Source organism: Lissotriton helveticus, chromosome 5_1 (genome assembly GCF_964261635.1).
Source record: "Lissotriton helveticus chromosome 5_1, aLisHel1.1, whole genome shotgun sequence".
NCBI lineage: Eukaryota > Metazoa > Chordata > Amphibia > Caudata > Salamandridae > Lissotriton > Lissotriton helveticus.
The window spans coordinates 1,031,740,136-1,032,028,493 of NC_136065.1; the positions used below are offsets into that span (position 1 = coordinate 1,031,740,136).

The window sequence follows — 288,358 nt, forward strand, 5'->3', positions numbered from 1 at the left end:
TGAAATAGGAACCTTGATTCACCAACTACACCTGGGGGAGTAGCAATGGGGTGTCTCTCGCTCAGCGCCAGTCCGGAGCCAACTATCACCGGCTCAAACATACAAACCATGATGTAACGACAATCTTCTTTAGAACACTACATTACCTTCTTCCTTAACAAAACAAAATAAGTGATCCTTGTTCGTGATGACCATAGCCAGTGGAGGTTTCACCATTGGGAGAGCCATCTTTACTGCCAACATACTGGAGAACGCGGAGGAGAACACTCAAGAGCCCACCATTTTCCATGCTCCCCTCTTGAGCAGAGGGCCCCATGGAGGACTATTGTCACTCAGATCATGTAAGATTTCTAACCACCCACCATGCTTCAAATATGTGTTAAGTATATGCAACCTTTCCACTTTAATCAGATTTGTGCAGTATGTTGATACCCAGGTAGAGGTGAGTGACCATTAAAATAACACTTTCAAGAGGGTGATGAGCACAGCACCAGTTATGCTTACGATGTATTGATGTCTAATCTAGATGCGCTTTTTTAGAAAACTGATACAGGTTTAATACTGGTGTCAAATGGTGAATGTTTTGTAATAGTATCGCCAGAAGTGTACTGATATAAAGCAAACTTGAAAATCAATATTAACACATTTAAACAAAAAAAAAGGGTAATGAGCACAGCACCTCTCCCTCTCAATCCACCTGTCAAAGCCTTTCTCTTTCCATCCCAGTGCATATTGTTGATCATAGAAATGGATGCACCTATTTCCCACCATCGATTGTCATTGGGTGGCACAGTGCCTTGTAAGTGATGGGATTATGGTTTTACTACAATAAATGTTTTTACAGTAATTGCATAACAGTGGGCAATTGTTAAGATGTTTACATATCATAGCACAACATTCAGCTACTTTTCTATATTTATACCCTTGTGTTTATGGTCTGGGTAAGGAAGAATATTTCTAAAAGATTACAGTGCATTTAACCCACGAAAAGCTTGGATGGCGTTTGCAGGTCCTGGCCCTATACATACACAGTTAGTGGCGGAACAGAGGAGTTCCCTGCTGCTCACACCCGAAGAAAATGTTCCTTTCCTCCCCTTTCTAGGATTACTCAAAGGTAGCCGCTCTGTGGGCAGGCGCTCCCAATAAAAGGCACGGCCAGCCTCTCTGCAGGCGCTCCTGGCAGTCACCGGCAGCTCTGCACCGAGGTAGGACTGGAGTGCGGCAGCAGCGTTAAGCCTGCAGGAGCATCGGCCGCGAGCCAGCCGGCGAGGGGAGCGCGTGCCAGGGAGAAAGGAGTGAGTGTGGAAGGAATCTTGCACTGAGCGCCGCCTGGCCCTGAGCAGCTCACTCGCCCAAATCGCTTTCTGGTGAGCTATCATTTTACATAAAACATTCTCCAAACGCGGCATGCTACTTCTTGCTTAATACCAAGTATTCTGTTTTGACTCAAAGGACCAAGGGAACCCGTTTCCTTGACAACGTTGTTCTATGTAACTTATGTAGAAAAAATACCGGTATTGCAAACCTTAGCTGAAAGTGGAATGAATGGAGTGGAGCTTTCTGTTCACTTTCTCAAGCTTTTTAGCTTGTAAACTTGGAACTTTGCATGCTACTTTTGAGCTAAACCTTCACAATAAACAAATGGCAGTTTCAGGTCGAAATGGAAATATGTTGCCAGGCACTGTTATTCCAGACTGAAAGTAAGTCATGTTTGACAGTCTTCAACAGTTCTGCCTGTGTGTTGTGTGATTATAATACACAAATACCCTGTATATGCTTCCAGGAATTTTTCCAGTGCATAATTACCGAGACCATAATTCGCACCTTGAAGCACAAGATCGCCTTCACAGCACACTTCTGGGAGCAGGGTGCACTAGAAAGGGTCATGTTGTAATCGTAGAAAACAAAATCTAGATAAAAAACTGAAATACACGGACCGGCGTCTCCAGCGTGAACTTTTTACTGTGTCGCTGAGGACCAGCAGTGAAGTGAGCTGACTAGCATTTTCTAGAGACATAATTTGTATTGCGCTGTGAAGGATAATTGAGAGTTACTGCTAATTACCTATAAGATAATTGACTCTTCTGACGCTCTGCCAACCGTTCTAAACCCAAGTAATTATGTGTAACCTGGCTCTGACCTTGGCAAACATAATTTTCACAAGTCTGTACATTTGCTGCTATTTTTTTGGCTACCATTTTTTAAATGTGTATATATGTTTTACATACATATATATGTATTCCTGCTAAGGACAGGATAAGGGTCAAGATGCATGTGACACATTCCAGCACAATACGGATGCACTATGGGTTGCTATGAACAAAGCGAAGATTGTGGGCACTTTTCCTAAAAACGCCTGATTAAGAGAGTGAGCTGGATACCTGTGGATGGAAATTGCTTGTTTCACCAATATTCACATACCTAAATCCAGCCAATCAGAGTCAGCCCAGATTGGGTAATAACATATGCGCCTGGTTCTACTGGGTAAAAATCTGCATTTGCATCTAAAATTGACCACCAACTTATAGCAGGTGGTAAATTGGAGCAAAGAATCTCCACAATAGGGGACTTGCGGTCAGGGTTCAAGTACGTTTTCCAGGGCAGGGTTGGCTTGAGAGATGACCCATAAAGTCTCTCCAATGCCATGGGAGGGGCCCTGGAAGGGGGTGGGGAGGGCATGCTGTGCTTGTACCCACAGCCCTACCTGATTAGTACACAATTTTGCTACCAACTTTTCTGCCCTGTAAATCAGGTTGGGTGTTCTACACCACAAAGATCCAGCTGCGGTAACACTGGGCCATATGTGTTCTTTCAGAGTCGCATACCACCAGGAGATACCGCTCTGCCTGACTCAGGAACGTTGATGCTAAAGTACTTGCATAGACAGGTAGCACACTATTTCAGGGTAATGAAGAGTATGTGCATGTCATGTGGACAATGTGAGAAGTGTTTCAATGTCGTGCATAAGGACTACATTTTTTTGTCACTGCACCTTGACTTGTAGCGAAGCAATAGAAGTGAGAGCGATGACACCTTCTCTGATTGATGCTATGGTATGAAGAGAGAATGTGTGTGAATACATTGTGACCTATGTGGGAAGTGTTTGGGTGTTTTATAGCAGAGGCTGGTCATATGTTGCTGCTATGATTTTTAGAAGCTGCACATTTGTATGAATTGCAGAAAAGAATTGTCAGAGATTTCTTGGCATGGGTTGTACCTGCCATTCATAGGGTGATTAATTTCAGTTTCAGAAGGCTGAGACACAGAGTTTTATGTAGTCCAACTATTCTAGTGGTGGCTAGTGGTACTGTCTACTCATTATGGGATCATCTTGGGAGAATCCAAACCTTCCCTAAATTCCTGAATAGCACTTGGTCTTGGGTGTTCCTTGTTCCTGTTGGCAGATCATTCTTTTATTTTGTGACCAGCACAGAGAATGATGTTAAACCCATGCTCTTCTTTTTATAAAGAGGGAAACCCAGCTTTGATTTCAATCTAGAGCAGAGCGTTCACTTCTGTTCATATATTTGCTGCTTGTTTCAATAAAGCAGGGTCCTGCCATAGAGCAACCTCTGGATGATGAAGAGAGTCTTGAGGATCAGTCATCTGAACAGGGCAAGGGAGATGTTGCTTCACAGATGGACATGTATAAGTTTGATTGCTGCCACTTGTCTCATTCTCTCCAGTGGCTGGAGAAGAAAATGAGTGGTACACATATAAGGTAAAATTATAGTGTAAATATAAAACAGAGGTTAACCTTGAGCTCTTGTGGAAAACTTAAATATGGCAAGATTTGTTGCAGAGCGCTCATGGTGCAGCAATGACTTGGTCCACTGGATGCACCAGCCAAAGGCCGGAGTCCTTGATCACTGTCAGAGTTCTCATTTATGTTGATTTTGCTGGTGGTGAGCTCCTGGGGCAAGGTGATCATGGGATAGCCTGAGTTCATCAGTGTAGTTGTAGCATTTTAGATTGAAAAGTTTGATGTGATCTGATAGTTGACTAAATTCTGCATTGAAAAAGAGTGATGAGATGAGAGGCCCCTATGTCTTCCATATCTCACAGATTTCCATTGGTCTGGGGCTGAACACTGTCCCCCTTTGAGAATTGGGGGGGGCCTGGAAGTTTGGGGGTCCCCCTGCTCCGCAGGAGCTGCAGGGGCCTGCCTTACACCCCTGGTCGATCCATATGCTATGCCAACATAGATTCTGAGAGGTGGAGATGTGAATGGGGCACAGAGGATGATACATGATCTATTAGAAAGGTAGGAGGACATCCACCCAGGAATACTTTCCTTGATGGCAAGTTGATCTAGTCTTACTAGAAGGGAATTCCAGTGGACTTCATTTAAAGCCATAGACTGTTCCAGAAATAGAAGAGCAGCAACTCCAATCCTGTTCATAATGACCTCCAGGTCAACCCAGATAAAAATCAGAGCAGTTTCGGTGATTCTTCAAGTGAACACCTAGTCTATTGGTTTGAAAGGAGGTGTTTGTTTCCAGGAAGTCACAGAAGTTGGAAATGAAATTCACCCTCTCAACAAATTTTCCTGAGAATGGGTCATTAGAGATTGGTTTATAGTTGGCATTATCAGCTGGATATAGATAATTACTCTTGATCGGACACTATATGTAGGATAATTCCAAGGTATGACACAACATTGCCTGATGACATGGGCTTGTTGATGATGGTCATAGGTAGAGTTGTAGTAACCATGGAGATAATTGCGTTCTTGAAGGTTTGTTGCAGACCGAGGTCTAAAGGGGAGTCTGGAGGTCCATTAATGGTGCTCACATCGGATGATTTTCATACCAAGAGTTGCTTGTAGGAGGCCACCAGTGTCGGGGGTCAGTGTATTCTTCTTAATTTTAGTCTTGATGGGATGGATGCTAGGTATCTGGTTCCAAGTGTAGTGGCTCAGTGGCTTTGATTTGTGTTGAGGACTTAGTTGAGGATTCTAAGAAATCATTGGGAGGCCTTTGGGATTAGAGATCTAGTTGGAATAATGTAGTGCTTTTTCCTTTCTGGTTCTAGATTCATTGGTTCAGTGAGACGTTCGAGATGAGGTTTTCATGCTGATTGTTGCATGTGTTCATTGACCTTGAAGTGTAGTGATTTCTGTTTTTATCTTCTATATCTCAAAGGTCTTATATGGACAAACTGATATATGGGCAACTGGTATGGGCAAACTGATGTCCTGAAAGAGAACAACCCTTAAGAGAGCACTGTTTAATGCTGATGCACTTCTGTTGTTTGGTTGGGGGGTGAAATCTTTGAGATATGTAGGTCGAGTAAAGAGAGGCTTAGTCTGATCCACTCGCTGTATGTAACTGAGGTCAATGTTTTAGTGCTTGGTCTTGTTGGGAAGTTGGTGGTGAAGAGACAAGGTATGATGATAGCTGACACAGATGATAGGTAGATTTTCTGTGATGGATCCTCGTGAGGCGAAGATTGAATTTACAGTGGGGCCGGTTGTTTGTGTGGGTCCAGTGAAGAGTTGAGTGAAATTAAGAGTCTTACCTTGCTGGCAAAGTCTAAAATGGCTGGGATTACTTAGGTTCCTGTCTGCAAGGGAACTAGTATAACAGCCAGGGCTGAATTGTTCATATACGAGCAAGTTCAAGACTGATTTGGATATGGCTATCTTCTGACTAGAGTCACACAGAAGGTGAATAAGGATGGACTTGAATGTGGCAGATTGTCATTGGCAGCGGATAATTATAGCATGCCTTCCATCACTTTGTTGTTTGTTGCATTCTTCCAGGTACAGTCACATCTTCCCCTAACTGGTAGAATATTTCTCTTGACCTGTTTTATAGGCAAGGGAAAACAATCCAGTAAGAGGAAGAAGTATGCATATGTCAGTTCATACCACTTTTAACAGTCATGTCATTGTACATTCCATGCGCATGCCATTTGACTAAGGTGTCTGGTTCTACAATATTTTAATATTGTGGCAAACACTACATCATTATGCTACGAAGAAGCATGATGGGCCAGTGTTAGAGAGCAATCAAATTTGATTGGACCTATCTTTTTAACATCAATGCATAGGATCTCCTTCTACCTTTTCATTCTCCTTCTTCGCGCCAGGATACTATTTTTTTAGTAACAGAGCGCGTTATAAAAGCTTAAATATATAAATATATATATATTGGAAATACAAAAACAGTTATATTCTCCTTACCATCACCAGGCATACCATTATGTCTATTTTGCCTTAGGACTAAACAACTGGTGTGCCCAGTCCTATGTATCCCCACGATGAGCCATTTGAACTCAGTATATGTGAGTATATGTGAACATAGGGTTACCATGTCCATCTGCCATCTATCATAAAGGATCAATAAGTCATATTCCAGTGCAGCTAGGACACACATGATTGTGGAGGATGCAGGTGTGTCTGCTGATAATGAAATAGGACATATTGCAATGGGTACTCACAATGTGCTTGCTATATCCCCATGTGAAAGAAGCAAGAGGTTGGAACAGTGCATCAGATGAGTGACTTGGGACGGGGGTAGACATGGTGCTGGCAGCTTACTGAACACAGTAGTTTGTACATCACATTCGAGTAACCAAAAGAATATTTGCATACTGGCAACAAGAAGAAAGATAAGCCGCCAGGAAGGGCTAGTCCAAAGGGTTGACAGCAAAGTGGAAAATGGTAGTGATAGTGGCAGGCTGACAAGACCTGCATAGTAGTGTACAGGACTACCTTCAATTAGGGCACAGGTGGGTGGTACATTAATAATGATAGTAAAATTAATAACAACAACATCAAGCACTTCATATGTGTTTCAATTACTTAATTCCATAGTACTTAAATGACCAACCGGGTATGGTTGGTTTGTTGAGTTAGCCATATTAGGATTCAAAATTGGGATCTGGCGAGCACAGTGTTTGAGACTTTATCTGAGATAGCCCTTTTGGTTTAGTGCCAACAGGCCAAACTAACTTAGCACAGTTGTTTTCTATGAGTCGACAGGGGATAGCATCTGATGATAATGTTCAGCAGTGAATGGCTATATAAAATTTCTAGGGAACATAGGAGGCAATGCAAGACAGTGCACAGTTCTTGAGTGTGATATAGAAAGTTCAAACAAAAGCCCTCTAGTGGTGAGTGTGGCGAGGGACGCACTGAATAATCACCTTGCAGATGCTACACTGCATGCTTATCACATGTGGTAGTAGCTTCAGATTGAAAGTAATGTTTCCTGGACAGTGAGTGGGAAGGACAGCACACTTCCACACCTGATAAATCCACTGGTACCCTTATCACAATGGCGACCACCATCCTGCGCGGACAGCCTTTGTCGGTAACTGGCCCTTCTACTCTCGCTAACGATGGTCCTCCAGAGTGTCAGCACCACCCATCTCATCCCTTTACAGCCTGCTGCAAACACTGTAGTGTCTGGAAGCACTCTGCAGGCGCACCCACTTTATTTGAGCATCCATTCTATGCCGATGGATGTAGTAGTGAACTAGAAGGCTCAAGTTACATGTTAAAACGCACACTAATCTCTGCGAGGGGTCACTGGCTAGACCCTGTAGGACTGTTTGGAGTAAGAATCTAGAGCTCTCTGAGCATTCCACCCACTCCCAATATTCTCTGAGCAGCCAGGCATGCACATATTATCCTTGTTGTCTAAGTCACACCGACACTAGTGCCAAGCTAGTGCATGCTTGCTCAGGTCACCCATCTCCGCAGGCCAGCCAACAATTATGTTCAAATCTAAGAATACGGTTACTAAGGGGGGGGGGGAGCAGATGCTTTTCACAAAAACACCCAAGTATGTTGGGGTGAATGCTTTCAGGAACAAGTAGGTTTGGAACCATTATTTAAAATCATTGAAATTACTGTCAAGTCCAAGTAGTAGATGGAAGGAGTTTCAGAGTGAGAGAGGCTGACAGTGAAGAACTGACCCCGAACACTGGTATTATGTGGACTGTTTTGCAAACACTTCCAGGGATGCTACAATACGCTGATTTTTCTGAAAGATCTTAGTTATGTGAAGTTGTGGTCTCCATCCATGTGGATACATTGTATTCACCATGGTATTTGTAGCTAGTAAATGGCGCCCAGCGTGGGACTGATGTTCTCAGATCAAGGCATTTTTAATACAGGCAGAGCTGCTTGAGGTCTAACCCTTTGCAGTTTCACAAAGTATCTGGACCACACAAGCCAGGAAGGAAGGCAACTCCCTCTGTTTAATGGTCCCAAAAGAAAGATGCTACTTCTGGGTAGCAATACGTTTGAGTTGATCCCATTCATGAGAACCATGACCATGTGGACACGCCCCAATCCCGATGCCGGAAATATATAAATCCAGAATAAACGTTAATCTTTCTTTTATGTCATTTTCAGCAGCTAGTGATGAGCACTGCCTGTCTCTTCTTTGTCACTGGAGGTTACTACATTGCTGTTTCATTAAATTCATTACAATTCTTCATAAACTTTTTCCATTGTCTGTCTTTTTTGTTTTCACCTTGAGCATGTCTTAATACACAGGATGTTTTAACTTACCAATCATTACTTTTTGGGTCTCAACTACAGACAGCGTTATCTAGGTGTTCACATGTATTGTGGTGCACCAGCTGCATAATGGCATTAGTATGGGCCAATCCAAAAAAGCTCAGCCATTAGCGACACAGTCTATTGGCTATGACAATGCTTGTTTTTCTTCTGACTTACTGCGTTTACACACCCTAACAGGCCCCTTCTTCTCCCTTAAGCTGATTTGTTTGTGGCATGGTCTCCCTATGTTCCTTCTCTCTGAATCTCGTCCCACCCTAGCAGCCACCCATTGACACCATCTGCAGCTTTCTAATTACTCCCCTCTCACTTACTTACCTTGCTCAGTTTGAGTTACTTCTGATCATTACCATTCCTAATGTGAGAGTGACATCATGAATGGCTAAGATATTACTTATCACTATTCAAGGACTGTCCCAGAACCTCAGTAGTGATCTGGCCATTGCTTGAAATAAAATATAGAGAACAACTGTAAGAAAACAGGCTGTCTGCAGATTTACTCCCTCACTTTTGCTCAATTGTGAATACCAGTTGCTGGTGTATAGGCTCTGAAATGCCCTAATCCTTGATTAACAGGACTCCATGCATATGTTCTGACCCTTAAGCTGATCCCCAACTGGCATAACCCGAATTACTTGTAGGGCACTTGTATATGACACCAGGTGTACTTAGGACCTGCAGGTTGAAGTGTCTCTTAAATGCAGCACATATGACACCCCTATGACAGGCCTAACAAGCCCTAAGGCAGGGTGTTCTATGTTTAAAGGTGGCACCTGTACTTTTATGTATTCCAACAACAGAATTATCCTTTTTACTGGGGAAAGGCTTGTAGCGCCATTGGCAGGTACAGAGTTACAGGCAGCCACCCCAGCCCCACTAACGTCTGAATGAGACTACTAAGGTTGGTACTGTTTGGTATCAAAAGAATCAGTGTATTAAATCCAACTTAATGGTTAAATGGAGTTTAATATCACTGGTGGGAAACGTGCACTTTAGAAGTTGCTACTTTAGTTTTCCACAGTTTTCCGTGCCCGTTTACTGATGTACATGGGCCTTGTCCTGCAGATAACTTTATGGCCTCCTGTGGAGATGTGCTAATGTCTCCCAGGAAAGAACACAATAGAGGCCTGCATGGGAGAGAGGTGTTAATGCCCTTCTGCAGAAAGCCACAACGGTGTTAGCCCTAAAGGCAAGCTTAAAAGGAGAACTTTCGGGAGAGGGGCTGCTCTATGGTTGATATACACATGCAGGCACTGGGGACAGGAGAGGCAAGTCGTCAAACTGTTTTTCCCAGGGGCATGCAGCCCAGTGGTAGCCACACCTCTGGGGGTGGGCGAGTGAGCTCTGAATGTCGAGAGAGGGGTCTACCATGTGGGAAATTGGCACAACGGTGACTCCTGGGATAGCCAGATGCCGCATGTACCGAGAAGAGGTCACAGGGAGGGAGGGAACCTGGTAGTCCATTGGCTAGCAACTGCATCTTACCCTGAGGGCATTTTCTAAGTTATATAGGGCACCACTGGTACCCAGAACTCAGATCTCAACCGACTTGGACTTAGGACCAGACCATAGGACGACTGCCCTGCTGCACCATGGAACCAGCGAAGAGAGGCTGCACCAGTGAGGACTGCACCTGCTGCACCCGGTGGCTAGTGAAGAGAGGGACTGTGCCTGCCATGTCCTGCTCAAGCTGTCGGTGACTGGCCTCCTGTTTGCATCATAGGGACTCAACAGCTGAAGAAGCCATCTGGAGCAAGATGATAGCCTAAAGTCTTCAAGCCACTACCACAGCCGCCATGCAGCACCAAGGCCCAATACACAGAGTTGCACCCAGGTTTGCTGAACCTTGGAGCACTGTCAAAGAGTTTCTTGGACCCTCAGAAGGTGAGTTATTGACCCATGAAGGATTGACCTGTGACAGCAGCAATGGGCGACTGGTATTCCAGTGGTAAATAGACTTCGGTCAAACTGAAGCGGTCCTCGTGTAATGTCCCCCTGCAACTAGGATTCCCACACCATCTTCGTGGACCAAGGAATCTCTGCCAGAAGACCTCGATCGATCACATCCACAGCATCCTTAGAGCATCTTCAGCATACATCCTCCCTTTCATCAGGACCTGTCCATAGGAATCCATTGCCTTGAACTGCTGAGGACTGCTTCCCTTGTGAAGTTAATTGTTCTTTAGTGACATTGCTCTGATTTATTATTGCTTGTAAAATCTATATCACCGGAACCCTCTGGTGGATCTTTTTCATTCTAATGTCTTAGGGGCATATTATCAAGACAGGCGATAAAAATTTTAGCGGCAGAAAACTGCTGCTAAAATGGCGATAATGAGCTTGATAATATGCTCTTTGGAATTCCAATTGAAGCCCATGTTAAATGTGAGGGACAACTAACATGGGCTTCAATTGGAATTCCATAGAGCATATTATCAAGCCCATTATCGCCGTTTTAGCAGCAGTTTTCTGCCACTAAAACGGCGATAATTGTCTTGATAATATGCCCCTAAATTCTTTTGAAAATACAGTCTATTTTCGAAAATTGGTGTCGGATTTCTTGAGTGCTGTGTTGCTTTCTACTTCAAATATTTTGGTGTTGTTTAAATGCTTTACACCTGTACTTCTGTGTAAGCCTCGCTAATCAGTACCACAGCTACCCAGGAATGAGCTGAGCATTTTACAACGAAACCTATTAGACCTAAGGGGGTTGGTAAGTGTATTAGATGGTGAGGTTGCACAACCAAAATATACAATACACCCTTTTTTACTCACAACTATGGAGCTAGTTACACCCCTTGTTTTCACAGGCTGAATGTTATGTTGCTCGCCTGCTAAATTTAGTGTGTGAATGCAGTTTCCGTAGGATGTAGAGTGAGCTTACTCCCATGTGTGTTAGTAAAGGCATTGAATCACACATGTTGCACAGAATCTACCGCTGGTAAGTGAGTGAGCCCCTTGTATTAGGCTTTAAATTCCTTCAGGCCCAAAAGTCACTGTAATGTGGTGCAGTGCATGGAGCTAAAACATCCTATTATTGTCTATGATGCCAGATTCTGCTATTGTACTATGCTTATGTAACTGATATTATATAGGATTATCTGTGGAAATAGTATAAGTGAAACCATATGGTTTTCTTCATCTTACAGTGAAAGTGGGAGATGGCCTTATGAACTCTATTTCAGTAAATAACTATTTGATATTTTTTAGGTGTCCCTCTGAAGAGAAGTTCCACGCTTTCAGCCAAAGGAACTACCATGGCGTTGAAACCAGCTGGCCATATCTGTGCTCTTCTTCTGGTCTTTATCTGGTGGCCACAGCCAGGTTGGCAGCAGCCTCTCTCTGGAACACCCAAAATCCAGTTACGACTGGCAGGGTCCGGAAGGAAGCCAAACGAAGGCCGCCTGGAGGTGCTCTACAACGGGGAGTGGGGGACTGTCTGTGACGACGACTTCAACATCGAAGTGGCAAGTGTTGTTTGCAAAGAGCTGGGCTTCGAGGCAGCTGTAACATGGGCTCACAGTGCCAAGTATGGGCAAGGAAATGGTAAGAGAAGCTGACTACTTCTTCAACTCAAGACAAGTTTTAATAACGTCACAAATGATAACATTGTCCTACCTCCATAGACATTCTCCCGCTGTTTTTTATCAATGAGGGAGTTCACAAGAAAATGTATGCATGTTGCCTGTGACTTAACCAAGTCCTTAATCTGTAAAAAAAAAAAAAAAAAAAGATCTATATCTTTACAACGCAGGCATCACACCGCACTACATTTACAACGCAGTCATTACATCACAACATCCTTTACAACGCATGTCACTACAACGCAGCCACTACATTGCATGTCACTACAACGTATGTCACTACAACGCAAGCATTACATCGTATGTCATTACAGCGCATACCCTTATAACGCATAGTAGCCCTACACTATCCAACACTTACCCTACTGTTGCACCCCCTGGAGTTAGAATAGTAATTTTTACCCCTACACTATCCAACACTTACCTTAAATGCAATGTAATAGTATGCGTTGTAATGGTATGCGTTGTAAATGTAGTTTTACAAAATTCGTTGTAATGGCATGCGTTGTAAATGTATGCATTGTAACGGATGTTGCGGTGCAAAAACTGTGTTGTAAAGGCATGCGTAGTAAATGTCTTTCTCTCTCTGGCTTTGGTTCAAAACCTGATGATGAAAAATAAGTCTGAGTCTCTAGAAATTATTGCCGGTGCCCATCATCTGTCACCAGCGGCACGAATTAAGCCTTGACCACTGACAGGATAGCTCTGTACATGTACATTCCTGCAATGGATCGGGGGCCCCATTACAACTAATATTACGATGTTAGCCACAGTCAACCGCTACAAATACCAGGACCATTTCACCAATATGAACTCTGTGCAGCTCCACTTGGTAAGTGTGCTGAGAACAGTGGTGCCTAGTGTTGTTGATTGCCTCTTGAGATTTAATATTCTACCAGTGGAATGCTTGCTGCAAAATAGAATAATTGTATTTTTTTATTAGTGCCATTCAATGGAGAGGTCTGGGGAGACGCAAACACATATCAACACTGTTATTCCTCTTTTGTGAATAGTGCAGAAACACCACAATAGTGTGATGCACCACAGAAATCAGTGCTTCCATATCAATTTATGCATATCATGCTGACATTTCAAGTAACATTATGCAGACATATTCAGCCAGGCTTCACTTGGCAAAATGTGTCCTAACCATGACAGCCTGTTACTAACACAAATCTTGGAATCCTGATTTGGGCGTACACTGCTGTTTCCAACCAAACTGACATTTTGAGAACCTTGGTGAGGAAGTGTAGATCCTATAACATCGAGTCACAAGCCCAGATATTCTAGGTTTCCTAAGACTGTAGCAGCCAAGCTGTCATTTCTGACATTGGAGTTGCCTACAGTGCAATTGTGCTATTTACGCTCCTCTCCTTGCGTATTTGCATTATCATCCAGAAAAACACAATCCGCTGCACCACATCCACAGACATGTAATCTTCCAACATGGAACATCTGTATTTCAAGCTACAAGTCATACTCAACTTCACCCTAAGTGGCACTCTTATTTACAGACTACCAGGACACACACCAATTTCACTAACACCATGTTTTTTTGTTTAAGAAATCTTTATTCAGTTTTAACAGTACAAAAAACAAAGCGATACTGTAATAATAATGCATAAAATAAGGTAAAACAAGAGGCATATAATGATTAAAATAAAGTAACAGAATAATCTAGAAGATGGAGGATAAAGGAAAGGAACAAATGTAAGAGAGAAAAGAAAGAAAAGAGAGGAGAAAGGGGAAAGGGGGGAGGAGGGAGAGGAGGAAGGAGAAATGGAGAAGCCAAAAGAGAGAGGAATATATGCTGAGAAAGAAAAAACAAATTATATAGTTAAAGGGGAAGGTGAAGAAGAGAGGAAATTAACAAAGGGGAGCCAGAGGAGATCAGACTTAATTTTTAACAGTATAGAGGAAGAGGAAGCAACAGCAATCCTATGTTCATCACATATGAAATTCCACCAAGTATTAACAGAGAGTTTGGAATTATCTTTCCAGCAAGATAGAATCACTTTGAATGCAATAGCAAGAAAAAGATCAAGCAATTTAGCCATAGAAGAGGGAACAGTAATCTCATCTGACAAGGAACCTAAAAATACATTTACAAATGACAATGGTGCAGAACATTGAACATTTTCATGCATATATTCCAAATAGATTTCCAAAAGGATAAAACTGAAGTGCACTCATACAACTGATGCTTAAGAGTACCTGTTTCAGAAGAACAAGACCAGCATGAAGAAGACGAAGAGGGCGAAAACTTGGAAATACTAACGGGTGTGAGGACAGCCCTATGATAAATGAAAAAAAGGGATTGCGTAATACGTGCAGCAAGAGAAACTTTGAATAATTTGGACCATAAACGGTCCCAAACAGCAACTGGTAACACAACATTTAGATCAATTTCCCAAGCAACTTCAATAGATGATTTGGGCCGGACAGTATCATTGGCCAATAATATTTTGTAAACAAGGGCAGCTTTGGGTATATGTAGAGAAAACAAAGAATAAAGAGGAGATAAGGAAGAAAAATAAGGTAGAGCATCAGGTGATGAAAGAAACAATAAATGAGAGTGTAAGGCCTGAGTTATGTTTGTATACTCTTGTAGACACGATGCGGGCAATTGGTATACATTTGTAATTCATGGAAAGGGAGGATAGAGTCATTTTCAAAGAATTGATATACAAATGAGATCCCCTTTTCCTTCCAGTACTTGTAATAAAAAGACTTGCCCTTGTATTTTAGAAACTTGTTATACCATACAATGGATGCTAAAAAACACTGAAGGGGAGATAAACCTTTGGAAAATGTATCATGTAATAATGATTGTGAGTATTTAATAACTGGGTGTTTGGACAAAAATGTACAGTTGGACATATAGACAATATGTTGAAACGAGAAATCATGCATCAATGAGCGTTCCATAACAACCCACCTAGGAATTGGGGAAACCGATAAGTCATAAGCTAAGGAGAAGGATTGTTTAATCACAAAAGCAGAGTGATACATTTTAAAGTTGGGAAAACGTACACCTCCTTCGTTTTTGGGGCGTGTGAGTTTTGCCAAGGCAATGCGAGGGTGTTTGTCGTTCCACAAAAATTTAGAACACAGGGAGTTCAAGCGAGCAAAATAGTAGTTAGGGATTTTTATAGTCAGCATAGAGACAGTATAGAGAATATGGGGTGTAATCATCATTTTAATAGTATCCAGTCTCCCCCACCATGACAGAGCCTAGTGGTATTGGAACCTAACATTAGGCATTTACTAGACGTGTCTTTCAGCACCATGACTGTACCTAAAGACTGGAAAAAAGCAGTTGTCCTGCCACTTAGGAAGAAACCAACTATTAGCTTTGAAAAATTAGAGAACTTACGGCCTATCTCCCTTTTACCCTATCTGGCCAAAGTGGCTGAAAAAACGGTCAATTTGCAATTAATGGATTTCGTGGATAAGGCTGCCTTATTACACGATACCCAATTTGGCTTCCGTCCTCGCCATTCAATGGAATCTGCGCTCCTGATGGCGGTGGAGACCCTACGTCAGGGGGTGGACGAGGGTCATACTATGGCCCTCGTCCTACTGGACCTGAGTGCAGCATTCGACACTGTAGCTCACACCACCTTGCTACAGTGTCTGAATAGTGGAGGAATATCTGGAGCTGCACTCCAATGGATCCAATCCTTCCTGACGGGAAGAAGTTTGCAGGTCCGCCAGGGTGACCACTATTCCAGAGACATAGGATTGGGCAAGGGCGTTCCCCAGGGATCGTCCCTGAGTCCCACCCTTTTCAATCTCTATGTCTCCCCAGTGGCTCCGATTGCTGTGGGCCACGGGCTGCAAATTGTGTCCTACGCCAACGACACGCAGCTGGTAATCTCCCTTTCGCGTGCACCCGGCCTTGCTATGGACAGTTTCAGGGATTGCATGCAAGATCTTGCAACCTGGATGTCCAATAATTGCCTTAAATTAAATGGCAACAAGACCGAGGTGCTCGTGGTGGGAGGGAACCCATCTGTCTGGTCGTCGGCGTGGTGGCCCCCATGTCTAGGTGAGGCCCCAATACCCCGGCAGGAAGTTAGAAATCTTGGGGTTTGGTTCGATGCTAACCTGTCTTTTGGACCCCAGATAGACAGAGTGGCGGGCGTCTGTTTCAGCGTTTTAAAAAGTCTACGGAAGGTTCTAGTCCTCCTTCCTACGTCCGCCCGTAGAACGCTGGTGCATGCCCTAGTTACATCCCGTCTAGATTATGGTAACCTGTTGTATCTAGGAGCAACCTGTAAGGCAATAAATCGCCTTCAGGTGCTACAAAATGCGGCAGCCCGTCTTATACTAAAACTCCCTAAAAGGTCGGACTCTAAAGCTGCCCTTCAGACCCTTCACTGGCTGCCAGTAAGGAGCAGAGTTGAATTTAAATCTCTCTGCACTTGTTATCGTATCCTTGCTGGCAAGGCGCCAGTACCACTCCAGAGCCTAGTCACCAGGTACGCACCATCACGCGCTCTGCGCTCCTCACATGGAGGCCTATTAAAGGTCCCTAGGGTAAAAAGGGCCCGCATGGGAGGAAGATCCTTTTGCTACCTGGTGGCGAAGAGTTGGAATGCCCTACCTCTCAATCTTCGCCTGGATCCCTCCGAATCTAGTTTTCGGAGGAAACTAAAAACATTCCTATTTTCAAGATAGCCGAGCCCACTCCTCTTTTTCTGCTTCTGAGTCTCTCAGTCTCAGCGCGGGGACACGCTTTCAGCGTCACCATGCGCTTTACAAACTTCCCTTAATAATAATAATAAAATAAGGGAGACCAGCGTTGGAGGAGGGATTGGAGTTTTTTGATAAGTGAGTCAAATGTAAACTTAAGTGTATCCACTAGGGAAGGGGAGAACCAAATACCAAGGTATTTTATTTTGGAAGGGCACCAGGCAAAATCCGTTGAAGCAAACATGTATTGGTAACAAACATCATTTAAAGGTAAAACTTCAGTTTTAGATAAATTAAGTTTATACCCAGATATTGAGGAATATAGGTGAACCTCATCCATGAAATGAGGGAGTGAAGTAACCGGGTTAGCCATGTAAACAAGTATGTCATCTGCATAAGCAGAGATTTTTGTTTCAACAGATGCCAGTTTAAAACCAGCAATATTGGAGTTGTGACAGATGCTCTCCAAAAAAGGCTCAAGACATAAAATAAATAACAAAGGAGAAAGAGGGCAACCTTGCCTCGTGCCCCTAGAGAGGGAAAAAAATCTAGAAAAGTGGCTGTTGACAAAAATACTAGCACGGGGAGAGGAATAAAGGAGCTTGACTAAGGAAATAAAAGAGGGGCCAAAACCAAACCATTTCAAAGTACGAAACATGAATTGCCAATTGATGCGATCAAATGCCTTCTCGGCATCCAATGACAGGGCTGCTAGGGGAGATTTAAAGGATTTGCTATGAGAGATTATATTAGAAAACACACAAGCGTTGTCAGAGGCTAACCTACCTTTTACAATTCTAGGGACTTGCTAACCATAATGTAATCTATTCGTGAACGGGTATGATGCACATTGGAGAAAAAGGTATATTCCAGGGAGTCAGGATTACAAGTTTTCCATACATCATAGAGAGGTCGCGTGGTAATGGCAGATTGGAAACATCTATGAGACTTATCAGGTTGAAATTTATATGAGGAAAGTCTGTCAGAGAATGGGTCTAACCATTGATTAAAATCACCAGCGATAACGATGTTTGGGCAGTCAATATTAGATATAAGGATTTTAATATCATTCCAGAATTTAGGATCTGGCTGAACCAGCTCATAAATGTTTAGCAAGACCAAAGTCTGATTATAAATCACATTACCCAGCGCCCATGATTATCATTCTGAGATGATAAAATTTGGACCGACAAACCCTTGTGGAACAAAATCGCAACACCCACTTTTTTGTTGACTGCAGGAGAGAACACAACTTGACCCACCCAATGCCTTTTCAATTTAGAGGATTCAATATCAGTACAATGAGTCTCTTGTAAAAAAACAATTTGAGAATTAAGTTTGGATAAATGTGACAGTACCTTTTGACGCTTGACATGGTGTCCAAGACCACGAACATTCCACGTTACAAAATTACACATGATGGGAGGTAAGGATGGGACAAGCAACTAGGAGAAGACACGTGGCAGGAGAATCTCTATAAAAAAGGACACTCAACAAAGATTAAAAAAAAAAAGGAAAGACAATGGAACAGAACGATCAGTACATATAAGGAGAGATAGATGGAAGCATCCAAACACACAGTATACAAGAGTATGAACCAGAGAAACCAAGAGACAGGAAGGAGAAATAGTCCAGTGAGGAAAAAGGGAGGAAGTGCACAAGTCAATGAGGAAAAAGAAAAGGGAGGAAAAGAAGTAAGAGAAAAGAGAGAAAGGAGGAGAACAACAAAAGAGGAATAAGAAGACAGATCAAGGCACAGAAGCCAGGTCTGAGAGGAAAACAAAAACCACAGCAACATCGGGGGTGGAAGACGCCAAATAGGGCACGGATCCCGACAAGCCACAGAAGAGCAAGAACAGGCATGGATAGGGAAAATCCAAGAAACCTCGAGAGAGAAGGACAAAACAGAAAAAAAAGAATCAGAACAAATTCAGAACATTCATGAAAAACAGAGCAAATCCAAGCACTTAGAAAATACTTCAGTCATTAGTGTCCATAACAGGTGCAGAAATAGACTGAAGATAAGCATGGAGCTTCTGAGGGTCATCAAAGGAACGGGTATGACCATTGTGTGTGATCTTGCACAGACACAGGTGTAGAATACCATATTTAATATTGAGCTGTCTCATTTGCGGGCGAAGGTTCAAGGTACTCCTTTCATCGGGCATTAGTAGCGTTAGAAAGATCCTGTGAAATAAAAATGAGACGACGTTTGAGCCTGGCAGATTTAAGTACAGTCATCAATTCAGTGAACTCCAGGAATAAAATGATGATGCCACGAGGCTTAGCTGAATTGGAGTTAGGACGACCCAAGCGATGAGCGCGCTGGATATTGAGAGGAGTCGACAGAGGTTGGAGGTCTAAAAGTTCATGTAGGAGTTTTCGAACAAAGGACACCATATCCGACCCCTCAACATTCTCCGGAACTCCATAAACGTGTAAGTTATTCCGTCTGTTAACATTTTCAAGGTCCTCGGTGTGGAGCTTGAGCAATTGAATCTCTTTTTCCAGTTGGGGGATTCTAGTGGAAACATCCTGAATGTCACTGACGCGTTGTTCCAGGTGGAGAACTTTACCCTCCATAGTGACCCACCTCTCCTCAATCTGCTTGAGCTTCTCATTAGTGGTAGTCATAAATGGTTGTAAACCACGAACCTCTTCAAGGATGGAGTCCAAAACAGGATTAGGGGAGGTATGAATCGGGGAGGGAGGGTTGTTTTTAAGTCTTTTAGGCTTGGTGCCTGTGAGGGATGACTTAGTAGAACTTGCGTCATGAGACATGGTGGCACGTGGAGAGCTCATCTAAAAGTAGAAAAGGACTATGACCACTAAAAAAGAGCAGCGTGATTGACTCAGAGAGTGCAGAGAGAATATCGTAGAAGCAGAGAATATAAGGAGGACACTGTAAAGGTACACTATCAGGGTATCACCAGCAGCTCACACCCTGACAAGAGACCAAAAACTGCAGTAAGAATGGTCAAACCGTCTCCCAAGCGACAAAAAGCTCTAAATCAACATAAATGTCAGGCGGAGAGGTAATGTAATGCCAAAACTGTAGGGCGTTAACATCCAGGTGAGGAAACGCAGGCCTGGGATCATGTTGCGCAGGAATAAATACAAAAATATGCCAGCATCCTAAAATGGCCGCCGTGGGCTCAGAAATAAAAACGCTGAGTTAGCAGGTATGCAGATAACAGGCGGAGCATGTTGTACAGAGTCACGTTTTGCAAATAGATTAAAAAAAAGAGAAAGGGTACATTACAGGAGCGTTGGAGGACAGTCTCGTCGGCAACCACAGAAGCCTGGAAAGCTGGTGCGAGGACACGAGCTTGGCGGCTCAAAATGGCGGCCGCTCGCGTCGCAGGTGAAGGAGCAGCGCCGACGACTGTTTTCTCAGAAAGCCGGTACTAAAGTCATGAAAACGGCAAGCAGGTGACGGAGTCCATGTTCCGCCGTAAATGACCCGAAGTTCCTGCAAAAATTAGCGCATTTAGAGGTGTTTTTCCAGCGGTGCCGCCTGTAGCTCTGCGGAGCTCATGGGAAGTCCGTCGCGTCCCGTCGGCGCATAAGCCACGCCCCTTTCACTAACACCATAACGGACTTTGTTGCACCACTCACATTCAATGCCAGCAATCCCATCCCACTTGGAGACCTGAACCTGACCCTGGAAGACCACATTGGCCCCAATTCAAGAGGAATCATTCAAAAGCTTGGAAGCTGGAGCCTCACTCAACAAGTAAAGGGCCATACCTGCGTCGCCGGACACCTTCTGAACCCTATTTTCACCAACTTCGGTAACATTCCAGTACATGAGCCCACACCAGTCTCCTAGACAGAGCACGCCCTCATCAAGTTCACTATCTCCATCCAACACATATGCACCACTGCCAGACCAGCCTGCCGAACTGGACGAGTGGGACGGGTATGCTCAGACGTGAGTCCCGTGCTCTCCACGCCACTGGAGTCAGGCTATCCTGGCTGATGACGGCTGATAGCCAGAAACCGGTCCTAGGATGCTTGATTCCGGTCCAGGGAAGACTTGGCTTGGCAGTTCGGGCTGGACTGTTCCCATGAGTCACAGGGTTAAGGCTGATTTGCATATGGCCATGTCTGAACTGGGGTGGCTTGATGAGCAAAACAACGATGGATTTAGGCCCAGATCTCTGTACTGGGGTGAATGTATGACATTGTTCTGCATTCTGTCCATCAACTGTTATTTTTGCATTTGCCGAACTGGAACAGCATCACTGACAAGGACTGGAACACCACACTCAAGATCTACCAACCCAAACAGAGCAACAGCCTTCCCAAAGTCATTAAGGGTTTCAACAACTGGATCACCTCCTGCACTGATTCCCTAGCCCCCCTCATACACAGCAATACAGCAAGCTCCAGACCCCAGGCCAGTTAGTACACCGGGGAACTCAGACTGATGAAACGCCACTGCAAACAACTGGAGCACATATGGATAATGAGCCAGGACAATGTAGACAGGACCACTTTCAAACCTGCCAAAAGGTTCTTCCAGCAAATGCTCTGGACCACCAAACATGCACCTCTGGCAGATCGTATTGATGCCTGCACCAACAGAAGAAAACAAATCTTCGCCATTGTGAAATATTTCAGATCACTAGCGGCCTCCTCTGAAACTCGATCATACTCGCAGGACTTCTGCAACAATATCTCACAATTCTTCAGGAACAAAATCACAGCCATTTACAGCAACTGCAGCCCAAAAGACCTTGCGAAACAACTCCTAATAATACCCAAAGAACCAATGCTAACCACGTGACCTGTCATTACCTCAGAAGACGCCACCATCTAACCCCTGCCCCCACCATGCCTACTCCAGAGGAGTGCAACCCATCAGCGCCATGCTCACACCTATTCTGAATGCCTCCACCTCTTCTGCAACCTTCCAAGATGCTTTGATCACACAACTGTCCTCCCATTGTTGAAGAAACTCTGCTTCTATTCTTGGCCAAGGTCTTGGAGAAAATCATTAACAGACACCTCACCAAATACCTCTATGGCCACAAACTCCTCAACACCACAGAATGGAAACTGCCCTCATTGCCACCACAGGTGACATCCATATGACTCTGGACAGAGGAGACACAGCAGCCCCTGTCCTCCTCGATGAATCCACAGCATTTGACATAGTCTCCCACCCCAACCTCATTCAACATCCACACAACATTCAAGGATACACTAAAGATGCTAAGGAAGAATTCCAAATGGCTCTCAATCAGCATCAGGAAAACCATCCCACATGCCCTGATCACAAGCAAGCTGGACTACGGGAACACTCTCTATGCCGGGATCAACAAAAAACTCACCAGAAGACTGCAGACCATTCAGAACTCAGCATCCAAAATCACTCGCAACCTTCCTCACCCCACTCATATCACACTACACTTGAAGAAGCTATACTGGCAAAAGCAAACATAATTCTGACTCCTTACTCCCACTTTCAAGGCACTATATACAAATGGTTCAGCATACCTCAACAACTGCATCTGCTTTCATAAACATCCCAGACACCTTTGCTCATCTAGACTCCTATCTGTAAAAATCTCACGCATATGGAAAACCAGAGACAGTAGTTGAGATTTCTCTTACATTGCTCATAAAGTGTGAAACGACCTGCTCCTACACATAACAGCAGCAGTGGCTGCTATGGGCGGGAGTCTAGGGGGGAAAAAAAAAAAATTACCTTACCGGTGGCCCCATCTCCTCTGTCCTTCTTGCCATGACACAGGCAGGAAACAGGAAACACACAGACTCCCAGACTCCCTTAGCCAATCACAATGCTGCTGAGCAGCGTTATGATTGGTCTGAGCATTGTGGTTCAGCACTCAGACATTGAATGGGGCCTGTGCATGTTCTCCACCCAGGCTGTGCATTACAGCCAGTGGAGAACATGCAAAGTGCGCATGACTATTTGGCCGTCCCAAGAAGGCTGGCCAAACCGGCATGTGCACTTGGAGAGTGCTACCACTCCTCCCTCTGCATTGCTCTGGCCAGACCAGCCCCACCCGCACCTACAGAGCCGCTAGGGAAAAATAAAATGATAATAACATTCTTGAGTGGAGACGCTCCTCCTCTTTAGCAAAGGAGCCGCTGCTGCAAAAGAACCTCCTTCTCACTTCTTGAACTCCGCAAGAAGCAAGAAGAGAGTAGTCTCACTAGGCCCTAGATGTGACTAGACTCATACCTGCTCAGCGCCAGGATACCACCCCAGGTGATAGTGCGCTCTAGAAATCTGCCTAACATAACATCATGTGTTCGAATGACTAATCACCCTCTTTGCATACATTCAAGGCCTAACCTTCACTGTCTCTCTGCCCCTAGGTTCTAGCTCCCTTTTGTGCCGAGACACAATATATGTCTTGGCTCATCTCAGTATTTTGTGTTGTTTTTATCTTTTGGAAGTTTGTGTTTCTTTCTTTTTGTTCTTGATTTATCTTCGTTTGAATAAATCAGTGTTCAATGTGTCCCTTTGCTCTCCTTGTTTGTGCCAAAATACCCTCTGTATAACCGGTCTCGTAAAATCACGATCCCAAAATATACTGCATAAAAAATGATGTTTCCTATAAACTTTCCCACCAACCACGGGTTGGTCTGTGGTTCTTGAGAATAATCATACATCTAGCAACTGCATCGCGGCCCTAAAACCACATCTTCTAAACCACGTCTAAACATATAGCATTATATGTCCAAGTACACAACATATTTGTCTCTCTGAAGCACGTCTCACAAGTTCAAATTAACTTCATATCCTAAGAATGCGATGTAAAGGACACCTGGGATTTAGGTATAGCGGAGCTATTGGGAGGTCTGATTAAGACGAGGTGTTTTGGTCAATGTTCATTGTGGCTGCAGCGAAGTGATGAGTGTCTAATGCACCGCTACATGCCTAATGCAGGTCTAACAAATCGATGGTTTGGTGACTTGTCTGGGGTGCCCATGCTTATAAGTTACTACATAAATCAACTGATGTTGATGCTTATAGAAGTTGGCGAAAGGCGTAATTAGGAGGTATATACGTGTGTGAAGTCATAAGAAGGTATATCAAGTGGTAGGAATCATGAAGAAAAAGATGGAAAAGGAGTAGCAGAGATTGCAGACCTGGCGACATTAAACATTTTCTTTGACATGTGCCATTCACTTCCTAGCCCTAAACATTCTCGAGATTGGCATTTGTCATGCACAGAACATATGAATGGCCGGATGACGTACCATGATCTTTGTTACAAGATATTCCCTTTGCTTTTGTTTTTGGCTTCGCCCCCATCATGTCAATTATCACAAGGCACCTTCATCAATAGCGAGCTGTTAGAAGCACAGCAAGGGCCTGAACATGGTCTCCCATGGCAGGAGCCTAGTGAAGATAGGGAATCAATCAGTTACCACTATGTCCATCTTCCTTGCATAGTCGTTAGTCAGTAAGGATGCCACGCGCTTTAAGTTTCTCTCCTTGACCTCCCAGAAGAAAGTAAAGGGACTGCAATATGCACTTCCATTTACCATGTATTATCAAAGGAAGAGGCACAGTCTTTACACATTCAAAGAACTCAGAACACTTTATATAGAACTTCAGGGGCATCTTTGTAGAATCCCATATGTCCGTCCTACAAATCTCTTTTAATAGGGCTCCCAGTGACTCCACTCAGTATGTGGTCACTGCTTGTGTGAACATACCCTACATACCTTATGAAACTTTCCCCCCTGACAACTCATAGGATTAGCAGAAGGACACAACCATGGGATCAGAATTTGCGTAGATGATACAGCTCCCCTTACCACTCATCTTCGAATGAGGGAAGGTCTCTTGAAGGTCACAGAGAGTACTATACCAGTCTACACTTCTGAAAGCGTCTGAAAAGGTGTGATGCTGACTCCTAAAGATATACACTTTGCCTACTTTGCCTGTAGGTAGAAACTGAAACCCCTTAAATACGGTCTTTAGAAAACCAAGCACTGAAAAGGGTCACACACGCAGAAATGTAATCCCATCATTGGACAGTACTTGGCGAAATGTGCAAACTGTTGTACAGTATCTCGATTCTTGGGGGAAGGTATGTTACGTTCCAGCTGCAGCTGCGCAGTCTTACACTGTTCTTTTCCAGTCCAACAGGTGAAGGTTATGGATGACTAACAATGGAAGGTCTGGTGACTGAAAAAAGATACATAAATACAGGGACCTTGAAATGGCCGGTATCAGGTTACTAGGATTTAAGACGCTAGTTCTTCCTGAATCTTCCTCAGAAGTCATGTGCTAAGGACAACAAGAGACCCTTTGACCAGGGAAAATATAGTTTGGCCACCGTAAGGGCCCTGACCTTTGGCTTTTGATGCAGAATGCCAGAAAAATGGCATGCTTGATATAAGCTACCTGATATGCAGACGGTATTCAGACTTCCCTTAAAATCATGAGGATACTGTGCACATCTGTAACCTGCATGAAAACCGCAATTAGTTTGCTCTAGCTCAACCACTGGCCTGCTTCCTTCAAAGTCCAATAAGCCTGGACTGACACTTTCATCAGTGTTGCACTCCAGCGCCAATAGTGTGTAGGTGCTGCCAACACATATGGTTAAATAGAATGCATAAGAAACTCTAGCACACAGTAGGAAGTCATCACAACGTAGGGGCATATTATCTAGCGTTGGCGATAATTATCGCCTAGCGCGCTTTTCTTTATCGCCGCCTATCGCTGGAATATCTCGCCAAGGTAGTGCTGTATTACCAACGCTCAACGCTATGGCGATAAATATTCCAGCGATAGCTGGCAAATGGCCAAACCACCTAAAAAACACCGATGTCCCTCCCAAAACGGCAATGATCTTGATGATAAGGCCCTGTGGTTTCAACCCCATAATCCACCTCCCATGTTAGGTATGCCTAACACAGGAATTTAGCAGACGTTAAATTCCTGCGTTAGGCCATAGGTAGCAGAATTATTATCATAGCTACCCCTCCCTGCTAATATCGCTAAGCTGCCTTCGCAATATTTTCCCATGTTGTTTCTGTCAGCCAAGCCTAATTTGCATCTCATTATCGATGCGTAGCTAGTAGTGACAGAAACGGGAGATAATTCAAGGATAAACGCGCTAGCGTGTCCTTGTTTATAAATCAATAGAATTATTGCACTTTTTGGACGAAAACGGCCGCTAACTGCGATAATTCTCTTGATAATATGTCCCATAGTTGGAGTGGGACCTGATAAGACGTCAGCCAGTGTTTCTCACTGTGCTAGCAGAACACTCCAGTTTTTCAGAAGCTAGCTCACCAAGGTTTTGAGGGCGAACTCAGGCCCATGAAACTGCCTCTGTGCCAGCAGCCATAAACCCATGCACCCACGGCCATTCTTTACCGAAGACATCCAGCTTGCTTAGTAGAGTTGTACGATGATGAAGGTGCATTTTGTCCCCTAGTGGAAATATAGGGCCATATTATCAAGAACAGCGTTAAAATTATCGCCGCTTTAGCGGCAGGAAACTGCTGCTAAAGCGGCGATAATGGGCTTGATAATATGCCCTTGTGAATTCCCATAGAAGCCCATGTTCTGGTGTGAACATGGGCTTCTATAGGAATTTACAAGGGCATATTATCAAGCCCATTATCGCCGCTTTAGCGGCAGTTTCCTGTCACTAAAGCGGCGATAATTTTAACGTCGTTCTTGATAATATGCCCCATAGCTCTCCAATTAGTCTTGTACATGGCATCAATAATTCAAGTTTTTGGGATTGTTGAAGATGAGAGTTCTCCATATTATCATAAAATCAAAATGTAAATGCATTTTTAGGCTTGAAAGAGCATTTGATTTAACCTTGAACAATGGAGGGTCACTGGCAAACCAGTTGTTCATGGAATATCTGCATCCCCTTCTCATACAACAAAACCTCCATCACTGCCTAATCTGCCATGAAGAGCTTTGTATCCATTGAAAGTCCCAAGTGCAGTGCTGTAAACTAATAATGATGCCGCCCCATTAGATGGAGACAAAAACATAGCATACGTTAGCTCCTGTAGGCTAATAAATGGGTGGGCATGGCACAATGAAAAAGAAAAGCCAGGCTAAGAAGAGGTAATCATTCAGGAGAGGATTCAGTGGAAAAGATCTCCGTATTATCTATGGAACATAAGCACGCCTGACTTAAAGTCAAGGCTGAAATGCATAGAGTAAGGACAGTGTTAAGAAAGCAGAACAAGGCTGGCAATGTGTCATTACTGGATTTACTTTGCATTTTGAATACAAAGATAATAGTGATTGTTTTATTGTTGTCTATAGGTCCCATCTGGCTGGATAATGTCCGCTGCACAGGCACTGAGACTACCCTGGCTCAATGTAACTCCAATGGCTGGGGTGTGAGTGACTGCAAGCACTCAGAAGATACAGGCGTGCTCTGCTCCGAGAAGAGGTTACCGAAGTTTGAACAGGAGAGGCAGTCTTTGACCCTCAATATGAAAGTAAGATATTGTGCCCTCAGTATCTAGCATTGCTTTAAAATCAGAGAAAACAATGTATATGTAGATGTAGATGAAAAGAATGTATATAAAGTGCATTGTTTTATATTGTTCTGGCAAAGCGAGTCAAACAACTAAAGTCCACTTCAGCACACTTTGCAGAGTAAGAGTAAAAGAGAAGTTTACAACTCAGGCATACGTCCAGATGAAGACACAGGACTCAATCTTGTTGAAGTGTTGTGATACTGTATACTCAGGCCCTCATTTAAGCAGGCCTAATTACACACACCACCCATCATTCTCCTGCATCATTAGCTGGCTCTAGCGGCTCTTATTGAGAGGAGTTGTTAAGTCAAAGAGGGAGAATGGTGGGCTGTAATAAGCCCTGTGTAGTTCCAATAGGGCCTTCTCATGGAACATCGCATACTTTTCTTAGGCCCTGAGGAAGTCAATGGGGCTAGCACTTGGTCCCATGTCACCACACCACCAGACTTCACCCCACAAGGTCATGTAAAGAATTGGGCAGAAAATACTGCAACCCGAGGCTTACATGGCCGATATTTCGCTGTGTTATATGTGGGGATAACACCCCACCACCCTCCTAAAATTGATGGCTGGGAGGTAGGACCTTGGTGGTGGGAGGCTAAAGCAAATGGTAAACATTCATACAAACTATTGTTAATGTGAACTCAAGCAGGTCTGAATGGGCAGTAAGTTGTAGTTGCCAGCCTTTTGTGATTGAAAAATTAAGGTGTCAGAGAGAACTCCCCATTGCAACGATTGCACGTGCTTTTCCTATTCAAACCTTGGTAGTAACGTAAGAGACTTGATTGTCCTATAGACAGACAGCACCAATCCCTGGACGTTATAATTTTGAACTCTTCTATTTACAATAGCTCTGTAATGCTCAATCATGATTGTTAGAAATGGGGGTCTCTAGTTGGCAATGGTTTGCACCGTTGTCAAAGTAGGGACCCTTCTGCCTAGTCAGTGTAAGGGGGATGCACTTCTTAAAATGACCCCTGCTCGCACTCTTGGTAGTTTGGCATGAGCAGACAGGTTTATCTCAGAGGCAGTGTGTAAAGCATTTGTGCACACATGCACTAATACAGTGAAAACACTACAAATGGACACCACACCAGCTTAGAAAAATAAGTAATTTTTATCTAACCAAACAAGACCAAAATGACAAAAATCCACAATACAGTAATCAAAAGATGGCTTTCAAAAGGTAAAAATAGTTCTGTTCATAGAAAATGGTGGATGCGACACTTTCAACACCAAATACCTCGGATGCATCTAAAACACAACCAAAAAGGATCGAAGGGAAGGTGATGCATAGGGCGCACTTACACACAGGGAAGGTGATGTGTCGGTTCCTTGCTCCGGGGGAGGTGATGTGTCGATTCCCTACTGATACGCAGGGGAGGTGATGTGTCGGTCATACCTCGGTTTCCTAATACATTGATAGGTGATGCGTCGGTTTCTTACTGCGTCCCCCAGCGAAGCGACAGACGTGGCACCTCAATGCGATGTGTGACGATCTGGGACGAGGGGATACGTGAAGATCCGGGATGCACTTTGACAATTCCAGCTGCATTCCCTCGATGCGTTGGTTCTTATACAACAAGCCCTCTATCAGAGTCGGTGTGGTGATCTCGGCCGTCAAAGATCGGTGTACAGGACATGTCACATGGCGGACACTTCAGCCGCGTGCTGACGCTGTGCCAATTCTTCGGTTGCAGAGATGCGTCGTAAATTTTCTCGCACCACTGCGGTGCGTCGATTTTCACAGTTCCTTAGTCTTTTGCAGTTCCTATCTCCAGAAACAACCTCCAGAGGCCCAGAACACTGGCAGGCACCTCTTGGCAGGTCAAAACTCCCAAAAAAGAGGTTCAGGGGGGACTGGGGTGAAATCTTTGTGTCCCTGAGACTTCAGAACAGGAGGCAAGTTCTACTTCAAGCCCTTGGAGATCTTCCGAAAGCAGGAGACACTGCACAAAGCAACGTTCTTGCCCTTTCCTTGGCAGAAACATCCACTGCAGGCCAACTCCAGACAGCACACAGGAAAGGGGCAGTACTTCACCTCAGTTTCTCCCACTCTTCTCCTTGGCAATGGTTCTTCTTGAATCCCAGAAGTAATCTAAAAGTCTGGGGTCTGGGCCCCACTTTTTATAGCACAAATTCCTTTGCTCCCTGGTGGCAGAGAAGCCTTTTGCCCAGCCAAAACCAGTTCCCGTCCTCACTGATGCAGCTTCCTGGCAGGAGGTGGAGGCAGCATTGTCCAAGGCAGACCAGGCCCATTCAGGTGTGAACGAAATCTCCTCCACCTACTCTGAATGCTGCCCAGGTCTATTCAGCTCAGCCCTGACTCAGCCTGTAAAAACAAGACACACCTCACCTCTCCAAATGACTGTCTGAACAGAATGTACCTCCCCAGCCCCTGTCACTCCAAAGCCAGACAGTCAATACACAAACCATCAGAGGCACACAGGATGGATGAGCAAGCAAATGCCTACTTTCCAAAAGTGGTATTTTCAAACACAGAATGTAAAAGTCATTCTTGCTAAAATATGCATCTTTATATTCTGAGTTCAGGAATACTACATTTTACCTTCCCATCTTGTCCCAATGGAAAGTTATATTTATAAGATGTTATAAAAAAACTCCCATTTTATCCCATGGGACTGTAGTTCACTATCAGGATATGTTACACACATCACAACATGTCCTACCTTTCAGAGACACTGGACCTTGCTCACAGGGGTACTTTGGACTTACCTTAGGGTTGACTCATGTGTCAGAAAAGGGAAGGTTAGGGCCTGGCAAGTGGGTGCACTTGCCAGGTCGACATGGCAGTTTTAAATTGTACACAGACACCGGAGTGGCAAGTCGGAGACCCTTTTGAAAAGGCTGCTTTTGTGGGTGGCACAATCAGTGCTGAGGGCCCACTAGCAGCATTTGACTTAAAGGCTCTGGCCACACACAGTGCACTGTACTATGGACTTAGTGGTAAGTCAAATAAGCCAATCATGGAAACACTATTTACAGAGGGAGCACTTGCACTTTGACACTAATCAGCAGTTACAAAGTGCCCAAAGCATGTAGAGAGTCAAAAGCGAAATTCAGCACACAGATAAAAATACAGGTGGCAAAGGCAAAAATACTGGGGAATCCCACACCAATGATGCCAGGTCCAACACTTATGGACCTACCTGACTTCAGATTGAACAACACCAGTTGCATGCCCTTCCCTTGATCCATCAAGGGGCTCCCACCAGTAGAAAGTTTGAAGTAATACATTCTCGGGAGAAGTATCTTGGTTTCAGCGATAGAACATTCAGCAGTCATGTTGAGGAAATGCATTTGGATGGGGCAGTACAACCAGTCCCATACAGTACATTAGGACTTATCAATTACTCATTCCCAAAAGAGCAATTTTCGGTAATTAAAGACTGTTTTGGAGCAAACAATCATGGTTTATGGACATTAAATAATAACACAACATGATCATATCCTAACCATTACTTATTTTAAAGTGCAGTCCTCAGTGCTATAGTGGTATTTCAGTTCTTTTTCTGAAGGGTACTATGTAGCACATATGCTGATGATAGTATTTGGTAATGTCATTCAGCAAAACCAAAAGTAGCCTGGTGGCTATTCTCCAGTTCTCCTAAATGCACGTCAACAAGTTGCCTCGCTACTATATATTTGCGAGGAGGAACTCTTCCTGGAAGGCGCCCAGTTGCTTCCTCAAATAATAACATGTGGTACTTCTGCAGCATCACACACAGACTGACGTAAAGATCACCAAGGATATTTCCTAATGACCTAGGCGGCCACTTTGCCAATAGTCTAAAACATATAGAGGCTGGTGCTTCAACCCTCAGTTTAAATTTAGCCACAGATTGAGGCACAGCTTCATTATACTAGTGGAAGCAACACCAAACGCTGTTTGAATCCTTAATGGCAACAAAGTAACATCTCATTGATTTTGATCCTATTTCACAACAAGAAGTGGCATCACACAACCTTTCAACCTGATGGAAAGAAAGAGGATAAAATACAACAACAAATATAAATGTAATATATATTTTAAAAATCTCACAAGTCATTTGAAGTTACTAAGCGCACGGGAAAGGATTTCTTTGTATTGTTAGCCACATTTGCAATTCATGTGAATTTCCCGAATGCAAATTTGGTAGAAGCCAAGCTGAATATTATAAAATACAAGACACTTCCATGGAACAGTGAAGCTTTAATACGTATATTTTTTTTATAGCTAATAAAGACCGGAGTTGCCTTCTGTTCTTCACTACTGTTCTTCACTAATGGGCTTCACAAGAGATTTACTTCTTGTATCTGTCCTTGCTACATGTCCCTAAAATCAGAAAGGCCCGAACCAGTGGGTGTTCTTTCTGGTGATTGGCGCCAAAATAACGTATTAGTCTGCCCCAGAACTGAGAGTGATTGAGAGCCGCTTAGCTTATAGAAATTTAAATTGTTGGTAGCCTAGTGGGCTATTATTTCTCTTTCAAACAGTTTGGTGTACGTGGGCTTTATTGATCATGAATGAATGGATAAATTATTGTATGACATGAGTAGACTTTGAAATGGCCTGACAAAATATTGTGCGTTATGTTGTTGTAAGAATTTATAGAGCGTGCTTATACCCAAAGGTCTCGTGCTTAAACTTGCTCACTAATGGAAAAAGTCACACACTACCATTAAGTGGAAAAAAGTACATTTTTTAGTCTTTTTCTAAACAATTTTTGAAAGGATCTAAAAGAAAGTGGTAGCTGATTGCTTCCCTTAGCAGGAAACACAGAAGAGGATCTTCCACGTAGTCTAGCTCTTTTAAAATGAGCAATTTGTAAGGTACTTATGTTAGAAGAGTGCAGTCTTTATCGAGTAGTGTGAAATGTATCGAGCTTTTTCAAAAAGAGAGGTGCTGTTCCATGTACACACTTCTGAATACTTTGAAGAAGGGAAACCTCGAATTTGTTTGGAAATTCTTAACGCCATATGGGAAGAGGAGCTGCATCCAGTAACATAATCCTACGTGGACCTGTGTGGCAGAGGTCTTACCGGGCACTTCTGAGAAGGTTGCCACCAGAGGAAAAATAGAGTGGAACAAACGCCATGAAGATTTATGCAAGCAGTTTTGCGGAGTCTGTTTAACCCACTATGTGGCAGTGTAGTGGTGAGTCTATTGCAACGACCTCCTTGTACGTCAGTGGTAACATCGCGAATTCCGTAGCGTGGCGTCCTGAGGTATGCTGGTTGCCGAGCCATGAAGTCGTTTGTGTGAACCCACGCATGTGAAGAACTAGAAGGAACAGATTTGGCTGTCAGCAGTGTGTGGAGAGCGTTTCACCGCAGCATATGTGAGGCAATGAAAAGTGAGTGGAACGACGTCCACAGGGATTGCTGATTGTGAGCGCTCCCATCAGTCCGGCTTTGTGAGGCAGCTTTGTGGGCTTGCGCGAACAGGCACCGCCAGGAACGGTTCACTACCATGAGCAAACAGCACATCCTCCTTCACCAGTTGGGTGTACAGGGGCGCACAATTTAGGAGACGTTGCCCGTACCAGAAAATCCCAATGGAGAGGCAGTGGAAGGTATGGACGATTTAGCTGCCTCCATGATAAAGTTGGAAACACACTTTGGGGACAAAAAAATGTAGTGTTGGAGAGGCACAAGTTTTTCAGCAGGTCCCAGGGTAAACAAGAGTCAGTTACCAACTATATTGCAGCATTGAGGGGTCTCACCCAATTGTGTGAATTTGGCAATTTGACAGACTCTTTGATTAGAGACCAATATGGCCAGTGCACTAACAACTTACGTATCCAAGAAAAATTGTTAGCAAAGAATCCCAGCCTTCGAGAAGCAGTGAGGATTGCTAAATCAGTGGAACACACACTGCAAAATCTATAAAAGAGATGAAGACCACAGCAGAAGTGGTAGCAAATATCCAAGAGGAAGTGGAGATATGTGAAGTAAGTTAGGTGCAAAACAAGAATAATGTGCACAAGCCTCGTGGGAATGAAAGAAATTACAAGTGTTATAGGTATGGTAGCAGCAACCATCTTGCTAACAACTTCCATTGTCCAGCACGGAGCGTTACTTGCAAGAAATGCAATAGGAGGGGACATTTTGCCAGGGTGTGTAGAGAAGGTGACAACGCAGTGCCTTTACGACGCAACTTTTACAACGCAAACCATTACAACGCATTGCGCTGGGGGGCGCTCTAGGATAGAGAATAAGTTTAATTTACTGTCCAACACCTTCCCTGGTGTCCACGGGGACTGGAGTTGGAATAGTAAATTAAACTATTCACTATCCAGCACCCAAAAGCACTATGCGTTGTAAAGGTATGCGATGTAAAAACCGCGTTGTAAAGGCATGCGATGTAAAAGTATGCGTTGTAACGTCATACATCCATGAAAGAGATGCAAATCGAATCCAAGGGAAGAAACACTGTCGGCAAAGTTTCATCATAGCGACAGGATCGAATTTATTAGGGTGGCAGTACCAAAAAGAGTTGGGTATTATCCTCAACCTGAACATGGAAGAACAAGTACTGCTGACTGACCAGATTTTGCTTAGTGCCGACATCTGTGAAGAGTTCACCGAACTGTTTGAAGAAAGGTTGGGACTCCTCCATGATTACCAACACAGAATTAAACTTAAGGTTAACTCAAAACCAGCTGTACACACGTTGCGTCCAGTACCACACCAAATGAGGGAGCCCTTAAAAAGGGAGTTGAATAGATTGTGCACAATGGGGATCATACAACCTGTAGACATGTCCAAATGGTTGGCACCCATTGTAATTGCGGCCAGGGCTAGTGGGGAGGGCATCCACTTATGCGTGGACTTACGAAGCCTAAATGAAAACATCTGGGTTGAAAGGTACCCACTCCCGACATCAATGAGATGCTCAGCACCATGGGTCAGGCAAAGTTATTTAATGTCATTGATCTGGTAGACCTGCACCCTGACTCAAGGCCCTTCACTGCGTTTATAACCACCCAAGGAGCTTACATGTTCAAGAGGATGCCTTTTGGGCTGGCATCTGCCACAGCAGTATTCCAGAAGATCATGCTCCAGATCTTAAAAGATGTAGACCATACTATGTGCTTCCAGGATGATATCCTGGTGTATGGTCGCTCAGTGGAAGACCATGACCGCACCCTCAGACTTGTGTTCAAGAAGTTGATGGATGCGGGGTTGACGGTGCAGAAGTCCAAGTGTCAAATTGGAGTGTCTTCATTCGACTACCTTGTTCATTCCATTTCCGAGCATGGAATCCGACCAAAAAACAATCTTCTGAAAGCTGTCAAAGACGAACCTTACCCCCAGAATAAGGATGAACTCAAGTCCTTCCTCGGTCTTATGGAGTACATGGCAAAGTACGTCAAAGATATTGCTTATATGTGTGAACCTTTACGTGAGCTGCTGAAAGAAACAAAGATTTTGAAATGACCAGAACAGGAGCACTGTAGATGCATTTTAGGAAGAGATATTGCATTCACCTGCATTAGGCATTTTTGGCCCAACCAAAAAGACAATCCTTACCACCGATGTGTCAAAAAAGGGTTTGGGGGCCACCCTGTCACAAAGAGATGGTAAAGGAGAAAAAAGTATTGCTTTTGCTTCCCGGTGCCTTTCTAAGGCAGAAAGTAATTACTCTGTTATTGAAAGGGAGGCACTGGCATGTTTCTGGGCAGTAAAGCATTTCACATTTTTCCTGTGGGGTTTCAATTTTACCGTTCGTACAGACCATAAGCCTCTTACTTTCATCTTTACGGTGAAAGGGATGGAAAATTGCACTCCCCGAATTGGAAAATGGATCTTGGGACTGGAGAACTTCAACTTTAGAGTTGAGTATGTCCCCGGTGAAGACAAAAAATTTGCTGACTACTTGTCAAGAGCTCCTGTGCAAAATGTACAACCCGAAGAAATGTTAGACAGTCCCGTCTTGGTGGTGGATGAGCCAGCACTCACGGAGGAGGAATGGGAAAAAGGAATGGAAGAAGATAAAGACTTACACAAACTCAAAGTGTTAATGAAGGAAGGATGGCCCAACAAGTGCAGCGAACTAGAGGACAATCTCAAGGACTTCTGGGAAGTCCGGTATGAATGAAGCACTATGGGCCACAGAGTATTCCGTCAGAATAGGATTGTACCACCTGTAAACCTCAGGAATAGAATAGTGGAACTAGCACACAAGGGGCATTTAGGACGCAGCCTTACTAAACAAAAGGTGAGGGAGAAATTCTGGTTCCCTAGAATGGACGCTATGGTTGAGCAATTGGTGAAGGATTGTGTTAGCTGTTCCAGGACCGACAAAACCAGATCCGTAAGGAAAGCACCTTTGTGCCCAAATGAAGTACCCCTTAAGCCATGGAGCAAGCTGGCCATCGACATCATCCGACCCATGGACAATTTGGGTATTCAGAAGAGGTTCATGTTAGTCTTAGTCAACTACACTTCCCACTGGATCTCACATAAATTTGTTCATCGCACCAACACCTGTGCCGTTCTTGAGTTTCTCAAAGATGTTTTTGCAAAGGAGGGTATACCATCCTCCCTTGTCACTGACAATGGGGTACAGTTTACGTTGCAGCATATGGTTGACTTTTTAGCCAAACTTAACATAAAAAATGAGAAGACTGCACTGTCCTACCCTAAGGCCAATGGCCTGGGTGAGAGGGCCAAAAGACTTATTAAAGAACACGCTAGCCTCTACCAAGGGTTGGGAAGCAGAGTCATCTTTGTGTGATTGCTTGTGGGCATACCACACCTCTCCTAATCTTATAATCGGAATTTTCCCCTTTGTATCCCTCAGGAGGAGGGAACCCTGTACTAAACTTAACCTCAGTTGGTTGGTGGGTGGCAGGGTAGCAAATCCCAATTCTGTAGACGCTAGCGAAAAGGTCAAACTGCACCAGGCAAAATACAAGGGTTGGTATGACAAAAAGAACAGAGTGAAAGCCCTAGAGTGGAGGGTAGGCTATGTGATGCAGGTGTAGAAGAGTATAAAGGGGCCACAAAGCCCAAGATAGTTCTACCCTCCCTATCGTCTAGCCAAAGTGTTTAAAAATGTGGTTCTTCTGGAAAATGGACAATATTGGAGTTGTGACAAGATTGTAAAATCTAATGTGTTTTCTGTTGGTAAATAAGGGAGATGTGTTACAATCTCTCACCTTTTTTCCCATGGTATGTTCCACCTCCCCCTCCCTTTCCCCTTACCTTGGAATGCTCCGCTGAAGCTTGGGTTGGAATGTTGACAGATTTCAGTTGTTGAGGAAAGTTGAATTGCCATTAAAGCATACTCTGAACTTACTCGGATCATGCGCCTTGAACTTAACAGTAACCCTTTTGCTAAATAGAAGCCAGTGGATTTTAGCAAGCAGAGGAGAGGCATTAGAAAATTATGCAGGCTGCAACATAGTCTGTGCGTCTTGATTTGTAACTTTTTATTAGGCTTTGCATTTGCTGGTTTGATCTACACAATTATAAATTATTCCAACAACCCATTTGTGAGCTGAGGTAGCTGAAATCATTGTCCTGGCTCCCTCTGACATCAATTGAAAAAACGATTTCAGAGATTTAAGGCTATGTAAGAAAGAGAATATCACGGAGGAAAACTGAGTATCCAGTCAGAGAGACAAAACAAGTCTGGAACCGAGACTCTTAACTACAGATTGAGGTTTTGGGAGTGAACCTAGGCAAAAAGGCCTTGGGACATGAGGCAAGATCTACAGATCTCTGCCCACCATGACAGTCAAAGTTTTTTTCAAATTTAGCTTTAACCAATTTATTGTTTGGTATCATTGAATACACACTGTTGATACAAGATTTCTTAAATCAGAGGCTTCTTTTATTCTTGTGCATAGTTATTTTCTGAACTGGCAAACAGGTGTTTCATCCAGTCACTTCACCAGGACTTTATCAAGGCCAGATAATGCATATAAAAGGTGTCCCATTTGTTACATTTATATATTTAGCAGATGCTGCACCTTCACCAAAACAGGCTTTGAAGGAGACCACCACCCCCTGAACAACAAATAAGAACTCCTATAAGAGCATATAAAATGGCATAGCCACAGGATAGGAACAACAACCATCCCAATCATTTTAAGCTACTTACATGAAAATCTGATTTAATTTCTGATTGGAAATTTAAAAAAACATTATAAATTGCAGAAAACAATATGAGATTATTGCATAATATGTGTATTGGTCCACATTAAAAACCCCTGTGAGGCAAGACATAAGAGGTGAATGACCCAAGTGTGCTAACATTAGCAAATAAAATCAAAAATCCCTCCTTGGGAATTCTATCAATTCACAATCAAATGTAGCATTATCTACTCAAAAATTGAGGTACTCCTGAATCTGTCAATAAAAGTATAAGTGATAAAATGATTTTGGCAAATAATCAAATTATTTTATAGTAATGAAAAAGTTTACCTCATTAACTACCCCATGTAGCCAATCACCGCCAAGTTTGAGACATCATATGAAACAGTTCACCTCCAGTCAATATTAACTAAGGCTGGGCGGAGTTGGCAGAGTGGCACTACGCGGAGGTCAATGGAGTTGGGGACAAACTCCGTGGAACACCGCTTCGCACCGCCACCTGCCTCCACCCCCATATTAAAAATTAAATAAAAATACAATAAGTAATAAAGTAAAAACAGACTTACCTTCACTGCGGCGTCCCCGGGCTGATGTCCTCCTCTTCCTTGCATCTCAGAGTGATCTGCACATGCGCGCACTCCCACGTTTGCGCATTTCTTGCAAGGAATGCGCATGCACGGGCTCACGCGCATGTGCAGTTCACCCTAAGACGCAAGGAAGAGGAGGAAGGCAGCCCGGGTACGCCGCAGTGAAGGTAAGTCTTTTTACTTTACTCTTTATTGTACTTTAATTAATTTTTAATATGGGGGTGGAGGCGGGCGGCGGGCCAATTCCTCTGTGCCACGGAGTGTGCAGAGTTTTGCCTACTCCGCGTTCTCCGTAGGCAAAACTCCGCACACTCCGCGGGCGGAGCGGAGTTCTCCGCCCACGGTTAACATTAACCTCCAAACCGTCCCTTAATGAGACACAGAAAGAGAACTCGATACCAAACAAATTCAAACAAATTTCCTTTCAATTATTCCATGGATTATATAGCAAGCTTGAGTGAACACATTTCAACATCTTTAAATGTGAAATATAATGATCCCACAAAGGGACAGACTCACCCTTTTCTCAAAGTTGATTTTCGAAATCAAAACTGCAGTACCGAATGGACATGCTTGCATGTGACTTTCTATTCAGGAGTGCCAACTGTAAAGGGAACCCTTTAAATAGACATTTCATTGAGAAATATTTATTGCGTACTGCGCTGCCACTCCGTACGGGATGCATAGGATGAAAAGCAAAGTTACGATCAAGCAACTTACTTTTAAGTGCAGTATTGAAGTAGCATTTTCGCGTATATCCATGCAGTTGTGTAGTCCCCACGTACTGCACCTGAGCCATATTTAAAGAGCAGCATTACCCAAATTGAACCTTGGGGAATGCCTGGAGGTAAATCAGTAAGGTCAGGGACAAATGAATGGATTATAGCTGCTTGAGTATGATTTAAGCCAATGAAGAGCAGTATGGCAAATGCCTTGTTAGGACACTCTAGCTAAGAAGATTGCTTAATCGACTGTATCCAAGGCTGCCATCAAGTATAGTAATATCAGGGCACAGGTGGAGTGGGCGTCAGCAGGCTTCAGAAGATCATCTTGAACAGCTATTAGTGTGTGTTTCTGTTGGGACGGAAATTTACTTGGGGATCCTCCAAGATTGCTGAGGATTAAAAAAAACCTGTACATTTAAGGAGCAACAACGGTTTCCATAATTTTAGCCACCACCGGCAGAAAAGTGATCTGGTGATAATTTGGGGATCCATGTTGAACTTTTTTAACAATGATCTAACAATGCCTTGTTTAAGTGGACAATGGACTACTACAGATTCAGAAGACAATGAGATTATGTTGTACAACAGCTTCTTGATGTAAGGATAATATTTATGCCACAGATGCACTGGGATCAATATAATGAATAAATTAAAATCATCTGGTTAAGGAATGCAGAACTGTTCTGGGCAAGATTTATCAGTTCTGGTATGAATAGGTGGCTGGACAGGTAGTTCACGCTCTGAGAAACTTCTAGAGGTGTTGTGTTGAGAAATAGCAGTTTGAATGTTAGTAAGTTTGGTGTAAAAATTGATATTGTTTCATCACATACGATTGTAGAACAATTTCAGGGGGCCAAAGAGGATAAAGAAGATAGTTTTTTTACCAACTCTGAAGAGTTCTCATTATATACTGATGAATTTAATATTATTTAGGATGTATTATTGTTTTCTTGCGGCATGGATGGCATTTTTGAATGTGAACAACTTGGCCTTGTAGATTGATTTATATTGGAGATCATAAAGGAGCCTTGATTTTTGTTCTTCTTGGCTGGCAGAGAGTTTGACAGATGTTAATGCTTCATAGAACCAAGGTGCTTCCTTGCAATTTTTCCCACTTTCCATGAAGTTTACAGGGGCAGTTTCACTTGAAATGGTACAGTCCAGTTAGCAGAATGTGACTATTGTATTTACATATTCATTGGGAGATCAACAAAAGAATCAATTAGAATGTTTTTGATTTATTTTGTTCTATGGTATATTCACTTTCTGTAGATTATACCTTACATTTGACATTAGGTAGGTTGTTAAGAACTAGACATATTAGTATTAGAAAATCATCCAGAAAGAGTGAATAAGCCTACTCAGTTGTGAGATCAAAAATGTTAATTTAAATCACCCAGCACAAGTCAGTCTGTGTGCGTGCTGGATACATCCAAATAGTACGTTTTTATATTTGCAGCACATGAAAAGTTAGAAAATCTCGACTGCAATCCTTCTCCAAGACTTAAGATGGCCATCTCTTGGGTAAGCATCGGAATAAATGAAATGCTGGGTAGAGATGGAAGAAAGACTACATGGACACTGAAATGACTACTAGGTACCTACTCAGTCAACAAATGCCTTCAAACATCCAAACAAACCCCCCCAGTAGACTACAAAAAATCTAACATAGGTCAAAACAATACAAATAAAGTAAAAAAATATCCGAATCTCACTGCAAAAACGAACTTTATTAAAAATGGTCAAAAATTAAGAAGGCTAAAATTGGTAATCTGAAGCAGCAAATGGCTTGGGTGGCAGTATCGATACAAAAGGGGATGATGGACGGAGCGTTTGTATGAATCAAACACTCACCCCCAGTCAACTGATCTGGGTTTAATCCATCACCATTCTTTAGTTCACTCAGCCACCCCAGTTCGGACATGGCTATATGCAAATCAGTCTGACCCTGTGCCTTATGGGAACAGTCCAGCCCGAACTGCCAAGCCATGTCTTCCTTGGACCGGAAAGAAGCATCCTGGGACCGGTTTCGGATTCATAATCCTCATCAGCCAGGCTATCTGCAGTATGCCATGTGTCAAGACTCATGAGCTGCTCGCTGTCAGTTTTTTTATTGGCAGCTCATGTGAAATCAGAAAAACAAGACCTCAACCATTTGAGCAATGCCACCGGCATCATAAGTGGACAGCACCATAGACATAGTGAAAAGGACTGCTGGAGCAACTGAAAAGTGGGCATTCTGTAAAATCTCCAAAGGAATGGTCAGAACACACTGCTAGAATAATCAAAAAAACTGTAGCAAAAGTGAGCAGCAAGACATATTTTGGCTTTCCCTTTATTACGGAGTTGATCTTATCCGTGCTGTTTTTCTCTCAACCCATCTCTTATTCATTGTACCTTGTGCCATGCAGCCTGCAGTGCTGATACCCACCACTGACTCCAGTACTGCAGATTGCTACTATTCATGTAATTCAGGTGTGACAAGAGACGTGTAGCATCATGCTATTATGTTCCTTTTTAAGGCTATGATTACGAGTTTGGCGAACAGGGTTACTCTGTCTCAAACGTGTCAGATATTCTGTCCACCAAACTACATTTCTATTATATCCTATGGAACTTGTAATACGACATACGGGAAATCCATCATGTTTGTGACGGAGTACCCTGTCTGTCAAACTCGTAATCAAGCCCTGTATGTCCCCTGGTTAGAATGACATTTTATGGGAAGCCTCACAAAACGTATGACAGCCAATGTAGTTTTAATCACACAAGACATTTGAATCCTAGAAACCTCTACAATGTTTCTGAATATATATGTTTCTTCATTTATTTATTTTTTATGTTACGAAGTCTCAAAATTCATTGACCTTGATATGCTCTGCTCAGACAGATTAAGCCACACCAGAGAGGCCATTAGAAGGCAATCAACACTATGGATGTGCATATATTATTATTAAAGAACCAAATATTTCCTTGTCTAGGTTGTAATGCAAAAGCAATGTCGCACATATAGATCTGTTTAACTTTGGTACTGTGCGCTACGATGAACGTGATGCCACTACTGCTTCCAATTATGTGGTGGACGTTTTTTCATTACATCCTCACAGAATTGCCGACTGAACTATTCGCAATTTTGAAATCAGGAGCTCGACTGATCACCATTTTTGTCTGCCCGCAGACCTAAATGAAGTCGCCCCTCTGGCGTCCCTACTTTTTTGCCCAAAATATTTCCCTCCCTGATGCTTCACGAGAGGTCTGATCACTGTTATGAGATAAAATAACATTACCTGAATGTCTTGCAGTCACAGAGGCTGACACCCCTATGTTTGTTCAGAACCTGTAGCTCTACTGCTGTTTGACATGCCTTGATTTGGGCTCTCCTGTGTGGAAGGCAATGCCTTCTAGGTCTCCAGCTTCGAAATGCTCCTTCTGTTGAACTAGGGTGTCTTCCCCATCTAAGACATTTCAAACAGGCCCTTTAAACCAATTTTTAGATCTAGCAACAGCCAAGACTTTTGATTTTACTAAAATGTTTATAATATAATACATATCAGCCACCTCTCTTCATCCATTGGTCTGGTGTTGTGTCATTCACAATTTGCTTGCACCCACTGCAATATACATCATGGGGCAGTTGGTCAGCCTACTTCAACCACTGGTTAACTTCACTTTGAGTGACTGCATTTTGCTCTCTCACAAGGAACATATCCACAAACAAGCTAGTTTCTTTCAGTGCCAGTGTTTTTGTTTTCACTTCATATTTACTTTAGTGTTGTCTTTGTTTTCAGGGCCTGGTGTGATAGCAGGATGCTTCTGGTGCACATTCTATCTTTATCACATTCCATCTCCGGCCAATTTTGTTATAAATTCCCTTTGAACTACTTTGCTTTCCTGACTGCTGCTATTTCACAGCATACCAGATTGTGTCCATGTGAAACTGTTCTGTATTAACTCCTTCGGCGCTCATGACGAGCTCAGCTCGTCATGAGGCACAGTGGAGCTCTGCTCATGACGAGCTGAGCTTGTTATAATGGCCATGGAATGCCCACGCGGGGATAATTCCCCTCCTGTGCGGGGCGTTCCATTAACTGGGCGGAGTCGAGCACAGCTCCACTGTGCCTCATGACGAGCTGAGCTCGTCATGAGCACCGCGCGCGACCCCCCTCCCCCCGCGCGTTGGGGGAATTAGCCCTGCGGCAAAGGGGTTAAGTTATCCTCTTTTTACTTTTTCATTCTCACCTTTTTTCCTTCCTTCTTTTTTCTTGCTTCTATTCTTGCCTTCTTTCTTTCTTTTTTCTTTTTCTCTTTACTTTTTTCTCTCTTTCTTTCTTTGATTCCTGCCTTCTTTTTCTTTTTCGTTCATTTTTTCTTTTTTCCTTTTTCCCTTCGCTTTTTCACTATATTATTCTTTGGATCTCTTTCTTTCCTTCTTTCTTTTTCTTCCTATCCTTTCTTTCTTTTTCTTCCTATCCTTTCTTTCTTTGTCTTGCCTTCTGCATTCATGCCTTATTTCATTCTTCCTACCATTTTTTGTTTCCTTCTTTCTTACTCTGGCCTTCTTTCTCTTTCCTGATCCTTCTTTCTTTCCTTCTCTTTCTTTCTCATTCTTTCCTTCTCTTTTTCTTTCATTCCTACCTTCTTTCTTCTCTCTTTCTTGCTTTTTCTTTCTTTCTGGCATTCTTTAATTCTTGCCATTTTTTCTTGCTTTCTTTCTCTTTCTTTTTCATTTTAATTCCTTCTCTTTATTTCCTTCTATCTTACTTTTTTCCCTCCACTTTCTTTACTTCTCTCTATCCTTCTCTTTCTTATTGTCTTCTCTTTTGTTGCTTGTTTCCTCCTTTCCTTCTTTTCCTTTCTTGCCTTCTTTCTCTCTTTCTTTCTTTCTTGTCTGCCGTTTTTTTTCTTTGTTTCTTTATTAATGGCAAAAAGCTTACAGCCACTGCCAGACTGATTGACTTTTTTTTAGGTCTGTGTTAACCAAGAACTTTTAATTTGATAGATTTATGTGTATAACATTGATACTCATAGAGGTTTCATCCATACTTTATCCATAGTTTGTCATTGGTGTCATTCACATTTTTTTCCAGTCACTCCAGCATGCATTAAGGGGCAATGTATCAGCCCAGTCCAGCCATTGGCTGACTTCACTATGGGTCACTGCCTGCTCTCTTTTTTAAAAGGAACATCTCCACACACAAAGCAGTTCCCTTCGGGGCCAGTGATTACTATGGTAATGTGTGTTTTTTAGGACAAACCCCTTTTTTTCTGTAAAACCATGGCAAAACTAAACAAGCATTGCCAGTACGCTGGCAGCCAACCCCAGACCTAATGGCTTTCCAGTGCTTGTTTTGTTACTGACAGTTTTTCTGTGACATTCTCTCTTGCTGCTATTGTTCGTAGCGCCAAGAGGCTTCTCGGTAAAAGGACACACAATAAGTAAATACATAATGTAATTAATATACCTTATTATGTGATATAATGACCCAAGAACGTAGTCACTCATAGAGCAACCTCTCACTTTCACTTGCTCTTCACCCATTCACTGACTCCTTCCGAAGAGCAGATGCAAACATTCAGTACCTCTAACAGGACGAGTCTGAGCAGCGAGAACGGCAAGGGGAAGGCAGCAGAAAGCGGCCCCATCAGTGAAAATACACCTTTCAGAAATCCCATTAACGCTGTCGAGCACTTCGCCTATCTGTGTATTTTTCTTTTGGTAAAAATAATTATTGGAATATAGTGAAGTGGTGAAGAGTCTGGAGCAGAGGATAAATAACTGTCATCTGCGAATACAGTCAACAAACTCACTGCTCCCTTCACTTTTGACCCTCCCCCCATTCTCCCTCGTCTGCCCTTCTCCCGGTGGTTTATAATTGTACCTTTCTGCATCTTCTCTCGCTCACGCAACGGCGGAAAACATCTATTTATGGGAAGACCGAGGAAAAAACAGACCAGAAAAGTCTTGAAGAAAACATCTCCAGAAATACATGGAAGGCGGGAAGGGAAGGTGTGTACTCTCTCGTGAAGAGTGGAGACCTCTAGCATGAGCAGTTTTACGTTTCTGCTGTCGAGAAGTGCTGATGGCTTTTGGGGGTTAAACGCATTAAACCGTCTCCAGCAAGAACCAATAAGCATTGGCAAAGTTAATATGTGGGGATTGCATGTGCTAACGCTCTGTGTTAGAGCAAGGCGCTCAACAGGAAGCCAGCAGGAGAGTACAGAGATGGGCTGTAGAGGTAAAGAAGTCGACTTGTAGTTTAATGCAAACTCTAGAGTGGAAGCGGAAGGGTACACCAAACAGCTAATAGCATCAGGTGAGATGTGAATATTCCACTCGGCTGAGCCAACACATGATTAACAAAGTCTTGCTCCAATGGCTGCTAGAGACTGTCAATGAAACCCAGTAATTGATATGATGGACCCTATTAGTCACGGCATCCTTAGGGTGGCCTTTCTTCAGAACTTTTTCCTTTTACTTCCTGTTTTTGCTGATTCTTTTTATTGGTCTTAGGACTGTGAGCACTTAACCAGTGATAAAGTGCACGTGCTTCTCCCCTAAACATGGTGACATTGGTGTATAGCTGATTGGCACATTTGATTTACTGGTAAGTTCCCTGATAAAGTGGTATACCATATACCCAGGGCCTGTATTTAAAATGCTAATAGTGGGCCTGCAGCACTGATTGTGCCATCCACATAAGTATCCTTTCAAACCTGTTTCTCGGGCCTGCTATTGCAGGGCCTGTGTGTGCAGTATTGCCCTAACGACTCGGCATCTAAAACTACTTGCCAAGCCATAAACTCCCCTGTTTATTACATATAAGTCTCCCCTAAGGTAGGCCATAAGTGACCCGAAGGGCAGGGTGCTGTGTTAAGTAAAAGATAGGACATATGCTCTTTTTAACTGAACCGGACGTCACGCTGGCATATCTGGGAGTCATTGTACTCCATACATTCTATACATCACTGTTTCTTTATTAGAAGGCACGACATGGAGAACATGCGGGAAACACCATTTGCAAGCCAAGCCCTGAAGAAGTCCCAGGGGGACGAAATGCATCAGCTATCAATTGCATGAGGTGTTTTTTAAGAACAACCCATGAATAAAGAATAAAGAAAAAAAATTCAAAGAAAGAACGACTCGTACAATAGTTTCTTGGGAAGACATTACTTCGTTTTTCCTGTCTGTGAACTATGGATTATAATTTAGGTCACATGAACAATTAACTCGGCCGTTGAGTGCTGAGCCACTCTGTCTGTTTTGTTTTGGGGATTTCTTTTCCCATTATGGAATCGTAGGGGGGGTCACGTCTCTGGTTCATTCCAACACATTTTAGACAATCTTTACTCCTATCACTCTGTGTTGACAAGTGCAGGACTTGTGTGCCTTGACCCTTCTCTGTGCCATTGATATGCTTGTTTTGTTACTGACAGTAACATGTCCTGGTAGTGACAAACACCCACATTTGTTTTTCACTACTGTGAGGATTGCTTCTCTCATAGGTTAACATTGGGGGTTCCTTAAAATAATATAAAGCTGTAATTCCTGATTGCAGAGGAGTAGCTGCTTTATGTTTTATATCCTTGGATGGGTAAAGCCAAATCCTCTTTACTGGTAAAGTGGGATTTGGAATTACTGGGTGTGGAGTTTCACTTTTAGAAAGCGGGCCTTTCTCTTCTCTTAGCTCTTTGTGTGACTTCCAGCCTGTCTCCAGTGTACGTCTGGGTTTGGGTGACAGCTACACTTTGTGCATTCCCTCTAGACAGCCACAAACACAGGACAGTCAGCTGCATTCATTTGCACACTGATTGCTCTTCCTGGGCAGAGGGAAGGGTAGGGACTGACACATACACTTCAATAGGCAATGTCCTGCCCTCACACAAAGCACTGATCAACCCCCCAGGGTTAGCCTTGCAGACAGGACTGGGCTGAAAGGGGACCTGTGCACTTCAAAGATTTTGCTTTGAAGTCACCTACACTTCAAAGGCACCTTCGGGTATAAGTACTGGGTCTCTCACTCCTTCTAATCAGGCACTGCATAATAATAATATAATAACAAGCATTTATAAAGCACGACAGCTTCCTCAAACAGAGGTGTCCCGGCGCTAAGAAGGCAAGCAGGAGTGAGGGAATTACTGGGTTTTAGCTTTTATTAAAAAGCCAAGTCTTCATAGTCTTTCTGAACTCACGTTCAGACTGGATAAGGGGCATGCTGGAAGGCAGGGAATGCCACAATTTGGCAGTTACCACCGTGAAGGATCAACCCCCGATGGGTGACTTCTCATAGCGAGGTTCAACTAGCAGATGTTGAGAATTAGACCTTAATGACCATTTTTGTTGGTAGCGGCCTAGTTGATGCTTCAGGTAACTAGGACAATTGCCTCGTAATGCCCAGAAGGCCATGGTCAGGGCCTTGAACTTTATCCTTTCCGCAACCGGAAGCCAGTGCAGCTGTCTTATATGCAGAAAGATGTGGTGTCGATATGGTACTCGTCTAATTAATCTCACAGCTGCATTTTGGACCATCTGCAATCTCCTAATCAGATAGGCAGTTAGTCCTAGGTAAAGACTATTTGCGTAGTCCAGCCAAGATGTTACTGTGGCGTGAACAATGTCTCTACAACAGTCCTCTGGCAGTAGATGCCGAAATTTCCTCAGGCTTCTCAACTTACCAAAGCAAGAGGCTGCTATATGACGTACTTGGGCTGTAAATGAAAGAACCGTTTCCAATTTTACCCCCAAGTTTTTTTGCCGTCGTTGTTGGGATAGGTGGCAGGCCCATTTCGGCTGGCCACGAAAGTCCCAATGATGGAGGGGCTCCTTTACCAAAGAACAAGACCTCTGTCTTCTCCACGTTGAGCTTTAGCTTATTGGTATTCATCCAACCGGAGATATCCTTCAAGCATCCCATGAATCTAATAAAAGCATCCGCCGAATGATCCTTAAATGAAAACCCCAACTAGGTGTCATCCGCGTATGATATTGCCTTTCATCCCAGTTGGCTATGAGGGAGAACAGTGGCGCTAGATAGGAATTGAAGAGCAGCGGACTCAGAGCCGAACCCTGCGGTACCCCACACCATAGTGGCTGAGGTTCTGACTGAAAAAGTTGAAGAATGACCCTTTGCGTGCTGTCTTTAAGGTAAGACCGTAGCCAAGACAGGGCCATCCCTCCCAGTCCCATCGATTTGAGTATGTCTATTTAGATTAGGTGATCCACGGTGTTGAATGCTGCGGACAGGTCCAAAAGTACCAACATTGCTGATGCACCCGTGTCCACCGTCATTCTTACAGACTCCGCTACCTCCAACAACCTCCGTCTCAGTGATAAAACCGGACCAAAAGCCGGATTGCATGTCATGCATTATGTCGTGCTCCTTGATGAAATTAGCCAGTTGGCGCTGTACCATTTTTTCCAACATCTTTGCTGGTGCTGGCAATAATGATATTGGGTGGTAGTTGTTAAGCTCTCCTGGATCTACATTAGGTTTTTTCATCAGGTGCAATAGCAGTACATGCTTCCATACATCAGGGAAGATGCCCCTGGAGAGTGAGGTGTTTCATATATGATTCAGAACAGGATTAATTATGTGAGCCACTTTTGGTGGACATGGATCCTCTGGTGACCCTGACTTACATTTCTGATCTCCGCCAGGGATTCCTTTAGGGAGATAGGGAGGAATTCCAGAAAAGTATCCCCTGTGTTTCAGACTTCCAATGCAACCGTTTCCACTGTCTCCCTCTCTGTCGTGAAGGTATCATAAACCTTCAGGATTTTATTTTCAAAGTAGTCTGATAGCTTTGTATACAATGACGGCGATGGCTGAATCTTGCACTCAAGCACCACAGGCTTGGTGAAAGAGCTGACTAGCCTAAAAATGTCCTTGCCCGAGTTATCGGCGTTATTAATGCGCTTCACGAGGTAGTCCCTTCTGGTCACCCTGATCGGTTTGTGAAGCTCTTTTAAAGCTTTCTTAAAAGCCATTTTAACCAATGGGTTATATTCCTTCCTCCAGAGGCACTCCAGTTTTTTTACATCTGCTTTTTTCCACTCTGAGCCCCTCAGAGAACCATGGGGCAGATGGGGATTTTCTCGAGATTCTAACTAGTTTGGCCGGCGATACGGTGTCCAGAGCGGCAGAGATCCACCTGTTCAGTGCGGGTGTGTCTACATTATTGTCATTAGTTAACTGTAATTGACTCTTCAACAGTGCTGGACCAAGGGTCTCTGCTGTTAGCTTCTTCCAATTCCTTTTTGGTATATTGCGGGTTTCTCTGCCAGAATGACGTTTTTCTAGACTGAACGACAAAGGGAGCAGGTAGTGGTCGATCCAGACCAATTTATGCAGAGTCTCGGCAACCAAGGACGGGATGTTCGAGAACAATACATTTAAGGTATTGCCTGCGCAGTGAGTGGGGTGATTTACATGTTGTGTGAGATTTGCACAATTAAGGGACATGGTTAACAACAAAGCGTGAGTGCATCCAGGATTATTTATATGCAGGTTGAAATTCCCTAAAACAGTATAGTTGGCATATTGCCATGACTTCTGAGCGATGAGGATGCAAAGGTCTAGGGTTAGACTAGGTGAACAGTCTGGTGGTATATATACCAAAAGTCCCTCAAAGGATGCAGTGGGTCTTGTCTTTATATAGAATTTCAGCCCCTCTATCAAGCCCATATTTCTCAGCTCTGTGGTGGAGATCTACCATGAATCCCTCACATTGATGGCTACCCCACCCCCTCTTTGCTCCCCTTCCCTGTTAGCAAAACAGATTATAAAACCCAAGGGAATGGCCAGAGTCAAAACCGGTATAGTTTCCTCCTTCAACCATGTTTTGGTCAGAAACATCACATCCCATTTATTGTCAGACAGCGATAACCAAAAATCATCTGTATGTTTGGGCAATAATCTGCAATTAATCAGACAGGCTCTTATCCTGTCTTCTGACTACTTCTGCCCCGAGGCCAAAGGGCTCATGCCCCTATTTCCCAGGGACATCCCCATATTTCCTCAAACAAAATTGCATCTTTTGCAGTAGTAAGGAAGAACTATGCTCGCCATGTCAATATCATGGCCATCAGGACATGAGTTCCTACTTAAATCCAAGAGGGAGTCCCGAGTCCAGAAATTGCTCTTACCGCACATAAAAGGGGCAGCGTGGCTGGTGCTGGCCGTGTTCCTTTACAACACATCCTATGGTAAGTAATGGAGATTTGTTTAGTATTATGGTGGGTATGGGTTTTGGGGTACATGGGAATAGTAATTGTTACCCCTACACTATACAACACTTTCCCTACTGTTGCACTCATCAACATGTGTGCACGGACGCGTAGCAGACACGCGCAGCAAGAGTGCCAAAGGCAAGCCCGTCAGCGCCTGTCTGCTTCCGGAACACGGGCACTACATTGCCAGTAGGTCTGACGTTGCCTTTTGTCTTTGTCAATGCCTGTTTTGTAACGGTTTTTGCAAAACTTGATTGTAGGGGAAGCTGCTGGGCCCTTGTCAAACTAAAACATATATATTGTGGAAAAGCAAATATATAATTCATTGGTCTCAAAAAGTAAAAATTGTCATGATCGGTGTACCGAAGTGAATTACTTGTTCCTTGTGAATGGGCAGAATGCTGTCACTCACAGCGAAGTTAGCCAGTCGCTGAAGTGGGTTGACCCATTACCACATGCTGTAAATTGTAGTGAATGACAATATCAGACCAAAGGAGGAAGACAGCTTGCTGAAAGCCGCTATAAGAATACGTATTACACATATAATTTTAATAAAAGCAAAAGGACTTGAGTAACGTCAGGTCTGTGCAAGTGATTGGCCATCAGTGCTACTACCATTGCACAAAATGCCAAACGTCTGTAAATAATGTGTACGTATGTCATGTGCAACACTTTCAATCACTTGTTAAGTTTTAAGCAAGAACAGTTTTTGTATTCTGAGAATGCTGTTTCACTTTTCCCTTTTTGAAGAGGCTACATGACAGGGTTGAGTAGTTTATTCTTGGCAATCTGGCACTTGCATTTTTGATTTTTACATTTTATTTGCAGTATTTGTAGAGCACAAACACTCCTCATCCCCAAAGGGATCTCATGGCCCGAAAACGGCCACATGTCTATCGATTAAAGTACCGGAGGGAAGGGGCAATTGATCAAGTCAGTTACTCTGGGAAGAACCATGTTTTTAGCTTTGTCCTGAATCTGACGTAGTCGCTAGTGAGATGGAGCCCCCTGGGGAAGAAGATTCCACTGGGCCACTGCAAGATGGGTAAAGGCGTTGCCTTTGGCTCTGGCTTTTTTGACACACTTAGTTTTGGATCAGGCTAGATTTAATTGTCTCAGGTTTCTAGTAGGTTTGTAAAACTCCACCTTGGATCGAAGGATCACGGGTCAGAGTCGTGAAGAGCCTTGAGTATATGGCAGAGAAGGTTACATTTTGCTCTTTTTCAGCTTGGCCAGCGATTGAAGGATTTTTAGACTGGCAGAGACTGAGCTGTATCTATTTTTATTGCAAATGAGTTTAACGGCCGCGTTTTGTATCACCTGCATGCGCAAAAAATGATAGTCCGTCATGCCTAGATATAAAGCATTTCTGTAGTCCAAACCACTGGTGATTAGGGCTTGGACTACAGTTCTGTGCAAATCGACTGGAATTCAACAGAAAACCTTCCCGAAGCGTTTGAGCAAGCCAAAGCATTTATCACAGGTGGCATTGACTTGTTCCTGCATGGATAAAGACTCATCAATGAAGGATCCTAGGTTTGTTGCTGCTTTTTTTGTGCTCTGGTACAGGGCCCAGGGATACTGTCCACCATGATGAATCTCAAATCTGATGGGCACCTCCTAATAGTGGAATGTCAGTTTTTTCAGCGTTTAGTTTTATGCAATGAGCCATCATCCAGCTGGCTACCTCAGAGAGGCAGCTAGAAAGGTTTTTTCTGGTCTCTTCGTGCTTCTCCCCTATCGAGATGACCAGTTGGGTATCGTTGGTATTTACCATTCGAAGTACTACGTGTTCCAGAATGCAAAAAATTAAAAGACCAAAAAGATCTAGTCAGGCCTGACCTGGGACAGATTCCACTGATCAATGTAAACAGCAAGGTAAATTAATTGCACTGCAAACGAATGAATGTAATGGAAACCATTCAAGCAGAGGGTTGACTGTATGTTTCCCAAATCAACCTTCTTTAATCTCCAGCTCATTCTTCCGCACTTGCCTTCTCATGTTTCTCCATTCATCGTCCCATTCTTCCTTACTCTCCCCTCACTCTCCAACCAAAAGTCGCTACTCATTAATTTCAGCTCGCTACTTGCTGGTATCCTCCAGGTCTCTATCCTAATAATCTTGTTCCACCCATCTGACTCTTTCACCAAGTCCTCCTCTCGCTACCTAAGTAGTGAGGCCTGCTCCAACCAGCGGTAGCTTGCAAATGTCAATGTGCAGTGGTTGTCTACTTATGAGCCCACAGACAGAATGCTTTTGCACAGTTATTGGTTCTTGCCACTGAAAGATGACTCAACTTCTGGTTGTGATCTTAAAGGCAGTCTAAATATATTCTCAATATGTTATTATTTTATTCAGGGAATAAAAATCGAGGAGATTCGGATCAAGCCAATTCTGGCACGAGCTAAGGCGAGTACACCTGTGACTGAAGGGATTGTGGAAGTGAAACACGCTGGACGATGGAGACAGGTCTGCAGTACGGACTGGACCATGAGAAACAGCAAAGTGGTGTGTGGCATGATGGGATTCCCAGGAGAGATGCCGCCTAACGCCAAATTCTACAGGTACTAGGACTGTGCTTGACCACCATGACCAGAAAGGGGCCTAAGTAAACTTGGGGGGTTGGCTTTTAAAAACATATTTTCAAATATTGGTGTCAGATTGTATTACATTTTGAAAGATTACATTTTGAAGCACAATGATGGAGAGCAATGCTTGTAAAAAGTTGTGAGGTTGATGAATATGATAAAGGTGATCAAAATATTAAAAACAGAAAGAAGTTCTTTATAATCTAAAAAGCTGCTATACAAAAACATTTTTGGTATTTTTTTAAGAAACTTCAAAAGTGAAGAAACTTTTTGAAGTCAGGTTACACAGACGTCCACAGTAGTGCAGCAAATGTTTACACACGTTTTTATGCTGCCACAGGAATTTGGTATTACAGAAAGAGCAGCAAACTCTCTCTCCGTCCCCTTCTTTTACACCAATTGAGGATGTTTTACTACTAGCATTCTTACGACTGGGTGCATACTACTACAGATAGGGATGGCCTGATCAGTATTTGGGAACCTAGAGTTTAAAAGACAGACTACGTATGATTTTGGGGGCTATCTTAAAACAAGTGTGAAATGCAGTGTGTGTTTTTTTTGTCGGTGGAGAATGTGACAAAACAGAAGGTGTCTTACTTTAGCTCACTAGTCAAACTAGAGACGGCAAACGTATTTTCCCGGAATGCCACAATGCATGGTTTAGAAAGTGGTGCACAAAACGTAAAGTTGAATCACCTGGCAGCCCGTGGAGCATTGCATGATGGACCAACACACGCGTTGACTTTGCATGCCTTAACAACGCGGTCATAACCACGACTGCGTCTTTACCACCCATGCCTTTACAACGAATTTCATTGTAAAGGCATGATTGGTAAAGGTAAGTAAGTGGTAAAGGCTTCATCCCAGCCCCCCATCCTGTTGTAGGGATTCTTCACATACATAGAACTATGCGCAGGAATATGAGGCCTCTGTGTATAGGGGCTAAGCCTTCCCACTACCTTAGTGCCGAAGAACCCAGAACTGACTAGCTATAGTGTGTCATTCGCTCTCCTACACACTCATGAAGAAGCAAATGATCAGATACTTCAGAACACAACACTCCCGGATCTCTCAGGAATCGTGGTAACAACGACACACCTTTTCGCACACTCTCTGGTACATGTCCACAATAAGAACTGACCAAAACACGAGTATAGTGTAAAATGTTTATTTTAACTATCGTGCTGTAACATGCAGTATACGAGCCACTACCAGCAGCAAAATGCACAAAACCTAACACAGTTAGCATTACAGCAAGGCCATATATCATAAAGGGAGATGTCATCATATAAAGACAGTGGATAAAGACTATAAAGCCTAAGCCTCTTGGTAAGAAGAAGCTTTATTATATAATAGAAGATCTATGGGCTTTGTCAGCAGACCCATAAATTAGTGCCTAGATGGTATGTCTTCATCATAGGAACCGCAAGGCTCTTCTCCCTGGAAAACTCTCTCTCCAAGTGTGTGTTACCTAAACATGCATCCCCATAATATCAAAGCACTAGTTTCCAGCAGCAGCTGTAATAGCATGTTTTGTCTAGGTGCTAGGGACTGACCAGAACAGAAAAACAAGGGGCATTGTTTATCGACCTTGCTCACAGTGTTCAGACTAAACTCCAGGAACAGGCAGAGAATGAACCAAGCAGACGGTTCTCATGTGAAAGGCATAAACAAAGTCTTGCAGAAATAAAGCCATGTAGTAACATGCGCAAACGCAGCATCATGGTTGCTGGGCTCATATTAATTTAGCGATGTCGACAATGTCCCTATCGGCAACGTGTCAACCCTGAGCTCTAAAACCTGGCCTTAGCTCTAAAAATGACCCCGATCCCAGCCCTTAATACCCCTCAACCCTCCACCCTGAGCCCAAACACCAACCCCAGCCCTAAAAACTACCCCCTGCCATGAAAAGGACCCCACCCTGAGCCCTAAAACCCCACCTCCAGTCCTAATAACTACCTCAACCCCAGCCCTAGAACCTACCCAACCCTCCCGCCCTGAGCCCTAAAACCCAGTCCTGAAATATACCTCAACCCCCCCCACCCTCAGCCCTAAAACCCGGCCCACAACTCTGAAAAATACCCCCACAACAGCCCAACCTAAAAATCTTAAACTACTCACCAAGGCACCGTTTCATCCATTGTCATCCGCAGGAAGTCTCCAACACCTCCCGCCCACTCGTTCCAATGTTGGACCACTGACTGCCTTTACCACACATATGCCTTTACTGTCTTTACAACGGAAATCATTGAGAAAGCAGAGAAATATATATATAGTTTTAAAATGGCTGCCACATTGCATCTAAACATGCAATGGGGCGATCATCTTGAATAATGTTCCAAGACAGCTGAATATTATTTTCTATACCTCTAAATTGACCACTATATAGTGTCTACACACAAAGTGCCGGCCCTCTTGGCAGTTTATAAATTTCGATTAAAAAATGGTCAAGTATTCCCAGTGCTGGCCAATTTTACAAGCGTATTGCTACCTACAGTAGTGGCAGAGAGTGGTCCGAGATGGTACAGCTCCGTGGGTGAAGTGAGAGAGCGGCACAGAGCTGTTAGTAGTGCTTGTGGTCCTGGGGTGAAGTATAAAGAATTCTGGAGTATTCGCCAAAAGGACAATAAAGGAACAAAACATGAACTCCCATGGAGTACTAAGTCTCAAATGTTTTTAAAAAAAAATAGAAGTTGAATTTTCCGTGTGTCAGCAATGGAAAGATACACAGAACCAACCAAAATGAAAAGGAAACATATATTCTAAATGGGAAGGATAAACATAAGGAGAGGGAAGGAAGCCATCAACTCCGGAGCGGGAATTTAAATAAACAAGAAAGCCATTCAGTCATGAGCCGGGGGCGGGGGCATAACCAAGACCATTCTAAGAATAGGCAAGTATGGGTTACACTGCTGTTTGTGACAGTGGTTTGTAGCAAGAATGCAGTGAGAATATTTATGTATTTAAAAACAACTTACTGATCGAGCCTGAAAACATGGGTGTGAGTTAAAAGGTTGAACTATACATGGGCGGCAGAGAACTATCTGCAACCCTTGGGAAGAGGATACCAAATATAAGGAGCAAGGCAGACAGGAGTAATAGAAATTCAAGAAAGGAAAAGATTTCCAAAGGATGAAAACCAGGAATCTGATCGTATTTGCCTCCAAACCGTTAGAAACGCTACCAAACACTATACCAGCTCTGGGGACAGAGCAGGCAGGACACGTCAGGTGTGTGGATAGACAATCACAGGGACCACAGTAGAGGATGGACAGAAATGTAAGAAAAACACAGAGGAACTCTTGGACTTATGATTGACTGGTGGATGCCTGCACGGTGAAAACCATACAGGGACATTTGATTCCCGTTATGGAGTGATTTTAATACACAATAGCTTTCACATATTTTGTTTATATTTTGTGTTTTAGCTAGCGTTTTTGGGCAAGTCTGATGCATTTTGGAGGGTCTTGATTCTGTTGGAGCTCTCTGTGCTCCTCACTCTTGATAACAAGTGAGTGAATTAGTAAGTGAGTATTCAAATAGAACGTTTATCAGCAATGCCTTCTCAATCATTCAATCTTCTCAGTGGGATCTCATGGCTTAAGTTATTATAAACCACTGGGAGGTTGAGTATTAGGGCAGTCTGGTTGGCATTGGCAAGTGTAATGCAGAGATGTTTCTTTGTGCTGTTTCTGTTCCCTCTGACAGGCCTAAACCACAAATGAAGATAACGCTTTAGGTGTTTTTTCTCTAATAATCCTGTTTATTGGCTTACCTCCAAGTTTACCATATATTTGCAAAGGTTAAGAATCGGCCATTAGCCAGTTAAGCTCTCTCAGTATAGCAGGGGAAAATAGCAGGGGAAAATAATTTTTTTCGACTCTGGAAGCTGATCACTGGGTGAGATTTTGGAATCTTCATCAGTAGAGTGTAAATTGTGGATACAAATAGTGGGTCAAAATCCAAAGTTGGCTACAGAGCCCTAAGAAATTCCTGGTGCACTATTACCTTTACCAAACTACTGACACACCATATAGTTGAGAATAAAAGGCAGTCCAGGAAGGACTGGGGTTAATTAGTAGTTTTGGCTAGCTGGTCACCAGCCAACCAAAATGTTTTTTTTTGTAATTCAAGTTTTATTGGTTAAAAAAAGAGTCAAAGACTGGAAATGAATTACATTATCCAGGTAAGGGTAATAACCATCCCTTGCAATATATAAACATCCTCACTATTGAAGACACCAAGGGGCCTCATTTATGAGGTTTTGCCGTAGGGAGGCGCAGCAGGCCTTCCTGCTGCGCTTCCCAACGGCAAAAGAAAAGGGCAGGAATGTGCCGTATCTATAAGATACAGCGCATTCCTGTCCTATTTCCCTGCCGTAGGGAAGCGCAGCAGGCCATCCTGCTGCGCTTCCCTACGGCAAAAGAAAAGGGCAGGAATGCGCCGTATCTATAAGATACGGCGCATTCCTGTCCTATTTCCCTGCCGTAGGGAAGCGCAGAAGGCCTTCCTGCTGCGCTTCCCTACGGCAAAACCTCATAAACCTCATCTTATAGATACGGCGCATTCCTGTCCTATTTCCCTGCGCCAGCGCACAATGGGCTGCCTGCGCCAACGCAGGGACTTTTGCACAATGGTGCAAGGGTGCCTGCGTTGCAGGGATGGTTATTTTTGTACAGGAAGGGAAACCTTTCTGTACAAAAATAATCACAAGAGGCTTTTCCTCTTTCTATATGTGCTGCAGAATGCCGCACACATAGAAAAACGAAAAACGAGGAGAAATAAAGATATTTCTCCCCGTTGCGCCTCCCTTACGCCTCCCCTGGGGAGGGGTAGGTGTTTGCGACTGCCTCAGATTTACGATTTCTCATAAATCTGGGGCAGTGTCAAAAGGCCAAGGATGTTGCTGGGAACTCCCCCAGCAACACCCATTGCGCGTCCCTTTAACGCAGAACACTGCGTTAAAGGAACTGGCATTTATCAGGCAGCATTAAACCAAAAAAAGTGGCTTAGTGCTGCCTGATAAATATCACGCAGGCTTCTGCGCCACGGAACGTTACAAAAAGTGACGTTCCGAGGGCGCAAGGGGCCTCATAAATGACGCCCCAAGTAGGAGTCTACATTATCTGCTCCAGATTTGTTCCAAAAATCATTCCAGCATAGGTAACCTTCATTAGAAAGTATTAGGAGTGCTACTCTATGTTGACTTCTGTTTTCAACTCCCTCTCCTCTCAGACAATCAGATGCCAATGACACCTTTCCGGGGACTCCCATAGATTGGAATGATCTTCAAAAAAAGGCCAGCTTTGATCAGTTCAAATGCAATTAAACAAAATTGCTGCAAAAACCTGCATTGAGAGGCAAATAGTCTAGTGTGTCAGCTTAGGATGGTGCATCTGCCCCTCTGGATGGGCTTAACATTTACCTTGTTATGTGAGAATGGTCAGTAAAGCATTTTTTTTTTCATTATTTATAAAGTTTTATATAGCGCGGACTTGATCCCGAAGGATATCAGAGCGCTTTACAATTCGAGGGAAATGTAGGTAACAGATCAGTACAAGAATCAAATAGGGTATATGTCATTCGAACTACCCTGGCACGATTCCAGAGATTTCACAAATCACACACTGAAATGTAGCCAAATGTACATTCTATAAACAATCCAGACCTTTTCACTGAATCGGAGTATAGACATCCATAAATCAATCAGAGTACTTGTAAAGCGCGCTACTCACCCGTGAGAGTCTCAAGGTGCTGGGGGAGGGGGAGCTCCTACTGCTCGAAGAGCCAGGTCTTGAGGAGCCTTCTGAAGGCGAGCAGGTCTTAGGTCTGCCGTATGTGGGTAGGGAGGGTATTCCAGGTCTTGGCGGCGAGGTGGGAGAAGGATCTGCCGCCGGAGGTCGTTCGTTGGATGCGGGGGACAGCAGCGAGGGCAAGGCTGGCAGAGCGGAGCAATCGGGTGGGGGAGTAGAAGTTGAGTCTGCTGTTCAGGTAGGCTGGTCCGGTGTTGTAGAGTGCCTTGTGTGCGTAGGTGAGGAGCTTGAAGGTGATCCTCTTGTCGACGGGGAGCCAGTGTAGGTCTCTTAAGTGGGGGGTTGTGGTAAATAAATAATTAATTACCGGTACTATTTTTGAATACATTGAATAAAACAGATAGCTCAATAAAAAAGAGACAGGATTCGAGGTATCTGAGTCTAACAGGCTTTAATCAGGCATAAGGGAAGGGACAGGAACGGGATAGCCTGCACGGAAATAGAATGGATGGCAGCTGCAACATCTAAGTAACAGTACAAGGTATATATACATTACAATTACATTCAATACAGTAGGCGTAGCAGTAGGCGTGTACAAGGCGTATACATGGACATGTGATGTAGACGTCACAGAAGTGTCATAAGATAGGCGGAAACATGGAGGGGGCTACCTGAGCAGCTGGGACCTTTAACCTAGTGGTGCGTGCAAACGGGCTATGACGTGTGACTAGGGAGAACTGGGGGCTATGACTTCTGCACTAGAAGAGGAGACTAAAGTCTACGGTGTCAGGACGACATGTACCTATGGCATATCTGGTATCTTGTGTTTGGAGTACATGTTGATAGAAACTAAAAGCTATCAGGGCAGAGGCTACTTGACTCTAAGGCTGGTGCATGCATATATTCTTCGTGTAATGCGTGTGCTATGAATCTTCTATGAATATTAATACAGTAATTCTCTTGCATGGAGACATAAAGACTAGACTATAGCTGAAGCTGTTTATACGGTTCAGTAGCTAAGGAATGCAAAGACGAGGAGCTGAACTGATAACTAGAAGCATAACATAGTCTTGGCAGACAGGCAGGCAGAGCTGGGCACCGCGCTGCGCGGAAGTAAGTGAAGGGTCAGGAATGCAGGTGGGGGCTGTATCGCTCCTCGGAGAGGGTTCAGGAGACTGGAGCTTGAATCTGGCGTCCGGGCCCTTTTGAGGCCTAGAAACGGGGACAATGCGGTGAATTAACGAGCACACTGTAAAACGTGGCAACATAGGCCTAATACTCGTTGCTTTCACGAGAACTGGAAACTGGCATACTAGAGTTGGACACAACTATAATTGCGTCTTTAATCGATCATAGGGGGATATATGCATATTAATCATGTACATATAACATAGGATGGGGAACACGTAGGCACATATAACATGGCAAAATTTACTTTTCCACAGGGTGATGTGGCTGCGGCGGGGGACGTTGACGATCAGTCGGGCGGAGGCGTTTTGGATGCGTTGTAGTCGTTGTATGTGTTTGGCTGGGATTCCTGCGTAGAGTGCGTTGCCGTTGTCCAGTCTGCTACTGATGAGGGCCTGTGTCACCGTTCTTCTTGTTTCGGTCGGGATCCACTTGTAGATCCTGCGGAGCATGTGGAGGGTGTTGTAGCAGGAGGAGGAGACAGCGTTGACCTGTTTAGACATGGAAAGGGAGGAGTCGAGGATGAATCCTAGGTTGCGTGCATGGTGGGTGGGTGTCGGTGCACTTCCCAGAGTGGTCGGCCACCAGGAGTCGTCCTAGGGTGAGGGGGTGGGGTCAACGATGAGTACCTCCGTCTTGTCTGAGTTTAGCTTCAGTCGGCTGTTCTTCATCCAGTCGGCCACGGCCTTCATTCCCTCATGGAGGTTGGTTTTGGCGGTGTGCGGGTCCTTGGCGAGAGAGAGAATGAGCTGGGTGTCGTCGGTGTAGTAGATGATGTTGAGGTCGTGTTGGCAGGCCACTTGTGCGAGGGGGGTCATGTAGATGTTAAACAGCATCGGGCTGAGGGATGAGCCCTGGGGGACGCCGCACATGATGTCGGTGGCCTCGGATCGGAAGGGCAGGAGGTGGACGCTCTGGGTTCTGCCGGAGAGGAAGGACGTGGTCCAGTCTAGGGCCTTCTCTTGGAATTCCAGCTTCTAGGAGGCGTGTCTTTAGAGTGTGATGGCAGACCGTATTGAAGGCAGCTGACAGGTCCAGGAGGATGAGGGCTGATGTTTCGCCGTTGTCTAGTTGGCGCCTGATGTCGTCTGTGGCGGCGATGAGGGCTGTCTCGGTGCTGTGGTTTCGTCTGAGCCCGGACTGGGCGGGTCCAAGATGTTGTTGTCATCAAGGTGGCGGGTCAGTTGCATGTTGACGATTTTCTCGATGACCTTCGCCGGGAACGGGAGCAGGGAGATGGGCCTGAAGTTCTTGAGGTCCTTGGGGTCCGCCTTGGGTTTCTTGAGGAGGGCGTTGATTTCGGCGTGTTTTCAGCTTTCCGGGAATGTCGCTGTTTCGAAGGAGATGTTGATGACCTTCCGTAGTTGGGGTGCGATGGCCGCGTCTGCTTTGTTAAATACCTGGTGTGGGCACGGGTCTGACGGAGATCCTGAGTGGATGGAGTCATGACCTTGCGGTGTCTCGTCGTCGTTGACGTTGGACCAGGAGGTCAGGCGGTTGGCGCAGGTGGTGTTCACAGGGGGGGTGGGGTCTGGCGTAGTCGTTGCAGTCATGGTGTTAAAGCTGTCATGGATGTCAGCGATCTTGCGGTGGAAGAAGAAGGCTAGTGAGTTGCACAGTTCTTGTGGGGGCGGTATGTCGTTGGCGTTTGTGCTGGGGTTGGAGAGTTCCTTTACGATGCTGAAGAGCTCTTTGCTATCGTGTGCATTGTTATCCAGGCGGTCTTTGAAGGAGGATCTCTTGGCTAATCTGATGAGGTGGTGATGTCTGCGAGTGGCGTCCTTGTGGGCTGCGTGGTTGTCCGGAGTGCGTTCGTGGAGCCATATCTTCTCCAGTTTCCGGCAGGCGCGTTTGAAGGTCTGCAGCTCATCGGTGAACCAGGGGGCTCTCTTGCTGGCGTGGATGTTGGAGGGTTTCTTGAGTGGGGCGAGGGTGTTGGTGCAGTCGTCGATCCAATGCCTGAGGTTGTGGGCTGCGGCGTCTGGGTTGGTGGGATCGGTGGGTGGGTTTTGGGCGAGGGTGGTGATCAGCTGGTCTTCAGTGACTTTGCTCCAGCAGCGGCGAGGCAGCTGTTGGGTGCGGTGGTGCGTGGTTGGTTTGTTGAAGTTGAAATGGATGCAGCGGTGGTCGGTCCAGTGGAGTTCGGTGGTGTGGATGAAGGCGACGTGGGTGCCTGTGGAGAAGATGGGGTCAAGTGTGTGGCCAGCGGCGTGGGTGGGTGCGGTGACGAGTTGTCTGAGGCCGAGGTTGGCGAGGTTGTCGATCAGGGTGGCGGAGTTCGCGTCGTTGTTGTTCTCGAGGTGGAAATTCAGGGCCCCGAGGATGATGTAGTCCGTGGAGGTGAGTGCATGGGTGCTGGCGAGGTCGGCGATGGAGTCGCTGAATTGTGCTCGGGGTCCGGGTTGTCTGTTGATGAGTGTTCCTCTGAGGGTGGTGGTGGGGTCAGTGTGGATCCGGAAGTGCAGGTGTTCGGCGGAGTTGAGGGTGTCGTCTGCGTGGGTGGCGACCTTGAGGGTGTACTTGTGGATGATGGCTATTCCTCCTCCGAATCCATTGGCGCGATCCCTTCAGGTGATCTTGTAGCCGTCCGGGATGGCTATGGCGATGTCGGGCGCCGAAGAGTCGTTCCACCACGTCTCGGTCAGGAAGGCCACGTCAGGGGCGGAGGTGTCAAGCAGATCCCAGAGCTCGACGGCGTGTTTGCATGCGGAGCGGGTGTTGAGGAGTATGCAGCGGAGGTGGTTGGGTCTGGTCCTTGGAGGTTTGGTGGTTTGGTCGCAGGTGAAGATGCAGGTGCGGCAGGAGAAAGGTCAGTGAGTCCGCTTCTGGGCGGCTTGGAACCAGGTGTGGTTTCGGTCGGTGTTGAGTGCGAGGAGGGTGCTGGCCTCGTTGTGAAGTCTGGTGTTGTCGCGTTCGCGGGGTCCAAGGGTTCTGGCGCTGGGCGTGGGCCAGGCGCGGGTGGACGCAGATGGGCTTGCCTTTGGCGCGCCCGCTGCGCGCGCCCGCTTTACGGCCGCTTCGCGGCCTCCATATGAGGGGATGTGGGAGGGAGGAGCAGCTGGGAGGCAGGAGCGGGGTGGCAAATGGGAAAGCAGGGGCGGGGCCACAGGGAGGCAGCGGCGGGGAAATCGGCAGCGGCGGGGGTCACAGCAGGCAAGGGACAGGAACATAGAAGGGGGCAAAAGGTGAAACAGCGGGCACAGAAGCAGATGGAGGGGGCAGGCTGCGCTAAATACCAACAAGGCAGCGAAGAGCAGCAGTTCCGGCCGATCAATCAAAGGGCGGCAGTGGCAGCGGGGCACCGGTCATACAGGGGGTGCGTGGCGGGGAGGGGAGCGACCTGCCTGGTGACATAAGAAAAGAGTCTTTGGAGAAAGTTGTTCTAGGTCTGGTGTTGCTGGTTGTATGGAGGAATAAACGTCGTATATCTTGGGGAAAAGTGTTCTCGGGAACTAACATGATAGCTCACTACATGGCACAGCGATGCTGTATTAGATGTAAGTGGTGTAGGAGAGTAGGATCTGCGTACTATGGTTACCCCCACTTTTAGCTGTGTTTCACTGGTACAAATAGGTCCAAGTAATGGTCTGCTCAAGCTTGGAAGCGCTTACTAACTTTCTGGTTCCCCGACCATCTATGTTTTTAATGAGATCCATATCTGGTTTTGAGTCTGATATACTAAACCACAAGTTTGAAGTCTTCTGTTATTAGCAGGACATTTTTGCCTATGCTCTGAGGGAGTCCAGCACTGGGGTGGTTGTTGACAAACTGGCATAAAGAGGATGAGATGTGCCTAATGGTTGTTGGTTTGGTGATGATCTTGCCCTGAGTTGGACCCTGGTGGAAAGATACATCTTTGTGTGGAAGGTCTTGACTACAGGCCTGGCCTCAAGTAGGCTGCATGGGGTAACATCGTTTTTAGATGGGGTGAAATTTTATGTATGCATATATGTGTGTATATGTTGGACTTTGCCCTTTTTGCAGGGTCATCCCTGAACTTTTTGCCTTCCTCCTATATTTCTTCTGACCTGTTGTTGGCTACTTTATGACTCTGGGCATATGCTTTCCCTATTGTAAATTGATGTATTAATTGGTGGTTCCATGATTGGATGTTTGGTTTACTGTCAGACCCTAGTTCAATGCACTGAGTGTGCCAAGGGTGTGTAAATCCAAATGCTGCTAGAGGGCTTGCAGCACTGGTTGCGCCACCCCCAGAAGCGGCCTTGTAAAATGTGTCTAAGGTCTGCCATTGCAGAGCCTGCGTGCAGTCTTGTACTATCATTTTGACTGGGCAAGTGCACCCACTTGCCAGTCCCTAAACCTTCCCTTTTCTTCATATTAGTCACCCCTATGGTAGGCCCAAGGGCAGGGTGCATTGTAAGTATAAGGTAGGGCAAACCCTGATGTATGTGGCATGTCCTAATAGTGAATTACAGCCATTTTCGTTTTTCACTATTGCAAGGCTACCTGTTCTCCATAGGCCAGAATGGGCTGTTAGAATTATTACACTTTATAATCCTAGCAGACTCAGAGAATATGGTAGAGATTCAAGTTTAGTATGCCTGGACTCAGAATAATAAAATACATCTTTTAGTAAAGTTTATTTTTGATATTCTGTGTTTGCAAATACCACTTTTAGAAAGTAGGTATTTGCTTGCCTAACCATTTGAGCCTGCCTCTGCGAGGTTGTGTATTCCTTGTCTGGGTTTGTGTGTGACTGGGCTGGGGAATTCCAGGAGACAGGCTGGGGCAGCCGAATGTCTGACATAATATCGACAGACAGAATATCGACATACAAAAATATCGACACAAAAATATCGAAATCAAAAATATCGGAGTCATATCTTCATAAAGGTAAGTACAAAAATATCGCAAAATTAATATCGTAGTACAAAAATATTGAAATTAAAAATATCGTTTTTTTAAATGTATAAATAATGATGTAGTAATAATTTTAAAATACATATAATTTTACAAATATTAAATAAAAACATTAAAACATAATTAAAAAATTAAAACTAATACATATACATTTAAAATAAATTAAAAACGTAATAATTTAATGTAATTTTATTTTTTTTAATTTCATTTAATTGATTTAATTTAAATATAAATTTATTTTATTTTTACCCTGTACGCCTGTACCCCAAAAACCCAAAACTGACCCTGAACCCTAAAAATACCCCTTTACCCAAAAACCCAAAACTGACCCTGAACCCTAAAAATACCCTTTTACCCAAAAACCCAAAACTGACCCTGAACCCTAAAAATACCCCTTTACCCAAAAACCCAAAACTTACCCTGAACCCTAAAAATACCCTTTTACCCAAAAACCCAAAACTGACCCTGAACCCTAAAAATACCCCTTTACCCAAAAACCCAAAACTGACCCTGAACCCTAAAATATACCCCTTTACCCAAAAACTGAAAACTGACCCTGAACCCAAAAAATACCCCTTTACCCAAAAACTAAAAACTGACCCTGAACCCAAAAATACCCCTTTACCCAAAAACTGAAAACTGACCCTGAACCCTAAAAATACCCCTTTACCCAAAAACTGAAAACTGACCCTGAACCCTAAAAATACCCCTTTACCCAAAAACTGAAAACTGACCCTGAACCCAAAAAATACCCCTTTACCCAAAAACTGAAAACTGACCCTGAACCCTAAAAATACCCCTTTACCCAAAAACTGAAAACTGACCCTGAACCCCAAAAATACCCCTTTACCCAAGAACTGAAAACTGACCCTGAACCCTAAAAATACTCCTTTACCCAAAAACTGAAAACTGACCCTGAACCCTAACAATACCCCTTTACCCAAAAACTGAAAACTGACCCTGAACACTAAAAATACCATTTTACCCAAGAACTGAAAACTGACCCTGAACCCTAAAAATACTCCTTTACCCAAAAACTGAAAACTGACCCTGAACCCTAAAAATACCCCTTTACCCAAAAACTGAAAACTGACCCTGAACACTAAAAATACCCTTTTACCCAAAAACTGAAAACTGACCCTGAACCCTAAAAATACCCCTTTAAAAAACTAAAACATATAAAATTTAAAATATTACTATATACTTACCTATACTTACGTTGTAATGGTATGCGTTGTAAAGGTACCTGCGTTGTAAAAACATGCGTTGTAAACACATGCGTTGTAATGGTTTTTGCATTGTAAAAATTTCGTTGTAATGGTAGTGCGTTGTAAAAGTTGCGTTGTAAAGGTTGTTTCCCCGGTGGATAGCGTAGGGGTAAAAATTACTATTCACACTCCAGAGGGTGCAACAGTAGGGAAAGCGTTGGATAGCATGGGGGTAAAAATTAATTCCCACACTACTCCCACTTTAACACACAACACACTACACATATAAAAAAGACAATTAATATAAATTTCAATTAATCAATTAATAACAATTAATATTACTAAATTGATGTAATTATAAATGAACTAAATAACACATATTAATTACTAATTAATTAATAATAAATACCAAAGAAAATTACAATCTCTTTAATTAATTACATTTAATTATATCACACCCTATCCCCCTATAAACACACAACCCACTACACAGAAATAAATCATATCATTTATTCACTTAATAATTAATAATTACCAATTAATTATTATTTAACAATAACAAAAAATTAAATATATTAGCACATTAACTCTAAATAATTTAATTACATAATTAATATTATTTAATTACCAATTAATTATTAATTAACAATAACAACACATTAAATATATTAGCACATTAACTCTAAATAATTTAATTACATAATTAATATTATTTAATTATCAATTAATCATTAATTAACAATAACAATAGAGTAAATATATTAGCACATTAGCTGTAAATAATTTAATTTACTAATTAATATTATTGTTTCCCAATTAATTAATTAACAATAACAAAAAATTATATATATAAAAAAATTACTCTAATTAATGTAATTAACTAATTAATATTAATTCATTACCAATTAATTATTAATTAAAAATATGTACAAAATTATATTAATTAATTAACTAATTAATATTAATTAATTACCAATTAAGTATTAATTAAAAATATTTACAAACATATATTAATTAATTAATTATTATTAAATTACTTCCCACCCTATTCCCCTATAAACCCACAACCCGCTCTGATACTAAAACGCAAAATGTAAACAAATTTACAAATTTTCAAACATACATTACAAAACATGTTTAACAAACATATAAACAACACATTAAAATACATAACACTAAACAAAATTTCGATATTAGTAAAATTCGATATTAGTAACATACATACCTTAAAAAAACGATATTCTGTCTGTCGATATTTTGGACATCGATATTCTATACTATCGAAATTAAAACATCGATATTATTGTATATCGATATTTTAATTTCGATATTTTGTCTCACTACCGGGGCAGCCCGGTGGTGAATAGGGAGATCTGTATCTAGATGGGAGGGAGGAGTTGCACCTGGGACCTAAATAGGGCTGGGCCTTCCCTCTTCAATGCTGGATCCACCCCCTGTGGTGGGTCTCATGTCTCTGCCCTGCACACTGAAAGAAGAGAAGGAAGACTGTCAACAAAGTGCTCCTGGACTGTACTTGCCTTCCACAATGCTGGCTCTACCTCATGTGGGGCGTCTGATGTGCCTGCCCTGCGTGGTGAAAGGATAGGAGACGTCTGGTAAACAGAGTACTTCAGAACTGGCTTGAACTGGGCACAGGCCCCTCTCCCCTCAGAGAACAAAGGATTTAGGGGTATAAGTATTGGCACCCTGATCCCATGAAATGTAGATCACTTCTGGACTTACAAGACAAAACCTCTGCTGAGGAGAAGGAACCTGAAGAAACTGATGAGAGACTATTCCCAAGCGGAAGTGCTGCTTTGGGGATTGGCCTGCAGTGGTTGCCTGACTGCCAAAGAGAAAGAACTTTGGACTTTTCTTTCAACTTGTGCAAAGATCTCCAAGGGCTTGGAAGAGACCTTGCCCCCTGACCGAAGTCCAAGGACAGTGGACTTCAACAGCCTTTGTGAATAGCTGCTGGAAACAAGTGGCTACAGAGGCAGGGAGCTGTGACCGACTCTCACGACTGGCCCGGGGTCCTGTTGACACCGCACCAAGCAACGTCAGCCTCGAACAACGCAAGCTCTGCGCTCACCGACTCCATCCTGACGCCGTCAACGAGCCGTAGCCTGTACCACGACTGGAAGGACACTGCGACGTGCAACGCCACGCTACACCGAATCGAACTGGTCTGGCCGACGCGGTCACTGCTGCTGACTTCGATTCCTGTGATCGCACCGGAGTTGGGCCCCGCCTAGCACGCTTCGCGACGTACCACCCGACTCGCCCCGCTATCTGGACTGACCGACACCAGCTCCCGAACTCCGGCTCTGTCGCCGCACCGTAAAGCTGGAAGCACTGCAACGAGCAACGTCCGCCTCGAACAACGCAAGCTCTGAGCTCACCGACTCCGTCTCGACAAGGCTACCGACTTGCACAGAACCTTGAATAAGCCTTTTTAACCTGAACTCTTGAAACTTAATAGTACTGTGGATTCTTTTTGTCGTTTATTGGTCTTGTGATAACTCTATATAAAGTATACTTATTTTTTATATAAAACATGCGTGGTGTCCATTTGTAGTGTTGTCACTGGGTTACTGTATGTGGTCACAACTGCTTAACTTACATCGCCTCTGAAAAAGGCCTTGACTGCTCGCGCCACGCCGCATAGAGGGTGAGCCGGGGTTATTTTGAGAGAGTAATTCCCTTGCCCTGACTAGAGGAGAGGGTCCCTACTTGTCACAAGTACCTGCATGTGCCAACCAGAGACCCCCAATTCGAACATTGGAAGCAACGGAAGGATTTCTGGACTTGCATTTGTGACTCATATACAGTGATTGGTGAATACTACTTAGTGAGTGCAGACCATAACGCAACCACGTACGTCTGATACTTTTTTTTGCCGGGGATCTCTATTTGTTTTTGCCAAGTAATGCCTGATTCAACCATCATTGAAAAGGCAGCATCCATTGCATCTGTTGACTGTGATTGGGAGGAAGAGAAACTTGAACGCTTAAGCAACAACCAGCTCAGGAGCTTCTGCAAAAAGTTTAACATTTCCATGAACGGACTATCCAAGAAGGAGCAGTACCAAAAGGCGCTGAGGGCCTGGGTCGAGGCAAGGAATGCCCCTGGAAATTTGATGGAATATGAGGATGCAGAGCAGCAGCTTGATGGACCACTGGGTCTTGGAAAGGGGGGTGCACCCTCTCCAGTGGGTAGCAGTGTTTCTGCCCGAGGTCTGACCCCAGAAGAGGTGGCAGACAGGAAAGAAAACAGGATTCATGAAATGGAGCTGGCCAAGCTCGAGTTGAGTGAACAACTGGAGCTAGAAACTAGGAAATTAGCCCTGGAAGAAAAGAAAATGCAGTTTGAGCATGACTTGATAATGAGGAAGCTTGATTTGGAGCTCGAGAAGTTGAGGCCATGAGTGTCTCAGCCCAGCAACAAGAAATTTGGGTAGCTAAGGAAGTGAACTTTGCTGAGTTGGAGGTGGAATCCAGCTCAGATGGTGGCAGCAATATTCAGTTATCTAGTGCTGAGGGAGTAGTACACACATCCAGAGATGTGGCACCTGACTTGGAGGGGGTTAACATACACCAGGAGGTTCAAGGATATGAGGTAGCTCATGTAGTGTGCAGTGTCCCTGGGGAGAATAGGGTATCTGGCGTAGGGGTTCATGGTCCTAGCAGTGGAAGGGACACTCTACTGACTCTAGATGAGAGGTGCAGGGAGAGAGGATCCCCCAGCGTTGAAGTCCTGGTATGTGAGTGTGAAGACCACCCAGAAGAGTATGGGTTGTGTGACAGAGACAGTCAGATACTGTCTTGCCAGTCTCAGGAGAGTGGTGTGGAGTACGTGTGCGAGGCACTGGATGGTGAGGTGAAGGATAGTTTGGTTAACCCCTGTGGGGGGCTATGTGACCCAATTGTGGGAGAACATATTGTAAGTCCCTGTTTTCCAGAGCTATACCAACACCTGTTGGAGAGTGAGTTCTCTGACCCCAGGGAACTCACACTGGAGGCAGACATTTTGGTGGATTCCAGAGGGTCTGGAGAGGCATGGGGGAGTGACCCTGTGGGGAGTGGCTCAGGTATCTTCCAACCCAGAGTGGTGGAAGTGGTTCCGTGTAGCCCAGCTAGGTCCCAGTGCAGTGGGAGGGGTGTAGGGGCTCACGTCCTGTCTCAGTGGAGAAGGAGTGAGTGTGGGGCTGCGTGTCCCCAGGTGCCCGAAACCCAGCCTCACAGCCTCGATGGTTCTTTAAGAGAACACCAGGTGGGGAACCTAGGCTGTCCTGATGGGCCACCTGTTGAGGGGATCCCCTAGTGTCTGGTGAGCTGGGAGTGCCTGTAAGCAGGCCTCCATTAGTTCTCGTGTCTGGCAGTGCCGCTCCTAAGTGGAGGGTAAAGAAGTCCGGACTGAGGGGTGAGAGGCGGAAAGAGTCCCCAATGGAAGGATCAGTGGGTCAGGGGCCAGCTGGAAGGGCTGTGTCACCAGTGAATGACCATAGTGACACCACTTCTGTCCTGGGGGATCTTCGCGCACTGTCAGATGGACAGGGGTTGGGAGATCTGCGTCAGGCAGACTGTCACATGACACATGAGTTATGTGTCCCCCTCTGGGAGGGTATATGCACTCTCCAGGAAGTCCTGGTTTTCCAGGCAAGTGTTCAACCGCAGGGTTTGGTCCCTGGGTTGGGAAGCCAGGTTCAGGTGTTGTCTGACCTGGAGGAAGGGGTGACTGTAATCAGTGTCCTGACTAATGTAGCTTCTAGGAGTACCACTCCAGATGGAATGGTACAGCACTCTGGAAGGGGGTGCAGAGGGAGGGAGTCCTCGCATCTGACCTCGGCTCAACCTGCGGGTTTAGACCCTAGGTGGGAGGGCCAGGTTCAGGGTGTCCCTCCTGACCTGGTTGCCCAGTTGCAGGATAGAACCCCTGAACTGGTGGGTAAATTGTGCAGGGCACCTGCCACAGGTGCCCTGACAATTCTGAAAGGGGGTACCGCTCCAGGTGGGAGGGTACAAAGCCCCAAGGAGGAGGACCAGGTGTGGGAGAGCCCACCCCAGTCTCTGGTCCGGCCACTGGGTACAGGCCTGGGGCTGGTGGGTCAGTGCCAGGATGTCATACCTGACCTGACAGGAGGGAGAGCGGACAAGGGGTGCCAAGCACCTGGGGCTACTGCCCCCTGCTCTCGGATGCCACAGAGGTTTGAGAGCCCTGAGAGGCATAAGGACTGGGTCTCATCCCTGACTACTGTCAGTGGCTACCTGTTCTCCATAGGCCAGAATGGGCTGTTATAATTATTACACTTTCTATTCCTAGCAGACTCAGAGAACATGGTAGAGATTCGAGTTTAGTATGCCTGGACTCAGAATAATAAAATAAATCTTTTAGTAAAGTTTATTTTGATATTCTGTGTTTGCAAATACCACTTTTAGAAAGTAGGTATTTGCTTGCCTAACCTTTTGAGTCTGCCTCTGCGAGGTTGTGTATTCCTTGTCTGGGTTTCTGTGTGACAGGGCTGGGAAACTCCAGGAGACAGGCTGGGGCAGCCCGTGGTGAATAGGGAGATCTGCATCTAGATGGGAGGGAGGAGTTGCACCTGGGACCTGATAGGGCTGGGCCTTTCCTCTACAATGCTGGATCCACCTCCTGTGGTGTGTCTGATGTCTCTGCCCGCACACTGAAAGAAGAGAAGGAAGACTGTCAACAAAGTGATCCTAGACTGTACTTGCCTTCCACAATGCTAGCGCCACCTCCTGTGGGGCATCTGATGTGCCTGCACTGCGTGGTGAAAGGAAAGGAGAAGTCTATTAAACAGAGTACTTCAGATCTGGCTTGAACTGGGCACAGGCCGCTCTCGCCTCAGAGAACAAAGGATTTAGGGGTATAAGTATTGGGACCTTGATCCCGTGAAATCAGATCACTTCTGGACTTACAAGACGACTCGCACCGCTATCCGGACAGACCGACGCCAGCTCCCGAACTCCGGCTCTGTCGCCGAACTGTAAAGCTGGTAGCACCGCAACAACCAACGTCCGCCTCGAACAATGCAAGCTCTGAGCTCACCGACTCCGTCTCAACACCGTCAACGAGCCGTAGCCTGCACCGCGACTGGAAGGACACCGTGACCTTTCTTTTTCTACACCGCTCTGGAGGCCTGTAGGTGAGATAGAAGGTGGCAGTCAGAGTTACAGAGAGTGGGAAATGACTTATTGAGTGTTACTTGGTTACCTAGAGCTCAGAACCAGGAGGATTTATAGATGACAGTGAAGCCTTCTCCCTTCTTACATCTGCGATCCACATAATGGATGCTATGGTCTGTGAGAAGAAGGATGTCTAGGATGTGCCTAGCTGTTGGCACAAGCCAGATTTCTGTGAAGAATAGGGTTTGTGATAGTTGATGAGATCAGTGATATCTGGCAGGTGGAGTATTGCAGAGTAAGCGTTAAGGAGCATCAGCTGAAATATTTGTTTTGTAGTTTGAGGATGTTTGGTAGTTAATGGGATATGCACTTGTTTAGGTCCGTGTGTTGTGCTACATCCATAGCTGCATGTGTTTGTGGGGTATGGCAGTATGGGGAGATGCATCTGGGTTTACCTTACCTTGTAATTTTCACTGGATCAGGGGTTTGGGCCCAAGCTCCATCTGTCTCTAACTGGCTGCCCTAGTCTGTGTCTGCTTTTTGCAGGATATGCCCAATGGGATGCAGTGTAGAGTTGATTCAAGTAGGGAGAATATGGATGTGCAGATTGATTATGGGAAATGCTATGGTGTCATTTCTTGGGCAGGTTGAGATGAGAACTGAGGTCCTCTTGCTTGGCATCTTCTTTTAAAGACAGTTTTGACAGAAAACCAGTGATGTCACCTCTTGCTCAAATGGATGATGGGCAATCCAATGATGTCACTTTCTGTGCAGATGGATGATAGGAAATGCAGAGGTCACTTCCTGGGTAAACAACCATTACTTAGCAACTTTTACTTGCTATTCTTTTACTTAGCAGCTTTTACTTCGCATAGTCCATTACTACGCATGCTTTTACTTAGCATGCCTTTACTTCGCATATGCCGTTACTTCGCAGGAGAAGAGTGGATCCATGGTTGAAGGTGAAGAGAGGGACCACGAGGAAAGAGAGGTAAGTGGGGCAGTGTAGTTAGGGTAGTGTTGTAGTGTATGTGTAGTGTAGGGTGTAGTGTTTTAGGGTTTAGGGTAGTGTTGTAGTGTATGTGTAGTGAAGGGTAGTGTTTTAGGGTAGTGTTGTAGTGTATGTGTAGTGTAGGGGGTACTGTTTTAGCGTTTAGGGTAGTGTTGTAGTATATGTGTAGTGCAGGGTAGTGCTTTAGGGTTTAGGGTAGTGTTGTAGTGTATGTGTAGTGTAGGGGGTAGTGTTTTAGGGTTTAGGGTAGTGTTGTAGTGTATGTGTAGTGTAGGGGGTAGTGTTTTAGGGTTTAGGGTAGAGTTGTAGTGTCCGTGTAGTGTAGGGGGTAGTGTTTTAGGGTTTAGGGTAGTGTCGTAGTGTATGTGTAGTGTAGGGGAAGTGTTTTAGGGTTTAGGGTAGTGTTGTAGTGCACGTGTAGTGTAGGGTAGTATTTTAGGGTTTAGGGTGGTGTTGTAGTGTATGTGTAGTGTAGGGGTAGTGTTTTAGGGTTTAGGGTATTGTTGTGGTGCACGTGTAGTGTAGGGTAGTGGTTTAGGGTAGTGTTGTAGTGAATGTGTAGTGTAGGGTAGTGTTTTAGGGTAGTGTTGTAGTGTATGTGTAATGTAGGGGGTAGTGTTTTAGGGTCTAGCGTAGTCTTGTAGTGTATGTGTAGTGTAGGGGGAAGTGTTTTAGGGTTTAGAGTAGTGTTGTAGTGTACGTGTAGTGTAGGGTAGTGTTTTAGGGTTTAGGGTAGTGTTGTAGTGTATGTGTAGTGTAGGATGTAGTGTTTTAGGGTTTAGGGTTGTGTTGTAGTGTACGTGTAGGGTAGTGGTTTAGGGTTTAGTGTAGTGTTGTAGTGTATGTGTAGTGTAGGGGGTAGTGTTTTAGGGTTTAGGGTTGTGTTGTAGTGTATGTGTAGTGTAGGGGGAAGTGTTTTAGGGTTTAGGGTAGTGTTGTAGTGTACATGTAGTGTAGGGTAGTGTTTTAGGGTTTAGGATAGTGTTGTAGTGTATGTGTAGTGTAGGGTAGTGGTTTAGGGTAGTGTTATAGTGCATGTATAGTGTTTTAGGGTTTAGGGTAGTGTTGTAGTGTATGTGTAGTGCAGGGTAGTGTTTTAGGGTTTAGGGTAGTGTTGTAGTATAGGGGGTAGTGTTTTAGGGTTTAGGGTAGTGTTGTAGTGTATGTGTAGTGTAGGATAGTGTTTTAAGGTTTAGGGTAGTGTGGTAGTGTATGTGTAGTGTAGGGGGTAGTGTTTTAGGGTTTAGGGTAGTGTAGGGAGCGTGGAGGGTGATGTTGACGTGTAGGGTAAAAAAAGAAAAAAGAATCTGTATGTGTAGTAAAAACCTGCGAAGTAATGTACTGCTAAGTAATGCCACTTTAATGGTTTTCTATGATTTTGGGAAGTAATGGCATGCGTTTTAAAATACTGCTAATTAAAGACATTTGCTAAGTAAAAACTGCGTAGAAAAGGCATGCTAAGTAATGGCATGCTAAGTAACATCATGCATTCACTTCCTGTGCAGCTGGATGACGGGAATTAAGCCCTTGTGCTTGGTTTCTTCTTTTAAAGACAGTTTTGGCAGGAAATGTGATACCACTTCCTGTTCAGATGGATAATGGGCAATCTAATGATGTCACTTCCTGTGCAAATGGATGATGGAAATGGAGTCATCACTTTCTGTGCAGCTGGATGATGGGAAATTAAGTCCTCTTGCTTGGCTTGTTTTTTTAATGATTTTGATTGCAAAGCAGTGATGTCCCTTCCAGTGCAGATGAATGATTGTAATACTATATTGTCACTTTCAGTGCAGATGGATGATGGGGAATAAAGCCCCCGTACTTGGCTTCTTCTTTTACTGATGGTTTTGGTGAGAAACCAGTGATGTCACTTTCCTGTGCAGATGGATGATGGGAAATGCAGTGGACTTTGTGCACTTTGAATGCAGATGAATGATTGGGAATTATGTCCTCTTGTTTGCCTTTTTCTTTCAATTCAGGCCTTGAAAAATCATAAAAATGTGACGAGACCTGCAGGTCTAGTAACTTGTATAATCTACTCAAACTGCAATGCTTGACCCATAAGTTGGTCTCAAATTATGTGAACCTGGGAAAGTATTTTATTTCACCGGCCTGCCTTTTTATTCATAATCATATATGAAAGCATCCTCAAATACCTATGTTTAGCATGTGTATGGTACAACAACCTGGTTATCAGACTATACTTTTGCTCCATGTATATTATGAATCTGGCCCACACATAGGGTACACATGACACCTGACTTGCCTCTTAGTTCACTAACAGCATTGTCATCAGGGCAGGGGCAGGAATGCTTCTCAGTTCATGTTTAAAAACTTTAACTTTAAATAAATATATTACTAAAGTGTGAAGTGTTAGCGCACTGTCAGCCAGCACATTAGTCCATTGAAATTGTCACAGAATTTTCCACCGCCAGGCAGTTATACCGATAAAACTACATGGCGTAAAAATGATAACGTTTGAATATCAGGTTTCTGCAAATATTTATCATTTGCACATCACCAAGTAAAGTGTTCTGATTTATTTTCGATCCTATTAAAATCTTTATTTCCATCACACTTCTGATTTATTTAAAAAATTGGCTTTTCTAATTGCGGATATATTTTGGAATATTTGTACTGTTCATTTACAAGCTATTTAAATGTTGTGTTTTAGAAAAAAGTAGACATCGTACAGCCTTTCCTTTACCATCACCATTGTCAGACAGTTCACTTCACAACATTCTCTAACTTTGTAGTCAGAGGAACACAAATGTTCAAGATAAAATAAGCAGCAATTTGTAAGAATATGTAAGCTTATATTTGACCTCTGTCTTTGAACGCACAGCAAATAACACAAGATAACAGGCATTTGCAATGCAATAGGTCTCGCAATTGATAACATTAGAGCTGTTGGCATTGAAAGCATTATGGGGCATATTATCAAGAAACGGCGTTAACATTATCGCAGCTTTAGTGGCAGAAAACTGCCGCTAAAGCGGCGATAATGGGCTTGATAATATGCCCTTGTGAATTCCCATAGGTGCCCATGTTCTGAAACCACAATGATTTCCCAAGAAGAAAACTTACAACCAGACCTTTTCAGGAATGGCTCCCAGGATCTGGAATGCTTTGCCCACAGAAACAAGACAGAACTCTTCTACTGCTTCCTTCAAATAAGAAGTGAAATTGATTCTCATGGCTAAATTAACCTGAACTACTTACTTATCATTATAATATAATTACTAATTTATATTAGTTATCAACATGTATTTGAATCACCTATACCAGTGGTTCCCAAACTTTTTTGACCCGTGGCTCCCTTGACCTAATTTGCAGTTTGCCGTGGCTCCCCACAATTTTTTTACCGGTGGCAAAAACATTTTTATGGGGTGTAAAAGCACATGCTTCCCCGTTCCTGGCCTCTAGCAGGCGAGATCAGAGTTTTGTCTAATAGAAGTTTTGACCTAAGGAAGTTTTTATTCTTGTAAGGTAGTGCAGGGGGTCGATATGCCTGCTGCACAGAACATGTACCGTGCAGATCACAAAGTGAATGTAACATAAACAGGTCCGTGGGTTACTGCGTTTGTCAGAGACTTCCTTCCGTTAGTTGCAGTTTACAGTAGGCTAATATCTGTCATCAAATAACTGCTGGCAGACTTCAAGGTATAGATTAGAACATGTCGGTTTTTCCTCCAGACTTTCATTATTCTAATGTTGTGAAAAGGCTTCACTTGTGCACAAATCTGTTCTTGTCATTAAAGAGAGCCCCAATCCATTGTGGTACATTTTAAATTCAGCGTTTGTGCTTCTCCAGACCAAGTACTCTTCAACTATACTGCCTACCATTATGTATGACATGTGAATTCACCCCTTGTTATCGTTTGCCTTATGTAACATGTCCTATACGCTGATTTGACCACCTATGATTGATAGTCTCTGTGTAATGTGTGCGTTATGTACAGTGCTCTAACACCCTTCACTCACTATGTTTGCTGCAATGTTAAAAAGCATTTCTTTTGTTTCAAGCACTGGAAACAATCTTATGTTGATTATAAAAGTGTATTTGTTCAGCATATACAACAACAGCAAAGCTTGTTTGCTCAACATTGATTGAAAAAAAGCGCTACCTGGCCCTGCTGGCCCTGCCTGCCAGCCTCATCTGTGCCTTGGCTCTCTGGCCCAGCCTCGCCCTTTTGAGCCCAGCTGTCGCTGCACTAAATCTGAGACCCACATCTGCACCTCTATTTTAGCCTTCTTTTTCATTCCTGTCTCTTGCTATTTGCCTTTTTTACCTCTTTTCAGTTTTGCCTCTCTGTGCTTTTGGCTTTTCACCTTTTCCTCTCGCCACTTTCACCTTTTTGCCCCTTTTATCCCCTTTAAGGCCGTGGTTCCCAAACTGTGATTAGCATTTCACCAGCATTATTTTTACTGTAACAACGGAGCACGTTAGAAATTAGACATAAAATATAAGCCAAACCAAGGCCTTCTCCTCTCTGAGAGAAGGCCTTGGCTTGGCTTATATTTTATGTGTGATTTCTAACGTGCTCCCTTTTTACAGTAAAAATAATGCTGGTGATACCGGTGTAAAACGAAGGTTGGGCAGAATGTCGATCTTCTGGCCAACCTTTGTTTTACACGCGTTTCACCAGCCTTACGTTTACTGTAGAAACGGAGCACTTTCGAAATCACACATTAAATATAAGCCAAGCCAAGGCCTTCTCTCTGGCTTCTTGGCGGCTGCTTCACTTTTCCCCACTGTGGTCGCGGCACCCCTGGCTCCTCATTACGGCGCACCGGGGTGCCGCGGCGCACAGTTTGGGAACCACGGACCTATACTTATCTATGCTTGTATTTGTTTCTTACATCTACCCTGTAAAGTGCTCTGATATCCACCAGGGTCTTGTTCGTGCTATATAAAACCTTCAAAATAAAATAAATAAAATATTATCAAGCCCATTATCACCGCTTTAGCGGCAGTTTTCTGCCACTAAAGCGGCGATAATGTTAACGCCGTGCTTGATAATATGCCCCTATGTTTTTTACTTTTTTTTTTTTTATTTGCAGTGGAGTTATTATATTTGCATAGCACTATTGACAATAATATAAAAAAGCAAAAGTAAAAAACATTGTCATTTTCAATGCCAACAGCTCTAACTTTAACAAATGTGAGACCTATTGCTTTGGAATTGCAATCGGTCTCGGGTTTGTTGGAGTTGGAGTTATTGGCACTATAAATGACAATGTTTTTTACCTAACCATGTTGCAGGTTGCAGTACCATATGTGGCCAAAAGAGGTCCCATGCGACCTCTTTTGGCCTCATATAGTACTGCTCCTTGCAAAGTTGGAGTTATTGCATTATAAATGCCAATATTTTTTTACCTAGACATGTTGCAGGGAGCAGTACCACATGTGGCCAAAAAAGGTCCCATAGGACCTCATTTGGCAACATATGGTACACCAGCCTGCAGAAGATATGGTAAATCCACCCTACTCATAATGCATTGCATGCAAGACAGTACCACAGGTACATTCAAATTGCTCTGTCAATATATAAAATTAGTAGCTTTGAAATGTGACAAAATAATTATTATAATAATTGTTGTACTCTGTGTGGAGCTGATAAAAGCAAATTTATAGAAGGCCTCATATAAATGTGAGATGTGCAAGTGAGTAAAGTAGCCACTGCCAGCCTTGCTTAGGACCAAGCGTGTGTCCTGCCATTAAGCCCTTTAAGAAAATAGTGCTCTGAGGCTGTAATTAAAACCTAGGGAGTAACAACACATGTAACAGGTAGTGCTCTCATGGGAAGTTACAAGAAGAGACAAGGCGTTACTAAGGAGGAACACTAAGCCTATTGACCAATGAAAAGTCACCATTTGCAAAGTACAGGTACAGAAGCCAATGGGCGAAAAGAAGGTGGAACTTTACGCCCATATCCTGAATACAGCATGTCTCGAAGAAACAGCGCAAGCACTGCCTAGGTAGACCTAAAAACACGATTTAAATTCAGCTTTGTTGCTCATTCACTTTCTGAATGACGAAACAGCTGTTCTTTGCCAGGTCACACTCTCTCCAGAATGGGCTAGAAGGCCTGAAAAATAGCTTGTTCTGATCAAATCTGACTCGCCATAGCGAGTGGGCGAGTAGATTTTTTTAGGTCTGTTATTAGACATATACATTTAATTCTATTGAAGGGATATTTACTTGATAGCTAGTAACGCTTTAATGCAAAAGATATGATATCCACATCCTCCCTATTACCTATAATGCAGACGACATGAACATTTCCTCTTCCGTTTTCCTAGAGAAAATCATTCTGGTACTTGTTAAGTAAAACTAGTCAGCACCATGAGGTGCAGGTTGTTTTCATTTTGATCGATGCTGCAGAGGCATCACTGATCAAGATTAGAGATGCAGCCTTGAAAAGAGGGCAGTGTGCTCCTTCTTGGGCTGCCTCTCTCTAGTTGATCCTTGTTTAGTGATCACTCCAGAACCACGTCCCCAAAGCAGGGATTGACCCACTAGACATCAGATAATTAGGATTTTGTCTGGAAGTGACCCCAATGGGGATCGGCCACTGCTCGCCTCTGTGAACAACCGAATTTCTCTCCTCTACAAGGAGGGGTGATGATGCAGGGTGTTTATATATTATCTGCCCTTGGGTGAAAGAAGACTGCTAGACATCAGGGAAACAGGCAACAAAAGATGGGGAGAGCCTACCTAGGCATTGGGCTGGGTACCCATGCCAGAATGGGCACAACAGTCTTTCTAAACAAAGTCAATCCACCCACAAAACCTACTAGACAACAGGGAAAAATGTGCCCACACCTCAAAATGGGCCCAATAGACATTCTGGCTCCTAGGGAAAGATCGAGGGTTTACACCATATCAGTCAAAAAAAAACATAGGCCTGAGGGAAAGTCAGCCATTAAAAAAGAAGAGCAAGGCTGGTCTATCAAGGCATCGGGCCATCCCCCCAGCCCCAGAATGGGTCCCACAGAATTCCTTCACTCCTGAGGAGCAGATTGGGTGTTTTACCCGCCAAGCTGCCATCCAGGGAAGAGGGACACAACGCCCACTAGACACTTGGGCAGGTTGGTCAAAAAAATAAAAGAAGGGGTGATGGCATATCAGGCAATGTTCCTACCCCAGGGGGGAAGACACACTATTAGACATAATGGAAAAATGGTAAAAATTAAAAAACAAAGGGATGGGTGTCCCGCCTTGGCATCGCGCTGTGCACCCTGCCCTAAATGAGCTCAACAGTCTCTCTGCTCCCGGGGGTAGACAATGTGGTGTTTTTCATCCCTTAATCTGCCCCTCAAAAGACAGAGAGCCCATGGATGCCAGTATCTTTTTTTTGTTTAAATAATGAAGTGGCTACCAGCCCGTCCTAACAACAAGCCGCAACCCCAAGCCCAAAAATTATCTCTGCCCTCCTGTGTCTTCTAGCATCCCCAATGTAAGGGAACGAAAATGTGAACTATTTTATGAGTAGTTTTGACAAATAGGCTGGCAGAGAGGGGGTATATCCCAACTTCCTCTCACAAGCTACTGTGAATAGCCACACAATATGGGCTCTGGGTCAGCAGAAAACCAAGGAGCTCTACAAACCCTGGCCATTTCTAAAACCTAAAGACCCTGGAAAATCCAGAGTGGAATGGCTTGTGTGGATACCCCTATATTTTCATAATACCCTGAAAACTAAAAGCTTTGACTAAACTCAAACATATTTCCTTAATCACTGGCAGGGAAACCTCCTGAATCTGTGACGCTCCTCAAAATTCCTACCACACATCATCCACACTCTTCGCTAGAGAAAAACAGTACCCCACTTGTATGACTGGGCCTTGTGCCTCCAACTGGAACCAATGAAAACTGTGACCATATAAAATCAATGTGGTCTTGGCATGTTTCTTAGCTTGATCTAGGAAAATCACAAACCTTGGGTGATTTTAGAATCTCAGACATGTGTGAAAAATGGATAGTAATTTTGGAAGGATATCTTTTGTGAACAAAAAGTTATGCAGGCTTAAGCTGCATCACTCCAGACATCTGAAGCAAGGCTCAGGCGTGGGGGTGGAAAATCCCCTGCAGCTAAGGGGTTAACTTTCTGTTGTTGAAATGGATCATCCCAGTACCACTGGAGTAAACGTTTTATTCTATATTTTACATGCTGCACCACTCAAGTTTGTATCCTTGTGCTTTTATGTTGAAGCTGTTTTGAATATTTCTAATAATTCCTTGGTGATATGGATATATATTAGGTTTGTTATAGTTGTACTTGTGTTTATGCTTTTGGATAAATCCGCTATATGAGCCTCTCCGTATTCTCAATGTGACATTCTTAAAAAGGTTTCCATCCATATATTGATGACATGCGGTCTTGACTTGTTATTTTAAAGTAATCCAGGCTTGTCCTGTACATTTGGTCCTCGGACATGAATGCAAATTGTTTGGTATTGACATGCAAATATGGGTGAATTGGAACAGTAATGTCCACTGCATGCTTCAGCTTCACAAGCATGTTCCCTAGTCCTGAGTGCCCAACTGCATGCATAGCTGGTATCCTGAATTGTATTTTGGCTATGTCATCACACTAATCTAAGCTTGTACGCAGAGGTCTAGGCCTGTAACTGACCATGTGAGGCTCTGGACAAGACCTGTCACCGGAGTGTTGAACCAAGCATTCACTGGCGTAACAAAAATTGAGGGGGCCTCCCTGCAAGGTAGGTAGAGGGGCCCCCTCCGGGCTCAATTAGGAGCTCTCCGGACAGAGTGCAGTGCCGAGGGGGCCCCCTGGAGCTTCAGGCCCCCCCGCACCGCGTGGGCTGCGGGGGCCTATGTTACGCCCCTGCAAGCATTCCCCATTATGGGCAAAGTTCTACTGCCCCTCACCTGGGTGTAGGGCATAAAGCTGTTGTAGCAGCAAATCTGTTTTGGAAGGATCAATAGTCTGACCAGACCTTTCTATCTGTGCCTCTGGGAGTGAGGCCTATTATAATAATAAAGTGTCTTATAGAGCGCGCGGCTACCCCCGACGGGAGTGTCCCGGCGCTGTGCGGAGAGGAGGATATGAGCATTTAGCAAGATGTGGCCTGTGAGAGCTAGGAAAGGTTGAATAGCCATGTTTTAGTAGTTTACGGAAACTGAGTTCCGAGGGGGCCTTCCTGATTTGTACGGGTAGGGAATTCCAGAGGGTAGTAGTTTTGACTGCAAAGGAATGTCCACCTGTTCTGGCTTTGGAAAAGCGAGGTGTGACGAGAAGTTCCAGATGGTTGGATCTAAGGTTTCTTGTCTGATGGGATGTGTGAATACGTTTCCTCAGGTATAGGGGGCCGTTTCCCTTTATTGCTCTGTAGGCAATAGTGAGAGCTTTAAATTCTGTGCGCCTCTTAACTGGCAGCCAATGAAGGCTGTGTAAGTGGGGAGAAATATGATGCCTGAATGGGATGTTCCTTATGAGCCTTGCTGCTGCATTCTGGACAATTTGCAGCTTCCTGTCCAGATAGTCGGGTAGGCCCAAATATAAGCTGTTGGCATAGTCCAGTTGTGATGTAACTTTACGCAGTGCTTTAAGTTTCAGGAAAAAGAGAGAGGAGACATGACCAATTTGAGATTTACAAGATAGTGTGTTGTCAATTTTAAAACCCAAGTTTCTAGCAGAGGTGACTGGACAGGGGGGAGGGTCCAGTACTGAAGGCCACCAGAGGTCGGATCTGGGAGGTGTGGGTTGATTAAAAAAAAGGACCTCGGTCTTGTCGGTATTGAGCTGTAAACAGTTGGTGGTCATCCAGATGGAGATGTCTTTCAGGCAATGTTTAAATTTAGAGAACGCTTCCTCTGAGTGGTCTTTAAAAGAGAACATTAGCTGAGTGTCATCAGCGTATGAGATGACTACCACCTCATGCTGTTCGATGAGTGAAGCTAAATAGCAAGATAGACAATAAACAGGGTGCGGCTAAGGGCAGAACCCTGGGGGACTACGCAAATCAGCGGTCGCGAGGATGAGATAAATGGTTGTAGTCTGACATTTTGAACACGTCCTTCAAGGAAGGATTGAAACCACGCTAGAACTGTCCCAGTAATCCCTAGCTGTTTGAGTCTGTTAAGCAGGGTCTTATGGACCACCGCGTCAAACGCTGCTGACAGATCGAACACCAGCATTGCACAGCAGCCCTTTATCCATGGATTCTCGAATGGTTTCTGTTACTTCCAGGAGTTTTGTCTCGGTGCTGTAGTCAGCTCTGAAACTGGACTGGGTGTCATGCAACAGCTTATTAGTTTCCAGGAAATTTGATAGTCTTTTTTGTACCTCCTTTTCAAGAATCTTGGCTGGGGCAGGCAATAGGGATATGGGTCTGAAGTTTTTTAAAATGGAGGGGTCTGCGTTTTCTTTTTTTAAAATGGGTTGTATAAGGGCGGTTTTCCATATATCCGGATAGATGCCGGTCTCTAGTGAGGCATTCCAAAGCCTGTTTAGTGAAGAGTTAAGAAGATGGGCCAATTCTTTGAACTGTTTAGCCGGGAGGGGATCTAAGGGGGAGACAGATTTTATTTGCTGCAGAAGATTAAGTGATGTATCACAGCTAATAGGATCAAAGGCAGACCATGTAACTAAGTGAGGGGAGAGGGGAAGTGGCAAGGTCTCCTTCACTGTAAATGAGGTATAGATGTCCTCAATTTTTTTCTGGAATTTTTTAATATATTTTCACAGAGGATCTCTGAGGGCGTGATGTTGCTTTTCATGGATTCAGGTCTCATAAACTTTTGAACAATTTTAAAGACTTCCCTGGAGGAGTTTCTAGAAGTGTTTATTTGAGTAGCTATTTAGTCTTTTATGGCTATGTGTTTTAATTTGTGAAAACGATTCACTGCTGTTCTGTAGTTAATATTGGCTTCTGCACTATAGTTCTTTCGCCATAATCGTTCGAGTCGTTTCCATTTGCTTTTTTCGGCTTGAAGCTGTTGTGTAAACCAAGGTGCTGACGGTGTTTGTCTGGCTGACTTGGTGGTTTTCATGGGGCCAATAATATCCAGGGCTGTGGTAATCCATTGATTGAAGGTTGCAACATCCTTATTTAGGTCGCCTATGAGTGCCAGTGGGGGTTTGAGAAGTAATGGGCCCATAGATTCGGAGGAAACATTCCGTCAGTTCCGTCTGACTTCCTGTTTATTGTCCCTGTGGTCCTGGTTTATTTTGAGAGTGATGTTGAAAGGGACCAGGTAGTGATCGGACCATGTTAGGGGGGATAGGTTTATCTACCACTAGAGTCGATATATTTGTGAAAACAAGGTCCATTGTGTGGCCGGCTCAATGAGTAGGGGCAGTAACCAGCTGGTTGAGATTGAGACCTTTCAGGGAATCTATAAGTTGAGAGGCTTGGGGACACCGCTCATTATCTATATGGACATTAAAGTCCCCCAGGACTATGTAGTTTGTATATTTCAGGGAGTGGTCGGCGATAAGTTCGCAAAGGTTCCATAACTCCATGGTTTTTGAGTCGGGTGGTCTAACGACTAATGTTTCAGGTATAGTAAGTGTGGGTGATATGGTGATCCTAAAGAACACGGCTTCTATTCACTCAAAGGTCTCTATCCTATTGTGTGAGATGTCCCAGTCTTTTTTAATGATTATAGCTAATCCTCCTCCTCGCCTGTTTTCTTTACGATTTTCAGTGACAATTTTGTATCTCTCAGGGATGGCCAGATGAATTGTGGGTGAAGTACTTTCCCTCAACCAGGTTTCCGTTAGAAAGATCAAGTCCCAAGTATTGGACTCAAGGAGGAGCCAGATGTCGTCAGCGTGTCTGGGGAGTGACCGACTGTAAATCAGGCAGGATTTAATAGATATGGCAGTAGGCAGATCGTTAGATGTTATGTTCGAGGTAGTCGTTATTTCTAATGGTTTGTGGGCCGGCCTATGGGTCTCCTTGGGCGTAAAGGAGCAGTTGTAGCAGTGATGTATATGGTCTGTGCAGTTATGAGTGATCGTGGAAGGGTCTATTTTTGAGGGGTTATGGCAGTCTTTGAAGCGGTATGTCAGGATTTTTTCTCTTGTGAGTCCTGGTCGGGGAGCTGGTTGCAAACGGACAGCATGGGCGGCGCTGGACGCGTCCGGGGCGCGGACGGCGCAGACGGGCTTGCCTTTGACGTGCCTTCGGCGCGCCAGCGTCGTGCTCGCTGCGCGCTCACTGACCCATGTGTTAATGAAGGGGAAATCCGGAAGTGGTTCCGCCCCTCCCCCGCCCCTGTTTGGCAGCTGTCAGAGTTTGGCCCCGCCCTCCACTCAAACGGCTCCTGCCGCGGTGGACCGTGGCTGGGGGCAAAGTCCGGACAAGAGAGCCAAAAGGCTGTGCAAGAGGGCTTGTGCAAAGCACAGGTAAGGGGAGTCAGGGGGGATTAAAAGTTAAAAAACAATTAATTTAAAAGTATTAGGAAGAGTGGGGGGAGCACTGTGGGCAGCGTTCAGCTCGGGGGCAACAACCAGTCTTTCTGCCTCACCTCACTCCGCTGAATGTCCATGGTCCCCCGGGCTTATGAAGGGGAAATCTGGCCTTTTGGCCCCACTTGCACAAAGTTCTGCTGTTAAGTATATGCCCAGCACCTATCAATGTGTGGGTGTGTGGTGTATGTATTACATATCTAGTTGAAGGCTGTGTGTGTGAGAGAGACTGAGTACTGAAACCAGTGGGATCCATTTTGGATGACCATTTGGATGACCCTTGCTTAGCATAGCACAAGATGGAGGGTGAGGACTATATTCTCAGACAGTGGAATTATATTGCCTGCATTCATTTGGCTGAAGAGAAGAGATTCAGACACAGAAGTGGGGAGGATGGAGACAGGGCAATCGTTTAGAAATTCCAGGGTGACTTTGATAGCAAAGGGCTGTTGGGTAGTCTTCCTGGGTACTGCCATTTAGTTGATGGCAGGGGGAGCCTGCAGTTCAAATGTGTGAGGTGAGGATGTTTGTAGTTCAGGGCTGCCCTTTTGTCTGTCAGTAGTTACTATTTCAGCTGGGTTGATGACAGCCTGGTCTCATTGTGTCTATCTTATTGGCGCTCGAGTTTGTAGACAAGCCCAGTGCTACCTGCTATCCAAGTAGACCGCTATGGCCGGACACATACATATGTCACAGCCACTGCATTTTAAGACTCAAGTTGAGCGGGCACACAGACTGATGCGGGCCACATCCTTCCCACCTGATGGCTTGAAAAGAACCCGCTCACTATGCCCCCACCACAGGAGCTTGAAATGAGCTGAATCAGCAAGGGGATAAGACTTAAAAAGAATCATGAACGGAGTGCACATTTGACTGTGGGTAAACTAAGGACTAGAGCCGAGCCAGATTCATGCTATCAACTGACTAGTAAATAGGGCGGACCAACCAGAGGAAGGTCACCCAGGAGGGACTAGTCCAAGGAATCGGCAGGTGTAGCCCCACAAGGAATTATGACATCCAGGGATATTTACCTGTATATTAAGCTGAATTATTTACTATTTGGGACTGCTGTCTGATTAAAAGTAAGGTACTCTATTTTGCTTCAAAGATAAGCACTGAGTTTGACATTGAAGTTATTGTGTTTTTGGTTGAATATTCAGTGCTGAGCTCAGGTGCCCCTGACTACTTCCCTGAGAATCCGGTGGCTCCTCGCTCATGCCACTCTGAGAGTCAATTGTGGAAAGGGTTGTTCTTAGCCAGTATGCAGAGCCGAAGCCAAAGTAAGATGAGCCCTAGGACACCAGAGGCAAACAGGCTCAATCACCATGACTTATACCCAGTAGCCCATGTATGCCCTGCAACCCTCTAAAAGGTTTCTGGCAAGTTGCCATAGATAGTAACTAAGAGTTTGAGGTGTTGGGCCCCTACATAGCATTAATATCTGGGGCCTTGAACAGGGAATAAAAAATATCCTGTGACCATAATATTTGTGTTAAACAATTGTGGACAAAAATATCGAAGGGGAGTATATAATTTTGTTTTTACTTTCTTACAGTGATATTGATGTTTAAAATACAGTTTACTATAATATTGTTTTTATTTAATGTTTGTATTTATTTATTTTATTGCGAAATGTATTTTTAAATATTGCTAAATAATTTTACAGTAATATATATATTTTTTCTTTATTAAGGGGCCGATTCCGATTCAGTAAACCAATCGTATGACCGAATCGAATCCGTAGCCCTTTCCGTGCGACTCGTACAATTCCGTCCTAATCGCGTAGTACGATTCGTTTGAAAAATATACAACCGAATCGTTGCGAACCGTACGAAAAGCAAGGGAAAATCCGTACGACACAGACCCTCACAGTAAACTGTACGAATCGTAAACATGCTGTACTACCCGACAAGTACGATCCGGACCGGGGAATGAGAACGCGATTCGTATGGAAAACTACGCGTATGAGCGATTCGTATGGAGAGCCACACAATCGCATACGCACTGTACCCCTGCAATCATGGGGTGTACGCACCGTACCCCTGCAATCATGGGGTGTACGCACCGTACCCCTGCAATCATGGGGTGTACACACCGTACCCCTACGCACCGTACCCCTGCAATCATGGGGTGTACGCACCGTACCCGGGGGGAAGGAGGGGGTCTGTTTCGTACGCGGGTCGAATCAAAATCTGCTTCTCCAGACGTTTTGAGCTCCCATAGAAAAAGAGTCGTATGAAGTGTTGACGAGACAAATCGTACTTGCTGGGTCGGAAAGTGATGCTTGGATCCGTACGGACGTCGCGTACTGCGTGTTCCGAATGTGATTTGTACGGATTTTTAAGTCATATGGTCTTTCATACGATTCGTACCGAGATCTCCTTTGGGTCCGAATCGTACTTCATCGTACGTACGGGGATGTTTAAGGGTACGAATTGTATGAGAAATATGCACTGTACGGCTATTTGTAAGGGATTTTACCAAATCGGAATCGGCCCCTAAATATCTTGGGAATTAGGTAGGTAAGAGTTTTTCAAATCACACATTAATTAATGTCAATTTATTTTGTTATTCTTTTTATATACAACAAGTGTTTTGTATTCTTTATTACATTTTTATTTCAGGTAATGTATTTATTGAGGGTTCGGTTGGTTATTGTTTTAATTATTTATAAATTAATGTCAATAAATTTTTTTTTAATAGTTCTTTATTTGTTTATATGTTTAGTGGATGTTTAAATTATTTAATACTTTTTACTTTGAGTTGTGGGGTTCATTGGGGGATTGATTTAAGTAAAATATTTCCCCAATTATTAATAATTGATTCATGAGTTACTTATGCTTATTTTGCATGTTTTATACATGTGATTAAATATTTTTAATTTTTAGAAATGCTTATATATGTGTTGTTCACTATCATTTTATGTGTTTTTATGGTTAGTGTTGTGGATTAGGCTTTGGGTCTGTACAATTATTTTCAGGTGTGTAGTAATTATTGGTACATGTTTAATATTTTAAAATTATATTAATTTTAAAATATTTTTATTATTTTATACTTTGTTGTTTTTTAGGCATGTGGGATATGCATGGGGAATGACTGTGTAGAAAAGTGCCCGTTTGTATGTTCGCCCAGACACTTTTTGCCCGAGTACTGATGGTTATGACCCTGAAAGTTCACTGGAGCCTGTTTACCAGGCCCAGTGCCAGTGCTCTCTCCCTAAATTTGATACATGTGAATTGGTAACCCCAATTGGCAAGAACTTTAACCTCCTTATAAGTGCCTAGTAAGTGCTACCTGTGGTACCCAGGGCATTTGAGTTAAAAGGGTCACCAGGGCCTGAAGCACTGTTTGTGCCACCTTTAAGTGACCCAGGTAAACAGATGACAGCAGTCCTGCCATTTCAGACTGCATGAGCAGTGCAAACTGTCCAAACTACACTATGCCCTCACCATGTGTGTGTGGCAAGGTCAAAGCACTATTTTTAATTCTATGCTAGTCACCTCTAAGGTAGACCTCCTGAGCCCAGGAGACAGGGTGCATTATATTGAAGGTGGGGACATATAAGTGCAAGCTTATATGCCCCTATAGTAGCCTCTTTCCATTAAGGGCTACTATAAGTGTTCAGGAAGCCATAGGATAACATGGGCTGGCAACGGGGCACCCCTAGGTTGCCAGCTCCATTATGGTCCCACTGAAAATAGTCATGTTTGGTATCATCAAATTTGTCTCATCACACTTGACATGATTCCCATGTTGTGTTTGATTTGACATGCACCTAGGGAGCTACTTTAGAGATTGCCCAGCTGATTGCCCTATCTTTTCCTGTGCCTTGGTTGGCAGCCTGCAGCTGCTGCCACCAAGACAGGAAGCTGACCCCCTGTCAGGGGGTGTGAGCACTCCCTGGAGTCAAAAACATAGGCCTGGCCTTGAACAGATGACAACAGTTGCAATCAGCTTGCAACTGCACAACTGTTGACTTGTCCCAGACCAAAGAACGGTTCTCCCAGACAAAGAGGCACCTTTGAGAACCAAAGACATCTCCAGACTCCCTTGGACTAGTGCCATTAGTCCCCTGCAGCCACTGGTAAAATCACGCTCAAAGAACTAAAGAATTACTGGCCATCAGGTCCTCCGAGGGATCGCCCAAAATTAAATAGTCCAGTGCATTGTGGGAAACATGTTTCTGACCTCCAGCAAGTTTCAGGTGGCTACCATTTGCCCCTAACTTCCGGTCGTCGAAATATCTTCAAGCTGACCTTACCGCTGCCAAGGCTTGTTGGTGGCCTGTCCGGGTACCACTACCTTTGTTCGACGCTGTAACTTGAGGGAACTCCACAGCATCTTTAATCAACCACCTCTAGAGCCCTGTTGTTGACTTTTTGCATCCATTTCCTCACCAGCACCATCTAAGCGATAAAACGAGTTCCCCTGTGGCTTCCACTTCAGAACCAGGGACAGCCAGAAAAAATACTGCACCAGGGTCCTTTGAGCCAGGTCAAATCTAACTCACTGTTGTGGACTGGTGTTGGGACCCACATCACCTTACCTCCCAGTGGGTTCCACGCAACTCGACCTTTAAGTGCCCAATTGTCAATAGTTTTTTTTTCTCATTGACCGCAGTGTTAAAGATTTGCAGTATTGGTTTTCAATGATTTCTTTTTCCATCTAAAATCCATAACTATACTCATGCAATTGTCTGCCTTTGAGTGTCTAAATTAATATAAAAATCTGCTTTATTTTTATAAATTAGTCTCAGATTTATTTCGAGTTGTCTCACTTACTTATCGGAAATGCTGGCTCTCTAAAATGCTTAACACATGTTCTGCTAGTAAAGCATGACTGCACTGTGTCACTCTACCAGGACCTGAGTTAGGGATTTGAATCCAAAGGACCTATTTTGGAATATTGTGATAGTATTGCATAATGAAGCCTAACCAGCCTCACTGCTTAGTACTCCACTTTCCTACAGATTGGGTATATTAAAAGAAATCATAATTTTGCGCACTTCTGACGTATGCATTATTTTTTAAGATTCATTTAATTTTGTATTTTTTTAATACATTTATGACTTTTTAATTATTAATTACTTTTATTAAGTAATTTTCAGGTTTATTTATTTTATTTGTGTGTTGTATGTCACCTCACTTCCTCAAATGTATGCACATTCCCCAATGTTTGTTACATTGTAGAATAGTAAATCTGACCCTTGAATAAATGCTTGTTCCATAATGTATGTCAGATTGGTGTTATAATATTAAATCTGCCCTCCCACCCCCACCCAACTATGTATGCACTTTACTGGAGTTAGAATATCAAATCTTAACATCTCTATATATATATTTTCCCCAATGTTTGTTAGACTGGCATTGGAATAGTAGAACTGATCCCTTCCCCAGCTTCATTGTAGCTCTTTACCTGGTGTTTGATTGATTGGAGTTAGATTAGTAAATCTCACCGTCTCTCCCGGAAGGATCCTATTTCCCCATTGTTTGTTGGACTGAAGTTAGAAAATCTGAACAACCTTCCCGTAAATGCATGTCCTTGCCCCAATTGTGTTATATTTGAATTAAAATAGTAAATCTAACCTCCACCCTCAAAGTATGGGTTTTCAGTTAGTTAGACTGGAGTTAGAATAGTAAATCTGACATCCTCACACCCAAATGTAAGCACTTCATCCAATATTTCTATACTGGAGTTTGACTAATAACTCTGACTTCCCAATGTATACACTTTCTCCAGTGTTTGTTAGGCTATAGAATAGTAAGTCTGATGTATGCGCCCATTGTACTCACTTCTCTAATATCTGCTAGCACATTTTTATAGTCCAAGTGTACGCATTTTCCTCAATTTCTGTATGATTTTCGTTAACATAGAGTAATTAAATTGTTTTTAAATATGTATTCATAATAATTTGTAATTGAGTTTGGCTACTGCAGGTTACTCTAGCCTAGAGCTTTATTATATATTTTGATCAAATGTAATTGTGTGTATTTTAAAAAATATTTTTGAGATATTTTCTGTTGTGTTGTGTTTTATTTCAATTATTTTTTTGAGTCTGTTTAGAATTTCATAAACATTCATTTTGTTTTACATTTTATAATTATAAAATGTTAAATATATACATATATATGTTTTAACTTATTTTACAAATTAATACTAATCATATATTTATGTGGTGGTTTATATTTAAATACAATTATAGTCCTATGTTTTATTTTAAAAGTATTTTCACGTGTCTGATACATTTATTGCCATGTATATTTTAATAATACCATTTATTTGTCAACTGATTATAAATGATTTATAAAATTGCATGTATTTAATAAAAATGGTTAAAACATCCATGTATATTTATGGGTTATATTTTATGTAATATATGATTTTAAAATATACATTTAATCCAAAAAAATAACTATTTTACACTATGATCATGATAATTTAAATTAATTTACAAATTGTGATAGTTTGGACTACAATATTCTTTTAGTTATCATTAATAATTTGTAAAGTAGATATTTTGGGGTCGAATTTTCTTTTCCACAGTATTTGTGTGCCAAAATGTTTTTGGTCAGTAGTTCATCATACAAACTTCGGTGTGTGGTATGTGCGTGGATGTGGTGAAGAATCAGAAGGAGGAGGTGGTATGAGCTGTCATGAGGCTGCTGGGTCATTGTAGGTGTTTCTAAGCAGGTAGCAGGTTGACCTTTACATGGAGTTACCATAGGGCGAATTGGAACTGAACTTTGTTCTGCAGAAGTGGGTAACAGTGGTTAGACTGAGAGGGCGGTGAAATGCCACTGTGTTGCTCAAGCAACCCTCCACTATATCCCTTAATCTCTTAAATCGTCTGACATAATTTCTTCAGTTCTAGCTGAACTAGTGATAGCTATTCCACACATAATGACACCACCTCTCGAGGTAGGTTCGGGGGGGGGGGTTTCCCCTGTAGCAAATGATCTTAGCTAAGACCTGATTTGTGTAATAGGACTGAACATTATTTTCCCTGTAAGGGTAGGGAAGGCAATTGACGTATCAGTTGTATGCCTGATCATGTTCAAAGGTAGATTGTTCTTGTATGACCTAAAGGGTCTGTGCACTCGGCTGTGTCCTGGAGGGCAATCTTTACTGCCTTCCTATCTATATTCTTTGAGATATGCTTCCTGTTCACTCTCCATGGTGTACTTGGAGAGCACATGTTTGTAGTCTAATGTTTGTGCTATGCATCCAGTTTACACCTGGAGTTCGGGTCAGGTCTCCTGTATTCGAGCTACTAATAAAGAACTGAGGCATCACCCAAAGACTGACAACTGCATTTAGAGAGGAGGCAATCTGGGAGTCATTCTCTAGGACAGCAAATCACTGCATCTGGTTGCAATTCTATGATAAACATAGCCTTATTCAAGGTACTGAAGGGAGTGTGCAACGTTAGTGCATCACAGTCAGGACAGTTACACTGAAAAGGTGACTAGGGAAGCAGGTATGAGCAGTCATGTTAAAGGGTGGTGAGGGGTTGCTGCATACATGGTTTGGTTGGATATTGGCGTGATGGATTTAGCAGGATAGACTAAAACCTGTAGGATATTGTGTAGGACTTGTGAGGAAAGAGACTGGGGTCAAGTTGGGCACCTGTGGGTGCCTAAAATAGGAACCAGCAATAGGATTCCAGCCTCCTTCACTTGGTTGTTTCAGAGGTGTTGGGTGCATTGGTGTGGTCAGATTGCCAGGAATAGAAGCTATGCAATTTTTTGGGTCAGTCGTAGAGATCTCATCAGCATAAACAAAGATGCCAATCACCCTTTGGAATACGTGCCCTGCGAAGTAGGTGTGACGGGGAACTACTTCTGCATAACTCGTCCTTTATTGTAGTGAGTCAGTGATTCTATTCACTATAGCTTTTCAAGGGGGCTTCCGAAAAACAAAAAACCTTATTCTTTGTGGCTTAAGCTGCCAATCCTAAAATGGACCTTTGCTGTGATGGAAATCAGGCCAGAGCATAATCTTAATATTGATTATGTATATAGTAGACATCAAAAACTGAACTATCTTGGCACTAAAATGAAGAAGTTACTGTTACAAAGACGCTCATATCATTACTATCAAGCGGGAAAGACTGACTGCCTGATTTAGCCAGTGGATGTTCCATCTGAAATGATGGCAGTAGTACATCCTTTGCTACACTGGCAGCTTATGTCCCACTCAATTTAGAGGCCTTTGCCATTGTTGCATAGGACATTTCCACAATGGAAGGAGCTAATTCCAAGGCCCACACCTCGGTTGGAATTCATCCCAAGAGCTCTGTTACAAAATGAAAATTCTGCAATCAATTTTTTTTTTTGTGCATATTTATATAGCGCAAACTTGACCCAAAGGTATTGGAGCGCTTTACATGAGCACCGGTAACATTAGACAAGGACTCATTCATTTTTTATTGGTGGCCATGGGAAGTGATTTGCCCAGAATCACAGGATGTGAACGCGACCCCGAGGCTCAAACCTTGGTTTTCCCAGCTCCAAAGTCGGCGGCTCTAGTCCTCAGACCACATTATCTCCCCAATTGGGGACTCGCAGAGTGTGCTCCTATCTAGGGGAACTTAGTTACTGCACACACCCTACCCAGGATGTCCGGGAGGCAGTACTTTATTTTCTGAAAATGTTGACCACACCACACTTTGTATGGCAAATTTTCATGCAACAAAAAAAACCAGCAACAGTAGCCACTCTATATGGGACAAGGGAACAAGCACAGTCTTTGACGGTGGAAGAAGCTCTGCTGCGTTTTGGTAAATCTTTCATTACCACTTTCGTCAAAACCAAGCCATGAGTCAGCCTTGCCACCGGCCTGTGGTCAGCAGCTAATACAAATATCTACAGCAGGCACCCACCTAACTACCGTTCCAGCTGTAACACCACAAAATAATACTGGGGTTGGGGGGGTGATGGGGTTGGGAGTATTTTTCTGCTTGCTCCATTCTTGTTGCTTCTATTTCGTTTCTGTTTCCATAAATGTTTTAGCTGAACTGGCCACCTTTTGTACTCCCAGCCTGCCAACGGAAGTGAACGGCATGACGTATGATGCTTGGAGCACCAACCCTGCGTTCCCAAGAAAGCGTCAGCTTCAGCGCTCCCTCGCAAGGATTCTACGCTGCCTGCTTGTGAGCCGAAGTCCCCGTCCTGGTTCGGACCTCCTCATATTTCCAAGTTCACGGATGACTTGACTCGTTTTAAGCCTCAGCGTTTTCTAATCCTTACTAACGGAGGCAGCCATCCCCGCCGTATTGTGTCTACATCTTTTAATCCCCCTCTAATCTCCCTGAATTCTACGGAAATTAACCATTCAGTGCAATTTTAGGAAAATTACATTTATTTACTTTAGAATTAACAAGCTAATTTGCAGAGGCAGGCATCTCGAGTGTGATTTAGCTGGGGCAGGGGGAGCGGAGAGGATATGTCTGACTTCCCTGACATAATCAGCAAGTTTGTACATGGTGGAATCTCGGCAAATCCCAAAATTATCTTTTCTCACATTTATGGAAGGAAAACTGCGACAGATATGCTACCACTGTGAGTCTATGTGAGTGTGGGTGACAAGACGGGCCTTCACAAACGTGAGCACATAGAAATGTGACTTTTGAAGCCTTAATTCAGAATAATGAAGGTACTGGGTTGTGCCGTGTCATCTGAGAGAGGGTTCTCGAGTTTTCTTTTTATTCACTATAAGATACTGTTGTAGATTAGTAGGCATTAGCAAAGTAAATGTCTGGATATTTCATAAATGAAATTGCTTCTCCGAGTGCATGTACTTATGTAGATGATGCATGTGAGAATGAGTCAATGGTTGTATGAGAGCAAATTAGTGACAATGCATTGATAATGCGTAAGTGGGTGTATGCGTTATTTGTTGAACAATTAAGTGCATGATAGATGGATGGGTGAAAGGGTGAGTGAATCATAAATGAATGGGCGAGTGCATGGATGCATGCAAACAGATTTAACCAATCTCGAGGACTCAGCTCTTAGGCAGCAGTAGAGATAATATTTATGAAATCCCGAGAATTACCTATATTGTGGCAGTGCAAGCATTACTCCAGGGATAGTTTCCATTGGGCCAAGGCTGCCCACATATATTGGTGCATTACTACCAGTTTGCCACTCCTAGTACCACATAAGAAGTGAGCACTACTGTTCAAAGCGTGCACACATTGTGATAAGAGTGATCACTTTTAGACATGTCTAAAAGTGTTCTATTATTCAATAATCCTCTGTGCATGTGCAAATTTGCAACATGAAGAGCTTCGAAAGACCAGACTATGAAGCAGAAACAGCACTAGGAAGACAATCTGGGTGGAAGCAGAGGCAGGTGTAACCATGATCCTCCGTGCATTCCGCAAAGATAGCTTTCCCTTCTGCCAGTACTGCCAGATACTCTGCAGTATCTCACCAATGTCCCAGGACCTTGCAGTAGGGAGGCACGATGGATGCATTTACCCTTCACATCTTATTCTTCTCGCCCACTTCCTCCAGACGTATTTCCTTGATGCCTTACACCCAGAGGTCGAAGTGGGCGGGATAGGAGAGGACAAGAGGACACTATGTACCTATACTTTTTTGATTTATGAATAATGGGTCCCCTACTTTTTAATTATTAACAATTTTTAATGGTTAATTCCGATCAGCTGAACTGTAAGGCAGGGAGAATACTGTGCCATGAAACCGAAGATGGGCAGACAGTTCAACAAGCTTTCTTTCCTGGCAGGGTGCCTGCTTGCCTGAAAAAAATGCAAATGTGCTCAACGAGTTAATCTGCAAATGTAAAGCGTAATCTACAAATGTAAAGGATGCTTGGGAGCCAGTACTGACTTTAATTAATCGAATCACTCATAGCTTTGTGATGACAAAGATTTATTCTTAGGACCCGGACCCCCCAGCAGTGTCCCCGCCTCCCCCTATCTGACATGCAGGCACACATTGAAATCACCAAGAGATTTGAGTGGGTATAAAAACGGTCATGTTTAATCACAAACAATCCATAAACATGACAAGCAAATAACATGCATAAATGATATTTTAAAAAAACACACTTTCCATAATGTCTTTTATGGTTGCTATTATTATCCTGTCCCCCAGCACCAAGGGGCCCTCTGGCTCGCATCTCGCAACTGAGCATCCCACGCCAGGTGCCGCGCACCTGCCCCTTAGAGTGGTGGGCCCCAACCTCTGATCCTTGTCCGCCATTACCAGGGCCCACCCCTCGACCACCAGCAGGCTACCCAGGGGGCACGAAATCTGTCGCCCTAGCCTCCCCAGCTGGTGGTCACTTTTTCCCAGCGGAGAGCTTACCGTCTCCCCCCTCAGTGCTGGCCTAGGGAGTACGCAAGGCGGACTCCCGTCCATTGTGTTAGTCACTGTCACTGATCGCAGGTCTCTTTACCGCAACACGCCCCTCAAACCGCTAAACTAAGGGACGGGTGGGTGGGAGTTCAAAAGGCCGGGCTTTAATCCAGGGGGTTATGAGCGCCGGCGCGAGGTCTGGGCGACTGGGGTGGTAGCAGGCACAGAGACCGAGGCCACGGGGATTTGACCCTAAATAGGCCAAAGGTCTCCGCCCTCTACCACTCCGGAAGCTCTTCACCTGGTGACCCGGAAGTGAAAGGCAGCCGGTCGCCCATTGGGCAAGCCGGCCGTCCAACCACAAGAGACCGGAGGCGGGGCCCGGGGGGGCCGGGTCCTGAGGGCGCGCGTCATGACTTTCGCGCTTGACATAGGACCCGGATCCCCCAGCAGTATCCCCGCCTCCCCCTATCTGACATGCAGGCCCACATTGAAATCTCCAAGAGATTTGAGTGGGTATAAAAACGGCCATGTTTAATCACAAACAATCCATAAACATGACAAGCAAATAACATGCATAAATGATATTTAAAAAAAACACACTTTCATAATGTCTTTTATGATTGCTATTATTATCCTGTCCCCCAGCACCAAGGGGCCCTCTGGCGCGCATCTCGGAACTGAGCATCCCACGCCAGGTGCCCTCCCCACCTGCGTTCATAATAAATGACCAAAGTTCCTTGATCAAAGTATCCTTGCCCAAGTCCGACAGATGTTTTTTGTTGTAGTTGTATTTATATAGTGCATACTACCAGTAGCGGCCCGTGGTGGAAGTGCTACCAGGCGGTGACGTGGGGCGGGGGAGGGGCGGGGGGGGGTAGTAAAATCTGGAATACAGCCGCACAGAGGTAAGTAAACAAACGCATGAATAAAACAAATTTCTTTTCTCGCGCTGCAACAAAATTCGTTTTATTTATTTGTTTGTTTACTTACCCCTGTGCTGCCCTATTCCGGATTTTACTACTCCCACCCTGCCCTCCCCCGCCCCACGTCACCGCCCGGCAGCACTCCCACCACGGGCCACTACTGCATACTACCCTAGACGAGGTGTTGAAGGGACAGTTATGTAACAAATTGTATAATTTACAGTCTGGGTATTACTAAAATATATATTTTGGAAGCATCATTTTATCTTAATCCTTTTTGCGCATTTTTTAGAAGTCTATCTTATACTATGTGCAATTCAAGTTTAAAATAACTACTTACATATTCACAGTGCTTTCTGTCACAGGCTGTGACCTCGAAGCACTAAAAACTCGCAAGTCACTATTCTCCGCTGCCCCAACCAACATTTATTTCAGTTGCTGTCTGCAGTGCATTAACTAAAAGAGGTTTGATACTATATTGCATTTCCCACTTAGTAACTTCTTTTTTAATGTATTTTTCATTTAAACTTCTTGGTATTTTATATGTTGCTACCTGATGGTGAAAGACTAAAAAAGGTACATAATATTTTGGTTTTTTAGCCGGTCTTTGACCCCCGCCCCCCACATCCACTGGCCCAACCCCGATTACATGCAGCATCACAGTTCCCATACTTTCAACCACTGCTTATACCTCTGTACCAACCTCTTCCAATGTTTTTGTACTCCACGTCTCATTGACATAGAACAGGGACTACATGATTCTCACTACCCTTATGTAAATTGAAAAAAAGGGGGAGGGGCCTGAGGCTACACCGCATACACTGGATTTTGAAAAACCATCAGCTGTGGACTGTTACGATTTATTCTCTGAAATAACTAAATGACTATGAAACGAGGAGAACACTAAACACCTTTTGAAGTAATGACTCGGTGTAATATAAATCCAGCATTCATTTAAATAAAATGTTAATAAAGTACTTGAGCACAGATTGTCGGAGGGGTCAGTGGCGTAACGAACCTTGAGGGGGGCCCCCCTGCAGGGTACATGAAGGGCCCCCCTCCGGGCTCAATCTAGTGCCCCCCAGCAGTAGTGCGGTGCTGACAGGCCCCTTGGAGGGTGAGGGCCCCTCCGCACCGCGGGGGCTGCAGGGGCCTGTGTTACGCCCCTGGGAGGGATTCAAGAAGTAAAATCTTTTACACGCATGCATTAACCAGTTAACCAGTTCATCTGGAAGCTCGAGATGTTCCATATTGATTGCAAATAGGCACAAGCCTTATTTTTGCTTTGCATTCTGGTACCTGTTGTTCCATGCTTTCAGTTTGAAAACTAAAACTGGAGATACCATGATGCAAGATTAAAACAGGAATTCATTAGCTACACCTAACTTGAAGCAAGAGATCACTGTATTAATTATCTAAAAAAGATTCTAAATGTGTCTTGTTTGCAACAAATATTTAGCATTTTTTTCCAACTGTTCTAATCAAATGACAGAAGCTAAGCCATAATACGATAGGAAGCTGGGATCTGGCTTTGGACAACACCAAAGATCTCAGGATTGCAGCTTCACAATGAACATAGGTCATTTGAATGTATAGAAAAGAGGCAGGGCTGGAGATCTCAGAATTACAGCAGTGTTGTTGAAATGCTTGTGAAAATGTGCTACTCAAGGTGCCAAACATAAGTCATGTGCACACTGTAGCCAAAGAAATGTCACCTATTCAAAGGTATCGGAATCAGTGGAGGACAGTCTCCTAGGTTCAGCCGCGGCCGCTAGTGGGAGTACCGGCCGGGCGGTGATGTGGGGAGGGGAAGGGGCAGGATGGGGGGTAGTAATGTATGGATTACGGACTTTAAAAGGTAAGTAAACATAAAAATAAATAAAACGAAATTCGTTGCACACACTGCATCACCAAATGCGATGCAGTGTGTGTAACAAAATTCGTTGTATTTATATTTATGTTTACTTACCTTTTAAAGTCCGTAATCCATACATTACTACCCCCCACCCTGCCCCTCCCCCGCCCCATGTCACCGCCCGGCCGGTTCTCCCACTACCGGCCGCGGCTGCCTAGGTTCATAGTGTGGCTCCACCGCTTTGCAAGACAATGCAAGGAGTTTGACCAATTGCATGAAGTAGTTAGTTTTCATGGCGTCCCAAAACTCCTTCACTCCAGATTAGAGCGAGTGAGAAAAAACTTCAAATAAGTGTGGAGTTCTTCTATTGAGTTCACTGTTTTTGTTTCAGTTGTCACTTGGTTTTCCCCTATGTCCTGCAGAGTAGAGTGGGGAATTAGATTCCTAGAGTTGTTCAATCGATTAATCAAATACGACTTGTAGAGCGCATATATTCACCTGTAAGAGTATCAAGGCGCTGAACAACCAGGTCTTGAGTCATTTCTGAATTCCAGCAGAGATGATGAGGTCCGGAGGTGAAGTGGAGGTCTTTCCAGGACTTCACCGTGAGGTAGGAGAAAGAGTGTCTTCCACTGTTACTAATGCAGATGCAGAGTGTGAGCAAGGGAGAGATATGCAGAGTGCAGTTGTCTAGGGGGCTGGTGGAAGTTCAAGCGGTGGTTGATGTATGCCGGTCCCTAGTTATGAAGAGCTTTGTAGCTGTGGATCAGCATCTTGAACTGATATCTCTTCTAATTGGGGATCCAGTGAAGCTTCTTGAGGTGAGGGGTGATGTTGTTATGCTTAGGGAGGTTGGTTATGAGTCTGACCATTAAGTTCTGTATGGTCTGCAGTCTCTTCAGGAGGTGCAGGGGGATTTTAATCTTTTTAGTTCCTATTTAAACTGTAGATAAAGATAGGCAAAAAATTATATTTTCTTCAGCAGCAAATAGGACCTCGTTTACACATATCTTTTACGACACCCTCACCAAAACAATTCTTTCAAAAATGAAGGTGCCAGAAAGATCTTTCCCTCTATTTTGCAAAAAGGTTTGGGGGTAGTTTAAACTCTCCCATAAAAAAAGCTTCTTCCACTCTGACATGTTTCATAGCTTTTGAGTAACCCTGATTTTGCCATTAATTTACTCAACAGGCTTTTTGTTGTAAGTATCCACTAAGCCTCTGATCCTCCCCTTGGTGAGAGTAAGGGGCTCCCCTCTCTTGTTTGATCTGACTGCACCAAATGCCAAGCTTAGTGCATAGAGGGGCGGGGAGAGGTCGGACAACTCCAAACATGCAAAGCTGATACATGAGCACAGGCATTTAGAAGGAAAGTCCTCAGAAAAATACATACTTAAAGCGTTTGAAGGCAGGACTGACTGAAATAACCATCCTGTCATCTTTAGGTGGGCCCAGGGTTGGATGCCCACAAACGCTGTCTCTGTAATTTATGGATTTGCTCCTTTCATTTTCAGTGTATGTATAGATATTTCCAGATAGTTGCTAGGAATTCCTCCTCTTCTGCGACCAGATCTGTCTCCCAGGGCTTCAGGTTTTTCATTTTCTCAACAGTATTTTTAAAATGTGCGGAATCACTTGTGGCAAGGTCCACCCAGTAGAGACATAGGAAAGGCCATTTATGGAATACTAGTAACAGCAATGCAAGACTCTGCTGATTGCAGGGTAGGTTTCAGCATTTCACCTAATGTAATATGCTGCTTCTTCTCCTTGCGTAGACATTCAGCATCTCTTCGGAGAGAAATATCCAAGTAGTTATGGAGAAATTGCCACTGGCAACACAATTACGAGTTGGTGGGTAACTGAAGTTGAGATACTGGACCCAGAGTTACCGATTTCCGGCAGTGTCTCTGTCCCAGTTAATGGCCATTATGGAAAAATGGTCCAAAAAAGGGGCAAATATGCAATAATTGTTAGGTTCATTGCTGCACCAGGTCCCCTGATTCTGGGCCGCTTATGCAGGAGCAAAATGTGTGCAGAAAAATGTATGTTTTTGCCCGGTGCATTTCTTTACTCAGTAAAAACTTGGAACTACGTGGGTTAAGTCTCCCGTGAACATACCACTGCAGGCGAGTTGGAATGCGCCCCTTTTGGTGTAAGAGTTAACTTGTTCCTTTTTTCACTAAAGCGTTGATGCAATGCTGCACATTATAAATTTTTGTGGTAACCCAACAAGCCATAGGACCTGGGTAGCATATAGTATATGTAACAATGTGGTTCTACTACCATTCATCTAGACAGGAAATGCAATATTACTTTGCAATGACGACGTGAGAAAAATACATAGAACAGAACACACTTAGAACTGTTTCAACTCATAAAACAAATGTATATATTTTCAAGGTCATTTATAATATATATACAATGTTTATGAAGATTCTCTTAGGTAATGCAATGCAGGGCAGCAAGCAAAGTTGCTGTGCTGCATTGCGTCAACTGGAGAGAAAAGAACTGAGCCATATCCACAGGGAAGTGGTGCAGTTCAGCTCTCTCCTCGTCTTGGAATACTTTCTACATCCATATGTCGGAACAGGTATCCTTGCACCATAGTGCAGAGCTGTCTGTATTGTGCTCACCATACGTTTTTTGCAGGAGGGGTCCCTTCCTGCAAAATAAATAAGCTGAAAGGCAATTTCCTCTTTGCATGAAAGAAGAAGATATAAGACAAAATAAACATATTTCTCCTATTTACGCCAGCCCCAGGGAGATGCAGGATTTTGGCACAAATACATGTTCACAAGTCTTTGTAGATATGGATTTGCAGCAAAATCCATGGGTAGATGCATGGTAACACTCATGCACCACCAATGGATGGCCTCCTCCACGCAAAGTAATGCAAGTCAGCGCTTTGTGCTAAGTTGCATTTTTTTGGTTACAAATCGCCGGAAAATGCCCTGTTCGTTGAATTCTAAATATCAAACTGGATTTTGTGTTGGGTCCTCAGTAGAAGAATAAAGCAAACCAAATGCAAAATCATTGCAAATCTAGGCCTTAATGCTCTGCTTCCAAGCAGCATCGGTCTTGCTTCAAACCTGAGATTCAGGCCGAGTGCTGGGCAGACAGCCAGTTGAGGAGCATGAGCATCCATATTTTTTCCAAACCCATAAGACAAATATATCAGGGAGGGTTACATTTAAAGAGACATATCTTTTAAAGGGACTATCATGAAGGATCCACTTGATTGTGGGAGAATTGGGCTCTGAATAAGGGGAATTAAAGGTCTTTCAGTTCACTTGCAGTGCCTCTTAAACCCTAGTGAGATATGTAATTTGTTAGTTGCGTTTGCAGCTCTTTCAATTGTGTTAGCATCCCAAGTAAAGCTAACATGTGAAGACTGCAACCTGTTAAAACAAACATTTGTGAACCCAACAAGTCTGACTTGCATTTTCAGATATAATCCAAACCTACTGGTTTAGCCAAATCCTCTGGATGAGTTACATTTGTGTTTGAGTAGTAGCCTGGTGGCAGGGGAGCAGGTGGACATTGCATCCTATCAGTGGTTCAGTGTGGGTACTAGTGACACTAAAGGGGTGTTATTTCTCTAATGGGAGACACAAGAGGAAAGTCCCTTTGGCATCCCAGGCAATTCATTTTTGGTTTTTTCTGTAAAAAGAACCTATATGCCTTACTCTGAAAAAAATAACAAAAATGGTTGCTTTTGTAAACAATGTAGGTATGACAAAAAGTGTGATTATTGAGTGTTCTTTTCAGATGTGAAATAGACCCTCATTCATTGCAATGGAACTAGTTGTTAGGAGGTTTAGGAGGTGGAATAATACATGACCAATATGAGGAAATAATTGTTAGATAGATCATTCTTTACCACAAAAATCAGACAAGGCAGGTGATCACAGACAGGCAGACATATCCTTACACACATTTGACAAGTAGAACTTGGAAAAGAGTTAGACACCTATCAGACAAGTATCACATCCACATCCCATCTTTGAGCAGCCTTTCTGATGTACCAGCCTACTGAAACATTGCTTCTTGTATATTTGCCTCTCCATTTCTTTTTATGTTAAAGTTTCTACACGCCTCACCTCACTCTCTTTATCCTCCACCTCCTTTCAGTTCCTCTCCCACAGTTGTATGGGAGTTCATAGAAAAACGATTAAATGGAATACCGTTCACGAGAAACCATTTCACCGAAACTATTTAATGGGCATTTGCATGATGAATGGCATATACCATTAAAAAGAGACCATTTCATAGGCTGTATTTCTTTTAAAAATTGGCTTTTACATGGTTATTTTTTAAGGCGTAAATGCCATGATGGTAGGAGTTAATTTAAGAAACATTTTTTTAAGAGGTATTCATTTCAATGCTTTACTTCAGGGAACATTTTTTCTGATATATTTTTTACATTCTCAAACAATTACTTTAGATTATATTCTTTCGCTGATCACTAACCACCCCTGAACACCATCCATCAAATTCCACCCATCACTGAACCCTAAAATCCCTTTCTACACCTAAACACCACCCATCTCTGAACCTTAAACCCCCTCACTACATCTAAACAACATGCATTCCAAACCCTTAAATTCAACCCACCCGTAAATCCTGAAAGCCCTTTCTACTCCTACACTCCACCCATCATTGAATCCTAAACCCCTTCATTGCTTCAAAACTTCACCTATTACTGAACTCTAAAAACCCCTTACAAAACTTAAACCCCACCTATCCCTCAACCCTTAAAACCCCTCACTATTACCAATGTCCACACAGCCTTAAAACCTAAAACAACACTCACACCCCTAAACACCTCCCATTCCTGATCCTTAAAACACACTCACCACTCTTAAACTCCATCCACCCTTGTGCCCTACAAAACGTTTACTACATCTATATTCCACTCATCCCTTGACACTCAGATCCCCTCACCACCCTAAATGTTCCCCAATCGTGATCTCTAAAACTGTTTCTGTCGATAACCTATCCCTGACCCCTATAGCTCCTCTCTACCCTAAACCCCGCCCATTCCTGAACCCTAAAAGACCTTCACCGCCTCTGAACTCTACCTACCATCAAACCTCAAAACGCCTCACCAGGCCTAACTACGCCATCTGTGAACTCCAAAAACCCTTCAGCACCCCTAAACTCGACCCATCTCTGAAACCCAAAAACCTTTTTCTACTCCTTAAAAAAACACGTTGCTTTAATTTATTTGCATTTCCTTAAAACTTTTTTTCTTTAAAATTGATTTTCCATTATTTGGATATCCCCAATGTAGCTTCTCTATTTTCACTTTTCCATTAATTCAAATACATCACTTCCCGACGGTTTGGTATTAACTGGACAAATCGGCACTTGATTGCACACGCAGGTGCGTGCGTCTGTTGTGGTGGAGGAAAGTTTGAGTAAGAGTCCCCATCACAGATTACTTTAGGGCATGCTGGGGCCTGGGTGCAGGTTTTCCACTGCAGTGAGCAGTTTTCCTGTCAGTGGTCTGAATGGGGGGTAGTTAGTGTCTGTCGTAAACAGACATTTTGTGATTATATTAACACTGTCATTATTCATGGGCGCTTTCAGTTTGCAGCCAGGATGGAAAGGAGTGCCAGAACTGACTGAGGTGTTATTAGGCTGGGAGGCGACAGGCGAGGAGAGGTGAAGCTGTTCTTTGGCCTTCAGTGCTTGGCAGACAAAGATTTGCTATCACGTAATCACCAGACCGTTAGAGTGATTTGCAGTGAGGAGGGTGGCTTTAGATGGCTACCTGAACTCTTGAAAGGAATGCTGCGACTCCCTACCCAGCTGTCATAATGCAATTTTCTATGCATATAGGCTCTCTCTCTCTCTCTCTCTCTCTCTCTCTCTCTCTCTCTCTCTCTCTCTCTCTCTCTCTCTCTCTATATATATATATATATATATATATATATATACACGCAACAGCACATGCTAAAGAAAGAAGAGACTCAGCTGCAAACAACAGGTGGCAAATCCACCCCAAAAAATAAACCGAAAATGCAACGTTGGAGAGTTGGGAGAAAAAAACGGAGAAAAATGTGGGATATGTGGAGCAGGAAGTCAATATATAGGAAAACAATGGTTCTTGTAAACATGTTGAGAATACTTAATAATAAACAAGCACAATGGCAAATAACACTGGAAAAAAGGATGTTGATAGACAAACATGAATACAGAATGCAATCAGGAGACCAAATACCGTTTGCACAAAATAGCATCTGTATTGAAAAAACATGTAGAATGTGCTCGGTGTCCCAAGTGAAAATAGAACTAACACATTTTATGTGATGAAATGTAACATACAGCATGGTTTCTTAATACATAAAAGCAACCGTTTTTGAATGAACAATGTTCTACAACAGCCTTCTTGTTAATTTATAGAGGCTAGAAATGGCTCATTTATAATGCGACTCGATGATGTTTCGACCCTGCAAACAATAGGGGATCTCATCAGGACATAAACAATGGGGGCGACCTGATGAATCAACACAATCTTAAGCTAGAGTTGGTGAAGTGCACACCAATAAAGTGAAGAAAAAGGAGGTAATACAGACATATGGGGCCCAGCCGGGTGCCCAGTGAGGGGAAGGGAATGGGCGTGGACTCAATCTGGCAATGAGTAGTGGCGTGTTAGAATGGGCCATGATACGGTCAGAGAGATATAGTTTGTGATGAGGACACACAAATCTGTGTCAAGGGAGTCAGCGTGCACTGCCTGTTAATGAGGCTGCTGCCTGTCCGGATGAATCGATCGAAGCGTCTGAGGTTGAGACTTCTTTGTAGTGAATGGGGTAAAAACGTCGACCGCTGAGGTCAGCCTTAGGTCACGGTTGTCTGCAATAGGCGCAACTCATAACCCGATAAAAAGAGAGCTGCCAAGGTCAGCCACATAAAGCAAATGCTTTGTGGTGCCTATTACTGACGACCGTGACGTAAGAGCAATGACATCAGAAGCCTACTTTAAAAAAAAAAAAAGCAGGCGCCAAGTAGTGAAAGACTAGCTGTGGATAAAGGGAGCAAGCAACACAGAGAGCTAGGGGCACATGTGGGTGAAGCAGCACATAAGGGAAAGAGGAAGAACTCGCATGCACTCCCATGGAGTTATAGAACTTAAACAAAGTAGCCCCATGAATGCATATAGTGGAAGGACACATGCCATCCACACAGAAGAAAGAGTCCAGTTATGGGACAAGCAAAGAATAGGGAGGAAAGTCATCCAGTATGGAGCAGGAAAGTGCAAGAACAAGAAAGCCATCCAATGAACAGCAAGAGGGCTGACCCAAAGTCCATGACTTATTAATACTGTAAAGTATGAGAGACAGTAGGTCTTCAACAATTGACTGCTAAAGCCATCTGGAGGTGAGACCTTGAAAGGGAGGCCATAAAACTGTGGGAAGAAATGTAAGGACGGTGATTCAAGAGGCTGGATTGTTGCCAGTGGTGGATATCACATTAGTCAGGTTATTGTTACTTTTGATGATACTAGAAATATTTTCCTTATAAAGTAAATCTTGTCCATAAATTGTCTTTCATTAAATCTTTACAACTATATAGCGTGTTGTGTCACTGTGGAACTTACCCACAAAATCCAATCTCCTCTTAAATTAAGAAAAACAATATATTTTTATTTGCAGACTAATAAATTGGCCTTGTCTTTGCTGCTATCACCCAGAAAAGCAGTCAGTCTTGTGATTAAATGATATGCCCCCCTGGAATGTAAATAAAATCCAGAGGCATGGGGCGATTTAGAAAGTGGCAACTAACTCATTGTTAACACTGTTATTGGTTTAGTGTTGTGATTTGTACACACCATATGTTGGTAGTTTGATTGGGAGCCTCTACTTGTGATGAGAGAAAGAGCTATTTAACCCCATCATTCTCGGGAGTCTGCACTGAAGTCTGTTCGCATCTCGTTTTGTTTAAATGGTTTTGCCAATGGCCCTTCATTCGCCTCATTGGCTTTGCAGAGGCTTGTTGGCATAACTGAGCAAGCAGTGTCAAAACCAAGAGCCTAATTGTCTATGGGCAGGGGAACACCACTAAGGAAACTGAGGAGCTGGTGTGGGGTGTTGAGCTGGTGACGGGGGAAGGATTGCAGAGGACTTCATGAAAAAAACCTAAAAGGCTTAAAGCCAGTATGTATGCTTTGACTAAAGAGCAAGGCCTAATGCCAGTATGTGTGCATAGACTAAAAACCGAGGTTTAATGCCAATATGTGTGCATAGACTAAAAAGCGAAGCCTAATGCCAGTGTGTGTGCATAGACTAAAAAGCCAGGTCTAATGCCAGTGCGAGGGCATCAACTGAAACGAAAGGTTTAATGCCAGTATGTGTGCATAGACTAAGCCTTATGCCAGTATGTGTGCATAGACTAAAAAGCGAAGCCTAATGCCAGTGCGTGTGCATAGACTAAAAAGCAAGGCCTAATGCCATTATGTGTGTATGGACTAAAAGGCAAAGCCTAATGCCATTATGTGTGCATAGACTAAAAAGCAAAGCCTAATGCCAGTATGTGTGCATAGACTAAAAGAAAGGCCTAATGCAAGTATGTGTGCATAGATTAAAAAGCAAGGCTATAATGCCAGTATGTGTGCATAGACTAAAAAGCAAGGTCAAATGCCAGTATGTGTGCAGAGACTAAAAAGCAAGGTTTATTGCCAGTATGTGTGCATAGACTAATTTTTAAGCAATCAACATCTGCGAAATACCATGGGGTGGAATCAAACCTGATGGACAAATCGGTTTAGTCAGTGCTAAAAGCCATCCCACTCGCAGTAGTCAGTGACAGAAATGGGCTATTTAAAAGAGAGAGAGATAGGGAGAGTTGTGATGAGATGAGGTAACGCTAAAAAGCTAACGCTTTGTCTAGGCAAGACCTAAAAAGGATGGCAACGTGTTTTGTTTGTTATGAAGGCTTCCCTGGAAATGAGAAAATGAGCAACATGCAGAGAGAGCAGATTGGCAATTAGAAATGTCTTCAGATGTAAAGGAAGTCAAAAAGTAAACATGCATAATTTCTAAGTAAACCCAGTCCTCCTTTCTTTGAGTTCATAAAAATATGGAGAATGGTTTGCACAGGGTACAAATACAGCCATCACAGCAAAACCACTGTGCTGTTGGCAAAAAAGTGACGTGCCTGCGTCTGTTTGCACCGCAGCGTCGGAGCTCATATCCCTAAACACTGTCATTAGCAGGGCAGCTTCTCCAGTATGTCAGGGTTGTGAATGTGTTTGTCAAAAAATGAAGGCCTAGGAGGAGCATCCATATGTTTATGGTTTGCGGCTGTGCCTTTTCAGCAACCTTTAGCTCAGGCTTCCACTTATGTGTACATATGTGTTTTTTATTTTTAAGTCCTCATATAACCATAGACTTCTTATTTGTGGCCAGATATATTTGAGTGCCTCATGTGCATCTAATCCAGTTTTACCCATTTAAACTTTAATATATCAAACCAGTATCAGCCCTCCTATGGGCACTTCCGCAGAATCCTCAGCCTGGTGCAAGCAGTGGACTTTCGTGAGGGTTGGTGTTTATCCACCTTGTGAATGGTTCCCACATCTGGGATTTCGTCTGATTCTCTTTGCGCGAATTTTAAGGCACTTGTATATTTCATATTGTTCAACCAAATTATATATCGTGCCGATGTTGACCCAATATTTGCAGATTTCTCTTCTTGCCAATGACACCATATAAACTAGAAGTTTACGCGCATTATTTGGTATTAGGACTCTTGCTCTTTCTTCCTCATCTTTTTTAATACGAAAAAAAGATGTGGGTTGGGCCAGTGGCGTAAAGAAATTTGCATGGGCCGCCTTTTAAGTTAGATGGAGCCCCCCCACCCCCAATCCGGACTCAATCAAAAGCTCTCAAGCCAAGATACTGTGCTGAGGGGGCCCCCTGGGGCTCGGTCCCCTCCGCATGGACGAGGCTTTGGGGTCTATGTTACGCCACTGAGTTGGGCTTACCTCAACTGTGTTCTGGAGAATTTCAGACATTATCTTGCTCACCTTCCGCCAAAATTGTTGCAGCGCCTTACATGTAACAAACATGATATTTTATGCCAAATTATTTCCACACTTAGTGCAGCTGGCCATCTCACGCCTCCCACACTTTGTGTAGCCTAGCAGATCCCCAAAACACCCCATATAAAGAGTAAGCAAGTAATTTTTCCTTAGTGGTGCGGATTTTACTGTCGTATGTAATGTAGTAAAAGATACTTGCCATAAATCTTATTGCTCACTCCTTGGAAAGTATGTGTCTCATATCCTTGCTGGTGGTTCTTGCTTTGTACCTGTACCCTGTAATAATCTCCAAAACCATCTCATTACCTCTGCTTTCCTTGGTGCTGTGTTTTCCCCTCTTCTTCAGTTGGCATTGACTCTGTCAATATCTTGGTGTGCATTAAGCCAGTTTTTACTCTGGTAGCATGTAAATCCGGACAGCTTCCCAGCCGTTATTCCTATCAAACTATTCCGTCGCAAAAGCCCTTTACTGTCCATCAAATGTCCCAGTTCCAAATACCTGCATCCTTTAGAGGTCCCACTAATTAGTCTTTGATACACTCCAGTATTTCTGGGGAGTCCGAGATAGGAGAAAGCCTACTATAATATGGGATCTCCAATTTTCATCTTATCTTGTACCAAAGTCTAGTAACTGCTTGTAACACATTCAAGTGTACTTTCTTACAGTACTCCGGAGCCCGAAACTTATATAGAAAGGCCATTACTCCCCCTTCCTCACCCAACATAACATGCAAAATATTCGCTATTATTGAGGAATCTAGTACTCCGATTAGCATCCTCCTGTTTTTAAATTGAAATGTTCAACAGTAATACTGTAAACCTGTGAGTGGAAGCACATATTTCTCCCGCTTTCTTCTGTGCTTCTTCCAGGCGATTCTAATATCCTTTGAGGCCCATATAAAACTGATTAAGTTCACTTGCAGATTAAGGATCGTCTTCTTGTCAAAGGTTGAGGGTATATTCTCCCATTAAAACGTAAACTTAGGTACAGTGTAGGAAGGTAGGATCCTTCTGCATGGTAACCCCCACGTTTTGCCTGGTGCTAAGCTGTTTTTGACTAGTCTGACTGGGATCCTGCTAATCAGGACCCCAGTCTCTCTGCTTTCTCTCTTAAATTGTTATGTTCAGTACTTAGGTACATCCCAGATTGGATACTGGAGTACCCTTAGCACCTTCAGCGCGGCACGAATTTTCGCGCTGTGCTGAAGGTTCGAAAAACGGGCGTGGTCGTGACGGAACGGTTCCGTCATCAGCACAGCCCAACCGACGCTGATGACGGAACCGTTCCGCCATGAGCGTCGAAGAGGTTAACAGACCCCAGTATATGGTACTAAGGTACCCAGGGCATAGGTACCCCAGAAGTCCCCCATGGGCTGAAGCATGCATTATGCCACCCATGGGAGACCATTCAAAATGGAACCACAGGACTTCCATTGCAGCCTGTATAAGCTAGTGCTAACACCACTTAATAAAGAAATAGGTTTTGGGGGCGGAGCTTGCCAGCGTTGATGGCGGACGCATAAGAGCAGAGCTCCGCGCCGACATCCTAAACAATTTGACATATATCCTCTAAAGACGCTGCCACAGAGCCACGGAGTGGGGAATCTTCTTTGCCCCATCTGCCCCGCACTCGGTGAGGCTTTGAGCGGAATCGGGCGACCGGCGCTGCTACTGTGAGGTTGAAGCCCGGGGTGTCGGGCTGGGCCGCAAGCACCGACCTCTCTTACAGGCGAGACCCGCCGTGCGTCAGCTTGCGTGCGGCCGGAAGTGCGGCCATCCGGCGGAGCCTGAAGATACCGGCTCGGAGCCCACGAAGATTGTGCGGAGTGACCCCGGCCTTCCACTGCTGGAGACGGTGATAACATTAGGGGGCTACGACTCTCAGCGGGGCGCCGGGAGCTGCCGATAGAAGACGCACATGGTGAGAGGGGCCTAGATCACCGCAGCTATTACTGCACCCCCCCTCCCCGAGATCGAAGCAGAGAGGCCCCGGAAGGCGGTGAGACTCCGAAATTGGCCTGAGACACGACCAGGACGCTGCAGGCAGCCGGTAGGATAAGGGAGACAGCCTTGTAGGTAAAGTGAAGGCCACGAAAGATAGGATCCAGCGCAGGGGAGATGGGGTAGTGGGGCACTGCTAGTCGCCTGGACAGAGTGGGACGATAATCCAATTCCACTGCAGTCCCCCTGGAGCACCCTTACCTTGCAGCCCACTGCTTTGCATAAGGAGGTTTGCGGCTTTCCCGGAGTTGATTGCTGCCAGAGGTCCCAGCTGGACCCTCGGTGCCCCTGGTAGCCAAGTGGACGTAAAACTAGTAAGGCCCACACTGGATTGAGGCATCCGGACCGCAGAGCCTGCACTGGCCCTAGAGAACTAAAACAACGCTGCATACACCAAGCCAGTTGAAGGGCGCGATTACCAACGGTTGCACAAAAGAGACGCCAGGAGTCACGCGGACTCGGAGGGGCAAGCTTCCTCGGCGGGAAGCAGACCAAATATCTGATAGACATTAGCTCTGGGGTTTCTGCGACGGTCGCTGGTGGCCCCCTGGTTCACTGCTGAGGCATCAAAACTAGAAGTGCGTGCTGGCGGCGGCTGGTCTCAGTGGAGCCATGGGGAAGGGGGATAAAACGCAGACAAGGCTCACGTTCGACCATCGGAAGACTAAGGTCCCTGACTCTCAGCAGGTAGAATCATCGCCGAGGAACAAAGGCGCTGAGTCCTCGCTGTGCTCCGAAATAAAAGACATGTTGACAAATATGGAAAAGGGGTTACAAGATAGCATGGCGACCATAGGGTCCAAGATCGACGATCTAACATATCGGATGGACCGCATGTCCGAAAGAGTCGACAAACACGCGGAGAGACTGGACATGTCCGAGAGGCGGCTGACTGAAGTAGAGGAGGCACAGTCTGAATGGGACAAGGACCGTAAACAGTATGGCAGATTGCTGCAGGTAATACAGGAGAAAGCGGAGGATTTGGAAGCACGCTCTAGGCGCTCGAATATTCGCATCACGGGTGTGGCGGAGACGACCCAGACCGGTAAAATTGAACTATTCGTGGAAAAACTGCTTATCACACTGCTGGGTGACGGTGCTTTTTCACCAATGTTTATAGTGGAGCGCGCACACCGATCGTTGGGCCCTAGACCGCGCCCGGGAGCACCTTCGAGGCCAATCATAGCTAAGCTGCTAAACTACAGAGATAGAGATACGGCACTGAGGATGGCCAGGGAGAAAGGTACTCTGCAATTCGAGGGAATGAACATATCCTTATACCCGGACTTCACCGCCAAAGTGCAAGAGGAGAGGAAACACTTTGCGCCTTACAAGCCGCAGCTCCGCGAGTTAGGGCTCGACTATGCCATGTTGTACCCGGCTAAAATGCGGATAAATAGGCAGGGACATTCTCATTTTTTTACGGACCCAAAAGAGCTGCAAAAGTCGCTGAAAGTGTGGGCCAAGGAGCAAAAACAAGCCCGGAGTGACAACGTTGGAGAACCTGAACACAACGATGGCATGACGGGTCAGGAATAGTGGAGATTTCGCTTTTACTGCCTTTCTCAGTTGGTGAGCCCTTATGTGCATATAGCTTTGGACTACAAGCAAACTTGGACAGAGGCTGGGTGGGGAGACACTCGGCAGATCTGCTGTTGATTGGGGCGAGCAGGGCAGAGGAGCTGAATTCTGAACTGGGTGTGTTTGATTTAATTATGTCCCTTTGCTGCTGGGGCGGACATACTGGCTGAGGTACAATCGAGTGTGCTGTAATCCCCCTGTTGCACTCTATAATGAAGTATGCTGTCGGAGGGTGGGGCGGGGGAGGAACTGCAGGGAGGGTCCTCATGTTGAAACTGCATACAGTATACTTTGTGGCAGTCGTTGACAAAGTTAAGGGGTGTTGGTGCGGGGGCAAGTTTCCACATTGAGCTAGGCATAGTTGGAGAGGATACTTGTCCAATTTTGGCGACCTCTGCCCTAGCGCCAGTGGCACTCTTGGTCCTTATTGGGACTAGTTGGGGATATGTTGAGGGTTGGACAAGAATGTTGAAGGGGGAGGAGGGACTGGGAATCTGTCGGGCCAAGTTGGAGGAGGTCTGCTGTGGGTGGGGGGATGAGGGGGTATCCTGTTGGGCCAAGTTGGGGGAGATCTGCTGTGGGAGGGGGTTTGGGGGATGGGAATTGAGTTTAGAGATGCTGCTACCTACTAAAGTGCTCAGATCTGCCCTGAGTGAAGAGAAAGAACTTGAGAACTGTAAGCATGACAAATCGGTGCTGCCTGCTACATGTGTGATTAATATTGCATGCGCGCCCACGTTCTTATGGAGCTGCAATGTACCTTATGGTGCACAAGTAAGAGGTCGTAGCCTTTACTTTATGATTCCCCCGCACATGTTGCGACGCTGCCTGTCTGAATATCAACTTATATAGCTTGACAAGTAATGACTATGGCTGAAGGGACTGACTCTAGCTTCGATGGGGAGGCGGTTTGTTTCAGGGCCTTGACGTGGAACGTGCGAGGTCTCAATGATTACCGTAAGCTTAGAAAGGTGATCAATTATCTACAGAGGCAACATATTGATCTAGCCCTCATTCAGGAAACGCACTTAGTGCCGACCAGTAAAATGCTCTCTGCTAGGGGTCTAGCGGGCTGCATCACGCAGGCAGGCTTCACCTCACACTCCAGGGGAGTACTCACGTGGGTCAATACCAAGTCCGGGTTGCACCTCACGCTTTTGAGTGCCGACCCGGAGGGACGGTATGTTATCTCGAGATGCGTGGGTAAAGGGCACGACTTCATAGTAGTAAACGTATATGGTCCAAACTATGACTCCCCCGCCTTCTACACGACGTTAGCTAGACTGTGTGGCCCACATATGGCTTCCAGGATAGTTTGGGGGGGGACCTCAACTTAGTGTTTAACCCGGAACTAGACAGGTCGGCAGGGCCACCCCGGCGCCCGGCGGCAGCGGCCCAACAGCTGCAAGCAGAGATGATCACTCTAGATATGGTTGACGTTTGGAGAGACAGGCATCCGGATGAAGGGGGTTTCACACACTACTCTTCTTTTCACAATATACATACTAGAATTGACTATTGGCTGGCGTCACGGGTTATGATGAAACACGTAAAGAAGTGTGTGGTTCTGCCTCGCACGCTGTCCGATCACTCTCCTGTTCTGCTGGTGCTCGACACTCCAGTGAGGAGAATACCTCCCTTCACATGGCGGTTTCCCCCATATTCACTGCTAGACGAGGCTTTTAGGGCCGAGATGGCCGAAGAGATAGACTCTTTCTTTAGCACCAACATTGGATCGGTGGAGGACTTTCACACAGTATGGGAGACTTTTAAGGTGTTCATGAGGGGGCAGGCGATGGCCAAACACTCTAGTGTGCTTAAAGCCATACGACAACGACTAAAATTCCTAGAGCAGAGTATAGCGGAGCTAGAGCGTGCACACCAAGAGAAGAATGCCAGAGTGGATCTGACTGAGATGCAAGAACTACTCAAGGAGTTTAATGATGAAGCGGACAGGGAGGTGCGTCACTTGGGTAAATACGCCTCGGCGCAAATCTATGGCGAGGGGGAACACCCGAGCTCCCTGCTTGCCAAAATTATGAAAGGCAGTAGGCGAGTCACCCCGCTCACGACACTGCATACAGAGGGAGGTGAGATCCTTACAGACGAGGGCGCCATGCTTCTGGCATTCAGAGAATATTATTCACGACTTTACTCTTCTAGGCTGACCAATGTCGAGAACGAGATAGACGATTACCTGAGCTATATCAAAATGCCCTTCCTGGAAAACTAATTTACAACAAGGGGTGGTGATGGACAGAGTCTCTGAATTAAGCAGAATACTCTCACCCAGTCAAGAGATCAGGGCTAGATCCAACACCGTTTTTTAGCTCATTGCACCATCCCAGTTTCAGAACCTGGCTGTATGCAAATTAGTCTGTCCCTGGCCCAGTGCATCATGGGAACAGGGCAGACCAGACTACAAAAGCCAATTCTTACACTGGGAAGGAAACAAGCTTCCGGGGACCGGTTTCTGGCATTTCAGCCGTCTTCGGCCCGGCTTGCTTGAATCCTGATGGTGCAATGAGCAAGGGACTCACATCTGAGTATACCCTTCCACGCTAAGGGTGGACAAAATAATTTACAACAAGGGGTGGTGATGGACAGAGTCTCTGAATTAAGCAGAATACTCTCACCCAGTCAAGAGATCAGGGCTAGATCCAACACCGTTTTTTAGCTCATTGCACATCCCAGTTTCAGAACCTGGCTGTATGCAAATTAGTCTGTCCCTGGCCCAGTGCATCATGGGAACAGGGCAGACCAGACTACAAAAGCCAATTCTTACACTGGGAAGGAAACAAGCTTCCGGGGACCGGTTTCTGGCATTTCAGCCGTCTTCGGCCCGGCTTGCTTGAATCCTGATGGTGCAATGAGCAAGGGACTCACATCTGAGTATACCCTTCCACGCTTAGGGTGGACAAAATAATTTACAACAAGGGGTGGTGATGGATAGAGTCTCTGAATTAAGCAGAATACTCTCACCCAGTCAAGAGATCAGGGCTAGATCCAACACCGTTTTTTAGCTCATTGCACCATCCCAGTTTCAGAACCTGGCTGTATGCAAATTAGTCTGTCCCTGGCCCAGTGCATCATGGGAACAGGGCAGACCAGACTACAAAAGCCAATTCTTACACTGGGAAGGAAACAAGCTTCCGGGGACCGGTTTCTGGCATTTCAGCCGTCTTCGGCCCGGCTTGCTTGGATCCTGATGGTGCAATGAGCAAGGGACTCACATCTGAGTATACCCTTCCACGCTTAGGGTGGACAAAATAATTTACAACAAGGGGTGGTGATGGACAGAGTCTCTGAATTAAGCAGAATACTCTCACCCAGTCAAGAGATCAGGGCTAGATCCAACACCGTTTTTTAGCTCATTGCACCATCCCAGTTTCAGAACCTGGCTGTATGCAAATTAGTCTGTCCCTGGCCCAGTGCATCATGAGAACAGGGCAGACCAGACTACAAAAGCCAATTCTTACACTGGGAAGGAAACAAGCTTCCGGGGACCGGTTTCTGGCATTTCAGCCGTCTTCGGCCCGGCTTGCTTGAATCCTGATGGTGCAATGAGCAAGGGACTCACATCTGAGTATACCCTTCCACGCTTAGGGTGGACAAATATTTTTGGCCACTATAGGTCACTATAGGTGTGGCAGGGTATACTCAGACATGAGTCCCTTGCTCACTGCTCCATCAGGATTCAAGCAAGCCGGGCCGACGACGCCTGAAATGGCAGAAACCGGTCCCCGGAAGCTTGTCTCCTTTCTGGTGAAGAATTGGCTTGGTAGTTTGGTCTGCCCTGTTCCCATGATGCACTGGGCCAGGGACAGACTAATTTGCATATAGCCAGGTTCTGAGCTGGGATGGGGCAGTGAGCTAAATAACGGTGATGGATCAAGCCCTGATCTTTGGACTGGGTAAGAGTGGTCTGCTTAATTCAGACACTCTGTTCATCACCACCCCCTTTTCTGAATCGTTTTTGGCCACTATAGGTGTGGCAGGGTATACTCAGACATGAGTCCCTTGCTCACTGCTCCATCAGGATTCAAGCAAGCCGGGCCGACGACGCCTGAAATGGCAGAAACCGGTCCCCGGAAGCTTGTCTCCTTTCTGGTGAATAATTGGCTTGGTAGTTTGGTCTGCCCTGTTCCCATGATGCACTGGGACAGGGACAGACTAATTTGCATATAGCCAGGTTCTGAGCTGGGATGGGGCAGTGACCTAAATAACGGTGATGGATCAAGCCCTGATCTTTGGACTGGGTAAGAGTGGTCTGCTTAATTCAGACACTCTGTTCATCACCACCCCCTTTTCTGAATCGTTTTTGGCCACTATAGGTGTGGCAGGGTATACTCAGACATGAGTCCCTTGCTCACTGCTCCATCAGGATTCAAGCAAGCCGGGCCGACGACGCCTGAAATGGCAGAAACCGGTCCCCGGAAGCTTGTCTCCTTTCTGGTGAAGAATTGGCTTGGTAGTTTGGTCTGCCCTGTTCCCATGATGCACTGGGCCAGGGACAGACTAATTTGCATATAGCCAGGTTCTGAGCTGGGATGGGGCAGTGAGCTAAATAACGGTGATGGATCAAGCCCTGATCTTTGGACTGGGTAAGAGTGGTCTGCTTAATTCAGACACTCTGTTCATCACCACCCCCTTTTCTGAATCGTTTTTGGCCACTATAGGTGTGGCAGGGTATACTCAGACATGAGTCCCTTGCTCACTGCTCCATCAGGATTCAAGCAAGCCGGGCCGACGACGCCTGAAATGGCAGAAACCGGTCCCCGGAAGCTTGTCTCCTTTCTGGTGAAGAATTGGCTTGGTTGTTTGGTCTGCCCTGTTCCCATGATGCACTGGGCCAGGGACAGACTAATTTGCATATAGCCAGGTTCTGAGCTGGGATGGGGCAGTGAGCTAAATAACGGTGATGGATCAAGCCCTGATCTTTGGACTGGGTAAGAGTGGTCTGCTTAATTCAGACACTCTGTTCATCACCACCCCCTTTTCTGAATCGTTTTTGGCCACTATAGGTGTGGCAGGGTATACTCAGACATGAGTCCCTTGCTCACTGCTCCATCAGGATTCAAGCAAGCCGGGCCGACGACGCCTGAAATGGCAGAAACCGGTCCCCGGAAGCTTGTCTCCTTTCTGGTGAAGAATTGGCTTGGTAGTTTGGTCTGCCCTGTTCCCATGATGCACTGGGCCAGGGACAGACTAATTTGCATATAGCCAGGTTCTGAGCTGGGATGGGGCAGTGAGCTAAATAACGGTGATGGATCAAGCCCTGATCTTTGGACTGGGTAAGAGTGGTCTGCTTAATTCAGACACTCTGTTCATCACCACCCCCTTTTCTGAATCGTTTTTGGCCACTATATGTGTGGCAGGGTATACTCAGACATGAGTCCCTTCCTCACTGCTCCATCAGGATTCAAGCAAGCCGGGCCGACGACGCCTGAAATGGCAGAAACCGGTCCCCGGAAGCTTGTCTCCTTTCTGGTGAAGAATTGGCTTGGTTGTTTGGTCTGCCCTGTTCCCATGATGCACTGGGCCAGGGACAGACTAATTTGCATATAGCCAGGTTCTGAGCTGGGATGGGGCAGTGAGCTAAATAACGGTGATGGATCAAGCCCTGATCTTTGGACTGGGTAAGAGTGGTCTGCTTAATTCAGACACTCTGTTCATCACCACCCCCTTTTCTGAATCCTTCCTGGAAAACTGGCAAAGGGAATTCCTAATGGAACCCATACAAAAAGATGAAATTGCTGATGCACTGGAAGGTATGAGATCGGGCAGTGCCCCTGGGGCGAACGGCCTGACGGTGGGCTTCTACAAAGCTTTCAAAGATAAGCTAATACCACATCTCTCCACTTTATTTGACGAAATATGTGAGACAGGATCGATGCCTCCATCTATGCGCGAGGCTATCATAGTAACTGTACTCAAACCAGGAAAGCCCCCTGAACAATGTGGGGCGTATAGGCCACTGTCGATGATCAACGTCGACGCCAAGCTGTTCGCGAAAGTTTTGGCTACACGCTTGGCTCTGGTTGCCCCGGGATTGGTGGCTCCGGAGCAAGCGGGTTTTATCCCAGAACGCAACCTGAATTACAATATCCGTACAGTGTTAGGCACGATACAACACACACGGCAAGACACGCAGGCCATAGCGGTTTTCCTAGACATGGAGAAGGCCTTCGACTCCGTAGAGTGGCCCTTCATGCTCAGGGTGTTGAGAAAGCTAGGAGTGGGCGAACCCTTTGTTCAAATGCTGGGTGCGCTCTATTACGGTCCTACAGCTCGGATACGGCTGGGGGACAAGGTATCGGATCCCTTCCCTATTAGCAGAGGAACCAGGCAGGGCTGCCCGCTTTCGCCGCTACTCTATGCGCTGATAGCTGAACCTTTGGCGTGTGCTTTTAGAGAATATCACAAGCACAGAGCCATCAGCTTCCCGACATATAAGATCGGAATATCCACTTATGCCGATGATATGCTGCTATATGTTAGAGACCCCTTAAGCAACCTGTCCCCGGTCCTTAGAGAGGTGGTGCACTTTGGGGCATTGTCTGGACTCCGTGTGAACTGGACGAAGTCAGTGGCGTTCCCGCTAACAACATGCACTGACCGATTTGACATGGAGTATCCTCTTGTATGGTCTACAGAACCGATCAGATACCTTGGCATTAAGATCCACAAAGACCCAGATATCATAGCTTCGGAAAACTATGGCGTAGCCTGCAGCAAGTTGGCTGATGATGTGGAGGTGTGGTGTAAACTCCCGCTCTCCCTCATAGGAAGGATTGCTATCATTAAAATGGTGGTACTTCCCCGATTTCTTTTCTTATTCTACAACCTCCCCATAGTGATGCCTAAATCCTTTTTTCATACTCTCACAAAACTTCTCATTCGCCTAGCATGGGGCGGTGGGCAGCCCAGAGTGAAGTGGGAGGTCCTGATGCTCCCATATGAGCAGGGAGGCCTGGGAGCGCCTAACCTGGAAAGGTATTACAGAATCGCGCAATCCACGCACCTACACACCTGGATACACGGGGCACCAGACACCCCACATGTGATAATGGAACGACATTTTGCAGACCCCATCCCACTACCCGCCACAGTGTGCGACCCCATAGACCGCAGAGTGGGGATCCTAGACTCCCTCATGGCCACCAATCACGCCTGGCACTCACTACTACGCCCACAGTCCTGCGAGCTCTTGTATTCCCCGCTGATGCCAATAGAATGGGCGAGATGGCTTCCCACGATAGTGGAAACTGGGGTCGCCAGGGCTTTACACACTCTGGGCATTAACGCTATGGGCGATCTGTTTGAGGCCGGTAGAGTCAAAACCTGGGGACAGGTCTCGATGGGGAGGGAGCATCATACTCTTCTCGAAAAATTTCAATTTCATAGAGTACGTAGTGCCTTGCTGGAATTGCTCGGCTCGGACCTAGCGGAGCCCCCAGAGGTACCGGAGTACACCTATGTGATTAAAACAAAGTCCCAACATAAGTTAATCACTAATTTGTATAAAATCGGGCACCAACACACTCAAGTTAACTACACTAGGGCGAGATTGGCTTGGCAAACGGACCTGGGCATACGGATAGATGATGCTATGTGGGCCTATTGCTGTACCAGCACTAGGAGAATCTCCCTTAACGCCAGGCACCGACTAGTCTATTTTAAATATTTACAACGTGTATACTACACCCCGGAAAGGCTCCATAGATATGGACTGAGGCAGTCCCCGGAGTGTGAGAGATGTCATGCATTGGTTGCCGGCTTCATGCATATGGCGTGGGAGTGTCCGGGAATACAAAAATTTTGGACTGCGGTTTTTAGCGAACTGAGCTCTATGGTTGAGGAGGAGCTCCCGGCTGACCCGGCCCTGGCCTTGATGGGCTACTCGAAATCGATGCCGGCTGCATTGCGGAGATTAGTAGATATGGGTCTCTTGGTGGCAAGGAAAGTGATAGCGTCCTGTTGGATGAGAGGGCCTCTGCCGACCCTGAAGAAATGGTCTCGGGAGATGCTTTACTGCAACACGCAATCGGAGGCTTATGGGGAGCTACTTCCACCTAGAAGTCGCCCTAAGAATTTCTGGGGATTGTATCAGGCTTATTTAATCGCCAAGGCAGTGGAGACAGACACACTGACACCTCCACAAGAGGAGCGAGAGGGGTCGGGCACTGACACACTGCAATAGCCAGAAACGGGAGGAGGAGGGACACAACACCACACCTTCTACTATAGCGTTAGTGGGCGCAGGATAGGGAACACATTACTCAATTAGGATAGAGTAGCACCGAAAAGGAGAGAGGGGGAGCGGGGCAGGGTGGGTGGGTTCTCACCAGATGGCTGACCAATAGGCATGATCATAGGGAGCATGATCTATATCACAGTAGGACATAGGATTACGATAAGCGCATCTAGTTTGACCCAGTTGGGGGGCCCCGTTGCAGGGGAGGGGAATTAAAAAATAAATAAATAAAATAAATAAAGAAAGAAAGAAAAATGAAAAGAAAAACGGAAAGTTCTGTTTGAACATAATGTGTGCTATGGTACAGTAATGTCTTAATGCAGCTGCCTGACATCTGATACGCTGAGGTAGAAAGTTGCTCTCTTATCTCTTTTGTAACTAGATTGATGATTCCGGATCCGACTGAGACTAACTGCAAAGCCGGCCCGAGAAAGGATGTAGGCGAGTGACTCTGTACTAAATGCTTTTTTCACATGGAAGAATAAATTTAATAAAATAAAAAAAAAAAGAATAAAGAAATAGGTTTCCTATATCGAGGGTAACTGCACTTAAAACGTATAAGTCACCCCTATAGCAGGACTTTGCAATCCTGAAGTCAGGGTGCTTTGGTTCGAAGTGTGAGGGTGCCCTTGCATGAGCAGGACACACCTACAGCTTACGGAGTCCATTCTCCCGAGTTGTAAGTGAAGCAGCCATATATCATAGAGAGGGGCACCGCGTAATTACGCGGTGACCATTTCGAAATCATCTGCAACAAATCCTATCTTGTTTGGTATTAAACATGTTGGAATCATACCCCCACACCATAAACGGTGTGAGAGGTATGATTCGAAGCACTGGAAGACCCCTCCGTTAGGCTCTCCCGGTGTTCCCAGTGCCAGTCTTCTAGACCCGAACAGCACAAAATGGTTACTGCCGACCAGAATCACTTTTCTGCCCTCCTGCTGCTGAGCCAAGCTCGAGCAGGGGAAGGCAGAACAATAGGCATCTTGTCACAGGGAGGTGAGACCACCTCCCAGACAGGATTTAGTGTATTGGGGCCAGGTGGGTGCACTTGCTAGTGCCACTCAGTCTGCATGAGGGACACATTCATAGTCCAGTTCAAACTAGCTCTGGGAGCCATTGACTCCCGCTCTGGCGCGAAACTGGACAAAGGACATGGGCGTAACCTCCCCCCTGTCCAGAGACTCCCCAGGGAGGGTCCCCTGAATCGTCGCAACCCTTTGTTTGGGGTACTTATGGACTTACCTGGGTGTAGGTCCCTAGATTCGCCATGGGACAAGATTCAATTCAGACACCACTTCTACTTCTACCGCTGGGCACTCTGGACTTCGCTGGACTTTGTTTGGGCTCAACTTCATCTCCCTTTCAGTCTGCTGCATCGTCTGTGCCTGTGCACTGCACAGGAACCTTCCAAGGCCTGTGAGCATCCAAGACACCTGAAGGAATCTCCTTTGAAGTGAAGAAGTCACTTCCCTGAATTGACAGGCACCACAACTAAGCTGACTGGTCTGCTGATCCGGAGCTCCTATGGACTCTGAAAGGTTCTGCAACACAGGTGGTGGTTCTACACAGCTCTTGAGCCCTGCCCTGCCCCCTCACCAAGTTTGAGGTCAGTGATCAAAGTCTTCGTCCACATCGCATCATTTTCACAGTGGCCTGCATGTTTTGGTGAGCTGCTTGAGGTCCTCTTGCAACTCCAGTGCCTCCGGCCTGTGGGTCCTGTTGAGGGTCATCTTTGCTTCTTTTGGACTCCTTCATTGCTCAGGGCCTGCCCTGACTCCCCTGCTTGTGGTGAGTCCCCCGGACCTTGCTGGTCCCGACATTGTACCTTCTTCAACTTCTGCGTTGGTTGCATTTGCCAAAGCTTCTTGGTGCTCCTGCTGGACACCGACCCCTCAGCACTTGATATCTGACGTGGGACAGCTCATGCATGGCTCCTGGTCTTCCTCAGTATCGCCTGGTCCTCACAGCTGTAGAGTCAAGGTCCTCGTCAACTCTCCTGCAACTCCCAACATTGGCGGGCATTCATCTTCAAGATCTTCTGGACACTCCTGAGTGACATAGACTCTGCCCCTTCTGCTTGCAGGTAAATCTCAACTAGAATCCACCTTCGGATTCCACTGTCTCCTTCTTCAGCAGCAGCACTTTCCTGAAGTCCTCCATTGGGTTCAACAGCGGTTTCCGACACCGCTTCACACCTATGAACCCGGCTTCCCTAGTGTAAGTAACGTGGGTACTAGGGTACCACGGATGGGGTGGCTCTCAACCTTCTGTCTTCAACGAGGTGTCTTCAGGGTCCACTGGGAAGGGTCCTTAATCTCTAAAATTCCAACTGCAATTTACACGTTGATTTGTATGGAGCACGCGGTTGTGTTCCCATACTGCACATGCTCTCCGTGGGGTTACTGGTCACTCACCTTGGGTGGTTCCCTGGGTCCCCAACACTTCTATGTCCTCTCGACATTGTCTTGACATGAGTCGTGGTTCTTTTACCACTCTATTAGTATATGGTTTGGCCCCCCTCTGGGGTCAACTGTGGATTTCGTGCTATTTACTTGATGCAAAATATTATGTGCATTGTGTATATCTCTGAGTAGGAGATAACTTGTACGTGAGAGAGTATTATATAATAAATACATTGTGTGGATCTTTTGCACTTAATCTATACATATAAGACAGCATTCTGGTGAAACAAGCTGCTTTTCACTCTTTCTGGACTGAGCCTGGAGGCTGCTCCCCACAGCTACCAATTAGCTTTCTAAGGTTGTCTAAGATCTCTTAAATCACCATAAGGGTTGTCTGGACTGGTGCAGGGCAGTGCTTAATTTGTAAAATATTAAGTGCCAGGGCTCTGACCAGGAGGCCACTGCAGCTTGCACCACCCATCGCCCTTGTCATTGCTGACAAAACAACTACTAACCATCTCTCTCGCATGTAAATGTGACAGTTTCGATTATTCCAGGTCTCCAAAGCCAAAGGAGTGGCTGGAGAGGCAGGTATTAGCAATTTGTTTAATGTATATTGTTTTCCTAAACAACTGTTATACTGCTCATCTCTAAATTACACGAGCAGCGCCACCTTGTGGCAGACTGCCCTAAGTGTGGTGTTGACAATTAGGTGCTGGTGCCGAGCACCAGAAACCAATTAAGTGCTGGTGCTCAGCACCAGAAAGCACTGGCTCAAATTAAGCACTGGTGCAGGGTGCCCACTTACATAAGTGCACATCATATTCCAGGCCATCTCTCACATATGGCAATCATTTAATCAAATTGATCCTTCCTATATATTCTTAGCAGCAGAGATTTTCACAGCTTCATGAGTGTCTCAATTTCTGTCATAACTCTTGAAAAGTTCACCTCTGGTACTTTTTCTAAAGCTTGAGTAACCACTATACCTAAGCATTTCAACTCTGTTTTTAATGGGCCTCCTCACTATTTCATATTCCAAGCCATATATTCTGTATTTGCTCGGTTAATTCATATCCTAAACTTCTTTTAAAGCCCTGAATCACACGTTCAACTTGCAGTACTGATCTTTCAGGATTGGAAGTGTATATCATCAGGTTATCCACGTATAAGGCTACCTTCTTTTCTAATCCATTACAGACAAAAGATACTATCCCACTGTCCTCTCTAAGCTTCTGAGCTAGTGGTTAAAATATCTCAATAAAAAAGAAGAGGAGATAAAGGGGGCACCTACCCTATGCCCTGACCTATTGTAACCTTTGGGGAGAGTTTTCCAATTATCAACATCTTAGCTGATGGTGTATTATAGATTTACTCCATAACTCCCAAAATACCCTCTTAAAACGAGAGTGAACCAGAGTCTCCAACAGATATTTCCAATTTACTCTGTCAAACACTTTTGTTGCATCAAGTTTCTTATCTGCCAGGGGTGTCTTATGTGCAACCGCCAGACATGGGGCTCCAAGTGAAACATGTGTCATTGGGTTTAGCCGATCGTTCTTTTGCTCACTATGTCACCCCAGTGTGGAGCCAGTCATATGCAAATCAGTCTTGACCCTGTTCCTCATGGGAAAAGTCCAGCCCAACCTGCCAGGTCCTCCCTGGACCGAAAACAAGCATCCTGGGACCTGTTTCAGGGAATCACCCCTCATCAACCAGGCTAGCTTGAATCCAGTGGCACAGCGAACAAGGGAACCACGTCTGGGCATGCCCATGTCCACTTAGGGCAAACATAGCAAATACAGCAAGATGATGGATGGAGTGCTGAAACTTTTCAACCACTCACCCTCAGTCAAGAGATCTGGGTTTCATCCATCGTCCCTGGACCGGAAACGGGCTGGACTGTACCCATGAGGAACAGGGTCAAGACTGATTTGCATATGGCTGGGTCTAATCTGAGGTGGCATGGTGAGCAAAAGAACGATGGATTTAACCCAGATCTCTTGACTGGGTGTGAATTCCTACTTTATTCAGCATTCCATCCATAATTTGTTTGCGTTGCATGTTTCGACCTAAGTGGGATGGGTATGTCCAGACGTAGGTCCCTTGCTCACTGTGCCACTGGATTCAAGCTAGCCTGGCTGATAATGGGTAATTCCCCAAAACCGGTCCAGGATGCTTGTTTCCAGTCCAGGGAGGACCTGGCTTGGCAGTTCAGGCTGGACTGTTCCTCTGATGAACAGGGTCAAGACTTATTTACATATGGCTTGGTTTAAGCTGGGGTGGCACAGTGAGCAAAAGAACGATGGATTTAACACAGATCTCTTGAATGGGGGTGAATGCATGATTTATTCAGCATTCCATCCATCATTTGTTTACGTAGTACATAAGGAACAAAGCACTGGAACACATTTTAATCAAGTATTGAAGGGGTAGATATTGGAAATACAGGGAGGCGACCCCAGTGACAGGAACAGAAACAGAGAGACAGTTTTGGGGACAATATAATGGAGGTAAGGGAGATAAGTACACAAGAAGTAAGTGCGAGATTATACTGAGAGGCAAGCAGAGTGAACCCCTTTGCTGAGCACTAACTACAAACTCCCCCGGTGGATAGATGCATACCCGTTAGGAAGAAGGAAAGGCTGGGAGCAGGGAGCGGAGGGGGTCACCAAGAAACAAGAGGGACGAAGATGACAAACTCAGAGAAAAATCATCGTACCTGGGCTGCTAAGGCGACACTTGGATGGTGGTAATCAATGGTATTCCAAGAGCAGTGTTAGTTAAAGAACTCTTTCAGTTGTAGTGCTCAGTGGCAGCCGCCACGGCTAGTGGATGGCGGGGCAGGGAGGGCAGAGGAGGGGGCGGGCACAATGTAAAATAAAAAACTAAAATACACTTACCTTGCCGCCTGATCCAATGTCCCTGCTCCTGCTCTCCTCTGTCTCAGACTCCAGGAAGCATAGCCTGGCTCCCCTGACCAATCACAACGCTGCAATGCAGCATTGTGACTAGTAAGCACCCATGATTCCCCAACCAATCACAATACTGCAATGTTGCATTGTGATTGGTCTGAGTGCCGTGGTTGGGCGCTCAGCCAGGGTCTGCGGGCCTGAGCATGTTCTCCATGCAGGCTGTAATGCAGCCTGCATGGAAAACAGGGAAAGTGCGCATGACTGATTTGGGCGGGCCGAGAGAGCCAGCCAAACAGTCATTGCCCACTTAGGAATATTCTACCACACCTTCCCTGCTCTGCAGGCCCGCCCCATCACGCAAAGCTGCCGCCGCAGGAGGACAAAATAAAATGATAATAACACTACATTATTATCATTTTAGTTTATCCTGTTTTTTACTTCTGCAAGGCAGTGGGCAATGCTCCTCTGTCTTAGGGGAGGAGCCGCCACTGGTACTGTCTAGAGGAGGGGATACAGCTACGGATACATCAAGGAAGCTGAGTAATACAGGTGGGGCAAGAAAAACTGTAAAGATAACTCCCTCCCTCAGATCTTATTTTAAGGGTTAACCTCAGAAGTTAAGCTTGGAAAGGGGAATGGCTGTAACAAATAGAACCTTAAGCAAAAGTATGTCTCTAGATTCCCTATGGAAGAGGAAGATAAAGTGACAGGTGGTCAGGGATTACAATTAGGCAATGAGATAATGATTACTTTTGCTTGATTAATTAAAATCTTTGCAAATACATAACAATAAAGATTCCCATTGTACACAAATAATTACATTTAAAAACAACATTAAAAAAGATCAGCAATAAAATATTCAAAGTTTGTGTAGTTGGCTGTTTTAAAAGACAATAGTCATAAATTATTGTATTTCAAGTAGTGCTAAATTAACAATAACTACCATTAATTTCCAAGCCACAGCTCAACCAAGTGCATTGTTCAAATTAGAGGCTTGATAATTTAAAATGCGAGTGCAACTAAAGTAAGGTATTAAGTTAATTTTACATATGAGAAGCATTTTCTTACCTTTGGGCAATAAGTAAAAAGACGGGTACAACTATAAAGTGTTATTATTCATTTTTCATTATGTGGGAGCTCTCTCCTGAAGCCCTTGTACACTTATTTTTAACTTACTTCAGATAACGACAGGTTTTTAAGTCTCTTGGTTACCGTCTCAAAGAATTTTGTTAGCCGACAGTTAAGCTGGACGTCAACAGGGTTGACTCAAAGCTTCACTGCCTGCCTACAGGACCGGATGCCGTAATACCTAAAGAAGGGACGTAACATGGTGCATCTTATATCGTTTAAGTTGGGACAGTTACAAATTACATGAATCATGTCCTCCTTTCCGCTTCTGCATAAACGACAAGTTGGAGTACCTCCTCTCCTTTCCCATGGTGGGACATGGGGTTTAATCGAAATTACCCCAAACGCAGGTTTAGAAACCAATTAGGCAATGGGTTTGCATGTCTTTCGGGGGTCGAGGTGGAGGAGCATGAGGGCATCATCAACACTGTAAAACTCAATCAGGAAAGACACATAAACAGTGGATCAGCTGAGGAGGCCTGAGGTATTCTGCAATGTTTGCCCAAGAGATAAGTGCGAGGTTTGCCACTTCTGGTCATATGAGAGGCTTGTGTAACTCTGAAGGAAAAGATTGACGGTCTAGCTTTGCGAACTCAAGTACTTGAGAGCACAGTACAAGCGTTAATCTCGACACTAGAGAATCATAAGAAGGAAATACAGGCTTTAAACCAGGGAAATAAAGAAATGGGAGAACGGATGGAAATGTTAAGGAACAATGCTAGATTCAATAACATAAGGATTTCAGGAGTGACAGAGGGAGTGGAGGAAAACTACCTCAAATCTTTTGTAGTAGATCTGATTAAGAAGATGTTCCCCTTAGAAGTAACAGGAGAATTCACAGTGATCCTTTCAGTCTAAAGACAAACAGAAGTAAACCGTGGAAAATTTGAGTACATTTCCAGACATACTGTTTAAAACAGAATATACTAGCTTTAGGCCTGAAGACAAAGGATCTGCAGGTGAGGGAGCACAGATTTAAAGTCAAACTCAGACATTATACAGGTGACCTTGGACAGATAATGGGAGTTGGTATGGTGTCCAACAAGTGTAGAATTAGGACTGCAATCCACACAAAGGGGGTGTAAGTCTGGGCACTAGAAGTAGGACTACAGTAAATACACAGGGTACGTCCCGGAGACAACCATTACTGCTGTTTGTCACAGAGGTGGGTATCACTCGTTTGACACCATTTGGTCGGAATCTCCACCCTTAGAGAATAATTTGATTACATTCCATCAAATTAGTTACCAAGTAATGACTATTTAGGGAGAACACAGGGAACATTATTTCATGTGGAATACCCACCAAGTTTTCAACATTAACATAGATACTTAATCCAAATAAATCAGAAAAATTAGGATTCTATAGTTACTCTTAGTCACCCTGCACCAATCTTCTCATTTTGTTGCTGGTGTCTTTCAACACACCTGGGTTGCATTCTTACATCCCCACCTGGTGAAAAAAAGATCTCCGGCAAAGAGCCACCTAAAGGGGCCTGTAGGCGTTGCAGCATCAACCGAATGAGGAGCACTGGGCGATGATGAAGCATGCCACTCTTGGTTGGGTGAGGACCTGTGCTCTAAGGAGTTCACGCTCCCAGTGACTTAGTTGAATCCAGGTATTAAATACATTACCTAGGACCACTATTGGAACAGTATTCTCTATTGGTATTGATATATTTTGGGAGAACGTATACTGAATCTGAATTTCTCCCAGTCCTCCTTTGTCCAAAGAGCTTGACAAAGTAGGCAGAGCTTCTTCTGAGAGGGTATAGTATGTCTGTGACTCAGATACAGCATGACACAGGGATCACAAACAATAATATAAATATCTATTTACATCTTTGTCTGTTGGATATAATAGGTCTATATTTACATGTCGAATCAGTGTAACAACTAGAATAATACACAAAGCAGACACCCCAAAATTATATTCTAACACAAAAATGTGCAAGAAGGGCCAAATTAGGCACAGAGAAAATGTGGTAAGTATGCTGACCGCAAAGCTCATTGTCTATCAAGGTAGCTGCCTGAATGACCTCAGAGGCCTTCAGGCTACTACAAGGAGTAATGGTTAAACTTCAGTCAATGGATGGAAACAATCCATCTTGGATGTATCTTGTGTGCTATGATACACCTGTCCTCTGCCCTAGTCTGCCCCACAGCCTAATGAGAATAGTTCAATGGGTTTGAGCAAGTTCTTGAGTCTGTGCAACCTCTGTACAATGTTTGCTCTATTATGTTAGCATAATGTTCTCCTATTGTAACTATTTGGCAAATTCATGTTTTGCGATTTCTGTCAGGTTATCGGACACGGCTACCCGACATTGCTTCATCAGCCCGAAATGCCTATGTATAGAACTATTTTGGAGACATAGCAATCAATGGACTACACAATATTTCAAATAACCAATGACAAAGACTAACAGAACTTAAGCAGTTAATTATATGATATCTTACTCATGTAACTGCCTATGTAGGAAAATATTTAGCTCTCTTTGCATTAGGTGATATCCAACACATTTTTGTTGAAGCATCATAAACGTCCTTCATTTGCATTGCAGTAACTTGACAGACTCCGGCTAAAAACTCTTGCCCATTTAAACACGGTAATTACTGAAAGGATGACGTTTTCTGATTTTTCTCTCTGATTCGATGACCTACAGTCTTTATATCTCAGACACCTTTTTACATTGACTATTACTTTCATCTCACACGCCTCCATGACCATACTTCATATAGTCAACAATTCTATGTTATTCCCTCTCGAACAGTGCACTAGGTTTAGGCCTGTGTTTTTCAAATATCGATAATATGCATATACAATGCTTAACTGTATTTATTTTGGGGAATTTAGAAAATACATATGCTGTCCTATGCTGTGGTTGGTACTCCCATCAGAGTCCAGATGCAGTGTAGTACAGCACAACACAAATTGAAGAGAAACAAATCAAATAGACACGTGTTAAACAGCAACAACTTTAACATGTTAAGTACAAACATCCCACAACTGAAAAAGTACAATGGGAAGTAGCTCTCTCAGAATTGTTTGACTCAAATTATCTTCTTTATCAATACTTTAGTTTTTTAGCATAAGACTATGTTAGACACTGTACTGTAACATTATAATATGATGCACCTCCAGCAAATATAATGATAAAGCATTTAGCATTAACATAAACTGTATTATTTCCAGGAAACTTTGGAACCTGAAGATGAAAGACCCCAAATCCAAGTAACTACTTTCCCTTTTTTAAGCTGTAAAGCAGGTAGGCTCTGTGTTTCTGAGATAGTTCTTGTGTGCCTTCTTCTCTTTCAGTAAATTAAGTTGTCTTCTTCTCCAGTTTGTTGTTCTAAGTGTGTCATTACATTTGTAACAACAGTCCCTCTTATTCTGTCATTCTATATTGTGTGTCCTGTTTACTTCTCACTCCTCTTCATTTCAGTTCACGTATGTCATTCTTTCTAAAATATTCTTCATCATTCACTCTGAATAAATATTACTTCAAGATCTGCTCAAAGAGATTAAAAAATAAAGATATTTTCTTATTCTTCCATTCTATAATGCAGTCTCCCTTTTGTTTTGTCACTAAAATTCATAATAATCGCTCCATATTGCTCTCTGTATTCTTCCATCATTTCCTCCGCCTAACACTCGTGTTTGTAAACTGCACTTTTGTCATTGTCCAGGCTGAGAGTGATCACCAAGAAGAACATGTTCTGGATTCATAAGGTGAACTGCTCAGGGAGTGAGCCCCACCTGGCAAGCTGCAAGATCCAGCTCTCACCGGGAAAATTCAAACCCGTCTGCAAGACCGGAATGCATGCCATTGTCCGCTGCACTGCAGGACCCCAGTACAGCAGTGGGCATGGAAAGCCTTTTCGTAAAGCCTTCAGGACAGAGGTACTGTGAAGAAAGTAATGTTCAGATTTTACTACAAATTGTAATCATATCCTTTATAACGAGAGCTCTGATCTCTATTGAGAAAAACACCTCAGTGGATTCATCTCACCCAATATGCAGATATCTATTTGTAGAGTAGCCAACCCGGTCAGATACTAGTGTGCTGGCTGTAACTTTCAACCTTTAGAGTCTGATCAAATTGAGTGCCATATTTTGTGTGATATACCAATACCTGTTTGTTTTTATAATTCATCAAAATTATAATCCCCACAATCAGATCCCAAGTATGTCTCTAAATTCGTGGAAATCACTATTTTCTTTCTTGGAAGGCATAGTACTAGTATATTCACCCAAAAACTATTTCATGTAAAACATAATTTTCTTTAAGACGTGGGCCTGAATCCTGGGCTCATGCTTAGGGTGACTCACATAGATAGCTCAAAACTGACGGATGGTAATACTTGATTGAATTGAGTGCCATGTTTTGTGTGATATACCAATACCTCTTTGTTTTTATAATTCATCAAAATTATAATCCCCACAATCAGATCCCAAGTGTGTCTCTAAATTCGTGGAAATCACTATTTTCTTTCTTGGAAGGATAGTACTAGTATATTCACCCAAAAATTATTTCCTGTAAAACATAATTTTCTTTACGACGTGGGCCTGAATCCTGGGCTCATGCTTAGGGTGACTCACATAGATAGCTCAAAACTGACGGATGGTAATACTTGATTGAATCTTAACTGTTGATAATTATATTCAACATTTTCCAGCTCCACTTTACTAGTACATGGATCTTCCCACTATATGCAAATCAGTCATGGCCTTCGTTCAAAATTTCTAGTCCATTTTTTGTTTTTCGTGCTGTATGTTGATGTTGTCTTAATGCACTCTGGAGTGGTCAAAAAGTAATGTATTGGTGCAGTACAACACATCTAAATAATTTGCACAGGCTGTAAGGCCTTAAGAGGTTCATCCCTCGTTTTGTGACCTGGTATTTTATAAGCGGTTAATCTTAGTGATGTACTAAATGCCTGTATTAAATACCTGTACTGGGGAGGCCATGGTACCCAGATCTTGCACATGTCATATGAGCAGATAGAACATGTTTTTTGGAAATTAAGTTTTGCACGAAAATAGTTGCTCAGAGACATTGACCACTGAGCATTTAGCTTCATAATTTTGTCTAAAGGATGTAATTATGATAAGTTTTTGGCTTTCAAGCATAAACACTATCTATGCAGTTAGTTGGGAGGTGTTAAAGCCTGTAAAAGTTGAATTCCTGATCATCCAGATTTAAAAGTGGTTCTGTTTTGTGGTTTAATAAGTGTCTGTTCTGCCATCTCATTGCTGTCTAACCTTACTGTTATTAGGAGCCTTTGGTCAGACTCAGAGCTGGTGCCCAGATTGGAGAGGGAAGGGTAGAAGTACTGAAGAATGGCAGGTGGGGCACCGTATGTGACGACAAATGGAACTTCATCTCTGCCAGTATTGTGTGCCGGGAGCTGGGCTTTGGATCTGCCAAAGAGGTGCTGTTTGGAGCTCAGTTAGGACAAGGTGGGTGTGCAATGACTGACAAGTCTGTCCTTTGCAGCGTTGATAAAAAACAATGTAACAAAACATCATGTTAGGTAAATTGAATGAATATATTCGGGTCTGCATAGTGTAAACCTAGCTACAAATGAGCAGAGGGCCGAAGAAAGACTCTGAGCCCTAAGGTACAATTCAAGATCGTCTACAAGACCGGCAGGCTACCATTGTGTGCAGAGATAGTGCTCTTTGAACTGATGGGTCATCAATTCCTATCAGAAATGTAAGAGGCTAGGGGCTGGTCCCATGCAGATAGGGATATTCTGCTAGATCCTGGTTGTGCAGATGGGGAAGTCCCGCCTTCTGGTCTTCTCTTTCCTGCGCTAATTCATCTTCAGCTTAGTTATGTCCTGGATTGTGATTTGCTTTTGAATAAGCTAGTATGTCTTCAGCAGGTCCCTCTTTCAACTGCCTGCCAAATGGTATGATAATGTACCTGCCTGCTGCTCCTGAATAGTTTCAGGCACAATAAACCTGCATTTACCATGAGAGCATGCAATATGTTTAACATGCTCTGCCTGTACATATATTTTGTTATGGTTGCCTATGTTTTGCCCAACTAGTCTTATTATACCATGCATTTTAAATGTTAAAAATTGAGAATTCCATAGAACTAACTGCAAAAGTAAGTAAATGGGCAAACTATTTTAGGTGATCAGGAACAGTTTATTTTAGTGCGTGCAATCCATTTTCTTACATTGTCATTTTAACCTAAGTTGGATGTGTCTTATGTTCATCGTAATAAACTGATCATGTGGTCCCACACTCTATTCCGGGGTTTGGTAGACCCTTCCTCCAGGCTACCATGACCCACACCCTCCAAAAAGTGAATTGAAACTTAAATTGCCTATTGCCTATTGCCTACTGCCGGGTGTGTTGTGATTCATCAACAATCATCTTTGGTTGAAGGTCTGGGGCCAATCCACATGAGCGAGGTACTGTGCAGTGGCCAAGAGAAGTCCATCACACAGTGCCGCTTCCAGGAGGCCAGTAGGAAGGGTTGTCAGCACGAGGAGGATGCAGCAGTCAGGTGCAACGTTCCACAGATGGGATATCAGAATAAGGTATGTGTATTCAACTGCCGCCAAAGCTGTCTCTATGAAGCATCATATGAAGCATCATAAGATCCATGGTTTTGTCACAACCCTTCAGAGGAATACACATTTTTCCCAGGGTCCTATTAGGGAAGCTGTCCATGCACCACCCCACTTGGTCCCTAGCATTAGGATGTGTAATTGGATTACCCCCCTCCTAATTTCTCTCCAATAACTCCACATTCATGACATATACATTTTCAGAATTATCACGGGGCTTGAGGAGATTTAAAGACCAGCGGGGGAAAAACTCCCCAATTCTACTAATATCTGTCTAAAAAAAGCCCTGGGGTCCAAAGTCAAACTAGGCGAGCATGTGGATAGAAACAACTATGCTGGAAGGGGAGGGGGATCCCTTTTAAGGACAGTTTCCCTCACAGACCAGAGGTGTCATGCTTCATCATAGGGATACCTCCTCGCGTCACGAGACTAGTTGTAACGCAGGCTACAACCCCCTCAATGTGAGGGAGTAGTTCAGGGATGTTTTCAAGCAGGGCGTATTAATAAAACTCAATGTGAGCATCATGTGTGTGGTAGGGAGTGCAGTCTTTAGGAAAAAATGGTTAAAACTCGCTACAAGGTTAGCCAGATAAGGTTTATTATTGCTACCTCGTGCCAGGATTAAAAATAGATAGTGAGTGGTGAACCTGACAACATTAGAGGCAGTTGCACTAGGAAGTGATCAACATGTTTCAGCCTCTACCCCTATGGAAGTGTTGCAGCCTTAATCGGGATCTCTTACCAGCTACTGCTATACATGAGTGAACACAATAGTGAGTGATAACAATACAAAATATGGTTAGAGAAAACGTTGGTGTGTAACACTGAACCAGTGATCCGGCAGTTCAGCAGATTCACCGGTAAAACCTGTGGTGAAACAAAATACAACACACTGCGCAGTTAAAACATGGTAAGGTACAGCATGGTTGAACCACAGCAAAAAGGAACAAATAAACATGTAGTGTACATGATTGTGCAGCAGAGAACTAGTGTGACAGTGCACCCAGTAATTACGTAGTTCTGTGAAACTCACCTACAACAGTCAGGTATTATACTGCATCTGTCCTGGGCTATAAGCCTTAGGTACATACGCCAATTTAACCTATTGAGTAAAGGTTGTGGAGTTAGAGTATGAAAGAGTTATGCTATATAGAGCTAAGACAAGCACATAGTGTGTGAGCAATCATGAACAAAGGGGTAGAGTACGTCAAAATCGGGATAATTAGTCATCTGCCTCAGGGTCCCAACAGAGGGCAGAGACAACTGTCGTGCTCCTTAGCGCAATTGCAAACAAAGAAAATTTGTATGGGGAACAAAAATTAAGAATTATGCCAAGCTTCAAATACACTGTGTCGGGGTGCCAACAGAGGGCAGAGAGAACTGTTGCGCTCCTGAGCGCAATTACAAACAAAGCAAACGTGTAAATTGAACAGAAATCAAACATTTATGCCAAGCTCTAAAACACTGGAGAGCTGGAGTGTGCACATAACAATGTGTGCTTAATCGGAAGAGAGCGTGACTGGTCTGCGGGAGCGAGGACCTTACCTGGGACGCTTAGTTAATTGGTATGCCCCCGAAAAATTAATAAACACAGCGCAACATGCACAAGGGGGTGCCTAGCAACACACGGCAGGAGTACTTGTGGCCGGTGTGCGGTATGAATTCAGACATGCATATAGTCACTTGTAAGCACAAAGAGGTGCCCAGCAACACATGGCAGGACTACACATGGCCAGTGTGTGCGGTATGGACTCTAACACGCATATAGTCGCTTTTAAGCCTCGAAAAATGGTCAAACACACATGGCAGACCGAGGGCTGCCAGCGAGTACTTACTGCTCAACTCGAGCTTGGAAGTGATGTGTGTATGTCCGTCTGACAGGAGGGGACCCTGCTGGCGGATATCGCACTTAAGTAGTAAGCTCGAACTCCAGCTTCAGCTCGGAAACTGCTTCCTGGATGTAGTTCCAGGCATGCTCGGAGTTGTAGTTTCCTGCAGTAAGAACTGAGGAAACAAGGGGTTGGAGCCCGCTAGAGTGAAGCTACAAAAACGGAGGTGAACGCTAAATGTAGCTGCTTCTAAGCATGCTGAGAATAGTGATTAAATTAGGTTAAGACTACGAAAGCAAAGGTCTGTCAGAAATAGTTGATGAGAATTCTACTGAAAATAATCCAGAATTCAGGCAACTATGTGGCACTTCGGCTAAACGTGGAGGATCAGTGTATCAATTAGACATGTGCCCAAATGATGCATATGTAAAGACAATGTACATGGTCAGCGACTAGCTGCCGCCTCCCCCCCAATCCGGCACCCAATACCCAGGAACGTGGACACGAGACGTCTTTACTTTTTGGAAGGCGGGCGCTAGTCGCCCGGCCGTATTTATTAAAGTATGAAATTAAAAAAGGCTTTTAATTGCATAATCAACAATGAATACAAAAATCAGCAGGACATTTAGTTACACAATTCTTATCAACAAGTTTGAGAGCCTGACCTTAACAAAACTCTAATACATGTTGTTTCCTAACTTAGACTAAACATCCTAATCTTGATTTTTGTACATTTCTGGCCATATGGCAGGGTCACTACCGGTGTCAGGTCCTACAAGCTGCGCCTCTCCCATAGATGTGCGCATGCGCAGTGTTACCCCGGGAATTGCCCGGTCTACGCCCTAAACTCCATTTACCCACTAAAGGAGGGCCCTTACTCTGCGCCGGTGGCGTCATGAGTCCACGCGCGCGGGGTGGCTACCAGCCTAAGGAAAGCGTGAACTACTCCTACCCGCGCTCCTTTGCCTATTACCTTGCCCCTGGAGTTCTGGGAGTGGCCCGCAGGCCCCTCCCCCTGGGCGGGAACCTCCATAGGATGATGCCCGCCCCCTCAGACCTCAAAATATGTGCTCACCGATAATGACCTTACCGCATGCCCCATACCTAATAAATACGACGACCTATGGAAAAAAGTCTAAAGGACAGCTACACTGGCTAATAAATAACAGTATCAACGTATAGCTACAAAGGGAAAAAAGGCCTAAAGAGATTTGCATCACATATAATATACTTCATACATCGTTTGCTAAAAGGGGAAAAAATTCCTAAACAAAAGCATCACAATATATACCAACAGTTCCATTATTACTACCCTGTGAGACCTGTGGAGTGTACCTCCCAAACTTACCATTCAGCCAGACGTAAGAAATGCTACAAGACTATTTGTCCAAGGGGATGGTGGGTGGGAAACAAAGAAGCCCCGCACGCGGGGCACACCGTTACAGCGAGGGAGCGTCCAGGGACAAGGGGGTCTCCTGGGCGCTCCCCACCTCTTCTTCCCGAGGGGCCAGGCGGCCCCTCCTATAGCCCGCCCCCCCTGACCCGGACCCACTACCTAGGATCCGGGTCAGGGAGGCCGCCGGCCAATCGGCGGTGGGCCGCGCCCCCCAGGGCACGCCCCCACCGCCGAGTGGCCACCCAAGAGAAAGGGGGGGCGACGGTCGCCGCGCCGCCATGCGTGCGGGGGGGCCGAGGGCCCCCCCTTTTCACATGGTCAGCGACTAGCTGCCGCCTCCCCCCCAATCCGGCACCCAATACCCAGGAACGTGGACACGAGACGTCTTTACTTTTTGGAAGGCGGGCGCTAGTCGCCCGGCCGTATTTATTAAAGTATGAAATTAAAAAAGGCTTTTAATTGCATAATCAACAATGAATACAAAAATCAGCAGGACATTTAGTTACACAATTCTTATCAACAAGTTTGAGAGCCTGACCTTAACAAAACTCTAATACATGTTGTTTCCTAACTTAGACTAAACATCCTAATCTTGATTTTTGTACATTTCTGGCCATATGGCAGGGTCACTACCGGTGTCAGGTCCTACAAGCTGCGCCTCTCCCATAGATGTGCGCATGCGCAGTGTTACCCCGGGAATTGCCCGGTCTACGCCCTAAACTCCATTTACCCACTAAAGGAGGGCCCTTACTCTGCGCCGGTGGCGTCATGAGTCCACGCGCGCGGGGTGGCTACCAGCCTAAGGAAAGCGTGAACTACTCCTACCCGCGCTCCTTTGCCTATTACCTTGCCCCTGGAGTTCTGGGAGTGGCCCGCAGGCCCCTCCCCCTGGGCGGGAACCTCCATAGGAGGATGCCCGCCCCCTCAGACCTCAAAATATGTGCTCACCGATAATGACCTTACCGCCACAGGCCAGCATTGTTAACCGACGATCTGGCCTCCCCCCTCTAGCCCCTACCTAAGGAAACCCTCCTACTTTCAAAACCCTCTAGCCAGGCCCAGATATTGTCAGACCACAAGACATTACCCTCCTCTGTTAAATGAACCCCGTCCTTCAAGTAATACTTGTCGCCCCAGATGCACCCATGAGGTATTGACTGTAACAAGGGGGCTCGAAACAACCTATCCAACCGTGAGTTGATCCTCTTTACCGAGTGATTCAACGCCCTGACCGAATGTCCCCCCCGCCACTGTAGTCGAGGTATGAGTTGTGACCATACTAGTGTGCAACCGGGGCAGGTCCTAGTCATCCAACCCGCCGTTGAGATAATCTCCTCAATCAGAATGCGCCTACCCAGTGTTGCCAAATCATTCTCCCCAAGGTGAAGTATCACCACTGACGGTGGAGATTGCTGGCGTGCTAAAAGCCCCTGGAAGAATCCCCTAAACTCGTGCAGACACAACCCCCCTCTGCCAAAGAACGTGATGTCCAACCCTAGTTGTGCCGCCCTTTTCCTCCTGTCACCTGACTTAAAGACACATTCTGCTCGTTTTACATATGAGTGACCCACAATCCAAACACTGTTCTTCATCGTTTCCTGGGTGCCGCTCCGTGCTGATGTATGTTGCCGGTGCCCGACGACAAATTCCTCCCCTGCGTAACAGGTCTGAGAAACTGTAAGAGAGCGGAAACAAACCAAGCGTGAGCGACATGTAATCATAGCATGTCAATCCGTACATAACGTTTGTAGCATTCTGAGGACCATCTCCCAATTGTCTTCACTCTCTCCACTGGGAGGCCCCCCGCCACCGCCTCAGTTGCTGCCCCAATCCTAAAGGAATGAGAGCCAAACTCTTTAGGGTCAAGACCTGCTTTCCTAATCCCCATCTCTAATACCTTCCTGAATTGATATCTGGTCAAGGGGCTCCCATCGGCGTGACAGAGCAATGCCCTGCCCGCTGAGCCCACCAGCAGTCCGTGCAATAATTCCACGTGCCTCACTGGGCAGCAAGGGTTGGCGGGGGCCCGTTGGAGAACTATGGTGAGGCCCCTAGACTCCTGGTCGGTCTTTGACTTTGGAATAGTTACCCACATGGTGTCTTCCCTTATCGTCACACTAGCCCTTTGCAAGCCGCCCAGTAGGTCTGATTTAGAGCCTGCCACAAGTTCGCTAATTCTCAGCGCCCCATAGAATGCCAAAGAGAATGCTGCCCTAAAAAGGAACACCTCCCACTCCGAGCTACAAACAGTGTCCAGCGTGGCCAGTAAAGCTGTCAGCCGAGCTAATCCTATGGGCTTTCTCTTATCCTTATGATGGCCCTGTATACGGCGCCATCCCCTCAAAGCCTTACGTATCATAAAGGTATTAGTGGGATCCCGGAAGCCCCTGGCCTGAGCGAAGAATGACACCGCTGCCCTATGTCTGTTTGCCGCTGCCACCGAGCGCCCTTCCTTATGCATCCATTCTAAATAGGCTGCAAAGCCATCCTCCTGTGCCCACAGTACTTCCCATTGTTGTCCCAAAAAAGAACGATAAGACAAAAACGCCCCTTCGTAAGCCGTCTTGGTCCTGGGAGCTAGGCTAGCGACCACGAGGTCCTGTAATCTGGGGCACCAATCTGCCAAAGTACTGCTGGGAAGTGCGCTGGCGAGGGGTCTGCTGTAGGAAGATGTTCCCTGAAAACCTGCATTTTGAAGCGAGAGAGGGAGTCAGCTGCATTGTTCAGAACACCTGGGACATGTTTGGCCTTAAAGTTGACATTCAATTTAAGGCACTGCAACACAATTTCTTTGATCAGACGAAGTATGAAAGGACACCGTGCCCCCTGTTGGTTGATACATTCCACCACCGTCATGTTGTCTGACCAAAACACCACTGACTGATTACATAGGTGTTCGGGCCAGACCATCAGTGCCACCCATATTGGGAAAAGTTCCAGGAAGCCAATGTTGCTGGTCAGGCCCCATGTCCTCCATACTCCCGGCCACTGTTGAGCGACCCATCTGTTTCCTAGAATGGCGCCGAAGCCCACACTCCCGGCAGCATCCGTCCACAGGCCCAACTCTGCTGATGTTGTCAGCGGGCCGGGCCAGACTACCCTGCCGTTAAAATCCTCCAGGAATGCCATCCATATAAGCATATCCTGGCGAATCTCAACCGACAGCCGAGTGCGGTGGTGCTTCTCCCTCAGCCCCTTCATTGCCTGCGCAATAGAGCGAGAAAATGGGCGAGCCATGGGGATGATCCTCAGTGCAAAGTTCAATTGCCCTACCACCTCCTGTAATTGCTGCAAAGTGACCTTCTCCTTCCGGAGGCATAACTGTAGCGCTGCCTTGAATTTGTCCACCTTGTCCCTAGGTAATCTAAAACATCCCTCCATTGAGTCAATCTCAATGCCAAGGAATTCTAAGCAGGTGGTCGGGCCAACCGTCTTCCCGGGCGCAAGCGGGACTCCAAAAGCCCGCATGAGCACGCAAAATTCCTGCAATGCCCGTGCACACTCCTGAGATCCCGCTGTACCCAGGAAGAGGAAATCATCTAAATAATGCATGACCCGCTGATGGCCCGTCACTTGTCTCATGGCCCATTCAAGAAAAGAGCTAAACATCTCAAAGTAAGCGCAAGATATAGAACAACCCATAGGCATGCATTTGTCCATGTAGAACATATCCCCAAAAGTGAAACCTAAAAGATGCTGATCCGCTGGGTGGACCGGGAGGAGGCGAAAGGCTGATTCTATGTCTGATTTCGCCATCAGCGCCCCGGGTCCCGTGACCTGTAATAAGTTAACAGCCTGATCAAAAGAGGCGTATTTAACACTACAGATACCCTCGTCAATGGCATCATTCAGTGACGTCCCCTTGGGTGCTGACAGGTTATGGATCAATCTGAACTGTCCTTTCTCTTTTTTGGGGACAACTCCTAAAGGGGAACACACAAAATTGGGTACTGGCACTTCTGAAAAAGGGCCAGCTATCCTGCCCAACGATAGCTCCTTGTCTATTTTGGCGGCCACCACAGCCGGATTATGCTTGACTGACAATTGGTTTCTACAGTGTGCGCTGCCTGTGTATCCCGCGGCCGGGATCCTAAAGCCTTTAGAAAAACCTTCCTGGAGTAGGGTGGCCGATGTGTGGTCCGGGTATCTGTTCAACCATGGAATCATTGCCACCACATCCACTGGAGTGGGAGGGCCCAACCTGTCCATCTTATAGTGGCTTTCCCCTACCCCTCTGACCTGTGTTTCCCTGCTTGGACCTACAGGCAGTTTCTGGATGAGAGGGGTGCCCACAGGAGGAACATGCATGTCTAAACTTACACGCGGCCCTTGTGCAGGTGCGCCTATTAAAATCCCAGCACACCCCTTTTTTCTCTGGCCCACTGGCCCTAAACTTCCCAGGTACCTCACTCGTTTGGGGGGGCCGAAAGGGCTGTTGAGGTTTAGAGAACACCTTGACCGAACCGAACTGGGGGGGAGGTGCAGTATCTGAGAACTGTTTGTGCCACGCCATGGAATCTACAGTGTCCCATGCTAATGTCCTATTAAATTCCAATGCCTTCCTAAAATTGACATCATAGCCTTTCCATGCCTCCCCAGAATACTGTTCACTCCACCCCACAATCCTGCTCGAGTAGCATGCCAATGCTGCCTGTAAATCTGGAGGACGCTCAGCTTTAATAGCAGTGAATACAGCTCATGCTTTCATCCAATTGTTGAGAGTTTCTTCAACCCTGAATCTAGCACACTGCACCCGCCATTCGCTTGGGAGCATCCACTCTTTCAGTGTTTTTACCTGCTCCATTTCCCTATTATCTAACAACAGAGAATAAATATAAACATATTTGTCCGCCCAAATCATCTCTTTCACAGCTAATGACACATGCTGAGCCAAATTCTCACCCCTGGAAGGTAGAACCCCATCCCCCAAGAGCGGCAATGCCACTTCCTTACCAATTGCGGGCACCGTGGGCGGCTGCCCCCTAACTCCGTCCGGCTGTGGAACACTTGTACCTGCGAGGGGAGAAGATACTGGCAGGGCAACACTGTCGGCGACCGTCGCCGATCTGATTTTTTCCACAAACCTCGCCGCCTCTGCTGCATGGTCTGCAGAATTCGGGAAAGCACCCCCTTTTTGGAGCCATGGCATCAAGGCCGTTATCTGGGATACCAATTCAGGGTGCATTGAATCTAGATTACCCCCCGGGACAACCGGTGCCACAGGGGTTATGCCCTGTGGAAATGGCGCTGCTGGCAGGGCGGGAGCCGGGTGTGGCAACCCTGTACCCGGGATTGTGGGCACCGGTGGGGGAGCAGGCCCAGCGTCTACTGGTTGACCTACAGGCACCGGCACCACGGGGTAGGGGGTGTAGGCATAGGTATATGCGGGGGTGGAACGACCGCCGGCGGCACGGAAGGTACCGGCTCTACTGGCCCTGGGGTGGGGGTCGCATCCCTGGGTCTTTTGGACTTAGACTTCCCAGGTGGGGTGATAAAATCCCCCCTTGGCACAGGTGCCACCCTCTTGCGGATAGGCCTACCCGATGGGCCCGGGGCATCCCCATGCCTCTCATTGAACCGTGCTTCCAACTCGTCTACTTTCCCTACCTGCTGTTTAATTTCACTTATCTCACGCATCATGGCCCGCATCATCGCCTCCATGTTGGACCCCCTTTTTCCACCCCGCGGACCTGGCATGATACTACCCCAAACAACCACAGCCTACTCTCTTAATATCACAATCGGTCAACTATGTGTACCTTTCGAGATGGAGGGTCACCAGGGGGCTTTCAGCACCATGCAACGGCGACCGCAACACTAGCGGCTTGTCCGCTTATATAAGGGGTGAGTAAACCTAACGTAGACCCACCCGGCGGCCACCAGGAGCGATGAATGCCAGCCCCCCGTACCCCTCTTACCGACCAGTCAATCCTGCGTAGTCCCGGTGGTATCGGACTGCAATCACGCCCCAAAGCACGTCGCACGATGACCGTCCGTACCTCTCCCCTGTTATTGAATTGCACCAATAATGTCAGGTCAGCTGAGTGAATCTGCGCGGAATAACGTCGTTAGGTGCCTGAAATGGATAAAAGTATTAACACCTGGTGTAGATAATAGCACAACACGCTCTCTGTTAGACCAGCGTAAAAAGGGGGGGGGGCGCCTAAAACACCTAATGAATTAAATTCTTACCAACCCTTGTCCCCTTTTGTTATTTAATGAACAACAGGCATAGAAGCAGTATAAAATTCAATTCACTGTTCCTAAACACTTAAATTACCGAAGCTGTCTCAGTTTACACCAACCCTGAATTGTCAGTAAATTGCGCAATAACACCCACTTATGCCAATAACATTTGTCATATAATAAGCACTCCACTTATCCCTCAAAGTAATGCTGAACAGACATATATTGCAAAAAACGACGTGAGGAATAACCAACTCGCTATTCCTAGCCTATGTGTAGTTTACCCGAAGGGTCTCCCATCCAGGTGCTGCCCTGGTCGACCCTGCTTCGCTTCCTTCGGCAGAACGTGCAAAATTACCTCCAAATCTTATTCCGCTTATTTAAATTAGCCCTCCCCGGCCTGATGTGCCGTTTCAATCGAGTGCGCGCCAAAACTGCTTTTCAACTGAGCGTCAATATCCAGTGTTTACAATGCTAATCCACCTTTTCTCCAGCGCACAATCACCAGTCCGTCAGGAGGTTTAAGTAAGCTATTGCCCAGCCGCTCAAGTATATCACAGCGGCGTATATGCACCCAGCTGTTCTAAAGTAGTCGGCACCGATCTACTCGTTTCTGAACCCCCCACCGCCCCGCACAATACCTTATGGAGCCTCAAGCCGGCCCTTACAACGCTCTCCGCTCTGCACACTTGATGATCGGAAACTCGTGAAGGGCTGATCCCGACGTCCCTCCGCTCACACAATGCGGCAAGCCCCACGTGGCGATCAGCGCGGCTCCACAACCCCCGTACGTCCGAAGCCTGGCACAAATTACAAGTTCCTCCGCATCGATCCTCCAACAACCAGGATCCCCGCCAAACGCTCTCTCCCGCCTGTATTCTTTCCACCTGAAATACAAAAAACAAAACGGTTAAAAAACAAAGAAGCCCCGCACGCGGGGCACACCGTTACAGCGAGGGAGCGTCCAGGGACAAGGGGGTCTCCTGGGCGCTCCCCACCTCTTATTCCCGAGGGGCCAGGCGGCCCCTCCTATAGCCCGCCCCCCCTGACCCGGACCCACTACCTAGGATCCGGGTCAGGGAGGACGCCGGCCAATCGGCGGTGGGCCGCGCCCCCCAGGGCACGCCCCCACCGCCGAGTGGCCACCCAAGAGAAAGGGGGGGCGACGGTCGCCGCGCCGCCATGCGTGCGGGGGGGCCGAGGGCCCCCCCTTTTCATATACACAAGAATCACAGTGGTGCCCTGTGTGTTAAAGGGACGTTTGCCGTAATCATCCAAAGTCAGGTGGTGAATGAGGAGTAACTAAATGGAGTGCCATTTTCATTGGTGTTTTTTAGTGCCACAAGAATAAGAGGGAAGGGAAGGGTAGGTGAGGTGATATGGGTCATAGAAAACCGCCTGATGCAACAGAAGGCGTGTCAATGTCATAGATGCAATGCGGCACCAAGGAGTCACATCGGAATATGCTGAACACCCTGGAAACTGGAAGGAATAGGACAACGACAGCCACGGTATATCATCATTTAACCCAGATTCAGATGTGCCTAATCTGAGCAGCCATCTTTGTTCAATGCACAGCGGTTCTTTTGTGAGGGTAGGTGTTGTCGCATTGAGGTTGGATAGGTCAAGCACTGTCCACCTGAGTGTGTCTGTCTGGTGATTCATTTCTAAGAACTTTTTGGTGAGTTTGGTTGGTTGTTTGGCGCATCTAATAGTGCTCTTGTGTTCCAGGATACATGTGAGCACTTTGCGTGTGGTCATACCCACGTATCTTAAGCCACAAGGACAAGTAATGAGGTATATCATCCTCTCACTATTACAATTGGTGTGGTGTCTGAGTTCCCAAGCTATACCTGTGCCAAAGTCAATGGTCTTAGAAACTGTTGCTTGTGTGCAAATCGCGTACGTCCCTTACGGGAAGTGTCCCTGGACAGATGGAAGGCCCCACAAGGTGTTCTGTCTGTGGGGAGCCACTGGTGGAGGTTGAGTATGTACTAAACTGTCTCTTAAGTTGCGTCCTCATTTAAATGAAAATAAGGGTTTTTCCAAAGTCAGTTGACGTTTGTTCAGGACAGGCACTACCCAGAAGCGCTCGTCAAAAAAAATCGGCAAAACGAGCATTGAACAACAACAGGGATGCCCTGTTGGTCACCAGTTCCAGCAGATTTCCGCAAACGAGATTGGTTTGCATCAACACCTTCAGTTCCCTCTCCAATGAAGTCAAGAAAACGATCAATCAGAACTGGAACATCCTGAATAAAGGTGAACTGACTTTGGAAAAACCCTTATTTACATTCAAATGAGGACGCAACTTAAGAGACGAGGGCTTCTTTTGGGACTGACATACATCTTCTACTCAGTATGTCTGATACACACGATCAATACACAAACTCTTCTCACTATTGTGTCAGAACTGACTATTTCAGGGACCACAGACACCTCCAATGTTCTGAAGAAATGTGGCTAGAAGCCCCAGGCTTAATGAAGTCACGCACACTGAATCACATCTTCTCATTATGTGCCCCCAAGACTCCTTCTTCAGCTCCATATTACATTATTACACTAGACATTTTAAAAGAAAGCACAAACAATAACCCTTGAGATATCTTGAGATATCCCCTTTTCTTTTCACTGGCCTAGCACCGAGTCCAACCATTAATCACACATTCCCTTTATTTCCTAACACCTGTGATGTTATCTTACTGTCCAAACTTTCCCCTACCACCACTTAAACTGTCTCTGTTCTGATGTAGTCTACTAGAACTAGACCTTATTTTTGTTTCCAGTTTGTCCTCCCAAGTCTATGCTGAAAAGAGTTGTGTGCTTCCTCTGTACTATTGTTAAAGTCATTTTAATTGTAATTCTATTGTGTTTACTAACCTTGATGAGATATCAAAGCGCTTTTCGGAGACTAGAACACCACTCAAGAACCCAAAAAGGATTAGTGATGAATTAATATAGGGAATATGTATTAATTTAAGCGGTGAACATGCAAGCCTGTTAGTTGGATTGAATACGATAATGGAGGGATAGAAGAGGGAAGAGTCTAGAAAGTGATTATTGGGAGATCATAGTAGTAAGATGAGGCTTGGGATGAGTAAAAGGAGGGATACATGAGAAAAGAATTTAGAACGGATTGCTTGGGAGATCATAGTAGTAAAATTAGGTTTCGGATGAGCCAAGGAGGGATAGAGGGGGGAAGAGTGTAGAAAGGTTTATTTTGTAGATCATAGTAGTAGAAGGAGATTTGGGATGCGTCAGAGAGTGGGGGTAAAGGATATATTGAGAGAGAGTAGTGCATTGGAGAGAGTCAACTGTGTTTTTTTCCTTCTTCTACAGTAGGAGGAAAGTAATAAATATATAGATATGCAACTACATAGAAAGGGTATACATGTATAAGGAATATGATAATCAAGATTTTAAGTTGTGTTGTACAAACTCAGACTTTTAAGCGTTGCTGTATTTGAAGTTAATGTATTTGGTTTTTTAAATAACTTTTTTTTGTTTTTCCTCAATGTTTCAATAGTGAAGCACTTGTAGATAAAATAGTTATGATGATATTTGCATATTGTGATAGATGAATAAAACAGGGACACATAAGCATCTAATAAAATAACTTATATGAAAACTATGCAGTGACCTATAAACATGTTAAGCATAGAATTATATATGTATAACTCCCACTTCAGCTCCAAAGTCAAAACAGGTCTGACACAGCTCGGATTCACTTCAGGTAAGATTTATTCCACCACCTTGGCACATCATATGTTCTTATTCAAGCGCAGTGCTAAAACACCTGGCAGACGTGTTTCGGCTGAATGCCTTCCTCAATGCCAGCTTTGTATAAAAGAGTTTCTCATCACAGGGGTTTGAAATACTCACTCGTTAACTCCCATTGGAGGATGCTTTGCGGTCAGAGGAAGAGGACAGCAGATTCAAGTTAATACTCAATCTCTGTTAGCTGTCAATACTGTCCCCTCCAACTCGCATGCTTTTATTGTCCCTAAAAGCACAGTGGCGTAGATAGACCTAAGACTGCCGGGGTGGTCCCTGCATTTGAAGAGCGGGGGTGCTGGCGGATTCCTTGGACTGGAGAGCAGGAGATGCTGGTCATTGCCGCCCGAGACGGCTGTCGCCCCCAACCCCTCCCCCTTTGCTACGCCACTGCAGCTACAGGCCTGATTGGTGTGAGGCAAAAATATTTCTGTTGCCTTAGGTCAGATCTATTTATTATGAGAAGTCATGATAAACACATTAGGCTTGACAAATTGACTGCGAAAAGCATTTGTAAAAATCAACATGCATTTAAGGGTGGATTGTTATTTCTCTCTATTGAATCCGCCAAATAGGTATTATATTACACAAAATGTCTTCATACCTTTGTAAGGAATGATTTTGATGTTGGTTACTGCCTCTGACAAACGCTAAAGGGTGAAGAATTGCAATATATTCATTCTTGCTAGCTAGAATCACGTGGAGACTATTAAAACTAGCTCCACATTTAATCCTGCTTTAAGAAGGCATTTTTTTGGCGCAAATGCCTGTAAGCCAATGTTAGGGATTTGCATCAAAATTCAAAGGAGTTTGCGTAGGAACTCGAAAAGTACCACTGATGGTATGCCCTATTGGTGCAGAGTAGTGCATAGCACTCATTGCATTACATTGTCCAACTTTTTAATGCGGATTTACTTTGGAAAGTAAATACACCACTTTGCATTGTGTTTGCATTACAAAAGTTGCACATACCTGGAGGAAAGCATTAGTAAATCTGGGTTGCAATGTTCATTGCAACCTCCAGATCTCAGTGTTGTATCCTTGCATGTTAAATGTGTAATTCCATTGCAGTGATCTCCTCCATAGAAATGTGTTTTGTGATGTGGATAATTGTCATTATTCCCATGGCTGAGAACAGTATTCCGATTTCATTGGTTGCAGAAGTCAGGCACATAAGGCAGGCAGGTGTTCAAATATAGCTTATTGCGGGATCTGGTCAGTATATTTTATACTTCCTCAAGTATTAGCTGCTATCAGGCATGCCTGTCTATTCTATCCTTGTGCCTCTTTTAAATTTCATGGAGTCGAAAGTTCCCGTTGTCTTATAACTGAATGATTGGTTGTCCTGAATGCAAGTCTTCTAATTTCACTTTTTTTTCCTCCACACAGGTGCGCCTAACTGGTGGGAGAACGCCTGATGAAGGCATTGTGGAGGTGCTGACGGAGGTGAACGGCGTCCTGAAGTGGGGAGCTGTGTGCAGTGATCTCTGGGGGCTCAATGAAGCCATGGTGGTGTGCCGTCAGTTAGGACTGGGCTTCGGCAGCCAAGCACTGCAGGTTGGTGTTCAGCATCTTCTGCAGACTAGAGGCGTCCAAAGGTGTGATTATCTGCAGGGTCCTGAGTTACAATTTACTGTTGTAATTATATAGTCACACTTTTCTCTAAATTCTGCTTTTGTTATCATGGTGCAGTGGCTCGTATTGCATTTTGTCTTATTTTGACAAAAACAGATGTTGGACACCGATGTTTTGCCCAGGGTCAGTTCATACACAGTCCTATATCCATGGTGCAGAATTGCTTCTTAGGACTATAAAAAGATCACAGAATAGGCAAGGACATTTTTCTCCCGATATGTGCTCCAACTTAGCATCATGTTAGATATCCTTCTCAAAGTCCAAAGATTGATCTTTTTGTAATTTCCAATTCCATTTCTCCTGCTGTGCAGAGGGGTGAAAGTATGGGGAAAGGAAGGAGAATTTGATTTGTGGTGTGTTTTAGTGGGAGGTGGGGAATGGTGTGCAGAGTGATGAGGAGAGGAGGAAAGGAGGGATATGAGGTTTGTGGTTCCCAGCTCTAACAACTTACATGGTGCCACCGTGTGTCACATGATATTGTCACTCTTCTTACGGTTACCCAATAAAGTACTGATATCACCAGTGCCTTAACTTGTGCTAGTGTTTTCTGGTGCTCAGCACTGGCACTTAATTATCAGCACCTGTTCTGATGACAGTCCACCACACAGTGGCGCTGTCTTTTTTATTTTGAGATGAGCACAACAATCTTGTTTATTAAATCAATATACATTGAAAATGAATAATGCTAGCCTCTCATGCCATTATTATGGCTGTGTATGGACTCAAATAGTCTGAATTGTCACACTTGTAGGAGTGCAATGGTTAGGTGTTATGTTCATACTGCCATTGGTACCACTGGCAGGGTATGGGAGGTGCAGGCTGCAGTGGCCTTCCACGAAGGGCCCTGGCACTTCCTTTTTGTCAAATTAAGCACTAGATGCACTGAACTGAAATGTGTACTGGAATTCTTCAAGTAAAGTAGTTTTCCAGCTTGTGCGTGCTATGTATTCTTGAAGTCCCTTATGGACATTACGGCGCTTCTTCCCACCCACTCTCTCAGGACATGAGAGGTGCTTTCAGACACCATTGTGTATTGAGGGAGGATGCGAGAGGCTGGTGAGGCCATCTATGATGGGCTGTATGGCCGTTCAGGTGGATGATAAAATTAATTGAATTGACTGGCCGCTGATAAGCGCCGAATGAAAGAACAAAGATGCAATATCATTGTGGTATAATACAGAAACCACAGATTGGAAAATCATGAATATTGGTTGAAATAAAGAAAATACACCTTTCTCACAAGAAGATTTTTGACAAGTTGACTATATTTTAAACAAAGAAGAAACAAATTCTATACTCTCGTTTCAAAATTTGAAAAGGATTTTAAAGAAATTGAGAGGATTTAAATAAACATTAACCAGGATAATCATTGAGACTCGACGGGCAAGCCCAGAAGATGAAAGATGTTATTATTTTATATACAAAAAGTTTCTGTTATTGTTTTGGTCTTGATAAAGATGGTGTTAAACAGAACAATACCATCGAAACGTGATTACGCTTTTGATCCCTAATCTGTGACACGGATTGGCACAACAGATGAAATATTGTCAATTCATTGTGTACTAGCTCGGATTAGATGCCTGTTTTTATGACAAAGTGAATTTGTCTTGCTGATACCCTCTTCCTTCCGTCTTTTTTTTTCTTCTCATTCCTATTTTGATATTTGTTGTAACCTTATGTACCTTCGAAATGTCTCATGTAACAATAATACTGTGAGTATATAGGTGTATGAATGTAAGTTGTATGTGAATGAGTGAAGTTTGATGTAAATGATGGAATGGTAAGTGCTCTGCCAAAGGAAGAATTTATATTTTCTTAGTTGAATACGGAAGCCTATTCCCTTGGTGAATGAAGGGTCCCTCTTATTATCATTTTCTCTGCTCAGGCAGTGGCCCAAACCCCCGACTTCCGGTTCAGCCTCACTCCCAATCAAGGCCCCACCTCCTCTTTCGCGTGACTAAAATATTTTTAAGGTTGGCAGGTCTGGATTCCTGTAATGTTTGCTGCTTCTATGTTTTTTCTCCAGGACACGTGGTACTGGCAGGGGACACCAGGGGCAGGTGACGTGGTAATGAGTGGAGTGAGGTGCTCCGGCACTGAGCTATCTGTCCAGCGGTGCCAAAAGCACGGCGTGGTGCACTGTCCCCGAGGAGCCGGGCGTTTCTCTGCTGGAGTCACCTGTGCACAGAGTAAGTCCAAGATTAATGTGTTTTAAACACTTTTTATCCAGAAGTGTGGAACTGAGGGGCATATTACCAACCAATAGAGATAATTTTTGTCTCTAACTTGTTTAGAGACAAAAATTATCGCCGCAAATCGGCGATTTTTATCGCAGATAAACCTTGCTATTAGCAAGGTTTATCGCAAATGCGATAAAAAACGGCCGCAATGCATGAATATCGCTGAAAAGTCAGCAATATTCATGCATTATCGAGCAAATGCTCTTAGCCATGTTATCCACCTCCAATTTGATAACATGGCTAAGAACTGCTCCTGGGTAGGTGTTAGCTTTTGGAGATATTCGCGCTTAGCGCGAATATCTCCAAAAGTTGGTAATAGGAGATAGCGATGTTAGCGACTGTTTCCAGTCGCTAACATCTTGGCACGCCCACTTTGCATGTCATTAGTGATAAATATCACTGACATGCAAAGCGGGGCCCAAGATGGTCACTATCTCCTATTAGCTGTTGCTAACTGGTGTTAGCGACAGCTTGGTAATAGGGAGATAAAATGCTTTCTTGGCTTTTAAAGCCAAAAAAGCGGAGATAAAGCCCCTTAATAATATGCCCCTGAATTCTCTGAAAGTCCATTGTAAGGTCTGTCAGACTAAAGTCTTGATTTTGAGTGTATGTATCGCACCTAATACATTTCAATACCCCGGAGTTTGGAGTTTTTATGGTGTGGTAAACTACAAGTATTCTGAGTTTTTGAGGAGCAGCAAGCAAACATTGGTCATGTCCTCATGTCACAGTAAATACTGTACTCCTTGCCTCTCGTGCTGTAAACTCTGCACAATTCAGAACTTTGGCCATTTAGCAAACAGGGGTTTGTGCAAGGGTTAGAGAACTCTGGCCCACTCAGAATCGGGCCAAACTCTGTTTTCTGACTGTCTGTACTAACAAGATAAAAATGTGACATGTAGTGTTACACGGAATTCACGCAGTTTGCCAGCATTTTGCAAGCAATACATTGTATTTGTTGGATCAAAGAAGCGCAGTATCTTTATTGGCTGTTTGTACACATGTGATGGCTTATATATTTCTTAGTTCTATAGGAACTGATCCACCTGGCCCATTTCACAAGTCCCCTGATTCACACTATGCACACTCAGGCATTTTTTACACCCAGACCACTATTTTTTCTCAAGCAGCTCTAGCATTTTATTACATCATGCATAAACCTCTAAAATTGAACATTTATACAATGACTTGGGTATGCATTTTGAAATATGATAAATAAAACATGATACACTTAAAATCTGATAAAATATATAATGCATCATACACAGTTTAACATCAAGACAACAATCAAGTGTAAACATTTTCGATAGATTGGTATAACTTCCTTTTTCTAATAGCATTGTTAAATGGTAGGATCAAAAGGGAATGGATCACTAGTCCCGTGTCTTACCAGGGTCTGGGGTTTTAGTCATCTTAAAAACCCTCATTTACGAATTAACCGTGGGTGGATAAATCTCGATTCTCTGCCTGGTAGGTTACATTAAAAGCATCATCATCGGATCTTTGTTATTCACAGACACCTGTGAATTACAAGGAGAAGCAAAGGGAGAACTCCTGTCTCATCATGAGTCCCTGGCCTGCTTGGTGGTATTCATTGACGGCTAAATTAAAATGTTCTGTTTTTGTATGAGGAGTGTATAATTAATATCTGCCCTTTGTCTTGCGTTCAAGGTGCTTCACTGTGGGGTAAACAGAAGGAGATGATGGACAGAGCTCTGAAACTTTTCAGACACTCACCTCCAGTCACAGATCTGGGTTGAATACATCATTGTTCTTTGGCTCACTTCATCACCCTAGTTCAGACCCAGCCATATGCAAATCAGTCCTAAACCTGTTTCCTATGGAAACAACCCATCATGAACTGCCAAGCCAGGTCCACCCTGGACCAGAAACAAGCATCCTGGGACTGGTATCGGGGTAACACTCCTCATCAGCCAGGCAAGCTTAAATCCAGTGGCAAAGTGAGCAAGGGACCCACGTCCGGGCATACCCTGCCAACTTAGGGCGAACAAAGCAAACACAAGGAGATGCTGGGCGGAGCGCTGAAACTTTTCAGGCACTCGCCCCCAGTCACAGATCTGGGTTGAATCCATCATTGTTCTTTAGCTCACTTCGCCACCTCAGTTCAGACCCAGCTATATGCAAATCAGTCTTGACCCTCTTCCTTATGGGACAGTCCAGCACGAACTGCTAAGGCTCTTGCTCAAGTAGGCCTTTCCTTGGTACAGGACACGTTGAACTTCATACCTGCATCCATGGGATCCAGTGGATCAATTGTATGATACTATGACCTTGAGAGTTAAATTTTGTGCTACTATAATATTGTAGCAAATGTATCAACATCCAAAATATTGAGATGTTGAGTATATGTAGGTAGGTATACATTTACTAAACTTAACTATATATGCATGCACCTCGATGCACTATATATATCTTCAAAGTACTTAAACATGGAGTTCAGAACAGTTAATCTATACTTACCTGTATAACCTCACCTGCTCGATATTTTGGTTGTTGATATTTCTGCTATGAATTAATTACTATAAATTTTATTTCGGATAATTGATTCCTTAAAACTTGCAGACAATAATACAATCATTTAAATACAATTTTATTTTAGAATTGCTAAGAACATTTGAATCACTTAAAACCTGCCATAAAAACTCTTTCAAAGAATGTAAAACAATTCTCGTATCACACCATGGAGAAAGAAACACGTTCATGTACAAAAGAAGCACCAGAGCAAACAGCCCATTTGTCCTGGTCTGCTATGATATTATGGTAGCCCGATGTTTAGTTCTTGATATTCTGACATGCACTACTGTCAAGGATCACTTCCGGTGGTCATGCTTAGCAGTTTTAGTCACAGTCTGCCCTCACTGCAGTGGGAACCAACATGCACTCCATGGATCGATTAAGCGTGAGACTGTATAGAAAAGGGCAGTGTGTACTTCAGCCTCTCGAAATATAAGGGATTGTGGTGGTTCTATAGAATATTATTTAAATATGTGGCAGACCAGGCAACAGAGCTAATAGATAACTCATCTAGTTATTGTTCTTCAGATGACCATACCATTTACTCACATCGGTATTCGCTCACTCTCTTAATTGCTGGCTCACTTATTTACTCATTCACTAAGTGACTCACTAGCTCATTCACTCACTATTCAAATACTACTAGTCGAATACTCCTGTAAATCGTGAGTCGTGGTGGGGGCTAGTGGTTACAGAGTTGGGTTTGAGGTCAGCAGTGGTGGTCTCTTCCTTAGAGCATTGGGGCTCCGCCCTTCAGGGTCCCTCTTCTCTTCCAGCACTTCAATCAGGCACTTATATTGCCAGCTGCCTCCTCTTACCTCCGTGCATCATGGGACGGCCAGGCAATAAAGGGATGACAGTTGCACATGGGTGAGAATCTCTCTCTTTAGGGAATACCTTTTTACAGCCCTTGATTGTAGTGACGAAGACGCTGCAGGAGTGACGCCATCATGCAGATGACATTCATTCTCACAGGGCGTACGTAGTATGGTGGAGCCCTTGCGTGAAGCCCACGTCACTCTGTCAAAAACGGTCATTTTGTCAAAGTCCCTCTTCAGTATTTTACGATTACGCACTGCTTGCTTGGATTGTCTTGTGGTACTCGGGCGATCCGAACCTACAGTGAACGAGCAGTGTCATGTACTTTATTTACAGTCAACGATCTCCAACTGCCACTTCATGCTTTACAGGGAAATTTATCCATGAGCCTTTTTCGCAGTAATTTATATAAATAGTGCTTTTAATTACTAGAATAGAGAGCAAGTGGAAGCTTTCCATCTTTTTTTAATTTTCTTTATAACAGAGTTTTGTATATTATCGTGATTGTCAATTCTGCTTGAAATAGTTTTTAAGGCACGAGCTAAGGTGCTATTTTCTCATAATATTGACAGGCCTATCTGTGCAAACACGAGCCTAAGCAGCTTCGTTCACTGGAGGTAGTGCTGCTGCTTCATGTCCCGGGATGGGAATCTATTCATTTTTCAATACATGGTCTTGCAATGGTATTGTTCCTTGGAAAAACCATCCCCTTTCCCCCTCGCTAAATTCTTCTTCTAAGAGCTGCTCTCTCAGAGCATTTCAACTTTTTTTTTCTTCCCTACCGTTTTCATATCTCGCCAGCCGCCACTGGAAATCATGGCTATTTAGGTGACCTTTTGTTTTACCACTCAAATTTCATGAAGTTAGACAACTCAAATGCTCCTTTTCAGTCAAAACTGAGCAGCTAGAGGGTTGGGCAATGCTGTGCCACTTTAAGACTTGGAAATCACTCACTGAAGATGTCTCTTGTTACTTATCGAAGGTGTTTTTTTCTAGATCCTCTCACACAGGTGTTTTGCTCTCCTTCTCCCAGGTGCCCCAGACCTGGTTATGAATGCTCAGCTGGTGGAGGAATCTGCCTACCTGGAGGACCGCCCCCTCAGTATGCTCCAATGCGCACACGAGGAGAACTGCCTATCCAAGTCCGCTGATGACATGGCCTGGCCATACGGGCACCGTAGGTTGCTGCGCTTCTCCTCCCAAATCCACAACGTGGGCAAGGCAGACTTCAGGCCCAGGGCTGGACGCCACTCTTGGATCTGGCACGAGTGCCACAGGTAATGTGATCTGGTCTCTCCTTAACTACTCTACAGTTCCATGATTGTAAAGAACATTAATGGTCTTAATATGAACATGGCTATAACTTTGTGAGCAATAGAGCAAAATGAACCAGTGGAAAATCTATAGCAGGAAAGGAAATCTACTGCAGAAAGTTAAGACATCCTCAACAAAGCCATAGTTTTGAACTACCTCCCTAGCCTATATGCATTGTTGTTTGTAATCTTTCAATCCCCTCCCAAATGCCTGTGCTAGGGGACAATGCTAACGAAGTACCCCTCCAAGAGGAGGCACAGTAGTTCATCACTGGGCCAACATGACAATTACCCCATGTAAAAACAATGCTGGACTACGATGATGCAACTTCAGTCCCAGTGCTTAATTTGTAAAAGTAAGAGTGCCAGTGCCCGAAGCTCTGCTCAGACGCCAGCGGCTGGTGCAATTCATCATCAGCACACCTCATACCAAGGCTGGTTGTCTTTAATCTACTGCCAGACACTCCCTGCAGCTTTTTCCCGCTCTTGCAAGATCTTGATTTCTCCCTTTGTGACGGTTTTGTCATCGTTTTCTTCCTACGTCTTTCTGATCAGTGTTTTTTGACCTATCATGCAGTCAGGAAAGATAAGTTTCGTTCCCCTGAAATAAGGGCTGGTGCCCCCCATCCGGCAACTACTGGCTCAAATTAAGCACTGATTCACTATTCCAGATGACATAATGCATTAAAAGCAGTGTTCCTTCCCTCTGATTCCTGGCAACTATAATTTTGAAGCTTCATGGAGTTTTCAGCTATTTTAAATATGTGTTTTAATGTACACTCATGCCACATTCCTATGAACAGTTTTTAATTTAACTATGCAACTGCATCACCATTTCTTAAAGATATAAAAAATACTCCAGCGAGGATAGTTAAGTGGCGGCATGGACGCTTCGAGGACTGGTGGGGCCATTGTGGCCGCCCAGGCACTTTGACACATATTCTATGGCGCTGCCCTAAACTCAAACATTATTGGGAGGCAGTTCTGAAAGACATCAATGAGACCTTTGATACAAACATTCCTCCCCTTTCCAGTTATGTCCTGCTAGGCCTCCCGAATGTCTTGACTTACCCACTCTACTCCAACGAGGAGAGACCATCTCTTTGGCCTTATGTGCAGCACAACAGGCTATTACCTCCAAGTGGGGCACCAGCACCCCACCAGAACATGTAGACTGGCTACACAGACTCTGGGACATCATAAGAATGGAAAAACACACTGCCTCACTCGACAACAAGCTGCCACAATTTGATGAAATATGGGGCCCCGATTTTTATCATGAGACTTTCGGGAACTCTCATGCCCCAAATACATCCAGGTTCTTAGGTTAGAAGGTCAGCACCTGTGCAAGACCACCAAGATTAGGGGAACCTATGGCCAATCTGCGGCACCACCTTGCCACACCGAACGATGTCTAGCAACCTACGGGGATGCCACCAGTGAGATGGAGACCAAACCTTTTCCAGTTTTGACTTCCCCCACAAACACATGAAAATATAAACAGAATCAGGAGAGAAGTGCAATGGAGTAAAGGAAAAATAGATATTGAAATATACACATTTAAATAATGTCCCTATGAAGTTTGATTGAAAAAACAATCTAAATATTTTTTTCATCAAATAGAAAGAAAGACTGCTAACGTTTGCTCTGTTTCTTGATTAGCCTTTGGACAGATATCACCATGTGCACATACTTAGCATGTCATCAAAGTACTTCAGCGCCAGTCTTGAGGGAAGGCAGGAGAGATCTTGCTCAGTCACAGAGGTCTTGTTGCCGGGGTGTAGAGACAGCAGAGATATTTTTCAGATCACACTGTTCATACAGGTAGAACGTAAAGACAGGAGAGCTACTGCTCAGGTCAAACAGGTGTTGCAAGTTGGGTGTAACGATCGGAAAGCTGTCTCTCAGACAGATCAAATTGACAAAGGTAGTGTGTAAAGCAAGCAGAACTGTATCTCGGGTCACACCAGTTTTGTAGGGTGGATGTTAAACAGCAGAGATTTCACTAAGAAAACAATGATCTTGGAGGTAGGTTGAAAAGGCACCAGAGCTTTCGCTCATGACACACGGATTTCGCAGGTGAAGCATAAGCATAGCATAGCTATCTCCTAGGTCATAGGTCTTGCAGGCAGGGCCAAACTGCCCTTTCTGCAGCTCCGGCATTTCCCTGGTAGTCCAGAGGCTAAGGGGGCTGCTTTCAGAGCAGGATGGGCTGTAATGACAGTAGAACTATCACTCATGTCACACAGGTATTGCAGATGGGTTGAAAGATAGCAGGACTATCTCTCAGGTCACACAGGTCTCACCCAGATCACTTTTAATGGTCATATTAACTTTCAGTGTTCTTCAATTGGTTCACTTTACAAGTCAAATCAAAATAGTTTATTGTATATGATTACTTAAAATCATTACAATTTACACTTTAAAAATATATTAAACTCACTCTTCAACTAAATACCACTTATTAGCAACGAGATTGGCAGTATTTAAAATCTGAATAACGTTAGTAATGCGCATAAAATGTTGGCTAACAGTTTAAACCATCTGCGAAAGTTCTATTATTCAAACTTTCCAAAGAGCTCAAGTGACTGCTATTGTCCAAAAATAAATTAGCTAGATCCTGTTTGAGATAACATGTCCATATAAAATGCACAACTTTACAATAGGGTTTGGGCGACTACCATTTTTTGTATTGTTCCAGTTATCCCATGGATTAGAGTTTCAGTCTGCTTGCTACTTGGGCTAGTGAAGGGGTGCCATGTTTGAAAAGCCCCTGCCGTCCTTGTTCATATTTTTTGGGTGCCCTCTAAATCGGCTTGCCTTAAAAGTTTCCTTACTTTTGCCAGATATTTTACAACCCGGCAAGCCAGGATTATAGAGGAGCCTTCCAACCAACGTATCACAGCTTGCCTGCATGTGCAAATGTTCAATTCGTTAAAAATTGGTTTTAAAAGCCCCTCCTTAAATCCTTGACTGCGGGGTGAGCACACAGCAGGTGAGTTAACATTTCATTACAAAAACCGCATAGTTGACAGTGTGCTGCTTGTTGGTTGCTTTTCCAGGATGGTTGTAGGTCTTTCGAATCATGCATGCCCAAACGGTAATTGGTGAAACTCTTTTTTAACTCAGCCCTAAAATGAGTTACTAAGTAGGCCTGAGGGTTTGCTGATATGTAAGAGTTAATCACAGTCCACCCATACCTGCGTTTCGAGGTTATTTTATCTTCGAAGAAAGACTTCTTCTTTGCTATCTTATTTACTAGTTTGCCAAAAACTGCCCGGTCTACCAGGCTGTCCCATATCGTTTGTATATCAAGTTCCGCCAATGATTTTCTCAGATGGACTCCTCATGAATGTGGAATGTCTTGATCCATCTGGGTTTTAATTTCTTTCCAGCATAGATTGTTCAATGACCCCAGCTCAGATGCCCGAAATTTGTGGCATAGTTTCACGAAGCCACTCATGCCCAAGAATTTCTGATTCTGAAGGCCAAAGACCTAGACCTTGGTAAATTCAAAACAGCTTTATAAACCTTTGTCTGAAGTTTGTTTAACAGTTCCATCTCTTTGCCGCACCAAACTACTGGGGCATGTGACAATGTCAGTAGAATTTGTGCTGCCATCACTTTTAAAAGATGTGCATGGTTTGGGCAACCCAATTTTTTATTCAGAAAAATGTACGTGAAAATTAACGATTGAGATTTTGCTTTTAGATCCATTTTGTGTTCCTTGTGTGTTGAGCCTCACCCCAGTGTTAAGCCGAGATATTTGTAGGCCGCTTGTTCTTCTATTATTGTCCCTTTTACAAACCATTTGAACTGGGTTTTTTTAGGGTCCACAGGACATACACCCTTGGTTTTATCCTTATTTAATTCCAAGCTGTCTTGGTCCAGATAGGTTACTAAGTTGTTAATTGCTCTTTGTAGCCCAATGGGGCTTTGGCTCAGCACCACAATATCGTTTGCGTACTGTAAGAAGGGTATTGGCTCTTTGGATAAGTTTGGCGGATGGCAATCGGCTGCTTGCATGTATTTAATGATGACTGCCATAAATACATGGAATAAGCTTGGGGCTAGAACGCAGCCTTGTTTTAGGCCTTGCTGTGTGTGAATACTGGCGGTGGTGCTGAGTCCATCTCCTAATTTCACTCTTGCCCAGGTTTCACTGTGCAGGGCTATTATTGCATCCAGTAATTTACTCGGCAACCCCAATGCTATACATTTTTCCCAGAGGCGATTTCTTCTTACTTTGTCTAATGTGGCTTTCAAGTCGACAAAACATGCGAACAACCGTGTTTTCTTTTTTTTTGCTTTTTCAATTAAGGGTGCCAGCGTGGCCAGGTTTGTTAAGCCATTATTGGTTCACTTTAGAATCCATGCTTTAACAACTTGCAGTCCAGAAGTGTGCAAGGTGTGGAGATTACAGACACCATAAACTGTAAATTTAATATCCACTCAGATGAAAGATACACCCTTATAAAGGACATGTAGATTCATGTACTGGTTTGGTTCAAGGCGATTAGACCTTCAGTTTGACTTTCTGAGATCAGCCATCCAAATGCAGAGAACCCTTCAGCTGGCAGCCTGGAATTGATTGCTCTTACAGACATTGTCGTGCATGATGGCTTGTGCGCCAAACCAGAATTTAGAAACCTGTCCGAGTGCAATGGCTTATGAACTGAATCTGGTGTCCGACCACCTCCAAAAACGCGCAAGGGCAGGAGTTCTCTCAGTGCCATGAGGACCATCTGAACAGCTCCGCCTCACTCACATATTGGTTTCATGATTTTCCAATGAAGAGTGGCTTGGAGTTCTTAAGGTGACTTGCTGACATTTATGATGTACCACCATCAACAATAAAGTTTTAGGCTCTATTTAAAGACCTTTAATAAAACCTTTAATAAAATGCCATTCAAACCCCAAGGGCGTCCGTGTTTTTTACAGGAGGCAAAGAAATAGACGAGCCATGCCACGTAACACTGAAGACACACGAAGCAGCATTAACAAGTGAGCTTTGAGAGTCTTCTGAAAACTCACTTGTGTTGGAAGGAGACAGGTCGCCACCAGCATACATATGGAAATTAGTGGGGAAAATTATAGTACGACTTTGACACAGAAATGTAACATGTGTGTGGAAGTGAAACAGGTTTCCTAAAGGACGATGGGGCATATTACCAACAACTAGCGATAATTATCGCTATGTTGGCTTAGCGGCAATATTTTTATTTGCTGCGGTGATTTTTTATCGCTTAGGAACCTTGCTATTATCAAGGTTTATCTCCTGAGCGATAAAAATCGGCTGAAATGCATGAATATCGCTGAAAAGTCAGCGATATTCATGCATTACCGAGCTAATGCTCTTAGCCATGTTATCCACCTACCATTGGATAACATGGCTAAGAACTGCTCAGGGGCAGGTGTTAGCTTTTGGAGATATTCGCGCTTAGCGCGAATATCTTCAAAAGTTGGTAATAGGAGATAGCGATGTTAGCGACTGTTTCCAGTCGCTAACATCTTGGCACGCCCACTTTGCATGTCATTAGTGATAAATTTCACTGACATGCAAAGCGGGGCCCAAGATGGTCGCTATCTCCTACTAGCTGTCGCTAACTGGTGTTAGCGACAGCTAGGTAATAGGGAGATAATTTCATCTCCGCTTTCTTGGCTTTTAAAGCCAAAAAAGCGGAGATAACCCCCCTTGATAATATGTCCTGATGTGTTTTTTAGTGGATGAGTCTTATCTAAAGGCTTTTAAAATCATCTTTGTTGGGTGAGAGCTAACACTTAAAAATAAAAGAGTTTATATTAATGGCTGTTATTGCTCGTTAACACCAGCGAAAGCACGAATGCATTCTGTGTGTAATTTATGATGGAAAGTTTGCTCAAACGAGAAACACAGAAACTTCCCTGGTGGAAAATCATGTTAGCCATTGATGAAATGTTTCTCCTTGATCCGGAGGAGGGTATCTCGGTTTTTGGCTATGGTAGACACCATGCGATCATTGCACAAAGAAGGTAAATTAGCCTGAGTAAACAAACATAACAACTGAAGCTGGTAACCACCATGACACGACACACCAATGCACAACATATAATGACATTACAAACTGGAGGCAGTTTGCAATAGAGTCAACTGAAGCTTTTGTTAGGATTATGAAAAATAAGAGCTCTTTCCCCTTCAAATAACTGCAGTATAAGATAAAACGTGAATACAAATCTCCATTGTTATCCTAAGAATCAGGAATTATTTAAGCAGCATATAGCAGCAAATGATAATTACAAAGTATATTCTTTTAGTAACGCCCAATGGCATCTATTGCAGGCAGGCGTTGCTGCATGGTGAAGTCACTTCGGAGTTTAAAAAAATATATTTTCAGCATAACTGACAAAAAACAGTATAATCAACTGCATAACTGCTAGGAACATATTTTAAAAGAAAAAAACTGCGATAACTTAAATAGGAATTCCAAACAGTGAAGGACCAGAATCAGGTGATTTTTGCCATACGCTACCTGGCTAATGCTGGAACGCCTCTTTTAGTAAATAATGTATACAGCGCTTGCATACTCTTAAGTGACAGAGAAGAAAACTCTCCAATAAATAAACAATTAAATAACCAAGTTAATAAATACAGAAATAGAGCATACCTTTACTTACTGATTTGGATAATGAAAGGGGTATGAAGAAAGGAAGTATGACAAAGCGGGATTGACAATTCTGTAATCTGATGATTTTCTTGCCAGGACCTCACTTCTCCATAGCGTAAATTATCCTTTACTCATTCAGTAATGATATAGTAGTATTTCTTTTGCCGGCTCAATTTACGGATTCTTCTCAAGATCTTAGGATTTTTTGCTAAACCAGGTGTAGTGGGGCCTTGTCCTTTAGTCGGGCGAGCATCCTATTGGGTAGGACTTTTCAGGATTCAAATCCTGACGCCTTCAGGAGGTTTGCAATATTTCCTTCATGATGAATTAGGCGGCATGGAACGAGAAACATTTGAGTAAGCACATTTGCATTTTTTTTTCCATCAACTGGCTTTTGGAAACTGATGCGATACGCTGGGGGACTGCATTTCCATTTGAACTCACCCATGATACTTTAGTATCATTTGCCCTAGTTCTGTTAAAGTAAGGTTCACACTTGCATCATTGAATTGGATGTATATGTATTGTTGTGCAATTTTATTAAACAAGTCTCAATCATTTGGGTTGGTGATACGTTGACAAATTTTTAGTAAGCATTGCTTGGGTGTACTGGATTGCCAGTAGCCTTATGTCTATAGATACAGGATTCCTAATGTTTGGACTTAAGTTATGTCTAAATCTTCCTGTAACTTAGCAGTTGTTACCTTCTACACTACCTTTATCTCAATATCTCAGCATAGGAGACTCCACAAAAAAGTTCCAGTTCTCTTTTCCTTTCAGTCATCGTCTGTAAATGGCCGAAGAATACTGCAGGAATCTTCACAAGAGCAACACGTTTCATTGTCCCTTTCATTAAGAGCTGTGTGAGGAATGCCGCAAACATTGATTTACACTGTCCTACAATCTGTTGATTAGCAGCTAAAGGAAGGAGATTTTTTCAGCCAAGTAGCCTTGTCCTGTCCACTGCTCTCTCGATTTACACTGTTTTCCTACATCTTAGACTTCTCTCATGATGGACTGAAAGGCAGCCTGCACAATGGAGAGGTTGTTTAGGGTGGTTGACTTGGTTAACTACTACCAATTTCTAAAACTTGTAAATGACACACTCCTGCCCCATAAGATGCAACTGATAAGCATTTAGCTTTATACAGGGTAATCAACTCTGTGACCAGCTTGTGGCCTAACTTGGAGGCGAAGCAGAATAAACCCTCCACTACCCGGCTAGTATTTTGTACCCTTGCAGTAATAAGAGAACCCCAGTTCAATTTATTATTAAAAATGTTCCCCAAATATGTAAAATTAGACAGCTTATCAATGGTCTTACCCCTTACAACAAATGTTCTTGTTTTAATTGGTTTGGGGCCACACACCATGATATATGATGTAGTAAAATGAACTTTTAGGTCCAGGGCTGACATAAAATCTATAAAAGCATTCAGTGATTTTTGAAGGCTGTTGGCTGTCAAGGCCATTACCACTGTGTCTTCCGCATATGACAACAGTGGGACCAGGTTGCCTCTTATTCTAGGGAAATCAAGTTCCTTCTCTATTAGAAATGCCTCTAGGTCGTTAATGTACAATAGAAAGAGAAGTGGAGCTAGAATGTACCCCTGCTGAACACCTTCTGTGGAGACAATAGGCCTTGTTTTCTCCCCCCGAGGGCCTTATCGTATGGCAACAGTGGTCGATGCATGAAGCCTGCACAAGAGGAAGATAAGAGCTTCTAAGATACCCATTTTCTTTATTAGTCCACACAATTTTTCCCGATTAACGGTGTCAAAGGCACTGGACAAGTCCATGAAGGCTATTGATGACCCCAAAGAGCAGCCCCACACTTTTTTGTCACTCCAAGGTGGAGTTGGATTATCTAGAGGACTGAATTGATATTGCCCTTTTGCTCCTCTGGGCCAAAATCTGGCTGTCTGAAGACTTTATATTCTCAAAGGAAGTCATAGTGCTTTGGCAATCTCTACGATTTTTGAGAGAGAAATTCCATGAGATTGGTCTGGAACACTACTATGATAACCCTGCTTGCATCGAAATAAATGAAAAAACCATCATAAAAGAAGCACATTACTCTGAGGCAAATACGCACTGCCAACAATTGCTAGTGCCAGGTCACCCATGATTGCTCTTTATACAACAGCAATTTTACCTATCTTTTACCACCAATGTACAGACACGATTTTTTATGTCTAGACTCCGCTTACTCACTTGGCATTTGCCACACAGTCAGGATGGGTTGATAAACGTATCCCTTGCTCATGTGAAAATTTGCCAGCTCAGATCACACTGCACTTTATGCTGTTCTGCCCTCTTTATAAAGAGCAGAGGGTACAATTTTTAGCCCCACTTTTGAGGGAAATCTGTCCCTGTACCTACATGGAACACTTTAATTTTTTGCACTCTTTGTCTACTGTTTCTATTTGCACTGATATCTCTAACTATAGTTGCAGTGTCAATAAGAGAACCATATGAGCCACAATAGATAAACAGGCCTTTTATGCTTTTAAACTTCTTTATATAACAATCATTTATATTAATGAAATTTGACAATTGATATTATAGTCTGTTGTTCTGGATACTGGGCATGTGGGTTTATGTTGGTTTTTATTTATATTTATTTATGTTACCGCACAAACTTGATATTGAATTTCTTTTAAAGTATTATGTATGTCTGTTAAACTATTATGGTCCATCGAACCGAATAAAGTCACTTTGATGATGAATTCGCATACTACCAATTTCTAGGCACCTAGGCATGCATGTTACCTTTGATTAAATCATCCATCAAGGAAAAACAATAATCGTACATTCATATCTAATGAGCTGTAGATAAATGCACAAGAAATTACAACAGATATGGGCATTAAAAGTTTTGCAAGTAATCAATCAGTAAATCAGTTTCTTGAGGACGGCAATGTTACTGCCTAACCTCTAGATGGTACTTTCTATTCATAACAGGATTAATCAATTATTTCTGTTTTGTGCCCAGGAGTGGCAGTAGCACTCTGAGATGAAGCCCTTCCTTAGGTTGCCACAAACTATGCCTTACACAGAAAGGGGAGGAAATGGAGCAGGACCAATATATCTAGTGACATAACCCAGCTCAACGCACTCCGCTGTGCACATACAGCCCTCCTCATCTCAACCACAAAATCAGTGCACAAAACAACAATATGAAATCTATAGCTCCTCTATGCCTCCATTCAAATGAATAACTTTCAACTTCCTCACACTCAAGGATTTCGAGAATACCCTGAATTCACTTAAAGCACCTGAAAGAAAGACTACATCTACCATCATCCATTATCCATCATCAAACCATTTCAAGAAGATACCCTCAAAGCTCTTAACAACATCCTTAATATCTACCTCAGCTCAGGAACTTTCCCAGGCACCCCAATCAAGGGACATATCCTCGTTCTCCTGAAGAAACCAGTCTTGTACCCAGAGGACCTCACTAACGTCCCCCCATCACTCACTTACCTTGACTGAGAAAGCAGTCTGCATTCAATTACAGGAGCAGACCAATAAGTACAATCTCCTGTAGGATTCCCTATCCAGCTTCAGACCATGCTGCTGAAGAAAAACAGCTACCTTCCAAGTAGTCAGTCTACTCATCAGCAACAGAAATACCTCCTCTCTCCTGATCCTGCTCGAATTATCTGCACACTTTGGCATAAAAGTCAAACAAGCACTAATTTACATTTTAGAAAAATCCATGGCCTTTTCTAATATATTTACACAATGGTTTACCTCCTACTGTGTCAACTGCCACTAGCTCTTACAGATTGGAAAAATAAGTTCTGAAAAAAAAACCTGTTTCCTGCAGACTAGCTAAGGTTTTTCTAATCGCTCCTATCGTTGTCTTCACTCCATAGATAACTTTGGGGCCTTACCATCGATAATAACACTAGTATTCATTAATATTCTGACAGCACTCCAGTCTACCCGAAAGTCTCCTCAGCCTGTAGTATTCAGCGACTTAAAATCTACTTTAGGCTAATGCTGAATTGAATATCAATTAGTTATCAAAACTTGACCTAACAAAGATAAAGTTTTCCCTTATCGCCAACAGTTCCAAAAGACAACAAATTTAAGATTGGCCATCGAACATGAACATAGATGGCTTCACCCTTCAGCTGACAGACAATGCATTAAATTCATCCTTAGACCTCATCTTCAAAGAACACATTACTGGGAAAACCAAGACAGCTAATTATCAACTCTGCTTCATAATAAAGTGAAGCCCTTCCTTCTTCTTACTCATTTTAGAACGAATGTGCAAGATGTGTATTCCCTGGTCTTCCCACACTCGGATGAAGGTAATGCTGTGCTTAACAGCCTCCCATATACCACCGTGGGACCACTCTAAGACATCCAAAGACAGCATGTCACAGAAATTGATAGAAATATTCAACCATATCACCCAACTATGAAGAAATGTTACTGGCCCCTGCAAGACCAGCCGCATCACCTACAAGGCCATCAGAAATTATACCTCAACTTACCTGGCCAAGAAACAACTAATGACTGCAGGCAGACAGTCCCATAGCGGAAGTCAGGCCATTGCCACACTGGAAACAAAATTTGTAAGAAATTAGAATGCCTACCTTTTGTTTTTTAGTCTAGGCTCAAAGAAGTTGGAAAAACATCCCCACCGACATCAAAACTGCAAAAACCCTACATTTCCTCGAGGAACACTATTCCCCATACAGAAAGAACATGCCTGTTACCTGCTTCTCTGCAGTAATCTCTTTGGAAATAAAATGCACTTACATTATGTTAGAAAAGGGGTGTCCACCTTTCAAAGTCATGTTTTCAGGAGAAGTATTGACTGTTCAATTGAGTTCTATTTAGATTAATTCTATGGAAATATATTCGCAGATCAAAGTCGGATTTCCAGGAGAAGCACTGACTGTCTAATTGAGCTCCATTTCAGTTAATTGTAGGGACATTTAACTTATGTATATTTCCTAAAATTCGAGCCAAATCTGAGTTATTCTCAGAGAGAGAAGAGGTACACACTCTTTTTTAATCCAGCAGGCAAAACCTGTGAAACTGGCCTGTATTTTACTTTCCTAGCTATTAATTTAAGAAAAGAGTTTTTCAAAATCATTTATTAAAAACACTAATTGCAGAAATTAGTTATATCACACCTCAGGGCTTTCACCTTAATTTCGAACATTGCATCCTGTTTTATTCCGATTCCCTGCAGTTTATGTTTTTGATCAATGTCATATGCACATCCCCTGAGGTTTATGTTTGTAATAGCCGTGAATGCTCTGAATTAATGTGAAACAGACTGCTACCGCGATTTAAATACCCACAGCTTACTGAAGACTGGAGACTCTGAAATGTGTAGAGGCCTCTTTAGAGTTTATGATGGCTTCACACTGTGCCTTTTCAGTGTGGTCCAATTACCATATAATAACTTCGTTTTTGTAAGGTAAAAGAGCACACCCAAGGCTCATTACCAGCTTTTCCTTTGCCGATTACCAGTAAAATCCGTCATGCCTAAGATATTATGAGCAGCTCAAAATCAATCAAAATGTCGTTTGCCAATTTGGAATCATAAAGCCTGCCAAAACAGACAGTCGGATAGGAAACATGACATTCCTACTAGGATTTGGCATGCTGTTACCATGGAGAGTGCCAAAATATTGAGTTCACTTTACATCATCCAGCTTTTACAACACACCCTGTATGCTGATGCACAGGGCTGTTTCAAATTGAAAGAACAGGGAAAGACTCACAGAGGACTAGCAGAACAAGTAGCTGCTGTTAACCATCTTATACAAAGCAGCCATCTCAGTGCTAGTTCTAACTGACAGACTATTAATTCCTGGACAAGAAGACTCGAACCAGCAGCCATCTTACTTAACAATAGCTCCAACACAAATCTAGCTTTTAGGTGGGCAAGGACACGTTTCACTTTTAAGGTTGTTTTCACATGGTCTATTTCATTCACCAATAGCGAACAGACAAAGCGTCTTGTGACAACCACAAACAAAGAGACTTCTTGAAGGAGCAATAGACAATCTTTGCACCATCTTGGATTGTTTTGGAAGTAAATCAAACTTGGCCAACTTCAAAGCACGGTTTGCTGTCATGGATTTGGCTACAAAGCAAGACTAAAATCACTCACTTTCACTTCTGGGCTTAGCACTATCATTTGAGGAACATAATGGCTTGCTTTTCAGGCATCTGTAACTCAGTTAATATCATGTGGCAAAGAATCCACCAGCATGGATCCTATCAAATAAGTATCATTAAGGCTCTCATCAGCACCACATGGAATACTTTAAAGTAGAGGTCCACCACTCACACTGACAATTTCGTAGCGCAAGTACCAAAAACATATTCTGTTTTGCAGAACAAATAGTAAGTTGCATAGGCAAAATCAGTTAACAAGCATTAATCACAATCTGTATTTCACAGAGCAAGATCCATTATTATGGATCACAAGATAAAATCCAACTTTAACATTAATTTACTGTGAGTAACATTTATTCGCATGGCCGCTTACAAAACAATCAAAAGCTTCATGAAGAGTCAATCTCCTCATTAGGGTAACAAATAATCGAAGATCAAGCACAAATGCAAAAATCATTTGAACACCTTCATAAAACATATGCTTGTCACATGAGCAGCTTCACAGATGTAAGGTATTCACAGGGGTTTAAGTGGGATGAAAAACTTGTGGGTCTCTGAAAGGGGCGTGGTCGTTGTCATTAAAGGCATGGCTTAAAAACACATAAGCTAAACATCTGTGCTTAGCATAGTGTGCTGCCCGACTAGTATTTTGCTACTTCTGTCATTGCATAATAATACAACACATAACATTACAACTACAACAATCCAGGACTATTGGCTTTGTCAATGGTTGTTAATAGCATAAGATAAATAAGCAACAGCTATGGCTTCATTGTATATAATATTGAAAATGCTTCAGTTCTGAAATGATGAGACTGTGCAAGAACTATAACGAGTCTCTTTGAAGTTACATCAAGGGCAGGGAAGGGTGGCACTGCTACAGAGTTATTATATTTTTTTCACCCTGATGATGAGGGCAGAAATGGAGAGCCTGATAGAGACCCGTCTCAGCGCCTGCTTTTTCGAACCGCCGGCGCTGAGCACCGACAAGACCCGGCCCACTTCAAGCACTGGGTATTTATAACTGCAACTTTATGGGACAGGTGGTAATCACATTGAAACAGCTTTTAGAAGAAGATACACATCAACTGCATAACCAACTTCAAATATTTAGTAATATTAACAGGAAAAACTTAAATGAGCAAACATCTCTTAACAGTGCTTACTTTGAGCCAGTGATTGCCGGTGGGAGCCACTGGCACTCATTTTTGGGATCGGTGGGGTCCACCGGCACCCATGTTTGGGGACTGGCATTTATTTTTCCTCATCCAACATTTCCCAACAGCAAAATAGGGAGCATGCAGAAAAGAGAAAGAGAAAGACGGAAACACAGTCACAAAGGGAGAAAGCAGCAGCCAGCAAAAGTGAGATAAAGGGGCATGGAGTGTCTGGAAGTTGGTTAGCGAGGCATGGTGTGAATTCCAGACTATGCAGCCTTGGTATTCTGTGCACCGGTGCCACCTGCGGCTTCTAAGCAGAGATTTGTGCAGCATACTCATTCTTCAACAAATTAAGCACTTAAAAAGAAATAGACATAAAACACATCCAAGTACAAGGGAGCTGTGCCAGACTTGGAGCGTGATACCCTCACACAATGACATTCTCAAATCGGCCATCATGACAAGGCAAGCTTTACAGAACAATTACATCTTCATGGAACAAGCATCAATCTCATGCCTACCCAAAAGTGACAGTCAATCCTACAGCCAGCTCTAAAACACCAAAGTCAAGAACAGCTTCAGGACCAATGATACCAGGTATTAAGAGACGAGCAGCTCTCACATTGTAATAGATTTTTTGAGGAATCACCAATGATTATTCTTTTAGAAGGTATATAATTCGTTACAGAGCCAGCTGAATTAGATAGGGTTCAATAGTACATCCAACTTTAATGATGAACCTTATGGAGCACAGTTATATTCACTGATTGTAAGTCTGAGTAATGAAGCTGGTTCTTTGGGAAATTGAGTTTCAATAATAGACACAACTGTATGTCAGGGCTGGACGTAGGGGTTGGTTTTTTACATCTTTCTTGGATGTTATGAAGGTGTTCATTGGATGCAGAAAATCTGTTCCCTAGAAAGTGATGCCAAAAATCCCAAGGAGGAAAAACCTCATGGATAAAAAAAACTCCAATGTGCTGAGACACGTTTGCATGTTGGTTCTTTTAAAGCGAATGTTTGGAACTGGGTATGACCGTAACTGCAGTTTTGGGACTGCCACAGAAGTGGAACTTCCAGGACTGAGGAAGAACTGGAGTAGAACTTAAGTTGGACGCGAAATGGCAGGACTAAGCCACAATTAGAGCTGGCAGGGCTGGCAAAGAACTGGAGCAGACAGGAGTTCAGCAGAACCTGCACTTGTGGAATAGGAACAAACCAGAGATGGCAAAACAGGGTCAGAAGTGTTCCTTGCAGAAGTGCAGTAGATGTGGACACCTGACACCAAAGGGCCGAATCCAGAATAGGAACCACCTGGCAGTAAAGCGCTGGTCCTAGAAAAGGAACCATCTGACAGGCAAGACCTCCTTCTAGAACTCATGCGAGCAAAGGGAAGTTTTCAGATATGGACTTCTATGAAACATTTAAAGGTATCCATCTCTCCTGTCTCCAACCCCCACCACCACCCCCCCGCGTTCCCCTCGTTGTATTGAGTGGCTCTGTCCCATGACACATCATGGTAATATATTTTGCTTTACTCTGTTGGAGTGTCATCTGCAATATTCAAACCCCATGTCAAGTGATGCCAAGTCCAAAGAATGTTGACATAGTAGTTCAGCAAAAGGCACACAAATGATTGACGGAATGTGGAATAAATCAAAACATTCACCCCCAGTCAAGAGATCAGGGTTAAATCCATTATTTTTATGCCCACCATGCCACTCCAGTTTAGACCCAGCCATATGCAAATCAGTCTTGACCCTGATCCTCATGGAACAGTCCAGCCCGAACTGCCAAGCCAGGTCCTCCCTTGACTAGAAACAAGCCTCCTGGGGCCAGTTTCGGGGTTTCACCCCATATCAGCCAGGCTAGCTTGAATCCAGTGGCACAGTGAGCCCAGGACCCACATCTGGGCATATGCACAACACTTGGGCGAGAAAGCAAAAGACACACAAATGATGGACGGAATACAGAACAAATCAAAACTTTCACCCCCAGTCAAGAGATCTGAGCTAAATCCATTGTTCTTATACTCACCAGGCCACGTATTAGTCAAGAGCACTAGTATTTAAAGATTCGATTTGAAACATTCTAGGCTCATATTAGGTATCTGTTACGGAGGCAAAGAAGTTGCAGCTATGTTTATGTCTTGGAGCAGATGCTAAGTATTAAGGTGACTCTGTAGTGACTATTGGCTTAGCCGCCCATGAAGTCACTGATAGAGAGCAAACTTTGACCTGGGGAGAGGAAAGCCTCCTTCTGACCCACTGCAGTCCACATTTCTCTCCGCCCAGCCTGTGTAACCAAAATGATCCTGCTGGGAAGAGGGGAAGAGGTGGAGAGTTAGAGACAAATTGTAGGCCTGCAGTATGATAATAGCGGACCTTTCTGCACCAACTTTCCCCATTGATCCTAAGGTGTGTAAATCAACCATAACAGGATACAGGCATAGAGGTTACCACCTGTGTCTTGCGATTCCACCGAGATCTGAATACCTTGCCTCAGGAGGGAAGAAGATTGTGGTGGTACACCAGAACTGTAGTGTAAGAAACTGAGTTATTAGTTGAGAGAGGTGAGAGTCTCACTTAAGTAATAAACACAATTCTTGATAGGTTGAGCCACAAAAGTCATTAAATAAACCTGTGCTAAACCCTCAGATAGCTTGGCACAAAAGTAGTTAGGCTTAACTTAGAGGCAATGTGTAAAGTATTTGTGCAGTACTAACACAGTAATAAAGTGAAAACACAACACAAAAATAATCCCAAACCAATTTAGTAAAACAAAGTAAATTGTAATAAATAATGATACCAAATGACAAAACTCCAGTAAACAGAATTGGAGATGTGCATTTTAAAGGTTTTCTGTAGAAATAGCTTTAAACAGCACAAAGTGTCAATCGCGGTCATCTGGTTACTCTGGACCAGGTCAAAGTCAAAAGTTAAGACTGACTGTGATGGAGTGCGGGTTGGATACAGGGACCAAGTTTGTCCCAGAAAGTTTACCTTCTGACTGAGAACAGTTTCACATAAGAAGCCCTCATCGACAAGGTCTTCAACAGTTAGGCTGCAGTCAGGACTAGGAGAAGGGCTTATTGACGGTGGATTGCTGAAGTCCCAGGCCTCAGTCACAATACTCACAATGGAGTTGTAGTCATTGTCAGTGTGAAGCGCTGGTTGAAGATCGGAACTTCACTTTGGCAGGAAATACGGATCAGTTGTTGTCGACGTGAAGAGCTTGTGTGGTGAAGTCTGAGGTTTGTATCCGGGAAGGTTTTGTCAGCAGTCCAAGACAGCTCTTTCATAGACCTCGGTAAAGTTTGCTTGTGTTTGCAAGGAGATTGGGATGGTTTTTTATGATACAAAGAGCCCAGAGCTTTTTGTTGTTCACCTGAAGTCCAGTTAATGCAGTTTTAGTTTTGAAGCCAACACCAGCCAAGGGTCCAGGATATTAGGCCTGAACTCACTCCAGCTGAGGCCAGCAGCAGGGTTCAAGCAGCGTCAGCTTGGCAATTGCAGAGGAAGGCCTCTGGAAGCTTGTTATGTCCCTGTAGTTCAAACAAGCGGTCTGCCAAATGACCCTTAGAGTCCCTTCTGGGGTCCTGGTTTCAAGGCAAACAGGCTCAGTCTTTCTTCAGGCTACAGAATGCATGGCAGTCCTTTTTCTCAGTCTCCACAAGTCCAGGAGAGTTCTTCTGAGAGGTTATGAGGGTGCCATGTTATACCCAGTACAAGTCTACTGTGTGGTGGTCACTCCCTTTGTGTGTGATGGTCACTCCCTTTGTCTAACCCTAAACTGGTCCTCAACAGCTCTTCCCCGGGTTGTGCTCCAGTCTGTCTAAGTGTGAGCTGCATTTCTCAGTGACAGGGCAGGCACCTTTTGAAGTCAGGAAGCTCAGGCACGGATGGGTACAACCCGACCAGGCCACCCTGCTCAGGAGACGAAATCTCTCCCCACACCCAAAGCCTTTTTGTCCCCTCTCTGAAAAGAATTCATATCACACCACCGGAGAATCATTACCAGTCATGTGAGCCAGGTTTAGGCCTGGCAAAAAGTTTATTTTGCCAGTTAGAAATGGCAATTTAAAGCAGCACTACAGACTCAAAGGCAGGCCTGGGACATGCTTTACAAGGCAACTTTAGTGGGTGGCACAGTGAGTGCTGCATCCTACTGGTAGCATTTAATTTACAAGCCTTGGTTATATTTATTTATTTATTTATTTATTTGTTGACATTTGTAGAGCGCAACGATTACCCTAGGGCGTTTTGGCGCTAATAATTCCACTGTTTCACACTCATTGCAAGAGGCTCATTGGTTGAATAGCCATGTTTTTAAGAGTTCCCGGAATTGGTAGAGTGACGGACTCATCCTAATGTTATGCGGGAGAGTATTCCAAAGTTTGGGGGCAGCCACTGTAAAGCGACGGTCACCCCAAGAAACTTTCTTAGATCGTGGGATAGCTAGTTGGTGCGAGGAGGAGGAGCGGAGCTGTCTGGAAGGTACATAGAATTTCAGTTGGTCTTTGAGGGAGTGCGGTCCTTGATTGTTTAACGCCTTATAGACTATGCACAAGGACTTGAACTTAATTCTGTTTTCGATCGTAAGCCAATGGTACTGCCTAATTATTGCTGATATGGATTCAAACTTTGAGGTTCCTGAGATCAGGCGTGCAGCCGCGTTTTGGATTGACTGTAATTTGTTTTTGACCCTGACCTGAGCGTTGAGGAAAAGACCGTTACAATAGTTTAACGCTGTTAAAACTAAGGAACTCACCAAAGTTTTGATTAAATTCTCCGGGAGAAAGGGACGAATCTTTCTAATCATTTTCAATCTATAATGAGCTGTTGAGGCAACTTTGTTTGCGTGGTCCATAAAGCTGAGTCCATCATCGAAAATGACGCCTAAATTCCTGACTTTTGGTGTGGGGGTGGGCGGGGGACCAAAAGCAGGTGGCCACCAGTAGGAAGACCATGCTGGGAGGAGCGGACCAAAGATCACTACCTCGGTTTTTTCCGAATTAAGTTTGAGGCAGTTAGTTGCCATCCATTCTCCGATTTCAAGCAGTCCGTTTTTAAAGTTTTGTGCTACTTCTCCTCCGTCACCCTTGATGGCCAACACCAACTGCGTGTCATCCGCGTAGGATGTTAGGCTCATCCCATAAGCCCTGATGACATTGGCAAGGTCCGACACATAGATATTGAATAGTGTCGGACTAAGGGATGAGCCTTGGGGGACACCACATGGCAGAGAGAGTTGGGCAGATCGAAAAGATCCAAGGGTGACCGCTTGTGTTCTATCCGCGAGGAAGGAGGCGAGAAGGTTTCTGGCTGAGTGACAGATGCCCAATTTTTCGACACGGTCGACCAAGATGTTATGGTCGACCGTGTCGAAGGCCGCAGATAAGTCCAGCAGCACTAAAATTGCGGTCCCGCCTTGATCCCGGATGGCCCTAACATCATCAGCGGCCTTAATAAGGGCGGTTTCAGTCCCATGATGTCTTCGAAAGCCGAATTGAGAATCATCCAGCAATCGATGTTTCTCAATGAAGTCTGAAAGTTGGAGGTTCATAGCTTTTTCGGCTACCTTGGCTAGAAACGGCAGACTCGCAATTGGTCTATAGTTTTTAAGATCGTTTTTATCCAGGCCGGATTTTTTTAGTAAAGGTTTCAGTAGGGTTTTTTTTAGAGCGTTCGGATAACTCCCTGAGGACAAGATGGCAATACAAACTTGGGTAAGCACAGGTATAATGGAGTCCATGACTGGGGTTAGGACTGAGATTGGACAGGGATCAAAGGCGGAACCTGTTTTGATGGTTGCCACAATGGTCTTAGTTTGGTCGTCTGTAAGTTTGTGAAAACTCGACAAGGTGATGGCTTGAGATGGGCAAGGGGGAACGGTATTCATCGTGGATGATTTGGAGGTGAAGGCTTGGTAGATATCCTCCACTTTGGTGAAAAAGAATTTCGCCAGATCATCACAGAGTTCTTGGGAAGGAGCAGGGGCAAGGTCGGGAGCGTTACCTGCCAAGATTTTTGTTATTTCATATAGGCGTTTACTTGAGTTTGTGGCTTGGTCAATTTGATTAGAATAATATGCTTTTTTTGCTTTAGTAATCATGGATTTATAAAGTGCCAAGGATTCTTTGTAATCTTTCTTCCTGGCCATGTCGTAGTTTTGTCTCCAAATCCTTTCCAGATTCCTATTACTTTGTTTTTGCCGCCTTAAATCGTCGGAGTACCATGGGACATTCGGTTTGGCACGATTCCTGGACAGAGATTTAATACATACTGTATGCTCGGTTGCCTGAGTGAGCCAAGTCTGAAATTTTAACGTTGCTTCATTAGGGTCGTTAGGCACCGTGGGGCACATATTGTCCAACTGTATTTTCAACTCTGTCTGATTTATATTCTTCCAATCTTTGAAGGAGCTTTGCTTTATTGAGGTGGAATTGTTATTTTGGACAGATTTAATGGAGATTTCCCCAAATATGGCATAGTGATCAGTCCACGGCATTGGTAGAATGTCCGTTATGTGGAGACAATCAACATTAGAGAAAACGGCGTCTAAAATATGGCCTGCTGAATGCGTGGCAGAGGTGACTAATTGTTTTAACCCCAGAATCTCCATGTCTGATACGAGGGTGGATGTATCAACATGGTCAGGTTAGTCTAGGTGGAAATTCAGATCACCTAGCACTGTAAAAGTATTTTCCATTGCTAACGTTTCCAGCATATTGCTAATACTGGCGAGAAAACCTGTCCTAGTCCCTGGAGGACGATAAATCAGTAAACCCTTAAAGTTAAAAAGAGGACTGAGTTGTATTCCAAATTGCAGTGTTTCACAGGAAATAGATGGGGTAGGGGTGGTTCTAACGGGAAAACACTCTCTGGCTATGATAGCCAGGCCACCTCCTCTTCCCCTTACTCTATCCTGCCGGTAAACTTTATAACCGGCTGGTACAGCAATAACCATATCTGGTTCGGACGACTCGTTGGTCCATGTTTCGGTTACAAAAAGGACGTCGAGTTTATGGTCTATAATAAGGTCCGCAACTTCCTGGCTGTGTTTGCACAATGAGCGGGCATTAATAAGTGCCATCAGCAAAGTTACGTCCTTAGTAGTAATCTGCTGATTAGATTGGACAGGCACTGTGTACAGAGGGATGAAACTTTTACAATGTGGACAAGGCACATTTGGGTCATGTAGGTTCGTGTGAGGATCTATTCTCGTGCAGGTCAATCGTGGCAGTGGTCTAAGGTCCAGTAACGTTGTGCGTGAATAAGAAAGGATGTGGGTGCTAAACGTCAGACCAGGGGTCGTGGCCCTCGGCCCGGTCCCGGCGCGGACGGGCGCAGACGGGCTTGCCTTTGGCGCGCCGCTGGCGCGCCGCCGGCGCGCCCGCTGCGCCCGCCCGCTGCGCGGTCGGGATGGTCTGGTGCCTTTATACATTGGAGGATGAGGAGAGTGGGAGGGGTCCAACCACTGCACCGCCACCCTTACCTCGCTCAAGATGGCTGCTGAGGTGGGTGGAGTGCTGTGTCAGCGCGTGGAAGCAAGCGCTGTGACCCAGAGAGCCTGTGTATCACCTCCGGCGGACGCTAATCTCGCGCCGAGGTGAGGGCTGCAATTATTAAAACTGACTGGCTAAAATATGTACAATCATAAAAACGAGCGCTATTAGTATTCAAGAGCGCGTAATTACAGCGCAAAAGGGATTGCAGATATGTGTTGTGAGGTTATTTCACGCCTCTCTTCTTTCTTTACCCCTTTCCTGCTATTCAGCCTAGGGATGTGTGGAATGTGATGACTGCATAAAATGTTGGGTGCATGAGGTTAGGCAGTTGGTGTCAGCAGGCTGAGCAGTAAGGATATACTGCTCCTGGTGGGGCATACTTCATAGCCTAATTATCATCTTGGCTCTACCTTAAGCTTCTTGTAACTGAACTACTAATAAAGATATACTTGGAACCTACATTCTGTCATCCTGAAGATTCTTACTTTGCAACATTATGTAGTACAATTTACTAGGGATTTATAAGTAAATTAAATGTTCCAATTAGGCGGATACCAATTTCACTATGTTTGGAAGGGAGAGCTCAAGCACTCTTCTGGTTAGCAGCAGTAATGTGTGCAGAGTCCTAATACCAACAAAACGGGTTCAGCTAGAATAGGAGAAAGAAGGCAAACATCTTAGTGGATACTAAGAAAAAGATGGCCTATTCTTACAAGTATCATTACCAACAACAGGAGCAGCCCAACACACCTGAACCAGGGGCAATCAATAGATATACCTAACAAAGTTTCAAGAAGCAATTTGCTTAACCCCTCCTGTGCTCATGACGAGCTCAGCTCGTCATGAGCCATGGCACACCGGTGCTCATGATGAGCTGAGCTCGTCATGACCGCGCCCGTTTAATGGAACGCTCGCATGCTGGGCTGATTCCCCTGCTGTACTGAGCGTTCCATTAAACAGGCGCGGTCATGACGAGCTCAGCTAGTCCTGAGCACCGGGGCCCTGTGAGCCCTCCCCCCACCACCACAGCGGGGGAAACAGCTCCGCAGTGAAGGGGTTAAAGGTACAATATTAATACACAAATATCTAGATCACAAGCAAAACAAATAAACAACACTTTAGTAAAAGAAAAGAAGGAGAAAGAGTAAAAATGCCCATATGTAAAAAAACAATGATTGAAAAATTATCACAAATGTATTACATATTCTAAGACAATTAAGACAATAGCGCTCAAAACAAGATGCTGGTGTACAAACAATACAAATCATAAACCAGACAGGTGGCAAACGAAAAAATACTCGTTATAGTACATACCAGATCAAGAAATTGAAGTCCAAGAGTTTAAGTTTCTAGTCATCTTCTTTTCATCGGTGCTCTGAAGCGACTGTAAATCAGCATAAACCTTAGGAGAAAAACACAAATAAAATAAGTAAATCAACTTGTCTATGTTTGCGGATAATTGTGCAGCTGGAGTTGGTGCTACACAAGAAACAGTTTAGATTGCACACTTTGTGGAATCGGAGGTCCTTCCTTATACTTTGAAGAGTGGCTTGATTTGGAAATCTGACCTTAGTCACACAGGGATATACCTCTACCTACCTAATGGATTCCACAAACATTGCTAACATGTTGTCTACCTCGCTCACTCAATGACTGCATGGCATTTATATAAATGAATCTTTCTCCATTTATTTATTTTCTTGAGGTAGGGTGTTGTTCTGTTCCCCCTGGATCGGTCAAGGTAATCTTGAATAATATTGGCATGACTGTAGGAGTGAAGAACCCGGCCCTTTATGTCTGACCACATCACAGCGTGCTGCACGCCATCTTTCCACCCATGGCGTTCGAACGTCAGGCGCTCAAAGGAACCTTCTGTGAACACTTTTTCCGACCTGTTCAAAGCACCTCTCATTCTGATAAAAGCACATTGAAATACTTCCTGCAGCTTGTTCGGGGAAAGACCGACCAGCTAAATTTATGCCACTGCTCTTAAGGAAGGGAAAATGAAATCACCTTGTTCTAAATTCATTTCTGTTCCTAGCGAGAGGGTTTTAATGCAGCTCGTCTGACTCTGTGGTGAACTTGTGACCTGGTAGTCGTAGATGTCTCCAAGCCAGGTAAAAAAGCTGATGTCTGTTCGTAAAGAGTGGGGGCGGGGTGGCCGCAATGACGGACAGCAAGTTTTGATGAATATTTTCCAGCCACTGTCAAAAGAGCATTGTGAAGGCTGGAGAGTGGAGAACAGATGGGTGGGGCCATGTTGTGTTATAGGACATGTTAGGCACTGAAGGTCATATGCGCTGCTGGTAGGGATGGGGAGGGGGTGCTGCTGCACCCCAAAAATAAACACGCTCGAGGTCAGAAGATGAAAGGTAATAAAGATGATTTTACATTTTTTGCTTGTCACATTTGCTGTGTGTTCTAAGACAAAGGTCAAGTGTCAGGCTGTTTGTCTTGTGACAAATTACTGCTTACACTTTTAACATACAGATTGGTTTTTACTTTTCTTTGTCTCACTGCAACTTGAAAGGATTTTGTAAAAGTGACTTATGTGGCATCTTGCTGGGATAGACGCAGTGAAAGTAAACGCTAGAATAGGATGTCAATGTATTTTCTAACACAAAACACAATGTAAACAATTGTAAATTAAATATATCCAATTCAAAATACATCAGCAAATAGGAAAGCACAAACCAAGCACTTTTTTTGTAATTCTGCAGTGTGATGAAAACAAAAGTTTTAATAAGATCTAAACAAATCAAGGCACTTTACTTGGTGACACGCAATGTTAAATATTCACCGAAACCCTACTTCCACAGATTGTCGTTTGTTTTATGTCTTTATCATCTCAACGGGTGTGTGTTGCCTGAGTAAGATTGTAGCCGGACCCTCTAGACTGTGATCTGTGCAATGTTACATTTTCTGTCCCTTTTATGTAGATTCCGAAGCATGCTATAAAACTGAGAATCTATTTGGAAGGGGTTGGTTGGAAATAAATGAGAAGGAATATATAAGTGCAGAAAATTCTGTATGTATTTGTTGGGATGGAAAAGTCTCCACCATGGTGACAGACATGCACTCTTGCCTTGAGTGCTCCAGCTGCATCGATATATGGATCCCTGGTAGATCTCTTTAACTTTGTCAAGGAGAACTTTTTGAAATATCTCCTTGGCATACTTCCATCTTTATTACATCTACCGCCTTGCCAAAAAAATCAAGCCCTGAGCTGATGCAGTTTATGCGATGATGGCAAAGAAGATCTACTTCACCAAATATGCTCCTGTAAGGATTTAATGGCTGAATGCAGACTACTGCAAAGAACATTGCAAACACAAACTTTCCCCGAGCACTCCAATATCAGTACTGAAATGTCCATATAAGATCTATCTTCATGTAAAGTATGAGTTCAGTTGGTACAGTCAGGTACGCATTTCTTCCAAAATAATTTTATTCCAATGTTTTCAATCCAAAGAAAAGCAGCCAACACGTGTTTTGTCGTGCAAAAATCTAGCACTAGACTTCTTCAGCGCTGCAACCCAAAATAACATCACATAAGAATTATAATAATGTTTTAAATTCTACAATTCCATAAATTCTATTAGCAAATTAAGACTAAATATAAGGTAAACCACCAACAGCCAATACCCAGTGTCTCAAGAAAAAGAGGGACAGAGCCAAGTTCCCAACAAGATTTCACCCAAAGAAAGTGCCACTCTATGGTAGGTTCTAGAGCCTATACTATCTCTAGTAACAATCGTCAACCAACCTTTTGTAATGTCTGGTCTTTATAGGGTTATTTCCTGCTCACAGAGTCAACTCAATACAGGACAAACTAAACTTCTTGTATGCAAAATAAATCTCTGAGGAGAAAAAAACACACATTATCATTGTCTCTCCTCAGGTAGTCGATCATACAAAACCACAACTATAGTTCAAATACCCCTCCAGCACTTGGCTTATCAAAAATTATACATTGTAAGTTGATATTCTAATGAGGGTCGCAGGAATATTCCTACCATTATCCTTTATGCTAACTCTTTATTGTATCCAAAAAAAGGGGGCTAAATACAGATTCTATAAATGCAGCCATACCGTAGCGGTAATATCAGCCAACGTAAGTTGTTCTATCTCAATGCTACTCTCTCTATCTTTCCGAGAGTCTGCAGATTCCAGGAATCACAATTCGAGCATGTCACTTGATATATAGTCAAGAATACAGAACACCATTACCCAAGCATAACGTACACTCACCTGATTAATCCGTCGTCATCAAAATATAATCAGTATCTTCCCATCAATCCACCAATATTCTCGATAGCACTCGATCTAAAAATTGCCAAAGGCGTGATATATGTAATACCCGTGTCCACACTATGGCTCAATAAACCTACAAAGTACCAAAAACTAACATACCCACTCATCTCCTATAGCAACACTTGCGCGCCGCTCTTGATAGGTTCCAGCGTATAGCTCCACGTCCCGGAGCGTGTCAAAAAGTAGAATCACAGGTATGTGATCTGCGAATCCTCAAACAGTAACAAGAATTAGATTCTTCTCTTGTAACTTGTCTAAAACAGTCTTTTCTGAAAGCACCCCTATCCCTGCTTACTCACTCACCACATGTCCTTAGCACAGTGTTTACATGCTGAGGTCGGCGTGCGTCTCAAGCGCCATTTTGAACTGTCCATATATACAGCTTCACCGCGGGCGGCATCTTTGCCTAGTTCTCGATTTCGACAAATTCAAAAACATGCACCTACAAAGTATGAATCTCACTCACCTCAATTTACTAGCCAAGTGGTCCCAGAACCTGATTATTCTAACTATCTCAACTCACGAGTTTTGCTTCATTCATTACTGCAGCATCACTACAGGTGCTACACCTCGTAATCTTGCGTGATTACGTATCGTCTGGTTTCAAAATCCCATTGTGGAGTTTTAGTACGAAACTGCTACGAACTACTGTCCCTCCACGTTATTCATGAGTAACACAGATCTTGTCATACATACCATAATAAACCAGTTAGGCGTAAGGGCGCATTCTGATGGATGGGGTACTTAACACATTCACTCTTGCAAATTTTAATACCATCATGTATTCGAACGAAAAATAAAGAATATGCGGATGAAGATAAAGCCATGCACCAAGAAGGTGATATTGTCAGATCACCGTAACAACTCACTATAGCGCATGATTATACGCAACATAGTAACCAAAAACCTTTCACATCTTATTCCAACTGTACCTTACTGTACAGACCTAAAATACTACCTACCCAGTCACTAATAGACCCTATCCAATAGGGGCTCTGCGAGAGATGTAATGTAAATAGAAGAGCGAAAAAAGGGAAAAAGAGGCGAAGGAAACCAAGGGGGGAAAAAGTGGAAAAGAGGTTACTCCATTCAACAGTAATAATAACATCCTGTCTATTTACATCTAGGATTTCGTAAACATAATCACTTCCAAAGAAGGTAATCAGTATCTCATTCACATTTTAACATTCCATAAGGAACATAAGCTTAAATGTTAGTATTAACTCTTCAAAGTACTTTTCCATATGGTGCAGCGCCAGGTAATCGGAAGTAAAACAGAGATAAATCACATATCACACACATATACCTATATTCTTACAGTACATGATATGAACCAGAATAATAAATCAACCAGGTAGTTCTATTTGTCTTGACCTAAAAAGTACTGAAATTCATTGTCAGTATTCATTCCAAGCTCCACAGCTTTAAGTTTCATCAGCCAAAGAACTTCCGTTCGTCTTAATTTCAGTTGTCTATTGCCACCTCTAGAGTCTTGCTTAACATGATCTATGCTATGAAAACTAAAAATATGTTGATCCCTGTGCTCATAATTACGTATAGCGTGGCAAGCAATCGGATAACGTGTGTCTCCATTTTTCAATGCTCTAAAGTGTTCCAACATCCTGTCCCTAAGTCTTCTGATTGTGCTTCCCACATAAATCCTTTTACAAGAACATACTAGAACATATATCACATAAATTGTATCACAGTTGATAAACATGTTAATTATGATTCCCTGTGTCATTATAATTAAAGGAGGTCACTGTATTCATAGCCCATCTGCAGGAGCTACATCTTCCACACTTGTAGAAACCCTTTAGTCTATTTACCAACCATGTTGTTTGTTCTGATCTGTTTGGGTAACTCAGACTTACTAATTTTGCCAGTGTTACACCTCTCCTGAAAGTCAAGCTAGGTCTTTCATTAATAAATGGCAATAGATCTTTATCTGCTTTGAGTAAATGCCAGTGTTTTTTAAGAATCTAATACAATTTGTAACTTTCTGGCTATAATGTGTGATAAGGCGAATTGTACTTTCACCCTTATTCTTGATACCAGGTTCCTTAATCTCTAGAGTCTTTGTACGTTTAAGGCCTCGTGCTCTTACCGCCGCCTTATTAATCACACTCTGTTCATAACCCCTTGCCATGAATCTATGCGACATGTCTGCCACATTAAAATTTAAATCCTGCTCATTGGTACAATTTCTCCTGGCACGTACCATTTCACCGTATGGTATCGCATTGATTTGACTTCTCGGATGACAGCTGCTCGCATGTAGTAATGCATTGCAACTGGTAGCCTTCCCATACATCCTACTACACAGTCTATTATTCACAAAAAATAGTTCTATGTCTAAGAAAGTTATGTGAGCTTGGTCATAGTGTGTAGTAAAACGTAAGTTCAAATCACTGTTATTCAAATAGTCAAGAAAGCCTTTCAAATCATCAACAGAGCCGGTCCAAATCAACAGACAATCATCAATAAAACGACCCCAGTAGTGGATTTACTCCATCCATTTGCGCCCCCTTTGGCCCCAGATCCACTCCGCCTCAAACCACCCCATAAAGAGGTTGGCAAAAGACGGAGCAAATCTGGAGCCCATCGCGGTACCAAGGCGCTGTTTGAACCAGTTACCATCAAACAAAAAAACATTGTTTTTTAAAACCATATCTGTCATCTTTAAGTTTATCTGTGTATGATCGTAGTATTCAGCTGGCCTCCTACTTAAGAAGGTCTCATTTGCATGTAAACGCAGATGATGGTGTATATTGGTGTACAGTGACACCACATCAAGTGTCACCATAATCATCGCAGGTTCCCAAATTATGTCAGTTATAATATTCAGTACATGTTTAGTATCTTCTATAAATGAAGGAAGATTATGTACATATGGTCTTAAAAAGTATCAACAAATTGGGAAAGCTTCTCAGTCGGTCCTCCTATACCCGAGATAATCGGTCTGCCAGGTGGTCTATCTCTGCACTTATGTACTTTTGGTAAAGTGCACATACATGGCGATCTGGGAGCAAACACCAATAGGTAATTATATTCATCACAATCAAGTAGTGTCTGATCATACCAAACTTTAAGCTGTTGGTCAATTTCATTAGACAATTCCCCCAGGGGGTAACATTTAGTCGCTCATAATACAATTCTTTATTAAGTTGCGAGTAAACCTCATCATTGTACTCCTTAGTAATCATTATAATGATATTACCCCCTTTGTCAGCCATACGTGTAGTCACATCCTTTTTTCCCAGTTCTCTTAATGCTGCTCTCTCACCCCTGGTTAGGTTGTCCACTCTTCTATTTAGTCTGTACTTAGGGGCTCTGTCTATGGTCCTGTCCAAATCATAGTCAACTGATCTATAAAAGGCATCTATAGTACTGCCAGTTGAGAGTTGTCGCGTCCACTTGGATTTCATTCGTAACCCACTACTCTCACTCAAGAAATGATTAACCTCGAGTTCTTCAAGTAGTTTAGAAACTGTAACTGGATCTTCCTCTTTCTCTGTCAGTGACAGCAATAATCGTGTATCATTAATCTCTTGAATGGTTAAATTACTCACATCCTTTATTTCCAAATGTTTAGTCTTCTTTGGTACATTCAAAAAATATTTTTTTAACTTCAACAAACTTATATAGATCAATCTTAGTCATATACCAGTCTGCTGATGTCGTCGGGCAAACACCTAATCCCTTTTCAACAGAGTAATCATTGTCTGTGACAGCTCTAGAGATGACAAATTAATAATCTCAATCTCATTCTCTGATAAACTCTCTAAACCATTTATTTCCTCCATGATCGGTTCCTCATCTCTTGTCTCTCTCTTTGCTCCTCCCCTTCCTCTCTTCCCTCTCTTTGTCTTTTTAAGCCCAAATCTCGATTTCTGGCTCCCGTATCTCGGTTCCCAATCCTCAATCTCCGTACCTCCTGTAAAAAAATATTCTCTAAGTTAGGAATACCAACATTATCCACTATATCTTCACCCTCACGACTGGACAAATTACTAGATGATGCATCAACATCACTGCTGGATGGGCAGGGATGTGGAATTTATTAAAATATCTACTTGTCCATGGGGCAGGTTGCTTCATGAATCTACTTGTCCTGTAACAAAATCCACTTGTCCCTCTGGTACCATGTAGTGCGGCAACACATTATGGCACTAAGCTCTTATATAGGCTCTCCGAATATGCCAGGGCTCATACCATAGTAGTGTTTGAATACTAGCAATCCCTTTATGTTGCCACGTTTCCGCAGATCTACATACTGGGACTGAAGATAGTGGTAAGCAATAGATCCAGGGTTGGAATGCCCTTTTGAGTCTGTGCAAACCTACTGACTTGCATGTTTTAAGGGTTTTCAACAACTCTTCTCTAATATTTTCCCATAATGAGAAATGTTGGAAATTTACTCCTGACAATGGCAGATGTAAACCTTCTTCCAGAGTTAGGAAAAAAGTGGTTGGAGGAAAAGGGAACTTGCAAACACTCAGGTTTACGCATTAGCAAATCTACACATGCATATTTGGTCATGCTAAAATGCAGTTCACAAATATTTTCTCGGAGTACATTTTCTTGCCCTACTTCTGTAAATTCTTGCGAATTCATGAAAGACATTCAGCTGCACTTAATGCAAGGACATATACCAAGGGTGCATTTTTGAGACTTTATTTATTAATTGGGCCCCTAATTTGGTCTGGCGTTAACCATGACCTTTTCTGTTTATTAAAATTCTCTCTCTCTCTCTCTGTATCGGCTGGCTTTGCTGTGAGTGACAGCATTCTGCTCTTTCACATGGAGCATATCGGTACACAGAGTAGTTTTGTTCAGTGCCAATAACTAATGTGGCAGTGTGTGCTTTTTTTTTAGAGCAAAAACTATTTTTGCTTTTGCCAATGTTTGTTATAATGGTGAGGGCCCAGCAGCTCTCACATCAATAAGGTTTTACAAAAACCATGCCAAAGGAAGTCACACATTGCCAAAACTAAAAGGCTGACCACAAATGTCAGAACTACCGGCTTTGCCAATGCTTGTTTATTTTTATGTTTCCCATAATCTTATTGAAACTGGTTACACTGATTTTCCGATATGAATATTTTTGGGAAATACTAGCAAGCATCAACACATTTTGCTAAATGATGCTGCAAAGAAATGGTACCTGAAATTTTACAGTAGTTTAGCTAAATGTTTTTTCCCTACTTTCATTTTTTTAGGAACATTTTATATTGAAAGCAAAGAATCAAAGAATCATTAATGTTGCTTGCAAGCTTCTGCAAATGTGTATCTAATCAGAGAGCATGCTGGGAGCATTATGCATAGCCTCATATTGCTAAACTTTGAAACCGTGTGGACACATTTTTATACTAGAACCACTGTCAGTAGTGCAGTCAGAACTTACATTTACTTAGAGCGCTCACCCTAATAACAAAGGCTTTCAATTAATGAACCATAAATACAAGTTTGAACAGCATTAACATGAGCACACAAATATTAACGTAACTGTAGGCACTGTGCCCTTCCCTGACCCTTAATGTGGTACTGAAAATTGGCAGCCAAAGGGTTTCAGCAGCAGGGGTTGGGCTTCTTGTCCCAAGGACAAAATACACATTAAAACGTGTTGCCCTTGACCCCAAACAATATGTCCTGGGCGTCGGGCTATAGGAATTCCACATCCCTGATGGGGCATTCTTCTTGTGTTTAGAACCCACATCTTTAGTCATCAAATAATCAAAGCGTTCAGAAAATGTGTATACGCGTCCTGATCTGTAGTCATTTTCATCGCGCTTAAGTTTCCTAGCTTTCCTCCTCTTTATATCTATCTGCAAGTCATTCAATTTTTCATCTAAGATAGTATAATTTTTCACTGTTGCTTCCGGAAGATTGAGTGTTTTAATCTCATACTCTACTTTCTGTATTTCAATTAGTAGTTTCGCAATCTTCCTCTCGGCATTTTCTATTATAAGGTTTCTCGAGCTATCGTTTAGTTCCTTTTCCCAAATATTATAAAGATCGGGTTCTAAATCCTCATACATGGGTATGATCTGTGACCTCAACCCACGAGGTATTCTATTCAGGGTGAGCTATTGTTTTAGTGTTACAGCATCCCACCATTTAGTGAGTTCCATTCTTTTAAGTGACTCAAGTTTCCCAAACTTAGCTCTAAGACCCTCTTATGACTGGTTACCTTATTTAATTTAACTGCAAAGAACATTGTTTGACCGAAGAGGAATCCACACGCATACGCAGGGTGTGTTAGGTCTGCTACTCTCCAGATTTGCAGCTGAATTGCCGCCTTGTGAGGTTCCTTAAAAAGGTGGAAGGTAAAATGGCAGCAGTGGACAGTCCGCATGGGCTGCCTAAGGTCCCCGGACCTTAAATCATACATCCTTCCTCCTGAAAGGCCTATCGACTGCCCCATTTCGAGCCCAATTTGTAAATATCTATTTATGTGACAATTTGTGCTCTCTGCAAGAAGCAGGGACATTTCTGGTGGGGGTGTCTTGGAAATTTGATTTATAGGCATGGTAACAGCGAGGGTAGTATTAGGTAATCTCCGACTAGCTTGACTGTGCTGATCTGCCTTTGTATGCACTTTATGAATTGATATGAAGTCCGCTTGGATTGTACTGTAAGATTTTAGATATGGCTGTATTTTTAGAATAGATAAACTTTGGGACCTCGTTGGCGTTATATCTGATTTAGATTACTAAAACTGTCTCACCAGGGGATTGGTTGCATGGTGAGATCATAATATACTTGTTGGAAAGTGGATTATTAGTATGGGCAAATGTATATCTGCCACTGGCAATAAGGCCACTAACACAGTAAAGGGCTCAGAATTGGTCTTAACAAATTATTCCTATGCTCAACCCTTGGAAGCTTAGCTGCGAGCAGGCAGACTTAACTTCAAAGACAGGTGTGTAAAGCATTTAAAAACACCAATTAGGTAAATAATTGAAACACAATGCACAATAAAAATCCAACACCAATTTACAAACATAGTAAATATTTTTATCTTTCAAATGACACCAAAACGATAAAAATCCAATGTAGGGAAGAGGAGATATGATTTTTTAAAGATTTAGCATTATCTAGCACATAGAAAACTATAGCGCCTTATTGGGACAGCTGGTCGCGATAGACCGAGTCAAAGTAAAAGTTTCAGGTCGACCCCAATGGAGCCCTGGGCGGCTACCCCTCGCGGGTGGGTTTCGATCAAAGTTTTTACCTTCTGACTTAAAATCTTTTCTGGAGCTTTTCTTCTCTGGGACTCTCAAAGCTCTCAGGCAGTCAGGATTTGGTGAGGGTTCACCGGATTGTCTTGCAACGAGCTCCCGGTCAAACTTATGGAAGTCCGACCTTCGGAGCGTTCCAGCGGGACGAACCAAGAATCCAGGCCGACACGCGGTTGAAGGCAGGCGGCTTGCTTTCGCGGTTGCTCCCAGTCACCTTTTCTTCGTTCGGACTTAGAAAGGTTTACAGAGCTTTTTCTCGCGGTGTCCCTCGATGCTCTTCACCAGGCCGGATTTGGTGAGGGTTCGCCGGCCTCGGATTTTGACTGCTCCCGGTCAAACTCTGGAAGTAGGACTTCCGGAGCTTTTCAGCGGGACAAACCTGGACGGCAGGCCGACTCGCAGTTGAAGGCAGGCAGCTTGGCTGGCCAGGTTGAGCCGGTCCCCTGATGGAGTTTTTTTCCAAAGTTGCTCCAAAGTTCTCCAGACTTCTAGAACTACTTCCTGAACTTCCCCAAAGGGTCCCAAACTGTCTCAAACTCACTCCAACAGTATTGAAGCTCCAAGACGGTCCTTGAAAGTTGAGGACTTCAATTCCCACAATCCACTTGGACAAAACCCTTGTAAATCCACTGGTAATTCTCCAAGTTGAGGATTCTTGGTGGTGATGTTCCAGGTGAGCTTGCAGGGAGTCCACTCTTTAGTCCTTTTACAGCAAAGTAATCCACAGGGCTGTAGTTCTAGATGGCGCATAATATGCAATCTTCAGAGTGCAGGCCTTAGGAAATGCACATCAAAGTTCTCAGCATGGCCCGTCTTGCTTTCTTAAGTTTCAAGCCGCAGATCTGCCCCTCTCAGATACTTATTCCAAGTCGAGCGGGTGGTCACTCCTGTCCAATGGGGTGTAGGGTACTGCCCCAAAATATGACCACTTACTGAAGAGTGTGGCATTATTTTGTCCCAGAGTGCAACAATTCTTCCAGATTCTTAATGGCTGATTTTCTAGCAGGGAGAGAAGAGCTGGCTAAACACACCCATAGGATGGCTAATCTCCATAGTCTCTCCCCCTTGCATCTCCTCATTCCTTCCTTAAGCCTAGTATCTGGCTGGGTTCAAAAGAGTAGACTTGTAAATGACACTGTTGTCTTCCCTTTCCCTTGAGGTCCATTGTTTATGACTCCTCCCCCTGTTTTGGCATTCCTGTGTAAGAGAACTCTGCCCTACCACAGAGCTGGTTAACCCCAGGGGCTCTTTATCACCTCTTCGAAGGACCCTGGCTAATCCACTTAACTCTGACCAATCAGGACAGACCACTGGAAGGTTAAATCTGGGTTTACGAACATGAAAGTGTTATCACTTCTTGTCTGAACATTTTAGGAGAAATTCAACAATATCATATTGTTGAGTTTATTAATACCATTTTGGGAAGTCTTTCAATGGCATTTTTAGCCTTCTCCTAACAAGAGTTAGTAGTTAATAACTTCTTGCCATGTTAACCTATGTGGCATGGGATTTGCAATGGAAAAAATGGCTTGGGACATTTTTCCAGCACCAGGGCTTATAAAAACATATTTACAAGTACTCTGCTTATATCTACAGGGCTGCCTCCCCAGGAACACCTAGGGGAGAATTTAGGGGTTCTGAATATGTTAAAATATTGCAGATCCTCCCTCCACAAGTGCTCCTAGCACCAAAGTCGATTTTGGACAGCACTTTATCACAATGTGGGGAGTGAAATTTGCAATTTCAATTAACCCAGGGCATATCAAACTCATTTTATAAGGGTCTTCCTTATAAATACCTGACCCACTACCCCTGAGACACATAGGGGAGACCCTGTGGGTACCTAATATGCCCAAACAGTATAGATTATCCATTTTTAAGTGCCCCAAACACCAAAGCCGAGTTTGGGCACAATTTACTTTTTAAAAGCAGTCCTGCAACACAGGGCTACTTTTAAACTGACCTCAGGCTCAGTAGTGCACACAGGCAAGTGCAGAAAGGGCTTCTGGCCTCTAAACTGCCATGCCCTATTATATACTAGGGACTGAGAGGTAGTTTCAATCCACCTGCCCTATTATGTACAAGGGCCTTATACAGTAGGTCATGCCAGTCACAGGGGTACCCCAACCCATAGTGTACCCTAGCGTATGTAGGTGTTTTCACTGTATTCTAAGTGTGTCTCTTTCAGCATAGCAATGGGCCTGGTTAGGCAGAGCCCAGGTCAGTCAGAGTCAGTTACCACCAGTACTAGTCAGCAAAAAGTTGGGGGGGGTGCCCAGGGCACAGGATGACTTTCCAACACTACTACACATATTTTGGTAGAAGAGGCCAATCTTCCGAGGGATGTTCCTTCTCTTTAATCAGGTCCAATTGGGTTCTTTCATGTGCAGTGAGGAAGAGGGGAAAAATCATAAGGGTTTCAATGAATTGGTACATATGTAGTGAAACTCTAGCTCGGAAGCAACAGAGCACTGTACATTACTTGACAGGGAGGGTTGGGAGGCAAACTGCAAGATTGTGTATATCAAGTGGAGATTACACGGATGTACTTCACATTGTATAGGCATAGGGAGATTAATTGGTTTGCCCAGAAGCACACAATGCTGAAACAAGTGCCAAGACCAGGATTTGAACCTGGGCCCGCAGGAGCCAAACTCGGCAGCTCTAGTCGCTAGGTCACATCTCCTTCTGTACTTGGGTATTTGGGCAGTTGCCTTCAGCTACACAGGTCATGTAACTTCATGCTGAAATGTGAAGTATGTGATTTGTAAAGGGTTCATATTTAGCGTTATATGCAGTTGTCAAGTAAAGGCACGACCAATCCTGCCACTTTTTAATCAGACGTGGAGACAGAACATGGATTTGGTGAAGGTTTGGTTCAAAGGAAGAGCCAACATGAAAGGGTGAACCTCAGAAGTCACAGGAGGAAACAAATACAGCACTTGTCGCAAACATAAATCTGTCACGTGCTCCGGCTGTCCGAACTCAAGAACTATATTTCAAGTATGTTTGAGCACTGTCTCGTTTACTGCAAGGACCTGGCTGCCTTTGGAGAGGAGTCCCAGCTTGGATGTTGTTTTAGGCATTCTAAGGAGCATCGTGGCATCTTTCTCTTTGTCCTGCAGAGCAAGTCAATGGACAGCACAGCCACCAAGAACAACATAGAAACAACACATCTTACAGGCAGAAAAGTTCCAATTGAGTGAATAAAGTCATACTAGGTCCGAGAGCTCAACCGGAAATCACTAAACAAAGTGGCACTCTGGATTGCTTATTTTTGGGGTTACAACTTTGGTTAAAGAAAACAGTGGTTTTTTAAATAAATTTGCAATGAGTGGCCATTTTTATTGACCATGACGTACGAGGTCTGCAGGCGACCGAAGTGCTTGAATGCCTTGGAGTTTAAATTCTGTTTAGCAGCGAGTTCCAAAGCTGGTAGCACATTTCAGTCCTTTGTCTGACTTCTAAATCGAAGAACAGTTTCTGGGAGGGGCACTGAAACAGCACTTCCTGTGGTTTCCCGCTGGGTTTCAATTATGGAAGAAAGAGCATACTTTGTGGTCGCTACTGTCTTCTGCACCACCCGGGTAATTAGAGTGATGCATAGGGGTTTACTCGGAGAGGCTGTCATTAAAAGTTTTATTTGGATGCATGCTGGTAATTTCATCCACAGTAGGAGTGAAACGAGGGAAAGGCAGCCCACTGGACCCCTTTCCACAGAGGCAGTACATGCACTGGTATGATGTGTCCTCTTCTACGTGTCAGCAGCACGTTGGACACCAGATATATCACATTTTACCACCAACACTCAGATACACAAATAATGCTTCATTAAGTCACTGCAAGGTAGCTGCACAACAGCACCACAAACGTTTTCTAGTCTGTATCAAATTGGTTCAAAATAAAAGCCTTGTTTCTACAGGAACCGGGGTGCCAAGATGGCAAAATACAAATATGCCTGCAGAGACTACTAGTCTTGTCCGGAAGCTTCTCACACACAAGGTACTTGACTGCACAAGTGGAGAGTCAAGAAACACACTTAAATGACATTCGCAACCGATATTTTAACATATTCAAGTAAACAGACACTCGGGTGCAACTGTAGTTAATGCAGTTATAGCTTTTCAGAGCTATGTCATGTAATTAAATATTTAGGACCTGATTTAGAGTTTGGTGGACAGGGCACTCTGTCGCAAATATGAGAGAAGCCTGTCAGCTAATCTAACGGTCTGCCCACCTCGCTTAGAGTCAGGTGGACTATCGGCACTTTTGTAGGCAGTGCTGACGTTGTCTCTCTCAATGGAAAGCTTCCTCCAGCTTCCTCCAGTGGCCTGATGGAGTAGAGCCCTTCAGCAGAAGCGCATTAAACTGCCTCACCCCTCCCCCTCTTTTTAGGGTGGAAGAAGGATGGTGTAATGCCCCTTTTTCTTGTCTATCACCGCCAGGCAAAATCTGACAGTGAAGGACTGCTAAAACAAATACTGTTAGCCACACCAAGGGCAAACTTTCCCTGGGAGTGGGGGGCATTAGCTAATTGTTTATAATAACAAAATTGCGCTCTGGGAGTTTGTTATTGCAAAATAAGCATTTCTAAAGCTTAAAATCTGATGGGGGACATCCACCAAATTGTTTGTACCTTGCTGGGAAAGCACCAAGACAGTGGCTCCTATGAGGGTGCAGAGGTCAACTCTGGGCTGGCTGTCATCTCTACATTTGGTGGAGGTATGTTGTCGATCAGGTGGCAGATGTAATTGTCTCTGTCACCCTGAGGGACTCTACTCTGTCAGACAAACTTTAAATCAGGCCCTTAATTTGCAATTCATCATAATCTTCCTAGTTTCTAAAAACTGCCAAAGCAATTACTTTCTCCTTTTGGCAAAACACAGAAGTAAACAAGCGAAGGAAATAAATATCTGTCTTTGGAGGAAAATTGTTAAAATCACCAACTGCTTCTCTAGGATATCAACTCTCACACCTCGATTTACAGACTAGCCTGAAGGGCTAGCTTTCCAAAACCATATTGCTCCTCTTTGGCCAAGATCCTCCCTGCATCATTTAATTGTGTTTCAACATCTGTTTACGAGCTACGAAGCCACGGAGGGTCCCTATAGAGTACAGAAAAACAAAAGAAATGTTAGTAGCTAGCTTGCATCAGAGAGACACAGATTACGTCTATTTCTAGTAGGTAATTACGTTTTCTTTATAGACTACACTGTCATTATGAGTGTTAACTTTTGCAGTAGTGTAGTTTTTGGATATATGAATTTTTCTTACACTTAATATCACTGAAAAATTAGTTTTTCAGCACCACAGAGCTTACGTTCATGGCTTGATTGATCACTGGTGGTTTTGTGTTAGGACAGCTCATGATTGTAAAAGGTGAGTTGCCTATCATATACCAGTCTTACAAATCCCAGATGATTATGTTCTGCCATTTGGTGGGCTGATGGGATTCCTTTCCAGCCTAGCACAGGTTTAGCTGCTACAGATTCTGTTTTGTGCCGTATATTACTTTGCTGACAGACCAGTAGTATTCGTTTTGTTTTGGCCTACTTTAGGGGTGTCTTACATGAAGTAAAAAGGAAGGTTTGAGTCTGATAAGTGGGTGCACTTGCCAGGTCAAAATGGCAGTTTAAAACTGAACAAACAGATGAACAGATACTGCAGTGGCAGGTCTGAGACATGTTTGTAAGGCTACTCATGAGGGTGGCACAATCAGTGCTGCAGGAACACCATGAGCATTTGATTTACAGGCCCTGGCCACACACAATGCACTTTACTAGGATCTTACTAGTAAATAAAATATGCCAATCATGGATAAACCAACCACCAACACAGTTTACACAGGGAGCACTTGCACTTTAGCACTGGTCAGCAGTGGTAGGGTACCCAGAGTAGTAAATCGAGCAAAAATGAAATACAGCACACAGTCAAAAAACAGGAGGTCAGAAGCAAAAAGACTGAGGAAATCACACCAAAGCTGCAATGTCTAACCACATCAAACAAACCGATCATCAATTTAGTATTGCCTTGAGAACTGGATTGAGTATTTCACTACCAATTCCAATCATGAATCTATGAGGAGATACCTGGGCAGCAATAGAGGGGGTGTGGGCCCCTTCTTCAGTTAGGAAGACACCCTTACCCCAGAGGTCTGTGCAAATGGTTTAGAGTGCGCTCCTGCCAGTAGGAAAGATAAACTCAAAAGGATAGACTGCAGCATATAGGTGTACAATTAAACACATATGTGCATATTTTGGACCACAACTAATTAAACAAAGACCAGCAAGATAACCCGTACACTGAAATAATGCCTCCCAAGAATTATTTCATACACCGGTTATACATTAAACAACCCCAACCATATAGGTAAAATAAGCATTCTTAATGTTCTCACCTTATCCTCTATCCATTGAGTAAAATAAACAGGAAGGAAGAAATTGATCGGGGTCACGTTGTCGCCAACTTTATATTGCTCCCTAATCAAGAGATAATGCTTCACCCGGTCTTTGGGAGGAAAAAAGAACAACACTCTCCTTAAAGAGGAAGGTAACCATGAACTGGGACAATCAGCTGTTCCCTCAGAACGTCCCCACACCAGCGGATCCTAGAGGGAAGAGACTGCTTTGCTGCCCGGTTTTGGACTGTGTCATCCAGCTATGGTATGGGAGATGACAAGCTCTTTTCTTAGATTGAGAGAATCAGGAAAAACGCAGCACCAGAGCCACAAATATTGATAATTCCAGCATCAATTGAGGTGTCTCCACCTGGTCCTCATCTCTCATTATTCTTGGTAGGCAGTCGCAGCTCGTATATGTCGTCGGGGTCTAGCACTGGGAAGCCCTGTTACAAATACTCTCATCATAACATATCAAGATATCGTCAGACTAAGTAAATGGTCTTCATTTAGAATTACTATAGGATTTTAATTTCATGGGATTTCCTGGAAGTCTGTCATAGAGTCATGCCCGTTGATACAAACACTAAACTCCTTGATCTAAAACATCATCCGAGGCAGGCTCCATGTTGTTCTACAACAGGCTACCGCAAATGTGCAGTGCAGGAGGTAAAACGGCTGCAGTATAATACAGGCAGCTTCACCATGGCGAATACTATCCCGGCTGTTCAAACATTATGGGTCAGCGGACTCATACACCACATTTTTACTTAATGTTAATGGCTGCAGCTTGTATTCAAACAACATGGCATTAGAAAACGTATTCATTCCTCTAAAAAAATCCCATTCGTGTAAGGGTTTTTAAGTATTTATGTTTTAAGTTAAAACATTTTTTTTTATCCATTTATAAACTGTCTATCTCAGCTCACCATGTGATTACTGTATGGCTTTTACTTGATTCAATACATTCGAGTTTAATTTGATTTTACTACTGAAGAGCAGCTTATAAACATCAAAAGATAACATGAAACTCACAGATACACATAACTTGAAAATATCAAAATACTGTTCTGCTTTTTATTGTTCAAACAGTGTATATTGAAAGTGACTCTCCAGTGTCGCTGACGCACGGAGACGCACTACGCCGTGATGACACTTTTTAATGTGTGTTTTTATAAGATTGCTTAAAGGTTACCATAAAGTTAGACTTTCAATTTAGATTGTAATTATGGCTTTCAGGCGCCATTTTAAACTTTCCTTTTCCGCTTTAAATTGGGCAGTGACTGAATGCAATGATTTTGGTGTCACAGAGACTGGTCATTTGCGTCTCATCTCATTAACCAGCTCCCTCTTTCCTTCCCCAGACACTACCACAGCATTGAAGTGTTCACGCACTACGACCTCTTAACGCTGAACGGATCCAAGGTCGCACAAGGTCACAAAGCAAGCTTTTGCTTAGAAGATACATACTGCGGTTCAGGTATGCTATTTTTGGAGTAGCGGAGATCTGGAGTCTGAGGTATTTGAATCCGACTATATCTGAAAGGGAGACCTAAAAAGAGAAACGGGATAAAAAAACAAATTAAAAAAACAGAGCAAACATTATGCAGACATTGGCTATTCCATAGGGTCTTACACGTTTAGATAGATACTTACTGTAAGTAGCAAGGCAGCATGTTAAGTATGCAGGCATTTCAGAAGTTACTGAGGGGCCACGTCAATAGACTGGATAATGGCTCTTCATAAGACAGGGACTGTTTCAAAGCTTCAAAATGCCCCACAGGGAAAAAAAACACGTGGCATTAACAAAGTTACCTGCCTCGGTATTGATAAATAGGGCGTCTTCATTTAGACATATATAAATACATGTTGCTTGATGCCCCCTAAACGTGCAAGGCCTGGGGAATCGTGAACCCTCTACCGCCCCTTTAGATTTGCCTGTAAATATATGGACAGTTTGTTGCTGACAAAGACCTACTTTTATTTAATACTGTCTTGTGTTGCTTTCGAAAGCTGCTTTTGAGGTAAACGTTTTCACTAGTAAAACTATAGTACGTTCTCTCTGCCTGGGCTGGTATTGTAAGTGCAGTTCTAGATTACAGTGGTTTTAGAAGGAATCGGTGAACTGGAATCTGGGGTCCTTGCTAGCACTAGGTCATGTAATAAGCGTGTCTTTACATTGGCTAGAACACTTAAGTAGAGGCCTCCTGGGATATGATTCTTACCCATCTAGAGGTATCAGACTGCTTGGAAACACTGCCTGCATTTAAGGGCAAGCTATGCAACATGGTCAGTGATTGGCTGCCGCCCCCCTCCCTCTGACCACACCAACACCCGGATACAAGGACAACTGAACATGATTATCTTTGGAAGGCGGGGGGGTCGCGGGACCCCCCCGGCCGTATTTATTAAGATATAAAACAACAAATTTAAATGTACGAAATGCAGTTTATACGAAAAATCAGCAGGACATTAGATACATGATTGTCAACAAGTGTGATCGACTATCCTTAACAAAAACTCTAATACAGAATGTTTCCTAACCGAATCTAACATCCTCATCTGAAATTTAGTATGCTAACATTTCTGGCCATATGGCAAGGTCGCTAACCGGAGTCAGGTCCTACTAGCTGCGCCTCACCACAAGATGTGCGCATGCGCAGCCGGGCCCGGTAATTACCCGGTCCACGCCGTGAACTCCATTTACCCACTTAAAGAGGGCCCTTACTCAGCGCCATCTGCTGACGTCATGAGTATGCGCGCGCGGGGTGGCTACCAGCCTAAGGAAAGCGTCACTCCTCCAACCCGCGCCCCTTTGAAGCACCAGTTACCTTGCCCCTGAAGTTCTAGGAAGGGCCAATGGCCCCTCCCCCTGGGTGGGAACCTCCATAGGATGATGCCCGCCCCCTCAGACCTTAAAATAGCTGCTCACCGGTCATGACCTTACCGCATGCCCCATACCTAATAAACACGACGACCTATGGGAAAAAATTCTAGTGTACAGCTACTCTGTCTAAATCAAATCACGCATAACACCTTAAAGCTACACGGGGAAAAAAGGCCTAAATACCAAAGCAAACCATAACATCCACAGTATCATTTTCTAACAGGGGAAAAAAGTCCTAAGAGAAAGCATAACAGCACAATAACCAACATTATCTAAGCATAGGAAAATTGGCCTAACAAACATTATATACAAATTATCGACTGAATTACTAATAATGCATCAAAACACCGCAATGTTCCAGGGATGGTGGGTGGGGAAAAACAGGCCCCGAGCGCGGGGCACCACCGGTGTGGAGGGGGAGCGTCCAGGAAGCAAGGAGTCCCCTGGGCGCTCCCCAACCCTTTATTGGCCCCTCAGCCCGCCCCCCCCGACCCGGATGTCGCACAATGACATCCGGGTTGGGGAGGGCGCTGGCCAATCGGTGGCAGGGCGCGCCCCTGAGGACACGCCCCACCACCGAGTGGCTTTGTTAGAGGGGGGCGGTCGCCGCACCGCCATGCGTGCGGGGGGGCCAATGGCCCCCCCTTTTCACATGGTCAGTGATTGGCTGCCGCCCCCTTCCCTCTGACCACACCAACACCCGGATACAAGGACAACTGAACATGATTATCTTTGGAAGGCGGGGGGGTCGCGGGACCCCTCCGGCCGTATTTATTAAGATATAAAACAACAAATGTAAATGTACGAAATGCAGTTTATACGAAAAATCAGCAGGACATTAGATACATGATTGTCAACAAGTGTGATCGACTATCCTTAACAAAAACTCTAATACAGATTGTTTCCTAACCGAATCTAACATCCTCATCTGAAATTTAGTATGCTAACATTTCTGGCCAGGTCGCTAACCGGTGTCAGGTCCTGCTAGCTGCGCCTCACCACAAGATGTGCGCATGCGCAGCCGGGCCCGGTAATTACCCGGTCCACGCCGTGAACTCCATTACCCACTTAAGGAGGGCCCTTACTCAACGCCATCTGCTGACGTCATGAGTATGCGCGCGCGGGGTGGCTACCAGCCTAAGGAAAGCGTCACTCCTCCAACCCGCGCCCCTTTGAAGCACCAGTTACCTTGCCCCTGAAGTTCTAGGAAGGGCCAATGGCCCCTCCCCCTGGACGGGAACCTCCATAGGATGATGCCCGCCCCCTCAGACCTTAAAATAGCTGCTCACCGGTCATGACCTTACCGCCACAGGCCAGCATTGTTGACCGACGATCTGGCCTCCCCCTTCCTAACCCTAAAAACTTGGACTGACTTGTTTAGCGAATCCCTCTAACCACGCCCAAATATTATCAGACCACAGGACATTCCCCGCTTCAGTCAGGTGGACCCCGTCTCCCAGATAGAACTGCTTGCCCCAGATACACCCGTGTGGAATCGTCTGCAACCGGGGGGTTCGGAATAGCTTGTCCAACTGTGCGTTGATCCTCTTTACCGAGTGATTCAACGCCCTGACCGAGTCCCCCCCTCGCCACTGCCATCGGGGGATAAGTTGCGACCATACTACTGTGCAGCCCGGGCACATCTTCGTGACCCACCCAGCAGTGGAGATGATTTCCTCTATCAAGATGCGCCTCCCTAATCTGGCCAAATCATTCTCCCCCAGGTGAAGTATCACCACTGACGGGGGCAGGCTGCTGCGCTAAGAGTCCCTGAAAGAAGCCCCTAAACTGGCTGAGGCACAGACCCCCCCCTACCAAAACAGGAAATATGGAACCCTTTCAGTGCAGCCCTTTTCATACGGTCTCCTGAAAGAAAAACATGCTTAGCACGCCTCACATAAGAGTGGCCCACGATCCAAGTCACCAACTTCGTGTGTCCTTCTTGTTGCTTGTGCTGAGATGGTGTTGATCGTTGACGCACGCCGGCGAGTTCCTCCCCTGCGTCACAGGTTTGAGAAACTGCAAAAAACCAGAAAGATACTAGGCGTGAGCACCATCCTGTACCAACAAGTCTATTTGCACATATCGTTTGTAACACTCTGATGACCATCTCCCCAGTCTCTTTACACTGTCAACCGGGATACCCCTCGCTACTGCTTCAGTTGCTGCCCCAATCCTAAATGAGTGAGTGCCAAATTCTCTGGGGTCAAAACCTGCCTGTCTGACTGTCAGCTCCAGGACTCGCCTAAACTGGTACCTAGTCAGCGGCGTGCCGTCGGCGTGACACAACAGTGCACCCCCCGTCGTGCCACCTAGCTGCCTGTGGAAGTACTCCACATGTGAAACCGGGCAGCAAGGGTTGGCCCGTGCCCGGTGGAGCACTATGGTGTGACCCCGGGACTCCTGGTCAGTTTTTGACCTCTGGATTGTCACCCACATAGTATCTTCACTGATCCTCACACACGACCGCTGCAGGCCTCCCAACTTGTCCCCTTTTGACCCTGCGACTAATTCCCCAATTCTCAGAGCCCCATAGAAGGCCAGGGCAAACGCAGCTTTAAACAGAAGTACCTCCCACTCGGAGCTACAGACACTGTGCAGCGCTCCCAATAAGGCTGTCAGCCGCGCTAGCCCAATGGGCCTTCTTCCATCTGGTGCGTGACCTTGCAGGCGGCGCCAACCCCTCAACGCCTTGCGCACCATAAAGGTGTTAGTAGGATCTCGCATGCCCTTAGCCTGTGTGAAGATGGCGACCGCCGCCCTGTGTCTGCTCGCTGCCGCCACTGAGCGCCCCTCCCTGTGCATTGTCTCTAAGTATGCCGCAAAGCTGTCCTCCTGTGCCCACATAGCCTCCCATTCCAGCCCCAAGAAAGCCCGGTAAGACAAAAACGCCCCTTCGTAAGCTGACTTGGTCCTGGGGGCTAAGCTAGCAACCACGAGGTCCTGTAGTCTGGGGCACCAATCTGCCAAAGTATTGCCGGGAAGTGGGCTGGCGAGGGGTCTGCTGCAGGAAGATGGACCCTGAATACCTGCATTTTAAAGCGAGAAAGGGCATCAGCTGCATTGTTGAGAATTCCTGGGACATGTTTGGCTCTGAACACCACATTCCATTTTAAGCATTGTAACACAATCTCCTTTATCAGGCGCAGTATGAAAGGGCAGCGTGCCCCCTGTTGGTTTATACATTCCACCACTGTCATGTTATCCGACCAGAACACCACTGATTGGTTACATAGGTGTTCCGGCCAGACCTTCAAGGCCACCCATATCGGGAAGAGTTCCAGGAATCCAATATTGGCGGTCAGACCCGATGCTTTCCATTCCTCCGGCCATCGCTGAGCGACCCACTTGGAACCCAAGATGGCGCCAAAGCCCGCACTACCAGCAGCGTCTGTCCACAGACCCAACTCTGCTGATGTGGCGGGAGGACCGGGCCACACTACCCTGCCATTGAAGTCCTCCAGGAATGCCATTCATATATGCATATCCTGGCGGACCTCAGATGACACCCTCGTGTGGTGATGTTTCTCGCGTAATCCTCTCATTGCTTGAGCAATGGAGAGTGAGAATGGGCGTGCCATTGGGATGACCCGCAGGGCAAAGTTCAATTGCCCCACTACTTCCTGTAGCTGTTGCAATGACACCTTGTCCTTGCGTAAGCATTGACGCAACGCTGCTCTGAACCTAGACACTTTGTCCTTGGGCAACCTGAAGCATCCCTCTACCGAGTCAATTTCGATACCCAGGAATTCCAAGCAGGTAGACGGGCCGACCGTCTTCCCTGGCGCTAAGGGGACCCCAAAAGCCCGCATGAGCACGCAAAATTCCTGCAATGCCCAGGCGCACTCCTGAGAGCCCGCCGCACCTAGGAAAAGGAAATCGTCTAGGTAATTAATGACTTGCTGGTGGCCCGTCGCCTGTCTCATGACCCATTCTAGAAACGAGCTAAACGTCTCAAAATAAGCACAAGAAATGGAACATCCCATGGGCATGCATTTGTCCATGTAAAACTTGCCTTCGAAATTGAAACCCAGGAGATGGTGATCCAAAGGATGAACTGGGAGGAGACGGAAAGCAGATTCTATGTCGGACTTTGCCATCAGTGCCCCTGGCCCCAGAGCTCGCAATAACTCCACAGCCTGGTCAAATGAGGCATATTTCACACTACAAATGCCCTCATCAATCGCGTCATTCAATGATGCCCCCCTTGGTGCAGACAGGTTGTGGATCAGTCTAAACTCGCCCCTCTCTTTTTTTGGTACCACCCCCAGCGGTGAACACACAAAATTGGGGACCGGCACCTCCTGGAAGGGGCCCCCTATCCTGCCGAGCGACAATTCCTTGCTAATCTTCGCACCCACCACTTCAGGGTTATGCCTCACTGACAATTGGTTCCTGCAATGTGCGTTACCTGTGTACCCCACCGCCGGGATCCTAAAACCTTGTGAGAAACCCTCCTGAAGGAGAGTGGCCGCTGAGTGGTCCGGGTATCTATTCAACCATGGTATCATTGCCAACACGTCTACTGGCGTGGTGGGGGGGGGGGTGAATCATCTGTATTATTCTGGCTTCCCCCTTCCCCTCTGACCGTGGTTGCCTTGTTTGGACCTGCAAGTTGTCTCGGGGTGGGATGGGTAACCACAGACTGCACATGCATGTCTAAATCTACAGGTGCCCTGAGCTCTTGTGCAGGAGCGCTTATTAAAGTCCCAACATACCCCTTTTCTCTCCGACCCCCCCTATTCTTCCCCGGGATCTCACCCCCCTGTGCTGACCGAAAGGGCTGTTGGGGTCTGGCGGAGAACACCCTGGCTGTGTTTGGGGCCTGGGATAGGGCTGTGTCTCCTGAGAACTGCTTATGCCAGGACATAGAATCCACTCTGTCCCATGCCAGTGATGAGTCTAATTCCTTTGCTTTCCTGAAATTAACATCATACTCTTTCCATGCATCACCAGAGTATTGATCACTCCACCCCACAATCCTGCTCTGGTAGCACGCCATTGCAGCCTGTACATTAGGGGGGCGTTCGGTCGTGATAGCCAAAAGGACCGAAAAGGCCCTGATCCAGTTCTTCAAAGTCTCTTCCACCCTGAACCTAGAACACTGTGCCCTCCATTCACTTGGATGCATCCATTCTTTCAATAGCTTGGCCTGCTCCATTTCCCTATTATCTAGCAGCAATGAAAAAATGTAAACAGACTTCCCCGCCCAAATCATCTCCTTCACTGCCTGTGACACATGTTGTGCCAAATTTTTACTCCTGGATGGCACAGAGCCATCCCCCAAGAGAGGCAGAGCCACCTCCTTACCAGTAACGGGCACCTGAACCGGTACGCCATCGACTCCCTTCGGTTGGGCGGGACTGGAACCTGTAAGTAAAGGAGATGAAGGCACCGGAGTACTGTCTGCCGCCGTTGCAGCTTTAATCTTTTCTACCAACTTCGCCGCTTCTGCTGCATGATCTGATGAGGCAGGGAAGACACCACCCTTCTGCAACCAAGGTAACAATGCGGCTATCTGAGAAACCAACTCAACCGGAACAGTGTCCGGGTTATCTGCCGGCACCACTGGGGCCCCGAAAGACGTGTCCGGTGACACTGGTGCGATAGCTAAGGGGTGAGGTGTCGGTAGCACACTCAGGACCGGAAGTGGTACCATGGGTGGGAGGTTATTCCCCGGAGAGAGGGGTGCCGGTGTCATGTCCATCACCGGTAGAGCGGGCACCGGGTGAGCTGGCGGAGGTGCCAGAAGGATTACTGGCGGAGGTGCCAAAGGGACAGCTGCCACCGGCACGGGTGGATTTAGGACTTGCACTAGGGGGACGAGGGCTGGGGCATTGTACCTCGGCTTCTTGGCCTTGGATCTCTTTGGTGAGGTAACAAAATCCCCCCTGGGCAAGGGGGCCGCTCTCTGCCGAATAGGCCTACCTTATGGGCCTGGTGAATCAGCAAACCTCTCATTCATGCGGGCCTCCAATTCATCAACCTTCCCCAACCTCTTGTTAATTTCGCCCATCTCCCGCATCATGGCGTGCATCATAACTTCCATGCTGGGCCCTCCTTTGCCACCCCTTGGCCCAGGCATATTCGCACACCCCGGCCCTACACTCCTAGTGTTAAAAACACTGGTGACCGCGAGCTCTGTACCTTCACCCGCTGGAGGATGCACAGGGGGCTATAAGCACCACGCAACCGCAACCGCAACGCCCCGGCTTCTCCGGTTTGTCAGGGGTGAGTGAACTCTAGCGTAGACCCACCCGGCGGCTACCAGAAGCAGTGAAATGCAAGCCCCCCGCTCACCTCTTACCGGTCCAGTCCTGCGTCTTTCCTGGCTGGTATCGGCTGTGGCGCTACGTCCGCCTTCTGCCCCTCCGGACTCACTGCGTGCCAGATGCTGTGGCTTGTAATGGGCACACAAAATTTGCGGTTGTCTGTAAATAGAAAAACATATTAATACTTGGCAGAGGCTAACACTCTCAATTGCCGAGCATCATCGAATAAAAGCGACTGGTATTAGTGTCCCCAGGAATGGGGATTTGCTCCTGTTTTTATTGACCACCTCTATGTCTACACCTGTTGTTCCAACCGATTACAGCCCAAAGCCAACACCTGGTTGTCTAACTGTACTAAATTGTACCAATTTACCGCCCTATTCCTAATTAAACCTAATACCTTAGGCTGTAATCACCTCTCCCCACAGACTCCTCAGTTGGCCCTCCTTTGCATCCCACCCCAATGAAAAACACAGTGCCTACCCTCGGGGGCGGGGGGGTGGGAGCTACTCGATCAGTTTCGTTTCCCGCCTTCCCGCCCCGCCACCCGACACTCAAGCGCTAGCAGCCAGCAACGCTGTTTATCACAACCCCAACCGGCAAATACCTCGTTCAAAATTGCCGGTAGGACACTAAGGCGCCGCTTCTGCTTTGTCCTTCAAGCGTAATAACTGGCAGCGCAGCTCGTCCCCCTACTAAGGCGGCGCTTCTGCTTTGTCCTTCAGGCTTAATCACCGGCAACGCGGCTCGTCCCCCGCCCCACCCGACAAATACCTTTTGAAAGAGGCCGGGGAAAGTTCCGGCGGCGCCTGCTTTCCTTTTTGCCTGCAACACTCGTGCGCTGATGCCCGCCTGGAACGTAAAGTCCGCTGGACCACGGAACACGAAGGAAACACCTCGGCGCCCGCTCCGCTGCTGCCGACGACCGGTCGCCTGCTCCTCCGGTTCTCTGCAAAACAAAAAACCACAAATATAAAAGAAAAACAGGCCCCGAGCGCGGGGCACCACCGGTGTGGAGGGGGAGCGTCCAGGAAGCAAGGAGTCCCCTGGGCGCTCCCCAACCCTTTATTGGCCCCTCAGCCCACCCCCCCGACCCAGATGTCGCACAATGACATCCGGGTCGGGGAGGGCGCTGGCCAATCGGTGGCAGGGCGTGCCCCTGAGGACACGCCCCACCACCGAGTGGCTTTGTTAGAGGGGGGCGGTCGCCGCACCGCCATGCGTGCGGGGGGGCCAATGGCCCCCCTTTTCATACTATAAGTAGTATCAGCTAAGCACATAGCCAAATCGAAGCCCTCCGCGCCATGTACACCCCCCCACGCAGTATTCTGGTTTGCGCTAACCTATGCAGGAGCTGGTAAACTCCATGATTCGCTGTGTGGATGGTAACATCTTCCCAGAGCTCTTTCACCAATATGCATTGTGGCATAAATATCCAGCATCATTATGTAACTTGTTTCATTACTCATGCTGGCGCCTAGCTATCAAGGTCCAGTAACCCAGCTGACGTAAACCATATATCAGTAGATATTCACACTGTCCTGACTGAGTACCATACTCTGGTCTTTATTCACCGATCTAGGGTTCCCTGATACAGAGGGGGTTTGTAACCTGTCCTTGAACTACGTAGAAAGGCTGATCTAACTAGAGTCCTTACCCTGGCCGCTGCATCACATGTGGAGTTAAGAATTGTACATCTATACTGACCTATATGCTCTTACCTTCGCCATATTTTGGTCCTCGATATTTTTGACACAATATTATGTCCACACAATATTTCTGTTTCCGATATTCTGACAGTGATCCTCCAGGTAGAGGACTGCCTAAGGTTGTTGTTTGAGGCATGGGGTCACTTGGCAGCTCTGAACACATTTAACATCAGGAACATAACAGTTATGTTCTGTTAGCCCCTTTAAAACCCACTGAGATATTTTACTGCCAGCATGCTATTGCTCAGCATTTCACCCTCAGAATGCCCACCGTGTGATCCTTTATTAGAATTGAGGTGATGTGGAGTTAGGGGTAATTTGGAAGCCCTTCTTTGATACCTACCCCAAGTGAATATGTGAGTGATAAATAGGTCACTGATTGCCATTGACAGTGGCTCAATGCTGCTCTGTTTTCTGTCATTATAGCATAGAAGAGTTTTTTAGCATGATGTTTGTCTGAATTCTTCTGGGATGTGCTAAGTGACTCCAGAAGGCCACCATCCCTGTGTTTTTTGTCCTTCCTTGGGGGTCGCAAATTGCGACCTACCTCATTAATATTCATGAGGTAGGTCATCCTCCTGGACATCTCTGCGGCGTTCGACACCGTCTGCCACCACACCCTAGTGAAGCGCCTCAGCAACATCGGGATCCGAGAGAAAGCACTGGAGTGGATCATCTCGTTCCTCGCCGGAAGAACCCAGAGAGTCCGCCTCCCCCCGTTCAGATCCGAGGCCACCGAAGTCATCTGCGGCGTACTAAAAGGATCTTCCCTCAGCCCAACCCTCTTCAACGTCTACATGAGCCCCCTCGCAGCCATCGCACGCCAACACAACCTAAACATCATCTCCTACGCGGACGACACCCAGCTGATTCTCTCCCTCACCAATGACCCCACCACCGCCAGAGCCAACCTTCACGAAGGGATGAAAGACGTCGCCGACTGGATGAGGAACAGCCGCCTCAAACTAAACTCAGACAAAACGGAAGTCCTCATCCTGGGATCATCACCCTCCGCCTGGGACGACTCCTGGTGGCCCCCGGCCCTGGGCACCGCTCCCAAGCCAACAGACCACGCACGCAACCTGGGCTTCATCCTGGACTCCTCCCTGTCGATGACCAGACAAGTCAACGCCGTCGCATCTTCATGCTTCAACACCCTGCGCATGCTCCGCAAGATCTTCAGATGGATCCCCACTGAAACCAGGAAGACCGTCACCCAGGCACTCGTCACCAGCCGCCTGGACTACGGGAACACCCTCTACGCCGGAACCACAGCCAAACCTCAAAAAAGACTCCAGCGCATCCAGAACGCCTCCGCACGACTCATCCTGGACATCCCACGACACAGCCACATCACCGGACACCTGAGAGACCTGCACTGGCTCCCCGTCAGCAAGAGGATCACGTTCAGACTCCTCACCCACGCACACAAGGCTCTCCACGATCTGGGCCCCAAGTACCTCAACGACCGCATGACCTTCTACACGCCCACCCGCCAGCTACGATCGACCAGCCACGCCCTCGCCACCATACCACGCATCCGCAAAGCCACCGCCGGAGGAAGATCCTTCTCCTACCTGGCAGCCAAGACCTGGAACACCCTCCCCACCCACCTTCGGCGAACCCAGGACCATCTCTCCTTCAGAAGGCAGCTCAAGACCTGGCTGTTCGAGCAGTAGCAGCCCCCCTCCCCCAGCGCCTTGAGACCCTCCCGGGTGAGTAGCGCGCTTTATAAATGCCGTCAGTGATTGATTGATTGATTTGCGATCCACTAGGAATCGCAAAAAGTGTTCAACCCATTTTCATGCATGCCGATTTGCGATTTCCTAATTGCAAATCGCTAGGATTCGCAATTATTAAATCGCAATACGGTTTCTTCATGCATCTGGCCCTATACTTCTAAAGTCTTAAGTAAAAAGTAAAAATAGGGAATTCCGAACTTAATGAAATCTACTTGGTATCACTAAATGTAGCCATCGTTGTTCATTTAATTGCAACAATATTGCTCGCATTATTCTTTTAATTTGAGTAAAGGATGAACTGCATCAAACTGTAATTTCTACACGACATCTGATATGTCTACATCAACAAGGGGTGCCTGCCTTTAGCAGAGAAAGAAAAACCTAAAGTGTCATTGATTTAGATCATATAAATATTTAAATAGTACTGTTACCTATGGGTTTTGTCAGCGACCATATCCACAGTGTCTTCATGTCCTGATATTGAGATTCAAGGCGGTTAATGATGAATGCATCTATTTCATTGCACATAGTTATTTTCTAATTCAAGAATCATTGAACTTTGTTCGTATGGTATAAAATACATTTAAACAACTTTGAAGGCGAACCCTGGAAGTGTTTTTGCCAACCCTTTTCACTTAAATTAGAACCTTATCATCCTGCAGCCTCTTTTGCTAATCCTGTTATCTTCTCGTTGGATAAAGAGATAAAGACAGCAATAAAAACAATGCTACTCTGCACCCAACACTGACATTGTCTTCTGCTCAGGTATGGAAAGGCGCTACGCGTGCGCCAACTTTGGAGAGCAGGGCGTGACAGTGGGCTGCTGGGACACGTACCGCCATGACATTGACTGCCAGTGGGTGGACATCACCGACGTCGATCCAGGGGATTACATCTTCCAAGTAAGTGACTTTGTCTTCCTACTCCTATATCTATGATTTAAATGTATCCTATGAGCAGTACTGCAGGAGAAGGTGCCTCAGGAAAGGGATGAAGAGACTTGCATTGCTGCATTGAGGATTGGCAGAAAGATATTGTGGGAATACCTACCTATAGGAGGACACTTGTTGGGTGTCATCAGATATACGTTTCGCGAACTGCAAACCCTTCTTAATATAACTATGAAGTTCTGAAACACATAAAACTCTAATAATGTGAAAAACGTAAAATAGTGGACAGTCGCTATGAACTGCCCGAATTAGATCAAATGATAGGACAGAAACAGAGGAACTGTAATTGCCATGGAAGGAAAACCGGTAGTGTTTCTGTCTTGGGAAGATTTTTGATTACGCCAAACCCTTGCTATATTTATTGTAAAGGATGTATGCCGGTTACTCGTCTCCTTGACTTCAGGTGACTACGTCGTCCGATCTTAATTAAGCCTCATTTGCCACTGCTCAGGGCATTAACTGTGGTTAATGCACTCTGCAAAATACGCTCACTCTTGTAAATCACCTGCCCTACAATAATGGGCTTGTATTCAACATGTTGATGAACAGGTTTCCACTGAAACTGTCAAGGCACCTCTGTCACGTGGTTTCTCCAGGTTTCATATATGTACTTTTATGATATATATATATATATTTTTTCTTTTCACTGAAAAAAGTAAAGGTTAAAGTAATGTTATAGTCAGGTGTGATAAAAAAGATCTGTATTTGTTTTTAAAAGAAAATAAAACCTTAGAAATTCACTGAAAAAAACAGGTTATAGTAACATTATAGTTAGGTGATGATGTCAGCGGCAACATTAACGTTTTGAACTAAAAAAACAAACAGAAATTCACCAGTTATAGTAAGCAGAGCTAAATATAACTTGAGCCCATGCCATGCCAGGCTTATGACCTCACATGACATCCCTCTTGACATGTTCTGTGAGATAAATGATGACCTCTCAAATGGCATCATTGTTGACATCACAGACGGCATCATCCAATGAGTGTATTAGTTTGTTTTAGATTTCACAATGTGACAGGTAAGTATTATCCATGTTCTCTATCGAATTTTGGACAGTTTCTTTCCTGCTAATGGGTATAATTATTTAGAAAATACTTGTGCTCCTAGTGGGTCATAGGTGTATAGCGGTATTAACCCTACCACTTACTGGTAATCTTTAATTACAGGTAATTTTTATCACCCCAATTCAGAGTCCTCCTCATCCCAGTCCTTACTTGTGGGATGGGACGAGGAGGACGGAGATTAGGGGGTAATGAGTATGTTATGAATGTTTGCGTGCAGGACTAATGCTGTGCAGGTAATAGTTCATGACTTGTGTCCATTATGTTGCTTTTGCTAAATAAGTTTCCAACAAGGTAAATATCCTATGTAGTAGATGCTAAGTATTGTAAGAAGCATTCAGTGTTTTGAGGGAATTGTCTCAGCATGACAATTTCCACGTAGGACAGAAGACTGTGTGCACCAGGTACTTACTGATGTATATGTGCTTGATTAGCTATGAAGGAGAGCTATGTGTCACGTTTTCAGCAGAGAATGAAGGCTTGATTAGTATGACCTATATCCCTTTCAGGCCCTGGGTGTTTACAGTCAGTAGTCTTTCTTTGGAGAAATTTTGTATAGAGTGAACACTTTTCTTAGTAGATACTTTTAATAATCTGTGATGCTTTTATCACGAGAGTTTCGCTGTCTGCAAACAGTGTGGTACAGGGTAAAGTTTGTGCATAGGCTAAACACTGTTTACAGTACTTACTTTTCTACTTATGTCGGCTTCATTTCTCATGAGAGTTTAGCTAACTGTTAAGGGTTTGGTACAGGCTAAAGGCTGTCCATAGTAATGAATTCATTTTGTAACAGAGCTTGAGTGTACGGAGGAATTTTCTTTTCTCAGAATATTCATATATAGATAGAACACAGAGTGCAGTAGGGATTACCTAGCTATGTGTGGTTGATTGTTAACATGAGCTTGGCTACCCCTGCAGCTGACTTGACTGTGGGTGTCTGTACAAGACTCGCAGGCAAGGTACAGCAATCCAGGATTTACAATTACATATATATTCTCATGTGGCGCGGCAGCAGGCCAGGCCTCATAAAAACCCATAAAAATTCTATTTTAAGCTGTACTTAAATCAGAGCAGTTCACAGTTCAGACTTTCAATTTTCGCCCATATACTTTTCAATGACCCTTTTATGGGAGTCCTCTGTTCTTTGGGATTTATGTCTCTCGCACTCTTTGCTCCTGTGCAGGTTGTCGTGAATCCTAAATTTGAAATGGCAGAGTCAGATTTTACTAACAACGTGATGAAGTGCCGCTGTAAATACGACGGCCATCACATCTGGATGCACAGCTGTCACAACGGTAAGGAGAATGTGAGGGGTGAATGGGTGCAACGTATTTTGGTGTCGCTGCAATGAACATCTATCAATTGGGTGCATAGAACCCCCCTATGCAGGTGATAGTAAATAGCCTTAGATGGGTGGATTGAGATGTTCCTGTTCGTTCTGAAGAATGCGCAATTGACAGTTAAACTACAATCCAACTTGAACCCTTGTTTTTGGCTTGCACCAGTTGTTTCCCAAAGTGAAGCAGGTTCCATATCAGGTACTTAACAGTTAAGTATGGATACTTAATATTGATATTGTGAATAGACAGACTCAGTTTGCTATCCCAGTTTGAGAATTGAAAACTCAGCCCTGATCCCTGGGTGGAGATTGCAAAGTCTTGTGTCTGACCACAAGTTGCTTACAAAAAATTCCACTGAGGAGTAAGGAGCTAGGACCGCACTCATGAAAAGGCATATCTTCTGCTTCTGTATGGGGATGTCTGTCTTGTGAGGCAACATTCAAGATGGCGTAGAATGTGCCACAGTTATCAAGCTTCGAGGCACTTTGATAACTGGAGAGGGAGGCATCCGATGCCCCCACATGCACACAGGATGGCTATGAACTTAAAGAAGGGACTTATTCCAAACAGAATTTGATAAAAAAAGTTGATACAAAACTAAGTCCATTCCAGATATTATTGTAAAAATGTGAATAGCGACCACCATTTTAATAGGGTAGTTGGCAGCTTGGGTAACCATGTGATTAGGTTTGAGGATAACTGCACCTGGTGCCACTTGTAGCATGTCAAAAGTCAAGGAGTCCTGCTGAAAAAAGTAAATCACAAGAAGAGGTAAATATATCAAAACAACAGAAGTGATGAACACAAAAATAAAAAAGGTCAAACTACCCAGTTAACTTGTCGAGAACTTTGCCAGGATATGTACTCCCTTTCAATCAAATACTGCTAGTTGCACTCAAACCACCCTGAACTGCTTCAAAGTATTGATCTGGAACTAACTCCCCACTGCCTTGTGCTCCTCCTCGTCTCCTAACAAACTTCCCTAAAACACACCTGCACAAATAAGAAGCAATGGTCCCTGTATTAACAAAGATAAACACTCGTAGGCAGGAAGTCATGTAGCTGGTAATGTAGAAAATAGTAGGAAGATTTATTGTAAAGGGTAAGTTTAGGTTACAGGTACATAAGATGGTAATTACAATGTCCCACCAGGAGCAGCCTCCTTCTGCTAAGCCCACTCGCTCCAACTGATCTCTCAAAGCATACATAAACAATCAATGACACCAGGCTCACGCTCTGAGCAGCAGGGAACTGGTTACCTGGGAGAGGATACATGGCAACAAGTCAAGATACCACAATCCCAGCTTCCATCCTCTCAGCCATGTTCCATGTAAACAGATATATTGTAGGATACATTAATGTATGGAATGTTTACGTCATGAGTCACTTACCACCGCCGTCAACACTATTCTGTTTAAGCTATGTACCAAACTGTTTATTTTTGTGCTATGTACAGCAAAATTTGTTGCTATGTATGATAGTACTTCCAGTAGCGATCATGCTATTATTCTCCCAGATAAATCCATGGGGCTCTCTTTCGTTAACACAGGGGATGCGTGTAGATCAGGATTATGAAGTAGGAGTGCCATAGCATAGACTTTCCACAGCAGTAACCTACCCTGGTGCAGTTCTGGTGCACTAACGGCTGGGACTCAAGACCTCTGGTTTTAATTATGACCAATGGAGCTCTTGGATTCGACACACACATGCTTGAGGCTTTTCTTGACTATTTCGGACGGGTTCCATTCCAAAATTGTGTAAGTGTTACTACTCTCTGAAGACTAAAGTGAAAAGTGTGAAGGACGTATAGTGCTCCCACTCTGGATCGTGAATTCGCCCAACCTTAGTTAGGGGAGGAATTATATGGAACAAAAAGGGAAAAGAGGAAAACTGGAGTGGTAATGTGGAGCAACCTTAAATATCCATTTGCGAAGCTACCAATGGTACTGTGGGTTGCTGTAGTGAGCACGTAGAGTTTATGGGGCACATGCATCAACCTAATTACCGGTCACAAACAGGCCGATTCGCAGATTTGACCCCTTTGCAACCGGTAATTAGCCTTTTGGGATGCATCAAGCCCAAAGCCAATCGTAAAATAGGTAATCACAAAATTTGCGATTACCTATTGCGCGAATGCAGTTAGGGAATCACAATTTGCGATTCCCTAAATACAATGCAAGAAACATTCTCAGAATGCGACTTGGCATTAAGGAATCGCAAATTACTGCCAACTTCAAGTTGATGGTAATTTGCAATTCCTTAGAGAAATGCACAAATTGCATTTTTCTAAGTGCCATTTGGCGCACACACATGCCCTTAGGGCTTGTGTGTGCACTGTGCGCCACGTGTGCACACATGCCAATTTTCAAGGTGCATCAAGGTGGCCTTTTGGCCCCCTGGCACCCTTGAAATTGCATTCGCAATTTGTAACTACCAATTTGGTAATCGCAAATAGCGAATGGTTTCCTATTCATTTCTATGGGCCTCTAGGCCTATAGGAATGAAAAACATGAAAAACATGATTAGAGTTGAACAAACACGCTTTCCCCCTTGCACTTGTTTACAGTCATGCCCTAGAGCAGTGTTTCCCAAACTGGGGTCCGCGGACCCCCAGTGGTCCGTGACACATTCCCAGGGGGTCCTAGGCAACAGTTTTAAAATCACCGAAATGTTTCTTGTATGATTAGCAGCTTCCCAGCAACAATAAAAGTGTCAAGATAATGCCAGTGATTAATGTATCTGCTGGAGCGTGAGGAGAGTTTTGTTCAGTGGCAGCTTTGACTTAACTAATGTAGCACAGAGGGTTAATGTGCCTAGTGCAAAGAACGTGTAACATGCATTTTAAAAAGCAGTATTTTATGTGGATGGGTTTGTGCTTACTGCTTTTGTCACAGAGATTCTTTCGTTACTGTGCACTTCATCTGTGACAAACGTAATGTAGCAGAGGGGCCTATAAACTGTCATCAAATAGCTGCTTGCAAACTGCATGGTACCAGTTAGTAACTTATGTTTTTTCCCAGTTATTCATTATCCTGATGCTGCTAAAAAGATTTATTTGGGTGGAAATAATGTTTTAATTTTAAAGTCAGTGCTAGCCACTTTATGTTCTGAATCCTGAGTTTGTGCTTTTCCAGACCAAACACTCTTTAAACATTTTATATACACACTGATTTACATGTACGATTCAATGTCTCTAAATGTGTGTGATGTAAAGTGCTCTGACATCCTACAATGGTATGAGAGATGCTATAAAACAAATGAAATACATGTGACAGAGGGGCTATTTCTTCAATATAAAATACTAAGGGCCAGATGTACAAACCGTTTTTATATGTGCAAACGGATTCGTGAACCCGTTTGCGCATGCAAACACCTATTGGGCCATGTACAGTGCCTATTTCGCGAGTCGCAATTTGTTTGCAACTCGCTAAATAGGTTTTGCAACTTGCTATTTGGAAGGGGCATTCCCTTCCAAACAGTGATTCTCAAAACCATGTACAAATGTTTTGCGGGCGCAAAACACTCGCAATTACCACCTACTTCAAGTAGATGGTAATGCATTTGCAAATGGGAAGGGGTCCCCAGGGGACCCCTTCCCCTTTGCAAATGCATGCAAAATTATTTTTTAAGGGCAGGCAGAGGTCCCGGGGACCTCTGCCTGCCCTTGAAAAATGAAACAAACGTTTCATTTTTTTTTTTTTAAATGCATGGTAAACGGGCTGCATTTTTTTTAAAACTGCTTTATTTAAAAGCAGTCCCAGACATGGTGGCCTGCAGAGCCCAGCAGGCCACCATACCTGGGAGGGCTGGCATTAATATTAATGAACCTGCCAATTTGCGACCCCAGTGGGAATCCCAAACAGTGTTAAACACACTGTTGTACATTTCATTTTGTGACTCGCAATTTGCCACTCGCAATGTGTCGCCAATTGCGAGGAGCTAAATTAAATGGTCGTACATCTGGCCCCAAAATCCTTAGTACTGTGAGTTTTTATTTTGTGTGCACACGTGTATTTTTTTCGAATTACTGTTTTAATATTTGAAGTTTAACTCATACAAATTGCTTGGGGGTCCCCGGCTTCCAGTGGTGACTCAATGGGGGTCCTCAGGAGTCAAAAGTTTGGGAACCACTGCCCTAGAGGGCTAATATTAGCATCTATCAATCACATATGCATAATATTTTACATAATCATACAGCACCTTATTACAAAAGTGCAAACATGTTAAACCTAAAGTGCATTGGTGCATTTATGCTATTAACTTAAAACGTGAAGCTCAGACAAACTGGAATACTGAAAATGACTCAATTAATTGTCCGTCACTATTGCACACGTTACAATGTAGATTAAAAATAATCTATTACTCTAGCTACAACAATTTTCATAGATTACAATACATGCACTTCCTATAATATGAGCAGTTTTCTCTAATAATTAACCTCCTGAATGATTTTTCACGATCTCCATCCCTACTATTTCTTGGTATGGAGGCTATCACAAAGTATTCCAGTTCTTTATCATTACTGTTGTGTACTTCTTCAAAATGGCGGACTACTGGATAGCTCCTGTCTTTCTTTTTTTATTGCTCTATATGTTGCAGTATTCTTTTGTGTACCTGCAAGATAGTGCTACCCACGTATTGTAGACCACCGGGGTAAATCACATGATCACTCTCACAATGATATTGCCCTCTAATCTTCTGCAGGGTCTTATATAATGTGGACCTGAATTCTCTTTTATTTTCTCCATATCTGCAGGCCTACATTTATTACATTTTCTAAAACCACAATTTCCTCCTAACCAGGTCACTCTATTCCTCTTCTGTTTATGTTAGGAGGAGCACTAGTGTACTTAAATAATATGTGCAATATGTCACCTTGCTATGTGAGCAAAGCTGGTCAGTCAGCCAAAACGTGTTAGGGCAGCACGAGGTAAAAAAAATGCGAGACCTATGGCATTGCAAGCAAACTGCTGCCATTGTCCGGGCTGCTTCGAAAGTGAAAGAGGGCGTGGCCCACCGAATGTAAGCAAAGCACGTCATGCCTAATGAAGGAAAAACTCAATAAATAAATAGTAAATGTACCGTGTAACAACCAAGTAAAGGGGCCAGTAGCTATGGTAGGACACAAATGACGACATGGCCGTACTAAGGAGAGACTAACAAGCCTATTTAGGAATCAGAAGACAGCATTTATGAAGAAGAAAGACACAAGCCAATGAAAAATATGGGCGGGGCTACTCTCCGGAAACAAGCATCCTAGGGGTGGTTTCGGGGTTTCACCCCTGTTCAGCCAGGATAGCTTGAATGCAGTGGCACAGTGAGCCCGGGACCCACGTCTAGGCATACCCGGCGCACTTAGGGCGTGAAAACAAAAGACACACGATTGATGGATGGAATACAGAACAAATCAAAACATTCTCCCCAGTCAAGAGATCTGGGTTAAATCCATCATTCTTTTGCTCACCATGTCACCCCAGTTTAGACCTGGCCATATGCAGATCAGGCTTGATCCTGTGCCTCATAGGAACAGTCCAGCCCAAACTGCCAAGCCAGGTCCTCCCCGGACCAGAAACAAGCATCGTAGGACTGGTTTTGGGGTTTCACCTCTCTTCAGAAAGGATAGCTTGAATCCAGTGGCACAGGGAGCCCGGGACCCACGTCTGGGAATACACGGCGCACTTAGGGCATGAAAGCAAAAGACACACAATTGATGGACGGAATGCAGAACAAATCAAAACATTCTCCCCAGTCAAGAGATTTGGGTTAAATCCATCATTCTTTTGCTCACCATGCCACCCCAGTTTAGACCTGGCCATATGCAAATCAGTCTGGACCCTGTGCCTCATGGGAACAGTCCAGCCCGAACTGCCAAGCCAGGTCCTCCTTGGACTGGAAACAAGCATCCTAGGACCAGTTTCGGGGTTTCACCCCTCCTCAATCAGGATAGCTTGAATCCAGTGGCACAGTGAGCCCAGGAACCATGTCTGGGCATACCCGGCACACTTACTGCGTGAAAGCAAAAGACACGCAATTGATGGACGGAATGCAGAACAAATCAAAACATTCTCCCACAGTCAAGGGTGAGCAGAAGCTGACAGTTCGTAGCCATTAGATCGTTGGTGTACGGTCACTAGTCTTTTTACCTGTGCTCCTCAGAGAGTGTGTATCTGCTTCCCTGTGCAAAATGTGCTTAATCTTTCCCACCCAAACCTATAAGTGTTTGTGGGGGTCAGGGTATTAATCATAAGTGTAGAAAGTATATTACATAATTTTATAGCCTTGTTCCTTTTCTGTCGAGTCCTGTGAGAATACGAGCACTCTAGCACAATATCATGTTGTCCTTGTGACAGTATGCAGTCTCCCTCGTCTGGGAGGATGAGGGTAATGCACATTTGCATCCTGCTATGACGTATCTTGCTTCAGGGTGAAATGCTGTCAACAATTGAGTTGATTGCTTGGAAGTCTCCTCCCAGTGCTCTGCCCAAGTGTAACTTACATCTACCACTTAAATGGTCATCTACAGAGTTTGGAAGTGTTTGTATATTTTAAAATCCCCACTCGGAAAGTTTACACTGTGTCTCTCAAATGCAGACTTCCTTAGACCATTTAGTGTGTCTTCTTCGAGGCTCTACACTCAATTGGCTGGAATTATGATTTCAGAATGTGCCACAGTTTGTGATTGGCTCCTACTTTCTCTTAGTACCTTCCTGATTGGATAGAAATTAAATCCAGAGCCAATGTTCTCTATGCATCAACGCACCTCAAGCAGCAGCTGGGAGATATATTTGACCAAGGCAAGAACATTGTTTTCTCAAAGCTTGAGTCTATGCTTATGACGTATAGAAAACCTGCTCCTGCCCTCTGCCAAAGATTACAAGAGAATGGAACGCCCACAGAGGAGCTACCTTGGCCTAGGAAACAAAAGCAAGGAATACCTTACAACTATGTACTTTGAAGATGACTTTAGAAACTGAGACTACACTGAGCCACAGAAGTATAGAGTTAGCTGGCAGGCTCTAATTCTGATGCCATCTGCATTGCCTGAGGGTTGAGTGTCAAACTTCTGCGCCTATTGTTGACCCTGCCTTTGCTATGCCTGATCATGTGAGAACCAATATCATAACTGCACCAGCGTAGGTGGGTTTGCATGTTCAATGGCATTGTGCAGCATGCATTGGCCACAAGGCAAGGCCTACAGCTGGGTACTGCGCTCAACTCACTGCGTGGGCCCGCTGCAAACAGCCTTAGATTCCAATCAATTTTGTTTTGTTTAACAATTTTTATTGAATTTTCAGGGAGAAAAATATAAACATTATCAAAATAGGTGAACATATTACAAATAAAGTATAACAATCAGTATATAAATGAAGGAAGAAAAAGTAACAAATGAGAGGGAGAAAAAGAAACAGAGAAGAGACATAAGAAGAAGAGATATATGAATAAAAATAAAAATAGTAGAACAGTAAGAAGAAATAACTTAAAGCACAGGTGCATGTGTAGAAAGATAAGATGTAAAAGGTAGCTAAAGAAGATCACATTTAATTTTCTGAGAATTCTGTGTTCGTCACAAACATAGGGGTCGATTAGGATGGCGGACGGATTGTCCCCGCCGGGCTGGCAGTAGCCACCGCCGGCCCAGCGGGGGCAATCCGTCCGCCATCCTCACAGAAATGACCCCCCGCCACATTAGGATGGCTGGGGGGTCCGCGGCGGACGGGAAGACCGTCCGCCGCTTTTTCGCCGCTGTTGCCTTGCGACTGTGGCGTAACAGGGCTAATATGGTGGCGGTGTCTATAAGACACCGCCAGCCATATTAGGATGTGCTTTGGGGAATGCCGCCACGGAGAGTCATACGGTCTTTGCTTTGGGGGCCCGTTGTGGGCCCCCATGGTGAAGGGGGGTGGGGGGTGCACATGGGGGTACCTATGGTACCCCCCTGCGTTTCAAAGTACAACATGGCAGGCACCGCACGGTGCCTGTCATGCTGTGCTTTGAAATGCACAACATGCATTTTTGGCATTGCGGCAGACGGTGCTTTCAGCACTGCCCGCCGCAATGCGAAAAATGCGGGATGCACCCTCCACTGTGGCGGGTGCATCCTAATTCGAGGCATGGGACCTCTGCCCTTATGGCGGACGGTCCCTGCCCACGACAGGATGGCGGCCGGACAAAGTCCGTCCGCCATCCTAATGACCCCCATAGTTCCACCAAATTAATGAGGATAACTTAGAGTTATCTTTCCAACATGACAAAATAACTTTGAAAGCTAAAGCAATAAATAAAACAGCAAGAAATATGAGTAGAATCATCCAAATCAGGTGAAGATTAACCTAGAAAATCATTTGGCAACAATAACGGAATATTGCAATGAACAATTTTCATGCATTTATACCAAATAGATTGCCAAAACGTAAAGACATTAGAACAATCATAAAATTGATGAATTAAGGTGCCAGTGGATTCAGAACACTAGGGCGAGAAGGTAGGTGAAAACTTGGATATACAAACAGGAGTAATAACAGCTCTATTGTAAATAAAATAGAGAGATTGAGTTATATGAGCGGCAATAGAAATTTTAAATAACTCAGACCACAATTTATCCCAAGCAGAAACAGGAAGTGATAAAGATAAGTCTGTTTCCCAGGTTAGTTCTGTAAGAGATTTACGTCGTTCAGGAACAGGCGATAACAATATCTTATAAATGTGAGCAGCTTTAAGTTTATGTTCTTGAGAGATACAATATAACGGTGTAAGTGGAATAAGTGAGGGAGAAATAGAAGGGAAATTATGAGAGGTTAAGTATGATTGTATAGCTGTTGAAATTAAATGGTATTCATGTAGAAATGTGTCAGGTAATTGATATCGCAATTGTAACTCAGGGAAGGGAATGACAGAATTTTTGTGAATCATTTGATGAATAAAAATAATTCCCTTTTCCTTCTAATGTTTGTAATAAAATGATTTATGTTTATATTTAAGAAATGTATTAGTCGAGATAGTAGAGGATAAAAAACATTGAAGAGGATCTAGAACATCAGAGAATATATTATATATAAATGTTAAGAATATTTTAAAATAGTATTATCTGATATGAAAGTACAATTGGACATGTATATTATTTAATACGGAGCATTCAAAAACAATCCAGCGAGGAATAGGGATATCAGCAAAATCAAAAATTAGGGCAAAAAATTGTCAGATCAAAAATGCCGAAGGATAAGATTTAAAATCAGGAAAACGAATACCGCCTTCTGCTTTGGGGCGTTTAAGTTTCAGAAGATCAATGCAGGGGTGTTTGTTATTCCATAAAAACTTTGTACAGATTGAGTACGAAATGGGGATCCAAAAAGGTAACATAGACAGAGTATAGAAGACATGAGGCACAATCATCATTTTAATAGTATCTATTCTATCCCACCATGACAAATGAAGAGGGGACCAGGAAAGTAGGAGATACTATTTTGGTAGTTAGTGCATTAAACGTATATCTAATTGTGGTAGACAAGGTAGCAGATCAAGATATCGTCAGCGTATGCTTGCTGACATTGTGGTTTCTATGGAATTATGTGTAAAGCCAGAAATAAGTGTATTAACACGAATACGTTCAAGGAAGGGTTCAAGACATTAAACAAATAACAAGAGTGGAAGAGGGCAACCCTTACGTGTACCCCTAGATAAAGAAAACATTTTTCAGAAATTAATATTTACAAAAATACTAGCACGGGTGAAAGAATATAACAATTTAACATAAGAAATGAAAGTCGGACCAAAACTAAACCATTGAAGTGTTTTGAACATAAATTGCCAATTAATTTGATCAAAAGCCTTTTCATCATCTAAGGACAATGCTACAAGTGGAGACTTAGATTTTTGTCCTGAAGGAAATAACATTAGCAAACATACGAGCATTATCCGCAGCCAATCTACCCTTAACAAAACCAGCTTGATCAGTTTTGACCAAAAATGAGATAATAGTCTCAAGTCGAGGGGCAAGGATTTTAGCAAATATCTTACAATCATAGTTAATTAATGATAAGGGACAATAGTTTTTACAAAGGGAATGATCTTTAGCAGGCTTGGGAATAAGAACAATCAAGGCTTACATAAAAGAACCAGAAGCTTTTGATTCAACAAGTAATTAGTTAAAAATAGCCAGAAGCTTGGGAGCAAAAATAGAGGGAAAAGTAGAAACAAATTCAACAGAAAGGCCATCAGGACCTGGCGCCTTTGATTTGTTTTTAAAGATTTATTGGCTTCAGTTATCTCTTGAAGAGTAACTTATTTTTCTAGTATTTCAAATTCATCAGTTTGAGAAGAGGGTTTAGGAAGAACTGAGAAAGGTGTGCAAATTTTGATTAGAGGGATTCGTATCATCAGAATAAAGTGATTGGTAATAATCATGACATGCAGGAGCAATATCCTCATTAGTTGTAGATTAATTTAAAATGGTTCCAATATTTTTAAGTTCAGATCTAATTTTTAAGTAATTAGCCAGCATCTTACCAGCTTTATTTTGGCCCCCGTGATATTTAGATAGAATTTTAAGAGGGACATTGCAAGCATCAACTGTAGCGAGTTTGTTAAGAGCAGATTTGGTCTTAATCAATTCATGAAGGGAAGAGGGAGACTTAGAAGTAAAATAAGTATGTTCCAACAGTGTGAGTTGTTGTAGTAAAGCTGTATGTTTGGTCTTTGCAATTTTCTTCTTTTTTGCTGAATATGAAATAGCAAAGGCACGGAAAGAGGCCTTAAAAGCATCCCATTTATTAGGAATAGAGGTGTCTGAGGGATTATTGAGAATAAAAAATTAATTAATAAAAGCAGTGGCTTCAGTAATAAAAATGGTATCTGATAACAAAAAATTATTACGTTTCCAGCGACCAAATTTTGGAGAACTTAACAGAAAGGACAGGAGTATGATCAGAAATAAAAATAGTTTCAATCTCTGAGGATTGAATAGATGGAAGTAAGGATTTACTTACCAAAATATAGTCAAGTCTGGAACGAGTTTGATGAACATTGGAAAAAAAAGTAAATTCAAGGGAATCAGGGCTACTGGTCTTCCAAACGTCATATAATGAACGAGAGGCAATGGCAGATTGAAATGATTTGTGGGATTTGTCTGGGTTAAATTATCACTTGGATTGCCTATCAGAGAAGGGATCTATCCATTGGTTAAAGTCATCAGCAACATTAATATTCGGACTGTCAATGGAGGAAAATAGAATCTTAATACTATTACAAAATTCCGGATCTGGTTTGACTGGGCCATATATATTCAATAAAACTAGTTCTTTATTTTGTATAGCAACCTTAGCCATTACCCTTCATCCATCAGTATCACTTTGTGTAGATACAATTTGTACAAGCAATGACTTATGAAACAATATAGCAACACCCCCTTTCTTATTAGATGCAGGAGAATAAACAACTTGACCCACCCATTGTCTTTTTAATTTAAGCGCTTCTCCTTCATTACAATGCGTTTCTTGAATTAAGGAAACCAGAGAATTTAATTTTGATAAATGAGAAAGTACCTTTTGTCTTTTGACGGTGTGTCCAAGACTACAAACATTCCACGTAACAACATTACACATATTGGAGGGATGCAGGGGTAATACATGAATGGAGATGATACACTTCAGGGAAACAGCTAGAAGGAGAAAAACACCACATGTGAGATGAAGAAAAATACTAATTATATAACAATACAATCATGGACACATGCAACATGTAGGACATCATCAAGCAACAAAACAAAACAAAATGTAAAAAGCCAGACTAACAAACATAAAAAAAATAAAAAAGGGATAGGAAAAAGGAAAGGAAAAGGAAAAAGAATTAGAGAGAAGAGAAGATAGATCAAGGAAAGAGATCCAGATCAAAGAGGGGAAAGCAGTGAATGAAGCAAGGGGCGTAACAGCACCAACGACAGAGAGGAAAATATAAAGAAATAGAATTAGGAGCAACCATAAAGAATTAGATAAAGAAAAAAGGTAGGAAACTTAGAGACGGTGCGGAGAACCATCAGCAGAATTCATTGAGAGACTTTGGAGAAAAGACTTCAATTTAGGAGGGTTATCAAAAGACCGTGTGAAGCCCTCATGAGTAATTTTATACAGGCATGGATGAAGAATACCATAACGAATATGCAATTGTCTCATCTGAGGACGAAGAGCCAAAATTTATTTTCTTCTTACATTGGTGGTATTGAAGAGATCCTGCGCAAGATAGACGGTGTGACCAGACCAGATGAGGCGACGTTTCGCTTTAGCTGCTGAAAGAACACGCATGAGATCAGTAAATTCCAGAAACAGCATTATGATTCCTCTGGGTCTGGAAGCATTTAATTGAAAACTTCCAAGGCGATGTACACGTTGGATACTTAGTGGAGGTTCTGTAGGAAGATCCAAAAGTTCTGACAAAAATCTCTTTAGGAAAAGAAGAATGTCAGGACCCTCAAGATTTTTTGGTAATCCATAAAGACGTAGGTTATTAAGTCTATTACGATTTTCAAGATCCTCAGTGTGAAGCTTGAGACGGTGGATTTTCTGCTCCAAAATGGGGATCTTGGTAGATACATAGTGTAAATCACTAATACGTTGCACCATATCAAGAACCTTAGCTTCCATTCTAATCCACCTGTCTTCTATTTGCTGGAGTTTCTCGTTAGTTGTGGACATAAAGGATTTAAATCCCCTCACCTCATCTAAAATTATATCAAGGACAGGATTCTGAGATGATAAGATGGGAGTGGGGGGATCATTCTTAGCTCTTTTGGGCTTAGTACCTGAAGACGAGGCTCTGACAGGAAGCGGAACTTCACTAGCCATTGTGAAATGTCGAGAATGATGAGAAGTAACTTTTAACAGAGGTTTCAATCTGTCCATAAGCTTAATAAGAACACAGCATAAGTGTACGATGGTCCAAAATAGGATGTCATTAATCAGAGAAAAATATGTCACCCTTCGTCTGCACTCTGAGAGAAGAAATAAGGTATACAGTCAATATCCATAAAGAAAGGCAATGCAGATGGATAATAAAAAATGAGTGTGAGGTATCTTCATGAGAAGAAAAAAAAATAGTGAAGAAGGAACGATCAAAAAGACATAAAATGCCTCAGACTCGTTGAAATAAGCAAGAAAAACAACGTTGCCGTACGTCTAGAAGACAAAACGCCGGTTTATCCCAGAGTCTAGAAGGTGTGACAAGTGTAAAAGGGTAGCAACTTGCGTTTTATAAGAAAAGGAGACAGAGTGAATCTTAATATATTAACTGATACTGTTGCTTAAAAAACCTAATGCAATGAAAACAAGCATTTACAATGCAATGGTCTCGGCATTATTAAAGGTAGAGTTATTGGCATTGCTCATTATTATTTTTTTAAAATCATAAATAAATGGCATTGTAATTTACAATGCCAATAGCTTAATCGTTAAATAAATGGCATTGTCATTTAAAATGCCAGTAGCTTAATCGCTCGCAAATGCATGACCTATTGCATTTACACCCACACAGAGCCACATACACAAAGCCACCCACACACACATAAAGCCACCCACACAGAGCCACCTACACAGAGCGAGCCACACACACACACAGAGCCACACACACAGAGCCAAACACACAGAGCCACACACACAGAGCCACACACACAGAGCCACACACACACACACAGCCACACACACACAAACAGAGCCACACACACACACACAGAGCCACACACACAAACACACAGAGCCACACACACACAGAGCCACACACACACACAGAGCCACACACACACACAGAGCCACACACACAGACAGAGCCACACACACAGACAGAGCCACACACACAGACAGAGCCACACACACAGACAGAGCCACACACACAGACAGAGCCACACACAGACAGAGCCACCCACAGACAGAGCCACACACAGACAGAGCCACACACAGACAGAGCCACTAATGATCCAAGCTTCTGCTAACTAAAGCCATAATGCCATCACTGATAGATATATGTAATGACCATATGGCTAGGCCCTCCTCATTAAGCCTCGAGTCTCACCCATCAAGTATGAAATCAAGGCAGTGTTCCTGAGTTAAAGTATAGCCCATCTCCCCCTTGGAAATACATACACATGGTAGCCGCTCAGGCAAGAGACATTATACCGCCACAATTCATCAAAGACTAGAAAATCCAGGCATCAAGCAAAACAAAGCAACATGTTCCCTAAGTAGGCTTACCGGTATAAGACTGTCAGCAGGTCTGCAAGAGCCAAGACATCACGGCAGGAAGGATGGGGACGAATAGCTTCACCGGGCCAGTTTAAATACTCCCGGCTGATGACACAGCCAGGGGGCAGGGGAGCAAGCACAGCCAGGGCGCAGGGGAGAAAGCACAGCCAGGGGGCAGGGGAGAAAGCACAGCCAGGGGGCAGGGGAGCAAGCACAGCCAGGGGGCAGGAGAGCAAGCACAGGCGGGGGGCAGGGGAGCAAGCACAGCCAGGGGAGCAAGCACATCCAGGGGACAGGAGAGCAAGCACAGCCAGGGGGCAGGAGAGCAAGCACAGCCAGGGGGCAGGGGAGCAAGCACAGCCAGGGGGCAGGGGAGCAAGCACAGCCAGGGGGCAGGGGAGCAAGCACAGCCAGGGGGCAGGGGAGCAAGTACAGCCAGGGGGCAGGAGAGCAAGCACAGCCAGGGGGCAGGAGAGCAAGCACAGCCAGGGGGCAGGAGAGCAAGCACAGCCAGGGGGCAGGAGAGCAAGCACAGCCAGGGTGGTGCAAGCTGTAGTGGGCTCCTGAGGAGAGCCCTAGCACTCATTATTTTACAAATTAAGCACTGCTCCCAGTTCCAGCTGCTTTTGGTCCAGTGCCAAGCCGAGTTAAGAGTATGGCTTGATGTTTTTTCAGGAGCTATGAAAGGTATTGTAGAACCAGGAAGAGTACACGGCAGAGGACCTAGTCACAAATTGCAAGGTACCCTAAGCCTTCATCCGTGACCAGGTGAGTCGGCTGTGGTGTGAACAGTGTGTTTTACATTCTCACCGTCACTCCTAAACTCGACCGTGGTTCTTCATTGTTGGAAACCGGATCGGGAGTCAATGGAAAGTTAAGGAGAACATTAACTTTTCAAGGGAATAAAATTAAAAATGTAGCTGCTGTGGGTGTAATTCCGACTTTTTCTCCCTACTGCGAGTTACTACTTTTGTAAAACTTGCATCAGGGCATATATTTACGAAAGGTGGAATTTATCACACTGCCATCTTGTCAAACGTTCAAATTGACGGTGGAAATGAATATTATGCACAGAATTTGCAACTTTCAAACCCAGCCTGACTGCTGGAATTTGCGTTCACAATTTTCAATGCAGCCCAAAGATTTGTCGAGTTGCGTGGCAAGCAGTGTCTCGCAGCGTGGAGGCACAGCTGTGTACTGCTAGCTATTTAATCTGGGATTTGGAAGAAAATAACAAACCACGCCAAGACATAGAAACAGCGCTTGAACTACGACAAACAATGTGCTTTCTTACACATCACTTTTCAAAGTCCACAGAATCTGGTGTGATGTGCTCCCAAAAGCTGCAACACACATCTGTTGGACAACACACGAACTTAGCACGCTGGTTGGTCGGTGAGCCTGCATTTCGCTTTTCGCTTTTCCTGCCTCCCATGAACTTTCACCTGAACTTTGCCCTGTCCTGCCCAAAGCTCCTTATCTTCCCATCAGTGCACCTCTCCCCCTCTATGAACATTTCAGAGTAAAAGTCACATAGCACCGAGAAGAAACAGAGGAGCGCACTTACAAAAGCTGGCCCCTTCTGGACATACCAGAAATAAATAAACAAGCACTCCTTCTGTTGTGGAGTGGGGGGGCAGCATCTCTCCACACAGAAAATGACGGACATTCCTACATGGAGAGTGAGAGCAGGCAGTGTCCGGAGGGGAGGGTGGGGGTCTCTGCTCCTCACCGACAGCGCGATGAGTCCACCCGGGCCATGCACAAACCCCTCACCCGGGGCCCGGCACCCACCGGGGTCTCCTGACAGGGGCAGACACCGCCTCAGAGAGGCACACGCAACTCCCCGCCTCCAAGACAGCTAACAGACCCGGCCCTCCCCGGGGAGTGGCACCCGGTGCGTGAAGGGCACCGGACTGCCCCTCCAGGAGAGCTCCCACCCTGGACCCCCGGTGCCCCTGACTGAGGCAGGCCCCTGGGGCGGTGGGACGCCCGCGGCGCCCACCTCGAGGCAAACAACGGTTCAAAGAGAGCGAGTGCAGCTCCCCTCCCTCCCCCCCACGAGGACACCATCACCCATCAGACTAGGCAAGGGCCCCTGAGAAATACAAACACATCCGGGGGTAGGGGGGGAGGGCAGCTGGGCTTCTCCGAGGAGCATGGCACCAAGAGACCCTCAACGGACGGACGGACATACTGACAACACTGACTGTCACCGGGAGCACACGCAGCTCCCCCCAAGAGAAGACCCCTCACAGACAGCAGGAGGATGAGGGAGGAGAGACAGTCCCTCGCTGAGAGGATAGTCTGAGGAGGGAGGGGGCAGAGTCAACTCCCCACCAGGGAAAGACAAACAACCCTTCAGAGCACAGGACCTGGCCCTCTCCAGGCAAGGGGCGCACAGTGAGTCCCTCACCCAGCAGAGTACAAAGCGCCTCAGAGGCAGCATGGCACCAACGGCCCCTCAGCAGACAGGGGTGTCCTTGACTGATAGATACAGCACTCTCAAAGACAGGGGGAGTAGGGGCAGCCCCCAGCAATAACCGGCAATGTTCGACCATGAGAGCAAGAGTGGGCCCTCACTGAAGAGACAGCCTCGGATGCAGCAACAAACACATGCCAGCACGCTGGGGACACCATGCATCCCTCCTCACACACACATGCATCCCTCCCCACACACATGCACAGACAACCCTTCACGTCACTCCCTGCAGCCTTCGCTCCCCCGGCCAAGTGCCCCGGTCTACATCACGGACAGATGCCACCCCGTACCCACCAACGAACTCTTACCTCAGGGCCGGTGGCAGCTCCAGGGCCGGAGACACCTGCAGGGGGAAAGAGAGACATTAGAGGGTGGGGAGTGAGAAGGACCGAAGCCCCTCAGGATAGATGGAGAGTGGAACGAGAAGGGGTCTTAAGTAGAGATGACAGGGGTGGAAACGCTTGAAAGAAGAGGGGGCCCCGTTAGAAGTTAGTTTCCTCGGGGTGGGCACTGCTCGAACAACAGCCAGGGAGGATGGGTGCAGGGGCTGATGGGCACCACTAGGGTCTGATGAGGGGGCGCGCAGACGGGGGGGCACAGAGCCCCTCAGGAGCTCGGTCACCGGAGGAAGAGCGGGAGGTGGGGCAGAGTGCAGATGGACGGCGCTCCTCCGGGTGAGTTGCAGAGTTTGGATGAACTGAGCCCACCCCCCACCCGTCAGCAGCAGACCCCGGAGCACACGAGGCAGGCTCGGTGGGGTTCTTGCAGAGTTCTGGTGCACCGTGTATAAGCGAACATCATAAAGAATAAACATATACGCCACGCGCGCAGCGCCACCTGTGGCTTCACCCTCTGCAAGCAACTGCCCGACGCTAGAAATCCAGCCGAGAAAGAGCAGTTTGGGCTTCAATTAACTAACGCTGCACAGCAAATGAACAGTGGCAGGATTTTCCCGGCTTCTTTAGTTTTCGAATGTGCTTCAGCCTGCAGTGCTGCTGGGGGTCCCGGGCAGTCCGTCCAGCCCCTCGCTCACGCGCAGTGCCAGGATCTGACCGGAAGAAAAGTGAACATGGAGCTAAAAAGAAACAAGAAATACGGCACAATCAGAGAGCATCTTGCTCCGGTCCGTGCAACTGTGCCCTGCCTACCTCTGGAGAGCTTACCCGAGTCAGACTCCACACGACTGTCGGGCCGCAAATCTGTAGGGAGGCATCCTCGTTTGATCCTGCTTGAGCCGCAGAAAAAAAAAATGGCGGCCGCAAGCTTCTAAAAATTTCGGATTCGGGGGCGTGTTTTGGTGTTCTGAGTGACGGGTGACGTCACAGGGCGAAAGAACGCCAAAAACACGCCCCCGAATCCGAAAGAGACAGGGCTTTATTCAAGTGACTCCCTTCTCCTCCAATGGCTGGCCTCCGTTTAGGAAGCCAGCCAATGGAGGAGAGATGGAGGACAGAGGCGGGTTCAAGCCCCGTACTGAAAATCCTTAAATCTCCGACCGGAGACTGCGCAAGCGCAGCCTTTAAGTCCGAGACCTAAAAACGAGGTGTAGAATGCCTTATGCATAGACTTTACATTGGGATGTATATAGCATTGCAGTTCATAGTTGGAACGTTAGTATTCCTGGAGCAGTCTCAAAGATGGTCGGCAATTTAAAAAATAAACTGATGAGGGGGAGAAAAAAGAGAAAAATACTTTGCTGTGCGTTTAAATATGAAAAACACCGGTTTACCTGATGAGAGAGCAGTGGAGGCGAGTGACAGCCACAAAATGGCATCCGCTCGTTTTTGTGAGGCAGAATCATCACCACTGCTGTTGGTGGGTTTTAAGTTGAAAATGTAGTCGGAACAGCTCCATATGTCGCTCCAACCTTTCAAGAAACCGTTTTTGGCACCTGCTAGCGTAAATAACCACAAATAAGGCTGACTTAATTGAAGAGGAGCTCCGCGTCAGAGCAGAGCTCAGGTGAAAGCCACCATCTAGAAGAGACGCGTGACCACGTCCCTGATCCAATCACATTTTAACCCACAATATCTTCAAAACCTCTCATGGCACTCAGGTGGATCACACAGTTCTGGACTTATGGTGACCAGTCTCAGCCATTAGAGGGAGAGCCACACATTAACTCAAAGACAAGGATGAGGAGTTTAGAATATGCCCTGTGTTTCACTGATAGCCAAATGACTTGTGGACGATAGGGAAGAGTACCTATGGGTCTGGGGAGTTTGAAAAGAGTGCAGGTGGTGGTATTCATAGGTAATAGAAGGGGCAGTGTTGAACGCAGGCCTTGCATCTGTTGTAGTATTCATAGAATGTGAACAGTAGTTATGTTAGCACCCTGATTAGCTCACGTGCATGGAGTGGAAGGTATAATCAGATGTACAGTTTCATGTGCAGAACTGAACAGCATACCACAAGTTGTTTACTTTCTGGTGCTAATGGCCTCCACAATATACTCTCTATTACAAACTGTCCAAATGACCATACTGTTTTGTTTCCTTGCAGATGATGCCTATAGATCTGACCTACAGGAGTCTTTTGAGCATCAACAGAGACTCACTAACAACCTTGTGTAAACCACAACTGAGCGGCAGTGCCATGCCAATGGACTCGCCACCGCCTGTCTGCACAGTTTTTTAAAGTACTTGGTCAAAACAAGATTTTAAACTTTGCCACAACTTTAAGAAATATAGCAAATGTTCAGAACATATCCAAAGGATTCAGGAACAAACCCTAACAGCCATGCGCCGAAGGAGAAGTGAATGCTTCAGAATATAGAGCATGTGCAGCACTTTGGAAGGACCTTCTTTGATCGCGAGTTAGTGCAGTGTAATGCAGTCTACACTGTGTTGCCTCAGGAACTTCTGTGCAAGGAGTGACATCTACGATGGCTAACAAAGCTCTCTTTGACTATGACTATGTCCTGCAAATAGGAGTTCCAATTAAATGCATGGAGAGAAACAATTGCATCAAAGAATTGTGCTCAACTTAAGTTCTATCTCGTGTGACCTCCATCTACCGTCACAACAGGTTTCATAGGATTTGTTCTCATCATCATTTGGATGTTCTCAAATGCATTCATTTGTGGCACAAACTTTCACACAAGCAAGTGGAATATTGCTTAACGCAAATCTTCTCTCTAATTTCATTGATCTACCTTAAAAATGTCTCAGAGAAAGTGGTAAATGTCCCAAATGCGGTGCTAACAGAAGACTATTTCCGCTCACCCAAAGCAATTGGGGGACATGTTGAAGAACACTTTTGCTCTTAGTATTTATTTTGCAGATAGTCATGCTGGAAATCGTCCGCAATACGTACTGTGTACTGTATATCCACAAAATCACTTGCAACTTATTTGTACAATGCAAGAGGCAGAGCAAACCTGAGCAATGTGGATTCCTTCCATTGCCTCAGTGGACTCCTCTGACTTTGCCTCCATCTTGCACTCCCAATATTACAGGCGCAGTAAAGTCGGCAACTGCAGCTTACCTTGCAAAACCATTCAGTTTTCTTAATAATCTCAAAGGTAGTATGCACGTTTCTTGTTGAGATTTTAAACTGAGGAAATTTGTTTTTGACACTCATAACACCAGCTCAGGGATTTAGGCAACCCCTGCTGTCCTACCTACATTTGGAAATAACCTTGATGATGATGTGTGTTGTATTGTGTACACTGTGATGATGCGGATAAAGCGAAATGTAAGAGTGACCCTGTTTGATAATATGAGCAGCAAGGAAGAGGCTCACTAGTGGAAATAAAAGCACAATTTAGATTTTTTTGGATTCAACCAATTTCAATGCAGCTCTATGTGTCTCAAGCAGAGTTTGTGTTTTTTTTCCAGTGAGGACCAATTACAAAGTGAAGGGCCATGAAACCTAGGGGTGTGGGTTATTTGAAAGTTGAAATTTGCAGAGTTTGTGACATTTTTATTGAAAGCTTAACAAAGAGATGAGGACAACTTATTCAAAAATAGGATTTGCTGGGCCCTGGAAAACTACGTTGTTTTGGAGACGAATTTTCTCTCACAAAGTTATTTTATGGAAAATCTCTCTCTTGAAATATTTTTTTCAGGAAATTTGACCATCAGCAATTCTGGAAGAGTGACACATTTTTGCAAATTTGTTACTATCACAAACTTTGCAGGCAAAATTGTACTTTCACACAGCACAATTGACACCTTTTGAAAGGAATTCTGAACAGACATCACTTAAATTCGTCAGTAGAATCAAACACGCTTTGGTCCTCAAAAATCATTCATTTCTGGTGTTGCCGTGCTGTGTTCAATATGTCAACTTTCATGCCTCACCTGTTGACGAGATGAGTTCTCCACATCATTCATAGCATTGGGAAAGACTGAAAGAAGCCAAGGTGCTCCCTAAATGTATTTTAACATTTAATAGATATGTTTTGTTGACTGGAACATTGTACTGTAATGATTCTATATTTGCAAATAGGGAACCAATAAAAGAGGACAACTGGTGGCATTAAGTTCCACCAAAGCAGGAGTGAATGTTGTTATTATTATAGTAATACGTTTAGGAAATAACTTCTGAAAGTTAGCCATAGAAACCACAAATGAAACAAGCATTTGCAATGCAACAGGTCTAGCATTTGTTAAAGTTAGAGATGTTGGCATTGTAAATGACAATGCCCTTTATTTATCTATTTAAAAAACAAACAAATAAAAGGCATTGTCATTTACAATGCTAATAGCTCAAACTCTCATAAATGCGAGCCCTATTGCATTGCAAATGCTTGTTTCTTCCAACCACAGCTTGTGGTTTTCTGCTTGCTGCGGTGCAAAGCTTCAATCTCTGTTCTTCCCCATAAATGAACATTATTCATTCTCGAGTAATAAAGAGGGATTGACTGGAAACGGAGCTCAAATTACGTTGAAAGTCTATTTGGATTACTGTATTACATTATATTCCTGTCACCTATTCTTAAACCATTTCTCAAGTAATTGTACGTTTTGTCCATTTGACCATACACCAATCAACACATATGCATTTACTAATCTTATATCTGCTGTGTCTACATAGCCCATGTACTTTAATGACTCTGGTGATGTCAAGAGGGATCTCATTTCATGAAGGGCCTTATCTGCATACACATTTTCCCATGCTTTCCATGTGGCAAAGGAAAGAGGCTGGGCTTAACCTACATAAATGACAGGGTAGCTAAAATGTCCCTTTTTGTCCGCAACCTGTGCCTGCCACTCGCATGTACCTTGACCTTTCACTGGGTCCACACAATGCCTTGAACCAGTCAGCATCTTCATGTGTGGTGTATGCAGTCCAGTGCAGATCGAATTTGAGACACAGAGAATGTATTTTTATCCTGTGAATAAGTTTCACGGCTCTCGCGTGGGCCGACTGCAGCGTACACACCATCTTGCTGAGCATGTGGTTTAAAGATGAGGTTATTCATGCTTTAGATTCTGTTCCATCTGGTAAAGTGGCTGGGCCGGATTTTCTTCCGGGAGGATTTTTAAAAAAATGTCAAACACAGTTGGCACCAACTATGCTGGAGATGTTTGGTCAGATTCAGAGGGGGGATCCCCCCTGCTTCGTGGAGGTATGCAAAAATTGTCATAAGAAAGGGAAATCGGCCACAGATCTCGGGGCTTATCAACCAATTACATTGATTAATAATGATGCCAAATTTTATTTGAAGAATTTGGCCAATAGATTGGGGTCTGTAATAAAAAAAAGTTGTGTCTCCTCAGCAACATGGTTTCGTCCTGGGTCGGGAAACAATAGTTGTTGAAACTACCAGGAGCCTAGAGGGTAAAGCTAGTCATAGGTCGCCCTCCACTCACGATGCAATTAATACACAATTGACCTAGACTTTATAGGCACTTATAAATTCATCCTTTTTAGATATACCATATGTTGCATAAACATTACAAATTTACTCCCCTTCCTTTAATTATTGGGGTAGTCGGTATATCCAGAAATTGTGCCTCCTTAAACATTCGCCCATTCCCTGAAAATAAAAATCCAGTTGCGAGACAACAAAAACACACACACCCTAGTGTCAAATTATAACACAGAAGGAACGAAAAAAGTGTGTGGGAACCAGACAGCTACTCACCAGGAGTGCCCTGTTCTCATCATTGGCACCATCAAGCTCGGAAAGGAAAAATGTGTCCAAGAAACACAAAACAAAAGTATTTTGGGAAAGTATGCAGTGAAAAAAGACCACAAAACAACCAATAAAGTGTCAAACAACATATAAACCACACAACAACACAGATATGCAATTTTATTCTGTCTCTTGTGTTGGGTGTGGAATCTAAAAAAAGTGAGTGTGGTTACTAACTATCCAACCAACACCACTTTACTTACCGACATGTTTCATTGCCATCAAACTTTTTGGCAATTTCTTCAGGGGGTCACACATATTAAAGCCACTGCATAAGGACAACATGGTCTTCATAACTGAAAAACAGATAAAAACACTTGTGTAACAACCTGTATATGGAACGTGTGCTACCTCATCCCAAAAGCATGTAACTCAACCTTATTTACCCTCACTCAGCCATCTGAACTCGTACCAGCCGGGAGGGTAGTAACCTCATGGAACTGAAACCCCGAACGTGGGTCATTGATCCTTCCCCTTTAATTTGCTGTGAGGGATTAAACAGAGAGACAGTGCACGCACTTAACTACTATGTTCCTGTCTCGTTGTAAAAAACGAATGAAAGGCCTCATATTCTCCCCAATCATTCAAATGAGTTGTCAGCTGGAATGGCTCGACCAGTCTTTTCGAGTGACGCGTCACCCTCTCGAAGTCCTAAACCACCCCGGAGCCCTTACTCCTTACCGCACTGGTGGAAGATGTCTAGCGTGGACTCAGCACATGTGTTATTCGAACACATACCTGTTCTATTTACGTTGGTTAGCAGGCGACTTATCGCGAGATACCGAGACCGCCATTTTGGACCGGGCAGGGTCCCTTTGTAATCAATATTCATGCCAGTCTCGGGACGAAATCTCACAGGGTCTCGACTCGATATCTAAACTTTTCAAGTTTTCTTATCTCGTTATGAAAAAATGTGACAGACCTCATATTTTCTCATATTTTCCCCGTCATTCAAGTATATTGTCAACTAAAATGACTCGGCCGGTCTTATCGAGTGCTGAGCCAACATCTCAAAGTTATAAGCCACCCCGGAGCCCTTACTCCTTACCGCACTGGTGGAGGATGTCTGGCGTGAACTCAGCCCGTGTGTACCTCAAACAGATCCCTGTTCTATATACATTAGTTTGGTGGCGTGTTCTCGCGAGGTGACACGGCCACCATTTTGGACCGGGCAAGATCCCTTTGTAATCAATCAATCTTTTAGGTCAATCAAAAAAAAAAAGATTGTCTTCCTGTGGTATTGACTTTCGATCCCTTGGCCACTAAAATTAGGCAGTCGACACGCAAGCACTTGGCTATCCTGTCTAATAAGGACTTCAAAATGCCACCTCCTAGATTCGCCTTTAAACGGTCTAGTAACCTGAAGGACAAATTAGTGCATACACGCACACAAACCCCGAAAGATACTAGCAGGACATGCCCCATAGGTCATCATCCATGTGGTACATGTTCGGTGTGCCCGCTTACCTCTAAGGTTACGAGCGTTACGTTGAAATCAGGCAGGGAATGGCATCTGAGGCAGTTCAGTAACAGTAACACCACCAATGTGGTATACAGGCTGGACTATGAGTGTGGACTACACTACATAGGCCTCACTACACGCAAAATAAAAACCCTCATTCAGTAGCATCTAAGCACCATAAAATCTGATAAACTAACTAAAAGTTGGTGCAACACTGCCACAGTAATAAACATTCATTTAAATGGTTAGTTTTAGAAAAAGTGACAGGAGATGCACGAACAGTTGAGCGATTACTCAACACGAAAGAGGCCAAATGGATTATTCAGGAAATGAGCGAAAAATTCGGGCTGAATGATTTACTGGAATGGAACAAAAATACATTGTATTTGAACAAACAGTATGACAGAACCTCTTTGGCATTCGTACGGGTGCTCACACGCAATCATAGGTGAGGAATATACTTTACATGTACCCCGGCTATAATAATATCTATAGTAACAATGTCCCCCCTATGCCTATGATGGCTGTTGTTGTAAATATGGCACGGGTCCATTTTTTCCAGCACTTTATGCCTGTCGCCGGAATCATGCGGAACCTAGTAATTTATGATTCCCGTAGGACCAACCAGTAATGATAAGTCTCAATTATGAAGCCGTCTGGTGCTATATTGGATTTGGAATGTCGTACATGAAGTGAGGAGTGGAGAGCCATATTAAAACGGGGGGGAGCTCCCATTTAATTATAACGCCTTAATGGGGATTTGGATTACTCCATGAAAATACGGTGCAATGTGGCGCCCTTCATCTATGAAAAATATTTTGGAATAATATTATCTATCGAAAACATTTGAAATACACTAGAAAATCATGTGATTACCTTTGTAGTGATTGATAAAGTTGATTGAAAAAGTTTTGATAGCGAGTTGAGATCCCGCTAAATTTTGTCCCAAAACCGGCAATAGCATTGATTACAATGGCATCTTGCCCGGTCCAAAATGGTGGCCGCGTCACCTCGCGAGAGCACGCCACCAAACTAATGTACATAGAACAGGGATCTGTTTTAGGTACACACGGGCTGAGTTCACGCCAGACATCCTCCACCAGTGCGGTAAGGAGTAAGGGCTCCGGGGTGGTTTATAACTTTGAGATGTTGGCTCAGCACTCGATAAGACCGGCCGAGTCATTTTAGTTGACAATATACTTGAATGACGGGGAAAATATGAGAAAATATGAGGTCTGTCACATTTTTTCATAACGAGATAAGAAAACTTGAAAAGTTTAGATATCGAGTCGAGATCCTGTGAGATTTCGTCCCAAGACCGGCATGAATATTGATTACAAAGGGACCCTGCCCGGTCCAAAATGGCGGTCTCGGTATCTCGCGATAACTCGCCAGCTAACCAACGTAAATAGAACAGGTATGTGTTCGAATAACACATGTGCTGAGTCCACGCTAGACATCTTCCACCAGTGCGGTAAGGAGTAAGGGCTCCCGGGTGGTTTAGGACTTCGAGAGGGTGGCGCGTCACTCGAAAAGACTGGTCGAGCCATTCCAGCTGACAACTCATTTGAATGATTGGGGAGAATATGAGGCCTTTCATTCGTTTTTTACAACGAGACAGGAACATAGTAGTTAAGTGCGTGCACTGTCTCTCTGTTTAATCCCTCACAGCAAATTGAAGGGGAAGGATAAATGACCCACGTTCGGGGTTTCAGTTCCATGAGGTTACTACCCTCCTGGCTGGTACGAGTTCAGATGGCCGAGTGAGGGTAAATAAGGTTGAGTTACATGCTTTTGGGATGAGGTAGCACACGTTCCATATGCAGGTTGTTACACAAGTGTTTTTATCTGTTTTTCAGTTGTGAAGACCATGTTGTCCTTATGCAGTGGCTTTAATATGTGTGACGCCCTGAAGAAATTGCCAAAAAGTTCAATGGCAATGAAACATGTCGGCAAGTAAAGTGGTGTTGGTTGGATAGTTAGTAACCACACTCACTTTTTTTAGATTACACACCCAACACAAGAGACAGAATAAAATTGCATATCTGTGTTGTTGTGTGGTTTATATGTTGTTTGACACTTTATTGGTTGTTTTGTGGTCTTTTTTCACTGCATACTTTCACAAAATGCCCCTTATGTAAAATTCTCCCGCTCACGCGACAAAGAGGCTCACAAATGGTTCTCTGCGGACCTCAAACAACTCAAACTAGAGGTCAGGCAAAAAGAGAGAATCTGGCGCAGAAATTATCTTCCACAAGATAAAGAGGTCTACTGCCTGAGCCGTCGTCTCTACCAAAAAACCATCCTTAAGAGGAAGACCGATTATTTTTCAGGCATAATTCTGAAATCCCAGAATCAAACTAAAGACATCTTTAGAATAGTGAACGACCTCTGTAATGATGAGCGTATGTCACTACCTATCGCACAATCTCAAGCTTTATGTGATGATTTGAATAATTACTTTATTAACAAAATCATTACAATCAAACAAAGTATACCACTACACCCTGCCAGCAACATTACTGAGGACACATACATGAATCCAGAGATCTTAGACCATATCCCCCCGATTGATTCCAAACAATTGTCGGAACTTCTTCAACGGATCAAATCAGGGTCACCTAATGATATCTGTCCCCCTTCTATCTTTAGAGAATTAGGCCTATCCCTCCCACATGCACTCCTGCCTATTCTCAATGAATCCCTCAGACAAGGCAGAGTCCCCACAGATTTTAAAAAAGCTCTCCTTATACCTTTGGTAAAAAAACAAGGGAAGGATCCTTCGGATCTTACAAACTACAGACCTATCTCCCTGCTGCCCTATCTCTCAAAGGTGTTGGAGGCTCATGTCTCTAAGAGTGTCTCTAATTTCATCGAGACCACCAACTACTTGGAGCCTAATCAAGCAGGGTTCCGCCCGGGTCACTCAACAGAGGCGGTGATCCTGGCGGTTCAGGACAACCTTAGAGCCAATGCGGATGTCGATACACACCAAGCCCTGGTGCTGCTTGACCTCTCGGCTGCATTCGACACGGTTGACTATGACATCTTGCTCAACCGTGTCGAACAGGCCGGCCTGAGAGGACCAGCGTTGAGCTGGATTACATCCTTTATCGAGGGCCGGACTCAGGCAATTCAACTGGGCAGCTTTATAGGCACTAGGCATACGTCCACCTGCGGAGTTCCCCAGGGGTCGTCATTATCCCCCTTATTATTTAATCTTTATCTCCGCCCTCTTCTTTATTCCCTTAAGAAGTTTAAAGTCACGGTGTTCAACTACGCGGACGACTTACAGCTATTATTTCATCTGAACATCCCTGATGCTGTGTCCGAATTTCAGAACACCATGAAACACATCCAATGCTGGATGAACGAAAACCATCTAAAACTCAACCCGGGCAAAACAGAACTACTTTTGCCCGGGAACAGTTTATCCAGCTGGAGTGTTAACTTCTGGCCAGCAGACCTGGGCATCCCCCCTGTAAGGTCCACTGCTGTAAAGAGCCTAGGCATCACGCTCCACTCGGACCTGTCCTTAAAAACCCAGGTGGGCGCCGTGGTCTCAGCAAGCTTTTTCCAAATGAGGAAAATAAAAAAAATTGCTCACCTCCTCACCCAGTCTGCCTTAATCCAGGTTACTATCGCCTTGGTCATGTCCCGCCTGGACTATTCCAACAGCGTCTATCTGGGACTTCCAGTGGGCCTGTTGAAGAGACTTCAACTTGTCCAGAATCAGGCGGCTAGACTCATTTTACAACAGCCAAAATGGTCTTCTATTAAACCAGGACTAGAAAAGCTACACTGGCTTCCGATTTCCCAGCGCATAGCCTTTAAAGTAGGTTGTATCACCTTCAAGGCCACACAAGATAAAGGCCCTGCCTTTATTCATCGTCTGATTTCTAAATATATACCCACCAGAAGTCTGCGCTCTGCTCATAAATCCCTACTGGAGGTGTCTCGCTTTAAAAGGAAGCGACAGGGAGGCTGCTGCTTTCGCCATCTAGCAGCCTCACTTTGGAACTCTATCCCCTTACCGATTAGGCAGAGTAAGGATGTACTCACCTTTCGTAAGGGATTAAAAACTTGGCTGTTCTCTCAAGCCTACCATTAGCCATTGTTAGCTTAGTGTTATGTTGGACGGATTCTTCACTTTTCCTATAGCGCCATGAAGCCCACGGGCGTACGAGCGCTTTGCAAATTGATTTTAACATAACATAACATAACATAAAATACTTTTCTTTTGTGTTTCTTGGACACATTTTTCCTTTCCGAGCTTGATGGTGCCAATGATGAGAACAGGGCACTCCGGGTGAGTAGCTGTCAGGTTCCCGTTGGTGGTGCGCCCATGAGGTGCCATCTCGCTCCCACACACTTTTTTCGTTCCTTCTGTGTTATAATTTGACACTAGGGTGTGTGTGTTTTTGTTGTCTCGCAACTGGATTTTTATTTTCAGGGAATGGGCGAATGTTTAAGGAGGCACAATTTCTGGATATACCGACTACCACAATAATTAAAGGAAGGGGAGGAAATTTGTAATGTTTATGCAACATATGGTATATCTAAAAAGGATGAATTTATAAGTGCCTATAAAGTCTAGGTCAATTGTGTATTAATTGCATCGGGAAACAATAGACCATATTCGCAGAGCAATAACTTTATTTGATTATACCAAGGTGACAGGAGACCCTATGGCCCTAATTTTATTGGACGCCGAAAAGGCATTTGATAGGGTCTCCTGTCCCTTTTTAAGGGCGGCTATGAAATATTATGGTATTGGGGAGGGTTGTATACGGGCGGTCCAAAGCATGTATAAAGATCCAATCGCCAAGATGGTACTGATGAGAACACAGTCAGGGGAGATCAATATAAGGCGTGGCACTAGACAAGGGTGCCCTTGTTCTCCCTTGCTATTTGCAATTTATATTGATCCGTTAATAAGATTGATACAGGAGAGCCAGGCAATACTCCCAGTCTCTGCTCGAGGGGGAGATGTAAAAATTTTAGGGTATGCGGATGACCTAGCTATTACCACGTCTGCACCACAGCAGGCGTTGGAGGAAATAGGCACGTTAACATCACAATTCGGCAGAGTCTCCGGCTACCATCTGAATGAAAGTAAAACGCAAATAGTTATTAATGATAAGGTAGATCTTATGGACCAACGTATTGTAGCAAATGCTAGGTATCTAGGTGTTGAGATAAGCTCCAACCCTAATGCTATTGTAGATCTAAACCTTGCTCCACTATTATGTAATATGAAATTAGATACTAAGAGGATGAGTAATCTCCATCTGACGCTTATTGGAAGATGTAATGTTATCAAAATGATTTGTTTTTTCCAAAATACTATATTATTTTAGAGCTATTCCTTTGGAATTCAACAAGACCTAGTTTCGGAAATTTGACCAGGTAGTGTTGTGGTTTTTATGGGCGGGGCAGCGCCCAAGACGGGCAATAAGGTTCATGACTTTACCCAGAGATCGGGGAGGCTGGTCTGTCCCTAATTTCCAAACGTATTATTGGGCTATCACATTGAAGTACTTAGGGGAGCTGGTGAATGGGGGTCATCTGGGTAGCTCAGAAATCTCTATCTTTCAATTAATTTGCGGGGCAGAAGCAAGGGGCCTTCTATTTAGGTAGATCGATTTCACATACTACAAGAGGGTTACATTTAAGGTCCTGATAGGGGCTTATAAAGTATGGACTGCAGTCAGGAAAAGGCTTGAGATTGGGCGGCTCCATAGGTATTCCCCTTTATCCAGCAATAATGCTTCACTTCCGGAAATTTTCCATGATGCATACTTTAGAAGATGGGGTGATAGAGGTATTCACTATTAGGGGATCTTCTATGTGGTGTGAACCTACTTTCCTTTGATACTCTCAAAGAAAGATTCGGCATAGAGAACAAGGATTTTTTCAAATATTTAAAAATTCAGGATTTTTTTGATAAAAAATGTCCGAATCGGAATCGAATCCCGCTATTTGATTTGCTTAATCGTAATCAGCTGGGAACGGCTGCCATTTATAAATTCATTACTGATAGAATGGGGGATGACCTTACAAGGCACTTTGATAGATGGCAAACAGCTTTACAGGCAGGACAGGGGGAGTGTGAGGATTCTTTGTTGCTCAGCCAAACATCATGTATGTCAGCCAATTTGCAAGTGCAATGCTTTAAAACCTGGTGTGATATTTATGTAAGCCCTGCACGTATTTATCGATGGGGGGGGGGGCACTACAGGGATACATTGTCCACGCTGCGGGCTGTTGGCCGAGGATAGCACACATATGTTTGCTACATGCCCAGGTCTTTCCAAAGTATTATCTAAAATCGAACGACTGGGGTCTATATTGGGCTACATGGTGTCACTGACCCCGCAGGTTATAATGTTGGGAATATCTAATCAAGCCATGGAAGAAACTGACAGAAAAATTGTGTTTATCACAATGGCGGTATTTCGTTTGTGTTTGGCTACGGTATGGCTTGGTGCAGATCCCCGACGGAATATGTTTGGTTTAGTAAACTTTTAACTATATATAACTGGGAGATTGCGGTGTATTAAAGGAAGGGGAGGCGGGCAAGGGAGAGAGGGGAGAAATTGGGGTTGTCTTTAACCAATTGGCTTATTAAGGAGGTATGAATGACCTTTGTTTTCGGTATGTTTATCTATATTTTCATTATCCTTCCTTTCGGTTTTTTTAATTTTCTTTCTTAGGAAGATGGATCCATCTGGGCAGGGGTCGAAAATAAATAAAATAAATAAAGATGAAGCCTCAAACCTAAGATGCAGAGTGTTCTGTAGGGCAGCACGAGAAATGGACTGTAACTTATACTGTAAAATATCAGAGGAGTTTTCTCTAGACACATTTGCATAGTCACGACCAAATTCTTATTAGTGTGCTAAAGATGCTTATGCAAATCCTTGGTGTGTCTGAAGGCAGGGCACCATACGTCACTACTTTATTTAAGGCAAAAAAGTGTAATATTTATCAGACCACATGCCTCCTTAGGAGAGAGCGGCAAGGGCGGGAGGAAGCGAGGAAACATAGACACTCCTCAGAAACCATCCAGATAAAACAGGCTGAAGGTCACATAAAGGGTCCGTGTGTCTGTCACGTCACGGACAACATCAGGCTTGCAGCTGCTTGCGAGATTTTTACATGTTTTGTGACAGCGTTGCATTGTGCAAAGCATTTGCGTTTAGAGGTGCAGCACCAACAGAAACTGCTGACATTGTTAACTTGGAGGGTGGGAAATAAAGTGAGGGGGAGAAAGATTTGTTCATAGAGGAGGGGGCTCTTCTCGATTGCTCCTGTGCTGGGTAAGCGGGTAACACTGTGAGCGTGCGCATCAGCGTGGCCTGCGGCTCGCGCCCCTGGTGCAGAGGGAGCCCTGGCGCCAGAGAGGAAGTGTGGGAGCTGAAGTCCTTGGTCCCAGGAGGGGGCCCAGTTGAAGATCGGTCGGTAGCAGTGCGGGGCTCCCATGACTGAGGAGAGAGCCCTGCATCGTGCTGCAAGAAGTATAGAGGAGCTGGAGTGCTCCGGAAGCGCGCCGCAGCCAGCCGCGGTTCAGGAGGATTCCCCCCGCACACCGGGTGAGTGGGGGATTCTCCGTTTGTCCATTGGTTGTGCCGATGAAGGCACAGCGTACATGTTTATTTACTGAGCTGACCCGCCGTTGCGGGCCACTCCAACGATGGGGAAAGTTTATTTAAAAGCACCTTTTGGGGTCCAGAATGTTAAACTGAGCACGCGTGCGCATAAAAACAAAAGTGAAACTTACATTGTGGAGGCTTGTGACGACGGAAGGCAGACAGGAGATGTGCACACTGCGTGGCTGTACGGGCACGTCCACAGACTCCAATCACCAAACACCCTGCGCGCAGTAGCGGTCGGCAGCAGGAGTTACTGCAGGGCGGTGATGTGGGCAGGGGGAGGGGCAGGGTGGGGGGTAGTAATGTATGGATTACGGAGTTTTACATTTGCTGATGCAGTGCAAGCAACGAAATTCGTTTTATTTATTTATATTTTTACTTACCTGTAAAACTCCGTAATCCATACATTACTACCCCCCACCCTGCCCCTGCCCCTCCCCCTGCCCACGTCACCGCCCTGCAGTAACTCCTACTGCCGACCGCTACTGCCTGCGCGTGCCACCTCCTGACCCACTTCCGAGGCAAGTCGCTGACCATAGATCTCGCTGGCGTCAGCGCTTTCGCGCTGCATCGCCAGGCGAGACCTAAAAAGCATAATATTTATTATACTTCTTGAGATGTCAGGGTTACAGGATATGTTTGCATCTCATGTTTTATAATACAGATTAAGTATAATGAAAAGAGCAACAGCTGCAGTTAAGTTAATCTCACACAGTACATTCTGTGTAGCAATCATAGAAAACTACTATGTATATCTTAAGAAATTCTGGTCTACTTTCCTAAACGGGTGAACTGAAGAAAGTGTGATTGGGTGGATGGAGGGAGGAGAGGTAGGCCACCTGCCAGTGTATCACCCCTCATAGCTATATTTGCCGCAGGCAGTTATTTGTTGACGCCATAACTTGTGGACACCAAATAGAAACACAAGGAGATAATGCTACAACTCTGAGTTAGATTTCCAAAGGCCATACAACTGCCAATATACTAAAAACAGAGAGGAATGAATAGGTGGTAAAAACCCTCTACCAAAATATACCCACTCTTATTCACTCCCAAAAGGGGAACAGTCTCATAGTTCGTTCGGAGGTTGTTTTCCACATGGTTCCACCTCAGCTCTGACTGGTTGAACTTGACATGCCTCTCTGGAATTCTGCTCTATGGATACACAGAATAACGTATTAAATTGGTGCAATCAGTCACTAACTTTGTTGTCACTCTATGCTGTAACAGGATAAGGCAAATAATGTTACTGAGGGGAATTCAGCCACCCTCTGCCACTTGTCATTCCGAATCAAATGACATGAAGCCTCGTTAAATACGAGCCGTGTTGTAAGCATGTGTCTATGCTAACACTGGGACCCCATTGCACTGGTGTGACCATAGATGCATGTCTTGTAGAAAGCGTACCAACCACATATAAGCATCTGCACTCTCTCTTCACACAAACCCTTCCACGCTAGATACTCTAGCACTGTTATTGGATACAAGTAGCCTTTCAGGTTGAGCTTTCAACCATTCCTACCCGACATATTAGGATTCAATAATTGTATTAATATTTCCATCACAGGTACAACTCAATAATAAACTCTCATAGTCTGATTTAGCTACTTCTCATATCAGCTCAAACAGTGTAGACGAGTTCTATTTTCATGAATTACTATTTTGGCTAGATCCCACAATGAGGTCTTACATTTTAAAGCTTGGAACTCTCTTTTAATATTCTGTCCTCTGCAATAGCAATATTCCCTGCTGTGTGGACATTCTGGGATCTGCAAATATGAGCCAATCACATATGGAGGATGACATTACCTTTGGTCTTCAACCACCAGTGTAGGAGTTCCACCTGTTTGATGTTTGCAGCATCCTACTCTTGCCTAAGTACTGCACCCATAATTCATTCCAGGACTTGAAGCAGTCTTTTTGAGGAGGGCATTCTCAGCATCCATCCAGAAGATCAATCAAAATGGTGACACTTCTTGCCTCAACTAATGTTGCCACTTTCACCCAGCCTTGCCACTCGGCAAGCCCTAGAACCTTGCATTCTCTAAATAAACTATATGGTACACTAACTAACCTGCTCTGCAAGCCTGTCTAGATATACCACAGTCTGCTCTCTTGACAAAATGTGCATCGCTCGCTGCTCCCCAAACCATCTTTGCTAAATAAAATTCACAAAACTGTTCAACTGATTTTATTGAAACACTATGGTACTCATTCCTTTCCACATCTCTACTACAGCATCACTTCAAATATATCCTTGCCAACTCCAGACACCCACCATCCCCAATAAAAATCCCCCCAAAACCATCTGGTGGAAAGGATGAAGAGGGGCTCCCGTGCTGCCTTTTCTGTTTCTGACCATATGACATCAGGCCCATCTCCAGTCAACCAGCAGTGAAATATGTTTCACTTAGGTAACAAAGGTACTTGCAACAATGAGACCTCCTACCTTCTTCAGGGTGTTCCCAGATTACCCCATATCGCAGCCTCTCATACCTCTCCACTTCTGCAAAAAGCCTATGCTTAAATGCTTGCGACCCATGCCAGTCTGCACAAAGTATGTTTTAGCATACTGCTTATCTTGTGAAGTGCCTATGCCATTACATGGTCATGTATCATATGCCTTTCAGGGCTCTTTAACTTAGCATTCAAACACTCCCTGGTCCCCCATACCAGACAGGACAAGCCACCACGGTCTGTCCCCAGAAGAACGTGCACCCCCTTGCTGCTCGTCTGTTGTAGACATAACCCATGTGATCATCCTCTTCTTATTAATGTTTCCTAGGTAATACCCATTCCTCCTTTACAATATCATATGGTATACTTGCTGCATTCTTAAACTACCATTTCACAGCAGCAAATCACACTGAACTTTGGGGCCTCATTTATACACAAACATGGTGGAGTACCCAGTCCACCAACGGATGGCAGGTTAGCCCAGTCCTTGCTGTTAGGGGGTTGAAATTATTCGACAGGTCTTTAGCTCACTTCCGAGGGGCTGCCAGGTCTAAGGGTCATGCGAGCGACCGTTTCCTCCTCCACGGCTCATGATCACAACAGATACTGTCAGTGAAAATTTCCAGGGGGCAACATGCGCTGCATGGGTCATTCTCTGCACACTCACGGTCTGGAAAAGGAGCCCAGGATGCCCGACCCCAACATGGCCGACTGTGGTGACTTTTTTCTCCCTTTGCTTTTGTTTTACTTTTACTTAACAAACCCTGCCAGGACAATGCCCGACCTCAAGAGGTCATCTGGAATCCTCTCTGACCATGGCTCCCCCCACCCGCACTATTCTGAGGTTCACTTGATTACACTGGACCCCTACCCGGACAGCAGAGTTCGAGCATTTTGTCCAACGCCCGGTGGAGCTGCTCTGTTCAGCTAATGAGGAGATCGGCCTTGGTTCATCCCCTGACCGTCACCTCCCAGCCGGACATTGGACACAGTTTCTCCCCTTCTCCCTGTCTCGCCCTCCCCCCTCTGCGTATTTCTGCCATTCTGCTTCTTGCTTGTCTCCTTTCTATCCATCTTTCTGACTGATACCCGTTGGAGCTTCCTAGATAGCTATAGGGGAGACTGGCTTTGGATTACCTACCTGGCCGTCACCTACCCATTCAGTACTTGGGCCGTCTTTCCCTTTATATCTTATTCCATTTCCCCCTCGTCCACTCCCTTCTCACTCCCCCTCTCCCCCTTCCCTGTCTACTTGTCTTGCCCTGAGTACACATGACCTCTACCCTGACAGCGGAGTCCGAGCATTTTAGCCGACGCCCGGTGGAGCTGCTTTGTTCAGCTATTGAGGAGATCGGCCTTGGTTCTTACCTTGACCGTCACCTGCCCAGCCGGACCTTGGGCACAGTTCTTCCCCTTCTCGCTGTCACGACCACCACCCCCCACCCTCATTGTATTACTGCCGTTCTGCTTTCTCCTCATCGCCTTCCTTCCATCTTTCTGACTGAAGCCTGTTGGAGCTTCCTAGTGAGCTATAGGGGAGACTGGCTTTGGATTATCTCCCTGGCCGTCACCTACCCACTCGGTCTTTGGGCTCACTTTCCTTTGATCTCTTTTCTGTCTTCCCCCTTGTCCTCTCCCTTCTTACTCCCCCTCTCCACTTTCCCTCCCTATTTACTTCACCTGTGAATGTGTATCATATATTTGATGTAACGTATAATTGTTTTCATTGTTGTAACATTGTTGACCTTATGTAAAGCACTCTGATACCTACGGGTCTAGCCAGCGCTATATAAAACTGTTTAAATAAATAAATAAATAAATAAATAAATATTTAGAGTTGGACAGACCGTTGCGTTTCTGGTTGTGGTGCCTCCACTCCAACAGCCAAATAAACCTGGGGCAATGAGAGAAAGTACCTTAAACTATCCGCCCTTCCCAGGGCAACTATTCAGATGTACTTTTTTTCCTGGAAACGCCTAGTGGTCCTGAAAAGAATAAGTGGCGCATATTATCAAGAAATGGCGTTAACATTATCGCCGCTTTAGCGGCAGAAAACTGCCGCTAAAGCGGCGATAATGGGCTTGATAATACGCCCTTGTGAATTCCCATAGAAGCCCATGTTCTGGTGTGAACATGGGCTTCTATGGGAATTCTCTACAGCGTGTTATCAAGACCATTATCGCCGCTTTAGCGGCAGTTTTCTGCTGCTAAAGCGGCGATAATGTTAACGCCGTGCTTGATGATATGCCCCAGTAGTTTTTGTTTTACAAAACCAAACTCCTTCTTTCGGATGTTTACAGAGCAGCCATAATAAGTGTCTCTCTCCCTCTGTGTGTCCAGTGTTATTTTTCCTGCTCTGGTGCGGGATAAATAACTTCGCAGTAAAATGTCTGGAACGCATGTCAGCTCTTCTCACTTCATTAATCACATTCCTGGGGGATTTTAATCTTCACTGAGTCCTGCAAAAGGTCCTAGCTCTGTTTTGTCTGCAGCAGTTTTAATTACCATTTTCATTTCACATCTCTCCTTATAACTCACACGTATCAAAGTTGTATATTGGACCCAAATCTCGCTTGCAGAGGAAAATATGTGAGTCTTCAATAGCCACTTGGCTTACATTGCTCTGTCCATAAACTAATTCATTTCACTATCAGCCATGAGACAAATGAAACGGTCGTTAACTGGCACAAGACAATTTAGACCCGGGGTATCCACCAGAATTACCCAGTGGTCAGAACCCGGAGATCTACTCCCAAGCTAAGTGAATGAGTGGGCAACTTGTAACGTGCAGCATATGGACAAAGGCATTTTTGTGCAAGGATATAAGGACATAAGCTGAAAAATCTTTAAAAAAACAGGTGAATCTTAAGGGCCCAGCTGAAATTTATATGACCAGTAATCTGGTAGAACAACTGAGAGACTTTTCCACAGCGGTGGTCAGGAACGAAGAGGCCTACGCCAAGCAGGGTGTGCTCAAAAAGTGATACAGCAAAGAGAGAATATGTTTCAGAATGCAGCAGATGAAAAGGAACACGAAGGATCAATGCACTCCAAATGCACCTATGCCCTGGTCCTAAAGGGGCTTGCTTGTTGGGCAAATCAAGGGGCTTAGAACTCAGGGGCATATTACCAACGTTACGCGATATTTATCGCTAACGATGCTTAGCAACTATTTTTTTAACGCTAAGCATCGTCAGAAATTATCGCAAATAAACCTTGCTATTATCAAGGTTTATCGCAAATGCGATAAAAAACGGCCGCAATGCATGAATATCGCTGAAAAGTCAGCGATATTCATGCATTACCGAGCTAATGCTCTTAGCCATGTTATCCACCTCCCATTGGATAACATGGCTAAGAACTGCTCAGGGCAGGTGTTAGTTTTTGGAGATATTCGCGCTTAGCTCGAATATCTCCAAAAGTTGGTAATAGGAGATAGCGATGTTAGCGACTGTTTCCAGTCGCTAACATCTTGGCACGCCCACTTTGCATGTCATTAGTGATAAATATCACTGACATGCAAAGTGGGGCCCAAGATGGTCGCTATCTCCTACTAGCTGTCGCTAACTGGTGTTAGCGACAGCTAGGTAATAGGGAGATAATTTTATCTCCCCTTTCTTGGCTTTTAAAGCCAAAAAAGCGGAGATAAACCCCCTTGATAATATGCCCCTCAATCCACTGAGCAATGGAAAGCCAGTGGAGTATATATTCAGCCATTCATCACCTTGTTCAGGAAAATCTGAAATGTCTGCATTCTCCTGGAACTAAGTGACAGGTATGCTGCAATAGTGCAGTGCCATGTGGAAGGGGATCCTTCTCCCACAGCACTCCCACAAATGGTGCTCACAAGTAATTGTGGTACAAAGGGTAGACTCTTACGCAGCATTCTAATCTCGCGAAAGCTAAATGAAACCACTGAGTAGACCTCTTCCTGAACATACCATTCTTTATCAATATAAAGTCCAGACTATTACCCTCAAGGACCGATGAAAGTGAGCTTTCCGTGTTAGCTGACCAGAAAAGTGTTCCACAGAGTATGGTAGCTGTTAGATATCGTCTGACACAAATATTGTTCCCTAAATACTGTTTACAAACATATTGCCCCAAAGGAGTTATTAATAGGAATTCTATAGTCATCAGGACAATATTTATGTGAACATTATTTAGGGCACTATATTTAGGTCAGATGATAATTCTATTGATAATATGCTGACGTCCAACCATTCCACAGGCTGTCCCGCGCAAAAAGATCAACACCTCCATCTTCATGGCATTAAGCTTAAGCATATTTATGGTCTTCCAGAGCCTGCATGGTAGATAGACAGGACTAGAGGGCACACTGCTGTTCTGACAGAGGCAACCAAAGAGCAGGATCAACCGGGTGTCACCTGCATATGAAATGGATTCCACGCTATAAGTTCTCTTAATACATAACAGTTGGTTCATAGTGATGGGAAGAGAGCCACATCCTGACAAAAATATTGAGAACTAGGAGAAGGCCAAACCCTGAGGTCTACTGATGGCAGATGAAGACAACATTATTCACATATCTATAGCACAAGAGTGGGCCAAAAGTATGAGGCCAGTAGGGTGATCAGCTTCCAGACTCATCCTCGTATCATACAGTACAGTTATAAAGCCAATTTGAGTTCCCATTCCAGGGCAGACGCCTATCTGAACCAGGTCCAGAATGTTATGTATTTCGAGATTTTTCGAAAACCCTACGCTAAATATTTTTTCCCCTTCATCATGACTGTTGGCAAGAGAGAGATTGGTCTGTAGTTGGACTTTCTGTTGTTGTCCATAATGAGTTTTTTAAGAAGCACCATAATAACGCCTGTCTTTCAACTTTTCAGGACTACAATTCTGGAAAGAGGCCTACCAACCTGTCACACAGGTATGTTTTCAGCACTTAAGTCAGTGTAGTCAAAACATACGCAAGTATATTTTCGATCTGGTCAAGACAGAAATATCAAAGCCAACATAAACCTACCAGGGGCCATATTACACAAAATACCCCAGGGGCCCAAGGGGTGTTTTTGCTCACTTTGTGTGCCCCCGGGGCTCTTTGGTATTACAGAAGGGGCCGCAGAGGCTTGTGCGTCCCCTTCTGTAATACTAAAAGTGCTGGTGCACATACAGCGCCAGTGCTTTCTCAAGAGGGTGTTCCCTCATTTGCATGGGGGGGCATGACTCCATGAAAATGAGGGAATCCCTTTGCCTCTGCCCCCGTGCCATATCATAGATGCAGTTGCAGAGGCAAAGAAGCTGTCAGGCGGTGCGCTGACTGTGCGCCACTTGATAGCAGCCCCAATGGAGGGGGAGAAGAACGTCCTATGGACCCCCCAGACATTCCCTCGCAGGCAGGTTCAGTCGCTAACTGCAAAGGGATCTCTAATCCCTTTTAAAAGTGCAGGCCGGGAGCCGCATAAACAGTGCAACACGGGGTGGCTGCTTCAAAGTCGCTCAGATTTTCCTCTGAATCCGTTGCCCACAGGGCAGCGCAAGTTTGCAGCTGCCCTGGGGGCAGTGCATTCAATACAATAGGGTGCATTTTCCTTGTTTGCGCCTGGCACACCTGTTTTAAGGTACGCAGGTCACAAACAGGGAAAGTGCGCCCTATACATAATAGGGCACCAGAGTGTCAAGAATAATTTAATTGAACCTGCTAACTAATTTATGAAAAAAGATCTCGAATACCAGACATACTATTGAATTGCTATGGGTTCCAGTACCACGTATTGTGCCTAAACAAGCACCACTTATTGGGGCTAAACAAAAGTCTAATAATATTTGGCGCACTTTTCAAATCACCAAAAGATTTGCTCTTAGCAGAGCATTAACTTAAACCAAACCATCTAAGATTACTCTTGGCTCAACAATCAGTACCTCTGTAAATCAAAGTATACCACCAAACACTCTTTGACTTCTCTCTTAAATAAAAGGGCAGCAACATATCAGATCCAAACAACTTCCAATTTATCATCAGTTTCTTGTTCTTAGAGAAATGCCAGAAACACGTGTTGCAAACCAAATTAAAAGTTACATTACAAATAACTGACCAGTGGGGATTTAAACCAGTCCGAAGAAGAAACCGCTATCCTCCAAGTACCCGATGATGCCTCTAAAATCTTGGAAACAGGCGAGCCTTGTCGCCTTGTACAATTATGTGTACCTGGTCCTTCACGATGGTCATAGGGCTTGTGATAATTGTTTTTTTAAGATAGTGCCTCTTGATTTTGAGAGTTGCAACTACTGACAAAAACAAGTGAAAACTGAAAAATAAATGTATCAGGGAAATTAAGGACGAAGGAAGAAGAGAGACAACACACGCATTATGCATCATCGCTTCGCTACCTTCTGAGATCAATGACTTGAATGGTTCTTTAGGTAATATGTATGAATATAAGGGAATATATGAACTATTTTATAATCGCCACTAATAAATACTCAATTTTAGACACTACTCGGAAATGCCTGAAATATTTATTTGTTATCTATCTGTCACTACTCTAGATTTTCTTTTTTCTATACAATACAGTGTCCTACAAAATGAACATAATCATACTCCACTTTATAAAATAATTCCGATATTAACTATTGTTGCTGTTTTGTTGGCCTGGTACCTCAGGGCGCTGCAACAATGAAATCAACATCCATTGCATATAGGCTTATCATGTGACTCTCAGGCTCTTTTATTCTTTTTATGATGTAACACTGGACCATCCCAAATGATCCAGCAAACACAGGGTGCATTACATTGCCTGACCTGAGGGTCATAATGTTTTCATCGTACAACACTACTTTCCTCATTACCTGAAAACCGGACAAAACAACCTAATAATGGAAAAACATAAAACCAAGCAGCACAATTTGTCAGTGGTCAGTCATGGAATCCAAGCATGCCTACCACAACACAATAGCATGATAATGCTGAGAGGGCGAGTTGGCTGACCGTAGATTGTACCTTTGTGTGCCTCTTCGTTGATGCTGAAATTCGACTAAGAATGAGTTGCTATTTTCCTGACCTTGGCCAGTAATCTCCAGTGCCAGGGATGCTTCAGGCAGCTCCGGCAACCTTGGGTCCTCAGGGGAGGGCTGTCCTAACAGGGGTGCCTTGATCTCCTCCAAAACCTTCTTCCTTTTCTTGTCAGGATCTTTGACTGCTGACATTTGTTCTTTTGTGGTGCTAAGCGCCCCGCTGGACCCAGATTGTTTTAAAAAATGAGAAATTCCTTGTGATGACTTTGGGTGCTCTCCACGCTGACACCATGATGCCGTGAACCCTGATCGCAGTCCATAGGCCCGGTTCAATCAGTAGTCAAAACTTGCACCTTGCGTTCACCAACACCTTGTCACCCACTTGTAAGTGCTGATGCTGGGCTAGTCTTTGCCTGCTGGCTTGAGCGTTCCAGTCTGTTCAATGTCGACTTATTTTCAGGAAGAGCAACTGAACCCACTTAGGACGACGTCCACTACCCTTCTGCCTAGACATAGCATGCTTGGGGCTACAACGTTGGTAGTGTCTGCAGTCAGTTGAAAATGCTCAGATGGCTCCTTCCACGTTCTGCTCTGATGCTTGAGCTATATGGATCACTTTTGCTAGGGTCCTTATGAAGTATTCCTGTAAGGAAATGCCTCTTGTTGACCGTTCACCCCCACATTTGTGGACTGATGCTGCTGTTTCTTTATTCTGAGAGTGCACTGAGGCATGCTATCAAGACCTCGATGCAAGTGTTCTAACCCCTTACAAAGTATATGTCGAATTGGTTTTCCCCAATAGCCTAGTTCTGACTTACTTAAAGGTACTTAGTATATGATACCCAGGGTACCAAGGGCATGTAAGGCAGAGTGTCCATCTAAGGCTACAGCACTAATTGTGCCACCTTGTTTGCGAAAAAGTACAAAATGGCTCCCATCCAGCCACTGCAGACTGGAAGGGCAGTATGTACCCTGTCAGTTTGACTTTGCCATTCAAACCAATGACAAAGCCACCACTTCTCTTAACGATATATGCAATTCTCCCCTAAGGATGGCCTAGAGAGCCCTACGGTAGGGAGCTGTATTTTATCATGTGGGTCATGTATGTTTATATATGCCCTGCAGCAAAACCTCTCAAAATTGTCATTTTGCAGTGGAAAAGTTAGGAGCCCCATTTCCTAATACAGAGTTACAGGCTGGCACCACAGCCTGGCTAACTCCTGAATGGGACTGCCTAACTGGGTACAGTGAAGTATCAAATTAATTTTAGCACTGATCCCGACCTGATGCCGAGGTCAAATGTAATGTCACTATTAAAGTACGGAAACTTTTAGAAAATTGCCACCCTGAACTCCAGTGGCCCAGTATCCTCTTGTGGGCTACGACCCACAGACAGCTTTCTGCCCACCTGGTGAGTCATGTGAACAACTCCCTGGCTAAGGATCAAACACAGCCCGCCACAGGGTGAGGTGTTCCCTCCCCTTCACACAAAGTCACTTGGGGGGTTAGCCCAATAGGCGAACTTAAAAGAGGAAGCCGCCTGTGATGGACAAACTGAGATAACACTCACGTGGGGCTACCTTTGGTAATCGGTGAGTTAACAGTAAAAAAAAAACATAGAAACCACATTGGATGAAACCAAATCATGGAAAATCAATTTTAAGGAAATGCAAAACAGTCAAAAATGAGAGGAAACATTTTGCTTTTTAAAGGAAAGATCATTTTAAAGAAAATCCAAAATTACATTAAACTTGGATGGAGTCTAGGACTAGTGTGGGGTTTTTGGGCACAGGGATGGATCATGCTTAGGGTGATGTGTGGGTTCTTAGAGGCCAGGAATAATTGGCATTAGGGCATAGAATGGGGTTTTTAGGGTTCAGAGATGAGTGGTAGCAGGGGTGGTGAGGACTTTTTAGAGGGTTTTTTTAGAGTTCAAGGAAGGGTGGAGTTTGGTATGCTGAGGTGTTTTAAGGGGTATGGGATGGGTGGAGGTTAGGCATAGAAAGAGGTTCCTGGATTCAGGAATGGGTGGATTTAGGGGTAGTAAGTGATTTTAGGGTTTGGGGATGGTGGATTTTGGAGTAGAAAAGGCTTTTAGGTGTCAATAATGAGTGCTAAATAGGTGTGGTTAGTGGTTTTAGGGGCAGGCATTGATGGTGTTTAGGGGTTGTGTAGGGTCAGCAATGGATGTTATTAACGAATAACGGACCAGTGGGGATTTAAATCAGTCCGAAGAAGAAACCGCTATCCTCCAAGTACCCGATGATGCCGCTAAAATCTTGGAGCACAAGTAGGAATCCAGATTACTGGGTCCCAAGACCAGCTCATGAAGTGGTAACTGACCTCAATGGTCAGTGAAACCATGCAAGAAAGAAAATGTTCTTTCTAGTGTCCCCTCGCTCACCGGGGTTGCCCCACGGTGTCATGCTTCATCATTGGGGCCCTCCCAGTTCTCTACGAAAAGGGGCATGCTACCTTGTATCTCTAAAATCTTGGACACAGGCGAGCATTGTCACCTTGTAACATTATGTCTACCTGGATTCTTCACGATGGTCATGGGGCTTGTGATAATTGTTTTTTGAAGATAGTGCCTCTTGATTTAGAGAGTTGCAACTACTGACAAAAACAAGTGAAAACTGAAAAATAAATGTATCAGGGAAATTAAGGACGAAGGAAGAAGAGAGACAACACACGCATTATGCATCATCGCTTCGCTACCTTCTGAGATCAATGACTTGAATGGTTCTTTAGGTAATCTGTATGAATATAAGGGAATATTTGAACTATTTTATAATCGCCACTAATAAATACTCAATATTAGACACTACTCGGAAATGCCTGAAATATGTATTTGTTATCTATCTGTCACTACTCTAGATTTTCTTTTTTCTATACAATACAGTGTCCTACAAAATTAACATAATCATACTCCACTTTATAAAATAATTCTGATATTAACTATTGTTGCTGTTTTGTTGGCCTGGTACCTCAGGGCGCTGCAACAATGAAATCAACATCCATTGCATATAGGCTTATCATGTGACTCTCAGGCTCTTTTATTCTTTTTATGATGTAACACTGGACCATCCCAAATGATCCAGCAAACACAGGGTGCATTACATTGCCTGACCTGAGGGTCATAATGTTTTCATCGTACAACACTACTTTCCTCATTACCTGAAAACCGGACAAAACAACCTAATAATGGAAAAACATAAAACCAAGCAGCACAATTTGTCAGTGGTCAGTCATGGAATCCAAGCATGCCTACCACAACACAATAGCATGATAATGCTGAGAGGGCGAGTTGGCTGACCGTAGATTGTACCTTTGTGTGCCTCTTTGTTGATGCTGAAATTCGACTAAGAATGAGTTGCTATTTTCCTGACCTTGGCCAGTAATCTCCAGTGCCAGGGATGCTTCAGGCAGCTCCGGCAACCTTGGGTCCTCAGGGGAGGGCTGTCCTAACAGGGGTGCCTTGATCTCCTCCAAAACCTTCTTCCTTTTCTTGTCAAGATCTTTGACTGCTGACATTTGTTCTTTTGTGGTGCTAAGCGCCCCGCTGGACCCAGATTGTTTTAAAAAATGAGAAATTCCTTGTGATGACTTTGGGTGCTCTCCACGCTGACACCATGATGCCGTGAACCCTGATCGCAGTCCATAGGCCCGGTTCAATCAGTAGTCAAAACTTGCACCTTGCGTTCACCAACACCTTGTCACCCACTTGTAGGTGCTGATGCTGGGCTAGTCTTTGCCTGCTGGCTTGAGCGTTCCAGTCTGTTCAATGTCGACTTATTTTCAGGAAGAGCAACTGAACCCACTTAGGACGACGTCCACTACCCTTCTGCCTAGACATAGCATGCTTGGGGCTACAACGTTGGTAGTGTCTGCAGTCAGTTGAAAATGCTCAGATGGCTCCTTCCACGTTCTGCTCTGATGCTTGAGCTATATGGATCACTTTTTCTAGGGTCCTTATGAAGTATTCCTGTAAGGAAATGCCTCTTGTTGACCGTTCACCCCCACATTTGTGGACTGATGCTGCTGTTTCTTTATTCTGAGAGTGCACTGAGGCATGCTATCAGGACCTCGATGCAAGTGTTCTAACCCCTTACAAAGTATATGTCGAATTATATCCCCAATAGCCTAGTTCTGACTTACTTAAAGGTACTTAGTATATGATACCCGGGGTACCAAGGGCATGTAAGGCAGAGTGTCCATCTAAGGCTACAGCACTAATTGTGCCACCTTGTTTGCGAAAAAGTACAAAATGGCTCCCATCCAGCCACTGCAGACTGGAAGGGCAGTATGTACCCTGTCAGTTTGACTTTGCCATTCAAACCAATGACAAAGCCACCACTTCTCTTAACGATATATGCAATTCTCCCCTAAGGATGGCCTAGAGAGCCCTACGGTAGGGAGCTGTATTTTATCATGTGGGTCATGTATGTTTATATATGCCCTGCAGCAAAACCTCTCAAAATTGTCATTTTGCAGTGGAAAAGTTAGGAGCCCCATTTCCTAATACAGAGTTACAGGCTGGCACCACAGCCTGGCTAACTCCTGAATGGGACTGCCTAACTGGGTACAGTGAAGTATCAAATTAATTTTAGCACTGATCCCGACCTGATGCCGAGGTCAAATTTAATGTCACTATTAAAGTACGGAAACTTTTAGAAAATTGCCACCCTGAACTCCAGTGGCCCAGTATCCTCTTGTGGGCTACGACCCACAGACAGCTTTCTGCCCACCTGGTGGGTCATGTGAACAACTCCCTGGCTAAGGATCAAACACAGCCCGCCACAGGGTGAGGTGTTCCCTCCCCTTCACACAAAGTCACTTGGGGGGTTAGCCCAATAGGCGAACTTAAAAGAGGAAGCCGCCTGTGATGGACAAACTGAGATAACACTCACGTGGGGCTGCCTTTGGTAATCGGTGAGTTAACAGTAAAAAAAAAAACATAGAAACCACATTGGATGAAACCAAATCATGGAAAATCAATTTTAAGGAAATGCAAAACAGTCAAAAATGAGAGGAAACATTTTGCTTTTTAAAGGAAAGATCATTTTAAAGAAAATCCAAAATTACATTAAACTTGGATGGAGTCTAGGACTAGTGTGGGGTTTTTGGGCACAGGGATGGATCATGCTTAGGGTGATGTGTGGGTTCTTAGAGGCCAGGAATAATTGGCATTAGGGCATAGAATGGGGTTTTTAGGGTTCAGAGATGAGTGGTAGCAGGGGTGGTGAGGACTTTTTAGAGGTTTTTTTTAGAGTTCAAGGAAGGGTGGAGTTTGGCATGCTGAGGGTTTTAAGGGGTATGGGATGGGTGGGGGTTAGGCATAGAAAGAGGTTCCTGGATTCAGGAATGGGTGGATTTAGGGGTAGTAAGTGATTTTAGGGTTTGGGGATGGTGGATTTTGGAGTAGAAAAGGCTTTTAGGTGTCAATAATGAGTGCTAAATAGGTGTGGTTAGTGGTTTTAGGGGCAGGCATTGATGGTGTTTAGGGGTTGTGTAGGGTCAGCAATGGATGTTATTAACGAATAACGGACCAGTGGGGATTTAAATCAGTCCGAAGAAGAAACCGCTATCCTCCAAGTACCCGATGATGCCGCTAAAATCTTGGAGCACAAGTAGGAATCCAGATTACTAGGTCCCAAGACCTAGCTCATGAAGTGGTAACTGACCTCAATGGTCAGTGAAACCATGCAAGAAAGAAAATGTTCTTTCTAGTGTCCCCTCACTCACCGGGGTTGCCCCACGGTGTCATGCTTCATCATTGGGGCCCTCCCAGTTCTCTACGAAAAGGGGCATGCTACCTTGTATCTCTAAAATCTTGGACACAGGCGAGCATTGTCACCTTGTAACATTATGTCTACCTGGATTCTTCACGATGGTCATGGGGCTTGTGATAATTGTTTTTTGAAGATAGTGCCTCTTGATTTAGAGAGTTGCAACTACTGACAAAAACAAGTGAAAACTGAAAAATAAATGTATCAGGGAAATTAAGGACGAAGGAAGAAGAGAGACAACACACGCATTATGCATCATCGCTTCGCTACCTTCTGAGATCAATGACTTGAATGGTTCTTTAGGTAATCTGTATGAATATAAGGGAATATTTGAACTATTTTATAATCGCCACTAATAAATACTCAATATTAGACACTACTCGGAAATGCCTGAAATATTTATTTGTTATCTATCTGTCACTACTCTAGATTTTCTTTTTTCTATACAATACAGTGTCCTACAAAATTAACATAATCATACTCCACTTTATAATATAATTCTGATATTAACTATTGTTGCTGTTTTGTTGGCCTGGTACCTCAGGGCGCTGCAACAATGAAATCAACATCCATTGCATATAGGCTTATCATGTGACTCTCAGGCTCTTTTATTCTTTTTATGATGTAACACTGGACCATACCAAATGATCCAGCAAACACAGGGTGCATTACATTGCCTGACCTGAGGGTCATAATGTTTTCATCGTACAACACTACTTTCCTCATTACCTGAAAACCGGACAAAACAACCTAATAATGGAAAAACATAAAACCAAGCAGCACAATTTGTCAGTGGTCAGTCATGGAATCCAAGCATGCCTACCACAACACAATAGCATGATAATGCTGAGAGGGAGAGTTGGCTGACCGTAGATTGTACCTTTGTGTGCCTCTTCGTTGATGCTGAAATTCGACTAAGAATGAGTTGCTATTTTCCTGACCTTGGCCAGTAATCTCCAGTGCCAGGGATGCTTCAGGCAGCTCCGGCAACCTTGGGTCCTCAGGGGAGGGCTGTCCTAACAGGGGTGCCTTGATCTCCTCCAAAACCTTCTTCCTTTTCTTGTCAGGATCTTTGACTGCTGACATTTGTTCTTTTGTGTTGCTAAGCGCCCCGCTGGACCCAGATTGTTTTAAAAAATGAGAAATTCCTTGTGATGACTTTGGGTGCTCTCCACGCTGACACCATGATGCCGTGAATCCTGATCGCAGTCCATAGGCCCGGTTCAAACAGTAGTCAAAACTTGCACCTTGCGTTCACCAACACCTTGTCACCCACTTGTAGGTGCTGATGCTGGGCTAGTCTTTGCCTGCTGGCTTGAGCGTTCCAGTCTGTTCAATGTCGACTTATTTTCAGGAAGAGCAACTGAACCCACTTAGGACGACGTCCACTACCCTTCTGCCTAGACATAGCATGCTTGGGGCTACAACGTTGGTAGTGTCTGCAGTCAGTTGAAAATGCTCAGATGGCTCCTTCCACGTTCTGCTCTGATGCTTGAGCTATATGGATCACTTTTGCTAGGGTCCTTATGAAGTATTCCTGTAAGGAAATGCCTCTTGTTGACCGTTCACCCCCAAATTTGTGGACTGATGCTGCTGTTTCTTTATTCTGAGAGTGCACTGAGGCATGCTATCAAGACCTCGATGCGCGTGTTTTCTAACCCCTTACAAAATATATGTCGAATTGGTTATCCCCAATAGCCTAGTTCTGACTTACTTAAAGGTACTTAGTATATGGTACCCAGGGTACCAAGGGCATGTAAGGGAGAGTGTCCATCTAAGGCTACAGCACTAATTGTGCCACCTTGTTTGCGAAAAAGTACAAAATGGCTCCCATCCAGCCACTGCAGACTGGAAGGGCAGTATGTACCCTGTCAGTTTGACTTTGCCATTCAAACCAATGACAAAGCCACCACTTCTCTTAACAATATATGCAATTCTCCCCTAAGGATGGCCTAGAGAGCCCTACGGTAGGGAGCTGTATTTTATCATGTGGGTCATGTATGTTTAAATATGCCCTGCAGCAAAACCTCTCAAAATTGTCATTTTGCAGTGGAAAAGTTAGAAACCCCATTTCCTAATACAGGGTTACAGGCTGGCACCACAGCCTGGCTAACTCCTGAATGGGACTGCCTAACTGGGTACAGTGAAGTATCAAATTAATTTTAGCACTGATCCCGACCTGATGCCGAGGTCAAATTTAATGTCACTATTAAAGTACGGAAACTTTTCGAAAATTGCCACCCTGAACTCCAGTGGCCCAGTATCCTCTTGTGGGCTACGACCCACAGACAGCTTTCTGCCCACCTGGTGAGTCATGTGAACAACTCCCTGGCTAAGGATCAAACACAGCCCGCCACAGGGTGAGGTGTTCCCTCCCCTTCACACAAAGTCACTTGGGGGATTAGCCCAATAGGCGAACTTTAAAGAGGAAGCCGCCTGTGATGGACAAACTGAGATAACACTCACGTGGGGCTACCTTTGGTAATCGGTGAGTTAACAGTAAAAAAAAAACCATAGAAACCACATTGGATGAAACCAAATTATGGAAAACCAATTTTAAGGAAATGCAAAACAGTCAAAAATGAGAGGAAACATTTTGCTTTTTAAAGGAAAGATCATTTTATAGAAAATCCAAAATTACATGAAACTTGGATGGAGTCTAGGACTAGAGTGGGGTTTTTGGGCACAGGGATGGATCATGCTTAGGGTGATGTGTGGGTTCTTAGAGGCCAGGAATAATTGGCATTAGGGCATAGAATGGGGTTTTTAGGGTTCAGAGATGAGTGGTAGCAGGGGTGGTGAGGACTTTTTAGAGGGTTTTTTTAGAGTTCAAGGAAGGGTGGAGTTTGGTATGCTGAGGTGTTTTAAGGGGTATGGGATGGGTGGGGGTTAGGCATAGAAAAAGGTTCCGGGATTCAGGAATGGGTGGAGTTAGGGGTAGTAAGTGATTTTAGGGTTTGGGGATGGTGGATTTTGGAGTAGAAAAGGCTTTTAGGTGTCAATATTGAGTGCTAAATAGGTGTGGTTAGTGGTTTTAGGGGCAGGCATTGATGGTGTTTAGGGGTTGTGTAGGGTCAGCAATGGATGTTATTAACGAATAACGGACCAGTGGGGATTTAAATCAGTCCGAAGAAGAAACCACTATCCTCCAAGTACCAAGTGATGCCGCTAAATCTTGGAGCACAAGTAGGAATCCAGATTACTGGGTCCCAAGACCTAGCTCATGAAGTGGTAACTGACCTCAATGGTCAGTGAAACCATGCAAGAAAGAAAATGTTCTTTCTAGTGTCCCCTCGCTCACCGGGGTTGCCCCACGGTGTCATGCTTCATCATTGGGGCCCTCCCAGTTCTCTACGAAAAGGGGCGTGCTACCTTGTATCTCTAAAATCTTGGACACAGGCGAGCATTGTCACCTTGTAAAATTATGTCTACCTGGATTCTTCACGATGGTCATGGGGCTTGTGATAATTGTTTTTTGAAGATAGTGCCTCTTGATTTAGAGAGTTGCAACTACTGACAAAAACAAGTGAAAACTGAAAAATAAATGTATCAGGGAAATTAAGGACGAAGGAAGAAGAGAGACAACACAAGCATTATGCATCATCGCTTCGCTACCTTCTGAGATCAATGACTTGAATGGTTCTTTAGGTAATCTGTATGAATATAAGGGAATATATGAACTATTTTATAATCGCCACTTGTAAATACTCAATTTTAGACAATACTCGGAAATGCCTGAAATATGTATTTGTTATCCATCTGTCTCTACTCTAGATTTTCTTTTTTCTATACAATACAGTGTCCTACAAAATGAACATAATCATACTCCACTTTATAAAATCATTCCGATATTAACTATTGTTGCTGTTTTGTTGGCCTGGTACCTCAGGGCGCTGCAACATTGAAATCAACATACATTGCATATAGGCACAGCCTAATATCATGTGACTCTCTGGCTCTTTTATTATTTTTATGATGTAACACTGGACCATACCAAATGATCCAGCAAACATAGGTGCATTACATTGCCTGACCCGAGGGTCATAATGTTTTCATCGTACAACACTACGTTCCTCATTACCTGAAAACCGGACAAAACAACCAAATAATGGAAAAATATAAAACAAGCAGCACAATTTGTCAGTGGTCAGCCATGGAATCCAAGCATGCCTACCACAACACAATAGCATGATAATGCTGAGAGGGCGAGTTGGCTGACCGTAAATTGTACCTTTGTATGCCTCTTCGTTGATGCTGAAATTCGACTGAAAATGAGTTGCTGTTTTCCTGACCTTGGCCAGTAATCTCCAGTGCCAGGGATGCTTCAGGCAGCTCCGGCAAACTTGGGTCCTCAGGGGAGGGCTGTCCTAACTGGGGTGCCTTGATCTCCTCCAAAACCTTCTTCCTTGTCTTGTCAGGATCTTTGACTGCTGGCATTTGTTCTTTTGTGGTGCTAAGCGCCCCGCTGGACCCAGATTGTTTTAAAAAATGAGAAATTCCTTGTGATGACTTTGGGTGCTCCCCACGCTGACACCATGATGCCGTGAACCCTGATCGTTGTCCATAGGCCCAGTTCAAACAGTAGTCGAAACTTGCACCTTGCGTTCACCAACACCTTGTCACCCACTTGTAGGTGCTGATGCCGGGCTAGTCTTTGCCTGCTTGCTGGAGCGTTCCAGTCTGTTCAATGTTGACTTATTTTCAGGAAGAGCAACTGAACACACTTAGGACGATGTCCACTACCCTTCTGCCTAGACATAGCATGCTTGGGGCTACAACGTTGGTAGTGTCTGGAGTCAGTTGAAAATGCTCAGATGGCTCCTTCCACGTTCTGCTCTGATGCTTGAGCTATATGGATCACTTTTGCTAGGGTCCTTATGAAGTATTCCTGTAAGGAAATGCCTATTTTTGCCCGTTCACCCCCACATTTGTGGACTGATGCAGCTGTTTCTTTATTCTGAGAGTTCACTGAGGCATGCTATCTAGACCTCGATGCAAGTGTTCTAACCCCTTACAAAGTATATGTTGAATTGGCTATCCCCAATAGACTAGTTCTGGCTTACTTAAAGGTGCTTAGTATATGGTTCCCAGGGTACCAAGGGCATGTAAGGCAGAGTGTCCATCTAAGGCTACAGCACTAATTGTGCCACCTTGTTTGCGAAAAAGTACAAAATGGCTCCCATCCAGCCACTGCAGACTGGAAGGGCAGTATGCACACTGTCAGTTTGACTTTGCCATTCAAACCAATGACAAAGCCACCACTTATCTTAACAATATATGCAATTCTCCCCTAAGGATGGCCTAGAAAGCCCTATGGTAGGGAGCTGTATTTTATCAAGTGGGTCATGTATGTTTATATATTTGCCCAGCAGCAAAACCTCTCAAAATTGTCATTTTGCAGTGGAAAAGTTAGGAGCCCCATTGCCTAATACAGGGTCACAGGCTGGCACCCCAGCCTGGCTAACTCCTGAATGGGACTACCTAACTGGGTACAGTGAAGTATCAAATTAATTGTAGCACTGACCCGGACCTGATGCCGAGGTCAAATTTAATGTCACTATTAAAGTAGGGAAACTTTTAGAAAATTGCCACCCTGAGCCCCAGTGGCCCAGTATCCTCTTGTGGGCTACGACCCACAGACAGCTTTCTGCCCACCTGGTGAGTCATGTGAACAACTCCCTGGCTAAGTATCAAACACAGCCCGTCACAGGGTGAGGTGTTACCTCCCCTTCACACAAAGTCACTTGGGGGGTTAGCTCAATAGGCGAGCTTTAAAGGGGAAGCCGCCTGTGATGGACAACCTAAGATAACACTCACGTGGGGCTGCCTTTGGTAATCGGAGAGTTAACAGTAAAACAAAAACATAGAAACCACATTGGATGAAACCAAATCAGGGAAAACCAATTTTAAGGAAATGCAAAACAATCAAAAATTAGAAGAAGCATTTTGCATTTTAAAGGAAAGATCATTTTAAAGAAAATCCAAAATTACATTAAACTTGGATGGAGTCTAGGACTAGCGTGGGGTTTTTGGGCACAGGGATGGATCATGCTTAGGATGATGTGTGGGTTCTTAGAGGCCAGGAATAATTGGCATTAGGGCATAGAATGGGGTTTTTAGGGTTCAGAGATGAGTGGTGGCAGGGGTGGTGAGGACTTTTAGAGGTTTATTTAAAGTTCAAGGAAGGGTGGAGTTTGGTATGCTGAGGTGTTTTAAGGGGTATGGGATGAGTGGGGGTTGTGTAGGGTCAGCAATGGATGTTGTTTACGGGTGATGATGGCTCAGAGAATTAAAAGCATCCGAAGTAATTGTCTGACAATGTAAGTTTAAAAAGCTTTATTGATTAGATTAATACAATGTAAAACATGAGTACAGTGGCAAAGAAGAATACAACAAAAAATAGATAGGAAATGATCGGAAACATTGCAAATGGAAAAGTAATCCCCAATAAGGGGTAAAAAATATACCAATGAGAAATGCTTTTATAACTTTTCAATTTTTTGGGGGGGAGAAGGAAAAACAAAAAGAAAAGAGGGAGGAAGGGGGAGGGTGAGGAGAGAAGGGGAAAGAGAAGGGAAAGAGGTGCATAAGGGAAAACATCATCTCATAGCAAAATTAGGCGAGAACAGTAACAAGAAAATAACATAAGATGATCATGAGGAGTGCCTAGACAAAAATTCTGTTAAAGGGGACCATAATAAATCACGTTTTATCAGTAGAGGAATTGACGAAGCACATGCACGGTCCAATCTATGATGGTGACAGAGTAAATTCCAGCAAGCATTATAAACAACATTAGTAGTATCTTTCCAATTAGCAGTGATAATTTGAAGAGAAATAGCAATAGAAAGGTCGATAAATTTGCGTGTATGCTGCGGAACATCCCAGATTGGAGCCAATCCACCCAAGAAAATAGTAACAATATCAAAAGGAACAAAGGTGGACAAAACTTTGTTAAGTGTGGACCAAACCTTGGACCACAGTAATTTAACTCTAGGGCAGAGAAAAAACATGTGAAACAAGTCACTAGTAGAACAAGAACAAGACCAGCACTTTTTGGAGTCAATTAATTTAAATTTATACAGGTCATTGGGGGTGTAATAGAGTCTATTGTAAAAAAAAAGTAAAAGGTCTGTGTGGTGCTAGCAAAGCGAGATACAGAGTGGATTTTAGACCAAATGGAGTCCCTGGTGAGCGGGGAAAAAGTGTGACCGAGGTCTGACTCCCACCTAAGTTCAAGGTTGGTTTTGGGCCTATCTGTGGGAAAAGGAGATAGTAACTTGCAGATAGCCGAAGCTTTGCAAGGGATATGGAAGTTTGGTGGAGAGGTAAGTAAAGGGGGAGAAGGGAAGGAAGGGACATCCTGAAAAATAAGAGAGGATAATGTAGGGAGAAGTGTGTGAAAGAGCGAGAAATATTAAGTGGAAATACCAAAGGAGTCCTGAAGTTCCTGAAAGGTTAGTAAAGAGCCATTAGAAAGGAGTTGCCTATAAGTAAAACTTCCTTTATCAATCCATTCCTTCCAGAAAAGTGCCCGATTGCGAAGTTTGAGAGATTTGTTATACCAGAGTGGAGTGTTGACATGAAGGTCAGAAGACGAAGAGAAAGAACGAAAAAGAGCATGTGTCAAAGCTTTAGAATGTTTAAAGATAGGAGAGATAAACTTTTGAGGTGACTGGGTAAGGTTGGTTGCAGTAAAAAAGAGAAGGGGAGAAGTTGAGCCAATTCCAAAGATCTCCAAGCCATTGTAGGTGGGGAAGAAGAGTCCTGGAGAAAGGGCCAAATCTGTTTGAGGGAAAAGGCAGAGTGAAAGCGAGAGATATTGGGGAAGTTAACAAAACCAAGATGTTTAGGTTGTTGGAGGCGAAGTAGAGATACCCTGGCTTTACGTTTGTTCCAGAGGAATTTAGAGAAGAGACCATTGATAGATTTAAAGAGGAAATGGGGGAGGGAGACCGAAAGCATGGAAAGGCAGAAGTTGACTATAGGAAGGAGCATCATTTTGATGGTGGAAAGACGACCCCACCAGGAAAGGAAAAGAGAAGACCAACGGTCTATGAGAGAGGAGAGTTTCTTAAGGATGTCAGAATGATTCATTTTAATGGTTTCTCTAATGGTGTTAGCGTATAAGACGCCAAGACATTGAATATAGCCGGGATTCCACTCAAAGCCGGAGCCATGAAACATGTGAGGAAGACAGTACTTGTTGAGAGGAGGGACCTCCGACTTATCGATATTCAACTTATAACCGGAGACAGAAGAGTAATCCCGTAGTAAATAAAAAAAGCAGGAAGGGCAACGACAGGATTTGAGATATAAAGCAAAATATCATCTGCGTAAGCCGTGAATTTGATTTCTACATCCTTATAAATAAAACCGGAATAGGCGGGGGATTGTCGAATTTTCTCCAGAAAAGGTTCCAATGCCAAAATAAAAAGGAGAGGGGATAACGGACAACCTTGTCTGGTGCCTCTGTAAAGGGGAAAGTAAGGAGATTGAGAACCGTTAACCCAAATGGAAGTAGTGGGACCAGAAAAGAGTAATTTAATGTATTTGAGGAAAGTGAGGCTAAAACCGTGCCAACGGAGTGCACCAAACATAAAATCCCAATTAACACGGTCGAATGCTTTCTCAGCGTCAAGGGTAATAGCCGCTATTGGAGTATCCATTTTGGCAGAAAGGTGAATAATATTGAGAAGGGTCCTCGAGTTATCGGTGATAGACCTACTTTTGACAAAACCGGACTGATAAATATTGACTAAGTGAGGAACAATGGAATTGATGCGTAGAGCTAAGAGTTTGGCATATATCTTACAATCGGTGTTGATAAGGGAGATGGGCCTATAGTTTTTGCACTGGGAAGGATCTTTATCTTTTTTGGGGAGAAGGACAAGCATTGCCTGTGTAAAGGAGCCTTTAGATTCACCGGTAGTAAGAAAATGATTAATTAATTTGAGCAAGTAAGGAACCAAAACGGTTTTGAAGTGGAGAAAGAATCGTACCGTAAAGCCATCTGGGCCAGGTGCCTTATCTTTAGGGAGAAGAGAAAGAGCTGTGAGAATTTCTGTTTCTGAGATCGGGGCATCGAGGGAAGAGAAGTCTACAAGAGGGGCAGAAGGTTTGGGGATAGAGTGAAAGAAAGAATCAATATGTGCAGCGGAAGGATTGGACTCAGGCGTGTAGAGGGTAGAGTAATATTGTACAAAACAAGCAAGAATTTTGGCGTCTGAGGAATGAAGGGAGCCCTGCGAATCCTTGATCGTAACAATTTTAGATTTTTGTTTCTTGATTTTGAGATAATTCGCCAAAGCCCTACCAGCCTTATTACGACCACCATAGATTTTGGCGTTAAAGTGGAGAAGCTGATTAGAGGCGGAATCCCAAGAATGTTTGTTGAATTCCATTTTCGCTTTAATAAGAGAGGACAGAGAATCAGGAGAGTTGGTGGTAAAATAAAGATGTTCAAGCTCTTTAATGCGGTTAAGAAATGAGGATGCTTGAACACGCGCCTTCTTCTTTTTGCGAGCAACAAAATCAATAATACAACCACGAGCAGCAGCCTTGAAGGCATCCCAAATAAAGTGGAAATCAGAAGAGGTGTTTAAGTTGTTAGTAAAGAAATCATCCATAAAGTGTGTGAAATGATCAGTGAAGGTGGGTGTAAGTAAAAGTGAATTGTTAAAGCGCCATCGGCGGGTCTTGGGAGTAGGGGAGGGGTAATCCATATCCAGAATGATAGGGGCATGATCGGAGATCAGGATAGGGCCTATTTCAGAGTTGGTCATGAATTGGAAAGCATGATGGGAAAGAAAAATATAATCAATACGGGAATGGGAGGCATGCACAGGAGAAAAAAAAGAACATTCCAGAGAGTCGGGGTGAGAAATTCTCCAGGAATCTATTAAGCCTCTAGAGGAGATGGCTCTGTGAAAGGATTTTTGCATTTTATTAGGAACATAACGTGCTTGGGATTTGCGATCTAGGAAAGGGTCCATCAGTTGATTACAATCCTCCCTACAATCAAATCTTCAGAAGCATTGGAGGAAAGAAGGGAAGAAAAATCATTCCAGAAAGACGTGTCAATACCATTGGGACCATAAACATTACAAAGGGAAAGATGAACATCATTAACAGTGCAATCCAAGAGCAACCACCTACCATTAGAATCAGCAGTTTCTTTGTGTATTTGAACAGATAGAGATTTATGAAATAAAATAACAACACCATTTTTACGATTCACAGCCGGAGAACAGAAAACTTCCCCAACCCACTGCCTGCGTAACTTAGACAACTCTTGTGCAGTAAGATGTGTCTCCTGCAAAAAGGCGTTTTGACATTGTTAAAGAGTTGAGACACAATACGTTGTTTCTTAATAGGCTTACGGAGACCCTTAACATTCCAAGGAATGAGTCTGAAACCTTTCATAGGAAGAGAGTAGAAAAGGATAGAGAATAAAAATACAGCGGCTATGAAGAGAAACAGGAGACAAGATAAAGGAAGGTGTCTAGTAACAATCCCAGTGAAATAAAAGGAGAGAAGAAATAAACAGCTAGGAGAATGAATGAGAGAGAGTAAGGAGAAACAATGCATTACTGCCACTTTAAGTTGTAGAGGGAGAGACAAATTGGAAGAGGAGAAAAGAGAAAAGGAGCCAAAACCACCGTACAAAGTGAGAGAAAGGATTAATATCAGGGAAAGGATGAATGAGGCGGGAAAGCATGAGAGAAGCCAAAAAGGAAAAGAAAAGGAACGGAGAGGATAGTGGGAAAAAAGGAAGTGGGAGCTGAACGCTACCCTAAGAGAGACAGTAGAAAGAAGGATGGCGAGGGAAACCAAAACGGTTCCAGCCATACAGAACAATTAACGAAAAAAAGACAATAAAGTGAGAGCGGGAGCAAAAAGAAAAGACGACCGCACAGAAGGGAAAATGTCAAAAACCCGGTCCGAGGAACATGAGGAGAAGAGAGACAAGAAGAAGAACAGGGAATAAAGGAAATAAAACCTGGGACCGAGCACGACAATATAAACAAATGGAGGAGACTTACCGAACAGTTAAGCAAGGACAACAGCGAACTGGAATAATGGAGACAAAGATAGCACAGTACGATGGAGGGGCATACAACCAGAACGCAGGGTGACGAACCTAGAAAACTGCGGAAACAAAAACAAATTAGATAGTATGAAGTGAAACAAGTATGGACAATAGGCGAAGTACAGAGAAGAATACATGATGAAATTAAGAGTTGCTTTGTTCCATGGGATCTTCTCTGTGGGAGTGGACGAATCTGCGGAGATCTGCCGGATCCTCGAATCTATAAGACCTTTCCTTGTATGCGACCTTGAAGAAACAAGGATGAATAAGTCCGTATCTGGCGTTCATGGAGCGAAGTGTGGGCCGCATATCCAGAAATTCCTTTCAACGCGTCGCAGTCTGTTTGGAGACATCCTGAGAAAAAAAAGTTTATGGCCTGACCAAAGAAGTTGCTTGTGTTGTTTGGCTGAATGTAAAACAGACATGAGGTCAGAATAAAGAAGAAAATAAGCAATGATGCCTCTAGGTTTTGATGGAGAAGAGGAATTTTTTGGGCCAAGACGATGCGCCCTTTGAATATTCAGATCCACATGCTTACGTAACCCAACAATTCGTAGGACTTGTGTCTTCAAAAAGAGGATGTTGTCGAATCCTTCCGAATTCTCTGGAACGCCATAAATGCGCAGGTTATTGCGCCTATTTCGATTTTCCAAGTCCTCGATCGTTTTCTTGAGTACTTGAACTTCCTTGGTGAGGCTGTCCACCTTAGCAACAACATCCTGAGCATCGCTGATTTTTTGTTCAACTTCGGTGACCCTTTGATCTAGGCTGGACCACTTGTCGTCTAACCTCTGCAGGGTGGCAGTAGTATCCGCAATAAAGGGACGGATTAGACGAAGTTCCTCCATGAGATCCTCCAGGGTAACTGGAGACAGAGATTTAGAAGGAGATGGAGTGTCCGTCTTGGGACGCTTGCCCGTAGATGCAGGATCCTTGCGTGAGGAAGAAGCTGCGTTGGAGGCTTTAGCGCCATGCGCCTGCTGCATGTTGACGGAGTCAGGAAAGCAGCGTGAGGTAAAGAACAAGGCAGCTTACCAGGCAGTGAGGGCGGATAAAATCCAAGGTGGACTGCAAAAGTGGAGACAGAAACACCCCCAATAGGGAACAATGCGCATCTGTGGCAGAGAGTAGCGCGCAGAAATGAAGTAGTGATACACCAAGCAGGCAAGAGCTGAGGTAAATGTGAGAGGCAGGAAGCAGACGACAAAAAAGAGTACAAGAAGTCCTCAAGGTGCCTCAAAAAATATCAAATGCCTCCTGGAACAGTATAATAGGACATAACACCGTCAAGAAGCCATATGCTGCATAAAAAAAAGTGGAAGGATGATTGAGGAAAAACGAAGAAAAAGAAAAAAACAAAATGGCGGCTGTATCCGAGGTAGCAACATTTATAAAAAATTCGACCCCAAAAATTGCATGGTCGCGTTCAGAAACATACCCATGTGCTGGGGGGCAGTTCCGACATCGAAATCAGCAGTTTCCGACCAGAAACGCTGTCAGGAAGCAGGACCTCCGTGATTGAAGCGCCGCCGAAATCGCGGAGCTCAGGGAGGAGCGGCCATCTTGTCCGCCACGTCGCGCACTCTCCATTGTCTGACAATGTAGACGATATAAATATGAACTAATGCCCCCGAAGTAAAGCACTGATGTAAATATCTCCGACAAAACTGTTTCTAAAACTAAGACCTGCAAGCATTGCATTTACCCATTATAAATAAGCATTCAAAAGCCAATTTTGACCAGAAGGACTTTATATGAATTTGTTGCCACTAAAAGGGAAATGCCATTCAATCTGAAAATTTCTATTAAACAGTTTAGATGAAATGGTTTCTCAGTAATGGTATTCAATGAAATCACTTTTCTATGAAATGACATATAACCATGCCTCCTCTTCCTACAGATTAGCTGAAGACAGGGCCAGAGGAGGGAAATCAGTCCCCAAACTATTTTTTGCGTGGGCATGTAACCGGCAGGTAGTCACGCCTCTAGGGTGGGCTACTGAGCTCCGAACACCCAAGGAAGGGTCCTAACATCTTACGAGTGGTCAGAATGGTGCACTCTAAGATTGCCAAATGCCACACATCGCTGAAAAGTTGTCACCCAGAGGGAGGGGACCTGGTAGCCAATTGGGTAGTGACCATGTGGTCCCCTCTGGGCACTTTAACTAGAAAGATAGGACACCCCCAGCACCCTGGCCTTTTAGATCACGCTGGATTTGAAAAAAGGAAGGGCTGCCCTGCTGCCCTTGTAACTGCGCAAAGAGAGGCTGCACCTTCTGCTGGGCTACACCTGCTGCACTTTGGGCTACAGACGTTTGGACTGTGCCTGTGGCTCCCAGCTCAGGGAAAAGTTGATCCCCATGCCCTGTGTTGTGGGACACAGGCCTAAACTCAATTACTAGTAAGGCCAAACTAGGCTCCATTTTATAATGGTGGAGATTGAGGACCATCCCACCATTGGAAAATAATTGGTGTGCTGTTAAGGAACTTGTAGACATGGATAAGGCCAGGAAAATAAAAAGGGTAAATAACTTAAAGTCATCCTTGACATTACTGGGTCTAGTGGAGCATTTGGAATCCAAGACCCAACATAAATCTTTAACTAGAGCCTGTGTGAAGGAATTATATTGGCCCATATTTGGGTTTTTGGGGCTGGAAGTAAGCAAAAAGAACTTAGGCACCCTTACTTCAAATTTTATGGATCTTAAAAATCACTGCAGGTTTGAAGATTTTCTTGATTTCATCATGGCCCCACTAGCCAGGCAACTGTAAATTAAGTTCCAATGCAGCACCCTTCAGAGTAGGTGCCTTTGTAACACCTGGAAGGACACAATTGACTTGAGTAACGTACGCCCAGTTTATCTACAGACTGATGAAACACTTCTACCTTATTTCTTCTTCTGTCTGGGTGATGAGCGCCTGAGGAATCAGTGGATTATTTGGATTTTTAGGCATCTGGCAACTAGACAGTATGATGCGGCACTCAGATTGCTGTGCGCGGAAACCAATGAGTTGTACGTTTGTGCTGTAGTCAAATTTCTACATTGGATCTGGTGCATAAGAGCAAACATTATATGCCAATTTTAACGGGATTTGATGGAGTGCCTTCTGATGTACTTTTAGCTTATAACACAGGGAGATTCTGTCTTTTGATCCAAATTCCCTGCTTCTCATGATTTTTAGTATTGCAAGTGTTAGACCTGTGTGTATCACACAACAAAGGTCAAAGAGGATATCTGTAAATCTAAGGATTTACTGCTACCCTACACATATACACTAATATCTAAGTCACACTGTGTGTAGGACAACTATAAACACCATATAAAGGTGGGCATATCTTTTATATGGACGAAAACCCTCACTCACCCAAGGGTGACATGCTTCATCATAGGGTTCCTCCAAGCACAAAGGGACCGCAAGGTACCCAGTGTGGGCTACAACTTTCCAGCCGGGAAGGAGCTGGAGAGTTTTTTTGATAAGCACGTTTGTTATATTAGCCTCAATGAGTGTCAGTGAGGGGCAGAGTGCAAAAATTATATGTGGAAAAAACGTGCAGGAATCTAAAATTCCCTCAATAGGTATAACCAACTTTAATTACCATTTCCTATTGGGGAAATTAAAATAGCAACGTGAAACAGGGTTATGGATGTTACCCTGTAGGTCAACATTTTTCTGCCTTTGTTGACAATCTAATGTTCAGAGGCATTCGCCAGGACCAGGTTCTAGTCACTCTGCTCAAACATATGTGTAAATGCAAAATATCACCATTTAGGAAAATATTCTGGACCAACCATACATTTCAATTGTACTTCAGTTCGGTAGGTCAGACGTCCTAAAATAAAACACAACAAAAATATATATATGTAGGAAAACCCTCATATCTACCCAAGGCCCACCCTCCAACCTTCATCCTGTTAGATTTGGTATCCCAAGCCGAACCAGAGTAGTCAAACTAACTTTCACAAACTTTTGAAAACTTTTTGTTGACCTATGTTTGTTTGCGGTTGAATACAAAATTGACAACACCTTTAAAAATTTCTATCTCCAGAAATTTCCAGTGGCATGCTCATCAAGGTCTCTAAAAATTCATAAAAATATAATCTATTTTTATATATAGGTGTCCTGTTTCTTTTATGTTGTGTGGCCTTCAAATTGTGTTGTGTTTTACTGTTAAAGGCTGTACACTAAGTTACATTGTCTAAGCCTTTCTGCTAGAAGCCACTGCTACCCAGGATTGAGTTTCAGGTTTACAAACGAGCCTCAGGAAAGGGAAATAGTGAAAGAGAGAAAGACAGAAAGAAAGGCAATCAAGAAAAGGGGGAAGAAAGAAGGAAAGAAAGAAGGGGAGAAAGGAAGAATTAGAGAAGGAATGAAAGGGGTGGAAAGAATGAAAGAAAGAACAAGAAAGAAAGAAAGCAATAAAACACGGAAGACACAAGGAAAAAATTAAAGAAAGAGGGAATAAACAAACAAGAAAGGACAGAAGAAAAAGGAAAGAAGGACACTCATCAAGAAAGGGGGAAGAAAGAAGGAAGGAAATGAGAAAAGAAAGAAAGTAGGAAGGAGAGAAAGAAGGAGAGAAAAAGGAAGGCAAGAAAGGAAGAAAGCAAGAAGGAAAGAAGGAAAAAAGAAGGCAAGTAGGAAAGTAGAAGGAAGAACGGAGGAAAGAAATAAAGAAGGAAAAATTGAAAGAATGAATAAATGGAAGACGAAAAGAAAGAAGAAAAGAGAAAGGCAATAAAGAAAAGGAAAAAGAAGGAAAGAAAGAGGGAGGAAAGATGAAGGAAAAGAGAAAAGAAGGAAAAAAGAAAGGAAAAAGAGGAAGAAAGAAAGAAAAGATGAAGAAAGAAAGAAAAGAAGGAGGACAGAGAAAGATAGGAAAAGAAAGGAAGAAGGAAAGAAAAGAAAGAAGCAAAGAAGAATGGAAAGAAGGCGGAAGGAAAGAGGAAAATAAATCAAAAAAAAGGAAAGACAGAAAGAGGGAAAGAGAGAAAGAAGGGGAAAATGGAGTAAAGAATGAACAAATATGGAAAAAGGCAGGAAAGAAGGAAGGAAGGGAAGAAGGAACAAATAAAGGAAAGAGAAAGGCAATAAAGAAACAGGAAAGAAACAGGAAGGAAAGATGGATGAAAGGAGCAAAGAAGGAAAAAGGAAAGAAGAAAAAGACAAGAAGGAAGACAGAAAGAAATAGGGAGAAGGAAGAAGGCAAAGAAGGAAAAAGGAATGGCAGAAGGAAAAGGGAAGTGTAGAAAGAACAAGGAAAGAAATAATAAAAAAGAAAGAAGCAAAGAAAGAATGAGGGAAAGAGAGGACAATAAAGAGAAAGATTGCAAAAGAAAAAGGAGAGAAAGAGAGAATGAAAGGAAGAAAGACTAAATGGAGGGGAAAAAGGAAAGTATACAGTGAAGATGAAAGAAAAGAAAGAAAGAAAGAAGGAAGGTAAGGAGGGATGGAAGGAAAGAAAGGAGGAAAAAAGAAAGAAAGAAAGAAAGAAAGAAAGAATAAGGGTAAATATGCACTTACCACTAGCAATAAGGCCACCAACACAATATAAGGCCCAGTCAATGTCTCAATAAATTGTTCCTTTGCTCAACCCTTGATAGCTGGCTGGGAGCAGGCAGGCTTAACTTAGGAGACAGGTGTGTAAAGCACTTAAAACCACCAATACATTAAATAAGTAAGGCACAACACACAATAAAAATCTACAAACAATTTATAACAATAGGAAATATATTTATGATTAAAATTACACCAAAACAGATCAAATCTATGGTAGGGAACTGGAGATATGAATTTTGAAAGAATATATGCTTTATAGTGCCTAAAAATTAAAAGCACCAGCTTGGGCATCTGGTCATACTTGACCGGGACAAAGTCAAAGTTTAAGGCCGACTGTGAGAAAGCGCGGGTCGAATACACTGAGCAGTAAGGCCCGGTCAAGTTTTTACCTTCGCATTTGGCTGTTGTTCTGGCGCTTTTTCACTCGTTGAGTGGGGCACTTCGTCAAGCTGTGATTCGGATCGACTACGGTGGCTTGAATTTACACCAGGCCTCAGTGAAATCCTGGAAGTCTTGAGCTCTGGAGCTTTCGGCGGGACAAATCTAAAATCCAGGCTGAGTTGCGGTTACATATTGACGGATCAGTCTCTTTAGGAACTTTTTTTACAAAAGTTCTCAAACATTCTCCAAACTTTAGGAGGAGCTTCCAGAAGTTCCCCTTGGTGGTTTAAAATGTCCACAACCAAAATCCAAGTTTCCAGAGACTCTGAGCTGAGTTGAGACTACAGTTCCCACAATGCACCCAGCCCAAACCTTTAAAGTCCAGCTGAAGGTGGTCTGCTGGGTTTTCTTTTGCTGGGGATAATGCAGGTGGAGCTCTTTTAACCTGTTGCTTTCAGGGAGTCCACTCCTCTTTTTGAATCATGGTAAATTCCTTAGGGCTGTATTTCCTAAGTGTGCAGCAGGTGCAGTCATTCAGAGTGCAGTCCTCTTGGTGCAGGCATGTGTTCCAGCAGGGCAGTCCTTCTTCTTGTAGTTTCAGGCAGGGGAGCTTAGTTTCTATGCAACTCTCCCATATTTCACCAGTGCTCTGGGGCGACAACTAGGGGGCACCCCTAATCAATGGGGTACAGGGGGCCACCCAAAAACATGATAGCATCCTCCAAAGTGTGGCATGTTCTTGTCCCACAGAGCCCTGTACTTTAAAATTCAAGAAGGAGAAATTGTATCCTTGTGGTTAAGATCTGGCTAAGCCAAACTACAGGCGTGGCTCATTTTCATCAACACTCCCCTTCCAGGCATTCTGCAAATTCCATTCGTGGGGCTCCCATCAGGCTGGGGGCTATAGGAAGAGGGGGTAGGCCTGGGTTGCATCCTTACTGTCCTACTCACTTTGAAGACCAGTTTGTTTACCTAGTCCCATTTACGGCCTGTTCTCTACAGCTGCAGATCCCCCCACTCCCTCCCCACCACCAGATATCCGTTGTCTCTAACGCAGGTCACTTATCACCTCATTATAGCAATTTGGCTAAGCCTGTCAATGCTGGTCAATCAGTAGAGGCTACTAAAAGGCTGGATTTTTGCTCACAGAAAAGAAAGTTCTATATCTTCTTTTCTGTATTAGTTATGATAAATTTAGATTTTTCACAGCCTGCTGTGCAGAAAATCTGGATTTTATTAAGGACACGGAGGCTAATATTATGCAAATCTCCTTTATTACCACTGTGCTCAGTAGCAACAATTGAAGAACATGGAACTTTAATGAACATTCTAAATAGTTATAAAGTCCCTTGGAGACCATCCATCATCCTTCTCGTTGAGCTGCGAAGAAAGATCCTCGTGAAGAAGACAGGTATGAGAAAAAACTGAAGATAAACTTCTCCAAAGTACTCAGAAGGATAAAAAAACAATTTATTCTGAAAAAGAAGAATAAAATGTCATAAAATCAATCCTTATAAAGGGGGGGTAAAGAGGAGGGATAATATTAGCCTCCGTGTCCTTAATAAAATCCAGATTTTCTGCCCTGCCGGCTGTGAAAAATCTAAATTTTATGGCACGACACGGAGGCCATATTATGCAAGTTTAAAGTGCATTAAGAACATTATCAATCACATTAGGGATTGGTCTGAAATAACAAGATTTAAACATAGTATCATTAGACCAATCTGCAGCTTAAAGAATATCTTGTAATCCCCCTCCCATACAGAATGCTTTCAATGCCGCAGCACCTCTGACGGAATGAGCACCAAAAACAGAAACATCTACACCACTTTCATGCATTACATTCTTTACCCATCTAGCTAAAGTTGGAGAAGAAACTCCTTTGTGAGGGGATCTATATGAGATTAGAAGTTGGGACTCATTCGATCTTAAGTATTGGGTTCTTTTTTCATATTCTTTCAAACACTTGACCACACAAAGTCTTTCATTTCCAGGAAAGAAAGGATAGAAGATAGAGGAGGATAATGTCTTCGTTCTTTTTTTGAGGTAAAAGCAAACTCCTTTGGGTTAGAAAGCCCTACTCGAGATATCTAAAGCTCTGACATCTAAAGTTCTCCTAAAGGATATTAGACACAATAACACAGTAAGTTTAAAAGAAATGCGTTTAAGAGAAAGGGAAGAATTATCTCCCCAAGATGATAAGGTTCGAAGAACGAGAGTAACGTCCCACAAGGAGGTATATTTGGGACAAGGGGGATTTAAAACCCTCATGCTTCTCATAATTTTTTTAGATAAAAGATTCTGCCCAACTGAGATTCCGTTGATCAGAGAATGACCAGCTGAGATCGCAGATCTGTAAACGTTAACAGTTCTGTAAGATAAACCTGATGTAAAAAGATATGAGAGGTAATTGATGACATTGACTAGATCAGTTGAAATGGGATCGTAACATCGTTGAATGCACCAGCGAACCCATTTGTTCCATGCCAGTCTATAAGCTTTCCTTGTTCCAGATGCCCATGACTCAGAGATGAGTCTAAAAGCATTTGACGAAAGCCCAGGGATTTTCCACTGTCTCCTGAAATCTTCCATGCCGTCAGCGTTAGAAGACCCTGCTCTATAAGGGGATGTATGAGACCCTCTGGATCTAGAAGGATTTCTTTGTAAGAGGGAATTAAAATTGGAAAGTCCCCGCTCATCTCTAGTAAGATTGGGAACCAAGCTTGGGATCTCCAAAGAGGAGATATCACTACCATGCTCTGCTTGTAGCGTCGACCATGAAGGAGAAGACGAGGTAGCATTGCAAAAGGAGGGAATGCGTAAGGCGCTAGTCCTCTCCAATCTTGGAGAAAGGCATCTACCTTCATAGCTTGAGGGTCTGGCCTCCAACTAAAGAAGTTCTTCAGATGAGTGTTCAAGCGATCTGCAAACAGGTCTGTTTTGAAGAGACCCCATTTGGACTGGATGGCCAGGAATACATCTCTGTTCAATCTCCAATTGCTGGAGTCTCTGAAATTCCTTGAGTACCAGTCTGCAACTTCGTTCTTCAACCCAGGAATGTGTTCCGCAACGACTGAAATACGTTTGTTCAAACAATAGCCCCACAGGCCCTTCGCTAAGTCTGTTAGATCTTTGGAATGTGGACCATCCAGTTTGCTGACGTAACGAACTGCGGAGACGTTGTCCATCCGTAGAGTTACACAGCATTTCATTGAATCCTGAGTGAAACAACGAATCGCAAATGAACCTGCTAGTAATTCCAAGCAGTTGATATGCAATTCTTTCTCTTGACGAGTCCAACGTCCTCCTGTTGAGGAGTCCCCACATCTCGCTCCCCATCCTTCTAAACTCGCATCTGATTTTATCATCAGATCCGGTTCCTCCCCAAAAATGGCTCTCCCATTCCATGCCACTACATTCTTTAGCCACCAAAGAATTTCGACTCTCGACTCTTGGTCCAGTGAGATCGGCTGGGAGTAGGAGAGGTTGGATCTCAATGATCTTGCTTTCAGTCTTTGAAGTGCCCGGTAATGTAACGGGCCCGGAAAAATCGCTTGAATCGTGGATGAAAGGAGGCCCAGAATTTTGGCTAGTGATCTCAGGGGAAAAACTTTCAGAGTCAAAAGCTTCCTGAGTTCTTTCCTCACTTTCCTTACTTTGTCGGAGGGGAGACTTAGTTCCGTTGCACAGTGTCTACTAGGAAGCCCAAACACTGTATTTGTTGGGATAGAACTATGCACGATTTTTTCATATTTATAATGAAGCCCAAGTGTTGTAAGAGGTGTATCGTACCGTATGAAGTAAAACGGTCTCCCTCCACTGAGCCATTAAAAGGATATCGTTGAGGTAAATGATCAGCCTCACTCCCCTCTCTCTTAGCCACGCGACGACGGGTCGGAGTACCTTGGTGAAACACCAGGGGGTGGAGGACAGACCAAAAGGAAGGCTGCAAAATTGATACACATGGTTTTCCCATGTGAATTGAAGGAATTTTGATGGGGTTCCCAGATTGGTATAGTTAGATAAGCGTCCTTTAGATCTAGTCTTGTCAACCAGTCCCCTTTCCTTAAAACGTCTCTTAGGAGGTGTATCCCTTCCATTTTGAAATGTTGGTAGACCACCCATTGGTTTAATCCTTTTAGGTTTATGACTGGTCTTTGTTCCTTGTTTTTCTTTTCTACAAGGAAAATATTGCTTAAGAAGCCTACATGAGTACTCTCTATAATTGCACCTTTTTTTAGAAGTTCTTGACCCTCTACAGATACCAATGCCCTGTCTTGGGTGGAAAAGGTGATCTCCCGAGGGGGTGTCGTTTGGAAAGGTGTGTCGGTAAAGTCTATTCGGTAGCCCTTCACTGTGGTGAGAACCCAGGGGTCTTTGGTTATCAGATTCCAGTTCCCAGCGAATAGTAGTAATCTCCCCCTCCACCTTTGGAGGGGTATCTGAAAGGTCTAGTGAGGTTCTTACCTGGAGAAAAGGAGCGCTGCCTCCGTTCACCTCGGAAGGGACGACCACGGGTCCTTTGCCTCTGGGGGTAGAATTGACCGAAGCCAGTCGAGTTGTTGTTGAATCTCTCGCCTCCACGGGACATAAAGGTTCTCGTATTTGAGTTTCCACGGCCGGGGAAACGACCCCGCATTCTCCCGGCCTGTGTAAAAACACGTTCTTGAAACACTTTTTTAATATCCTTCTGGGATTTTTGTATGGAGCTAAATGCGCCGACATATCTGGCCATATCTTTAATAAATTCCTCACCGAAGAGGAAGCCTTGAGTGCTCTGACCACCATCATTTTTTGCCAATTCAATCAATTTTGGGTCGATTTTAAATAGGACCCCCTTTCTCCTTTCTATGAACAAGGCTGTGTTAGCATTACCAATAAGGCATATGGCCCTTTGGATCTATTCCCTGAGTTCTTTTGGGTCGACCTGACGGTCCTCCAGGTAGGCTGACTCTGCCATCTCAAACATTTTGATTAAAGAGCCCACCACATCAAGGAGGCGATCTTGACAGGACCTCAAGCCCTTGTCTATGCCTTTTCTTGGGTCTCGTGAAGTTTTGGATATGAAGGCTACTACTTTGGGGTCGAGCTCAGGTGTTGCCGCTATCTTGTTAGGGAGTGAGGGTCTTGGACATTCAGAGCGAAGTCTAGCTCTGACCTCTTGGGGTATCTCCCTTCGCAACCAGAAGGAGAGGTAATCTCCCACATGTTTGGAGGGTGTCCATTCTGGGGATAAAGGGTGTTTAATCATCGTGGGGTCAAACATAGGGTTTCCAAAGGGGTCCAATAGACCCGTGTCTCTATCTGGGGCCTTGGATGCCCCTTCCGAGCTACCCATTCCCCTTTCTTGCGCCTCTTTGTCGGTATTAAAGTCAGAGGAGTATGACAGATCTATTTCTGGCTCTGAGCTAGTATCACTAGCAATGTCAATCGGGGGCTCTGGGCCTTTTCCTTGCCCACATGGGGTTCCCGAGGCACCATTTCTGTCACCGCCACGAGGGTGTGAAGGGACGGAGGAAGGTTTATTTTTCTTAGAATCCTGTCGTTCCTTACCTCCATGTGCCCTTTTCTTTGGAGCCTTATTTGCTCCTGGTTGATATCCACTTGTAGAAGGGCGCGGGGATACTAATAGTTCAAGTATTTTATTAATAATGTCATCGATTAATCCCATGACTTTCTGGAAGGCCTTGCTGACTAGTTTAAGATATTAGGGGTAGAAGGAGGCTCCCTTGTGGATAGCACTCCACTCAATTATAATCCTTGCCAATAATTTCAGTAGACACTATGTATAGTGTCAGGCCCCTTTTTTTATTTTTACTTTTTTTAAATAATTCCAAATCGATTTTTAATTGTAGAAATATTGCCAGTGTCAAATGAGTACAAAACGCTAGTGATTCGCGCTATTCCCGAGGAGAGATGAGCCAACTGTCATCTCTCTCGTGTAAATAGCGCGATCCCAACTATACAAAATGGCCGCACAATGTTAAGGTAATGGGGGTTTCCCAATTACCTAAAATGGCCGCCACGCACGCAGACGACGTGCGTCGGCCATTGCCGAGGTGATTTCTCTAACCCGGCCCTCCTTTGACGCTGATGTATGCGTCGAGGGGGGCCGGGGAAGTCCTCCCGATTCGATCACGGAGGCTCAGAGAAATGAGTCAGAAACTCACCCGGAGGTGAGTGTTTACATCATTTCTCTAAGGCGCACAGTCGGTGGGCAAGGGGAAATAAATGCGCTGATGATTTTGAACAATGCTGCTCGCGTGTACGTTAAAAAGATGGCAAAAAAAAAGGAACACCGGTCCGAAATAGAACCGGATAAAACTAGGGGTGAAAGGTTAACATAGGAAACGCGGTGAAGACGCGAAAGGCGCTTAAAAGGGTTTGAGATATAAGGGAAAAGGCCAGCAAGGACCAAGGTATTATTTAAACAAAAAAACAATAAGAAAAGGTTAATAAGCCCATTCTCAAGCACACATCAAGTCACCAAATCAAGTTCATTAAGCTTCCATTAAAGGGAAGGTATACATATAAACATCATATTCAAGTGTAAATAAGGAGTTGTAGAGATACTTATCTTTCTGAGCAGCAGCAACAAAGAAGGATGATGGATGGTCTCCAAGGGACTTTATAACTATTTAGAATGTTCATTGAAGTTCCATGTTCTTCAATGGTTGCTACTGAGCAGTGGTAATAAAGGAGATTTGCATAATATGGCCTCCGTGTCGTGCCATTAAATTCACTATGGCAAGCTGTTGGATTTATCATTACTAATCTTTTAAGTCCTTGAAATATTATTTAGCTCACTCCTGACAATAGTTTTTAATGTATTACAGTATTCCCATGTTAGCCTGTGGAGCTAGAATGCTGCAAGGGGGAAAAACGAAACTGGTTGTTTTTCCCTTACTAGAGCATATAAAATATATTTTATAATGTCTCTGCTTACTTTTACATGGCACCCTACCCTGGGGGCACCTAGGGTTGACCTAAGGGGTGACTCGAATTTGCATATTCTTTCAATTTAAAAGTTAACATATGACGTGTTCTGGCGCAACTCGTGGGAACTTATTTGAAATAATAAGTGGAACCCAGTTCCACAAATCCTTATAACGTGTAACTTGTCGCCTGTACCTGTGGGCGCTCAGACATGGTGAATAGCAGCCTGGTAGGAGAAAAAATGAACACCATGAAAACATTATGGGATCTGCTGAGGGTGGGCTTTAGCGCTGGTGGCCCCCGGTCGACAATCATTTTTGGAGCCCCCAGACCCTATGACCACCTCCTCTGATTCTCTCACACCACTGGGCATAGGAGCGCCTCACCTCTCCAATCAAAGGTTATTGCTAAACACAGCACCCCCACCTCCTCTGAGGCTGGCACCCCTCCACGGGTCAGCACCCAGTGCAGCCGAACCAGTCTCACTGCCCTAAAGCAGGCCCCATCTGCTGGGAACTCAGAAGAAGTGGTCAGACAGGAGGAGAGTAGAGCAAAGGCAGCAGAATTACAGGGCTCACAGGGCTCTCAAGTGGCGAGGAGCAGCCAGTGTGAGTAGGAAAGAGCAGCAAAGGCAGCACAACAGGATACACCGTGCCTAAACGCTGCTGAGGCAGGATGGCAAAACAGTGGGGTGAGTAGGACATAACCCACCAGGTGCTTGTAGTAGCTTTGACCGTAGGGTGACAACAGACGATAGGGCACTAGGACCCTGTGTGTCATAGGGCAGTGACCAGGTCACTGGACACCACATCCTGTAGGGACAGGAAGTGGACAGAGAAGCTCAGGACCAAGAAGAGGACAGACGTGCTGCGACACGCTCCACCAATAACTATAAAGAGAAGTACACACACTCACTTGCCGTCCTGTGGTTCATGCGCCGACTGAAACTACCACGACATGACATCTGGCGACGAGGGGAAACGGACACACACATGAGACGTTTGCGTGTTCAAAACGATCATCACAGCAGCGGCGTAAGAAAAGACGCAGGGAGCTACACGGGAGCCCACCCTGACAGCGTCCAACGAAGCGCAGCTGATCGCGGTAAGGAAAGCGTCAGCTAGCAGCGCGAGTGCCCGAGAGTGAAAGCGCGAGGTCCTCACGCTTGAAAATCAAAAGCACGAGGTCTCGCAAGGGGACAAAATCTCGGCGGCCATAACAGAGTCAGGCGAAGGAAGCCGATCGCAGCGCAGAAACAACACGGAGGCCATTTTAAAGACAGGCAACGCGAGATTTCGATCGCGAAGTCTCGCGTGACTACTGGCGGCGATTTTATGTGTGACACCAAGGCACAGAAACATTAAAAAAGTGCATGGCAGCCATTTTAGGGGCAGGCAAACAAAGAAAAAGTGAAGAATAAAGAGAAACTAGAGAAAGGAAAGGAAAAAGGGACACAAAAGATCCCCATAACAAATAGAAACCAGCAATAAGAGAGAAATAAAAGGAGAAAGTAACAGGATCACTACAAATACATCAACAGATAAAGGAAATAAAGGGGCAACAAGGCAAAGAGACCAAAGATGCCTGAAACAAAACAAAGTGCACAGTATCACAGACCACTGCCATTCAGCGTATCGGAGCCACAGGTGGGAATACGATGGGAGAAGTGGATTGTGAAGTTTGAGCGATACATGGAAGCAACAGATGTAGTAGAAGGAAAGAAACTAGGACTATTCCTGAATCTGGTGGGAGATGAAGTGGATGACCTTCTGATAACGCTCCCAAAGAGCGAGACAAGCACATACAAAGGACTAATAAAGTGTCTGACAAATAAATTCGATCCTCAAAGAAACATTGACTTTGAAAGATATAGCTTCAACATAGCTTTTCAGCAGCCGGAGGAGTCAATGGATGATTTTGCAACGAGGCTAATGAAATTAGTAGCCAATTGTGAATTTGAAAAATACGACAATGAGCAGGCCATCCGCCTAAGACTGATAGAAGGCTGTCGTGACACAGACTTTCGTACGAGAATACTGAAGGAACCAACCACGCTAGAAAGAATTCTAGATCTAGCGAGAGCAGAAGCAAGGACAATGGCACATGCAAGACAAATGGACCGACAAGAGGAGCAAGTCCACAGAATGACAGACACGGGTCGAACTGGAAACTGGAAGAAAGGGTCGAAGGACCAGGTGACAAGAAAACAACAGGGGTCACAGTGTTACAGATGCGGGCTGGAATTTCCACATCGAGGAACATGCCCAGCATTTGGTCAGATATGTCGAAAATGCAACAGAAGCAACCATTTCGCCACCATGTGCCAAGGAGTGCATTTCAAGAGTGAAAGAGGAAGGCCAGGGAGACCGAGAACAACAACAAACCGACATGTGTGACACATAGAAGCGACCACACGGAGCTCGTCGCTGGAGTCGGGAGACGAAGAAGAAGAAGCAGAAGAGAAAGTGGAACGCCTATACCTCATGTCCACAGACGAAGGGCATGAGGAAGAAAACATCAGACTGGTGGATAAGCAGTCAATAGAAACGACAGACTGGGTGACCATAGACGTAGGGCCACACCAAGCAGAATTTGTGCTAGACAGCGGGGCCACGTGCAACATCATGTGCGCCACCGAATACGAAAAAATGAAGAGAAAACCACACCTACAACCATCAAGTGTACGAGTGTTTACCTGGGGTGCAAAAAAGCCAGTAACAAACATGGGAAAATTCACAGACACCATGACACACAAAGGTAAGACCGTCACAGAAGAAATTCACGTGCTACGAGGAGACATCCCCGCATAATGCTTACTAAGCAATGTCACAGCGAAGGTCATGGGCCTACTACAGATGACATATCACGTATCTGACAAAGGAAGCATCTTACAAGAGTACCCGAAGCTAACTAAAGGACTTGGAAAGCTGAGAGGACGACAGATCATGCTACACATTAACGAATCAGTCAGACCTGTCGCCCAGCATCACAGAAGGGTACCCATCCATCTGCAACCGCAAGTGGAAGAAGAAATAAAGGCACTGCTAGAACAAGATATCATCGAACCGGCTGAAGGGCCAACGCCATGGGTGTCTCCAATAGTTGCTGTACCAAAAGAGGACACTGCACAAATCAGAATATGTGTAGACATGAGAATACCCAACACAGCCATTGAAAGAGAACGACATCCGGGGCCACATCTAGATGACATGATTAGCTGTTTGACAGGAATGAGACGATTTTCCAAGCTAGACCTATGTAAGGGGTATCACCAACTAGAGCTGGACCAACAGTCAAGGTACATAACAACATTCTCGACACACCTAGGTCTGTTTCGCTACAAGCGGTTAAGCTTTGGAATATCATCAGTAGCTGAGATCTTCCAGGAAACAATCAGACAGATAATAAGACCAATCAAAAACAGCCTCAACTATAGTGACGATATCCTGGTATTTGGGAAGTTGGACGAGGAACATGACAAAGCGTTGAGACAAGTCTGCTCGCAGCTGGAAGAAGTGGGCCTGACAGTAAACGAAAAGAAATGTGAATTGGGAAGAGAAGAACTGGTATTCTTCGGGCACATCTTCTCAAAGAAAGGAATGAGGCCAGATTGCAGTAGAGTGGACACCTTAGAGAAGGCAAAAGAACCAAAAGATGTAGCTGAAGTACGTTCGTTCCTCAGTCTTGCCAGTTATTGTGCGCGAAACATCAAGGATTTCGCAACAGTGAGCACCCCCTGCGAGAACTAACAAAGAAGGGTCAAACATTCGAGTGGACTGCAGAATGCAGCAAGGCATTTGAAGAGATAAGGGCGTCAGTGACGGCAGTCGACCACCTGGCATACTTTGACCCGAACCTATGCACCGAATTAACAGTGGACGCCAGCCCAGTAGGTCTGGGTGCAATACTGGCACAGCACAAACATGGAAAAGACTCGCCACGACGGATAGTAGCATATGGAAGCAAGAGCCTGTCGGACATTGAGAGAGCATACTCTCAACCAGAAAAGGAGAGTATGGCGGTAGTATGGGCATGTGAGCACTACCACATGTTCATCTATGGGAAGCCATTCACGATCGTAACAGACCACCAAGCACTAGTGACCATCTATGGCAACCCAAACGCCAAAATACCACTAAGAATTGAACAGTGGGGAATCAGGCTGATGGACTACAATTTTAAAATAGTTCACAAGCCCAGAAAGGAGCTCAACCCAGCTGACTACATGTCACGACACCCGCTTCCTCATCGAGAAAATGGCACCACCATGGCAGAAGAATACCTGAATTTCATCCTAAAACAGAACACTCCGACGTCAATAACAATTGCAGAACTAGAGCGAGAAACAAAAAGAGACCCGACAATGCAGGCAATCGGGAACGTAGTGCGGCAACAGAGATGGAGACACATTAACAATAACAGCCCCGCAGGAGAAGGGGTCATAAAAGAAGAACTGCTGGCGTTCAAAAAGATAAGTGAAGAACTATCTGAAACGGAGAACGGAATTCTAATGAGAGGAGCCAGAATTGTGATACCGTACAGACTAAGGAAAAGAACAATTGAACTAGCTCACGAATCGCATCGAGGCATTGTAGCGACAAAAAAGATGTTGAGAGAAAAAGTGTGGTTCCCAGGACTGGACAACATGGTGGAAGAAGAAGTAGCACACTGTCATGTCTGTCAAGTAACAGGACCGCCTTCTAAACCAGCACCGTTGTAAATGTCAGAACTGCCACCGGCAGTATGGACTGAGCTGGCAGCAGATTTTTATGGACCACTAGAGACTGGAAAGTACTTGTTAGTGGTCATTGATGAATTCTCAAGATTCCCGATTGTGAGAGAAATATCGTCGACATCAGCGAGCGCCACATTACCAGCGTTAGACGACATTTTCGCTGCCTGGGGCTCCCCACAAACATTAAAAACGGACAATGGCCCTCCATTTTCTGGAGAAGAATTCCGTCGATTCATGGAATATTTGGGGATCAAGCATCGGAAGATAACACCTCTGTGGCCACAGGCAAACGGAATGGCAGAACGATTTATGGGGACTATAAAGAAAGCCATCCAGCGAGCAAAACTGACACAAATATCGATTGGACAAGCACTATACCAGGTGCTGAGAGATTACAGAAACACCCCTCACAGCTCCACAGGTCGATGCCCAGCGGAACTGGTGTTGGGACGATCAAGCAAGACAAGACTGCCTCAAATAGATGCAAAACTAAGCACAGATCGAAATGACATAGTGGAAAGAGATCATGAAGCTAAGAGGAAAATGAAAGAGTATGCTGATAAGAGGAGACACGCTTCAGAATCTCAATTAAACGAAGGAGACCTGGTGGTAGTAAGACAGAGACATCAACGGAAGTCGGACAGCCCATTTTCAAAAGATCCGCTGGTAGTGAGCAAAGTGAAAGGATCAATGGTGACAGCAGTATCTGACCATCAAAGAATAACAAGAAACAGTTCCCATTTCAAGGAGCTCAAGGTGGAAGATGAAGGATCAGCAGCAACACCACCGAAAGTGGAAGACAGAGAGCAAGAAGCAAGCCAAGAGACAAGACCAAGCAGAATGTGTAGGAAACCACAAAGACTCATTGAAGAGATGTAGAACAAAGAACCCCTCTCTCTCTCTCTCTCTATCTCTCTCTCTATCTATCTCTCTCTCTCTCGCTCCATCTCTATCTTTTTCCACAGCCATCAGCAAGCATGTGAACAAGAGGGGGACGACAATGAAGAACACTAATGTATCAACAACTTTATGTATGTGACAAAGAACTTTTGTTTGTGACAAAGGGGGAGATGTAGTAGCTTTGACCGTAGGGTGACAACAGA

General features: G+C 44.3%; 1 protein-coding gene across 1 annotated transcript; it reads left to right on the forward strand.

Annotated features, from left to right (window-relative positions):
* The first annotated feature begins 1,222 nt into the window (after positions 1 to 1,222).
* LOXL4 (lysyl oxidase like 4) lies at positions 1,223 to 232,561 on the forward strand. Its single transcript, XM_078643561.1, has 15 exons — positions 1,223 to 1,367; positions 11,747 to 12,082; positions 27,116 to 27,294; positions 52,342 to 52,547; positions 130,847 to 130,885; positions 131,341 to 131,554; positions 132,931 to 133,114; positions 134,057 to 134,211; positions 148,816 to 148,983; positions 151,088 to 151,250; positions 155,689 to 155,932; positions 196,761 to 196,876; positions 208,772 to 208,908; positions 211,204 to 211,315; positions 230,567 to 232,561. The coding sequence occupies exons 2-15, from the start codon at positions 11,794 to 11,796 to the stop codon at positions 230,635 to 230,637; spliced, it is 2,277 nt and encodes a 758-aa protein (XP_078499687.1). The 5' UTR covers positions 1,223 to 1,367; positions 11,747 to 11,793; the 3' UTR covers positions 230,638 to 232,561.
* Positions 232,562 to 288,358: the final 55,797 nt, after the last annotated feature.

Excerpts from the sequence above, each read along its gene's own strand:
- LOXL4 (XM_078643561.1), top strand. The coding sequence starts at position 11,794 with ATGGCGTTGAAACCAGCTGGCCATATCTGTGCTCTTCTTCTGGTCTTT. Across the intron at positions 148,984-151,087 it reads TCGGCAGCCAAGCACTGCAG|GACACGTGGTACTGGCAGGG; the intron begins GTTGGTGTTCAG and ends TTTTTTCTCCAG. Across the intron at positions 155,933-196,760 it reads ATCTGGCACGAGTGCCACAG|ACACTACCACAGCATTGAAG; the intron begins GTAATGTGATCT and ends TTCCTTCCCCAG.